Source organism: Watersipora subatra, chromosome 1 (genome assembly GCF_963576615.1).
Source record: "Watersipora subatra chromosome 1, tzWatSuba1.1, whole genome shotgun sequence".
NCBI lineage: Eukaryota > Metazoa > Bryozoa > Gymnolaemata > Cheilostomatida > Watersiporidae > Watersipora > Watersipora subatra.
The window spans coordinates 46,682,824-46,971,181 of NC_088708.1; the positions used below are offsets into that span (position 1 = coordinate 46,682,824).

A 288,358-nucleotide genomic window follows, 5' to 3' on the forward strand; every position below is an offset into this window, starting at 1 on the left:
AGTAATGATACAATGAGTATGAACTGAGAAAACAAAATAAAAATCCTGAATATGTAGAATTAATAATACCAATATTTGCATAAAAGTGTGTATGTATAAAAAAGGTTACTGTTCCACCAGAAGCTATCCATCAAAACCTTGAATATGACAATACTGGTACTCTCGATACCGGTACAAATGTAAAAATGTGATATGGTACTGTCTTTGTCTGACCGAACAGAGAGATAATTACGAGGCTCTTCCCATGGAGACGATATAATTGTCCGCATGAGAAGAAGTAGCCTTGACCCCAGATATAGTATTAAACCCTATAAAAAATGTTTCTCAGCTGGGGCATCGTAATGGTTTAATTTAATTGGTAAAATAATCAGTGCGCGCTATAGCCGGAATGACACACATATCCACACACATACTTTGGTAACTATATATATATATATAGATTATGGCTAAAAGAAAAATTAACTTGCAAAAGTAACAACTTTGACCTTTTGGACCTGTTGACTACAGCTTTGCTGTGGATTTCTTTTTTTTTCCAGGACTATTGAAAGATCAGCCTTTACCAGTAACATCTTAGTAGTTATTTTACTAGCATTTTTCCATAGTGTTCTAGTGTTGTGCCACTTTATAAGAAATTAGAAAGGGCTACATGAACTTTGTCAGAATTAGTATATGAAACTAAATGTAATTTTTAACTGTCATAATTCACTGTCATAAATGTCAGTTACCACAAGTCTAAATATTATGTATTTCCGAGTTCCTGCTGAGTTATTGGTGATTTTTTTATTAATGAATGTTTTATTCTTGTGGCAGCATGTCCTGTTGTCGGCACTATGCTATAACCAGCAAATTCATTTCACCGTTTGTTGCAGCACCATTATTAAATTCTCATTGTTAGTTGACATTTGATGTGGCTTTTCAAAAAATCCAACTTGCATTCATTCAAACACTCTAGGATTGGGCTTGTTCTTAGGGTAATGGGGCAAGCTGAGAGCCGACAGGAGCAGTTCTGGGAAGCATGTGGCTTTGGTCACACAGAGAAGGTTAAACAGTTTATAGATGAAGGAGTGGATGTTAACTGGGTCTCTAAAACGGTATGTGTGCTGTCATTGCTTTCAGTTTTTGCAATAGTCTGACTGCTTTGTTATGCCTAAAGCTTTACAAGTTATTTTAACTTATCCTTTTTGGCTCCAAATGTGTGAGATATTTTCATTATTTCCATTGATGTAGATGACTTTATTTACATTTCTCTCTATCAGCTTACTTCAGATACAAATCTAGTTACAATTAAAATTCTAATGACTCCAATTAGCTTTATAAACACCAGTCATCATGGAAAGCAAGAAGCAGTTTCAGAAAGTAGTTCCGTATTTTATGTATATATATGTATGTATTGTATAAACAATCTATTAATCTATTTAGCCAATAAGTGTATTGACTGCCAGTAAGTTTATGACTATGATTATTTTGGTCGATACAGCTTACAATTGACTTTAGGATTTATGTATATATACTATATATATGTGTATATATATCACAATTGTCTAGTCCTCGAGGTGACGAATAGATGCTCTCTTGCAAATGGTCTCTATGAACGACCTTCATAATGTAGCATCAAAATGTACTACATAGTTGTGCTGTCAAGTTGTTGGACCAGAAGCAGTTGTGAGGTAAATGTCAAAGAGCCATCTTACTGTGTTTTCCATTGAGTTTCTTTACTGCTGAATATTAACCAGTGTTTTATCACATCAACATAATTTATAATGTTGTATGACTTGGTTTTTCATCTCATTAAGAACTTGTAAGGAACATATGAGACTGAAGTATGTACTGTTACACACACTGGTTACTACCGCTATAAGTCTACTAGGGAGCCTGTAAACCTTTGGTTGTGGTTCTTGTGGCAGCAGCTGATTTTGGTTTTACTCTTTTCTAGCATGACTCATATCCTATTCATGCTGCTTCTCAAGGGAAACCGGAAATAGTAAAGCTACTTTTAAAGGCAGGGTGTGAAGTCAACGCCCGAGATGAGGTATGTTGTTTAAGTGATAGGAAATGTACTATCCGAATTGAATGTTGTCATTTGCAATTTTAGTAAATTCTGAAACAGCATTGGTATTATAATTGTGGTTGCATACAAGTTAATATCACAAAACAAGTTTTATTATTTGTAGTAAACTTTTGCAGATACATTGGATTATGTTTTAGCAAGTTCGGCCATTTTAGCTGGTATTTCTGTTTTAGCAGCTCAATCATTGGAGCTTAGAATATCGTAGTGCATACACTTAACATAGATTTTATCTGTAGCCGTTCTGCTCATAGAGCGTTCGGGTCAAAGTCTAAACCTCTGACATACAGGAAATGAAACCAGTTTGTGTATTATATGGTATATTGAATCATATATATTTGATAAATGGTATATTACATGACTAGCTGAATGACCGGTGTTGCATGGGTAATAAAAATACAGTTTATAAACAGTGGCGGGTAATGTAGTTGCAATTAGCTAAGTTGACTGATTAGCTAATGGCAAAATTGGAAAATGCAAATAAGCAAACACGGGCAACTAATCACAAGGTTAAGCTGTATCACGATTAAAGCTAAATAACAGTCAAACATGGATAACTTGAACTTCACGGGACTGAGCGAAAAAGTTCAAGTTATCAGAGCGTTCAAGTTATCAGAGCACTGTCACAAGTCCATGTATTTATTTATTTATTAGTAGATACATGCACATATACAAACTATAATAGAAATCAAAAGCATAAATGGCTTGTTTCAAATTAAATGCTTCTAATGTAAAGTTTAAAACTTTTTTATGAAAAAGTTAGGAGATTTTTCTATCACTTGAGATTGTTTTGTTGTTTGAGGTGATGTTATTGCCAGGACGTTTTTTTAGATTAAAATTGGCAAAACTTGATCGTTGTTGAAATGCTCAGAAGAAAAGACATCTTTTTCTTTTGAGCGTTTTAACCGAGATCAATTTTGCCGATTTTTCTTGAAGTTTATGCGAAGGTCACCTCACTTTTCCATGCTTACGAAAGGCGACCGCTAAGCGGAGGTTTGGTAAAAATCAAAATTCACCAAACCTTTAGAAAAGTCGTTGACAAAAATATTTTGCCGATGGTGGTAATAACGATGCCTATGATTTACGAAAAGTTGTGGTTTACCTCTGTGACTTGGAATAAAGTGATTTTCTAAAGCGATAACAATCGTCTCGGTAGCCGTTGGGCAAAAAACTGTTCGAGTTAACAGAGTTGAGGTCGAGTTATCTATAGCAATTTATCATTACGTGGGAACGGACCAAAGAAACCGTTTGAGTTAACCATGTGTTCGAGCTATCCGTGGGCGAGTTATCCATGTTTGACTGTATGTATGTTTTATTATGAATTAATATTACCTTTGGCATTTGTTCCTTTTTGAAATAAAAAAAGCCATTTGCAAAATGCATTATTTATTTTTCTTTATTTGTGTTTTTCCATTGTGCTGTTTCAATTTAAATTGTTCCTTTACAGTGCAACTGTAACGGCACAATTTCAATCTTCAATTTTCGGTTATTGCAAAGGGCGATTGCTATAACTTGTAAAACTAAAAAAAGTTTGGTTGGACATTCTTGTGTCGAAGTTTCCTCTACATTCCCTATCGATTCGGTCAGACAAAAATACCCTTGTGCACTTCACTGTTGTATTTAATTTCGATATCTCATTTTTACGTTTGTGCCAGTATCGACTATCGAGAGGTACCAGTATAGTCGTATTCAAAATTTTGATGGGTAGCTCCTGCAGCAACACTGACGTTCTTTTATAGACACACTTCTATGTACTCTTTGTTATTATTAATTCAACATATTCGTGATTTGATTTTTTTTTAGTTTGTTTTAATTGTATCAGTATCAATTCACTTTTCATTGTAATCATTGTAAAAAATCATACTTTATTTAGTAATTGCGGATTATTTCACATTTAAACACCTTTACAGTTGTTTTAGTTTTTTTTCTCAATTCATTTGAAATACAGGAAACACTTTACTCAGAATATGAAGTTTAAAAATTATGATAGCAAATGTTGTATATGTTAAATAAAAATAAACTCTCTGTGCAAAGACTTTGTTATTACCCGGGCAATGCTGGACATTCAGCTAGTCTTTACTATAATAAGGGCCGTTACGAGTGACATTGTGCAACATTACGAGTGACATCACAGCATTCTTATGCATGTTTTAACTGCTGTGATAAATATGACCACAATTATCCTATTGTATAACAATGTAGCCACTTGGCTTCGATAGAACGTCTGCCTGCAGACCTGGAGGATCTGAGTTCAAATCCAGTGCACAGTGGATTTTTCATTCCCAAAACTTTATCGCTAGAACCGGAAAAATGAACGACAGACCAACTAACAGTCACATGGCAAATGCTGAGAACTATATATATATAGTGATATATATAATAAAATGGTATATTATATATGGTATATTATATGATTTGCCATCTTATACTAGCCACTTAGTTGTTGTCCATTTGCAGTCCTAGAGTCCGTGATGGGCTTCTGTTAGTTGAACCTATGAAAGTTCACAAAGGAGTATTTCACGTGTTCATGAATGGCAAACTTATGTTTCATTTTGATCATGCGCAGAGAGCCTTTTTGACCATCCTGTAATGAGCAGTCTATCAATCGAAAATAGTTTGCTATAATTAATTGATGCATGTATAAACTATAAAGACAAAGCTAGTTGTTCGATGGCCTAGTACAATGTACTCTGAATGACTCAAAGCACTAGCATATAAAGGTTATAGCGGTGATGCCAGATCTACTGAACGCATCTTTATGAAATATGATAGACTAGCGGAATGCCCGGCGTTGCACGGGTATTAAAATCAGCTTATAAACAATGAGAGGCAATGTACTTGCCTGTCACTTGTTATTAGCCTGGCACATTGCCAATGGCTAATTTGAGTAAGCTTACTAATAAGAGCTAATTGCTTGCTCTCACGATTGCATAAAGTTACGCTACCGATCTCCATGACATTGCGCCGTAACGGAGAGCGGTTGCGTATTTACACCCATATAACGACTTATATCGCCTAACAAATTTTTCAAGCTCGTGTGGCTTAATTGGTAAGGGATTGGACTGGTGAATGAGAAGGTCAGAAATCAAATCTTTTGCGATACAGAGTCGTCATTTTAATAGCTATAGCCGGACATACGCAGACGCAGAAACACAGACACACACAAACTTTGAGAGAAAAAAAAAATATATAGATTATGCGTGTGATCAGGGTGATTTCCTCTTGATCTCCTTAGCATTACCCTCATTGCCTATTCTTGTCCATATTTAGAGGTCGTGCACAGCTCTTCATCATGCCGCGATGAACGGCTTTACCAAGTGTGCTGAGTTGCTGTTGGAGGCTGGGGCAGTGGTCAATGCTCAAGACAAGGTATGCCTCCACTTATGTTTCCTGCTTGGAGTCTGATGACACTGGGTTCTGACAATGTGGTGTACTCAGACTAATGGTTCTTTTTACGAATCTGCTGATATGAACTCAACTATGTATGATTTGAATACTGTAGAATGGTGGGAATAAGTACAGCTATAGTGATTTTAACTGTTAGTTGTGAAACCGTTAGTACATAGTAGCAAAGAAACGCTTAAATGAAAACAGTGCCAGCCTCCAACCAATCTAAAGACCATATATGAACGTCTACAAGTGCCAACCCTAAAAATACTTAGTCTCTAAGAATCAAATAGATGATTGAAAGTTTTAGTAAGTCCAACAAATACAACTAAAACTGATGAATTGCTAATTTTGGCTTGATGCAGGAAGTGTTTTTATAGACTTTAGTAATATAGAAGATTGACTGTATTCTATCTAAAGCTAGCATTTCTTCTAGAAAGTTTGGCAATTTCACAAGCTATTTGCCTACATCAAATACAATCAAAACCATATCGCCATGACAATTGCAGTTTTGTGTCTTCGAACATGTTGTTGGAGCGGTTTCTAACAATCAAATGAGGTCAAATAAGTGCTTTCTATCAAGTGAAGATTGACTCTGGATAGATAATCAGCAGCTCGCTGCATGCTTTATAGCCATCTGCATAGAGCAAAGTTTAGCACATCATGTGATACATAGTGTGATACATCATGTGATCATCATGTGATACATAGTGTGATACATCATGTGATCATCATGTGATACATAGTGTGATACATCATGTGATCATCATGTGATACATCATGTGATCATCATGTGATACATAGTGTGATCATCATGTGATCATCATGTGATACATCATGTGATCATCATGTGATCATCATGTGATACATAGTGTGATTTTAAAAGATGTGATTTATGAGAATGTTGAACAATTATGTGAGATAATCGTCGATATATGTATATATAAAATTAGAATATATTTTTATGGTTTACAACTCTTAAGAGGGCCCTAGATTTGTTTCACTTCAGTTTGTTAGACTTTTATTTTTTCATACTTGCCAAAATGTTTGAGGCTTTAATACTCTTTGATCACCTTGTCATAGATATGTTTTACCATATGATGTAATATTTGAGAAAGTATTTAATTCGACACCCAGAGTAGTACTCAACAAACATGTCTGAAGTGTCAAAATATTGCAGCTTTGTAAATTGGTACATATGCACACAGTTCTACTTCACATGGTTTGGTTCTATGGTGCTCAAACAATATTTAACAGTGTTTGGTATGCTTTTCTTCAACTTTTTAAACTCACTGGGTTCAAAAAGGGCTCAAGTAGTTGCTGTAACGGTTAAATGTAAGAAAGCAGCGCTTCCTTTATTGTAACAAAAAATTACAACAAAAAACATAAACTTCTTTTAGATGAATTCTATAAGAAATCTAGTAAGTCATTTAGTAGCTATTGTAGATCCTGGTTCACACTGTATCTTCATATCTCGGCGATTGTTCACTGACTATGTGTACCGTACACTGATGATATCGCCGGGGCAACGTGGATATGTTGCAAAATATTGCAGCTCTCAAACTTTCACAATATTCTGCCGAGCATTCATGACACTCCATACAATGTGTACAACTTCAGCCATGGTGATTAGCTGTCGCAGATTGCTTATTCTATATTTAGGTTCATCATGTCTGCATTGAGTGTATGTTTTATAATGTGTTCAATAGAATCTATTTTCCTTTGGTTAATTATGTGTTGTGGCATGTTTTCATATACAAAATGACACTAGCATAAAGGTGATACAAAATGCAATTCCTGTAGGTTATTGGCTATTTATTTGATGTTCTGAATCAACTAGTAACTAGTAGCAGTGTTCAGGTGAATGATAATCAACTAGTAACTAGTAGCAGTGTTCAGGTGAATGATAATCAACTAGTAACTAGTAGCAGTGTTCAGGTGAATGATAATCAACTAGTAACTAGTAGCAGTGTTCAGGTGAATGATAATCAACTAGTAACTAGTAGCAGTGTTCAGGTGAATGATAATCAACTAGTAACTAGTAGCAGTGTTCAGGTGAATGATAATCAACTAGTAACTAGTAGCAGTGTTCAGGTGAATGATAATCAACTAGTAACTAGTAGCAGTGTTCAGGTGAATGATAATCCAACATGATAGCTAATTGTTCAATTCAGTAAAAGATAGCAGTCTTCATGGCAGCCTCCATTTAATTACATATTTAAAGTAGGCTGGTTCTACACGAAGGTAGACACTGGTCTCCACAAAGGTAGACTGTGGTCCCACACAAAGATAGGCTTGCGGTTTCACACAAAGGTAGGCTCATATTACAGTATGTGTTAACAAGATCCTTACAACTTCAGCAGTTCACAATGCAAGTTAATGGAACCGTTCAAAAAGGATGTCGCCATGCCATAACACCAGCTCATATTTTCTAGGCCCACACCTCGATTAGTCCAGTTTACAACTGTTACTATAATAAGAGCTGTGTCTGTCTGAAGCCTTGCTAACAGCATTAGCGAAAAAAATTGCTTCACAGCGGAATTTAACTTGGACCCTCAGTTTTACAAACTCGCGTGCTAACCACTACACTACTCAGCCGCCCTACTACTTTACTGAATAATTATGCAAATACTGATTACTCATGACGATCTCTCATAATGCACTGGGCTGCTAAGCGAACTAGTAAGCCTTATATGCGCCCCAGAAGAACGAGTTGTACACATGAATAGTGCAATACTTTCTTTTACAGTTGGTTAAAAAAATTGGATACATTAGTTTTAGTTACGGAGCTTGACAATTATTAGTGTTATTTAGAAATGTGTCTCAAGCTACCACGGCAGCATTTGTGGATTCACTGTGTAGTTGTTGGTAAAATTCCAGATCTCATACTTTGCGGACTGTTCTTTACCATGTTCTTTATACAAAATCTGTTTCTGCATTACAGAATGGATGGTCAGCACTCCATAATGCTGCCTATTGGGCTCGTGTGGAAATGACAGATTTGTTGCTCGCTCACAAGGCTGATGTTACGATTACTAATAAGGTGAGTACGCTGTTGCAATCATAATACCGTAGTTGGTTATTCTTGATCCTCTGACATTTCTCATCTGTGCTTCCCAACTGAGACTTGTCATATGCAGGGTCATTGCAATGGATAAGCTATGCAATGTTTTATGACATTTTGTAGCTTTATGTTAAAGTCACTTCAGTTGTAAGAAGTGGCCATATGCTAATCCAATCAGCATTCTCAATGCCGAAGTTCAATGTTTCCGACATTTGAGAGCCAAGAACAACTTCTGTCATGTTAATTATGTTCGATCAGACAGAAATTAACAGTTTAAAATATATTATTGTATTATTAGCGAAACCAATTTTTACTTTATTGTTTCACAACCAGGTTTAATCATGAAATTGAACCGCTTGAAAATACTAGACATGACCAGAATGCTGTTACTTTCTTGAGATGGCAACTCTTTCTAGCGAGTTTGAATTAAACAATTCTTGCTCATTTTACCCTATTGCTGTTGAGTTGCTGAGGAAAGCCTCTAGTTTGGGCTCATATGACAACTCTTGCATGCTTTGGTTGCTTCTCTTGAAAAATGAATTTCTTGTTTCTTTTATTTTGTATTTTACCAGCCTAATTTGCTGCTGCTTCACTGTCATGTCAGCACCAACACAGCACCAAATTATGATAATGTTGTGCAACATTGACAGGATGACCGACTCGCTATTCATGAGGCGGCCAGGAGTAAGAGCTCTGATGAAGACAGTGTAGGTAGCGTAATAGAATCTCTTATAAGGGCTGGTAGTGATGTGGAGGCGAGGGCTGGCACGGATGGATTCAGTGATTTCACGGTTCTCATGTTTGCCAGCTACCATGGCCATGCTGGAGCTGTTAATCCCATATTGAAGGCTCGGTGCGAAGTGAATGCTCAGAGCTCAGTGAGTTTTCTGGTTTCAGATTTAGATTGATATAGTTCTGAGGATAATGCGGCTGAATAGTGGCATTTCATAATATGTGACAAGATTTTAAAACAGCTGTTCTTAACCTACATTTGATCGTATCCTATTGGTTCGATAAGTTAGTCTCAGTAGTTTGATGGAGGTCTCTTAAAGGCAACAGCATAAATCACACTGATTTGCAAGGTCATGTCTTTACGAAAATATGTAATTCGTTGTCAGTTCATGTTGTTGTGAGCATTGTATTGTTTTTTCTTTGAGCGCAGTGATGGTAATGCGCAGTTCATTTTGTGCAACAGTACAACACACCTATATCTTGAATGTGTAAAGATCATCTTTTATTTTTCAATAACAAAGGGTTCCGTAAAAGCGCATAAGAATATGGTGTAAAAGCGCATAATACTGCTTTGTGTATCTGTATTTTATTGGGTTAAAAATCTAACACATTTCTATTGTTGTTTTCTCCAAGGTTACCGAATTTGTCATATTACTATGTCATATTACATAGTAACATATTGTCACTCTGCGTTTCATAGACTGCTTGGTACAAATTGAGTTAAAATTACTCAAGAAATATATTGAGTGTCTGATATGTGTGCTGTATAATTGTATGATCTTGCAACGTACTACAATGGTGGATGTAGTACGTTTCTATCACAAAATAGAAGACGATGTTTGTTACATTATATGTGATAGATAAATACAACTATTCCTAGCCAGTGATAGTGTCGGGATAGCGCATTGAAGGTAGAAGAATGAAGTTTATGATATATGGAGCACATAAGGTTTATATGACCAGAATTGTGCAGAATATATTTCCAGAGTCAAAAACAAATAACATGCTAACTGGAGTCATAACGCTGAGTATGTTTTTCGTTATTAGTATTTTGTTTTGGTAGGTTTTGTTTACATTGATGAAGTTGATAATTGTTTGACAGAACAAATGGACAGCCCTTCACTGGGCCTCTGACAGATCACACAGCCATATTGTGCAGATCCTCCTTGACAACGAAGCGGATGCATCTGTTCTGGGAAATGTAAGTTTGCAAAAAATTCTGGAAAAATATTTATGAAAATATTTGTCTTTCACTAACATTGTCAAGGATTTTGCATCATGTATGACTATAAAAAGATTGAACCCTTACCTTTTCGCTCGTCGTATGGGTGTCTAACCGCTCGCTGCGTGATTTACAAATTTTTATACCTAGTTTATAAGTGTTGCTCAGATTATACTTCATTAGACAAAATTCTCATCCTAATTTGGAATCTGATATCAAATGTTGCATAATACTTGACCAAATAAGATTAGAATCAAATGCTGATTAAGCATCATCAGCATTGGGAGTTAAATTCAACATTTTTGACTCAGGTCATGTACTCACACTCAATATAACAGTAAGTTTTAGGTATAGTCCGTACAGACTGCTATCCCCGTTACCAGTTTTAGCATTGCATGATTTAATGTTGGACAGCGCTGCATCATTCTGCATTTCCATAAATGAGACATATGAACTCCTACCAAGAGTCTAAAGGTCAAGAGGACATTCGGAGCAAAATATACTTTAGAAATGCCATAGAAATGCAACATTCTTGCTAATGTGTATCTAGACTAGACAACCTCTCATATCTGATTTCAGCGGGCAGAGACTGCAAGAGACAGAGCCCGGTGTGATGAGGTTAAAAGCATTTTCGACCAGTTCTCTAAGCAAGCTGAGATACCGCCCGTGTCTGAGGGGCTTGCGGTTTGTAACGTTAAGGAGACACCTGACACTTCCCCGTCTGGCAGTAAGAAATTAGTAGGAAGTGATGGAGCTGAAGATATAGCTGACACTTCCCCGTCTGGCAGCAAGAAACTAGAAAGGAGTGATGGGGCTGAAGATACAGCTGACACTTCCCTGTCTGGCACTAAGGGACTAGAAAGGAGTGATAGAACTGAAGATACAGCTGACACTTCCCTGTCTGGCAGCAAGGAACTAGAAAGGAGCGATGGAACTAGGGAGACACATGGCACTTTTCTGTCGGGCAGCAAGGAATTTGAAGGGAATGATGGAACCGGAGATATAGCTGACACTGCCCTGTCTGGCAGCAAGGAATTAGAAAGGAGTGACAGAACTGAAGATACAGCTGAAACTTCCCTGTCTGGCAGCAATGAACTAGAAAGGAATGATAGAACTGAAGATACAGCTGACACTTCCCTGTCTGGCAGCAAGGGACTAGAAAGGAGTGATAGAACTGAAGATACAGCTGACACTCCTCAGCCTGACAGCAAGGAATTAGAAGGGAGTGATGGAAATGAAGACACAGCTGACACCCCTCAGTTTGACAGCAAAGAACTAGAAGGGGGTGATAAAGGTAGGGAGACAGCTGACACTCTTCAGCCTGACAGCAAGGAATTAGAAGGGAGTGATGGAAATGAAGACACAGCTGACACCCCTCAGTCTGACAGCAAAGAACTAGAAGGGGGTGATAAAGGTAGGGAGACAGCTAACACTCCCTGTTTGGCTGCAAGGAACTAGTAGGGAGTGTTGGAGATGATGATGCGGGTTACAGTGGTGACACAGCTGTTCACAAAGGTAACAATAGTAGGAAAAATAGTAACAGTAGTTGAGATGCTGGACAAGTTGTCACTGGTGAGCAGCATGTTGGGTTAGTCAGGCGTGCTGATGCTGATATCTGCAGGACTAGTCATTGGATAAGCAGTTACTGCATAATGTTTTATAAAAATTTTCTCCTTACAGCATTATAACCTCATACATTTACACTGTTTAAAAGTAGACATTCACTCCATGGCTGGAAACGTGACTGGACATGTGGCTGGATTAGTCATACTACAAAGTTGATGCAGATATTTTTGCATTTTCAGATTATCATTTGTGTAAACTGATTGTAACTATTATTATAGAGTACATTCTATACACGACATGATGAAGTGAACAAGCCTTAATTTTTCAGCTAACCTGATTTTTACAAAGATTATTCACGAATTTTCTATTGAGTGGTGCTCTTTATTATTTAATACAATAAAAATAATATGCTGAAAAGGAAATGCAACAAAAACAGAAAAAATGTATAAGATGTTGAGCAGGCTGTATTTTCACAATTCGAAGGCAGGGAATTGGGCATGTCCTGGATGAGCCATATCGTAGAGGAAGTAGCTTGTACCAGCCATACCTGTCATAATATCCACACTTTGGTTACAACAGGCTTGCATGACATGCGGACGGCTTCATTTAAACATATGTAACTATTTGTCACTGCGGGAATAAACAGTGAGGATATCTTACCTTCAAAGAGTGAATATGGCCTGTCTGGTGTACGACAGCCATGCTCTCCGTATTTTGTACACCATAAAGCGAACTACAAAACGGATGTGCCCTTATCATTACACAGTTAAATGGCAAATCCACGTGTGACAAGCCTACCAGCAGGTAGTTGTGATGAATTGTCTTCCAGTAGGACTGCATGTCAAGAGGTTGTGCCAGCAGACCAGCTGTTGTGTCAGAAGTAATAATAGTCACTCACCGTGGAGCCATCATTCACCTGCCATGCTCGATAGCTAAAGAAGCTTCAAATATAACATTGCTGAGACTCTCATGATGGCTATTTACATCTATATGTAATAATATAAAAAACTGACGAGTGTGAAACAACTTTGTCAAAAACTTCAATTACCAACCTGGTTAGCTCTATGTAAGTGCTTGACATCTCCTGTCAGTTTGTAAGCACATAGGAAGGCATATGCATTACCAGCCACTCCGTGACAGATGCCGTATCCCTTTTTGATCAACCCTCTTTTCCAGATAACCTCTGTGCAGTCCAACACGGCCTCCTTGTACTTTTGGTTACCAAATTTCTTCAACAATGATGAAGCAAACAGGTTTCAACATGTTCACAGACTATGTGAACAGGTTCTCAGACTATTGGAACTTGTTCACATGCTTTGCAAACACGTTACTGCGCTATTAGGACATATTCACAAGCTATTTTGACTATTGTTAGCGATTGAGGATGACTTGCTTTTTTATTTTTATCGCTTAACATATTTTACGGATGTTAACAAGCTGCTATGGCTATTAAAATGATGTAGGTAAGATAAAATGCAGAGGTGCGTCTATGCTATGGAACTTTGTGGATGGTTGAGCAGTCCCAGATTGCTACGCCAAAAAGTTACTTGCGTAAACTTTCAATAGTCGCAGAGTCTGGACCAGGCACCTAACCTCGACTAGCAAACCTAGAGTGAATCATTTTGTGACAAAATACAAAAATGCTAAAACTAAGTTTATCATCCTGCTTGAATTTTCATTGACCACCATTTCCAATCATTATGGAGATGCCCTCTAACTCAAGTGACAGCTATCAAAAGTGAAACAGCTAAAAATAGTTTCTGCATTATCGATATTTTGGATATATTCTGAAAATGATTTGTAATTATTTATCTTGCTAAATATAAACCAACCTCAAATGCTGCAGCAAACATATAGACAAAACCAGGTGCACCATGACACCAGTGTAATAGCTTGTCTCTCTCACCACTCTCTAAGGATGACGGGTAGTTGCCTGAAGGGAACCTCAAACTCATCATATAATCAACTGTGGACACAAGTAGGGTGTCAAGGTTAATATCTGGATATTTAATGACCACCTGTATTGAAAACAAAGCAGTGAGCTAGTTTTGTAACAAGCACAACGAACAAATAAAGATGAACGATAGAAAATCTTAGGCTATCCCTAAATTAATGATTGTAATGAAATAAAATAACTGCATTTCTTAAATATTTAAATTTATTTATTCTATTGTCTACTACTGATCACCTGCTTATATACAAACTCAAAATAAAGTCATGCACACTCATCTAAAATTCTCTCTCAACAAAGGACATGATTGATAAGAGCTGACAATTCCAAAGTCAACTTTTGTTACTTGAAAATACCTATGAAGCAACGCTCAGATAAGCAGCTAATGTTGACTGCAAATGTGACGAGCAAATATGAATCAATATGTTGAAATTAAGAGTAAGCAACCTAATCCTATAGCTACTATAAAAGTTTTTGTCACACCTTAAATACCATATGAATCCTATACGGGCGACCAAAACTCTGAGAATCGAATGACAATCACCTTTAATAACATATACGTTATTCCAGCATATCCGTGTGCAGCTCCAAAGTAGTGTTTATCATGCCAAACAAACTCGAGAGGGAAAGTGTGACAACCACCAAGTGTCTGTCCAGAAGCGACAATGCTTTGAGCAACCTAGTCAACAATATGCATAGGAATAAAATTCCATTGTAGACAACAGGTGCCAACCTTGAGGAGAAGATAAATAATCCCTGCGTGACCGTGGGCAGCTCCAGAATAGTATTCATCATACCAAACAAACATTAGGGGGCAAGGATGCCTCAGCTGCTCCGACAGATCCACACCTGACTGCACAATAGCGATTGTAACCTGCATACAGATGGAATGCAACGTGATATTTGTAAGAAGAATGAGACAATAATTACTAATGCTAGTGATGCCACAATTCAAAATATAAGTCAAAGTAACTTATTTATTTCTTTTGTTACAGAAACAAAACTTTATTTATTAAAAAATAAAATAGTTAAATGTAATTTTGTAATTCTAGTAAATAGAAGTATTGAACTGCATTCTTAGCCTATCTGTATAACTTTTTACTGGCATGAGTAGTCATCAACACAAATTATTATGTTATTAATATGTTATTATTATTATATTATAATTATTATATTACAAATTATTATTATTATGCCAAATTGGAGAAAAAATGAAAAGACAAAAATCAGGAATTATTGAGTGAGTTGAACAAAAGTGTTTTGAAAGTTGGTAATCTGATAGTATTGCGAATGATTCGGGATAGTGAATTGAAGGTTGCAGTAATAGAAAGTTCATAAACTGAAACATACGATGGTAGATGTAGTACGTTGGTATCACAAAATAGAAAACAATGTTAATCATATGTGGGGATGAATGAATACAACTATTCTTAGCCAGTGATAGTGTCGGGATAGTGAACTGAAGGTACAAGAATGTATGTACATGTACGTACATATTGGTGTTACAGACAGCACATATTGGTGTTACAGACAGCACATACGGGTGTTAGAGACAGTACATATTGATGTTAGAGACAGTACATATTGGTGATAGAGACAGTGCATACTGATGTTAGATACAGTATATATTGGTGTTAGAGACAGTACATAGTACATACGGATGTTAGATACAGTACATATTGGTGATAGAGACAGTACATATTGGTGTTAGAGACAGTACATATTGGTGATAGAGACAGTGCATACTGATGTTAGATACAGTATATATTGGTGTTAGAGACAGTACATAGTACATACTGATGTTAGAGACAGTACATACTGGTGCTAGAGACAGTACATACTGGTGCTAGAGACAGTACATACTGGTGCTAGAGACAGTACATACTGGTGCTAAAGACAGTACATACCGATGTTAGAGACAGTACATACTGGTGCTAGAGACAGTACATACTGGTGTTAGAGACAGCACATACTGGTGTTAGAGACAGTACATATTGGTGTTAGATACAGTACATACCGATGTTAGAGACAGTACATACTGGTGCTAGAGACAGTACATACTGGTGCTAGAGACAGTACATACTGATGTTAGAGACAGTACATACTGGTGCTAGAGACAGTACATACTGATGTTAGAGACAGTACATACTGGTGCTAAAGACAGTACATACTGGTGTTAGATACAGTACATACTGGTGCTAGAGACAGTACATACTGGTGTTAGAGACAGTACATACCGATGTTAGAGACAGTACATACTGATGTTAGAGTCAACATACACGTTGAAATTTGAAAGCATCAAGTAGTTGTCTCTCCTCTAGAACAATTATGACAATAATATCATGAATGTGAGTTTCAGATGTTTGTAGTCATATATTATGAATAACATACATCGACAATAGCTTGCTTGGGAACACATGACTCCCCTATCTCCCTTTGTAAATAGAGTAATGTGTAGAGGTAGCCAGCCCTACCATAGAGCATTTCGTTGGGGAGGCTCTTGCTTGCGCACACGCCTTTCTCCATCTGCAATATCCTGTCAAGAACAATTTATACTAAGATTCATAAGAAATGTACTGCATACACGTAAGGCAATGGTTTTGTGCAGTGTAAGGGGCAGTTACATGTGAAATGAGGCCTGACAGCTGAAAGACTGTGCAGGCAACTGAAAAGATACCAAGTTGAATCCTAAAACAGCTCCCTGATATTCTTAAGGGTTGACTTGCAACAAATTTCACATTGCAGTTATTTGGTATCAAAAAATTCATCATGTTTTACTCCGTTGTGTTGTAGGTGCAAAATATGTGGAAAAGTGATTACAAGCTCTTCAAAGCTAAAAAACGAACAGCTAATCGCAGCCATCACGATAACGCTGTAAATTGGAATTCATTTCCAAAACGACTCAAATGGGACGTAGATGAACAAGATGGCTTCTGTTTACACTTTCATGCAACCCCATTCGTTGAAATATTTTCACAAATATACTTCACGCATTCAATAAAACCATGTCTATATGCGTCTATTTCATCATCATTGTAACACTGTCACTTTGAGCACTAATATCTCAAAACCTACCAAGAAAATTCATTTAATTTTTTAACCTTAGCTCGAAGGAATGCATATCATCCTTTGATAAACATGACAAGCCTGTTGGTCACATGTGATGGTCAAAAAATGCTGCAGAAATCATTCATGCTATTTGGAAAGATGTACGGGTCACATGATCAGATTACGACTAGATGATTAGACCAAACCAAAGCTGTAACATAGCGAGCATCTATATGTGATACGGGCTTTTCAGTAGAACCCGAAGTGTTTGCCATAAACTAGTGCTGCGAGACGTTTTATATTGAGCCTTTTATTGGCATTTCGATTCACGTGATAACACCTTGTGTCGAAACAATAACCAAGTTGGCTTGAATATGTCAGCAAAATAAAAGATTCTAGCCTACGCCGCTTTCGTAATGGCTGGGATTAATAGTTCGTCTTTTAACTTTTAAGAGCTTGTAATCCCATTTGTACATATTTTGCACCTACAACACAGCAGAGTAAGACATGGTGAATCTTGTGATACCAAATAACTGTAATGTGAATTTTGTTGCAAGTCAACCTTAAAAGAAAGTAATTAAGACAGCCCACAAGCCCTCCACAACAAGATTACAATGCTGCCAGTCTAACAAATTTCATTACTGTTGTATTATATTTGTGCAAAAACAGCATAAACGAGCGAAGACTTGGAAATTAACCCCATGGGCAGGTTTCTATAACACCAAAATACCGAACTACCATAATGGAAACTTCAAACATTCAATTGGTTGCTGCATATACAAATTGTAAATTACGTAATAACTGGCAAAACACGAATATGGTGAAGAGCTAATTTATAAACTGTTGCTGTCTTCCATTTCTGAGTGACTAGATTAACTGTGAACTTGTTAGTTGTGTAAAAATTATTCATAACTTTATTTTATATTCATTCAACCGGTTTGAATACTCTCTAAACAGTGTAAGGTGGAATGAACACTAATAACAATCTTTACTATAATAAGATCCGCATCTGTTCGTCCATCCGAAGCCACCACAGAAGGCTGAGAAAAAATATTGCATCGCGCGGTGTTTGAACTCGCCAATTTTAGCATAGTAAACTGATATTCCAACAAGCAATCAATTGGCATATTCCAACTATGCCAATCAAGCACTGGCATTTCCAAATACCAAGAGATGTAGGTATAATCATTACACCTGACCATCTCTCACAGCCAGCCACTAATTTTAAAGAACTTATGTACTCACCTGAGCTGGTTTAAACTTTGATCAAACATGTTCTGAAGCATGTCTGTATATTAACCCTAAGCGTGCTTATAAAAAATCTGTGCATGGTCCTCAAGCTGAACCATTTTGTGTTTTTAATGACAGTTTGTCCAGCTGCAGGAGCCGAGCTTTCGAACCTTTAATCTTTCGAAAAATTAAAATACTGAAATTTTCAAATATTATCGGAAACACTCGTTGATATTTGTCCTACATCTTTGAGCGATATTGTAAATTACTACAAAGATAAGTACAGTGGAACCTCCACCTATAAAATTACTACAAAGATAAGTACAGTGGAACCTCTACCTATAAAAATACTACAAAGATAAGTACAGTGGAACCTCTACCTATAAAATTACTATAAAGATAAGTACAGTGGAACCTCTACCTATAAAATTACTATAAAGATAAGTACAGTGGAACCTCCACCTAGAAAACTACTACAAAGATAAGTACAGTGGAGCCTCTACTTATAAAATTACTACAAAGATAAGTACAGTGGAACCTCCACCTATAAAATTACTACAAAGAGAAGTACAGTGGAACCTCTACCTATAAAACTACTACAAAGATAAGTACAGTGGAACCTTTACCTATGAAATTACCGTACTACAAAGGTAAGTACAGTGGAACCTCTACCTATAAAATTACTACAAAGGTAAGTACAGTAGAACCTCTGCCTATAAAATTACTACAAAGATAAGTACAGCAAAACTTCTACCTATAAAATTACTACAAAGATAAGTACAGCGGAACCATTACCTATAATATTTTATATTTACGAAACAGTTTCTAGAACAAATTTTGTAAGTAAAGGTTTCGCTGTACGTTATAGCTAGAACTTGTAATCTAGTATTAACGCTAATCTACTTGGTTCTCTAACTTACATATCGATGCATTCAGATCTTTGATGACTGTATTGTTCTCCCATTTTGGAATAAACAATAGCGGCAACAGCCAGAGGCCCGCAATCTCCACACAGAAATGTGCAATCTTTGTATTTTCCTCTGAGACCTTTGAGATAGGGGGTGACTAGGGCCTCGGCTTTTGCCAATTCGCCTCGTTTCAAATGCAACAAAGCTACTCCTGCAACAACAAAGTAAGAACTCAAGACAAATTTTGAAAGTTAAAACAGCACCAAAATGTTAACTCGAATCAAAAACTTCTATAGAAGTTTTTATATAGATTTAGTTTTTATATAGATAATACGCGCAACTTGACTTGATAAGTTTGCAGAGATTTTCTTCTTCATTCTTCTTCTTCTTTCTTCTACGAAAACTAACCTGACCTCCCCGTTAGTTCAATCATGAGTTTAATTGCACTATCTAGGGCTACCATACATTGTCGACAAACAGAAATGACAGTTTAAAGATTTTATTTACTTGTAAAACCGAATATGGCTTCCGAACATTTTAGTGTGGCATCATATGATTAGACTATACGTATACGGTATTCACATGTAGCTAGGGTAATTAAGTTAATTAATTAGTTTAAATTAATTAATTTAAACATTTAATTAGGGTAAGTTGGAACTTAATAAAACTTCCGACCATCATTTCCACGTAGCCTGGTTAAACATCATGTGGTTTCTTAGCATTGATCAGTCACATGGTTTCTCATGATCTTAAGGATTCATTTTAGTACATTTAACACAAAACATATTCCACTGACACATGGCCTTTGAATGACACTGTGGTAATGTGTTGATACAGAAAAATGAATGTTGGGGGTTCGAGTCCTGCTTACAACAATCTTTTATCGCAAGCTGTAACCATCACTTACGAGTGTTACATGCAAAGAATAAACACTATCATATTAATATATGACGTGACACTGCACGCTATTTGTGACAAAAACAATTTATTACATGAGATTTAACACATTTCTTAGATAAGACACATGTTCCATTACAAACGAGTCATGACATAACATGTTATAATAAATATGATCGCTGCGCTCCATAAAATATAATATGACTTGTTTCGTTACCTATCAAACAAGATGTCCCCCTGCTTATGACATGACACATTCAATTATATATAAAAGACTACATTCCAATACACATGACAGAATATGTCCCATAACACATCCATTGCATGTGACGAAACAAACCATTAAATATGATATGTTCAATAACCATGATGCAACACGTCTCAAAACATGACAGAAAAATATTGCTCAGACCATACATATATAAATATTGAGGCCTTCCGGGGTAGTCACACTTTATGGTTTAGCCACATGCTGCTTTTAACATAGGCCCCGAGTTCTTCAAAACTGAAATATTGATAAACACATTGACTAAACAAATGATGAGCCTTGGTTAGAGGCTGTTAAGAAAGTGTACCAAAGGCTATTTTTTATGATTATGAATATGAACCTCTCGACAAATTAAGAATACTAGAAGTCAGAAATTTAGGTCGTTCCAAATGACCTGAGCAGCGAATGAGAATAGAACTAACCAAAAAGGTGAAACGGACATACCCGCACTTCCAGTATATACAGAACTGTCCCTTAAGTCGACATGACCTCCAGATGAATATGCCTTTTCTACTTCATTGTAAAGAAGAGTAGCAGTTGACTGAAGAGGGTTGAGGTGGGTTGACGCTAATTCCTACAAACGTAACCTACCGGTAACTCTAAAATAAGTAGGTGAGAGATAGTTGTAGGAGATACAAAGAAATTTGATGTTCGGACGATATTAACCCCGCAGTACTCCATACGACAAACATTTAGGTAACAACAGTTTAGCAAAGTTGACCTACCATAAATATACATGTACATTTAAGTAGAAGACTTCTACATAGGCTAAAAAGAGAGATCTGTTAGCTATACAATAATACCAAATTCCATTGGTGTAGAATAAGTCATGTGACCCAAGAGGCCATTTTAATTTAGTTCACCAATAAATTTGAAGTAAGGTAAGATGTTAAACAAACCAGAACTATCAAGCCGGACACATGATAACAAGTCAATATATGGACATAATAAAAAGTATACTAATCTAAAAATGCAGTTTTTGATTTTTATATAAATTATTGGTGCAAATTGATGTAAATTGAATTGAATATTTTACTCAACTTTCAATAAGGATACGGCAGGGTAAGAAGAAAATGATAAGAATGTACCTAACAGTTGAGCAACATTGTAAATAATATTCAAAAGCGTCAAATCACTTTGAAAACAGGGTCTACGAATAGCAATAAGTAAAACACTATTTAGATAGACTGATTCACAGTGGCAGCTTAAGTCATAAGCAGTAAATAAAAAGTCAAATATCTGAGAATGTCAGTTATCAACATACACCAGAGTCTCCCTTGGCTAGCAGTGACTCTGATCTGGTATTGTAATCAGTAAGAGGATTCAGAAAGGCTCTATCATCAGTCGCCTGCATTCTAACAACTTCTCTGAGCCTGAAAATCGTTCAGAACATGAGTGAGTGTAAACGGTCATGTTTAAAATATATTTATAGCTTATTTATAGGTTATTTTAATTTATATTTTAGTTAGTTATTTTAGTTTTTTTTAGTATTTTAGAGCTATATTTATAACTTAACGAAACCAAATTGTGATCAAAGTCAGGATAATCACCCTTCCCCAGCCAAATTAGTGTAACTGTCATTGCCCTTCAGTTTTTGACATGAACCGAAACTTATTGAAAAACTTGATAAAACTAATAGCCTGTTTATAAGCTATTAGTTAATAAAAGTATATTATAATGTAAATACAAGAGAGGTGCTAACTGACAATAGAAAACAAGTGTTTTAACAAAGCTGCATATTTGTTATAATTTTGTTTAACTTAATTTCAACTTAAAATTAAAATATATTTTAGACATGTTCTTGTAGGTTTTTAACTATGGTTAGCCAAATGGATAGCACACTGAAGTTTCATATACAACATTAGGAAAAAGAGCGTTTGGTAGAATACAACCTCCATGGTATCAAAATGGGAATTAAGTCTGACTGAATTTAATAGAAATTTTAAACATACTACATCAGTATGTCAAAGTAAAGATTTGAAAAGTGTCAAAAATTGCCTTAGTGTCGATGGCAAGTATGTATCAAGCCAATGAGAATAGATAACGGTGGTGCATAAATTTGATTTGGTGGTCTCTCAACAACAGTGTTTTGTGTGTGTAGGGGTTGGTGGGTGTGGTGGAAATCCTTGAGTGCTGTACTAAGCTAGCCCGTGCTTACTAGATTTCTAATTATTTAACCCAATTTGTTGACATAATATCAGAAGGTATCTCGTAGCGATCTGGTCCTACACACGAATCAAGTAATACATTTTTTTTGTACTTTTATGTTTAAGTTAAAGCTGTGTGATGATCATGCGATAAGGTACCAATAATACTATAACACTAACAAAATAGCTATTTAAATAATAAATATTAGATTCTATAACTCAGTAATAAATATCCTGCCAATAATTAACTGTTCAAGCAGTAAAAGCTCAAAATTCAAACAATTTAAACATATGATGCATTTGAGAAAACAAGGATTATCATGAAGCACCATCATTGAACTATGCAGAATTTTGATGCTATATCTGAAAGTAAAGACGGAATGTCATGCAATACTAATTCTAAGTATAGACTTAAAAAAATAAGTGACAAAATTACAACATAAACTTCTGACAATAGAACAAATTAATGGCTTTCAAACAAAAACTTGTTACTTTAATTACAAAAACATGTGCTACCATTTGCAGAATAGAGTGCAAAATGAGCAGAAAGAGAGCTCTCCGACTCATCTGTCTCAGACCCAACCGGCAAGTGAAATCTAAAACTCTATCAACACATTTAATTATAAACAAGACAGCCATACTACCTCTGCCAGCCCTCTCAATCTACTTTACCTGCCTCTCTGGTTTTCTAATAAAGAATAACCCTTGCCCAACTTACCTTTCTGGTGCTTTTGAACACTTAATAAATCCACATACAACCAGAAATCGGCATAAGCTTCTCAGCTCCTCACATCACAACCAATTAAACCTAAACATTTTGAGAAACTTCAACTCTCTTCCCAGAAAATTACGAACCTTGACCCTTAACACTTTTAAAACTAACCTGAAACTTCATCTTCTTTGCCAATTTGCATAACCCTAACTCTCTGTATGCCATCCAACAACAACACCAATACCATGTTCTTTTGGACAAATCATATGATATTACTACTATACCTGCTAATACTGTAACTGCTTGTAAATGCTCATCAAATATTGTATTTGTTTTATGTTCACTTTTTTGCTACTAGTCACGGAAACAGCACAATATATTTTTACATTCAATTGCTTATGTTCTATCCTTCATATTATATTTTAGCTTCATATCTAGATTAGTGTGTGGTACGTCTTGAAAAAACATGCTTTTTTGTCATGAATGTCGATTATCACAATAATTAATGTAATTAAATTAAAAAAATCACAGATCCCAACGCATACTTAAAACTTGAAAGTGCTTGAAAACTTGAAATTCTATCAGCGAAAAATTTGAAAAAAATACATTTTATGATTTTACATTATGAGTTCATGCATTCTACTCACTTTAATGAAATTTAAGTTAAATTGTATAATATATTTGGACCAGAGTAAAATGTTTAAACGGTAACAGCGTATTGATTCGAATTAAAAACTTCTAGAACACGCGCGACTTGACTCGATAAGTTGGCTGAATATTTTTACTTTATTACGAAAGCTAGAATTAGCTACCGCATTCGTTCAATCATGAGTTTCGTTCCATCGTCTAAGGCTACCATCAACTGTCAACAAACGGATATGACAGTTTAAAGATATTATTTATTTATAACACCAAGTTTTGCGTCAGAACATTTTAAAGGTGGCATCAATTGATTAGATTATACGTATACGACATTTACTTAGGGTAAGTTGGAACTTCACAAAACTTTTCTCCGTGATTTTTCAAGTAGCTCGGTTAAACACCCGTGTTATCTTAGCATTATTCAGTTATTTTGTTCTCTTCTCTTCTTCTTTTGGACACACTAGAGCAGGAACAAGTGGTGCGCCTCATAAATTGAAGTCACTAGCCAGCATTTATCAGTAGTGTTGTTTTTCATCAGTTGTTTCTCACCATATTAAGGACTCTTCTTAATTTCTGTCAAGGCCTAGACAAGGTGTTACTTCTAATATCAATTTTGTGCTTAGCCATGGTTTGAGTTTGCTTGCGACTTAATCAATGTAAGCATCTGTTTAAATTGTCTGTTTTACATGTTTTCTACTTGTGGTTGTTATGGGTGGATGTGGAGAACTAATGTGGAGAACTATGTATACTAATCCGAAAGCATACACAACATCAGTGTTTGATTTGCTTTGTCATTTTATTTTGACTATGTTCAGTTTGTGTACTTTTGTTTTGTCATGTGGGAACTAATTCAATTATTACTTGTTCAGGTACAAGTTGAGGTGTTAAGCTATTGTAAGCAATACTGATATTTACCAGTAAAAGGTACTTCTTTATTCTATAAGGCCAACAATTAAAATACACCAGTAACAAAATTCTAAACAATAATATTAATGACAAAAGTTTAAAATAGCCAATAAAATTTACACCCTTATTTGAACAGTTGTCTATGTTTGCTTGCTCAGTCCATACGGCTGCGAGTTTCAACAGTCAAACAAGAGTCATGGCAGTCCTTAAATATAGCGACTCAGTAGTTGAGATAGGGAAGTAGAAGAGGATCAGCTGATGATGGAGGAGGAGGCTCCATAGGTAGGAAAAAGGTAGAGGCTCCAAAGGCAAAGGGAAGAGAGAGGGAGGGAGGTTCCCAAAGCAGAGGAATGTGCCTCAGCAGGCAGAGGTAGTCTCAGCAGGTCTGTGAGAAGGAAAGAAATGGATAGATCGATTGATAGACAGACCCTGAGTCGTTGGAGCGGTTCTTTTTTAAATATGTCTCTGTTAGCTTGTGAGAAGGTGTTTAGGCGCCCATGTTCTGGTTTTTTATGTTGCAGAGGGTTAGCAATTGAGTGAACTTGTCTTAAGTACATCATGGGAGTGTAATGATTGGAAATGATGATTAACTCCAATTGTCTTGGTCGTGTCTGGTACAGGTCTGACATCCCTTAATGGTTTTCTGGCATGTCAATTGATGTCTCTTTCCTCATGGGCTCCTTCCACAGGAGGTTTCTAAGCTGCTTGTAGATGAGTATATGACGACTGTTTTATTGCTGGTCCTCTAATGTATTGGGTGTCATGTTCATTGTAATATTGCGGTGTTTAGGTGTTTTTCCATTATGCTATCTGCTTTTGCTAATACTTTTATGCAACATTTTCTCCTGCTGTTTAAGAACGATATGTCCTCATATCGGTGTCCTCATATCGGTGTCAATGTTCGTGGTAAGGCTAAGCTAGTGTAAGGGTGTAAAGAGAATAGAGTAGAATACAATTGAAGCAAAAATAATACAACTAAAACTATAATATTTTTTAAAACCTTGCACCAACAATAATTAAAGTTAAACATGATTAACCAAACCCAAGAAGTAAACATAATTGTTAAACAAGAAAGCATGGATGATATGCATTGTATGAATATGGTTGGTAGGCTGTCGAGTGATTTAGTCAATTGTCATTTCGGAGTCGCGTGTTACTGTCCTGTTGTTTGTATTGTACTCCCTTGGTGAAGGAAATGGATCCTCCCTTACATCGGTGTGTGTAGGTGGCTGTGGTCATTAGTGTTAGCAGTTGTAGAGAGAAAGAAGATAGTAATATAAAACAGAAACTTCATACGTTTCAAACACAAGCCGGCGTACCTCTAAAGAAAATATAAAAACTCAACAGTAATTACTAAATAAAGAATTTATTCAGCTGGTTTGTTTTTTGTGGTGCTACCTATTAGTTTATTTAAAACACATGCATACATGGTTTTGGCTAGCCTATCTTACCCTAAAAAATTGAAAGTTCCAAAAATTAAAAAAAAATATTAAGAAGTGATCATATTTTTTGCTATGTGCCGATCTACTTACAACAAAAGATCTATCCTAAAAACTTGGAAACTGAATTTTTATAACATTAATTTGAGGCACCCCGCTAGCTTTTAATGTGGCAAAATAGTTCTTTTTGAGAAAATTTATTAAAAGTGAAATTACTAGTTACAATCAATTAGCCACTTTCAAAAGTAATAATAATCCGGTCCATTACCTGTGAAGGAACACAATTTTTTTCAACAACTAGAATTGTATAGAGCATAAATTTCTACACAGTCGATCTACACACGCATATAGCCTATTTGATGAAGTAAAGGATACTAGCTTGTCTTGCGCTAAACTGACTCATTCTGATTCATTTGTTCAAAACTGTCATTCATGACTAATCACTGTTTCATAGCAGCACTCTTTCATCAGGCAGAAAGCAATTATCATACCAGATTAAAATTGCTCATAGCATAATTTTATTGCAAAACTACAGAGATTATCCTAATCTTTACTCTCTGGTAATAGATCATTCAGTATTTACACTCAAACCTGACTCACCATTCATTTCAAACAACCTTGCAATCGCTTATACACTTACGGAACTTAGCACACACTCGTACACGGATATATTTGCTCTCTCATGCATATATCTCCGGTGTTTAGTGTGTTTCTCCATTATGCTTTTGTTACCGTAATACTTCTATACAACATGGTTAAAATAGTACCTTCAGACCACTTTGCGTGTGAAAGGAAGACCGCTCTAATTAAAATCTTTACAGCTTTTGACTAAATTTTAAAGTAGTTTTGATGGGTTGAGAGATAAACTTGCTAAAACCTGTGCTAGAATGTCTGTAAACTACTAATGGCAACTCTCACACAAAATAAACGGCAATAGTTAGAATGCTGAAGGCAACATCAATGAAATCTGCCTTGTCAGTTGTACAAACACTTTTGAGTGTTACGGTTAAACAATTTGCTAGCAAGTCATACTACTAAGTTGTTATAGCATATAAATATAGCATATAATTTGGGATAGGCCGACAAAAGAACACATTGTTTTACATGCTGTACTTATCTGTCTAGGACAAATACTACATGTCAATAATATTTATGATTATGAAGAGTATCAAAAATTGTTTATTTAAAATTCAATACATATGAATTCATTTTATGTTAATTCTCTATTGACAGGATGTTCCAATATAGCCATTGGAATTTAGGTATATCCTATGTTCTTACGTTTTTGGTGGCTCTGCTTTCCATCTCTATACATGGAGAAGATCTTGATGAAGACAGTCATTACACTAACAGTTGGGCTGTAGAACTTCATTCAGATGCGACTCATGAAGACGTGACAGCTTTCGCCCATAGCCATGGATTTGTAAATAATGGTCTAGTAAGTTTAATTACTCTAACTTTCACTTTTGGTTCGAAAGACAGTTTCACTAAGTTGTGAGAACAAATCGTTACAAGGAAACTATTAGCATCTACTTTAATAATATTAACTGTTAAAGTTATAATCATCTAGTCGTAATCTGATCATGCGACCCATACTTCTTGCCAAATGGCGCAAACCTTTTCTGCAGCATTTTTCGACTATCATGAGTGGCCAACAGGTTCCTCATGTTTAGCAGAGGATGATATGCACTCCTTCGAGCTAAGGTTAAAAAATTTAACTAATTTTTAGGCTAGGTTTTGAGATATTCGGGCTCAAAGTGACAGCTTTGCAATGATAATGAAATAGACGCATAAGAACAATAGACATGGTTTTATTGAATGCGTGAAGGATATTTGTGAAAATATTTCAACAAAGGAGGTGGCATGAAAGTGTAAACAGAAGCACATCGTGTTCAACTACGTCCCATTTGAGCCGTTTTGGTGAGGGATTCCAACCTACAGCGTTTTTGTGATGGCTGCGATTAACTGTTCGTTTTTGAGCTTTTAAGAGGTTGTAATCACATTTCCACATATTTTGCACCTACAAAACAGCAGAGTAAGACATGGTGAACCTTTTGATACCAAATACCTGTAAGGTGAATTTTGTTGCAAGTCAACCTTTAAGAAACAATTGTATTTAGATGAATTTACATCTTTTATTATTATCTGTTGTTCTTATAATTATTATGTTGTTAATCAGCCTTGTCTGTGGAGATCGTTTGGTGTACAATTATATTAGTGAATGTGTGTTTACTTTTGTTTTTAACTGTATTACTTCTCTATTGTATTTTGCATTTAATATTCTCCAATTGTCATGCTAGACTATACATGTAGCTGATAAATTGTGCTTGTAGTTGGTCTCATAAGCTACATTATTGATAGTCTGCTAAAGATACGCACAGTACAGACAGTATTAAGAGTAAAATGCCGCCTTAAAGCAGATTTTTGTACTAGCTTTAGAGATCATGCAATCTCTGGCCTCTCAAACAATCTAACACGTACAGCTTGTACATTTGTAGCTTCTTCCAAATAATGTAACACATATGACATGTGTATTTCTAGATACTTCCCAACTCCAAATTCTATAGTTTCCATCATCCACGAATAGCCAAGCGATCTGCTGAACATGCAGAAGACCACACTAACCTTCTCAGCAGTCATGTGCATGTGAGTCTCTCTGTCCGTACTAAAACTGACACTTTGTACACCTTATTGCCTTCTATTGTGTTCGTCATTATAAAGGGTGATATATGTTACTAAGGGTTATATATGTTACTAAGGGTTATATATGTTACTAAGGGTTATATATGTTACTAAGGGTTATATATGTTATTAAGGGTTATATATGTTACTAAGGGTTATATATGTTACTAAGGGTTATATATGTTACTAAGGGTTATATATGTTACTAAGGGTTATATATGTTATTAAGGGTTATATATGTTATTAAGGGTTATACATGTTATTAAGGGTTATATGTTATGAAGGGTTATATATGTTATTAAGGGTTTAAGCTTTTATTTAATCATTGCTTTACTTTCAATATTTGAATAGTAAAAAGGAGTCTGAACAGGATGGTGTCATAGAGACTGTTCAGTTTCTCTTGGCGACTACTGTTAATAAGCTCTACATGGGCTCACGTTAGATAGTTCTGAGTGATCAACGACAGCAAAGCGAAGGTTTCTGATGTGTTTTATAATTACTATAATTTCTACTATTACATTTGGAACATGAACTTCCACGGTCAGTGCATCAGTCCTGAATTTTAGTGTAGCAAATTTAGTTACAGAAAGCAGTAGACATGTTTTAACATAAAATTAATTGTATTTGGCTGATTTTTTTCCAGGTTTTTTTTAGATTTTTTTTGTTGTTGGAGGAAAACAAAATTATTAGATGCTATATGATATTATATTAGATGAATATATATTTTCTCACAGGTGCGGTCTGTAGAACAACAGGTAGCCAAGAAGAGAGTGAAACGTGGCCATATACCTGAACCTAAGATGGTTTTTGCAGATCAATACTGGAAGGATACTTGGTATTTGGTGAGATAATCATAAGACGTACTACTGGACGAACTTTTGAAAAAAACAATCCACGATGTATTATTGAATGAACACGTGGTATTCCGTGAGATAATCTTAAGGTACACTAATAGACGAACACTTTTCACAAGGATTTTTTTATTAGATAACCTTCAGAGGTTCCCACTAAAAAGTTTGGTATTTTGTAAGATGCTTTATTGCAAGTATCATTCTTAATATGCATTGGTGTCAGTTTGTATGCCATTGACGACACAAGTTCATGTCAAGTCCATGTCTCGCCGTAATTGGGGAGTTTTCCTCTGTTTTGCTACCTTTACCAATGTACTGCTTTTGAAAGCGTAGAGACACCAGCAATGACCAGAAGTTCAGTTGAGCTGCCATATTTACTGCAAAATAAATTTCTTATTAACTGTTGCAGTACTTAAATGAGGATCTCATCCTTTTATATCTGAAATAGAATACAGAAACATACTTGAATCATTGAGTTAATGAAAGGCTGTGCAATTCATTATCTAGCTAGCACATGACAGAATTCGTGATGCCAACCACATAATGGGTAAAACATTTCGTCACAAATTTTTCCTTGGTTTGCACAAGTTTTTGCACAAAAAATTTATTGTTAATCAATATAGGGGGTCCTACCACACAAAGTTGTCGTCAGAATAGTCACTTTTAAAATCACTGTCGTTACTTTTAAAATCACTGTCACCTTTTTCAAGTTGGTAACCAAAACAACCTCTTTCTTCACATTCGTTATTTTAATACAAATATCCATTCTGGTGGCACTGGGTTGCGTTAAAAACCTGAAACTTGCTCAGTTTGAACTTCTGCTAACCAAAAGCATGGCTCAACCAGCGACCTTCACAAACTTCTTAGTGATGTTTGGGAGCGTTGCTGATTACTCCGCGAAGAGTGACAACCATCTTAGGTTTTTAGGGCTACATTTCTTGTACTGAAAATAGACCGACATTGTCTTTAATAATCACTGTCAGTCACAGACTTGGAAACGGATTTGCTGTCAATGTCGTGGCATTACATTGCTGTTTACTTTAATTATTTGGCAGTCTATAAATGCTGGGCCAGATGTTTCAAACCCAAAACTAGTGAAGTTTCGGTTGAATGTGTTGATTTTTGGACAAATAATAAGTTAGTAAAGGTACGGCTACACGTAACAAATTTTTTGTTGGTTCTAACCGAAATCACGAAATGATTGAAACACAGAATTATTCTGCGCTACTAGAATTGTGCTAGCGAGCACGATTCCAGCAGCTTTTGCAATTAGTATAGTCCAAGAGACGTATAATTACACACAATAAAAGTATAAGTGCAATTCAACATAGTACACACGATGCAACTGCTTAGATTGCGTTATTGTATGTATTTATTGTTTGGACGCTATAGCTACAAATTGTTTATTTTTCAATTATATTTCCTTTTTAGCAGCAAAAGTTTTGTGGTAAAAAATGTTGCCATCTTTAGCGCAATCAAGTCAGTTGCATTGTATTTACTATGGTGAATTTTCTTAATATTTTTCTTGCGTGTCGCATTATGTTCTCGGACTACATATATCTTAAAATTTGCTAGAGTCGTGTTCGCTAACCAACAGTAGCGCAACTTAAACAGTTACATCGTGTGTTCTATGTTGAATTGCTTTGGTACTTTTATTGTGTGTCGCGATACATGTCTTGGACTATACTAATTGCTAAAGCTGCTAGAATCGTGCTCGCTAATAATTTGTTTAATCTGTTAAAAGCGTTTTGACGACGAACTCGGTAGGCATGCACAGCTCAAATAATTCTGTGAATTTCGACCGATTAATTCTGCGTTTTTCGTGATTTCGGCCAGAACTCCGAACCAACGAAAAATTCGTTACGTGTAGCCGTACCTTTAGTAATCCCACTTACACAATCATCGTCACCTACATTGATAAATGGTCGTCTCGTCTGTCACTTTTTAAATATCCATGTCGTCGGGTCATCAGAATCGTCACAAAACATGGGAGGACCCCCAATATATACTACATTCACCGTTCTAACTTTTAAATGGAATGAAGGTGTTTGTTTATTTTTGTATGTGCTCTCTAAAAGTTTAAATACATTTATGCTATATATACTTAATCTTTATAGTATTTTGGAAAAGTCTGGGCACGTATTTTTTTTAATAGCTTGAGCATCCTAAATGAAGTGTGCGTATTTTAACTAATCGTCATTAAATATTGGCAAGTTTAATAACTATGTACACAAATATTCCATAGTATAGCAGATAGCCGCGCGGTGTAGTGGCTAGTGCGCCTGTCTGCAAAACAGGAGTTTTTAAGTTCAATTCCAGTGCGGAGTGGTTTTTTGCACGTATTGAATTGTTATAACTGGACATATGACAGACAAACCAACAAAGAAACAATTAGATTTATATATATAGATTTAATGGGAAATGGTTACTGACTACTTTGTCGAATTTTTAACCCGGTGTCATTACTTTTCACCTATTCAAGCGAATGGCCGATACCTATAAGCAATTGGAAAGTTGTTTTTCAACTGCCTGTAAAACCTTGAAAAGTTCTGCACAATGCTTTGCAGTCATATACTGCAGCCTATTGGTCCTTGTGGCATACTCTTATTAACAATCTCTTGTAGGCTTTTTGTGTTACTTTTGAGCTGTTATGTTTCACTCACTCCAGGGCGACTGTGTTTCATTTACTCCAGGGCTGTTATGTTTCACTTACTCTAGGGCTGTTATGATTCACTCACTCCAGGGCGACTGTGTTTTATTTACTCCAGGGCTGTTGTTTCACTTACTCTAGGGCTGTTATGTTCAAATCAATAAAATTAATCTTATTAAAGTTAGGAATGAATGAAGTCCTCTCAGTCCTAATAGAATATTATGAACAACCTCAATGTTTCTTAGTTTAGTCGATACTCATACTGTTCACATAGTGCTATGCCCGGCTTCAACTACCACCATACACCAGCTTTATTATAGGGATCTTATAATGGATGTCAGATGGATTAACATCAAGATGTGCCTTAAGGATGTTCAGAAAATTGTGTTTCACAGTTACTGCCTAACACATTTTTTTCATGAGAATGTAGGAACACATTGCGTTGTATGTGTTCAAATTTTATAGGTGTATAAGTATACGTCTGTGGCATTCTAATTCCAGATGTCTACCATTCACAGTTAAAAAAAATTATCAATGTAGTTTCTGTGGTGATTGAGGTTAACAATGTTATAGACCGAGTTGAACAGATGACCTCCAATTGTATCATTAAAAACTGTGACCTTGAACCTTTGTAAATAGTCAATAGTTGGTATGGTGTAATAACAGGCCACTGGCCTATAACGAGCATGCGTAGCAGATGCTAAAATGTTTTTACTGGATTCATCAGTGGCTGCAATGAATGGAGTTATTACTCTATCATTGTGTCTGTTGAAAGCATCATTTTGAGGATAAGTCCAAATCTATGGATACGCAAAGTCCTAAGTGATTGCCCATCATGTATCTTTATTAAATGATAGACATCTTTTCATGCATATTCTCAATGTTATATGTGGATAATCCTAAATCACCCTTATTTAGTTAGTTGTTTAATGTAAATAAACATAAAGGCAGCCAAGTGAAACGCAATGAAAACAAGGCATTCATGCATTAATATAGTAAGTACGAATCATTGCTTAGTATAATTAGTAACCTCTACAGTTGGTAGCTATTCCACTCGCAGCCATTTTCGATTTCAGTTAACTTTTTTAGCATTTATTAGAAAAGTAATTTTTCTTGAGAATTTTACAGATCTATCTTGCTGGTGGCCATTTCTGAGGCCATTTTAGCAGTTGTTGGTTTTGACAAACATGTGAAAGACTAAAAGCCTAGGTACTGCAATGATGACTATTGATTACACTTTTTTAGATATTTGCAGTTATTATGGTTATTATTTTAGAAACGGGGTATCGGCAGCAAAAGTGCTTTTGATATGAATGTTATACCAGCCTGGCAAAAGGGTTACACCGGGAAAAATATTGTTGTAACCATATTAGATGACGGGATAGAGCGGGACCACCCTGACCTTCAACCTAATTATGTAAGTATCCGGTCTATTTCATGATGAAGAGATTGAGGCCAATTTAAAAAGCTATTTTAAAAGAGGTCGTTTATAGCTCTCTATTCTTCATTATATTATTTTATTAGCACTAGATGGCAGATAATAGGTGTGCAGCAGCGACACGCACACTGAGTAGGCAAACAGATTTTTAAAATTTATTCAGATTGAAATATGTAAAAATATTAAACATTTTGTTATTAAAAACATATTTGCTTTGATTTTGCTGGTAGGAATAATCAATATTTTGTTCACGTTAGAATGTTATTCAGAATGTATTTGCATTTGGCGGTCATTGATTTTTGATGTGCTTACTTTTAATAATCAATTGTTCACAATTAGAACCTTTGTTGAGCCATGTTTAGGCGTGAGTAGTGGAGAGGATGATGGAAGTCTGCACTCTCTAATTTTAGCCTTGCATATATTCTCTTCTCACGTAGTGTTAGCTAATGAAATGGAACAACCAGTAGTGAAACTTGGTGTGTGCATCCAGTTTTAGTTTCTGTCAGTTCTCTAACATGACAAAGTAGTAAATAATGTTGCATGTGTTCTTAACCATATAGGGCATCAGAATAGAGCATCGGAATAGAACATTGTTGGATATTGGCTTCAGCTCTGTTGCCTTGTTTATCTTCATTAGAATTACAGTAGTCGGAAGACAACAAGAGCTTGTACCACACACACTGCTAGCCGCTATGGTCGTTACTTTTATATTTCAGTATTCATATTTATTATATTTGGTGACAGATTTACAAAAGCAAAAACAAAAAAGAGCATATAAAGTGTGTGTATTCGTAATTTATAGACATTATGAATTGGCATGCCAATTGCTGAGGACCATGCTTTTTATTATAAATTTATGCAGCTCTTTGAATTAAAAAAATTTTTAATTATGTTTTTTTATGTAAGAGATGGTCATATAATATTGGTGATGATTCTCTCATTAATATTTGCTAATGTTTTACTGCTTTGTCTTGCTGTAATCTGTGGTGTTGTCAGTTTTATGTTGTCAAGATTATAGCATATAAATAAGACTTTGAGTAAAAACGTATACAGAGATAGAATAAATTTTAGAAGTCTTCATAAGAAGATAAGCCTAAAATGAAGGAAAGAGGTCGGAGCTGCTGTAAACGCTCTAATATCGGTAGTAACTAGTAGGTGGGCGACTAAGTTTATACCTGAAATGATGACGCGGAAGCGTGTGAACTTCCTCAAAGTTCAAAATTTATTTCTTTGTGAATTGTCACTATTTTACAAGAACTCGCCACGGCCAGTCACTTGGAGAGTTGCGGTCAAACATGACAAGTGAAGCGTGTCAGTTGGCATCATAGCTGATTAGCCAGCTTAGCGGACCAGATTAGCCAGCTGGAAAGATGTCACATCTATTCACAGTTCAATAGTACTACTGCTCTTTCAGCTAGGCTCAAACTGTTTACAAGCTCAACCAACAGCTATAAAATTTAGATTATGAAATCTGATAAACTGCAGAAAAGTGCTATAACATGTATCATCAAGCTCGCTTCAAAGTTCCCACAGTACTTATTCATTCAGAGCATTTTCCATCCACCTGCATAAGATAATCTAATAAAAAACCTCTTTTACTACTTTGTTTTTAACATTAGAGTACAATCAAACCTTTCATTTGCAATCACTCTTACATACAAGTTGTTTTGACATACAATGTAAAATTTCAGCATATATTTGTTTCAGTGTACAAAGTAATTCGTCGTGCACAATGTATGTAACTTCTCAAAACATTACAGCTTCATAAGCAAAAGTAAACTAGCTAAAAAAAATTATAAATAAGTATTTAAAATAATTGTATTAAATTAATATAAACTATATTCTGTGTAAGGTAGAGTGTATACTTCTGTGTATTTCTATCATCCTTAAGCCTGGTTTCCATATGACAGCGCAAGGCGTGCAACAAGGCGAACGACGTCGTGTGTAGGCCAGCTGTGATATGGAAACGTCATCGCACGACGATCGCGCGACGTGCGTACGCTGATTGCAAGGATCCAACAGAATTGATCCTTGCGATGGGTGCGCGCGATGATGTATCCCACAATACACCGCTAGACATTTTCAACCTATCCCACAATTCAAACAGAGGGCTGTGTTCCAAAGAAATTGGTGTTTCGTACGAAAGAGTAAGCCTGGTTTTCATATGACAGCGCAATTTCGCAACGGAGGACTGTTTTTCCGAAGAAATATGTCTCTCATACGAAAAAGTAAGGAAATTATCCACCTTGTCCAATGCAAGCATGGCGCCTACGCGCGATATGGAAACACTGCATCGCGGCCCAAGAAATGCATTGCGCACGATCACTGGGCTGCGCACGATCATTGCGCTGTCATATGGAAACCAGGCTTTACTAGCACCAAGCCTATATATTGTTGACACTACACTTCTAGTCACTTGTCTCTGTATTAAAGTAACAATAAAATTGATAAAGGGAATACTACTATATCTTCCATATAGTCCTGGTCTTGCACCATCTAACTTCTTCTTGTTGGGACCTGTTAAGGAGTTTTTGAGAGGAACCCACTTCAATAGTGATGACGAAGTTAAGATTGCAGCGAGTTACTTTTGAAAAATTCAATCTAAAGATTTCTATGCTGAAAGCATTCATAAGCTGGTACCTCGATGGCAAAAGTGTGTGTCATTGCATAGAAATTATGTAGCAAAAATCCAAAATTTAGCCTTCTACTTATAATAGAACTCATTTTATAAACCTATGTGATTCAACTTGCTCATTGATTGGCCCTCATGCTTACTACTCAACCTACTCATTGCACAGCCTACGCTTCTGCTATTAGCTCTTTAAGGTTAAGTAAGAGTAACAACCTTTCTTAACTGAACTTTATCACGGACTATCTTGAACGCAATAACATTCTAGACTCTAATCAATTTGGTTTTAGAAAAGGTATTGGAACAAGAGATGCAATTATTTCCTTTACAAACAAAACATTCCAAGCTTTTAACAAGCTTTTGCTATTGGCTCTTTAAGGTAAAGTAAGATTGAAAACCTCTCTTAACTGATTATTAATTTAAGAATTTACTAAGTTCCCGAGTTTTTACTTTTACTGCGAGAACTGATCGATCCGCCATTAGTTCAATCATGAGTTTAATTGCATCATCTAGGGCTTTGGTAAATTGTATACAAACGGAAATGACAGTTTAATAATTTTATTTAGTTATAAAACTAAATATTGCTTCGGAACATTTTAGCGTGGCATCAAATGATTAGACTATACATATAGGATATTTAGTTAGGGTAAGTGGGAGCTCCATAAAACTTTCGACTGTTGTTTTTTATCTAGCCTGGTTAACACCCCGTGGCTTCTTAGTATTTATTAGTTACATTGTTTTCAGCATATGAAGGATTCCTTTTAATTGTTTTTAAGACCTAAACAAGGTCGTATTTCTAATTTACATTTTTTTCCCACTTACGAATTGATTTTGCTTGCGACTTAATGTGAGCATCTGTTTAAAATGCCTGTTTTGCTTGTTTTCTACTTGTGGCTAAAATAGTACCTCTGCTTGCCTATTGCATATTTAGCCTATTGCATAGTTTAAGCATCTATTTAAATGGCATATGTAAGCTCGTCATATGTTACTATGCTATTTAAAAGTAATTAGCGATGCTAATTACTTGCTATATTTATTTAGAAGTTATAGTTAGTTTTTGACTTGCGAAAAACATTCATTGAAATGCTTATACGAATGCTTACTCCAACATTGTACGATTTTTTTTACATACAAAGCAAATCTGGGAAAGAATCAACTTTGTTTGTCATTGTTTGACTGTATATCCGGGTCAAAAAAGACTCTACGGATGCATAGCATGGCATATCAAACTCTAGGTGAATCGTCAATAAGTTTTATGTAGCAATTATTTGCCATAACCAACTTATGTTTATGTTTTACATTAAGTTACTACCATTATGAATTTTAGAAGCACGGGCGGACATACATAAATTCATGCTTCTAAATCCATTCTATTCTTAACTTACAACTAAGCACGGGCGGACATACAGTAATTCATGCTTCTAAATCCATTCTATTCTTAACTTACAACTTGCACAATATTTTGGTAGATTTTCTCAAAAAACATCAATATTTTTCTATCATTTGTGATTGTTTTTGATGTTTGAGGTCATCTGACTGCCAGGATGTTTCAAGATTAAAATCGACAAAATTTGATCGCGGTCAAAACACTAAAAATTGTTACTATAACATATTTTTCAATTTTTGAACATTTGAAAATACCTTAGTAATTAGTAATTACATACAGCCAGTTTAATTGATCTTTACTATAATAAGAGACATGTTAGTCTGTCTGAAGCCATGCTAAGAGCATGGGGAATGATAAATCCTTAGGTTGTGTAGGAACGAGAGGTTGACTGGTTTCTCACAATCTATTTAATCAACTGACTAGCATGCAAAAGGATATAGCAAGTCATGCCATATTAGGAGAATGAGTCATTGGAAGCAAAACAACAATTGCGTAAGTAGGTCATTTCTGCTAGCTAGCTGACCTTGGGGAATAAGACAACAGGGAAGAAAGATTGCCACACAGAAGAACCGACCGAGATATTTAGATCCCCAGTCGAGCGTGGTGCAAACTGTGCCACTCATCACCTTGCTGCACTGTGGGTGGAATAATAATATTTAATAATAATAATTTATACATTTATATATATAAATCTCAGTGTTTGTCATCTGTTGGTCTGTCGTCCAGGTTTGTCGGTCCGTATGTCCAGTTATAGCGATAAAGTTTTAGGAATGAAAAAGCCGTTTTGTACTGGAATTCAACTCACAAACCCCGGTTCTCCAGACAGGCATGCTATCGACGACACCACACTGCTTACATGCCTATATATACTATGGAATAATTGTGCATATACTAATTACACTTGCCAATTTTCATGACAATGTTTCATGCTTCAGCTAGCGCGCCTAATCTACTGGAAGAAAAATACGTTCCCAGATTTTCCCAAAATGATATAAATAATTATATGTATGTATGTATAGCATAAACTTAATTAAGCTTATTGCACACACAGAAATAAACGTTCTCATTTATAAGTTAGAATGGTATATGTTGTGTATGTTGATTGAAAATAAATTATCTGTGCAAAAAATTTCTACCTGTGTAATGGCGGATATTCAGCTAGTATAAACCCAAGTGTTTGTCACTTATCATAAAGTTATAAGAACAACAAAGCTGCTTTGCACTAGTGTTGAACTTGGATACATTCTGCAGACTGGCATGCTATTAACTACACCACACAGCCTACTTGCGATAAGGGGCAATAATTAGCACAGGTGATTAATACTAGCATGCTTGAAGGTCATGATTGTGTGAGAGATCATGATGCGTAACGATTATAAGTACAATTATTTCAAGCTATAGCAAGCTAGCTGTGTGGTTTAGTGCTTCGCTTTACATCTGTGCATCTGCAGTATGTACGGTTTCAATTCCTGAGAGGTACTGTATTTTTTCGTAAAGCCCATGGCGGAAGGATGGACACAGCTTTTATTATAGTAAAGATTTAGACTAGCTCAAGTTGCTAAAATTCATTGGGTAAAGAAACTCCAATGGCAACCAATGGGAACTATGTTACCTGCCACTGTTTATAAGCTGTTTTAAATCTTGACCGAATGTATAGCATAAGAAGTAGGAAATGTTTTTCAACAATCTGTTTTAGCTATCCCTCGAGTTTTTGAATACTTGAATTATTCATTGACATACACAGAATTAAACCAAGACTTTCATTTAAAAGTTAGAATGGTAAATGTGGTATTTGTTGATTAAAGCACATAAATTACATAATTTTTTTATTGTATATTTCAATACATCAGAGTCTTGGCTTTCGAATGAGCTATTGTTTGCCATGGTGAGACAGACATTGGTTGGTGTTTATTGGATTTCCCCAGAGCTCTACCACGAAAAAGTTTACTGGCATAGTCTCGAAAATTGTGACGTCACAATTTTCATATTCGTTGTTGTGTGCTCTTACCGCTTATTTATCATCTACGAAAGTGACGATAATGACGCTAGTGGTAGGCGAAGGTAGGACAACTCCAGAGAACGAATGAAGATGACAAAGGAATCAGTGTCATTAGTTCTCCATGTACATATTATTTCTATGATAAGTACCTCAGACTCCAAAAACCATACTATATTTTCCCGATGATATTATGCACTAGCTCTTTATTTTTAATGCGATGTTAAGGGTGACGACTGAGACTAATTAATTTCAAGCATTGGTGATCTCATGAAAGTGCGATTGACATTTAGTCCTAGGGCCACGCAACCGCAGGTCATAATTTAATCGATGTGATTTCATTACCTTTATTAACGACAGTAAATTTATTGAAGCATAATTAATTAATCCAGAACATGTGTTTGTATTGGTCGGGTGTTAGCACGATCGCGGGCATTGTTGATTATCTAGAATCTTAGTTTATTATTAACGCTCTCCGGGTTTAACAGCACCGAATGTCACAGAAAAACGCAGCCTCAATGGCAGCGAAAGGGATCGACGACCTAAGGCTAAATGAGAATTATGACGCCACATTTTGAGTACCTGAACCACGTGTTTTTTTTGCAGGACGTACTTTTGACACCCCGTTTTTCATAGTTCTATTATTCTTTGTGTATTGAATATAGACTCATTCGAAAGCCAAAACTCTGATGTATTGAAATATATAATAAAAAAATTATGTAATTTATGTGCTTTAAATATAAATGCTCTGTGCAAAAACTTTTTTATTACCCGTGCAATACCGGTAATTCAGGTAGCTGTGCATATATCTATATATATATTTCTCAATGTTGGTGTGTATGTGTGTCCCTCTTGCTATAGCTATTAAAATCTTGGACTAAAGAATCTGTAAAACAGCAGATTTGATCTCGGTACTTCCCTTTCGCTAGTCGGGCATCTTTCTAACTAAACCATGCGAGCTTATAGATTCGCTAGGCAATATATGCCGCTATATTGGCGCAAATAGGCTACTGCTTTCGGTCATGACGCAAAGCGATGGCTCAACATCATAAGGGTAGCTCTTATTAGTAAGCTTACTCAAATTATCCATTGGAAAATTGCCAGGCTAATAACAAGTGGCAGGCAACCCTCAATACCTCTCATTGTTTATAAGCTTATTTTTTATAGCCGGGCAACGCCGGTTAGCACAGCTAGTAAGCTATATATATATATATATATACATATATATATATATGTATGTACATATACACATGTATGTACATATACACATGTATATACATATACACATGTATATACATATACACCTGACGATATCTCATGGCGCATAGTGCTGCCTGCAGACTAGCAACTGATAACTTTACAGCCAATGATATCGTCATGTCTTTAAAGTTACATAGACCTAGCTTTTCACTATTCCCCTGCTTACAGTCAGTATTCAAACTGTCCCTGATTGATATTTGTCTTCTTATAAATCAATGGTTGTGTTTCCTGTCATATATACTCTTGTGTCACAGTTTGATTCATGTTGCCAAATTGAACATCGATTGGGGTCTTGGTAGGCACAAGTTGAGTACTAACTTTATTCAAAAGCTTTCATATCTATCCCCTTACAGTGTTTGTATCCTGGTCATGGCAGCTCACTGCGTATTATTTCTCATTTGGTTGTTGCTAATTTGCTATTTGTTTTCTTTTACAAGGATCCACAGGCCAGCACAGATATAAACTCCAATGATGACGATCCTATGCCCCGTTATGACATGACCAATGAGAACCGACATGGCACGAGGTGTGCTGGAGAGGTGGCGGCTGTAGCCAATAACACGAGGTGTAGTGTAGGCGTTGCCTACGATGCAAAGATTGGAGGTGAGTAGGGATGAAGTCCCTTTGTTTGTGTGATTGTTGTTCATGTATTTAGGGAGGCGGTGGGGAAACGCAATCTGCGATTTAAAAACAAAACTGCCGAAGTGTTGATATTGGTTGGATGCTATAGTGGCATCTGTACGATTGAGCAGTTAAGACACTTGCCTAGATGTGTCAGCTGTTTGGTCTTCTGCAACTACAGCTTGTCATGTTCTCTGATACCCCTTGTTAGATTGGTTGTCTGCTGGAATTTACTTATTTTTATAAGAAGTTATCAGTATTTTCTATAATTTGCGATTGTTTTTGGTGTTTGAGGTGATCTGACAGCCAGAATGTATCAAGATTAAAATTGACAAAACTTGATCGCAGTTAAAATGCTCCGAAGAAAAATACGTGTAAAATGACGTCACCAGTTGTGATTGTTGCTATAGTTGATATCGGCTATTGCGTTCAAGTTGCAGCGTTACACGTCTCTATTCTGTCGGTCTCTTTGCAGCTATAGACATCATAATCACACTTTCGCGTGATCTGAGCATTTGAACTGCGACCAAGTTTTGTCAATTGTAATCTTAAAACATCCTATCAGTCAGATCACCTCAAATATCAAAAACAACCTCAAATGATAGAAACATACTTTCAGATAAAATCTACTAAAGTTTTGTTCAGGTCATCTTTAATTGTCATGTTAGGCTGTTGCATTTGGAGTTGCTCTCTTTTGATTTTACGTAGTTGCATTTACCACAGCATGTTAGCACTTTGGAAGCTATAAAATTGACTGCCTGCAGACACATGGTAAAGTTTGATGTTTTGCATTCATATTACTTCATTCCATTACTAGGCAGCTATATGCTACCATAAGCTCCCAAGAAAGATCTTTTTGTGCTCATATTTTACTAGCTCTCCTACTACACGGTAACTTATGACGTAGCCATAATGACTTGCTGTACACAAGTAGTTTATCCTTGACTGTAGACAAGTGAGTTACTGATTCATGTTTCTGCAGGGATTCGTATGTTAGACGGAAGTGTAACGGACTCAGTTGAAGCATCTTCTCTCTCTTTCAACCCTCAGCATATCGACATCTACTCGTCTAGCTGGGGTCCTGATGATAATGGTCGTACTGTCGATGGTCCCGGCAAACTTGCTAAGAAAGCATTTGTAGATGGAGTCGAGAAGGTAAATTGTGATTCATCTACATACACATACTACAATGCAAACATAGCCCACAATCTTTTTTTTACTATTTCACTGCGGGTAGTGGGGGTTACTAGTACTGAACAAGGAGAAAATGTAAAACCAGGCTTACACTAAGCTATTTTTGAGAGTGTACAATCTCAAATCCTGTAAAACATTTTATTTCATATAAACAAACACATATACGAAGTACAGTGGTAGCTTAGTGAAACACGCCCATACTCATTCTGTCGTGAGTGATACACACGACACTTTCATTCTGCCACGATTCAGTGTTTCTATTTGGATGTGAAACACCATTGCGGTGCACCATCTTTGTACCATGGAAATTTCCTTAGCGGCCAATGGTGTCACACTTGTGAATGCATGTAGTTTTCCTTTCTTGCTGCTTCATAAGGCGTCGCACAACCATCGCTCTACGATAGCGCCCTATTAGAACATGATCTGCTCGTCGGCCCAACATAGCGCTCCGGCCCTGCTGCACCCAGGTGTCTCTGCGCTATCACAGTATGAAACTTAGCAATGTTTTTACCTGCTGTGTTAGCAGTTATTCTCAGTCATCCATTTGTGCTTTGATGATGCTAATGTGTCACACTAGGTTGCTCAATAGCGATACGCGAGGTCACACATGTTAGTATTACCGAAGTCCCACATGTTAGTATTACCGAAGTCCCACATGTTAGTATTACCGAAGTCCCACATGTTAGTATTACCGAAGTCACACATGTTAGTATTACCGAAGTCCCACATGTTAGTATTACCGAAGTCCCACATGTTAGTATTACCGAAGTCCCACATGTTAGTATTACCGAAGTCCCACATGTTAGTATTACCGAAGTCCCACATGTTAGTATTACCGAAGTCACACATGTTAGTATTACCGAAGTCCCACATGTTAGTATTACCGAAGTCCCACATGTTAGTATTACCGAAGTCCCACATGTTAGTATTACCGAAGTCCCACATGTTAGTATTACCGAAGTCCCACATGTTAGTATTACCGAAGTCCCACATGTTAGTATTACCGAAGTCCCACATGTTAGTATTACCGAAGTCCCACATGTTAGTATTACCGAAGTCCCACATGTTAGTATTACCGAAGTCCCACATGTTAGTATTACCGAAGTCCCACATGTTAGTATTACCGAAGTCCCACATGTTAGTATTACCGAAGTCCCACATGTTAGTATTACCGAAGTCCCACATGTTAGTATTACCGAAGTCCCACATGTTAGTATTACCGAAGTCCCACATGTTAGTATTACCGAAGTCCCACATGTTAGTATTACCGAAGTCCCACATGTTAGTATTACCGAAGTCCCACATGTTAGTATTACCGAAGTCCCACATGTTAGTATTACCGAAGTCCCACATGTTAGTATTACCGAAGTCCCACATGTTAGTATTACCGAAGTCCCACATGTTAGTATTACCGAAGTCCCACATGTTAGTATTACCGAAGTCCCACATGTTAGTATTACCGAAGTCCCACATGTTAGTATTACCGAAGTCCCACATGTTAGTATTACCGAAGTCCCACATGTTAGTATTACCGAAGTCCCACATGTTAGTATTACCGAAGTCCCACATGTTAGTATTACCGAAGTCCCACATGTTAGTATTACCGAAGACTGTTTCAGTGAGTTTGTAGATAAACTTTAATTGAAAATTATTTTTCTCAATTGAGTCCTACTAGCCAAAGGGAAAAGCAAACAAATCACGCAGTATAAATCACACATTGCAAATCATGCCTTATGTAAACAAGTGCGTCAATTTTTATAATAGATAACAGTTGCGTATCCAACATACGGTAATATGAGGTAAACACGCCTTCATGTGTTTTTAAAACTCTAATCTAATGTTAAATCTAACTTTAATCTTAAACTCTAATCTTATAGTCACTCAAGTTGATAGTCTAGAGTAATTATAAACTGGTCACTTTAGTTTATAATTCATGATAATTATAATCTACAGGATCATCTCTAGTTTCTAATTATTTAGTAATACTCTGACTCTAATCATTAGAGTCTATAGTCAGATTCTCTAACTATAGCCTGATGATCTATAATTAGAGATTATAGTCAGATTATCTAACTATAGCCTGATGATCTGTAATTAGATTATAGTCAGATTTTCTAACTATAGCCTGATGATCTATAACTAGAGATTATAGTCAGATTCTCTAACTATAGCCTGATGATCTATTATTAGAGATATTAATAATAATCTCTAATGTATAAATCTAAGATCTGGTGAGTTACATCTCTAGACACCAACTAGAGATCTAATATGGTATCGCTAATAGTGTTATACCAAAAGTCATAGTAACTGAATTCAGGAAGTATTGCAAAATATAGCGGTTGGCAGAAAATGGCAGAGGTTTAATGATGGCAGTATGCGACAGGTGTTGAAAGAAATATTTTTGCTCGAATGATGTCAGCGGAAGGTTTCAGCCTCAATCAAAGGAATCTCAACGAGGTTGAAAAACATCTCAATAAAAAGGGCAAAGGGCATGTTTTTGTAACAGGTGGTGTGTGTTTTTGTGTACTGTGTGAAGTTTTTGACAGAAGATTCTAGATGCCTTTCTTGAAGTGCAACTCCTCAATTATCTGCTGCCCGCTAACAACTGTGAAACCCCAAGCTAATCAGAAACATAAAAAAACATTATGATACTGTTTACGAAAAACAAATCGTCAGTAAAAGGCATTCAATTGGCAGCGTCATATTTCGACAGTGGTTTGCTCCTGATACTGGAATACATTGACGTTTTTGTTTTAGCTGACGTACGTACTTGAGATGGCAGCATGCCAGAATGCAGTTTTGAGTAGAGCTCTTGCTTAAGTTCACCATGATTCTTGTGACAGCAAAATATGGCTGTTCTCAAGTTTTTTCTAGCAGGTTTATTAAGAGAAAAACCAACTGCTTGTAAAGTTATTTGATTATCTGTAAATGTGATTAGAAGGAAGTGCTTGGTTGCACTGAGTGCTATAACTGGGAGGCAGATGACTAGGCACGAGGTGAACAAGAGTTTATTTGCGTGAAATTTAGTTAGAAGCCTGGATAAGGCTTGGTTAAGTAGAGAAATATTTTTTAAGTTTCTGTTTCTGCACAAAAAGCGAGAAACGTTTGCATTTGTACATGTTGTGGAATTAATTGGTGTATCTTGAAGGATTTTTATGTTGCCCTGTTACAGTTTGTAATTTGACAAGTCTTGCGACATAGCAACATAACATTTTAAATTTTTTTCTATATTCTTTAGTTTATATCGCATGTATAAGTTTTTATAAGTTTATCTCTTGCATCCAACTGCAGGCAGTGATAGGATATAGATCAGTGGTCGACATGACATCTCTTCATTTTTATTTGCAATCTGGTTAGTCTATACCGGTATATTGGTTGCTTTCTGAAAAGTTGAGAGCCCTCAACATGTGCACTTCTCAGCATTCTTTGCTCACTCAAATCAGTCTGTAAGCTGTCACTGTTTGGCTCAACTGTAGGGTCGAGGAGGCAAAGGAAATATCTACATGTGGGCATCGGGTAATGGCGGCATGCACTATGATTCTTGTGCATGCGACGGTTATACTAATAGTATCTACACGCTGTCCGTCAGCAGCGTGTCTGAGCACAATTATCCTCCATGGTACCTGGAACAGTGCGCCTCCACCATAGCGTCTACCTATAGCAGTGGAGCCTCTGGTTCTGAAAAGCAGGTAATTGTTCTAGAATGTTCTTGAAGGGAAATTTAATCTGGTTATCTTTTTTTGCATTCTGGAATCTTCTGCGAATGTCAATTTATAATAAAATACCAGACGATGTATCCTAAGACTTGACTATATGTTGCATATACAGCATGCATGTTGGCTTGACTAGGAGTTGTCATACACTGGTGTATGCATTTCATCTGTCATAAGATCAAACCGCTATAGACATAACTTTCTGTTGTCAGCAATAATTGTTACATCATGTAACTATTAAGTCAGAGAACTGGTGATGTCATTCATAACTAAATGCTCATAGAACAATTCTAAGCAAAGCGATAATACTGTAGCTGGAGTTCCTAGTTTTTGAGATATCAGTAAACAGTTGCTCATTTCGATGGCGTCAATTTTAAGAGTTTGTTGGCACTTCTTTGGCGAGAAAGGACGCTGGCAAAATAAGATTCTCACCATCCTCTTTTGTAGATAGTGACTACAGACCTAAGGAAATCGTGTACCAAGACTCACACAGGTACCTCTGCATCAGCTCCTCTTGCTGCCGGTCTCGTGGCTGTCATGTTAGAAGCTAAGTAAGTACACCCATCGCCATGACTCTGCAATGTTACCGTGTCAATGCTTATCTACCTAATCATTGGATGCAACTGAATGTAGGTCACCTGTTGTAATCTAGTGCGCTTATGCATATAAACAACAAACTTATTTGTAACAGACATAAGGATTTAGATACATGTGTTAGGATACTTAGGATACTGTGTACATACATCAATATCAAAAGCATCGTTTTTTCTTGTTGAAGGAGGTATAACAACATTATACTGTAATTATTTTTTCACATTTTGGTATGTTTTAACAAAATGTGATTTGCCTTCCTTGGTCTGCTCTGCACTCTGTTATTCAAATCCTGCTAAATGTACATTTTCTATTCTTTCTGTCAAGTACTCCATACAAGAATTCGTAACAAAAAGAATTAAAAAGTAATAGATTTTTTCATATTTCTAGTGCAGATAGAAATTGGAGATCTTTTAGTAATATCTAATATGCTTGGTATAAAACAATAGCTGTATGATGTTACTTATCTTAATAGACAGGAGACTGTCACCTAACAAGCTGAAGTTCCTAAGTAACGCGGGTCCACAAAATGCCGTCGACCCATTATGTTAGTGTAGATCACGTAAATTAGATTAGGCTATTTTCAACAACGCCCTGCAAAGGTCTAACATAATCTTTGCTATAGTAGGAGCCGTGTCCGTTTGTCCGAAACCACAGTTAATGGTTCAAAAAGGATTGCTATAAATGGGATTCGAACTCACGATAATCAGTTTGGTACATTGGCATTCCAACACATGCACTAACCATCCGCTTTCCAGCATATCCGAGTAATTGTGCACAGATAGGTATTCTCTGTGCTTTTTCGGCACAGTTCACGATCTCCCACAGCACACGAGACTGCTATGATACCTGTATTAAATAATGAGCTGCACATAGTATAAACTTTCATTAACCAGTCAGCTTGCTAGCTAAGTAGTCAATAATCTGGTTTGCGTTTGATCTGTGCAGCTGCGGGTGTGATTATAAATTGTTCCGAAATCATTATTTACTAAAATATATTTGTCTATGCTGGAATGAGTTTCAAAGAATGCATGAATTTTGTCACTCCTTCTGCAGAGTGTGTCTCAAAGATATGTTTTATTGTGGATGAGAAGTTAGTTACTCTCCTAGAGCTTGATAGGAATTTAGCTATTTTTAAAAGGTCAATCATTGTCCAGAATTAATCTTCTTCGAAATGCATGCCTTGCATTCTAATAGTTTATGTTGGACCAGCATATAAATTATGGTTTATACTGGAGTCTAACGTTAACCAACACGCAAGATATCCGATGTGTTTAAGTGAAATGCGTCCAACTTCTATGTTTTTACAGTCCTAAAATGACATGGAGAGATGTGCAATACGTTACCTTGGCATCTGCCAACCCAGAACCTGTCCTTAGTCAAGGAGGCTTTCAGACTAATGGCGTTGGAAGGAAATGTAAGTAATACAATCAGCTGTGATTAGGTGTATTTAAACTTAGTTTATCCTGTGTTAAAACTAACGAGAACCATTGGTTGTTCCCCAAACTTAAATTGGCTACAGAGTCTTTCAATGAATATCTAAATCTCTGTGGAAAATTATTGCTATTTTATGGTTCAGAGTAAAAACTGAGTGCGACATTATTGCATCTTAGCTACATGTTTATGAGCTTGTTGAAGCTCTTTATAAAACCACAATCAGGTGTCTGCAGTGCTCAAATAGCTAAGATTATATAAGAAAATTGACTTTAGTTAGGCATTGAAAAGATATGTCTGCTGTATGATTTGAACTTGTAATAGCTATTATAAGTATAGCCTTGCTAGGAGTACAGCAGTTTTTATAGCTTTATTTCATAGTATTAAGTTGAGTAAATAAATAGAAAAAGTGAAAGGAATCCTATTAATGCCATAATTAATATATTATAATTATATTAACAATCAGATTGCAAATCAATATTGCAAATCTCAGAAGCCAAGCTTCTGAGATTTGCAATACAATCTCTCTGTAGAAACACAAAAACTCTAATGTACATTTAGATTGATGAACCTTAGTCCTTGACACAATGTTGTGTTTTCATGCTGTGACAACAGCCAATGAACAAGCACAGATATGTTAGTGATATGGTGTTATATAGCTGGTTTCAACTGAATGAACTGTCTTCATTTTACACGCTTATATGATCAAACCAACAGAGTTACAGAGAAATAAGCCTAATACTGTACTAGACATCTTTTGATATCTAATAGAGTTTATTCCTTGCTCAAGGTTACATGGTTTTGTAATTGATGTTTGACTAATTACTCATACCAGTTTCATATTAAGAGGGTTATCTTCACATGTGTATTCCATGTTAAAATTCTTTTTAGAAGAATTAAATGTTATTATTATATATAATTATACATTGTTAATATTTAATTATTAATTTATTATTAATTAGGGTTAGTATTATATTAAATATTAATACATAATTACATATAATGATATGCATCTGCCTTATTTAAGGAATATTGTTATTTCTGACTGTCTAAATTACATTCTAATTACCTATATTAATAATAAATGTATCAACTCATTCATTGTGTCTGTCGTGTGTACATTTCAAGTGTGAAATAATTAATGTTTATTTTTTATTGTTCGCCAAATTATATATACTTTTGTGAGGAACGATGAATGGTCAGAAAATTGAAGACAGGGTGTCGATGCTATCAACTGATATAGAAACGGGTAACATAGCTAAACCTTGCATAAGAGGAAAGTGTGAGTTTTGTTGTTGAACCATTGTACTGTAGATAGCCACAAGTTCGGATACGGCCTCATGGATTGTGCAAAGATGGCTGACACCGCCAAGGATTGGGTGACCGCCCCTCCTCAGTTAATAAAACATCTTCCAAAGGAGTATCCTGACAAGTGAGTGCAGATCAATTTCCCTCTTAGTGAAGAGCTTACTTGAATCTACAGCGCGATAATTAAGTTATTACGTTATTGTTTATTAATTTGTTATATTTTAAAAAAATGAAAACCTTTCTGCCTAGATGCCAAATTGCACTAGCGATCTCTGATTTGTGTTTCGATTTTTGGAAGTCATTTCTTTTGTTTGGGTAAAGTATTTTTGGTAAAAAAAGTGAGAATGCTTTATGAGATATTAAGGGTGCATGTAAATTACAGAGACTTAAGGTCGAAATACACTCAGGAGATAAAGGTAGATAAATGTTCCTGGGGCGACAATGGCTGCATTCGCTATCTGGAGCATGTACAGATTGTCCTCAACATCAGCTCAGTGCGAAGAGGACGACTTTCTGTGAGTTGTTTCTTCAGTACCTAGTGATGTGATGACTGCCTGTGAGTATGTGAACTGGTCACTTAGTAGTCACCAGAGAGTGTGTGAACTGGTCACTTAGTAGTGACCAGAGAGTGTGTGAGCTGGTCACTTAGTAGTCACCAGAGAGTGTGTGAACTGGTCACTTAGTAGTCACCAGAGAGTATGTGAACTGATCACTTTGTAGTCACCAGAGAGTGTGTGAACTGGTCACTTAGTAGTCACCAGAGAGTATGTGAACTGGTCACTTAGTAGTCACCAGAGAGTATGTGAACTGATCACTTTGTAGTCACCAGAGAGTATGTTAACTGGTCACTTAGTAGTCATCAGAGAGTATGTGAATTAGCTGCATCTGTTCTGTTCATTATTTGCAAGGTTAAGCTGAAAAGCCCAGCTGGTACGGAATCGACAGTTCTGCCTACTAGGTCATCTGACAGCTCTTCTGCTGGCTTCAAAGAGTGGCCTTTCATGTCTGTTCATTTTTGGGGAGAGAATCCAGCCGGTGCATGGCAGTTGGAGGTTACTAATGGTGACCAAGCGGGTAGGAATATGTTAATTGGTTAGGTGAATAGGCTATGCCCCTACTGCTGTTGCTGCCAAAAGAGTGTGTCTATGGTTCTATGTTAGAGTTTAATCTAGTGCATCGCTACTATGATGTCACCTGTTGACATTGGAAATATCTACAACTTCCTGTATTACTACATAGTTGTCAAAAATTCATTGCCAGTTGGCTGTGATAGCCTGTTTTACTTCCTTCAGTGCTGTCTGCTAATCTTCATTGCTGGTTACTTACTGATTACTGGCAACCCAATTGTATACTCTGTAAATATGATGAACAGTCATGCGATTTCCACTTGTCTCAACCCATGCTATTCTTCAGGAAAAATTACCTACTATCAGCTTGTTCTTTATGGAGTGTCAGCAAATCCATTTGATAAGAACAGAAAGCAGACACTACCCGTAGAGTGTCATGTCACCTGTGCCACCAGCAGCTCATTACAACTCTCCTGCTCAGGCTCCGGAGCTGACCAATGTAAGGCCTGCAAGCCTGATCTCTACCAACAGGAGGACACTAAGTAGGAGAGCTTATATCTTTTGTTCTTTGCTCGCTAACACTTGCTGGCACATGTCACTGTAGGTGTCATTTATAACTTTAGACCTTCTGTGTGGCAATATATTTTATAGTCAAGCCAGCAGCTACAGTAAACACTAGTAAGAAAATGCAAACTTTTTTTCATTTTTGTAACACTCATTTTTACAATAATATAGCTTTAGATTACAGAGATTCTGTCTGAACTTCAAACCATTTTTTTCGCAAAAAGATAAGTGCTGACAACTCCAATTATTTTGATTAAGTCTAAGCCAGTTGATTATTTATGCATAACATTTTTAAATGAGTTGTTAGGGAAAACTGAATTATCTTCATTTTTCTCTGCAGTCTCTGTGTGGAAAGCTGTGAGGATGGCTATTACATACAAGTAGATGACGATGTACACATGTGTAAGAGATGCTTCCGGCAATGCAAGACCTGTGCAGGAGGGGGCATAGATATGTGTACTTCTTGCACAGATGACTTCCTCTTGGACAATGAAGGCCACTGCGTCGAGGAGTGCCCGTCTGGCTATTTCGCAAGTGAGATATACATATTTATTGTTTGGCAGGCTTTATGAGGTGAAAGGACTTCTCTCATCAAACCTACCACACATTAAACACGCTACAATCCCTAAATTCATGCTCATGCGGTCAGAAAATCATCTTCACGTTAATTTGGCTTTTTAAACAATTTGTTCTAACACTAATCTAAACTCTCCTAGAGCAGCGGGTTTAGTGCAGTATTCGCTTAGCTGAAGGTCATCAAGGTGAAGGTTTTATTGCAGATAAAAACATTTAGTCGCAGTAGAACATAAACGACAACAGTACCATATTATTTAGTGTACATTTGCTATGAGACATGCTGTGGTGTGCTAAACAAACTGGACCCCTTTCATGGTGAACTAAAGCTTTCATTTACAACATTGTTACTCATTGTAAATATAGTTACTAACCATAAATTATATATTAAATTATATAGTAAATTAGTCTTCGTTTTCAAATCCTGATTTCAAATAATTATGTAGACTAAACAGCTGCAAAATCATGTTTTGAATGATTATGTAGGCTAAATTCTGAACATTTTATATTTTTAGTAGTTGAAGATTACAATATGTACAGATATGATCACATCATGTACAGATATGATCACACCATGTACAGATATGATCACACCATGTACAGATATGATCACACCATGTACAGATATGATCACACCACAGACATTCTTATTATATTATATTTGCTTATTTCATCTCATATACACGTATATGAGATGAAATAAGCAAATAAAAACACTATTAAAAATTTACCATGAGCTTTAATTGCTGGCCTCAAGTATATTTGTGATATCTGTATGAATACGTAAGATCAATTCCTTTACTGATAATAAATTGTGGGTGTTGACTGTCAGAGGGAAGAACATTAAATTATTAAAATATTAATCACTGCTATAAAAATTCTTCTTTTTAAGCGTGTGAAATATTAATAGCATTAATAATATTTTAGCGAATATAATACAACTCCGCTCACAGAGATGCTGTCTGATACCATCATGGTATTACATTAACCAAACTGAGCAAAACATATTCATTGGCCTCTCATGTTTTTACAATGATGTTCCAGTCTGTTTTTTATTTGAATGGCCGCTAGTGTGAACCAGGCTTAAATACTGCTAACTAATATCATGTGCAGTTGTACTGTATAATATCATGTACAATTGTCCTGTATAATATCATGTACAATTGTACTGTATAATATCATGTACAATTATACTGTATAATATCATGTACAATTGTCATGTATAATATCATGTTGGATCATGAAGCCCTCACATTTTGGCACATAGCTAGTGTCTACCTTGCTGGCGTTTACGTCAATTGTCGTGTTGTTCAATCACTCATTAATAATCAGTTCTATATTTAGCTTGCATTTGAGTCAAATCTATTTATTATTAGAAAAAGATTTTTGAAGAAAGAGGCAGATCACTATGATTCATGTGATTATTAATTTTGTTATAGCTAAATAAGTTAGAAACAACATTGCAAAGACTTTTTTTCAAATACATCTTTTTTCATAAGTCCATAATGAAGATTTAAGTAGTGGTTGTAACTCTTACCGTTTATTGTTCATAAGAATGTAATTAAAATAATTTTTCTCTGATTGTTTAATTGCATAATATCTCAGACGGGTCTCAACATATCTGACTTGGTTGCATTAGATAATTATATTTTCATGTGATCAGTAACAAGATGGGACAACTTTTAGAAAATTAACAGGCTAGTGCAACTTTATCAAGCTACATCAACCAATTTCTAATTATACATGAGTTGATGAGACATTGGTACATAATTTTACATACAGTAGTTTTAAATGAGTTGTCAATATATATATTTTGCAAGCATAAAATCAAAGGGAAGATAACCTCCACCAGGATGACATTCCACTCAACACTGCAATCGGTAGTGAGACCTGCTTGGTTACTAATCGGAATGGTTCTTTGAATCAGTTTAGTTTGGTTATTCATAATTGTAAAACTTGTTCAATAAAACATGAGTTTAAATGAACAAATACTGTTTTTAGTTAGTAATCGGCTATTGGTCATCGATGATCAATGATTGGTTAATATTGATTAGCTAGTATTGATTGGGCGGTTCTAACACTACTATGTTTTGGCATTGTTTCGGCCTACATTCACTATCGCTTTTGTGAACCCTGCTACAGATGAACAGGATCGGGAGTGTGTGGCATGCAAAGACAACTGCACAAGCTGCGCCAGTCTTGACACCTGTCTTGTTTGCGATGATGCCTTTGACCTGGTTGGTGGAGAATGCATGCAAAAGTGCGACTCAAGGTAGGCACACCTCTCGTCGTTTGTCAGAAATCTCATTCCGGCCGGTACTCTTTTAGCTTGAAAGCTGCTGCTTTTAAGAGTTACCTGCTTTAAAGAAATAAACTGCATCGGTGTGTAGGAATGTGAACGGAAATTATATTGCTCAAATCTGGTAGTTGTCTTATCTTTGTGCAGTTATCAGTGAATAACCCTTTCTTTTTCCATTTATTATTATGAAGTGTGAGACAAACAGCTTTGTTATTTTAAGCACAACCCAAATGATTGAAAAGCACTATAGTAAATTAAGCATTGATCTTTTGAGACTCATATACCTACTAATGATACAGTGAAACACGGATAACTCAAACTTCAAGGGACCGAGCAAAAGTGTTCGAGTTATTAGAGCGTTCAAGTTATCAGGACAGTCATAAGTGCATGTATTTATCAGTAGATACATGTACATATACAAACTATATATCAATCAAAAGCATAGATTGCTTGTTGCAAGTTAAAGGGTCTCTCGTGTGAAGTTTTAAATATTTTTAATCAGAAAGTATAGATATTTTTCTATCACTTGAGATTTGTTTGTTGCTTTAGGTGATGTGACTGCCAGGACGTTCTCAGATTAAAATTGGCAAAACTTGATCGTGGTTAAAACGCTCAGAAAAAATACATACGTATTTTTCTACCGAGCGTTTTAACCAAGATCAACTTTGCAGTAAGTCAGTTATTACAAAACTGCTTTACTATTAAAAACCCATTATCAATTTTGCCGATATTACTTTAAAGTTATCCAAATTTTACCTCGCTTTTCTTGCTTTCGGAGGGCTTATCGGTAAGCGGATGTTTGGTAACATTTGATTTTTGCAAACCTTTAGAAAAGTCGTTAATAAAAATATTTGCCGATGTTGGTAATAACGAGGCCTGAGAACTACTAAAAGTCGATGTTTATCTCTATGGCTTGGAATAAAGTGATATTCTAAAGCGATAGTAACAACCGTCTTGGTAGCCGTTTGGCAAAAAACTGTTCGAGTTAACGGAGTTTCGGTCGAGTTATCTAAAGCCATTTATCATTGCGTGGGAACGGACCAAGCAAATCCATTCGAGTTAACCATGTGTTCGATATATCCAAGGGCGATTTATCCGAGTTTCACTGTATATGCTTTCTTAAAAAAACGGGTTTGGGGTGACTGACATCCTACCTTTCTCTTGTATTACTAATGTGTACAAGTTACTATCTTTTATTAGGAGTCATGACCCTCTGCGTCAGTCTTATGGTTAAATGTTTTTTGCAGGGAATATAGAGACAAAAATAGACAGTGTATTTCATGTGAGGACGAACTCTGTGTCGTCTGCAGTGCAGCTAATGAATGCAAAGCCTGCGATCCTTCCTACAGTCTCTACATGGCGAGCTGTGTCAAGGAGTGTCCGGTCCACACTTATTCAGTTAGAACTGGCCGAGATTCTGGACAGACAATCTGCAAGAAGTGTGTTGATGTCTTTTTGGTTATGATTGATTGGCTAATCTATGTACATTATTCTTGACCAAATCAAAATTGGTTTTATTTGTGGGTTAAATGGCTGACAGCATGAACAGGCAACTTCGAATCTTACTCATTTTAAAAAAAGCATCACAATTTTAAAAAAGGAAGTATTGTTGCATGGTTGCAATTATGAATGTTACTTTGGTTTGAAATGCCATCACTTGTTTGTAACCTGGCTAGACATAGTCAAGCATTTACACTATGTTGAAAAGACAACTCCCAACTACCATACGGCTACTTTAACACCTGCGTATCTGCTACACTGTGTGTAGCTACACTATCTGCTACACTGTGTGTATCTGCTACACAGTCACCATATGTTACAGTCAGGCCTTATCATATAAAGTCTATTTGTTCTGATATTTGCTTCACATGCTTAAGTCATGGAATCTTGGAGCTATTATATCTATAAGAATGTATTGTATTTTGTCTGGTTCAATTTCAAGCCCAAAAACATACGTAAAATTCCTCAAAGTAAATTATGCATGATATTTTTAGATGCATTATATAAAACTGCGAAAAACTAAATGTCAAAACTAACTAATGAAATAATCATCAACAAAAATAGATTTTTATTATGTTTTATCTACTTTTTATATTTTAATTTTACTTGCTTCTTCATCGCAGTGTTTCAAAAAATTTCCAAAGTTGTATGTCGAAAATTATTTTGTGTAGATTCAAATATTTTCTCAAATTTTGCGTGGTAAAATAGAAAATTGATATGTTAAGGTGGTTGCAAGCAGAGGCAGTTGTAAGTAGAGGTGGGGGTAAGTAGAGTCGATTTTAAGTTTAGGTGGTTGTAAGTAGAGGCGGTTGTAAGTAGAGGCGGCTGTAAGTAAAGGCGTTTGTAAGTAGAGGCGGTTTTAAGTAGAGACAGTTGTAAATAGTGGCGGTTGTAAGTAGAGGCGGTTGTAAGTGGAGGCGATTGTAAGTAGAGACGGATGTAAGTAAAACGGTTTTAAGTGGAGGCGATTTTAAGTTGAGGCGATTGTAAGTGGAAGCGGTTGTAAGTAGAGGCGGTTGTAAGTAGAGGCTGTTGTAAGTAGAGGCGGTTGTAAGTAGAGGCTGTTGTAAGTAGAGGCTGTTGTATGTGAGGTGGTTGTAAGTAGAGGCGGTTGTACGTAGAGGCGGTTGTAAGTAGAGGCTGTTGTATGTGAGGCGGTTGTAAGTAGAGGCGGTTGTACGTAGAGGCGGTTGTAAGTAGAGGCTGTTGTATGTGAGGCGGTTGTAAGTAGAGGCGGTTGTACGTAGAGGCGGTTGTAAGTAGAGGCGGTTGTAAGTAGAGGCGGTTGTACGTAGAGGCAGTTGTAAGTAGAGACGGTTGTAAGTAGAGGCGGTTGTAAGTAGAGGTGGACTGTATTTTATTTCAGTTGGAGCTTCTGGGTTTATCTATTTCAAGGAAAAGAACCAACCACCTTTTTTGTTCTCTGAAAGACATATTATTATGATATAGGATGGAGCTGGTCATGGCCTTTGCTATGTTGTAGCTGCCACAAGACATGCGCTACCTGTAATGATGAGCAAGACAATAACTGCTTGTCATGTTTTGACAAATATCAGCTAACTTCGTCTCACACTTGCGTCAGCAACAAGACTTGTCCCTTTGGTCAGTTCAGGGAGCTGAGTGTAGGTAGCTGTCAGCCTTGTCACGACTCGTGTAACACTTGCTCTGACCAGACCAACTTGGGATGCACCTCTTGCAAGGAGAACAGGTAAGTCAGGATGATTCAGAATGTCTTTGAACCAAAGCTCTGTCATGAAAATGTCATAAGGATTCAAGTGCTAACCCAGAGATGTCATTGAATTTAGCTGAGCATGGACCTTGAGTTATGATAAGATTTGTAGCTTTGACTTGATAATGTCGGAATAAGGAATCTATTTCTAGGGCAGAGAGAGGGAGGGAGGGGGGGAGAGGGAGGGGGGGAGAGGGAGGGGGAGAGAGGGGGAGGGGAGAGGGAGAAGGAGAGAGGGAGGAGAGAGGGAGGAGGGAGAGAGGGAGAAAAAGGGAGAGAGAGAGAGAAAAAGGGAGAGAGCGAGAGGAAAGGAGAGAGAGGAAGGGAGAGAGAACGAGAGGAAGGGAGAGAGTGAGAGGAAGGGAGAGAGTGAGAGGAAGGGAGAGAGTGAGAGGAAGGGAGAGAGAGTGTGTGTGCGTGCGTGTGTGTTTGCGTGCGTGTGTTTGCGTGCGTGTGTGCGTTTGCGTGCGTGTATGTGCGTGCGTGTATGTGCGTGTGTGTGAAAGAGAGAGAGAAACAGGGACAGGGGAAAAGAAACGGGGACAGGGAAAGCAGTGGCAAAGAGAGGGAACAAGAGAGGGAACAAGAGAGGGAACAAGAGAGGAGAGCGGAAACAGGGGGAGCAAGAAGGAAGGGGGTGTTCTGGTCAAAAGCGTATCCATACATTGTTTAGTCGTCTCTTGGTTGATTCTTGTAACACTTTTACGTTGAGCCACCAAAGTTTTTACACCTAATTTAGGCTTATCATTGGAATATATATATAGGCAATGGGACTGGGACAAACCCTAGCCTGGATGTAAGGAAATCTGTACTACTGCATTTAGAGGGGTTGTCTGGCACCATTCTAGAGTATACATGCTGTAACCCAGTGTGCTCGCAGCAGTACCATGGAAATGGTGTCGCTCTTCAGAGTGCTCAGTTAACACAGGCATTATATATATTATATGCATATGTACATGTATATACATATACCATATATACGATGTATTTATACATATATATTGAAAATATATTATATGTATATCATAAATATTGTATATAATATATATTACGCAATATATATTATACGATATATATTATACAATATATATTATATATACTATATAATATATGTATATTACATGTAATATATATATTACTTATAATATGTATATATTACATATGTGTGCGCAGTCAATGCAAAGATTATGTATATTTAGTAAAACAACTCATCCCCTCCCAACCTAGAAGTGTTAAATCAATCAGATGAGGTCATTTCAAGCTCCTAACATCAGATTTACAAGTTTAGGAAAATACTGATTCTAGTCTCAATATAGCAGCTGATGTTTTTAGAAGCCATTCTTGTTCAGCTGAAAGTCTGTGATTACAGTTATCTCAAGGATGGGTCATGCGTCGAAGACTGTGGGCTTGGTTTTTTCAAGTTCATCGATGAGACGGATTCTCATGCTTCCTGTCAACAGTGTCATCTCTCTTGCGCAAATTGTACAGGCTTTACAAACACTTCCTGTTTGAGCTGTCCAGATTCGGCCAAGCTGATTGAGGAGAACGGGTCATGTGAGCCCATCTGTCCAGCTGGGTATATATTTATCCATAACATCATGGTGGATAGATCTGTAAACTTAGCGTAGATATCTCAGTAACTTTTGGGTTCAGGAGGGCTCAACTTTTACAAGCTGAAGATTTTAGAAACGCTTGTGGTGTTGAAATGGCTATTATTATTATTGTTACTATTATATCATATTATGGTACAGTAGAACCGACACCCTCCAGGTAAAGTAGGTCTAAGAGTGTGTTTGTGAATCCAAGACTAAGTAGTGGACATTAAGTGACATCAGACACTGGCTCTGAAAAAGGGTTCATAAACACTTGCTGCTTGTTACAAACAGCTCCATCAGAGGCGCTATGTATGTTAGCTTATTATGGTAGGTTCTGATTGGTTATTGGTTATAAATATTAGTTATGTTGTCTGTAGAACTTACCGAAAAATATACATGGATAAGAGAGATTCTGTTACTTCTTCGGCTTCAGAAGATGGAGGGGATCTTTATAGCGTCTCGACTCAAACAACTGTGAATACCAGTGGTTACGCTTGCGACCGCTGTCCAGATGAATGCTTGACCTGCTCAGGTCCTCGAGTTGCTGACTGCAGCACCTGTCATATAGACAAGGCTCTTAACCACGGTAGCCTCACTTCCTAGCTATCCCTTCCTCGATGACCTTCATACATACAATGCTTGTTTGTTCTATGAATGCATTTATTGTAGCAGTGAACTTTTTGTTCTTATCTTAATCGGAAGTGGCTGTGAGTTGCTATATAAGATAAAGGTGTACACGTAATGCAATTTTCAAAAGCATGCATAAATTTTGTGCGAGTCAAATTATAGCCCAAACTCTAAAAAGCTAATGAAAATAATTTTAAAAATAATTTAAAGTCATTTTCGGATCAAGTGATTCCATAAAGGAGTCTTCTGTTCGCTGCAAGTGAAACCAATGAATTATAAGTCATGCAGCCATGTCTGACACAACTTTGAATTTTGCAGTTATGATTACCTTTTATATCAAAAATATTTCAATTTTGACACATTGGCGATCATCTTTGGTGATCCACTTTCATTCTCATGCATGATGGCATTTCAACTTTGCATAATTTTCTGGTGATGAACAGCATATCTATAGGTAGAGGTAAACTAAAAGTAACATCATTTGGTAAAAATGGTAATACATAATATTCAATGATCGTATGGATATAATGAGGGAATCACCCAGTGACCTATAGGTACATTGTATATTCAATTTGAATTATGTATTTGCTAGTAGAAAATAAAAAATATTTTGTAGAACATGTAGAATATTAACTATGTTTATTATTGAAGGCGATAAAGTAAGATTATCTAAAGGTTTTCTGTAGCGATTGTCTTCCATCATTTATTTTATGTTTTGAAGCCATGACAATTCTGAGTTTTAGTACGTAAATACCCAAAATTCAATGAATCAAATGTTTTATTTCATATACAAAAAACTTGCCACTTTTATGTAGAAATATTTATAAAAATTGAATTATGCTACATTTTTTAACAGTAAAAGCTACAAACAAACTCATAAGTATTTGGAACAGCCAGCGCAACTATTTAATGTCTGACATTTTTATTGCTTGTGCCTGGAGTTGCTTCCTCATGGCCTGACTTTGGATAGGAGCAAACAACTCAGTGTGTTAGCTTTATCATTACGTATTAGGAAATTGAGGGTAATGATTAATGGCTATCATAGTTTCATTATTTTAAATGTAAACTCTCGGTCTTAATTTATATGAGCGCAGTAATAGTTTGCTCTTCACAGTTATCTGGTGTCTATTGGCGTGAATACCATAAAGCATTGTTTGATTTGATGGAAGAGATGTTAGCCTCCCTCCAATGGTTAATATTCAATGATAAATAGGTTGTGTTCTTATTGCTGAGTTTTCATAGTTTGGCTTCTGCCAAAGTGCTGACTAGAAATCTAGTCTGAGGTTTTGAGAAAAGCTGCTGGATTGTCGTCGTGTCATCATCTCGCAAGCAGCAATATGAAATAAGCGTATCACTTTATTTCTGCAGCTGGACAGTGTGTGAGCGAATGTGAAGATGGATACTTCAAGAAGAATGTTTTCTTAAAAGGAGGAGAGAGTCAGTATGTCTGTCATATATGCAACTCACTCTGTGCCACTTGCAATGGTAAGTCTGCCAATTTACCGTGAATATCAGGTTAGTTTTTAGGCTCACTTGTTTTCCAATTTCTTAGCTGTATTTGGATTTAACACAGTTTTTGAAGCATTAAAATTAGCATCGTGGTGTTCAGAACTACAGAATCACAAATTCATTGGACTGAAAAGATATTAGGATGACAGAACATGTCACTGCACGTCTGTATGACTTGTATTCATTGTTGCATACTCTGAGAGTGGTAGGAGACACAATATTTATAGACCATCGCAGTGACCATGGTACTTTTTCAGTGTCTAACCAGAAAATGAAAAAATCCATGATATTTCTATGTAATATCTATGCCTAATATTTATATGTATCTATATATATACATGTATATATATAAAAAAAAACTGTTTCCTCACCCCGGATACCCCGTATGGGTGGTAAATTCTGCTCTAACTCGGGTCTCCTACCAGAGACCTGGGAGTTTGAGCACTCGCCTCAAGATCTTAGCTGTTCCCAATAGCGCACTTTTCTGCAACTCACCTGAGTTGCAGAAAAGTATATTATATATATATATAATATAATATATATATATATATTATATATCTATATATAATATCTAGAGTAATATTTCTATGTCTCAATATGTCCCCCGTAACTAATGTTATTAACATTTCCTAAAATTTGTGGATTTGGACCATTTTAAACATGACCAGCTAATCGTAGGCGCTATTCAATGAAGTCTAAAACAAAGGTTTTGGCATTAAAGGTAAAAAAGTTTTAGCTATGAAGTTGGAGATTAGTATAAAACATACGGCTGTACAATAGCAATAAAACATATGGCAGTACAATAGCAATAAAACATACGGCGGTACAATTGCAATAAAACATATGGCGGTACAATAGCAATAAAACATACGGCAGTACAATAGCAATAAAACATACAGCGGTACAATAGCAATAAAACATACGGCGGTACAATAGCAATAAAACATACGATGGTACAATAGCAATAAAACATACGGCTGTACAATAGCAATAAAACATACGGCAGTACAATAGCAATAAAACATATGGCGGTACAATAGCAATAAAACATACGGCGGTACAATAGCAATAAAACATACGGCGGTACAATAGCAATAAAACATACGGCTGTACAATAGCAATAAAACATACGGCGGTACAATAGCAATAAAACATACGGCGGTACAATAGCAATAAAACATATGGCAGTACAATAGCAATAAAACATATGGCTGTACAATAGCAATAAAACATATGGCAGTACAATAGCAATAAAACATACGGCGGTACAATAGCAATAAAACATACGGCGGTACAATAGCAATAAAACATACGGCTGTACAATAGCAATAAAACATACGGCGGTACAATAGCAATAAAACATACGGCGGTACAATATCAATCAAACATACGGCGGTACAATAGCAATAAAACATACGGCGGTACAATAGCAATAAAACATATGGCGGTACAATAGCAATAAAACATACGGCTGTACAATAGCAATAAAACATACGGCGGTACAATAGCAATAAAACATACGGCGGTACAATAGCAATAAAACATACGGCGGTACAATAGCAATAAAACATACGGCTGTACAATAGCAATAAAACATACGGCGGTACAATAGCAATAAAACATATGGCGGTACAATAGCAATAAAACATACGGCGGTACAATAGCAATAAAACATACGGCGGTACAATAGCAATAAAACATATGGCTGTACAATAGCAATAAAACATACGGCGGTACAATAGCAATAAAACATATGGCTGTACAATAGCAATAAAACATATGACGGTACAATAGCAATAAAACAAATACGATCAATAACAACACATGATATTGACATGACATTGATTACACTTCTTAGTTGTTTTTTAAATGGAAGATCCATTTTTTTAAGTCGTTTCAAGATCCATGTTTTTCCTTCATTCAGGATAACTCCCCTTCAGTCTCTCGTCCCTCGACATGTATTGAGGTACAATTTATAGTCTTTCTCCTTTTCTATATTATTGTAGTCATTTGGGATGATTGTATTATAGATCGGTATTTGTCAGCTCATGTCAAGGCTGTAGCCATTCCCTGATCATTTTTTGCACCTAGCAAAATAACCAGTCATGTCGAATGTTAAAATAGTTTTCTCTCACAAAATTCACTTACAAATTTTCTAGTGTTAGGAGCATCACCTGCTATCAAACATAAAATTTTTGTCTAGTATATAATAATGCTCAGGTGAAGCCAAAAAGCTGTTAACCAGTTGAAAATCTGTGTGGCTAGCAACCTTTGAACCTGTACATCAGGCTTCATTAATAATGGCAGTCTTGCAACTGAATTAATCACTCCCTTTATGGCGTGCCAATTGACAGCTACTTGTTGCTATTGGCAACTAAATCAATAGCTTTCCTATCACCTTTGAGTTTATTTCTATTATACAAGGTGAGGAAGAACTATGGTTGGCAGCTAGTCTTTTCAAAAGCTCAACATTCCATAACGTATTTTTATTAGGCTGTTATGAGAATTCTTACGCAGACTTTAGACAGAAATCAAGACTGAGTTGAGTGGAATGAAGGATATGGCTTTAAGGGTACCAAAGCTATCTTTTAATCATGGCTATGACAGAAATAAAACTACAGTTTCTATTCATGTGAAATTGAGGCTATGGCTTGAGTGGAACCGAGAAACTAAAGTTATAACTTCAGCCAAAGCCATGAAGTAAAACGATCAAACAATACAGTTTTGATTATAACAATGGTTCCGCCTGGTAATTTCATAATAATCTTTTTCATTTATGGCATAAACTCCTTTTCTTTATAATCTCAGACCATACATATTATACATATTTGAAAAAAATAAATTTTTTAGACATTCTGTCTACCACCAAAGGTGCACTCTAGCAATAAAATCAGTTTAATGGGCACCCATTATATCCTATCAGGTCAGTCTAGGCTTATGGTGTCATACCAAATACTAGGATGCTAGAAATACTCTAAAGGAACTTAAAACCACCACCAATTAACTCTTATAGAGCTATGTTCTAAAATTATGTCAATTTAAGTTGCGTTTCCCACCAATTTAAATATAATTTAAATATTATATTTACGCCGAAAATGCCCTATTGTACCAAAATTAAACTAGTAAAACAAATATCAGTTAGTTTTACATAATATTCTTTTCCAGTACAGTTTGAGCGCTCCATTGATGTGCATATTGTCATAATTCACATAATACCGATGGAACAATATATGAATTAACAACAAAAAGTGTTTTTTTTTCAAGTGGTCCCATAATTTTGATCACCACTAGTTTGTTTTAGAAAGTAGCAGCTGCAAAAATGGCAATTATAGGTTGAACAAATTATAATTTGCATAAATCTTAAGATAATAAATATAATATAGAAGATGAACAAATTATATTTGTACAGAGACCAACCTGTTTTCACCAGCAACTGACTTTCAATCTTTTATTTGTGTTTTTATATGAAAGGTTCTAATTTAACTTTCAGCTCGGCCTGCAACAAATTACCGCAATAGTAATTGTGGGAGCAGTTACTGTACAAACCGTGTAACATGTAGGTCCAGATAAGTACTAGCTTTTTCAAAAAGGAAGAATGTCATTTTTAACCGGGTGTGTCATTGTTAGAAGAAATAATACTTCTTGTTACAGATGCCACGTCAAATGCCTGTCTCTCCTGCCCCGACAGTTATGTTCTTTTCCACAATCAGTGCGTTAAGGAGCCCACATGCTATCAGGGCCAGTTCTACAGCTCTGCTGAAGATGTATGTGGACTTATTTACTACTTTCTACTTTCCTTTGGTTGAACGTTTTATAGTTTCTGTGCTATGCTGTCGGAGTTCAGTAGAACAAACTGTTAGATGATAAGAATAGAGGAAATGCTTATGTCGATGACTTCCAGTGACGATGACTTCCAGTAACGATGACTTCCAGTGACGATGACTTCGAGTGATGATGACTTCCAGTGACGATGACTTCCAGTGACGATGACTTCCAGTGATGATGACTTCCAGTGACGATGACTTCCAGTGATGATGACTTCCAGTGGCGATGACTTCCAGTGACGATGACTTCCAGTGATGGTGACTTCCAGTGACGGTGACTTCCAGTGAAGATGACTTCCAGTGACGATGATTTCCAGTGACGATGACTTCCAGTGACGATGACTTCCAGTGACGATGACTTCCAGTGTCGATGACTTCCAGTGACGATGCACTAAGTTGAATGATTGAAGTTATTAGAAACTAAACTGGTTAGCTAAGGAAAAGCAGTTTTATTTGGTCATACTCGATGCCAAAACTGGCGACTGGCCTGAATTAAGTGCGCGTCGTCTTCTCTTAACCACCACTCAGAGCTATGACATCATGTTATTAATTGTGAAAACTGTTAAAAATATAATTGAAGAAGCTAAATCAAAATTTAAAAAATCGATGTTTTTAAAACCAGTAAATTAGTGATGAATGTGTATATATTACACACATACGCTAGCCATGACATTTTTATGCACATATAGTATTGGGCATTAAGCTGTTATCTGCCATTTAAGCGCATAGGTTGCCGGGGTTAGGCTAATATCTGCCATTTAAGCTCATAGGTTGCCTGGGTTAGGCTAATATCTGCTGTGAAACATTTTTTTAGACCTATGGTACAAATGCTAGCTATAAAAACAGAAATATACAGAGAGTAAACGTAAAGAATAGCTAAAAGTATGTAACATACTCTACTTAGCCTAAAATTTGTTTACATGCGCATGTACATACAAAAGCCAAATAAAAAAAGTTTAATTTTAAAAGTTTAAAAGTTTAATTTTAATGTAGCTGTTAAAAGGTTATACTTTGTCATTAAAAAGCTCAATAGTAAGTCGAGAGAGAACAAAGGTGAAGAGGTACAATACAGTGTACTTAGCCTACACATCCGCAATGAAAACTCAGAAAGGAGGGTATGTTGACCGATAGAATCGCTTAATGCCTGGTTCCTAAAAATGTAACCACGTCGTTAAGTGAGGACTGATTTCCTGTAATCATAAGCTGTGGTTCCTCTCCTGCAGTTCCATTTTCAAAGACTGCTGCCATGTTGTCACTGATGATACTGCTTGTTGATGTTAGCCTTCAATTTTTTCAGAAATGAAATTAAGGCTTCTCAAGCAACTTTCCTGTCTGGACATCAAATGCTTTAGTAAATTTATGGTCAGGTCTTATTGTGAATCTCTTATTGTAGGAATGTTTAAGCTGTCATTTCAGCTGCCACACCTGTTCAGGACCAAGTGAATTAGAGTGTACAGCCTGTAACCAAAACCATGTTCTCTATATATCATCTTCAAATAATGTTGGTACAACAAGTTCTGGACAATGCGTTGTATGCTGCGACAATGGTGAAATGCAACCAAACATTTGTTGTGATTGTAGTATACCAGGTATGCGTATATCTGTATTTCTTCTATTCAGCTTCACATAAGGTCGTGTGAACATGAGTGCTCACCTTGGTTTTACTGCTTTGCATTTTTGGTATTAATTAGTAGTTGGAGAGACTGTGAGCTTGCCAAAAATTTGATTATGGCAAACGTGAGGTGTTTGCAATAACGCGTGCTGGAAGCTCGATTTGTGTATGTTCACATTTGAGCTAATCAACATCATCCTCTCATTTCTATCCAGCGTTTTCATAAAACTCTCTCATTACAAAAGCGTATGTTGAATAATACCCACTTGCCGTTAAAGTTGTGGATGCTTTATCACCCAACTTGGGTCAGTAGTGTCAGTTCACATCACCACAGATGAGGTTGTTATTATTACAGCATCTTTTGTGTCAGAAATGTTTATTACTGATTGTTTAGTTACTGCTACATGGAAAGCGGAATATTTTTTAACCTAGAAGCATATTTTTTCACCATGCTACATTCACAGACAGAGATAGAGCAGAGTTGTGAGTAACGGTTGAGCCCTCTATACCAAGAAACAAATATCACCTGCAAAAGGCCAATGATATTTACGTTTTATCTTAAATCAAGTGAAACATGTTTTCCTCTAAATGTTCTTTTTGTCAGACTCAAATTACCACGATAATAACGTTTCCTTAATGTGGATCACTACAGCTTAGATTAAAACATGCCAAACTACTGCTAACAATGACAGGCCTGTCCATATGATATCGTTTTACTAGGTAGGTACTCTTGCATGAAATGCTCATTAGCATCCCCAATGGCTACAGACGTAGCACCTGAATGTTTTATGATGCACTGCTGGCTGTAGTTCCACTTACCTAAACAAACATTTACTTTCGCCTAGACTCTCCAAGATGCAATGAGGGCGATAGAACAAGCACAACTACTTCGACTGTCGTTCCAAAGAGTGAGAGTAGTACCAGGACTCTGGTATTCATCGCAGTTATCGGTATATTTGCTTCTATTGCACTCTATATCGTGGTATTCGTGACCCTACAGTACAGAAGTTATGGACGATGTGCCTGGCAGACGTCGTCTTCAACCCTTCTCATAGATGGCGGAGGAATCATCGAATATTCATCGTTAACTGATAAAGATGACAATGTACACTTTTCAGCAGATGATCAGATGAATGTTCAATATAGCAAAAGCAAAAGCAAAATGCTGAATGATTCTGATTAACTGAGCCAACTTTATACTTAATGTGTCAGTGGTAGTCAGTCAACTCAGTGGTCTCTATTCTACTTGTCACATTTATGTCTCATCTGTTTCAAGTGCTCATATTGTAGCAGATGATGCCCCTGTGGTACACTATCTAGCTGATGCCTACTGTGTTACACCATCTCGAATAACTTTTTTCTATTCTACCACTCGCATTTATCTTTGTGTCTTTCAAACTCTCACTTAGCCGGACCAAGACTTACCTTGAACAAAATGATTTATGCAGCAGGGAAAACAACACAACTATTTTTCTATAAGTTTAGACTGTTGTTTCATTAATACAATTTCATCGTCTCGCAATCACCCTTTATTTTATTGACATAGATGCCTGGCAAAAGGCCAGCTGGAATAAATTTTCTTATAAGCTAAACTGTTGCGACTAAAATAGCAGAAGGAGGTTGTGTATACAATCTAGTAGAAATGGTTAATTTTGCACTAGCAGCTGCCAGATAACAGAATAGTGAAGCTTTCTTATAGAAGCAATACTTGAAAACATAAAATTTCTAAATGAGTCCTGAGCGAAAGAGAGCATAACTCCTGGCTAGTCCGTATCTAGCGTAGACATTGACAGCCTTATGAATATTGGACAACAAGGCAAGAGATGAGATCATATATGTCTGAATTCCTTGATAAGTGCTGTTAATTACTATATGCTGTCGTAAAGAGCCCGTAAGAGAGACCTGAATCGAGGGTCGAGCTGCGATCTGTAAATGCTGTTATAGTTGGTGAGGTAAGCCATGCTTATGTTGTTTTCCTGGTCAACAAATGCGTATTGCCCTCCAAATCCAGAGTAGCCAATCAGCTTGCTACCCTGAAACAGCGGTTTGAATTTGCAACAAATAAACCTTTGTTCTTGGGGTTTTACATAAAAATGTCATATACACGCCGTTGGCCTACAAGGAATAACCATAATAAAAATACAGTGCATGTGAGCAGTATTATCCATGGAATTATTTTGAAGGAAAAAAAACTGAACAAGCCATTTATGGGGGCAAATATTCTCTGAATGGGTGCTTTACATCTACATGTATCGTATGATGTACCCAATTCGACCCTTTTTGCACTCCGACTTGAAGCAATAGAAGTACAGACTCTAGGTAGAGTTGGTAGAGGGTGGTAGGTAGAGGCAGGTAAATGTTCAGACTCTAGGTTAGAGTTGTTGGATCAAATTGAACAAACAAGGATTAATACATAGAAGAGCTTTGAGTCCGGTCTATTAATAGTCACTATTCATTGCTTAGACTGGCTATAAGCTGAAAGTGATCTGACCATATGCACGTATCAGGGAATGAATGTATGAATGTGTAAGAAGCTCTATATTCAATTAGCACCAGCTTATCACTTCACTATTACCAATGATACTCTTTATAAGCATTGTTCAAACTCTAAGCCTATGCTATATTACTAAGGGTCAAGTTCTTAATCAGGCAAAATCTGTATATCAGTCTTAAAGGTTGACTTGCAACAAAATTCACATTACAGTTATTTGGTATCAAAATATTCACCATGTCTTACTCTGTTGTGTGGTAAGTGCCAAATATGTAGAAATGTGATTACAAGCTCTTGAAAGCTCAAAAACGAACAGTTAATCGCCGCCATCACGAGACTGCCGTAGATTAGAATCTCTTTCCACAACCGCTCAAATGGGACGTATTTGTACAAGATGGCTTCTGTTTACACTTTCACACAACCTCATTCGTCGAAATATTTTCGCAAATATACTTCACGCATTCAATAAAACCATGTCTATTGTTCTTATGCGTCTATTTTATCGTCATTGTAATGCTGTCACTTTCAGCACTGATATCTTATAACCTACTGTGAAAATTTGTTTAATATTTTAACCTTAGCTCGAAGGAGTACATATCATTTTCTGATAAACATGACAAGCCTGTTGGTCACCTGTGATAATCGAAAAATGCTGCAGAAATTACATGATCAAATCTGATCACATGATCAGATTACGACTAGACGATTAGACCAAGCCGAAACAAAATTGTAAAGTAGCGAGCATCTATATTTGATACGGGGTCTTCGGTAAAATCCGAAGTGTTTGTCATAAACTAGTGCTACGAGAAGTTTTATATTGAGCCTTTAATTGGCCTTTCAATTCACGTGAGAACATCACGTGAGAAAACAATAACCAAATGTAATGACTACGTCAGAGAAATAAACTGATCCCTATCTACGGCGGCTTTTCGTTTTTGAGCTTTTAAGAGCTTGTAATCACATTTCCACATATTTTGCACCTACAACACAGCACAGTAAGACATGGTGAATCTTTTGATACCAAATAACTGTAATGCGAATTTTGTTGCAAGTCAACCTTTAGGGTACGGACAGGTATGACTGAAATCACCAAAGAAACGAAAAACACGAAATTATTCGGCCAAAATTCACAGAATTGTCAGAGCTGTACATGCACAAAGAAATCGTCGACGAAATGCTCGTAATTGGCTAAACAGATTATTAGTGAGCACGATTCTACCAGCTTTCGCAATTTATTTAGTCCGAGGCACATAACACAATACGCAAGAAAAATACTAACGCAATTCGCCATAGTAAATACGATGCAACTGACTTGATTGCGCTAGCGATGGAAACACTCTCTACAACTTTTGCTGCTAAAAAGAATTGTTATTATTAAAAAGAACTAAAGTGTCGAAAAGAAAATACTGGATACACCGGATAAAATAAAAAAGACCAATATCCAATGTCATGGGATATTCAAACACCTAGCACAAGAGTTGAGAAATGACGAAGTGAGGTTTAAAAAGTACTTTAAAATGACACCCACTAATTATGACTATTTGCTGTCGTTGATTAACTCGTCTAGCCAATTGTTAAACTTGATTGTTTTTTCATCTTTGAAGATTCCCATACTTTTATCCCACAGCACCATTTTATTAGCGCTTCTCATAATAAGAATTTCCTGCCATTTCATGGTGCCCAAACAAAGAACCAACAATAGTGCAATCTATGCAGTTGCGTCGTATGTACTATGTTGAATTGCGCTGGTACTTTTATTGTGTGTCGTAATGCGCATCTTAGACTATACCAATCGCGAAAGCTGTTAAAATCGCGCTCACTAATAATTTGTCCAACCAATTAAAAGCGTTTCGTCGACGATTTCGGTGTGCATGTACAGCTGACAACTCTGTGAATTTCAGCCAAATAATTTCGTGCTTTTCATTCATTTCGTGATTTCAGTTGAAACCAACGAAAAATCGACACATGTGGCCGTACTCTTACTCAGTACTTGCAAAATGTCAAATAAAAAGGCCGATATGATGATATTAATACCTTAGGAGATGTTCTCATCTGACCAGCCGCTGTCATTGTCCAGTTGCTAGCAACTCCTATCTTTTTCAACAGTCTCTTTTTATGAATATGCGGAATACCGTGCATATGTAGCCAGGTATCCTCAGATATGCTTGGGGAAGTGTTATTGGGACCCACTAATATGGCAGAATTATAGAGCTTCGCTATCGCTCGAGCAGAGGCGAATCCTGCCACTGAGCCAATAGACAGAGAGCGTATGCCTGGATCATTCAGCCTGCGTATCTAGTGACACAAAAGACACAAGAATGAGAAATATTTGTTTTGGTAAGGACAAGAAGTTTGTGTTAAAAGGGTAGATATACCTCTAGACTCCTATCTTTAGTGGCACTAAGAATCTAAAAGTTCATCTAGCTATAATATATGGTATACAGTCACACCTCTACTTATGAACATCTCAACGTAATAACTTTCCAACACAGGATGAATAAATTTAGCAAAAATTTAAACTTGACACTTGAAGTAATTTCCAACATATGTTGTTCAGAGTTTGTTAAACATTCCATTTTTACAATTGAATGTGGAGAGACTGATGGAGATGAAAACTAAAACAAAGAATATAATATATTAGGAATAATAAGATAAATACTCGAGTGAAAGAAGTTACTCTAGTTACTCTACCTCCATCACCACCTCTATCTCCAGACATACACATGGCCGAGCTTACCCTTCTATTCACATGTTTCTCTAAGGTAACGTAGCAAAAACAACTTTTTAAATTATTATTATATTATATTATTATATTAAACAACTTATAAATTATTATAGTTTATTTTGGGCATATGAATAATTGTTTAGAAAAGGGAAGGTCCATTGCAAACAAAAATATTTTCATAACCAAAACAAAGGAAACACTATCCAAGGAAGTATTTCCTTGACAAATGAAATGACTCAAGCATGACACTTTGAACATTGAACTTTCGTTCTACTATTTCACTGGAGATGCGCTAAATCTCAACCATCTTTAACGACTTCCAACGAAAGCCAAAAGGAAGTATGTGTCGGTACAGAGATGTATGACTACGTACTGAGTTTATTTCTGTGAATGTTGAGGGTCTCATATAGGAAACAAGGGTGTAGTAGAGCTCAATGGGCGCAAAAAAGACCTCGAAGATGACAGAAAAACCATGGCCTCTGACTCTTGCAGCTCTGTGTTGCTCAGCCAATGGCAGGCCCACATAGAAATCCAAATCTATAAATAGAGTATTCATCAGCCAATGGCAGGCCCACATAGAAATCCGAATCTATATATAGAGTATTCATCAGCCAATGCTGGTTCCTAGAACACTTTACGCAGATAAATCTTGTTCCACATATATAGCTAAAGAAAACACAAAATGAATTTTCGGAAAAAAATTCTACTCAAGCACCTTGGTCTTAAACAGAAATATAAAATAGTGAGATTTTATCATCTACATGTTTAGACCGATAGCTGACTCGTGTAACAGAACTCCTAGAACAGGGCTTCCAATTGGAGGTGCTTTCACCACTAAGGGGTGCGAGCTGTTGTTTACGAGAGTACAAGAATCAATCGCAAAGCCAAAAAGTGTACTTGTTGTCACAGCAACTCAGTGTATCAGGATGTTCATCTCTTCTATATATCAAAAATAATTATTATAACATCGTCAATCCTGAAAATTAACTGCGCATTTCACTTACCCACAAGGAACAAAATTTTGATCAGATACTAGCAAATAGGAGACATAAGAAAGTCAAAAATAATAATGTGAGTTATTTTTTTCAAATGTTGCTGCTGTGTGAAAACGTTAGACTCTTAGAATGATCTTCCAATAACATATTGTTTTCATACACTCCGAATATATCTTTGTCATTATGTTTTGAGCTTTTTTTTCCTCAAAACAAGGGGGTGTGAGATTGCCCTCGTCAGTCATAATGGACCCGGCCATGAATAGTGACGCGCTGTTCTAGAATGTTACGATATCTGTGTATATAAAAACAAGGAAGTAGGTCATCTTCACAATTGTTCATTAATGCAATTCAAAAAGACGAGACAAGCAAACAAACTTATTGCAGTGCTACAGCTCCTTGAAAATTTTCTATATAAAGGTTTGAAGCACGAGTGCAAAATTTTAAAGGCGATGCTCTATGACATTAAAACCTATATTTGTGATCATATGACGGTGAATTTATAACTAACTTCATTGACATGCTGCTAATAAGGTACAAAAATATGAGCGCATTTTTTCTTGCAATAGGCTACAAACAAATCAACGTAGATTATCGGTGCCTGCACCAGTCATATGTTGACCACATGTAAAAAACACAACTGTTAATAGTCGCGCATTGTAGCACTTCTTGTACCAGTTCATGGTCGAGTGTCAGAGCCTGAAGAATTTATGAAGTGTCTGAAGTTGTATTGCTTAAAAATTGTGCACTTAAAAGCCATGACCTTGCCTCCTATGTATATTGTCAACAAAATGATGGTTTTGCATTTATATGAGTGTTTGAAGCCACAAAAATACTTTTAAATCCCCAAGATATAGGCGGTATGTTTATGGGGTGGGCATACTACAGTGCTTAGGTACTAGTCACATACAGTTTTAAATAATAGAAGAATTACAGTAGATTTCTTTCTCAATTAGTGTATACAATTAAACCGTAGCTGTAAACCGTAGTAGAACTGTTATGAAAATCATGGCCTGAGGTCTTCATCAACATATAATATTTAACTAAACAATAAACAGTCTAATGGAATTTTTATATACTAATTTAGATCAAAGTAATATAACTCAGGGCGTATTTTTGGATTTTTCAAAGGCATTCGATACGATTAATCACAAAATTTTAATTGACAAACTTTTTTACTACAATTTTAGTGTAAAGTCTTCCTCTCTTATTCAAAGTTATCTCCAAAATAGATTTCAATTTACCAAAACAGATACTGATTGTTCGCAAATGAGGGCAATTACGATTGGTGTCCCACAAGGATCAATTTTAGGACCCCTCTTATTTTTAATTTTTATAAATGACTTAGTAAATGCTGCACCTGCTTTGGATTGTATTTTATTCGCAGATGACACCAATATATTTTCAACAGATAATTCTAAACTCCAAGAGGAATTAAATATTATTAATGAATGGTGCCTATCAAACAGACTCATTTTAAACAACAGTAAAACATTTCAAGTAGTTTTCAAAAATCCGTCTAAAAACACTCAAAATTATAATCTAAGCCTTTCTTTAAACAATTCTCAACTACAAATCAAAGATTCGACTCAATTTTTAGGTATCACGTTAGACAACAACTTGACTTTTAAAAAACACATCCAAAGTCTCATCAAAAAACTTAATTACATATTACTAATATTTCGTTTCATTCGCCCCTACCTAGACAAATCAACCATGATCAATTTGTACTACAGTTTTTTCTATTCTCTTTTAATTTATGGAATCGAGTTTTGGGGCCACGGCAACAAAACTGATTTAAACAAACTTTTAATCATGCAAAAAAAGGCAATCAGAATAATACTCAATTTTAAACCAAATCAAACAGTTTCCAAAAATTTTAAAATTTTAAAAATAATGCCAATTGAAATTTTATTCCAGTATCGCCTGCTAATGTTTTTAACAAATTCTTTCCCCATGGAAGAGTTACAAGATTTTATGATAGATCATTGTCAAGATACCCGTTTAAAAAGTAAAAATCAATTAAAGTTGAAAAAGTGTTTGTCTTCTAAGGGACAGAGATCGATATTTTTTAGTGCAATGAAATTATATAATAAATTTTTGAGTGATTGTGCGGGCTCTGCTCCGGGTCAGCTGAAGGCGAAGTTGGTAGAGCGCCTGTGGGCGTCCTGGGACTGTCCTTCCTGACTCTGGTGCTCCGGAGTGTGCGCTTATCGCTGATTCTGTTTCTTTTCCTACTGCTTGCTGGGGCTGCCTTGACTCTAGCCTCTGGCTATCTGGCATGTCCTATTGCTACTCTGTGTATTTTTTTACTCACATTGTCATGTTATTATTACGCAATAAAAATCAAATCAAATCAAATCAAAAACTGCCGGCTTGCCATATAACAAATTCTTGATAGCTATTACCCGATGTCCCCTTATATAGGCCTATCTCACATGTAAGCCAACCCTAGAAAAACCCTGAAATCAGGGAATTTATAAAAATTCGCATAAGCCAACACTATAAATCGTATCTATCCGAGCAAAAGGTTGTGGAAATGGAGCGGCTTTTGCAAGCTTAGTACAAAACGTTTCTGATTGGTGAGTAGTTGTATAATTAACCTATCGGGCCTCTGCTTAATCGAAAGGAAACAATCAACTGTTTGCGTTGAGCCAATGACAAAACATGTTTGCATCTCACACTGACCTTAGTTTCACTTTGCAAAAACACATTTTTATTGCTATTTCTTCTTTGTGTGATCAGACGTATTACAGTTATATGTATGTAGGTTTCACAAATTGTAGATCAATTGACTTCCGATGATCATCTATTGAACAATAGTACTAGTGACAGTGAGTATTTATTTTTAACAGTAATAATTTCGTAAGCTATAGCAATAGTTGTAACTTGTCTGACTTGGAACATGCTTAACCCGTCAACCATGATAGTATGAAAATGGCTGAAAAGGTGTCCGAACTCATTCTACGGCACATTTTTAGTCTTTTTATAGCATCAGATGATGTAAAATTTTATAATAATTAATTTGATGAATTGGTTTGACATAATTATATTCGTTAAACTTTTATTTGGTAGCGAACGAGTTATAGTGGGAACCATTATTGTTATATTTTACTTCTACCTATGTATATAAATCTCAATGTTTGTTTGTCTGTCGTTTGTCCGTCCAGTTATAACGATAAAGTTTTAGCAATGAAAAATCACCTTCGTAGTGGATTTGAACTCACGACAGTCAAATTTTAAATCTACTAACAAGCAAACATAACCATAAAGCTAAGCCATTCACACCCATCGCTATTACCATATACTGTATATCCTTTTCACGATTGCACACACTAAATGAGCATTTTTATTATTAATTGATATTACTTTTCACGCTTGTTTTTTTACCATTACAACCTACTTTTTTAATTAGCAATTTTCAAATGTGCCGTTTTAATATCAAATGTGCAAAATGTACCATTACATTCATACTTCCGGTTTCAGTAAATCTGTAAAAGCTAAATGCTTTTCACGTCGGCAATTGTATTAGCTAGAGTAGGAATTGCCTTTAAATTCTCTCTCCATTCGGTCAGACAAAGTATCAGACAAAGAAAATCCGATATCTCATTTTTATGTTTGTGCCAGTCTTGAGAGGTACCGGTATTGTCCATCAAAACTTTGAGTACAACGAGCTTCTGCTGCAACAGTAACCTTTTTTATACACACTTCTATGTACTCATTGTTTATTTTTTCTCTTAATTTATTTGACCTGAACACAAACACCTTTCTCATGATAGGATGTTTAAAAGTTAGAACAGTAAATCTTGTATAAATGTTAAATAAAAATAATTTTTTTGTGCAAATACTTTTTTATTATCCGGGCAACGTCGGAGATTCATCTAGTTTATTGATAAAGTTACATTAAAAAGGGTTCGAGTTGTAGTTGATGAAATTAAGTTGGCATAACGCCATTTCGTTTGCTTTCAATCAGAGTTATGCACAAACAAGCCGGACCCCTTAGTCTGGTAATTTTTTTGCAGACTAGATTTGGTTTATACGCGGTGATAAACGGTAAAATGGCACTACAGGATTCCTCCAGAACTCTGTAATATTATAAGAGCCGTGTCTGTTCATCTATCTGAACAAAGCCATGCTTAGAGCATTAGGAAAACAAAAACACTGTACAGGAATCGAACCTGTATTACCACCCAAGCATGCTGCACCACTCAAGCACCTTGCTGAAATGTGGAGCAATTGTATACATAATTATGGGCGCAAGGGACTGCCAGCGTCCTAGTAGATATAAAGAAATCATGGTGACTGCATATCGCGAGCATAAAGGATAACTCCAAGGTTATAAAACGAGCAGACTTCAACAACGGCTCAGAAGGTATGATAGATGTTTTTTGTTATGTGCACCCTGAACGGGTACGCTCACCAACTCCGAAAGCACCCTAAATTAAATCACAAACAGATCTCAAAAATTCTCCTGAATGGGCACAATAATCATACTAAGTATCTCCAAACATTAATTACCTAACTTTGCAGCAAATTCTTCGACAAAAAATTCCTTCAAGGAACGAGATTTTGGGTCGACTCTTCGAACTAATTGGTTGATGTAGAGTTCGAGAATTCCAAGATCTCCATCACACCACAGGTAGTCTGCAATTGAACCAGCAATAAAATCTTAGGTAGCCATTTAACGTTTTTGTATATATATATAAGAATATGTAAGAGTGTCTGCGTTCAAAACAGAGCATAGATAGATTAAATGAAAGGTAGAATGTCTGAAGGTTTGGTAACCAATACAACAGCTCAAAAAATATAACTTTCAGAAAAAGTGGCTCATCTCTGAAGGAATTGGAAACATACGGAGAGGGCTTATTCATAAAGTTACCTGGAGGAACTATCACTTGGTTAGCCAGTTCTTCACTTAAGAACTCGTCGTTGCTGATGTCAGCGATAGATACGGACCTGTTCAGTCTGCTCAGTCCCGACTGCAAAGTAATGGGAAACAAAAATAACTACACCAATCTTAGCACAGCAAATCCTGATGTGATTGACATCGTAGCAGCAGTAAGAAGTATGATATTTAGCCTTCATAGAGTGTTTTAGTAATCAAAATTTCAAAGTAGTCGCAATGCGAGTGCAAATAGATAACAATAACAAAGTGATCTATGACAAACAATTCCTAACTAATACCTCACTAAGACATTTTTGAAACTATTGCTGCGTCTTATGATAAAACTGGCTATTATCAGAACAGTTCGCAGTGTCCAACTTTATTATTAAAGTACAGTGAAACTTTAACCTCAAACTAATTAAAACATAAAACAACTTCACCATTTTAACATACAAATTCTCTGATTTACAATACAAAATTTGATCATGTATTTGATGCGAGATCCAAAGTAATTTCCAGCAAAAATGTTTTAAATGTTAAGTTTGGTACAGGAAAAACATGAACCTGATAAAAATTCATAATATAATTAATATACAATATGATTAATACATAATAATATAATGTAAACAGTAGCATAAGGTAAGTTAGTTTAATCAAAGTTAAAGTAAGTTACACTGCACATCTCTATCATTACTTCTACCTCTGAAAATATGCATTATTGATCACACACTTCTAGCTGCATCTCTATCTCAAGTAAAGTAACAATAAAAAACCTTTCCATTTCCTTGTACTTTAATGATGTAGTCACTGCATTTAACTTAAAACAACTTAAAACTTTGATTTTAGCTTTCTACAACTTATAAAATGTATCTATTTTAATAATACATACGTTTTAGAGCTTTTGAATGAATAATATAAAATGCAATGTATTATTATAGGAAGGTTTGCTCCTACATATGGTGGTTCTAACATATGAAACAAATCTTGGGAAGAATCAATTTCATATATCAAAGTTTGACTGTGATTGATTTGAATTTCTTTTTTTTTATCAAGTAAGACAGCTGCGAAAAAATAAAACCAGGAAAAATCATAGATGGGAGGCTCCATATGTACAATAGCTTGACTAATCGAGGTGCAGAGCCTAGTTGGCAGGCAGTGAGCAGGATGTGGCGCGCATGGATGAAAAAATAACCCCAATTTGAAAAAAAAATCCAAAACCTATGTGTATTCCTCCAACTCGCAAACTGTCAACTGTAGCCTGGAGATCGAATATATAACTTAGGATTGCTGAAAAAAGCAAGACGACTTCAAACTCTCATTCTTTCAAAGCGTTTAGTTAGTAAGTAAAAACTATGCCACAAAGTCAGAACCAGAAACTCCACAAATCAAAAACTAAAATGTTAATTTACAGATGATAGGATTACACTAACCTCCTCAGAGAGAATGTTCCTAACTGTTATTTTTCCTTTGTTGTGCCTTTCAAACTCTGGCCAGTAGAAAGTCACTGGTTTGTCGAAATCTAACAGGCCCCTGCAATTAGTTCAAATATGTACATCATGTTTGAATGTATTTTTGTACGAAATACAAAAGTGTTTAAAAAAATATTGAGCGGTACCTTTCATGCAGAAGACCAAGACTAAGAGAAGCTACCATAGTATAAAGTGAGAATGTGTTAGCGACTGTAGATTCTTTCCATGGCTGCCATGCTTCAATATCAGCGTAGCCTCCCCAAAGATCAACTACTATTTCACCATCTTTTATTACTGCAAATGCTGCACCTTTTTCTTCTTCAGACAGCAAGTGAAGCCTGAAATTAGTGCAAAAATTAGTTACTACCAAAAATCCATGCACTAGATATAAACGTTGGCAGCAATCTTTTAATAAATGGATAATGCAATAATGTGAAGTCGTACCGGAAAGTGTCAGAAACTTTTTTCAACCTTGGAATAACAAAACCATCGATGTTTCCTTTAGGAGGATCAGGTGAAAGTAAGTTAGGTATCCAGGCGACAATTATCGCTGTTCCCAGCACTGTAACACAACTTGTCCACCAAAACCCCATAGAATTTGGAGATTTGCTTCTGTGTCGCCTTTGATGCTGGTTATTTGGTGGAAGTACAGGAGCTTCGCCTATATGATGCCTCACATCTCCACGCTCAGTTTCCAAAGATTTGGCCTCACACATGCTGGGTTTCACATAATTGTTCCAGTTATTTCTTCTAAAGCGCTAACATCGAGCCTGCAGACGATGTTAGCTTCTAAAATAAGCAAATTGACACGAGATGTTAAGTCATAAAGCAACTTTACAGCAATAAAAGTGCACTTCAAAAGTTAAGAAAGAGAAGCACGTGTAATAGTATGATTGCAATTTGATATTTGAACTTTTAATGGATCCACCTATTTAGGCTGTCGATCACCGAATTCAGTTTAACATACAAATTTTTACTCAAATATGCTAGTCGCCTTTAGCTGGCATGCATACAAAAACGAGGATCCAAAACGAATTTTGCTAAACGGGACTATTCGGATACAAAGGATTGTAGTTCCACTCCGAATAGTGCCAAATGTGAATCCGTGACAAACCTCGCCAAACACAAAAATGACAACGATGGATTGGTATTTCCGATCAATTCTTCAAGGCTGTTCGGGGTACAGCTAGACGCACCGAACTTCTCTAATAATGTAATTACGGGCTATTCCAATTTGAGAAGCGTGGTTAGAACGAACATTCCTGTAAGAAATATTTTTTGTCATTGTAGCTTTTTAAACAATAGTTTCAACATCAGCTTTGTGAAAGTACTTAAAATATAACTGAGTGTTGTAACAGATGTTATAAAACGTGTAACATTTAAAACAATTCTCTGTTATGAATAAGTCTTAAAACTGTTTGGTCTGGAATAATCAGATTGTACATAAGTCACTTCAAATAACGTTTACTGGCTTCACAGCCAATAATAATAGTTAAAGTTATTTTTTCTGTCATTTTTATAACAAACTGCATATTTTTTGTCTGTGCATTATTAATTATTTCAACACTTGTATCAGTCTGAGTAAAGATTCATCAATATAAATCTCAACTGTTATTAAAATTTGCTGTGTTCCAAATGTTTTTGTTTTCAAGACATTTCCCAAATTGACTAGTATTTAATGGTGTCATCGACTAATGCTTTTTCATAAGTTAGCGGAGAGTGGGGCACGTTGAAACACGCCTCAAATTTCTTGTAATTGAATTTTTTTGAATTCTTACCTCACTAACTAAAGAGCTTTCTAGGTCATCTTATGAGATATATTGATTGCATGAATTGAAAAGAACAGCAATTTAGACGAGCCATGATTTTGTAAAATTCACTGGTAATTTTTTGCTCTTTTTTATATCCATATTTAGAGAATTGCATATCTTCTTTGTACATCATCCCATGTTAACAAAAGTCAGTGGACGCAGCTATAGACATGTTCTTTTTCCAATGCACTCACCAATTTCGTGATGTTACAACCTCCTGAGTTGGGATGAACATTATGGTTACTCAGAGTCCTTTGGGGCACGTTGAAACAGAAAGGGTATGGGGCAAGTTGCACCACGTTTTAATGATAAAAATAGAGGGGCAAGTTGCAACAAGTCTCAAACTTGCCCCTCTACTCTTACAGAGGGGAACAGCTCGAGTAGCATTGTAATTGCGGCTTGATACAAACTTTGATGACATAGCTAAAAATTAATCCTCACCATGAATCCCTAAATTTCTGGACAATATTGATAACATGACTGCAAATGCTAACATATAGAAAGAAGTGTTTGATTTTTAGATCAATGTGTATATATGTTTTGCTGTACTGCGGAAGTTTGTTTGTCGTGATTGTTGTACAGAGTGTTCTGAAGTTGATAGCCAACACTTTTCAAGTTTTGCTTGTCAGATAATTGGTGGCAATTTTAATTGTTTGGCTGAGAAAAAATTTTAACCAAACACAATTCAAAAACTGAAATTTACTATGAAAGTCAAAGACGTTTCAACGTGCCCCATAAGTGTTTCAACGTACCCCTTATCGGGGCACATTGATACACCAATTATGCGTTTGGTACTTTTGTGATATTTTCCAAAGTATACAACCAGTAGAATTGGCATTTGGCATACATACTGTATGTAAAACATATTTATGCATCCTATGTGATTATTTAAATTATATTCCAGCATTTTAGTAAAACTGTAGCCAAAATGCATTTTTTGTTGCAACGTGCCCCACTCTCCCTACGTGTGCACCCAAAACAAACAGTTAATCGCAGCCACCCAAGACCGCCGTGGTTTGGATTTTCTTTCCAAAACGGCCCAAATGGAACGTAGTTGTTACAAGATGGTTTCTGTTCACACTTTCACGCAACCTCATTCGTCGAAATATTTTCACAAATATACTTCACGCATTCAATAAAACCATGTCTATTGTTCTTACGCGTCTGTTTTATCGTCATTGTAATGCTGTCACTTTTAGCACTGATATCTTATAACTTACTGTAAAAATTTGTTAAATTTTTTAAACTTAGCTCGAAGGAGTACATATCATTGTCTGATACTCATGACAAGCCTGTTGGTCACCTGTGATAATCGAAAAGTTCTGCAGAAATTATTTTCGAAGTAATGGGTCACATGATCAGATTTCGACTTGACGATTAGATCAAGCCAAAACAAAACTGTAAAGTAGCGAGCATCTATATTTGATACGGGGTCTTCGGTAAAACCCGAAGTGTTTGTCATAAACTAGTGCTATGATAAGATTTATATTGAGCTTTTTATTGGCCTTTCAATTTACGTGAGAACATCACGTGACAAGACAATAACCAAATTTAATGACTATGTCAAAGAAATAAACAGACTCCAATCAACGGCGGCTTTTCGTTTTTGAGCTTTTAAAAGCTTGTAATCACATTTCCACATATTTGGCACCTACAACACAACAGAGTAATACATGGTGAATATTTGATACCAAATAACTGTAATGTGAATTTTGTTGCAAGTCAACCTTTAAACATATATAGAAGGCTTTCGAGGAGCTAAATTATGGTGAATGTGTGGGAATAAAAAGCTTATGGTGCTTAACCACGCCATGATGCTATGTGAACCTTAGTTTGTTTTATTCTAGAACCAAAAACAGAAACCATGTGTGCTGCTGTTGAATCATAGCGAACATCTCAAAATATTAATTTCATCTGACCTATATATACTACATTAACCCTCTCAATATTTTATGCATACCATCAAACTTTGGTTTGAACGCCATGGCGCTGTATTTTTCAACTGTTACTCTGTAATGGGTTTTATTAAGGGTGACATTCAAATAAAGGCTGACGCTGCATTTTCTGACTAGTTCGGCAGAATTGTAGAACGATAAGTTTAACCCTTTTACAGACAAAGCGATGCTAATGTCGCCTATATTTTGCACTCTCCATTGGGTGGATCGACATTAATGCTGTCGGCCTCAGCATTTTTGCTGCACCATTTTTCATTTGCATCGAAGTATCAGACCGAATTACACAAGGAACTATTTACAGTAAAGTAAGTTAGTCGGACCACAGTTATTAATTATTTTGATGGTGTCGCTTTCAAAGTTTTAAGCAAAAAAACTAAAGATTTGGAGTTGAAAACAGACTTTGATACGTCATAAAAATGGTTACTGTTGTCATACGGTGTTCCTGAAAAGTATTATCATCATTCATCAGATTGCTTTGAAGTATTCACATCAAATTTTAAAACGCATTATACATAAATCTGAAGAAAATGATCTAATTTAGACCTTGGTGACTCCGAATCAGAGAAGAGTGTAGTTCTGATGATTGTGGCAATCGATCTTTTTCAGAACACCGTCACTAAATCTATAACAACAACGAAAGAATTAATTGTTATTGCTGTAACTGAGTCATTATTAGTACCATTTGGTGGACAATTTTCTACTGACCGCTTTTTATTATGTGCTCGTAAAGATCAAAGAATGTCAAAGAGGTGGTCAAATAGAAGTGACCTTCAACTGAAAGGCGGTGCTGTATTTTTCAACTATTCTCCTCTAGTTGCGTTCTATTAGAGGTGGTGTTCCAATAAAGATGGCGTTCAAATAAAGGTGGCGTTCAAATAAAGGTTTTATAGTATATCGCTTGTTCAAAAGATTTGAATGTATGTATTGGACTGATGGCACACTCTAGCCAGATTGTCTCCATAAATGCGAGGGTATTTTAACTGCTTTCTCATTTGTCATTTTTCTCCTCCCAACTATTACGATAGCACTATCGCTCAGTTCGTCGGAAGATAGTAATCCAAGAGTGTATACAAAAATTTTTAGTTCAAATTATGCGTTTTAAGAGTTGCAAGTTTTGATGCATATGAATACACTTCGTTTATGTTGCAGTTCCATCTTTTCACATGTTGAAAAATAATGGGACTTTGTGAAGTTTGCCGGAAGGAGCCGCGAAAATACACCTGTCCTGGCTGCTCCATGAACACATGCTCCTTGCCATGTGTTAAATTACACAAGCGAACTAATTCTTGCGATGGTAAGCGGAAGGTGACAGATTTCATCAAGCTTGACGAATTTACTGACAAAAACCTCCATGATGATATGCACTTCCTTGAAGGAACTGAAAGAAAACTACGGCGTAAAAATGATGGACCTTTGACCTTGCCCGGTTCGTCAAACCATGGTAATGTTTTTGTAAATCCAGGAAGTGCACGATGCAGCCAGGCAGTGCTTGCAAAACTCATGAAGGCTGCTGCTATGAGGAGTATTACGTTAAAGCTGTCACCATTTTTAACAACAAGAAGGAGGTCAAATTCTACACACTGCAACTGTCGGAATGCGCACCAGGTCAATGAACACACTAAGATGTTCTGGCATATTCAATGGATTTGTGAAGGAAAGAAGCTTGAAGAAAGGTCTGTAGATGAAAATATTCTCCTTACCGATGCTGTGCAACGTTTGTCTGACTCTATCGAGCGTCGCGCAAAGGATGGAGCAAAAGACACTGAAATGTCAGAAACATGTTTATTTGTTGCAGCATTTGATAAACTACAAGCCTCAACAGACAGTGATCTGTTGCGTGTTGCCATGTTGGCTGAACATCGTCATGAAGAGAGGTCTATTTACCTTCTTGACAAGACTTTGTCACTTCGAGATAATTTCAGAGGGAAAATCATCATAGAGCACCCCATATTAATGATTATGCCGAACGAGCAGCTGTCTAAGTATGCTCAGTTGTAATGAGGGACATTAGAGCCAAGTCTTGTTGTTAAGGCATTGATTAGAGTTTAGCCTACCTACAGACAATTGAACTGGTCTAGTTTTTCATATCTCATTCGCTTTAGTTTTATGTGCTTAGTGACTTAAGCTGCATAATTCTAAGACTGGCTTCTGTTCGTTGATCAACCAATAAAATACATTTGAGTTGATTTACTTTAATTCAAACCTGGGCATTAAACGAGTTGGTTTTAAATAACTAAAACTTTGCATAGCGATGGCTTTGATTAGGTTTCCAATTTTGGAATTAGGCTGAGTGCATGACATATAATACTGGGATATCGGAAGTGTGTCTCACTTTTACTATTAGTAGGAACATTATGAACATCAACATGCTAAGACGTTTTGCCACATTTTTTAGTTCTGAGCAAAATCAGTTGGCTTTGAACCGCACATGCTTTTGGACATATGCTGTATGTAACAAACGATGGCTACATTTACCTGTCAAACCGGCACGTTTGCTGCTTTTGCTCTATATTGGTGTTATACGAAAATATCATAGACTCAAATCTTGGATTAACATTTGTTTTCCCTTTTCCCCTAGTACTACTGATTTTATTTACGAGAGAGAAAGGTGCACTAACCATACTAGCGCAAGCTACTATGGTGGTGCTAGCGCATTTACAATCTTTTACTAAGCCATCCATGCTCTATTATGGGTACATCCATCCATTAAGAGTAAATAGAATGCATCACGCCTTGATTATTCCCTGACCCTAGTATCATTTTCTTAAGACACAGTTGAACATGGAGGCATATACCAGATCAAAGTGCTTTGTATGAAGAATGATGAAGTCAATATTTTCCAATAATGAATGCCCAATTTGTCTATAACCATTCAAGTAAACAGTGAATCATTTGTAATGATCTTCCGTTTTTATTAGTCAGGCAAATCGTTATCGTAATGATAGGCTCATCGTTTTCCATGACTTGCCAAAATAGAAAGATCGACTCATCACAGACTGAATTAGCCAAATGTTAACATGCCAGATCCAGTATGAATGCTGTATGAAGTATATATGAATATATCTATACTTTCCTCACCACAAAGATTCAACCTGAATAGCCAACCTTTATTTACATATATAACCATAACAGATGAATTAGTCATAAAGATTAACAAAGTCTAGATTATTTTGTTTGGGCTGCTGTGAGTTACTATGGCAGCTTCTAAGCTTTGTAATAAGGATAGAGGCCATGCTAGCAATGATACCGATATGACACAATTTAAGCATTTTCAAACATTCCATTAATTTACTATTAGTGGAATGCTTGAAAACTATTACCCTTTGTCTTACAGCTGTAGATACATATGCATTGCGTATAGTGAATCACAGTTTTTTTTTAAATATTAGTCATGCAATTTGCTTGGGAAAGTTGCAAAAGTTTCAAGTAAAATGTAAACAACAAACATTTGCTGTGAATAGGATTAAGAGCTTTACTGAAGTCTTTAAAAGAACCTAAATCAAGATGTTTTTTTCTGAGATTAATAATAAAATCTTGCTCCATTAATTGGTAAGAATATCGCAATCAGTTTTACTTGAGAAGTCATAAATGTTCTTTCATATCAGTGATAGCAAGTCTAAGCATTTTAGAAAGGACCGCTTTCAAAAAAGAAAGCAACATCTAAAAACACCGATTAGTATTTGTATACTCAACTCATTGAGCTTACATCAGAGACTGACAGCACAATGTTAATGCTGTCAGTCTCTGACGTGTGAAGTCTCCTTACTTGTCAATAGAGTTTGTTGTCTGTATGTCCCAGCTCACCAATTTTTACTAGTCAACCTTTCTAACTTCCGCTCGATCCCAATTAACTAAAACAACCCCTTCCACTTTATTTTAGCACAGTCATCAGCCGATATAATGAATCCTGTAATACTTCCACTTAGTAAATAGTGTATGCAAGCTGTCAGTCAGCGTTATCTCCACCAAACACAAACAACATGATTAAACATTGATAAAACATCTTTGTGAGATTGCCGTGCCATTCATATAACTTAGTAATTGTTGTGGTTTGAATAGTTCTCAGATTATTGCTTTTTAAAATTATCTTCTCATTCCATTTTTAAGCGTTCAAAGGGAGACAACGCCGAATCAGATATGATTGTTAGATTTTCTATCAACTCAGATCACCCGGCTTATACTGTTTATATAATAAAGGTGCATGTGTTGTCAAATATTTAGTATTCTACAAAAGCATGTAACTAAATACTTTATCAATGAGATGCATAATAATGGTTATATAAATGAAGAAACAACAGTGTCATACCGTAGTTGGCTGCATATGAGAAGGTAGAATACTAACATCAGGTGGTGCTATAGCAAAGGAAGACAATTCCTGATGAATACTTCAGTCAATAATTGTTATAGAGTAATTATGTTAGTTTTGTTTAAGTTTCACCAATTAAATGTAATGTAAAATAGCATATTTACTAAATGTAAGTATTATGAATGGCAGTTGGTCAAATTTACTTTCTTGTTTTGTGTTTCGCATATTATGTTTTTTAATGGAAATTAAAAACTCCTCTAACTCCTCTACTTGAATCTTTTCCAGTTTGAATTTTTTTCTTTTTCTGAAGTGCGCACAAAATCTTACCTTCTTGTACTAAGGTCTTTTATATGCCATCCACTAATAAGAATATAGGCCTACATTTATTTTTCTAATTTAGAAGCTATTACCAAAATTCTACTTTTTCTTTATGAACCAACATTTGTTTGAACAATATAGCAGTTCTATCATTCAATAGCGATTTCTAGTAGACATATTCAGCAAATACACAAAAAAACTAAAATATGAGTAAAATATGCACCACTAAAAACTTGTTGAAATGGCTAGTATATTGAAACTAAACATAAATATTATATAACAATAAAATTGACAAAGGTTTGTTTGTTTGACCAAAATTTCAAAACTGTTCTTAACAACGTTAAGTCTATTAAATGTCTATTCTGTTGCCCAATGACTCAGATAAAAGTTCAGTTTTTAGATGCACAAATAGACACTTACCTACTTTTATATCATCGCCAAATAATATAATATAAATTTAATATATTTATATATTAAATTTATATATAAATATATTAAATTATATATGTATATATTATATTTATATATAACTATAATATAATATATATTATATATAAATATATTTATATATAATATAAATTTAATATATTATAAAAATATATTATATTTTCATAAATATATTATTTAGTTAAAATGTTAGTGCAATATTTTCACTTGTGGTAGCTCATGACTTTGAGACAATTAATAGCTGTTTGACACATATCTATAATTATTGTGTTGTATTTGTATCTTACCAGGCCTTTAGCTTACAGTTTGGAAGCTGGCAAATAGTAGGCTTAACACTGAAAAGAAATAATAGTTCATAACTACATTTTAAACATCTTGTTTTGTTCTTAATAATTCTCAGGAACTGGGATCAATAACTATTAGTCATCCGCTTAAAAAGATATCAGTGGAGACCAAGCTTGTCTGATTATACTGAAACAGCACATAGAGAAAAAAGCATATTAATCACATCATGACTCAGCATTTCTCAAGTTTTGTTTGTGCGCTTGGCAGTTATAAATAATTACAATTTTAACAAAACTCAGATTAAATTTAAAGCAAACATCGGGTGTATCGCTGTCAAAAGGGCATGCTGTCACTCGACTGACCTCTAAGTGATGCCAAGTTGATTCCTATACAAAGGTTTTTATGCAATGCCGCTGCTGTAGTTCAGCTGTGTTGGCGTCAATTTAAAGTTGGATGTCATTCTTGTCACCAGCAGCAATTTCACTGCTGCTGGTGACACGAATGACACGGGAGTTAAACTCCCGGGAGTTAAACTCCCGTGGAGTTTAACTCCCGGGAGTTAACTCTTCACGGGAGTTAAACTCTAACTTGTTGTTTGCAAGTCAGGGTTTCAGACCACCAAGCAACTGCAGCTCTCCTCTCACACTGCTACTACTTTGTTTGCGAAAGGCCGCCTTTCATGACACGCGTTGTAGGCCAACTTATGATGGAAATCCTAAAAGATTTTTTCAAATCTAAAAAAGTTACATCTAAAATTAAACTTTTATTAAAAAAAGTAAAATTGTTTCAAGCATTCTCCTTACTCAGCTGTAAAGTGGCCTTTCACTAACCTGATGTCAGCATTGATAAATATGTATTGCAAATCTTTTCAAATTACTGTATTTGGAAATCTAGTACATATAGTAGATTGCTTCCGTCTATTTATTCTACTAATGGCTGTCATTACATAACTTGTCAATATTTCACAATTAGCCTGCGACATCATAAATTGATTACAAAGTTTGAGTCTGAGTGTTAATTCACCTCAGTAGCAGCAAAATGTACAGACGTCCCAAATCCGTTATGAAATAACCTTTTAGAATTGCAAGCTAGCTAAAATTATTGCTTGCTGCAGCTAGTTTGTCCTCCTCCGAATGTGTACTAAATGATTTGTATTGGCTACTAGTATTAGCAACCCTGAAACGAAAAAGGTGAATGGATGAACACAAGCAATGAACACATGTCTTTTTGTCCAAAGCATTGCCGAGTGAACGTTAAAATTATAAGCATTTTTTAACCGCTGTAATAAACACACATAGTTTGTGTTGCATCATCATTATATTGCGTGCAATATTTCTATTTTTAGTTCACACTACGTATCACAAATCATGGTGTAGTTCTTTGTGAATAATTTGGGAATTCCCAAAACTAACTCATTCCACGTGCCTATTTAAAGCAACAAATAGATGGATGGGCATCTCCGACAAGCCTCCGTTTTTTTGTACCTCATAGTCTGTGTTTAACTTGTTATTGGTACTCAATACTTATGTATGATTGTTTGCTGTAACCAAGTACAAAATACACTAACAATGCAAACAGTAAGCAGAATGTCTAACAGGGACTATCAAGCTTTCGTTTCCCTACAATGCAAGCACATTAAGTTACTATTCTATATATTTTTCCCTATATATATACCCTGTTTATATATACTGTATACATATATATATACATATATAGATATATAAAATATATATAAACAATATATCTATATACAAACATATATATCTATAGATATATAAAATATATATATTGATACATACATATATTTATAGACCGATATATATAAATCTATACATACATTTCTACAAGTATGTGTGTATGCATTCCAGCTATAGATCATAAATCTTAGGATTAAGATTCTATACAGGAGAAGATTAGAAGATTCGTTCTCGGACGCTGCCATTTGCCAGACCGACGCTCTATCCACTAGACTACAGAAATTGAATTGCTACCTTGCCAATATAAGTCAGTATATGAGAGCAAATACCCAACAGATTTGCTGTACCACTCTGGTCATAGCATAACGTCACGAGGAGCAGTTTGCTCACATTATTAAACGTACTGGCTAATAGCCGCACAGGCTAATAGCGAGCAACTCTCACTACTTCTCATTGCTTATAAGAGGAACACTTTTCTCTTGATATGTAGTTTGAAAGTTAGAATGGCAAATGTTGTTATATGTTAAAAACAAAGCAATTTTCTGTCCAAAGACTTCTATTACCCAGGCAATGCCGGGTAGCACATCTAGTATATACATAAATATATAAACAAATATTATATATATGTTATATATGTACTGTCTGTGTACATATATATTATATATACATATATTATTTTATATTTAAAGCATTTAAGGTAAGGAAGATAATTCTAAACTCTAAAATCTAGTAAAGAGTTACTAGCAAAGAGTATATTAAAACTAGACAGTTTTTGTGACTAAAATACATCATGACAACTACAACCGTGTTGCGCACTTAGTGCTGACAGCCGGACAAGCGCCAAACGTGAAACAGCATTGTAGCTGTCACACAAAAATTCAGTCATAAAAATTGTCTTGTATGCATTCCCTCTATTTGAAGTAGAATATATTATATGCCATTTCTCAGTATATACATGTAGGTTTATACAATCGCGAGCCCCAATTACATGTTTGTGCACGTCGAAAAGCTCATCTCGATGACTCTATTTATATGAAGAATGGTGTAATTATACAATGTTATAGACAAACATTTAGGAATCACTAGATATTATTTTGGTTACCGAAGTCAGTTAGTTAATGAAAATGTAAAGTTATTATCTACACCTAATCAAGGTAATGTAATAGCAGCAGCCTCTTACTAATGTACAGCCTTCAGATAAGTTGAGGCGCAAAAGCTCAGATGAATCAATATCACTCATTATAAACAGGCCACAGTATCTGGTTGTTCCTGGTTTCTAACCTCTGCTAGCAAACTTGTCGTCAAGTTTTACGTAATAGTTACTGAGTAAACATAACATACCGTATCAGCTAGTCTCTTGTTTAAATTATGCTGAGTTCCTCTTTGCTACAGAGGCAGCCATAAAACTATCAGTGCACTGCTTCAGCTGCCGATATACCCTCCGCTGCTGATATACCCTTCGGCTGCCGATATACCATTCGCTGCTGTCAGTTGAGCATCCAAAAGACTATGTAATTTCTTACCCCTTATTTCTACTTGATTATTGTGTGCACAACTCCTCGGCGATCGAGTATGTTGTCTGCTTAATTTACTACAAGTGAAGGCCATGCGCTCTTTAACGAGCCATTGTTACACAAATATTAGATCTGTAGTTTTGGCTAAACATGTCCAGGTGACAAGGAAACCTCGACGACTGAAAACATCAGCTACAAAGAGCAATTTCAGTTGTATACTATTCCTGTTACCACCGGCAAGCTTTTTTGGGAATTATAACTCAAATTGTCAGTTACAGGTCAGGCTCTCAAATGAAAAAGCGACGTGAGCTGAGGTCGTACCATGAGCTATGTGTGCATAAAAATACTGTAGTCGTCTGCTCCTGACTAGCAATGCCTCCTGCCTTTGACGGTAGCCTAATGCAAAAGTAGCCTGAACTGGATGAAATGTAAAAAATATGTAAAATTCCACATAAGCTGAACTAAGAGCAGCACATCACGTATCACTATCACAAGTTTAATACAGTCTCAGCTAGGCCGACCGCATGGCTGTTGTTTTGACTTCTACAGTTGCAATATTACAGGAAATACCATGACAAGATTATCCTATCACAGGGTGCTGTTCTAGGGCTTTTTATAAACTCAATGAGTAGAATTTGATCACTGAGAGATGTAGTAAAAGTTGTAACACTATAATTTTGACATGGAATATTAACTAATGTATATCACCCGCAATCTTTAATATTTATGGTATGAGCAAATCTATATTTTCACATATGTGACAAAAAATGTAATAACGGTTTGAGCCATTTATGATTGCTTACAATTACTGGCTCTGTCAAGCATCTAAAGTGTTCAATGCAATGATAATATATGTTGCTCTCCTTTCATTAAAGGTTCATAACTGTCAACAATAACCTATCCTAATCAAACAAGCATGTCAAGGCGCAGATGAAATACGAATTTATTTTCATAATTATATATAACTACTATTCTACAAGAGTACTTATATGCTTGCAGCAAAAAATATGCGCGGTGCACCAAACAGTAACAATGCAAATACCAGCGTGACTGACTGAACCAATATAACTATATATATTCCACAGTAAGGTAAGAGAACACAAATCATCATCTCCTAATAGGATGTGTATAGCGAACCTATTCTCGGGTTCAAACCATAGCAGAAACGGAAAGAAACAGTAACATAACATACTAAGTTAGGGAAATATCTTTTGCATTTAAAATACAATAAATATGGCTGTGCCTAGGACGGATCATTACAATGAAATTTGAAAAGATTAAATTCAAATAACCTATGATTAAGGAACCATCTAGATAAGTTAACGCTACTCGCAAGCAAGCTTGCTGTCAAAACTGCTGAGAGCGATGGCAAAGGCTTGCATAGCGCACATAGGATATCGGTAGTCCATGGTGAACACATCTTCGGCTACTCGTCCAAACTGCATTACGATGTAATCAACATCATTATCATGAACTATTTGAAAGTTCTTGACTGAAGCTTGCGTGACCCGACCGTGAAAGTTGAGTACATAGGACTGAGTGTCCTCATTCCAAACAGGCGTCTTGTTGTGCAATTCTATCAAATTTTCCATTTGCTTTCTTTTCCACCTTCCTACAATGCCGTCGCTTTCCTCCGCAGGCTGTACATCAACTCGTTCCTGGTCGAGATTCATACCAGGAATAATGCAGCTCATTTTCCGAGGTCCTTTAAAGCCGAGCACATTTGTATCATAAACTATAGCGGCCAACTCCTTGCGTCGTGTTTCTTGGGTGCCTTTGCCAGGTGCATCCCCATTGTCAAATACGGTGAATTGAGTCCCCAAACGGTTAGATCGCAGCTTGCCGACAAATGTCTCGCTGTCTCGGCCAAGGTCGGTGGGATCGATAGAGATCAAGTAGTTGCTGGTAGCACTCTTTTTGCGCTTTCGGCCGGCGAGCAGAAAGATTTTCCTCCCATCCTCTCTCTCCATATGAAGGTAGTAGGTCGGGTACATGGTTCTGTCGACTCCTTTCTTGTCTCTGGTGATGCGACACTTCATCTGCATCTGCTGTGGTGCAGGACGATACACAAAGCTTTCAAGACTGTCGGATGGATCGAAGATACCGGTACCGAATTCATCTCCTCCTCCAGCTGCCAAGTCTCTATCAACATTATAACTAACAGCTGTCAGCTGGAATCATCAATTTAAAACAAAATAATATAAAAAACCTACTCTCAACTCTTTACCTAATATTGCCTTCAGCTACAAATTTTCCAACACGCGGTATATTCCGGTTTACATTGCAACATTAGATGCTCGTAGTTACTCAAAACATCGCAGTTTTTCCGTGAAAGTGAAGAGCATGATGAACATTGCAAAATAGATGAAAAATATAACACCAACAATATATAAAGGCTACATCAGTTTAAAATTTATTGAATTTATGTTAAAGTTACACTACAATTTTATATTACCACCTCAGCCTCCGGACCTCAGCTTGTCCGAGTCTACACTTTGTGTCTCTCAAGTAAAATATTGATAAAACCGCTTTTTATAGACTAGTAATTTGATATGTAGTTTTTTTTATTTGTCAACGAATGTTATCAGGATTGAACTAATCTTTGTCGGAACACACAAAGTAGTTTCTAAAATGTGGAATGAATAAGTTCTTAAAAATATCCAGTTCTGTAAGCAAATGTGACATAAAGAGAAGATACAAGAAGTATAAAAAAACAAATAGCAATTTACGCATTTACATTTACGAATTTCCAAGCTACAGTACAATAACAATACAAACCTTTTTTATTTATCATTACTTTATCAATCCAATTTTTACACATAATCTTTACATTTAATTTTATTCACATACATGTAGTTTTATATAATATGCATGTCTTTATATGCTATATGTGCTAATCTAAAGTCTTTATCAATTTTTAAGGCTCTGAAATGACTTAAAAATGACTTTTCAATAAAAAAATTTTAATGACTTAAAAAATAATGCCATATAATATCATATCAATATTTCTCCAGCATACGGCAGTTTCGATCTATGAAGTCAATATTGTGACAGATTAACTTCTTCTTGTAAAAAAACCTTGATGATCATCATGGTAATGAGCTTTAACATATACGATTATGTTTTTCATTTTTAAAGCAAAAGGCTGGAGGCAATACTGGTCTATAACATATATACTGGTCTATAACATATATACTGGTATAACATATATACTGGTCTATAACATATATACTGGTCTATAACATATATACTGGTCTATAACATATATACTGGTCTATAACATATATACTAGTCTATAACATATATACTGGTCTATAACATATATACTGGTCTATAACATATATACTGGTCTATAACATATATACTGGTCTATAACATATATACTGGTCTATAACATATATACTGGTCTATAACATATATACTGGTCTATAACATGGGGTTTAAACTTAAAATCCAGCATGACAAACATAGCATTGAGCTCTGTACTTCGCTGACTACAAATAGGGGCAACCTGAAGGCCATTGGTGGACCCGCCTTGTTTTATGATCACTCGCATACGGCTTCACTAGTTTTCCAATGGACAATCTGCGTAGCCATTTCTAAATACACAATTCGGACAGTTATTTACTAATAGTATTTATTTTCAATATGCCATTCGTACACAGTCTGCCATCCCATGCCCACTTTTTCCTTTTCAAGCCTAACAACTTTGCACACAGGCTTGTTCTAATCTAATTAAAGTTTGTTTACATTTTAGCCATGAGGCCCAAGATATCTACAGTTGCCGTACACAAGCCCTCTATAACATGCTGTAGACTCTGAAAGCATTTGCTACCATGATGACACGCCTCCAGTCGCAACGCATCTGATTCACGATCAACTATTTGAATGACAGGTGCTTGCTGCCAATCCTCTTGAATAGGCAGCGGAGCAATGGGATTATGGTTTGCCATATGAAACCATATGAATTGACACGCATATTTGCGGCTTACAAACCCTGCGTAAGAATCACAGCGTGTTAACACTACAACTGCTCTACCAACCTTTCAGTGTTCATCACAGCAAATAATCAATATTAGCAATTTTTATGTTCCATGAAGGTGAGAAATGGATAAACTTGAATACTTACAGATGAACTCAGACAAAATCTTAGTAGACTATTAAAAATTATCAGTATTTTTCTACCATCTGAGATTGTTTTTGATGTTTGAGGTCATCTGACTGCCAGGATGTTTCCAGATTAAAAGCGATTATGACGTCTATAATCGCAAAGAAACAGACAGAATAGAAACGTGTAACGATTTAACTCTATAGTATCAGCCGATATCAACAATCGCAACGATAGCAACTAGTGACGTCATTTCGCACAAAGGTATTTTTCTTCTGAGCCTTTTAACAGTGATCAAGTTTTGTCGATTTTAATCTTGATACATTCTGGCAATCAGATCACCTCAAACATCATAAACAATCACAAATGATAGAAAAATACTGATGCTATCCGATAAAATCCACTAAAATTTTGAGCGAGTTCAACTTTGATGTGTATAGCCTGAAAGTGTGGCAGCGAGATTATCTTATGCAGCTGACACATAGAGTTGCAATACAGTTGCCTAGTATAGTGAGTGGAGTCAAACTTGAAAATATAATCCGTAAAATATAGGCCAAAGTTTTGTATCAGCATATCATGTCTGGCCTAATACATAGTCTTATCACGGGTTACCAAATCAAACAATGGCTACCCTATGTGCACAATAGTTATTTGAGAAAAGCTTTCAACGGAACATTCTAGAAAACAAAAGCATTGAGAAGATCATTGAATATCATAACAAAAGAACAGTTGGATATAAGTTTAATCACTAAATTCAATACCCTAGAAAACCGGTATGAGCTCGGCATACTTGTAGAGCTAGGGGTAGTCTAAAAAGGAACAATCAATGTATGTCCATGCTTCGAATGGGTTCGGAGTTGCTCGTTGCCGATGAATTATCACTCTATCATTTTAAGGATTCCGGGTTGCCCTATATAGATCTATCCGAGATTTGCAAAGCATCCCTTAAAACACAACTTTTCAAAGTAAAACTCGCTTTCTCATAGTGAATGCCTTTGCACCAATTTAGCAAAGCGAAACGGTGTCGAATGTATTCGAATTTTACTGTTTTCGTTATTACGTGTGGAAGCAACCCTGAACCAATTCAAAACATAAAAACACAGTGATTTACAATGCTAACCTGTTATTGCCGCTTATGGCAGTTTTCTCTGCATTGTTGGTGAAGACAGATGGAGCTGTGTTCTGCACTGGAGACCTCTGCAATGTACAATCATGTCTCATCATGTACTTTTTGTCATACGTTTGACTTACTGTGTGACATGGACAGATAAAAGGTTTATGACAGGTTAAGAAGACAGCAACACAGTCAAACGGTTAGTACCAATAGTTTGGTATACAATGATATTACATCATGTACTTTCCGTCAAGTGTTTGACTCCTTGTGTGCTCAATGGCAGGTCCTTTTTGAACATTATAAATGTGAAAGATACCGGTATATGACTAGTTAAGGAGACGTTAACGCAGCCAAATGGTTAGTACTGATATGTTCGGTATATGCTTTCGATGACATCAGCACCAAGTTCTATGTGTCGGTGGTATTTGTTTGAAGGCCTTTTGCATTGGCCACTTACTGTCAAAGTCTTACGACTTTAGACCCTTTGAACGTTTTACAAAATATAGAAGACGATACGTTCACAATAGGACAACTCTTTTGGAAGCTACTAAAAATAAGGCAGTTAGAAACATGAAACTTTCAACAAAAAACAAACAGAAAAACCATGATTGATACGGAGAATACAGCAGCAGAAAGTTACGAGCACTTCAGCCAAACACCGGCGCCCTAAAACAGCGGTTGATCTAGCACTACCTTTGTTTAGAAATGAGAATTTCGCAGTCAAATCTTATGAATAAAGGAATGTCTTTGAGATTCACCTGCTTATATGACCGATTTGTTAATCTTTAACACATTTCAGAAAAAATTAAATGTGACCAGCCAATGGGAATGAAGAGTTGACATTTCGGTGACCATTTAATGTAAAAGAATTGCGTGTAGGACTAGATTAACTCAAGACAGTACTTGCAAGTAGATGTGGTCATAATTATACAATCAGCAGGGAACCAAAGCAGTCAGCATTTCACCACAGCAAACCGCTTTAATTATCACAGGGATCATAAGCCTTACTCCCTTATCTGGCATTCACAACTGATAACTTGTAGCAAATCACTTGAGACCATCATAGTAACTAGTGCCAATTGACCAATCCAAGGCTACATCCAGTGTTTTTTAATCAGAGCTGGGTAGAGGAATATATTTAGCATGACCACAACCGTTTATAACGCTGATAAACGTGTCCCACTAATCGATAATAATTACCACGATCAAAATCAATAATACAAACGAGTGGCTCGTGACTCCAGTGCAAGCTCGCTTATCCTGACATAGTCGATACACTCTGTGTAGAAACAATTGCCACACTAGCAGTTATTGTTTGCTGTGATGACACGACTGCAATGCTACCAATTGCTGGGTATAGCGATGACACGACTATAGTGCTGCCAAATGCTATATAATGTGACGACACAACTGTAAAATTACCAACAGTTTTATACTGTTCTGTGGTGATAAAACAACAATGCTGCTGATTGTTATATAGTGTGATGGATCTGACTGTTAAATGATGTGGAATGTGGTGATACAACTGTAAAGCTACCAAATATGTGCAATGTTTTACCGTGGTGGTAAAACTGTAATGTTATCAGTTATTGTATGCCGTTGAGATGCAAATGTAATGCTACTGATTGCTGTATACTGCAATAACACAGCTTTGAAGCTATTAAATTTGACTGTTGTATAACCTAGTGACATGGCTCCAATGCATTTGTATCACCTAAATGGATTTAGGCATGTATCTGGATGTTCGCGCAGATAAGCTGCACTGTCGATTTGGTTACCTGCCCTTCCTCTCACCAGCTTTTATTCCTGTCAAAACCTTTCAGGGAAATTGAACGCTAACCTGTAGTCCAGAAGTCTAGCCCTCTAGACAGCAACTATAACACTACCAGCATATCCTTCGTTTTTTCGTGACATCATTTTATCGCTGTCGGCCATCTTTCTAGACAATTTTATCGTTAAAAACACGAAGCTTTTGCAATGAACTTTTGAAAACAATGCTTTTTTTGCAATTTTTTTATAGTATCAAAACAACACCTAAAAGTACTATTAAATAAAAGAAAAACGATCGTTTTCTACAAATATGGCGGCTTACAAACGAGCGCATGAGCAAACGACTTGATGACGTAAAAAAAACGATAGATAGGTACTACTGAGTAATAACTAGTCTGTATAACTAATACGATTGATAGCATATGACATACATATACTAGTTACTAAGTTTCCATACAGCGATAACGTAGTGACACACCATCATATGAAGCTGCAACGCCATCATGGAAACAGGCGCATCACTCTCATTCTCAGTCGTGAATCGGTGTCACTGTTTGGAAGCAAAACACTCATAAAACACGCGATCTTTTGCCATAAAAACCGCCTTAGGAATCAACGGCATCGTACTTGCGCATAGGTCTTACTTTCTTGCTGATTTATATGTGTCGCACAACCATCGCTCTACGATAGCACTCTATAGACAATGATCTGACTGTCAGTCCAGCGTAGTGCCTCGGCCCTGGCGCATCCAGGTGATGCTACAGTATTGCTGTATGGAAACTTTGTATTAGATAGACTCATCCAGTATTCCAACTGCTCGATCTAACAAAGATCACCGACAAGTCAAGGCTCACCAGAATGTGACGAACAGGCACTTGAAGGGAAATCAGACCAGTCAATGTCTCAAAACAAGAAACCCGATCTTAAAATGTGAGCCAGAATCAGATATAAAAACAAGCTATTTAAATAAGTAACTGAAATCTATTTTTTATTCCATTATACTATTCGATAGTCTAGAATTCTTTTACACATGCAGCGTTGTGCTATCATGATTCAAATAAGTCCCAGAGGACGCGAAACTTGGCTACACTTGCAGTCTAAAATAATCTACTATACCATGTTAGTTCATGCGTAGCACTAGCTAATTGTTATCTGTGTGGGTAGAAATGGTCTTTGGCCTATAATACACTACCCCAACAATGAAAGACAATATGTTTTTGATAAAGTACATGACGGGACACTCACTACGAGTACATAATAGTAAAATAGACTAATATAAACTCCAAATGATAGATGTTTCTCTTGCGATTTGCACGAAAACAAGACATTTTAGATGAGTCTATTATAACAACCCTACTACTGTTTACTAGTGTACTCTAGTTTGCACTAGTTTCCACTAGTATACTCTAGTTTGTGCTAGTTGCAACTAGTATACTCTAGTTTGTGCTAGTCTCAACTAGTGTACTCTAGTTTTTACCTAGTCTCCACTAGTATACTCTAGTTTGTACTAGCTTCAACTAATGTACTATAGTTTGTACTCATTTCTGCTACAGCACATTAGTTTGCACAAGCCTCTACAAGTTTAATCTCTATCAATAAACCCAACCCGATACAAGTTTGAACCAGTTTACCTGATCAGTTGGATCGGGTAGAACTGTTTCTACTTCATCTTCATCATCGGAGCCAAAAGTTTGTAGAGGCTCTTCAATCTTTTGCTCAACCAAAGGTGTTTCTTGTTTTTTGCTTTTTGACTCTTTCTTTTTCTTCGACTTCTTAGATCGGTTTGAGGTTGGTTGCGCAGGTTCAGTAGGGGTAGCTGGTTTCGGTTGCAGAGGAGATGGTTGCCTGTTGGAATGCAGGCTAGCTTGGCTTTCAGATTTGGACGGTATAGACATGGGTTGACTTGAGCTTTCATGGTCTGAAAGAGAGGAAGAGTCAGAGACATCTAGGGTCTCGGTGTGTGATGGAGCAACATTCACAACCTTCACACTAGTGGCATTATCCATGGCGGGAGATGGAGCATCATTATACGCCTCGGGATTATCATACGCATATCGGCTGACGGTCTCATGCGGCTCTGTGGATGCTGTGACAAGAGGAGTTTTTCCATCTCTCTTGCGAGCACTGGTGACTTCATTTCTCTCAATTCGACCTAACTGATGCCTTCGCTTCTTTTTTTCAGCTTGCTCTCTCAATTTTCTTTGCCTGTCCAGTTGAGCTGTCCTCATGTCGTTGGATGGCGAACCTGAACGCTGCTCGGTATCTACCAATCCTGGCGGAGTTCCCCAATCAGACATGATGTACTCTTCGCTCTACAAGTTACAAATGTGAACAACTATCATGGTGATTTGCAAATTTACTTCTCTCTGTGTTCAACTATGTTTGCATATCAACACAGCCAATACTGATCATTTGTCTAAATCCTCTGCCGACGCCTGTTCTGATTGACAGTGTATAAACTCGATAAAACATTTAAATATTTCTCAGTGATGTAAACCAACACCCATAAAAGACAGAATAAAAATATGTCAGAGGTAAATATATAATAGAAGAATTGTTGAAATTTAGAGCAAGCAAGGCAGCAAGACAGCATGGAACTCCTAAATATGTTGTTGTATCATTGTCAATAACCAAACAGCGTGCAACAATTGAGCCAAATGATTAACAATAGCTCATCGGTTCATCCCACGAGACTATTATTTTGTCAAACCGAAAACTCAATGAACTTCAGATAAATCCAAGAGAGATCTTATAGGTTTTGCCCACAATAGGTTTACTCAAGCCTATCCAAGTAATGCTTGACAAGTTATGCACATTCTCATGCCAATGAATATATAATAACATGCCTCGCTAGCATGATCACACAACAAACAGATAATCGAGTAAAGATGGCTTGTAAACAGAAAAAAATAAAACTTCAACTATGACAGATAAATCCATTGAATAGCCAGCAGCTAGTAAGCCTAATAGACTTCTCCAAAGGTATCGCCATAATCTATGCTAACTGTCATTCACATGCTCATGATTGCAAATGGAGCTGATAGTGTCTTTTAAGAAAAAAAGTAGAATTTTACGATTGATTGCCTGACTCTAAGCTGATGTTTTGAGAATGAACTTTAGCTAGATTTCCAACAAATTAGACACTATATCTCCAGGGCATAAAAGTAATTAAGAACAATGCGCAATTATTGAATCAGCATAACAGCTTGTGTAATGCTCAGGGGAGTTGCGCTTAGGTACTGTTTTTATAAATCTACATCTACCTAAGCAACAAAAATGCTACAAGTGCTACAGACATATGTGTTGTAGGCAGAAAGTTTGTAAATGTAAGCCTACTAAGTATGTAAATATAAGCAATAGCTAATAGAAACGAAACAGTAGTTTTAATCAATTAAAATGGTAGTGTTTTCAGAGTGTTATTTGCGCTTGTATCCCATTTCTCATGAAGAACTAGAAAAGTCTGTTTGGCGAAAACATGTGAATTTAAGCAGCGAATTTAGATACCTTAGGCTACTATAATATGCTTTGGTAACTAGTTGTTGATGGCTTCTATTTCCAAAAAAGCCAAGCTTTCAACCGAAGCGTTTATCTGTAGTTGTCATACTGAGCTTAATTTTATTTCTTGTGTTCATGTCAATGAATAACAGTATTTAATGAGATGAAATTCAAAATTCACCAACTGTGCGAAGATTAATATCGCGTGACTAATCACGGTTGTTTGTATGAGTTCATACAATATTTCTGTTGCCATAAATAAAATACTGTTGCAAAACTGGCACAGAGTCAACATAGTTTTATAAATTAATTGACATGCCAACAGAATTACGCAAATGGGGAATGTTATTGCGATGCTAATCAAAATATACACACATCAAAAATCGTGGCCGATTTTGCATTTCATATACATACATAAATGTACCACAAAAATCCCATCAATCTTTAGAAAAAAAATGGGTTTGTTTTAAAATTTATAGTTGTAAATGATGCTTCACATTTGCCATAAGGCTAATACAGACAAGCGTATTGCTCAAAGACAAGTTTTTTTCTAATCTGTTAGCAAACCTATGCTATATATCGCAATATACGAGATAATAATTTTAACAGACAATTTTAATATGACTCTGAATTCAGATACTAAAAAATAATTGCTGATATATAATGCAATACCTTATCTAAAAACACCTCTTGCGCTCAGTAAATTACTGCTGTAGTGAAAAAAAATATCGCTGGCTCTTATGCGAACGACGCATGCGCCGGCTACATTGCTCGCAGCCATAGTGACAAACACTTCCGTGCAAAATTGTGAACGAACCATAGAGGTATGCACATCGTAGGTCTTGCGTCTTTGGAAAGATATTGAAAGCTCCAGCATACGGCAAAGCACCACAGCCGCACCACAGCAACTTTTTCGCCGTCTTCTTTTAAATAGCCTGTAGTTCTAAACTAAACTCAATTGTAGTAAACGAAATGTTATTTTAGTTCTGCAGTTGAGAGGTTGATATACATGTACTGTAATAGAAAAATGCGTCTCTTATTTTCTATCGAGTCTACGGAACAAACACCTACAGCATATTTAACGCTTGCGCGCACGCTTTTAGGAATTCAACTATGATACAATAAATGTACGTATACATTTGTAGCATGGCTGAGTTTCACGTGTTCGGTTACATTTTAGTGATGTTCAAATTTTCAGTCGTAGGCGTTAAACTTTGGTGCTATGCTCATTGATATGTTATTGCTTAACTATTTTGTCTTGCAACTTGCTTGTGTAATATAATATATGTATTTTATTGTTTTGTACTCATTGGCTAAGAATAGTTAGGCTTCATTATTTCGTAATTTATTAAAAAAGAATGAATAGGCTTTGGGAAAAAATAGAGGCCATTTATGGTATTAAGTTTCGTTGTAGACGAATGGTAAAAAACTGCTGTCAAAGGTGTTAGTTTCGTGGACAAACATGAAATGTATAGTAACAAATCGTAAAACGATTGTCAAGATATTGAAGCTAATCGAACGTCGATGCTTTCATGAATGCTCTAATAATAAACTGGTAGGACTTCGTTTATGCGGCAATAGCGTTCCAGTAGACGCTTCTGGTGAAGGCCTTTGCCTCTAGCGTCAAAACTTTTAGTGAGATTGTATTATTATGAAGGACACTTTTAAAAAATAGAATTCTATCACTAAAGATGAGATCATCACTCTGAAGTAAATTCTACTCGACAAGGATAGACAACTCCCAACTCAAGAGCGAGTTCACACAAACTCGATGAGTCAATAAACAGACTTGTGGGTGAGCCGATAAGCAGACTCGAGAGTGAGCCGATAAACAGACTCGAGAGTGAGCTGATAAACCGACTCGAGAGTGAGCCGATAAACAGACTCGATGGTGAGCCGATAAGCAGACTCGAGAGTGAGCTGATAAACAGACTCGTGGGTGAGCCGATAAACAGATTCGAGGGTGAGCCGATAAACAGACTCGTGGGTGAGCCGATAAACAGACTCGAGAGTGAGCCGATAAACAGACTCGATGGTGAGCCGATAAACAGACTCGATGGTAAGCCGATAAACAGACTCGATGGTGAGCCGATAAACAGACTTGATGGTGAGCCGATAAACAGACTCGAGAGTGAGCCGATAAACAGACTCGAGAGTGAGCCGATAAGCTGACTCGAGAGTGAGCCGATAAACAGACTCGAGAGTGAGCCGATAAACAGACTCGATAGTGAGCCGATAAACAGACTCGTGGGTGAGCCGATAAACAGACTCGTGGGTGAGCTGATAAACAGACTCGATGGTGTCTTTTCTCAACTATTACACCCTAGCAAGCCAGGCGCAATAACTCTTGATGTTCGGTCAATAGCACTTATAGTGAATGCAGCTATGATACGCTGGCTAATATCACAATGCTAAAGTCAGAAACAGTGACAAGAATATTATACACTATTTGCTTTTCAAACTCAAGCAGAGCTTATTTGTAAAGAACGCAGTATCTTTATTGGTGTTATATCTCTCAGTACCAAGCAGTAACACACCAGCAATGATCAAACCGGCAGGTTATATAGCAATCCCAAGAAAAATCCACAATTGATTGGCTGCACAGTAATCAGGTCAACCAATTCCACAATAACATATTTCGAATACAAAAACGATAACATTTGTCACTAACTAATCACGCAATACGAGTATTAATAATTTTTTTAGTGTTTGTATAGTAACATGCAAATCTTAGAACAATATGGTAATAAATGGTTAACATAAAAAAATTGCTAGTATCACACATACATACACTCTACATTGAACAAGTGTTAAGCGTGCGCCTTATAAATGACTATTCAAATTTGTCTGAATTGCGATGAACGTAATATAGATCCGTTGAGTTAGCAATTTGAAGCTGCCGGATTATAGGCTTAGAAAAGACGTCATCAACTCTTACGCATTCAGACGTCTACAAATACGGGTACACACTGATTGACAGCTCATTCGCTTTTACAAGCATGAAGTGGGGTCCAAGACCATTCGCCCATCGGTAGATCCTATCGGGGACGACAGTGACCCTCTCGGGCTACTGGACTCACCAGTCAAAATCGATTTTTGAGTGGCAGTAGTCTCACCAACCACCTCAGCCCTTTTCAGGGCTATCATTTCCATTTTAAGGGTTTTGTTCTGCGACGACAATGGTGGAAACTCGGTGTCGTACTTGTCCACTTTTTTTATTACAACTCGTTTGTTGGTCGGCGCAAGCCAGGTTTCGTAGGCCGAACATAGTATTTGGCTCATTGCCATAATTCGACAAGGTGTGATGGTTGAAATAAGTTGCTGCGTTCAAAATGATCTATTTTGCGGCTAACCACCTGATAAGGAAGTTGATAGTTGTAGAACTGCAGTCAGTAGCCGAAATTATGCCTTAAGCGAAGTCGTGGTATGCCTTCTATTTTGAATGATGACCGAATAATCAATTCAGCTCATTACTCAATTGGCAAGAACTAGGAAATTTAAAAAAGCACAAATAAACCTGATCATTCAAAATAATTGCATTATTTATTTAGGAGAATCTTTTGCTGCATTGCATTACAGCATGGAATGTTAACTGTGCCCACAATTAACGTAATATTTTATTTAAGATTATTGACATAATTTGTATTTTGTATCCCTTTTTTAGGGAAATTAGGGACCAAAATGCCTCAAGATTCTAGAAGGAATTGTTATCAAGAATCTTCGTATCACCCGCATCGTTTTCAAGAGGCTGACAAACTTGATAGTCAGTTCTTGGTGAGATCTAATTTGTGTTGATAAACATTCATTTGCCTTGTGATGAGTTTTTTAAAGTTTGAGGTAACTAATCTTGACACAAAACTAGTTCGATGAAGATTTGCACTTGTTCTTGGGAAAATTTCAGATAAACGATAACGGGTTGAGACGGGATGATCGGAATCAGACAGACCCTCGAGCTATTTGTAAGTGTTCTCGAGTTCTTCTATTTTAAAACTGCTTTTAGAATTTACGCTTCAGCTAATGATTAGCTTTGACTTTGAGCAAATGATTCCCTCTACTAGGAGCATATTTATAGACCAATCATTAAATGGCTGTGTAGCCAGAATTTTTTGTTGTGATACAACTGCTAACTCGTAAGCCATGATTCACTATGAAATGATAGTTATCTCCCCTATTCGTAGTCATGGAGGTTGGCATTGTCACTAGAGCCAAGGGGTCCTCGTACATTGAAGTTGGAAAGACCAAAGTTATTTGTGCTTGGTAAGTCGGTGTTAATCCTTCACTGTCAGATAGCTATTGCTCCTTCTGCTACAGTAGGTGCTCCTACCATGTAAATAATCCATTCCAGGAACGTTTACGTTAGAGAGAATTTATGTTATAAGAACAGTAAAATACATGGAAATTGCCTAATCCATTCTAAGATCTTTGCAAACTCACCCCTTTGACCATGCAAATTGACTTAACCCTTTTCATTTGTGGGCTGCACCGTAACTGCAGAGATCTTGGTTTGCATCGACAGCTTTTCTCCTTTTTCTGGTCAATCTCACTGGTTTTATAGACCATGATTGTGGTAATTTTACAATAAGTTGATGGGGAGTGCACATCTTCGACATTCATTTACAATAATTAGCTTATTTTCTCTAAACAGCAAAGTCTACTCTGTACAGTAAAACTAATAACAAATATTTTATACAGGTATAAAAAAACCAAAATAATTCACAGAAAGTGGTACTACTTGTTCGTCGTCTATCTGTACCCAGGGGTCAAGGTTAAGATAAAAGAGAACTTTCGACGATACTCCAACTCGTGACATTCGGATTGGTGGACTGACGAAGTAACACCTGCACCAATCGATTGCCTTTGTATCAGGCCTGTATTCCCTGGTTGCAAGTTGGGGTGGCAAATGTTAGGCGACTATTTGTCTATTTTTTCTAAACAACAGTCTATTCTTCAAAGTCAAGCTAATAACAAGTATTTTATAAGACAACAATAAAGCAAAACAACAAAACATTTTTACTAAAAAACAATACTACCCGTTCATCATCACCTGTTTCCAATGGTCAGGGTTAGTATAAAGAGAACTTTTGACGATACTGCAACTCGTGACATTCCGATTGGTAAACCAACGCTGTAACACCTGCACCAATCAATCGCCTTTAGTTTTAAGAACAATTGCGCAGTGATCCTATTCTTTGTTTTGTCGACACATCTGATGATTGATCATGACGAAGTAGAATGTCGCAAAAGTTGTGTATATAATAGATATAACATTGTATGCACGTCATTTTTTTCGCAAGTATGGTGAGATAGATTAACATTCAAATCAGATTTGAGAACTTGCCCGACTTGACACTTTACGTTATATGAAATTTTTTAAATTGCCTGAAGCAAAAATTTCTTATAATTTATTTACGTTATTTGGAGTATATGTTATAGGTGTACATTATAGGAGCATCTACTGTACTTCTACATGACGCAGCATTTTATTTCATTTAAAATTTCACTTTAGCTGATTGCCTCTCTGAGTCCAGACTAATTTGCATTGTTTTCAGCAGCGTGAGGTCAATTTAAGGTCAGGTACCATACCTGTTACCTTGAGCGGCCTTGCTGTGAGTTGGGGTTATTACAATAAGAATATTATCATCCTGTTTATTGTTGACCAAGTGCTAGAAAGTGTTTAGAAAGGATTTTTACTTAACCATCAATTTCAAGCAGGAGACAGGAGCTTTTAGAATGTGATTTGACAAAGATAAAGCTTAGCTGCGCATTTGGATAGGGTAGCTAACTTTATTATTGCACAGGGCAGACAAATCCATATTTAAAATAATGACGTGGGAAGGGTTTAAGCAATGCTCTGCAGAAAAGTTCTTAATTTGTTTCTCAACTGACTTTTATTTTTAGTTAGCAATAACTGAAACGTCGTAGCATCTGCATATGTGGCACTAAGATTAAATGGATAACCTGGACAGTGTGACATTCTGGAAGATGATCAGCTCAGCGTTTATATACAGTAGTTGTAGTATTAAAATGTGATCAGCTTTATATATTGCAAACATTTGTCAATTCTGACTTGATGACTGGCTATATAGGTAGATCACAAGTGATGTGAATAGGTCATAAGTGATATGGGAAAGTCACAGGTTTTTTTTGGTAGATCAGGGGTGCTTTGATAGATCACTGGTTATATGGGTAGATTACAGATGATATGGGAAGATCACAGCTGATGAGGGTAGATTACATGTGATGTGGGTAGATCGCAGGGATATGGGTAGATCACAGTTGAAATAGGTAGATCTCAAGCATAAATACAGTACACATGCAATTGTTACAATGACTGGCTTTTTCTGTGACCAAGAGCTGACTATAAAACATTGTTTTCATCTGTTTCTGCTTGTTTTTTTTACTCCAGTTCATTTTTTTGACACCTTGCTGTAGCTACAGTTTTCGTTCAGTGTGCCTAGTTGAATCAAATAGTTTATCTGCTCATGGCTTTGTGGCTCAGACGGTTGTGGGCATTTTTAATTACACATCTACTACACCAATGAAATGCTTTGTGAGTATATCTACGTAGATTATGATAGATACATTTCTGCTCTATCTCTCACACGCTTGACAGCCAAACCTTGCCATACAAAATTGATTAACAGTATTCCAACATTTTCTTGTTATGTCAAAGACAGCGTGTTGAAGCAAATACTCTGAAAAACCTGTTGGACGTTTTGAAATTAGTTTGAGAGTTTAACAACGTTGTTAAATTCTTGAAGTAATTGCATGTAGCAGTAGAATACATGTGTTCTCTGAAACTATGTAATAAAAATATCCAAGCCAAAACTATGTGTAAAAACTGAATTAATAACGGAGTTATAATTTTGAGACAACACAATAATAATTGCGTTTCTTTAACTTAGCTCCTTGGGAATAGAAGTGTAGGTTCAGTGGTAGAGTGAGTGATACAGAGTGTAGTTTAACTATGCTTGCATATTAAGTGTTGTCTTTCCTTACACATGTTCACGCTACGTGTTACGTTTGTCCTTGACATCGGAGGTTATTCTGGCCATAAGTGAAGTAAAATAAACTACGAGTAACAATACAATTTCTCTAGATCCAACCACAATAATACTGCATAAATATACAGAAGATGCTATTCCATCTTACACAAATACATTTTATATTAATTTGTTATAATTATTTTAAAGTTTGATTTATAATCTTTTAGTTAATTTACTTTTACGCATGAAACTAATGTTTCGAAAAGTTTTGTACATTGTATGTTGGAAGTTAATTACTTCTTATCTTGCCAAATATTTGCTGAATTTTTACATCGCATGTCGAAGCAACTTGTATGTAGAAAATCTATGATTGCAAGTTGAAGGTTTGATTCAACACAAGAATGACTAAAGCAAAGATGCTGTTAGCTTATTCCAGAATCGTAAAGATTTGCTTGAGTGTTCTCCTAAGTTGTTTGTAAAGTTGAAACTACATGTATAATCTCTCTTTGACTGAGAGGTGTTTAAATTGTGGAATGCTTATAAAGATGTGTGAGAAATGCTTACCGCTTTTCATTGACAAAGAATGGATGTGAAAGAGCTGATGAATTACAGTGCAATAGCCATTAGATGGCAGGCTATAGAGATATGTGTCTGCTAAGAACGGAAATTTTTGGTAGAAGAAATTACAAGTGCTACAAGTAAATAGCGAAATATGAAGGTTGTGGGGTAAATAAGAGGAGTTCGGTGAAGTTACATGTAACACGGTTTAGAATGACATTTAACATGTGTTAGGATGACATATAACATGTGTTAGGATGGCATGTAACATGTGTTAGGATGACATGTAAGATGTGTTAGGATGACATGTAGGATGTGTTAGGATGACATGTAAAATGTGTTAGGATGACATGTAAAATGTGTTAGGATGACATGTAGCATGTGTTAGGATGACATGTAACATGTGTTAGGATGACATGTAACATGTGTTAGGATGACATGTAACATGTGTTAGGATGACATTTAACATATATTAGGATGACATGTAACATGTGTTAGGATGACATGAAGCATGTGTTAGGATGACATGTAACATGTGTTAGGATGACATGTAACATGTGTTAGGATGACATTTAACATATATTAGGATGACATGTAACATGTGTTAGGATGACATGAAGCATGTGTTAGGATGACATGTAACATGTGTTAGGATGACATATAACATGTGTTAGGATGACATTTAACATATATTAGGATGCCATGTAACATGTGTTAGGATGACATGTAGCATGTGTTAGGATGACATGTAATATGTGTTAGGATGGCATGTAATATGTGTTAGGATGACATGTAGCATGTGTTAGGATGACATGTAATATGTGTTAGGATGGCATGTAATATGTGTTAGGATGGCATGTAACATATATTAGGATGACATGTAACATGTGTTAGGATGACATGAAGCATGTGTTAGGATGACATGTAACATGTGTTAGGATGACATGTAACATGTGTTAGGATGACATTTAACATATATTAGGATGACATGTAACATGTGTTAGGATGACATGAAGCATGTGTTAGGATGACATGTAACATGTGTTAGGATGACATGTAACATGTGTTAGGATGACATTTAACATATATTAGGATGCCATGTAACATGTGTTAGGATGACATGTAGCATGTGTTAGGATGACATGTAATATGTGTTAGGGTGCCATGTAATATGTGTTAGGATGGCATGTAATATGTGTTAGGATGGCATGTAACATGTGTTAGGATGACATGTAACATGTGTTAGGATGACATGATATATAGAAGATAAAAGTTTGTAAGGTGACACAGAATGCTCTATTGATACATGTAGTTATGGCCCCCGGCAGCTGCAGAGCAAAGACAGCAGTTTCTCTAAAGGTGTCCTCATGTGTGAAATGAAGTTCGCCAGCTTCGCCACTGATATTCACAAAACTGACCAATCAAATCTTCAGGAGCAAGAGATGTCAGCGATGCTTGTGGATGCTTTGAGTCCCTGTGTTTTGCTGGTAAGCAGTTATGTCACAGCAAAAAGATTATCCTTGGGTTTACTGGTAAGATAGTGGTTGTATACAGTCATGCCTGGAAATATGAGCTTTATGTCTCCAATGTTTATGCTAAACGTTGGAGATGATTGGTTCAGGTCAAGCTTACTTAGATTTAAAGGCTTTAAAATGATGAAAGATGATGGTGTTATTTGTTATTTTACTCACACGATTTTACTCTTTTCTGCCTGCACAAATTATTTGTGCACCGTGTATCCTCACGGAATGAGAGCTGATCTATAAGATAGAAAATTTTTAGCTAGCAGTAACTACAGGTAAAACACTACCTGCTATCACATTAACATTTATTAAATGTTAATGAATAAATGTTAATGTGTAAATTCCAACAAATAATGTCCGAAATTTTTGGAAACGTCGCCGATCATTTTTACAAATCGGTACTTATGTTTGTGGTGACCTTTCACTCAGTTTTTTCTTTGACATTCAAATAGTATTAAACAGCGCTCCATAGATTCATAAAAAGAATTGATAGTGGTAAAAAATTAGGAAAGGATTACTTTTATCATCAAGTAAGAAACCATAAAAGTACGCGTTGAAAGGTCTTTGGTTTATTTAAAAAAAGAGTAAATGAAGCCATTTGTTGATGAGTATGAGCTGATCTATCTATGAACATAGCATGCTCACCCATGAGTTGTTGAACAATGATGAGCACACACAGGACATGACCACCCACGATTTTCGGAGTGCATCTGAGTAATCTCTGCCTCTTTTATATAGGACAGGTTTCCAAAGGCTCAAGTGGATATCTACATAACAGTCCTGGAGGATGATGGCAGTGGTAAATAGCTCTACTTGACAATAATTTACCTGCATGCGTAATTACCTGCATGTGATTAACTTTTGCTCACATGTCCTCTTCACTCATCTACATCTAAAAGTAGCAAGGGTCAACATGTCTTGACCTTACCAGGATACTGGGCATAACATTTTCATGAAACTGCTGTTTGGTGCATATAAACTATTCAGCGGTGAAGGAAATAAGATAGAAATGGTTTGTCATTGTGTGCAAAGGTATAAATGTGATTGGTTGGTTATTTATTCTCACTGGCTTTTGAGGATTGCAACTCCAGTGATGATAGAAAGTTAGTTTTTACTGTTGTCAATCTATTTGGGCAATGTTCCAGGGAAACGATCTGGTAACAGCATGCTGCTGCGTGGAAGCCTTTCTGATAACAGCATGCTGTTACGCAGAAGCCTTTTTGTAAGGTCACCAAATTTCAGGTCATTTAAAACAACGGTTTTCTTGTAACTGTCGGAAATGTACATACATATTTGGCTGTCTCAAAGTACAACTACAGTTTTGACCGGTCATTTGGTGACGTGTAAAAGGGAGTTGGTTATTGTTTACTCTAAAAGACTCTGCTCCAGAAACTTTACTCCAAAAATGATCATGATTGGTTGAAGCGTATAGAAACTCTGGCTAGTATTTTGTAAGCGATTCTTTCTATACGCCATTCAGTGACTGGTTGATACTAGGTGTTTTTCTAGCCGTAGTCTAATATTCATGTTAGTTTGAACCAGTTTACAAAACTACTGATATTTCAAATGATCAGACATTTGGTTATACATAAAAAACTGTTTAATTAATATCATGTCGTTAACAGGTTGTTTCACCTGAATATTGTCCAACAAGTCCAAGCAATATCTCTTGTTGTTTACACAAGAATACTTTGTTTTAGCTTTTGCCTCATCTATAACTGCTGCTTCCTTAGCCTTGGCGGACGCTGGTATAGAGATGTTTACTCTGGCTATCGGAGCCAACTTGGTGAGACATCTTTGCTCTATCTTTATTCCAGTATTTTGTGTACAGGAGTTATCTTCCCACTTGTCACTTGTCCAGAACTGATTATTTATTTGCAAATTTTAGCATTAGCAGTATCCATATAAGGCTGATTTGTACTTTGTACTATGGGGCCATAATTTGCCCAGGTCTTGTTTACTGCGTGTGACTGAACATTCCCATTATATTTGCAGAAACAATTTGGTGACTTGACTCTGTTGGACCCAACAGCTGAGGAAGAAGCTATGGTAGGTTTGCATTGCAAATAAATGAGTTAACTGCTAGTTGGTGTGACATGAGCTACTATAAGTTGTAGCACTATCAATATAGAGCTCTGAATATTAATAATGATGATCAATTCAGCTTTGCAATTCCTACTGGTCTGGTACAAATATTAATGGAGCAGCTGTTTACGTATATTGGTCTCTGCAGACACAATTTTGTAATAATACATGCATAAAAGTTCAGATATACTCTTGTCATGCCTTCTCACCTTGTGGATTCAAGTAATAGTTAATAAGTAGGGTAATCAATAAATATGATAAATTGATAATAGAGCATGTTTGGATAAATTTATATATATGGCCACCAGTGAGTGTGAGAATGGCTCATCAATAAATTTATATATTATTATTATTTATATATAATATATTCGTATAAATAATTTTATTGATGCATCATTCTCACACTCACTGGTATCCATCTTGAATTCTACCTTTCACTTAATGAAAGCCAATCTATTCTACTTAAAACAATCCTACAGCTGTACTTGAAACAAATTTGTATAGAGGGCCTAAAAGCTTAGTGCTGTTTATATTTTATACTATAGTATATAAAATAAATATAGCATATATATACTATAGCTATATATATATAGCTATAGCATATATATACTATAGCTATATATATAGCTATAGTATATATATACTATAGCTATATAGATTGCTATAGCATATATACTATAACTATAAATATAGCTATAGTATATATATACTATAGCTATATAGATTGCTATAGCATATATATACTATAGCTATATTTGTAGCTATAGCATATATATACTATAGCTATATTTGTAGCTATAGCATATATATACTATAGTTATATATAACTATAGCATATACGGTATATACCAGGGATGGCCAAATGATTTTGGCCATGATCCGTTACAGCCAAATCTGACGCATTAAAGATTCACAACGAGCTGAAGATGTGCATTTTTATTTTTTACCATACATGAACATGCAATTAATTACGCACATCTTTAAACAAGGCCTCAAATACGATTTGAGAATTTTTGGCTTATATAAATAATTTGACTATAAATCAGTAAATGAATGTGCTGTAATAAATATGTCTAATATCAGTGATAAAAATGAGGAGTGTGGCTTTGACTTCACAATACTATCAAAGTGCGTTTTTTTGCTACTTCCAGCGACTCTTAAAGTTCATGAAGATGAGTATTTGTGAGTGTCTTATGATTGCTTTCTACAAAATTCATTGCTGAAAACAATGAATTTACAAAAATTCTAAGAAGGGCTTGTAAAAAATGTTTTTAAACCAAATTTTTAAAAAATATTCTAAAAAAATTTTTTGACAGGCAACTTGAAAGATCCACGAAAAAACTACAAAGATCCGAATCCGCTATTTGGCCATAGCTGGTATATACTAGAGCGATATATAATATATATATGATATATATTATATATAGCTTAGCTCAAGTTATTGCCTACATTCTGTCAACAAGTTGAACTAATTTTACAGAGAGCCGATCTTGGAGTCGATGCAGGCCAGATGACCCTAGCGTATATGTATGATTTGTCACAAGTGAGCATGATAACGCAGCAAGGCCATTCAGATGACCAAAAGATTAAACAGGTAGGACCATGAAGGCTGGTTTTTTCTGTCTGCTTGATTAGCAGCTATTTTCTGCTAGCATTTCGGTAAGAAGCACTATAACACCGTACGCCATGCAAAACTGTCTATTTTGGTTGTCAGTTCTACAAATTTTGTCATGTAAGGCATCTGTCACATGCTCACTGTTGTACTGGTAGGGAGTAAACATCAGCTGCGTATCGTACTAGCTATTAACAATAAAAGCAGTCAGCAAGCGTAACAGGCTTTTTGATACAGCCACAAAGCATCTCTGAACAGATCGTAGCTGCTCAACAACAACAGCCTGCAAGTACATGTAGGACAAGCTGGTGCTATCTAGAATAAGGGTTGTCTCCTCTGTTGAATGAAAGTTTTACCTTTAATAAATCTTTTGTTCATTTGCTTCTTTCAATTTATATTATCTTAAGTTGGTGGCCAGCCTCACATTTTGAATGTGTCTCAGTGAACGTCCTCGGAATTAATAAATCTGAAAACCCATTTGTCTCAGCACTTCATAGTGCCGGCTTTTCGCTTAACATTGTACATCCCCAATAAATCATTTTAAAAATAGTTATATCTGCTCAAACTTTTCTAGATGTTCTCGAAAAGGAATCCCATTGATAGCTTTGCATACTTGTACAACAGGTGTGACCAAGCCAAACGTTTCCATCTTTTATATGTGAATGGCGACTTCTGCGAACCATTCTTATGATTATGTATTCCGATTAATCTTTACTATATATAAGAGAAGTGTCCGTGTGTCTGAAGCCGCGCTAAGAGCATTAGAAAAAAAAGATTACCTTGTACAGGAATTGAACCCGGGGCATCAGATTTAAAAACAATTTACCACTAAACCACTCACGGAATAATTCTCCATATATTGACTACTGACTTATGGCGATGTCTCACAGTGCACAGAAAAATTACTAGTAAAAATTAACACTCATATAAATTATTTAATATGCAAGATAGCTTAACTGTCTAAAAATATTGAGCATCCAGAATAGATTCATACTAGTGTCTTGTGCTTCAGTATTTGATGAAATATCAATGGAAATATTTCCTGCTGTCACATAACAATTTTGCCTGCTCTCCAGGGTATGCTGGCTCTGATAGAGATGTGCAAGGAGGTGTATCCTCTCATGCAGCGATGTCTCTTCGCTTCTATCAAAAAGAAAACCTGACTCCGCAGCGATGTCATGAAGACTATCGTCATCAGCTATGAGCCTGTCGAGAGTGTCTCCCTCTCTCTCGCAATCTTTTACACAGCTGCAGAGAGTCCCTGTTCTTAATACCATATCTGTCAAACGAGCAACAGACTTATTGAACTTGGTGATTAAAATTAGCTGATATACAATGATATGTATTTCAATGCCCGCTGATAAAATACTTGCATTACAACTATACAACCACATAGTGTTCTGTTGATCGTTGAACAAAGATGAGACAGCTATTTTACTCCACCACTTCTATTTATAGTTGGTTGATATTAAGTGGAGCCACAGCTAACCATCTTATCATTACCCTTTTCTCCTGTTATTTCTCCTATTATTTACCCTTTTTATCAGCTATTCAATACTAACTAATTATATACATATAGCTAGCTATTCAATACTACGCTAACTAATAATATATACAGCTAGCTATACAACGTTGACTAAAATGATTTTTCATGTTTTTCCTTCAAAGATGGAAGGCGAATACAATTATGAATGGTAACATAGTGGAAATATTGTGCTGAGGACACTAGATGTTCCAAAACCTCTACGTCTAGTCACTAGTTTTACTACTGTACTCACTGTTTAATTGTCTTCTTATCATCCATCAACTTGACTCCATTGTGCGTAAGCCAATGCTTTCTCCAGAAATACTTCCAACTGAGATGTTGCGTGTGCACACCTTGCCTTTCCATGTGCCGGCTTACTTGTTGTTCTGTTACGAAAAATTTTGCAAAATTTACATTAGGGACCATAAAAACAGCAAATAACAAGTTTAAGTTTGTATGGTCATGGAAAATAAGGAGACAACTCCGAATAAAGTCCCCAATGACCTGAGAATATTTCACCTTTAGTATGATTCTGTAGAAGGTATGTAATTCCATAAAAATGTAACATTGGATTGCTCATTTTTAATATTTATAAGTTCAGACTATGGACTAGAACTGCCATACAAGAATACCGGTATGAGTTCATTTAGAACTTCAGGTAATGGTGAGATCACTGAAATGTAAGAATGCCTTCTAAAACAAATCCATTGATAATTGAGTGCATGAAAGGTTTAGTATAAACACTAGCAAGTGCACCATTAAACCAGCTATGATATGTCTGAAAATATGCAATTGCAAGGCCATGTGAAATCAGGATGCATATTCACTAAACACACATTGACCAAACGCACTTTCACGGAAAGCACTCTCACGAGACGCACTTTCACAAAACACAAATTCAAAAAAAAAACACACACGTGTAATAATATAAACACATACACAATTTTACAAGTACTCTTACTGTAGCAAGAACCTGTACAATAATAAAGTGCACATGGTACATCATATAAGTACTGCAAACAGAACTCACTGATCGTCTGTTTGAGTAATTGTATGCTGCTATTATTGACAACAGCTAGTTTGACAGTTTCCAGTGGATAGCGATCCAGATACAGCCGTATTGACTGGCCATGCTCGACAGCTATCTGAGAATTAACTTCTGCTAAAGTGGCATCCCCTGGTATATCAGACAGCACAGGGTCTTCCTATAAAGTTTTATAACAGTATTGTTAGCACTCTGCATAAACACGTGAATCAAACACTTTGATGTACAGTGGAACCTTGGTTTTCGAACACAATCCGTTCCAGAAAGTTGTTCGCCGAGTCATTCGCGATTCGAAACAATTTTTCCCATTAGAATCAATGTATGTAAACTTTAATCCATCCCAAGTCGAAAAAATAACTTGGGTAAAGTATTTTTATTAACATTTTAAGCCGTAAACTGTACTGCATACTACATACTATAAATAAAACCAGGTAGATATAGATCGTGTTTATTTTTAATAAAAAATTTTCTATCTGTGATGATGAAAAAAGAAAACAAGAAGTAAACATTTCGTATGTTTTGCTCTTAAAACATCGAAAACATCCTAGGTTAAGATACAATACCAAAAATTGCAGAAATCAATAATGAAACAGCAAAAAATGCAACAGATCAGTTACATCAAAAATCGAGTGAACAAAGAAAATATAAACAGCAATGGCACGATTACTTCACATCTTTGAAAGAGAATTCTCCCAAACAATTTAGGATAACTTGACTGGAGGAGTTGTCTCCCTAGCAAATCTCTTCGGTAAATGGACGTTGTCCCAGATGGTTCCATCCTTTTTGTAAAAAATTTATTAAGCATAACTCGCTTTTCATGCTGTTTCCGGAGCTGTTCCGAACGTTTAATTGCAATTAGCCTGTCTTGACAAACTGTTGTTTTTGTGGAGTTGTCTCCCCGCCGAGCAACACAACAGCTTGTCACAAGACATACTGCACCTGATGCATCAGCTGCACTTATAGGGAGTTGTTCTCTTCCAGCTATGTGGCTTGGTTGCGATGTTATGTCGGTCGCTTCATTGGTAATCATAAATTTTGCGCAAAGATTTATGTAGAAAAAAATGAGATTACAACGTTTAACCAGCGTCCAGTCTCTGCGGTAAACGTTAGTAGAACTTCAGAACTTTAGCAACAACAGTGACTAAACATGTCGTTATTTGTGCGCTCAGTCAGTTTTATTTCTATTTTTGTATCAGTCAGTTTTATTTGTTCTTATGGATCTTATTTTCAATTTATTTTATTCTTAAGTTCTACTAAAGTTTACGACAGAGACTGGTCTTTGGTTAAACGTTGTAATCCTTTTTAACATAAATTTTTGCGCGAAATCCGTTATGATTACCAATGGAGCGACCACCATAACATCGCAGCCAAGCCGCATAGACGGAAGAAAACAACTCCCTTTCAGGGCAGCTGATGCATCAGGTGCAGTACCTCTTGTGACAAGCTGTTGTGTTGCTCGCCCGCTCGACGGGGGGACAACTGCGCAAAAACAACAGTTTGTCAAAACAGGCTAAATTTCAATGTGCATGCTCCGGTTTGGTCAAGAACCGAATTTATGTTCGAGATCCAAGACGAACAAATCTCAAATGTTTTGGTCGAAAACCGAATTGGTTGAGAACCGAAGCATTCGAGAACCGAGGTTCCACTGTATTCACTTCTGTGTAATTTAGTGTTAATTCAAGAGGCCGATAGGAAGTGATTTTTTTATATTTTCATTTTAGCCATGAGACCAACTCGGCTATTCCTGAAATATGACATTCTAATAAAATCATGAGCTGATTTGGGTAAGTGAACACTCAGCTGATGAAGGTTGTCATATAATGATTGATACATATAGCTGAAATAGGACAAACAGAATCTATACAGACAAACCTCGGCCTAGAAAGACATCCAAAAGGTGAACATTATCGGCAAAAATTTGAGCATATATTTTTTTACATTTTACAACATACCTCTGAAATTGCTTGAAACTCTGATATTTAGAAATAAATTGTAAAAAATAACAAAACATATAAATTAGGTAAAGTTAAACTATATCCAGTATAACATAAGGTAAACAAAGCCAAGTAATTTTGTCCCCTACTCCTTGATCTAACCTATGCCTTGGAAGGCACCTATGGTAAACTAACAAAAAACATTGTTTACTAATAATTACTTTATTAATTTAATTAGTGTATATTATTTAGATTGTTACATTTAGCATTTTACATTGTTTTATATAATGCATTCATTTCAATTCTATGAGATTACTTGAAATTTTTAGTGCATTACAATGTATTCTTACAACAATATTTGTTGTGACTTTAAATGGTTTTGACACGGAAAACAAATATTAGAACACATTCACTTCATACGTCGAGGTTTGACTGAACTTAATTACATAGCCAAAATGTACTTTCTTGGAATGATATCGATAGGTTTCTTTTATAATACAACTATGGAAAAGATATAGTACACAATGCATACCAATCACACTTGAGTCATTGTTTGTTATCATATTACATTTAAACTTACTTAAAAAACTGACTGACCTTGCCCTCCTAGCGCACCTTATTTGTTGCGACAAAAATGAGGAAAAATGCTGCTATCTCGCTCATAATATTTATTACTAGTCTTGTTAAAAATGCTAAACTTACAGCAGAGAAACCTAAATTTGCTCTGAAACCTAAAAGTTAGTATTCTCTTCCAAGTTAATTTAAAGTTGAAGAGTTATACTTTGCTTCCTACCTAAAATAAACATCCAGAAAACCAATAATAAATTTGATACAGAGTTCGAGAGTAGAAGTGAAGCTTTTGAACATACATAACAACTTGAAACTGCTATTTTTAAGACGATGTAAACGAATTTAATATTAGCAGACAAATTCTCACCTTGATAATGTCACACAGAGAAGCTGTAACCATGCTGCAGATTTCAACGTGGGACAAGTTAGAAATATCAGAGTTATCCATGTTTTATTAAATTTTAAGCATCTTATTTGACAACGGTAGCTAGCTGTTAACTATAGCAGCTAGAAGTCCCTACAACAATTAACAACAGTTTAGCACTACTCAAAGAGCAGCATTTCCAAAATTTCCGGCATAAATAAACAAAAACATGGTGGTCTACGCCTTTCTACAAGCTCTTTCATTGTCTGCGCCATTTATCAAAAGAGTGATGCATAATGGGATTACAAAGCGAAAGCCTGTTGAAGTCAAGTCCTAATAATGTATTTTGTATATTATATTTTGCATATAATGCTATGAATATAATAGACAATACCAAAAGCTGTAACTACTGGTTAACTTTCACAAGTCAAAGATTAGAAGTGTTACAGTTTTCCTTAAAATTAGCATGGGGATATTTACTTGGACACTATAAGCTACGCAGTGATACCGCTAATAGTTTGGTACCTATATACCATTGTTACAACTTTTGTTTTAGTGGAGACACGGCGCCTTTGATGTTCGTCAATAGGCTACTTTCTACATACATGTACTAACAATTTACAACGATCTAACTACTTGTAAAGCTATCAATTGTGGACATCAGATAACACAGTTGAAGATGCCAAGCTATAATAAACGATTTTTACTTTAGCAACACAGCCTTCATGATATCATCAGTCGATAAAGGAAGAAGCCTTCATCCTTTATCGACCGATGACATAGAAAACTGCAGATACCAATGCTACTAAGCTGCTAGAAGGTTCAAAACTAATACTGATAGACTACGCTAACATCAACAACTAACTAAGGTGAGTCGCTGCTTTTAAAATACAACCATAGAATGTAAGATAGCACAACTGAAATGAATCTAGGCAAAACTATGCAGACAACTCTTGATACACATTCTCAATCTTATGATGAGCCAGGACGAAATAAAAAAACGCGCAGTTTCTCGAATGCGGTAGCGAGCCCACATGTTGTTCATAGCTTGGCAAATCACTCGGATTTCGCGACACCCTACCCGAGTCGGTGTTGTATAGGGAGATTTACGCCACCAACGGAGCCTATACAAACGCATCGAAAGTTCCAAACAAACATCGGCCACGCCTACTTTTATATAGAGTTACAATGGACTGCTCTTACCTGTCTTTGTTTATCAGTTAATAAAACTACTTTGGGTAACCTTAAAGCACTATCAAGTATACCACAAGAAAGCTCAGGTTTTGCTTTAACTCACATAGCAATTGTAAAAGTGAAAACTCTATATTTACAGGTTTTCTGCTACTTCATAGTAAATACCTCCTATTATCTGCACTAGAATGTCTTAGCTAAATTGTGTTTACTTGCAATTTCACAACTTTGGGCGACCAAACAAACAATTAAATGTATTCACAATGATAATTATATTTATAATACCATCACTTGCCAATTTTTTTGTTCATAAAACTTATAAACAGGCTTGTTTTATGCAAATTAATGGACAACCACAAATTTATTACGGACAATGATTTCAACTAAACGTGCAAGAAGTATGAGGTACAACATAAAAATTGAACAACTTTCCATTATAAAAACTGAATACTAAAAGGGCATATTATACTACATAGAAAATCTTTCATAGTAATGTTACAATAAAAATTATTAACTTTGAATAAACAAGTCAAAGAAGCTAAGCTGTACTAGTACTATAGTAAGGTACACCAACGTAGTATTTTGTGTGCAATGGCTGACTTACACATGTTTATAACATATATAAATATAATACTAGTCAACAAGAATGAGTACAGTAAAAATGGAGAAAGCATCAAATTTCAACAACACTTAATGATGAATATTCTGAGCTAGTGTTCGCATGGCCATGCTTTTGCTACCAAACTGCACTGACTGTGAGGTGGAGGTATGTTTTTTACTACATAAAATATGAAGTCTAACAATCACAAACTTCCTCACTAGTTTCTGCAATATAGGATGACAAGTGGGCAGCTCACATGGCATATCAATATTCTCCATGCATTTAGAAGCTATCAAAGTACCTATATGGTTGTTTTTAAGATGAGGTTCAAAGCTTCTCACGACAGACTCCCACTTTTTGAACAGAGCAAATGTGTCACCAGAAACTTCACACAAAGCATCCTCTTCAAAGTTTTTAAATTGCAGAAAACCAGACCTACAGTGCGGAACACCAGATGTGTTAGATAGGCTGGTGCAACAACCTTCACATACTTGCTTCAACTTTAGCAAACTCTGTAGACAATAGCCAGCAAGATAGTATAATGACTCTTCTTCTGCTGCGCTGATTTCCTCACGTGAAGCCAGAGGTACATCTATGAGCAAAGACTTGGCAGTTGGTACTTCTATGGTAGATGGCAATAAATCTCCGAAGTACTCTCGCTCATCTTCTACATAGTTAGAAGCTTTGGTCGGTTTGAGATACTGTGCCACAGTGATCAGTTTTAGAGCATAGTTAAATTCTCTGGCTGTTGGCACAGGAGTCCTACATCTTACCAAGCTGAAAAGGTTCTCGATACAGTCTTGTGCCAACCTGGAGGTGAGTAAGAACTCCATGTTGTCAAGCATGTCATCACAAATGTTGAGAATGGATCGTGTAGATAGGGGAATACCAGCCTGGACTGGCTTCCATGCATACTTGAATCCTATCCGCATTGACTGAACTATTTGTATGAAATCATCAAGAAATGAACGAGCATCAGCATAAGCGTCAAGTTTGTGTTTAGATAAAGCCATTACCGAATGTCGAGAGGACATCAAATCAAACCAATGGTCGACTGTGTCAATAAACCAAGCCGTTGTCAAATACTCCTCAGATCTACCTTCTTTACTAATGAGATACCTCAGAGCAGCACTAACAGACTTACTAACAAGATGCATGGCATTCGCCACATTCATCTTGCTGAAGTGTCCTGTAGACGAGACAGTTTTATCAGACAGATTGGGTGCTAAATTTAAGTCTTTACCAGACTATAATTCAAGAAGATCCAAAACATGGGCGAGTTTAATGCAGTTAGAATGAAGATTATGTTTTCTACAAATATCGTCAGCTATTGTAAAAACTTTATGAGTGGCAAATGCATTTCTTAAACTTTTAATAACATGAGGAACGTCAGCTAAGAAATGAAGTACATTATTACCAGACACAGGATGTGGAATACAGCTCACTAGTGAGTCCCTTTTGCTTTCTATACCAAACGTCTTCCACATCGCTTGGTTGCTTAACCCCATGTCTGAAGTAACAGCAACAACTTTCAGACCAATACCGCTTGCATGTGCTATGACATCAATAGTAAGAGAAACTAGACTGTCCAGGGAAATAGATTTACCAGTGAGATGGAATGCGACAACTTGTTTCCATCTTTCAGTAATTCCTGCAAAGATACAGCCAACACTTGGATTCGAAGTACATGTAATATTAGTGGTAAAACTGCAGACACAAAGAGGAAAGTAATAAATGAAATAAACAAGAAATTAACGTCACCAACCTCCAAGCATAACCGCTAAACCATGACTAGCAAGGCCACTATGGCCAGGTAACGTCACTTCTCCTATTACGGAGCTGTTGCTAGCATCATACTCAAGGGCTTCAGTAATCTCCATCTCATCCAACACAAGGCAACACTGTCGACCCCTCTCATCCATACTCGCAGCCTAAATCAAAGAAGCTTGTAAATGCAGTATAATCCGCAAAGACATCAGAATATAAAAAGAGCGGTTAACAAAACAAATGAGAAACATAAAGTTGAAAATAAACATAAGATAACTCTTAATTACACAAGCTCACCTTTTCCTTCATGTATTGAAAAACAGTTGTGAGAACTCCTGGCTCAAAGCAGATAGTTTGAAGGCGTCTTTGCAGTGTCCTAACAGACGGAAGAGGCATTCCTGAATCCAGAAGATGATTGTAACCTGTGTACCCACAAGTAAACCGCAATTTCAGCCCTTTCTTTATTGTATCGAGTTGCCATTGCAATCCTCTAGTGGAATGTTTTTGAAGAGCAACAAGTTGATCCATGTTAAACAACTTTTTGAGAGCCATTTCATGGGTTTGGAGTTTTTCTAAGGTAGCCCTATATTCTTGTTGGACCTGTAAAAAAATAAACAAGTGGCTACATTGTTGAAAATGTTCTTGATTACCACTACTGACCCTTACGAGTAATCGACTACGCAAGTTGATATTAAAATAATCAATAGCAACATTATAGATTTGCATGTTATCAAAGTGAAATCGATCACAATTCTCAACAAACATATTCATGCATATACATGTTAGGGTTTCAGAGAACTTAAATTTCCTCAAAATTACTTGTATAAAACTGTTCTATACCACTATGAGTCTGAACTGCTCTTACCTCAATGCATAATAGCGTAAATCAGCTTATGTTTTTAAAAATAATCTATATCAAATGATAGTTTTCGATATTTTTCCCTAATAACATACTTTCTCAAGCTTCTTCCGTAACATTCGTTCTATGCTCTCGATTTCGGATGTGATCAAAGTTGTAAGCTTACTTGTCGCTAGTTCTGATTCCAAGACATTCGGTGAATCAATTTCTAAAAATCCAAATATACCATATTAAAATAATGACAATTATAGTCACTTTTAAGATTTAAGTATCAGCAAATGGGAGCACTGTTACTCTCTGAACAGCGCATAAACTTGCAAATCAATATGAATAGAATGTGAGAAACGTTTGCCTGAGTGAATTGAAATTGTGCAGCAAGCAATTTATTATCATTGGCGATGAGGGATTGAATTCATTAGTAAATGCATGTATGTTAAACAGATATTTAAATCATACATATAACTTATACCTGAGCCCCCAAGTTTTACTGGCCACAACAACTGATAAGATAATTGCTGTACCGCTAATAGGAAAAATGTTATAGAAGTGAGCGTCAGTTAGGAAAGTTAGAGTGTGTAAGAAAGCTACATATATAAAGAATACAATTGTTAATCACACAGCAATTTTGTTCACATACCTCTATGTAGTCACCTGTTAAAAGCTACATTTAAATTAATAACTGAAACTGATTGTAATATAAAATTACTTTTGCAAAAATCTGTTGCACAGTTTGATATATCATAAGCAATAAACGAGAAACTGAATTGTATAGAAATTAATGACAAAAATTTCCTCACCCATATTTTGGCTTGTTCTGGAGAATGAAAAAGAGCTGTGGCTTGTGATTATAGTATTTTTTAAAGCAGTTTTTCTTTCAAAGACAGATGGCCACAGGTGGTGGCCTGTGAGTGAACAGAGTAGGAATGGCATCACTTGTCAGTCGACGTTTTTCCGTTTTAGTCAGTTTAAAACACTTTTCTTCAAAATGTCTCTATAAGTAAACAAAAAAGAGGAGAGGTAAGCAGGGGAAACAGTAATATGAATACTACTATTACTATTAGGCCTACTAAAAGGGCTACGACTATTACTATTCAACTTATTCTTAGATGCCTATACAACTTTTTCCAATACTTTTAACCAGTTATCTGTTAATGAATGCAACATACTATATGCTATTTTTATCAACTTCAATAATAACACAAATGCAAAGCAATACAACAAATAAGAAAACTTTGGTAATAATAATAAAACATGACAAAAACAATAGTGGTACTATACAAACAACTAAACTTATAAATAGCATTTATTATAATTGTAAAATGTATTCTATTTCTAACAACTAGCAGCAATAATTACAATGACAATAAGAATACCAATATGGTTTAAAAACCGATATACATGTACGTATATACGTATAACAAGATAATTCTAAATAATATTTTGACTAACTTCACAAAGTTTAGAAGAAGCAGTTGGCTGCAAAAGTTTTGGAATCCTTTTGCTACTTCCAGAATCCAACCTGTAATTTTCACATTGACACTGTTCAAATAAATAAAATAATAAAAAATGACTCCGTTCACATAGGTCTGACATGGCTATGAATAATAGTCTACTACTATCCTTAGCTTTCCTACTAATCAGTTCAATATTAAACTTATAGTAATATCTAAATCTATACAATTGCAAACACTAAAAACAACGTGAATCTTACCTGCCCACTTTAACAATCCGTGCATTTCTTCTTTCAGGATCTTTTGGGAATTGAAAAACCTGTAGACCTAACTCTGATCTGCCTGAGCATCCCACAGACCAACAATTAACCCTTGTGATGAAGATGCTGTTTAAATCACAATTAAATTTAAAATTATAAAAAATAAAGGGGAAATGTGTTGACGCAAATATCGAAATAACTCCACGCTGTCAGATGAACGGAACTTTGACTTTAGCCTAGTGTAAATCTAACTAACCACAGATAAGATGCTCGTGTTATACATGAAACAAATCAGAAAATTCTGACAATCTCTGTGGTATATAAAAAGGCTAAGAAAATAGTGATTTCGACTGTGTATAAGTCGTATTTCTAATTCGATACCTTAATTTTCAACAGAACTTTATATAGCAAAGCGAGTTTGTTTGGAACTATCGAAAACGACGTAACTCCAGTTGGTGTAACTCTCCCTATACGACACTGACCCGAGTAGGGTGTCGCGAGGTACCTCTCTTTACAACTCACCAAGTTGGGTATACTGTACATCTGAGTAGAACATAGAATTATAATCTTAAACTCATGTATACATGTAAAGCGATTTTTGTTGCCGAATTTTTAACTATTAATTTGAGATACTAGTTGAGGCCCTATTATTCACAGCATTTGTGTGGCAAGTGATGTCAATTGCCATTGATTTCGGCTTGGTGCTCTGCCTTAATAGCTATTCAAGTCTGGTTGATTGTTTGTGGGCTAAGAAGTGCAGGCCTGAGTGGAAGAGTGAAAGTGGATGCATCGGTTGACTTCCGGTAAAATACTGGTGGCGGATATCCAGTTATACCATTAGAGCTAATACGAATTGTTGTCATTTTGGCCTCTGAAATATCAAACTCCTTATAAGCAAAATTTCTAACAGGAGTAACAAATGAAAAGCCCAGAATGTATCCTATTCACTCATATACCTTTCCCTAGAAAGCTACTCACCAGAATGTATACATGAGTGCACAATTCCCCTCATATTATGTTATATCTAACGGTAATGATATCAATGGTAATGGTATCAATGAGAGTACGGGCTGTTGTAGTTAGCCAGAATCTCATACTGCAAAACTTAGCTTTACTATGTTGAAAAATATTTTTTAGCAACAGCACTGACTTGTCATCTGTATTTAACTTTTATTGGATATATTTCAGCTGCATCAAGTTGAGATTTCCTAATAACATAAAATGGATGTAAATACTTAATATGCTGATTGCAGTAGAAATAAGTGGCTCAGAAGAAAGAATTTATATAAAAAAATCTATACAAGAAAAGTAGAGGACCATGATTATCTACTTTACTATATTTTCTTGAACTCCTTCATTAGGTTCAATTGTCTGCATTGTCTACTCTCATCTCTCAGAGGGTACCCATAAAATAGAATGTTCAAAGAAAAGATACAAGAACACTATAAAAAGGTAGAAAGAAGGAGAAATCTCTGTTGGATTTTGGCAGTCTATCCCAAAACAGAAGCGTTTGCAGACAATGGATATGATGCGAAACCAGTCATATTTTCTTTGATACTCAGCTAACTACTATTGTATACTGGATGTCAGCTATATATTCAGTTTGCCTTTATGACTCTACTAGGTTCTAATAATATCCAGTTGTATTTTTAGAATGGGGTATGTTTTCTGTCATCTTGGAACTTTCCAAGCTCATTTTAAAGTCATGATATAAACCTGTATTACAATATGACTTATCATATTTTGTTATGCATTGATACCCAATTGTTACTGCCCTGCTTTAAATTTTCTATTATCCATATCTTTATATCAGTGCTATTATCCATATCTTTACAGCAGTGCTATTATCCATACCTTTACAGCAGTGCTATTATCCATATCTTTTTAGCAGTGCTATTATCCATATCTTTACAGCAGTGCTATTATCCATATCTTTACAGCAGTGCTATTATCCATATCTTTATAGCAGTGCTATTATCCATATCTTTACAGCAGTGCTATTATCCATATCTTTACAGCAGTGCTATTATCCATATCTTTATAGCAGTGCTATTATCTATATCTTTATAGCAGTGCTATTATCCATATCTTTACAGCAGTGCTATTATCCATATCTTTATAGCAGTGCTATTATCCATATCTTTACAGCAGTGCTATTATCCATATCTTTATAGCAGTGCTATTATCCATATCTTTACAGCAGTGCTATTATCCATATCTTTACAGCAGTGCTATTATCCATATCTTTATAGCAGTGCTATTATCTATATCTTTATAGCAGTGCTATTATCCATATCTTTACAGCAGTGCTATTATCCATATCTTTATAGCAGTGCTATTATCTATATCTTTATAGCAGTGCTATTATCCATATCTTTACAGCAGTGCTATTATCCATATCTTTACAGCAGTGCTATTATCCATATATTTTTATCAGTGCTATTATCCATATCTTTATATCAGTGCGCATGTTTGTCCTTCTTTAGTCACCTCCCTCAAGTACCTACTTTATTAGAAGCGCTTTATACATGTACATAACTCGATTTTTTAATCAGATAATCAAAGCTTGAAATTTTTCAACTTGTTGGCTTAGCCTTTTGTTGACTATTGCTTTCAAATCATGATAATCTATTGATCAAAATAACCTTGCGTCATAGTATGAACCTTGCGTTTCAATGTTGTAGCATTGAGTTAGATTGATACCAGGCTGTATCTGGCAATATATTTTTTAACCTTCTTCCTTTGCTAATTTAAAGCCATTACATTATATGCCTGTTTATTGTTTTTCATGTCAGCCCTATGCATAATTTTGCCAGTAATCCTGTCATAAATTCTTTGGTGATAATTGATAAAAAAACCTTTAGTCTGAAGAAAACAATGAGCTCAAAACAGGAACTGCAGCATGTTAGATATAAACATGCTGAGGAACTGAAATGCGTCTCAGTCATTTACCTACAATGCTGGAAACATATATTTTTAGAGACGTCTTATAACATAGCATTGACTTGAGAGTAACTTGAAATGCAAGTGTGGTTGACAGAGATCCTCTTTCTAATCGGATCAAACCATTATTATGAATTTAGTCAAGATCATCAGCCTAAGCAGTTGTTGTACTGATATTAATGCCTTCCTTTAAATCCCATTTTCCACATGATGCATATGGATAAAGCTCAAAGCTATGACCTCTCATTAATTACAATATTCAATGACAGTTGCTAGAATCCAATAATCTGAAAGCTAAGCTACTAAGCATGCTAACACAGTTATCATTCTATAAGTTGCCTGTTAACTTTAAACCATGTCACTCTTTAGTTGGCACTATAAAATTCTATTTGTCAACAAAACTGCATTGATGTTTCTTTCATTATACATAAGGGAGAGTATTTCTTTCAAAAAAGTTTTCACAATACTCAAACTAGCCTATAATAAAACTTTTCGCTATGCTATTTTTGTTTTACTGTTCTCAAGTTTTACAAATATTAGGATGTGTGGAATGTCCAAGCTACCAAGGACATATTTAGCATGCCATACGCATTATACATAACATTTCTATTGGCAAATTAACAGTACAAGAATATAGCCTTCAGCCAATCGTGCCAAATTAAAAGAGTTTGCCTTCTAGCTGTGTTTTGGGATTGACATAAGAATTGTCCTTCCTTGACTTGCAAATGCGTGTGTATGTATGTATGTATGTATGTGTGTATGTATGTGTGTATGTATGTATGTGTGCATGTATGTGTGTATGTATGTGTGTATGCATGTGTGTATGTATGTGTGTATGTATGTATGTATGTACGTACGTACGTATGTGCGTGCGTGTGTGGGTGTTTGTGCGGTGTGTGGGTGTGTGTGTGGTGTGTGTGTGCAGGTGTATATGCGTGTGTGTATGCGTGCAGGCGTGCGTGTGTGTATGCATGTCCGGCTATAGCTATTAATTTGGAATTGAAAATTCGCATTTTGCTGGATTTGAACTCACTTGCTTGGAAATTGCTACAATCAAAAAATAGAATTTAGATTCTCATAATTTTTGCCAAGGAAAACATTTGTCAGGTCTTCTTGTGATAAATAATGATAAATGATACTCAAGATAATAAATAAAAAAACAAGAATGCCGTTAATCAAATTAATAATTTCAGTTTTGGAATTGTCATTCGGCACAACTCTTAGTTAAAAGAAATCTCTGATGCATGGCTCAGATCAGTTTACAATAAAAACTTTATACTAAAAGAAAACAAGTTATAAATTGAGCCACTGCTAAACTAGCTTTGAGTGAGAGCTTATTCATGAGCTTATTCATGAACTTCTGAAATAATTCCACACCACATGAGCCCAGCTTTTATTAGAAAACCTGTTATAACCATAGACCTATTAGCTATACATAGTTAATATAGCTATAGTATAATAGCATAGTTAATAGGTCTATGGTTATAACTGTGCACTTACTCAAAGAAATGACAGATCTCCAATTTATCTACAGTAGTTCAATCTTAGTACTGCTTTTCTATAGTAGGCTCGTAGTACAGTTAATTTGAATGACAACAATATTTCAGTCAAATTCATTGCCTTCCTCTTATAATAATGAAAATTTGACAGAGTTATACTTTTTAGGGTGCATAAAAATAATTACGTGCATTTTTAGTCGTAAAGGGCAGCTGATTTTTTGGTTACACTGGCGGTTCTTTAGTTTTCTTCTGCAAGTTGCAATTATTCAAAACAGCTTTTAAACAGAGTATGAAATTATGCTTTACTACATATTGTAGTATTCAGTAGTATTTAAAGAGTTGCTCTCCCATTAATCAAGAATTATGATGCAAATGAGAAATAAGAATGGTCTATTATCTGACAAAGATGATATTATATTATCTAATTATGCTTTGTATAAAACTATGTTACAACATTGAATGCAATTAGGACAGAGAATTGTCATTAGCATTGAAAAACTAAACATTCACTTATTTTAACACACTGCGATTCTTTGATACACACCGCTGACATATGCACGTTATTGCTGTCGAAGCCGGATACATATTTCCAGGAACATGTCATTCCAGTACCTGTTAGTGTGTGAGTCAGTTCTATGACTCGTTCTGTACTCCAGGGATCATTCTTTATACACGACTCCATAGTGTATCTGTATATACAGAGAGAATTTGAGAATCACTGTCAAACTGATAATATATTGTTTTAAACATACAAAGAGATTACATTATCATTTGGTACATTATCAAATATATTACCACTGTCAGACTGATGATATATTGTTTTCAAAATTCAAACAAATTATATTATCAAATATCATATTATTAAATATATTACCAATATCAGACTGATAATATATTGTTTTAAATTTCAATACTTTAAACTAAAATATAAAACAAATAAGTTACATACATTATTACCGTTATATTAAATATATATTAAAACTACATTGCTGCCATACTACAAACCTATTATATATATGTTATAAAATACAGCAAATGTGTTATAATTCTCTTGCAAAGGTTTTTTTGAAGTTTTGATTATATGCTGCAGATATCCATGTACTAAAAATCTGTTATAAATGTGCAAAAGATTTGGTAAAATAAGTGTCATATAAAGTGTCATATATACATGTAAGTATACCAAAAACATTTTGCAAGAAAATGTCCAACAAATTTTCTTATTTTACCAAACTTGCATTTTTGCAAACACAAATAAATTAAAGTGAAGCTTGTATACACTTTAAAAATGTCTAAAAAAGTTCAATAACCACATGAAGAGGTGACACCTTCAAATCATTTGAGAGGATTTTGGGAGCCGACACTAAAAATTGAGTTTTTCTCACAGAAGACTTTGTAGGCTCAAAATATAAGAACATCCAATAACATAATACTCTGTTGTTAATATGTTAACATGTACAATATTTTGAAAATTCTTGATAACAAATGTGTCTCTTGATTGTGCTAGCCCAAAGACGTGACAACTCCCAACATATGCTTGTATACAATCATAACTTAAAAAACCAGCAATATTAAATTTATCTTTAGATCCAAAACAGTCATGATTTTAGTTCACCATAAAATTTGAATGCCATTGTGCACTATTTTTTAACTATCCTCCTTTAGTTGCAGTAAAATCATGGTGGCATTCAAATAGAGGCTGGAATTCAAATAGAGGCTGGCGTTGTATTTTTGAATAACTCATCAAAATTTTGGAAAAGGAAATTTAACACTTACAGGCGAAGCAAACGCAGCCAATATTTTGCCCTCTTCATTCGGTGGAGTGACCTTAGCCCTTTTATATGCAATAAATCTACTAAATTACTTCCAACATGTCAAAGATCTCTTAATAAATATGAATTGAAAAGCCGAAAAATATTTCTACCAGTTGATGCCTATTGCTTGCAACTAATCTTCGATGAGATTATAGCCTGTGTCCTGCTTCATAACTTGTTAAAGCTTTCAATCTTTTTTTCTTTCTAAATTTGAAAACTTTTTTTTACTTTATATCCCTATTTAACAATGTTACATAAAAGTCATTGCACTCATTGCTATCTTTGCTACAGTTTGCAGCCAAAACTAGCTTCTTATGTGCAATAGAAGTAGAGTGACGAGAGTTGATTCATTGTAAGATCAGATTACCGCAGCCATGTTATCAAAGAATATACTACAAATCTGCAAATTTTCAAGTTATATAATAGTAATTTATCAAATGTTATGAATACATATTCAAGAACAATTGATATAAGCATACCATACTTAAAATACATGCAAAAACAAAAGTTAACATTTTTGAAACAAAAATATCTGCATCATTAACTTGGCCAGTTGCGTTCTGATTGCTGCTTTTGTTTGCAACGATTTTGTTTTCTTCTGGCTGTTTAATACCTTTCCGGATGTTTTGAGACCTCAACTCTTCTTTTACACTGCTGAACGAGTTGATATCAGTGTCCAAACAATTTTGAGGCCAAGCAAAACTTTTATGTATTGCATTTCGCACAAATAATGACAAACTTTTAGCCGCATGAGCGCTAAGAGCAACTTTTAGCCTAAAACTAGTCATTCATATATCATTGTGAATGTAAACCGTTTTCCATATATGTTGAAGTATCAATACCTCATTAAACAAAGGACTACTATTAGCCTGATACAGTTACTAACTATTTCTATGATGTTGCTTTCATAGTTTTAATAAAAAACCGAAAAGCTTTGGAGTTTGAACACTGACTTCAATACGAACAGAAACAAAAAGGAATCAATTGTTATCGATGTAATTGAGCCATTATTAGTATAATTTTAGGACACTTTTTTACTGATCACTTGCTATTATGGGTTCGTGAAAATCAAAGATTGTCAAAGTGGCAGTCAAATGGAGGTTTTACAGTAGTTAATATTTCCTATTCACCATGAACTTAGTCAGAAACTTGGCCCATAAGCACCATCAATAGCTGAGATGAGATCAATGAGATGCAAATATAATGTGTAGAATAAGTTAACCATAGTAAGTTAGACCATGTGTCTATAGCTACCTAATATACGTCTATATAGCTAACATGTTAACTGGCTGTGACGTGGCATATCATGCAGCTGTCATGGTATCAACATGCTTACCCATCAGGACACTTGAGAAGACCACTTTGTTGTATCTCTTTATATTGCATTTTGATGTCATTTCCTGTGGTTGGTTTGCAACGAGCTATCGCCTGTAATATTCAAGTCCAGCAGATGAATCATAGCAACTTTGTACTTATGAGTCTGTACTTTGGTAAACTTTACATGGTTGGTAAAAAATTCAAGTATAGTCAGATGAGAGTGTTAATCTCAACTGATGACCATAATATTGTTTGTTTCTATTATCCACCTATTGCTTTATGCCTCTGCACCAAAATCTTGCTAAATTTATACGCTTGACATTTACAACTTTTAGTTTGGGAAGATAATCTTTGTGTTTTGTTTCACAGGCTAAGCTTTTAATTTTCCTAACTTACCGTAGATATAGACCAGATTCGCTTCACACTATGGCCAGCAAACAGCTTGATCAAACTATAACAAACGTAATATAACTATTCTTGTATCTTTAGATAGCCACAGCAATAGAATTAGATTCCTTAGCAAATAATATGCCAAAAATTGAGCATGATAACAATACACCCAAAATACATAAAATATTTTTTCAGATTAAACTAAATTCTAAAAAGCAGTTAACCAAAAAAAACATGTCCAGAGCATCAATGATTTTAGCTAGCTAAGTTAATAATTGCCTACATTACTGCAATCTTTACTATAATAAGAGCCGTGTTTGTTCAGCCATTTGTTTGAAGTCATGCTAACATGTTAAGAAAAAAGATTGAGCTGCCTGAGAATCAAACCCAGATACTCGTACTTGAAGTCAAGCATGCTACCACGGCACCACACACTTCCTGCAACTAGGAATAGTTACGCACATGCCTATTAGACATGATGATCGCTGGAGACTGCCAGGGTACTAGTGAACTAATTTGCATCTATTATTAATCTGCACCTCTGTATAAGCTCAAATATGCTGAGTAATTATAAATTGTATGAGAAAGAAAATTTTTCTAATTGAAACAAACTGGTCTTTACTTAGGGATTTACATAAAGTTGAGGTTGTTCCATCTTTTTAAGGATTCCTTGTTATTATAGCCTGTTAAACAGGCTATAAAACCATTTAAAAGTTAAAATGCAATAACATATGTGCTTTTATAGTATTTTTTAACATGAGAGGGAACATGATTTAATTACTGCTTTAAACAGATTCATCTACATGTATGCAATCTAAAATGCGAATGGACTATCTCAAGAAGAAAAAGGGTTGTTGTGCAATTACCGGATATACAAGCTACAACACACATAAGAAGCGAAAACTGCAGCTATTTGGGCATACACTCGCACATGCTTACGACCCCATTTGCACACACACAGGCAGCAGATTCCCACCAGCCGATAACTAGTGCATTCAAGCATATAACAAGTTCATGCAGGCATACAATGGGTGCACAAAATCATACAACTTATGGACACATACATAAAACATGTTTGCACCAGCATACCACAGGTTTATACATGCATACGAAAGGTTTATACATGCATACAACAGGTGTAAACATGCATACAACAAAAGTACTCTCTCATACATAGACTGCAAACATTCATACAAGCGTATAACAGGTTTACAGAAGCATTAAATAAATACAAACATGCATAAAGCCTGTGATCCCACACGTGTATCAGGGTACATATATGACCACACGCATTCACACGACTATACATGTTCAGTCATATTGCAAAGCTGATAGTGTTGTACTAAACTAGAAATAATCCCACGACCAAACGAGAGTGAAACGATTGATTGGGAGAATTATGATTCTCCCAATCAATCGTTTCACTCTTGTTTGGTCGTGGGACTAGAAATAATCCCACGACCAAACGAGAGTGAAACGATTGATTGGGAGAATTTTGATAAATGCACATGTGCACACAACTCCCAAAAAATTATTCGTTAACAGCCGTCACCAAACCCCTGCAACGAAATCCTATCAACAAATTTAACTATTTTTCAGTAAAGTCGTTTAAGTATAATAATGATACAAAACGCATATAAACTTATTTAAATATGTTACCAAGCCTTTGAAAGGTTATCGCAAATTCCTAAAACTAACCTATTTGATCGGATTATACATAAATAGACAGATTTATTAGGACGAAAATCGTCACAAAACGCTTGAAAAGCTTCGTTTAATAAAAGTTAAGACCAGAAATTGAAACGCCGAGCGACAGAGAATAGAACGATAAAGTCTTGCCACAAATCGCCACAAAACGCTTGAACAGCTTGGTTTATTAATAGTTTCGATCGACCTACGAAACGCCAATAAAGCCGTGCGACAGATAGTAGAACTGTTTACTGTGTACTGTTTGAGTCGTAGACCGATTTACAGGTACGAAAATGTGGTACACAGTTTGTCAGCCTACGTTTTTGTCCAATTACCGAAGGTTTTTCAAATTATCTAGAACATCAGCCAGATTTCTTTACATCTTATCTACAAGGTAAGGCGTTACTACAACGCCCTTTTATGACAAGAATATTTCTTTATTTCACTCCAGTTTGCATAAAACTTCCAGACGCGTAAATGCCAACGCTTGCTCTCTGTTACATGTCGATGTCAAAACCATTCTACATTCATCACAACACAACCAACTTTCAAACTGTATATTACACATCAGCTTGCCGTTTAACTTTTAATATTGCATTTCAGAGATATAATAAACATATTTCTTTATTGTTGTTGTTAGTTAAATTACGTACAGTAGGTTAGGTCTACAGCTTGAATTAATATTTATTTTATTATTGTAAAACATAAGTTTGAGATAGTTAATTATTTATTTTATTAATATTTATTTCTGTTACATTTCTGTTATTTCTGTTGCGCATTTTTAGAGTCGTGCTCCCTCAAATTTATTTTATATCATCTCAAACAAGTCTCATTTACATTATACTCTGTCAATTCCTGCTGAGAACTACTTTTTCAACAACCAACAGTACCCTTTCTTTTTTCCATTATTACTTTGGTCGTGGGCTGTATGACAGTGGAATTTCTAGTTTACTAAATTGGTCGACTCTTCAAGCTCACCTGTTAAAGTGTGTCAAACTCCACCTACCTTTACTTTCCCTCCAACATTTCCTCTTTTGAAAGCAGTGCATCTCCTCACATCGTCAGGATAGAGACGAACTCCATCACAAATGCTGGCATCATGGCAGTGACAGTCTGAGGCATAGTGACCCTCTGAGAATCATTATCAAAAAGGAATTATTATATACAAGAGTCATCAGGTGTAATGATGATTCCTTGTGGAATCAAGTAGAACACAGAACATAATAACTAAGTTTTTACATATCAACAGAGTAGCGAGACCTCCATATGATGCTGCAATGCCATCATTGAAACAGCCACATAACTCTCATTCTATCGGGATTTGGTGTCGCTGTTAGGAATCAAAACACTCGTGCGATGTGAATCTTGGTGTTATGGAAATGGCCTTATCGACTAATGCTGTCACATAGGCCTTGCTTTATCACTACTTTATATGCGAACATATGCCTTGACATAAAATATGTTGCACATCCATCGCTGCGCTGTAGAGCCGTAAGGAAACATAATTTGCTTGCCGGCCCGTGTAGTGCTTCAGCGCTGATACGTACCCGGGTAACACTACACTAGTGCTGTATGGAAACTTGATAAATCAGCACTTCAATGTACGGATGAAAGGAATGTTCTAGATGATTTTGAACAGACAGTTTCCAGCTGTACTAGTCATTACTCAAAGACAAATATAAAATGAGTGAATCATAAACTAACATGGCAATATTTACATAGTACATACTGAAGTTGTAATTAGCAATTAGCATATTAAGAGCAGAGTTATAAGCAATTAGCAGTTTGACTTTACATTGTCCCAAATTTATCTGAGTATCTTACATAATAAATGGATAAAGCTTATATAGTAATTTTCACATTAAAAAGGCAACTATCAGATAATTGCTGATTATAAGCAAAATTCATTGCAATCGTGTCAAGGTTAGTTATAAACACAAATAAAAACGTTTCTTTATTTGAAAGTCTGATGTCAGATTTACAAAATAGGAAAATTTTGCTTTTAATGTAAAATTCTCAATTTAGTGCACTATTTTACTCTTTATTTATTTTCAAGTTTTAACTCCAATTTTTAAAAGTTAGTAATATTGTACCTTTTACATACCAATTAGCATTAATAATATTATTGTATTATATTATTCTATTGCAATATAAAAGTGTTTGCTGTAAGAATGGTACTAAGAATATTGGCCAGACCAGACAGAGTCAACAAATATTACAACTTGGAAAGACTTGGAGTATTAAGTCTGATTGCTTCGCATTGACACATTTGTTTATTATAATTAACTTTCTGCATTTTCTAAGCCAGGCATACATGTAGGTCTATTAATTAACACTTCGCCGCTTGAGGAAGCTATTAAAAAAATAGCTGGATGAACTCTTGTAAATGTGCAGCCAGTTATTCAATATTCACCATTTACCTGGACAGTAGATATCGGAAGGGGCATCATCATTTGTCCCACTCTCTGGTCCTTCTAGCCAGAGTGTACCTTAAATAAACGAAATGTTCGAAGTTACCTTTCTACATACAACCTCTGAACCTTTCTACATATAGCCTCTGAACCTTTCTACATAATAGCCTCTGAACCAAGAGCTTACTTAGTCATCACAGCTTATAAGATTGGCAGGTTGCAGTGTTAGGATTAGGTCTGAGGATTAATGGAAAATCTATCAGATTAAACTACTTTTTAATACAACCGAGGTACTAGCAAGAACGTTATATAATTAAATTGTATCTAATTGCAATAAATAGCACTTTAATTCAAGCTCTATGTTATTGTTCTAAAACAAGAATTTATCACTCACTAGTTAGCATTATGTCTGTCTAGAAATATTTTATTGACTTTCATTAGCAAAATGATTTTTTATTACTTGCCAAAAAAATACTTTATTGAAATAGACTTTTTAGTTTTACGAGATAAAACTGGTGACTCAAAGCATGGTCCCATTACAGGTATGTCTGCGATTGAGGTTTATAGGGCATTACTTACATGAAACAGAGTCATCCTGGCAGAGTGAGCCTGAAATGAAATGGAAAGTGACATGAAACGAAGTATTCTTAGAGGTATTGGCATATTATCAGCCGGTTTATGCAAGCGCTTTGATCTGTTGGTCAACTCAAAGGATGCAGTTGAAGTGCCACAGTACAACATTAAGTGACTTCACTGACCAGTTTCTAAATATAGATCTAATTTAGCTGCTAAACACTATGTGATATACGCATGAACAAATTACTTCTAGAAAGTTCCTGAACCAGCATAGATTTTAAAGCCTCATCATAATTACCCAATTTAGAAGAATCAAGAATGTTCTGAAACCGCCAAGATTTAAATTAGACAGTGCGACAAGAATGTAAAAAGTAACTGCTCAATCATGAACAAATCAGCAATTATTCATACAGAAGTCATGTACATGCACATAGTGTTCTTATAAACCACAAATGCTAGTAAAGTACTCGAATTCTAACAAGCTGGTATGTTGCCCACAGCAAATAAACATAAAATAGAAAAGGAAATCAAAACGATAAACAAAAACAAAATAAGCAATAAAAAGAACAGAAGAACAGAATAAACAATGTAAGAACAGAATTTGTAGCATTGATAAGCGTGAAGAATACAGATAGAGCTATCAAGAGGCAAGGTGAAGGTTTGTAGATACTAGAAATACCTGGTAAGAAGCAAGCTAAAGGTTTGCAGATACTAGAAATACCTGGTAAGAAGCAGGCTAAAGGTTTGCAGATGCTAGAAATACCTGGTAAGAGACAAGCTAAAGATTTGTAGATACTAAAAATACCTAGAAAGAAACAAGCTAAAGGTTTGTAGATACTAGAAATACCTGGTAAGAAGCAAGCTAAAGGTTTGCAGATACTAGAAATACCTGGTAAGAAGCAAGCAAAAGGTTTGCAGATACTAGAAATACCTAGTAAAAAGCAAGCTAAAGGTTTGTAGATACTAGAAATACCTGGTAAGAAGCAAGCTAAAGGTTTGCAGATACTAGAAATACCTAGTAAAAAGCAAGCTAAAGGTTTGTAGATACTAGAAATACCTGGTAAGAAGCAAACAATAAGAGTGAAAAGAATATAAATACCTGATAAAATGCAAGCGAAAATCAAAAAATAAGTAGTGAGACTGCCCTGCGTGAGTGCCATGGTTCATGAACAGACGTTGTTGGACTGGTTCTCACAGGCGCTTATATACTCAGTGACATCCTATTTCTTAACCGAAATATGTAACATGTCACCTCTGATACATAGCTTAGATATCTAACCAATCAGAAGACGGATAAAGATACTACATACAGCATGCTGATATTGAGCAGGGCAAGCTGAATGACCAATGGAGATTAAGATCATTTAGCTCTCAACTACAGAGCTTCCTTATTATTTGTTGCCGTGTTAGCAGACTCGCACCCTATTTGTATGCTTATTCAACTATTAGTCGATTGATCAACATGGTACATGTAGTATGAAAATTTAATATTATTATATTTAATTATATATTTTCTATTTAGTTTACATAATATATAATATAATAACATATTGTACTATAATACATTATAATTATATCATAAATATCGTACATTATAGTTTAAATTATAATGTATAATATTTATAATATAATTTATGTACAATGTATTATAAATATCATGTGTTCAATATTTTATGTTCATATATGATTTTAGTTTTTTTTTCAACAGATGATTCGGGAGGTTTTTGATTCAAGCTCAAACAAGGTCTAAATATTTCATCAATACACTGGCTAAGTTCAAGGACAAATGCCGGAATAGACACATTGAAGAACATGCAACAGTTCTAAACATCTGCCTATTCTATATAATTAGTCAGAGTAGTAGAATCAAGGTCAAGTAGAAGGAAAAGATCTTCTTATGCCCATATATGCTTAGCGAAACTCCAAACCCAGGAATCTCAACTAGAGATTTTATGTATATGGCTAACAAAGAACTAAGGCTAATAAACAGATGAAATGACAAAGTGAACAAGTTGACAGACAGCACTAGCAATCAGACAAACATGTCAGACACCAAGCTGAAACAATCAAATAAACAAAACAGAAGGACATAAGTAATAGAAAACAACATAATAGAATAGACAGATGGGAGGGCAGACAGACAGAAGAAGCAGTTCAGATGGCCTGATTAGAGGAGATGGGACAAACATAATAGGACACGCGAGATGAGAAAGGATAAGGTGAGACCACACCAGACAAAACAGGTGGTACTGACAAAAGTTTCAAACATCCCTATACAATGCAATGGTATAGTAGCAGTATATTATATACTTGCAATATTATAGTTGATGAAAGCATTGATCCCCATCAGTATAAAATATCTTTTTACCGTTTCGCTGACCAACATATAAAACACTGATGACTTGCTTTATAATATTCTTAACAGCAATACTGTCATGTCCGTATTCGTAATCAATTTGTTTTTTTAATTGAACTTTATTTTTCATCAAGCCAGCTAATTACAAAACATACATCAAAAGGTCTGTGATAAAGTGTCCATGTATACACCAGCTTGGCTAATCGAGGTGCAGAGCTCAGTTGGCAGGAAGTGAGCAGGGTGGGGCCCACATGGAGAAAAATTTACTGCAATTTGAAAGAAAAAAGATAGCCCAACGACGCACAGACTACTTCATGCTTGACAGCAGGCGTAGCTTTAAGACCTTTCTAAATAGGTTAGCATTTCTGACTCCCCAGATGTCAGTAGCCAGCTGATTCAATGGTCCTAAGATTTGGTATGAAAACTGACAATAACCAGAGGTTGAAGGAAATGCTAGAAGTAATAGATTAAAAGTGAATTTACAAGTAGAGTAGGGGTGGGTTGTTTACAGTGAGTCTCACATATCTTTTATTCTATTGAGCTCATAAACTTTCTTATTTTCCTGAGCATTTCCACTTGAGGTTTACCAACTTTCGAAAAATAGACATGAATGCTGTTGATGCAGCTGACTACACCTGAACTCACTGCCCTTATTGAAGAACACTGGTAAAAGAGATGGCCCTGTTTGTTTTATATTATAAGTAGCAATTGATTCTAATCAACTTTCCAACTACACCTATTATATTTTTTATTCCTGTCAACTTCAATTGAGAAAATGATTTTATTAAAAATTAGGTGTCAATATTTCTATTCATTTTCACGACAGAATTCTGCCAACCTTTCTTTTTTTGTTAACTCGGAGACTGCTCAATCAATATCGTTCCTTCAAAATTGTCTAATTTTTTATACAATAACCTTGGTTGATTCTTCGCCTTGAACATAAGGACGTGGGGTTTTGGTTTAACTGAAAAGAAAAAGTTTTGTGCTGTTTTCTCTCACTGAATTTTGCTGCACCAACATCATCGTTCTATTCTCTGCCAATAGACTAGTAATTTGTAAAATCTGACAACTCCAGAAGCATCTACAAATAGTGAGGCAAGCTGCAACAAAAAACCCAGTTCTATATATAGTAGTTAAACAATTTAACTAGAAAAAATCACTATACTCCAAAGTCACATAATGTAAATAGTTGAACTAGCAACTGCTAAACTATATCAAGCAAGTTTGCTCTCTGTTAGTCTAGATTAAATATAATGAACACTTTCTTGGAAGATACACTAACACTGTGTTTTTTAGCAAAAAGAAACTTATGTAGTTTTATTGACAAATAGTCATTTATAGAGGTAACGATACAGTCACTTCATGTAAGATTGATCCGTTGTTGGCAAGATGAACAGATGCTAAGTTGACCTACGTATGCATTACCAAGGCTTACACGAAGGGTAGTACAATCTAAAGGGCATCTTGTCATGATATATTGTTATTAATGAGAAGTTACTAAGAAACTTGATCTTCATCCGCATACACGCTGTGGGTATTGGTAATACCTAGAGTTTCACAGAAGATTATCGTAGGTTTATATAAGAATATCCGCATAACAACCTATTTGTCTGATTACTGTGATTAAACGAAGAATTATTGAATAAACTGATTTGAAAGAAATGATTCAGAAGATAGTACAGCAAAACTAATCCTTATTCTAGGAACAGGAAATCATTATAAATGTATTTCTAAAATGCAATGTAGTCAGCTTTACATCAAATGTCAAACACGATGTGCGCAAGACAGCTAAATTTGTCTTTGCTCCAATGTGGCTTATACTCTTTTCTCTAAATATCTACGTGTTCGCTGTTTTTTGTTAGCGATCCTAACATGCTGACATTTTAATTTCTGTGTTTATAGTGTATATTAGCGTTTTGAAACATTGTTGATTCACTGCCATTAAAAATAAAATATGTAAAGTAATTCATCACAGTTTTATTGTAAAGTAATTCATCACAGTTTTATTGTAGTGGTGCATAATGATAACATTAGAGTAATATTAAGCAGAAAAGTTTATGTTGAAGTTAAAAAGCAATTAAGTTTACTAGCTACTAATTGAGTTCACTTGAAACAAGCCTACTCTTGTTTCAAGTAATCGAGAGAAAACACCTAACAGTATAACAATGTTGTTGTATTGCGGGGATGCAGTATTGTGGATATCATGAGTATTGCGGATATTGTGAGTATTGTAGTACTGCAGTAATGTAATGTTGCAGTATTGCAGTATTGCGGTATTACAGTATTGTAGTGTATTATTGTATTGTTGTAGTACTCTAGTACTGTAGTATTGTAGTATTCTAGTATTGCAGTATTGTATTGTGGTATTGCAGATCACTGAAATACCACAGTATTTCAGTGATCTAGTGTTGCAGCATTGTAGTATTGCAGTATTGTGGTATTGCAATGTTCTAGTATTGCAGTAGTGTTGTAGTATTGCAGTATTGTAGTATTCTAGTACTGCAGTATTGCAGTATTGCAGTATTGTAGTACTGCAGTATTGCAGCATTTTGTTATTGCAGCGTTCTAGTATTGCAGTATTGTAGTATTGTGGGGCATACTGATTAAAAAAATAGAACTGACACTCATAGTATAAAATACTTGAAAGACGTCTTTTTCAACTACTGCTCTAGGCTGCAAGCTTTTGAAATAGTATGAAAATGACAAAACATAAGAAAATTTACCATTTTTTCAACTAGTGTTATCTCACAGTTCAACACAATAATGTCATTCATTATGTCACCTCTATTACTCATTATGCACTTGCATTAGAAACCAGCTGTATAGGCACCATCAAGAGCTTGTTTATTGAGATGCATATACAAACTATAGGATGAAGTTACCGTAGCAAGTTAGACAACGTCTGAATAATAATCTATATAAACGGCAAGAAATCTGTCTGTATATTTGTGTGTGTGCGTGCGTGCGTGCGTGCGTGCGTGCGTGTGTGTGTGTGTGTGTGTGCGTGGGCGTGGGTGTGGGTGTGCATGTGCGTTTGGTGTGTGCTATGTGTGTGTTATTCCAACTTATAGAGCGGTCTTTCCTTTTTTTGATTCGGTCATACGAAGCCAACTGAATTAATATGAGTAGTAAATAAACCAAGAAAACAAAATTAAGTTTACTACTCATTAAATAAATTAATGAGTAGCTAATTTAATTAGTAATTGACTAGTAAATTAATAATTACTGCCAACGAAAGTCACGTAAACGTTTGTTTATTCCAGCCACCTAGACAATTGTTTTCGCTTCGAAAATTTCTTATGAAATTTCTACTTCCAAAAGATAAGTATTTCTCATTCAATGTTGTATTATTTATGAATTACCACACCTCCACTACTTAATAATGTTAGATTTGCCACTGTAAGCAGTTGGTGATAGTAAGCATGTTCATTTCTTTTCGCGGCTGAGTTACTTTTATTCTTATTTCAGCTACGAGTACTACAGCTACTACAGAACTTGCACGGGTACTCCGAGCTTTGCGATAGGCTGCGATGAGAAGAAAGAGAGCAGCTGGTATCGACTTACTGTCACCCTGCTTTAGCCATGGCCAGCTTTATGTTGCCTACTCAAAAGTAGGCTCAAGCCGAAAACTGTTTGTTCATGCACCCGACAGAAAATGAAAATACGTTGTCTATCCGCAAGTGTTGCGTTGAATTAACATTGTGTTATTGTTATTTCATGCTATGTTCTTTATATTCTGCTATAACTACATATTATCTACATGCAGCATTTTCTAACATATTTTTCAGTATATACATGTATATATTTTCATGCATTCGTTTTCTTCATTGTATCTCATAAAAAGACTATCATGTTGGCATTACGTTTTATTATTGTAAGGTGCTAATGCCGTATCTGCCATGACATCATACTGTCTGTGCTGTTATACATACAAATTTTATCAACACAACCATATTACTGCAGCACTGTTTGTATATACTATGTCAAAACACAGGCTATAGATAAAAAACTGGTGAGCCATGATTAGTGTTTTAAGCATGTAGAAGTCTCCGTTCAATAAATGCTGGCGATAGCAAAATATTTTGTTGAATTTTTTACGATATGCAAAATTTTTCAATACTGCTAGCTTGAAGAACTTCAGTTTGCCTAGCAATGTCAATTTCATTGTCAGTTCTCTGTACAAAAATAGGACAACTCTAATTTGAGTGGTCTGAGACTGATGCATTGTAGACTAGCTATAAAACACATTGCAGATTTCCATTGTTCTCCCAAATGCTATTGACATGTATGACTGCATATGTGTCTGCATACTCTGATCAGGGCAACAATTTCAGTAGACTCCATATTTGGAGTTGTTTTACAGTATGAACGACAACTTTCATTAAAGCTCTTGCTGTACGCGAATCTGTTCCTGTGGATGGTTAATGCAGCTAGCGGTTCGGGTTTGGGGCCGTGGCCTCACTTGGAGATGCGCATGAAATCTTTTTTGCCCCGAGTGTGGCGGGAGTCTCCAGGCGCTGCACTCCAGATGAACGGGTTAGCGAGTGCGAGGCAATTGATTGCGAAGCGATTGAGTGCTAGGCAATTGATTGCGAGACGAATGTGAGGCGATTGCTTGCGAGGCGAGCACAAAGTGAGTGCAAGGCAATTGATTACAAAGTGAGTGCAAGCACGCAAATGTCAACTGCTCGGCGGGTAAAGACTGATCGGCCGAGTCGGTGACTCGGCGGCAAAAGAGCGCGATCATCAACTGCAAATATACATGTAGATGGGTATGAATGAATGCATGAATCTAGACGCGTGAATCTAGAATATTTACTAAATTTTACGCGCATCTAGCTGTAAAACACAATGCAGATTTCCATTGTTTTTCTCAACATTATTGACATGTATAACTGCATATGTGGATGCATACTCTGATCAGGGCAAGTTTCAACAGACTGCATATTTGGAGTTGTTTTACAGTATGAAAGACAACTCTTAATAAACCTTTTGCTGTATGTGAATCTGTTCCTGTAGACGGGTAATGCAGCTAGTACTCTATACAAATCTCAATGTTTGTTTGTCTTTCATCCGTCTTTCGTTCGTTTTTCGTTCGTCTTTCGCTTGTTTTTTGTTTGTTTGTCTTTTGTTTGGTGGTCTTTTGCAAACACGCACACCTAACCACAAGGCTAAGCTATTCTTATTATATTTAGCTTATTTACGGTATCTTTAATGTGATTAATTCTAAATATGTGCATTTTAATATGAATTTATATTACCTTTTGCATTTACTCTTTTTTTGAATTTTTTTTAAGCCATTTCAAAATTTTGACGAATAAATTCTGCAGCAACCGTAACCTTTTTTATGCACACACCTTTATGTACTCTTTGTTGTTACTATTACTTCAACATATTCGTGATTTTTATCTTGTTTTATCAGTTCATTTTAATTGTATTAGTATCAATTCACTTTCCATTGTAATCATTGTAACAAAACATACTTTATCTAGCCATTATTGTTGTACATTTCCCATTTAAACACCATTACAGTTGTTTTAGCTTTTCTTTTAAATATTTTAATTTATTTGAGCTGCTCTAAACACTTGTTTTATAATACGAAGTTTAAAAGTACTGATGGTAAATGTTGTACATGTTAAATAAAAATAGATTTTCTGTGTAAATACTTTTTATGACCAGAGCAACGCCGGATATTCAACTAGTTAGTATATACAGCTAACAGAACGACTGGTTGTAGTGGAGATATTAAAACACTCCTCCTCTAGGGCCCTAGAGTACATCTCTCTGAGGCATTGCTTTATATAATATTCTGTTGTCATTTCCTGTGCTTGGTTTACAGCAAGCAACTGCCCACATATGTGCACATATATTAAAAGCTTGTTTATTAAAATTCAACTATAAATTATACAATAAAATTCTATGACAATTGATACTCAAACCTTCCCTATCTAGTCATTACCTCAAAATACCAGCATCTGTTTGCTTCTGAATCAAATCTAGACAGCAGTCAATTCAACATACATTAATTATAGCAGCTTTATTTTCATTTTCATACGAGCAACATTGGAATGCAAAGCAATAACATTTTAGAACTCAAAGTCATTAGATTCTGCAGGTTCTGCAACTTTAAAGCATTTTTTTGTTCAAGAAGACAAGTGCTGACAACTCTAAACTTTTTGACAAAGTCCAAGCTAGTTGATTATTTATGCATTAAATTTTTAAATTAGTTATTAGGGGAGCCTGAAATATCTTTGCTTTTTCTCGGCGGTCTCTTTGCAAAGAACTGTGAGGATGGCTATTACATACATGTAGATGACGAGGCACGCATGTGTAAGAGATGCTTCCGGCAATGCAAGACCTGTGCCCGAGGTGGCATAGATATGTACACTCCTGACATGATTGATGTACAACATATATACATATAATTGATGTCAAGAAGATCTGTGTTAGCATAACATTTCAGCTTTAATGATGGATCCTGTTTATACAAAAAACATCTCTATATGTTTGCCTGTTGCTTCTGTCTCTGTGTGCGTGGAACAAAAATTAGTTTTTCAATGTTATTCTGTTTCTTTTTGTATCTTGTGTTTAGCTCATGTAAAATTAGTTTATTTTTGCACTCTTATATAAAAGCAAAAGCCATCCTTTGCTGGTATGTCAGTTTTTCTACTTGCCTCGTCTGTGTGTGGCATTATAGCCAATAGAGTGTAAATGTGAATCTCGTCTTGTTTTACTGAAGCAACAATTCTATGCAAGATTAGGCTATTAAGAAAAGCCCCCTTAGGATAGCATAGTTGAAGTAATGTACTATCACATAATTAATATACTTGAATATTGTTAACGGAATAACTGCCTGTTTTGTAGTTTTTTTCTTTAAATGTTAATAGGATGTTATTAATGTACCACCACTTTTTGACAGTTGAGTGCATCACTCTATCGGATACTAAAAAGGTATGCATTTTAGAAAATTCATGTGTAGCAGCAACAGCAACATACATGAAACCAAATAAGAACTCTTATTCAGGCAGCAGAAGACATAAGTTGCTGCTTTTTTACATATATAAAATCAACTGTTTGTCTGGCTGTCAGCCATATGTCGTTTTTCTGGTCGCCATTCATATGTTCAGGAAATAGCGATTGGTTAAAATACACCTGCTTGCAGTCAAGTGTGCAATGAGAGATCATAATGTGCAATGATTATATGCACAATTATTTTAGGTGTATGGTGCGATAAGGTGGCGGCATGGTTTAAAGGTAGTACGCTTGGCTTTACATCCATGTATCAGATGGTACGGATTTGATTCCTGGGAGGTGCTACTCTTTTTCCCTCACGCTTTTAGCTTGCTTCGTACAGACACGACTCTTATTATAGTAAAGATTAGAATACTAACTTAAGTTACTAGCTTAAGTTACTTAAATTCATTGGATAAAGAAACTTAGCCAATGGGAACAACATTACTTGCCACTGTTTATAAGCCGTTTTAAATCATGAACAAATATGTAGCATAAGAAGTAAAAAATGTTTTTCAACAATCTGTTTTAGCTTTGCCTCAAGCTTTCGAATATTTGAATTACCGGTATGCATTTTTCAGACACAGTTAGAAATAAACAAAAACCTGCATATAAAACTTAGAATGATAAATGTTGTATATGTTGATTAAAAATAAATTTTAACATTTAGCTAGTATGTACATATAATGAACTAGCTGCATTATCCGTCTACGGGAACAGATTCACAAACGGTCAGAGGTTTATTGAGAGTTGTCTTTCATACTGTAAAACAACTCAAAATATGCAGTCAATATAAGAAAGTCCATCAATGCTCGCAACAAAATTATACTGACTGCCAACAGCGCAAATGGAGACCGAACATGCAACTGTAGAAAAAGAGAAGAGTGCCCGATGAATGGAGAATGCCTGAAAACATCATTAATTTACCAGGCTACTGTAAAGACCAACACCGATTCACCAGACCAAACATACATTGGACTAACAGAGAACACTTTTAAGACGTGATTCACTAACCATAAAGCTTCTTTCAACCACCCATCTAAGAGAAACTCTACTGAATTAAGTAAATATATATGGTCAATAAAGGACAATAATACCAACTACTCAATATCATGGAAAACTCTACGACATGCTAAAGGATACAACACTATCTCCAACAAGTGTAACTTATGCTTATGGGAGAAATTCTTTATTATTTACAGACCATCACTAGGCACTCTTAATAAACGTAACGAGCTATTATCATCATGCAGACATTCATCTAAGTTCTTGCTACGTAATTGTATCACTTAACTATTTGGCTTTTGGCTTCTGTACACTTATCCAATTATCAGCTTATCTAACTCTGCATAATAGCATATTACTGGTGTATGAAATTCATTTTAGACATTTTATCTGAAGAGTGTGATACTTATTGTACCACATGAAACTATTAGTAATAAAATGTTTAACTTATAGAGTGAAGTTCCACTTATACATATTTTATAATTTAGCTCTGATTTATCATTGAGCACTCTGTAACGAACTGTGCGGCATCCACTTTGTCTATATATATATATATATATATATATATATATATATATATATATATATATATATATATATATATATATATATATATATATATATATATATATATATATATATATATATATATATATTGTGTATATATATGTGTTGTATATATATATGTGTTGTATATATATATATATAAATATATCAGATGACTTCAGATAAGTTGCTAGCTGAATTTCAATTGGCTGCTCCGACAATGGAGCTTCATCATGATGATGAGGAAATTGACTGGCACACGAAACCTCTTCATGGTGCTTACCACCGACAAATATCTAAGGTTGGCAATTTTCACCAGACATATATGTGGCTGAACAAAGGAAACCTGATGGCCAATACAAAGTCGCTACTCATGGCAGCTCAGGGGCAAGTGCTTCCAAAAAGGCAACTCCAAACAAAAATCTGTCACACCAGAGACGATCCTAAATGCAGACTGTGCAAAGATGCACCTGAGACCATCCAAAACATCATCAGTGGATGCAAGCAGCTAGCAGGAAACGCATACACTGAGCGGCATAATCATGTCACAGGTGTTGTGTATAGAAGTCTATGTGATGAGTATGGCCTTAATAAACCACAACACTGGTGGGAAGCTCCTAGTAAGGTGAATGAAAATGATCGCGCTAAGATCCTCTGGGACTTCTATATCCGGACTGACAAGCATGTCCTAGCAAACCAACCAGATATAATGGTGGTAGACAAGGAGAACAAGGGGCTACTATCATAGATATAGCAGTACCCAATGACTACAATATAGCCAGCAAAGAAAAAGAAAAGGTAGAGAAATATCTCCCTCTTGGAGAAGAGATTGAAAAATGCTGGGATGTAAGAACAACTGTAATTCCAGTAGTCATTGGGGCACTGGGCGCAATAACACCGGCGCATGAAATGGGGCTTGCCCAGATACCGACAGCAATCAACTCAGGTGAGTTGCAGAAAAGTGCGCTATTGGGAACAGCTAAAATCTTGAGGCGAGTGCTCAAACTCCCAGGTCTCTGGTAGGAGACCCGAGTTAGAGCAGAAACTACCACCCATATGGGTTAACCAGGGTGAGGAAACAATTTTTTTACATATACATGTATATATATATACATATATACACATATACATATATATACTGTACTAGTATGTACCTCATTTGTATGCCTAGCCACTTTGAATTGTTAAAAAACCTACCATAAAATATGAGGAAATAGTTGCTAGCCTAAAATAGAAAAACTTCATCACCCAAGGTCAGCTTAAATATATCTCATTACAATGCGAGTCTTGTATTCTGTTGTGTGTAATCTGACAAAACTATTACAAATCAATAAGCACTTGCGAAATGTGATGAAGCTGTTTTGCAGCTAGGCACCGAAAAATCATAAAAATGGCCGAATCTCTAATGTTGTTTGTTAGCTGATTTCAAAGGGTGACAGATAGCGAGTAATTGCATTTTCCTCTTTGTTTGGTGCATGACCAACAGTTTGAAAGATAGCCCAATCTACAAGCACAGAAGATAATGGGACTTTCTAAAACTTTCGTATATACCAGAAGAGTTAAATAACAATAAGATTAGAGATGTTATTTGTGTTACATTCATCGTGCAAATCATCATATCATTATACTACCTGAAACTCGGATCAACTTAAATCTTTGTTGTAAGCAACTTATTTTACAAAAGATCAGATCGTTTTTTAAGGAAACTAAAGATTAGATGTTTCAAAAATTTGTTGCCTTATTTCCGGCCACTAGTTTTATATATCTAGAAATAATTGTTCAAAATCCTTGTTCATGAATACCTAGCTTTTACGAATATTTATTTAATTTCCTTGTTGTGTGAAAAAAGACTTTCTTGCTAGCAAACTCTACAAGATGTATGTTCAAGCTGATTGGTGTAACTATATAACTACTACTCACACCCACTTGCATTAAAATAGGTGAGGAGCTAGGGATTATTCTCTTTAGAAGCAAAGAGACTTTTGAATTAGTTTGTAACAAATCATTGCATTGAAATACATCCTTGTGACCTCATAGACGACAAGATATGTCAACAGGCTCATCTGACTACCATGATGAAAGATAAACCAGAAAAAGTTGTTTTACAGAATAAAACATTCTCAAACTTCATTGGCATTGTAAGGGAAATACATTGTTATGCAATATTGTGATTGGAGACTCGTGACCACTGTAAGTCAAGCATCAAACTTTGACATTCTATAAATAAATGGTATATTGATGACTAAAGACACAACTCTATGTGAATATGAGAACAACATATTATAATCTGACCATCAGTGTGGAATATCAATGCATACAAACATCCTTCTACTAATATAATATTATCAATAAGATACTGCAGCAGAACATTGTAACAGTTGTTGGTAATGTATGGAAGGGTATTCTATAAATTATCAAGTAATATAGCCTACAACAAGTAATGCACTAGTAGTAGGGGTACTATTAGTCCTTGACACTCTCAAGGAATAATCTAAGAACTACTATAAGTCCTTGACTCTCTCAAAAAGTAGTCTAAACTCTACTATAAGTCCTTGACTCTATTGAGGAATAGTCTGATCTCTAATATAAATCCTTGATTCTCTCAACGAATAGTTTAAACTCTAATATTCGTCTATGGACTCTATCAAGGAATTGCCTGAACTATTATTAGTCCTTGACTCTCTCAAGCTCTAAAATCTAAAGCATCAATGACGTTATCAACCTTGACGCGTAGTAGCACTATATTATCATAGTATTGTATCATCATAGTACTGTATCATCATAGTACTATATCATCATAGTACTGTATCATCATAGTACTGTATCATCATAGTACTGAATTATCATAGTACTGTATCATCATAGTACTATATCATCATAGTACTGTATTATCATAGTACTGTATCATCATAGTACTGTATCATCATAGTACTGTATCATCATAGTACTGTATCATCATAGTACTGTATTATAATAGTACTGTATCATCATATTACTGTATCATCATAGTACTGTATCATCATAGTACTGTATCATCATAGTACTGTATCATCATAGTACTGTATCATCATAGCACTGTATCATCATAGCACTATATCATCATAGTACTGTATCATCATAGTACTGTATCATCATAGTACTGTATCATCATAGTACTGTATTATAATAGTACTGTATCATCATATTACTGTATCATCATAGTACTGTATCATCATAGTACTGTAACATCATAGTACTATATCATCATATTACTGTATCATCATAGTACTGTATCATCATAGTACTGTATCATCATAGTACTGTATCATCATATTACTGTATCATCATAGTACTGTATCATCATAGTACTGTATCATCATAGTACTGTATCATCATAGTACTGTATTATAATAGTACTGTATCATCATATTACTGTATCATCATAGTACTGTATCATCATAGTACTGTAACATCATAGTACTATATCATCATATTACTGTATCATCATAGTACTGTATCATCATAGTACTGTATCATCATAGTACTGTATCATCATAGCACTGTATCATCATAGCACTATATCATCATAGTACTGTATCATCATAGTACTGTATCATCATAGTACTGTATCATCATAGCACTGTATCATCATAGCACTATATCATCATAGTACTGTATCATCATAATACTGTATCATCATATTATTGTATCATCATAGTACTGTATCATCATAGTACTATATCATCATAGTACTGTATTATCATAGTACTGTATCATCATAGTACTGTATCATCATAGTACTGTAACATCATAGTACTGTATCACCATATTACTATATCATCATAGTACTGTACCATCATAGTACTGTATCATCATAGTACTGTAACATCATAGTACTGTATAATCATAGTACTGTATCATCATAGTACTGTAACATCATAGTACTCTATCATCATATTACTGTATCATCATAGTACTGTATCATCATAGTACTGTATCATCATAGTACTGTATCATCATAGTACTATATCATCATATTACTGTATCATCATAGTACTGTATCATCATAGTACTATATCATCATAGTACTGTATCATCATAGTACTGTATCATCATATTACTATATCATCATAGTACTGTACCATCATAGTACTGTATCATCATAGTACTGTAACATCATAGTACTGTATAATCATAGTACTGTATCATCATAGTACTGTAACATCATAGTACTCTATCATCATATTACTGTATCATCATAGTACTGTATCATCATAGTACTGTATCACCATATTACTATATCATCATAGTACTGTACCATCATAGTACTGTATCATCATAGTACTGTAACATCATAGTACTGTATAATCATAGTACTGTATCATCATAGTACTGTAACATCATAGTACTCTATTATCATATTACTGTATCATCATAGTACTGTAACATCATAGTACTGTATCACCATATTACTATATCATCATAGTACTGTACCATCATAGTACTGTAACATCATAGTACTGTATAATCATAGTACTGTATCATCATAGTACTGTAACATCATAGTACTCTATCATCATATTACTGTATCATCATAGTACTGTATCATCATAGTACTATATCATCATATTACTGTATCATCATAGTACTGTATCATCATAGTACTATATCATCATAGTACTGTATCATCATATTACTGTATTATCATAGTATCATAGTACTGTATCATCATAGCACTATATCATCATAGTACTGTATCATCATAGTACTGTATCATCATAGTAATGTATCATCATAGTACTGTATCATCATAGTACTGTATCACCATATTACTATATCATCATAGTACTGTACCATCATAGTACTGTATCATCATAGTACTGTAACATCATAGTACTGTATAATCATAGTACTCTATCATCATAGTACTGTATCACCATATTACTATATCATCATGGTACTGTATTATCATAGTACTGTATCACCATAGTACTGCATCATCATAGTACTGTAACATCATAGTACTGTATCACCATATTACTATATCATCATAGTACTGTACCATCATAGTACTGTATCATCATAGTACTGTAACATCATAGTACTGTATAATCATAGTACTGTATCATCATAGTACTGTAACATCATAGTACTCTATCATCATATTACTGTATCATCATAGTACTATATCATCATAGTACTGTATCATCATAGTACTGCAACATCATAGTACTATATCATCATATTACTGTATCATCATAGTACTGTATCATCATAGTACTGTATCATAATAGTACTGTATCATCATAGTACTGTATTATAATAGTACTGTATCATCATATTACTGTATCATCATAGTACTGTATCATCATAGTACTGTATCATCATAGTACTGTATAATCATAGTACTGTACCATCATAGTACTGTATCATCATAGTACTGTATCATCATAGTACTGTATCATCATAGTACTGTATCATCATTAGTCATGTCCCATATTGATCATATTTTCCAAAATTAAGTTCCAACCATAGCACATTGTGGTTGTCCACTCCAGTGCAGAAACCTATATAATCTGGTCTAGCTATCGTATCTAGTGATTACCCGCAATAGAGGCAGACTTTTTCGTCCTCAGGATATAGAACTTGTGTTGTCGACAGTTTTGAAACATTAGTCCTGCCATATCATCTGATGTTTACCTGAATCATTTATTGCTGGGGAGTTTGGTCATATTACCTGGTGATGACCCGACAGTCCTGACACAGTTAGACAAGCCAAATTATTTTCATGCTACTGGCATCGGGAAACCTTCTGAGTGTCTATTGCATAGAGAAATCCAAGCGTATATATAAGCCGATGCCTCGCGTATTAAACAGCAATTTAATGAGGTAGTCAATTTTTGGAGTCTAAAATAAAAGTTTGAAAAGTCATTGCAGAATGTATATTAATTGTGAATTTCATAGAACAGAAGAGTAGCTGGAAAATTTAGTAGATAAAAAAGCGGTTCTACGTTTAGCCACATTTCATTCCAAGAAATACAACTCAGTTTATTATCTATGGACAGTGAAATTCTCTGATGCAAGGTGCAGACAAGCGCATGTCTTTATTGAGAGATCCAGGTTTTTTTCCAACAGCATGCTATGGCATCCTCAGTTAGCGTTGAAAAACAGAACCATGTCTCTAGCATGAGATCATGGGTCATTCTTTGTACAAGACTCCATAGCAAACCTACAAAGACCGATACAAAATACAAGAATGGTTTATTAAAACACTCATTGAAAAAGGGTTAAGAGGACTTGGCAGGCAAGGAGCAATAAGTGTGAGTAAGTATTTTTAGGCAACTGTATGTACAATATGTATGTAAAATCATGCAAGCCTCCAAGCACTGTGATTTTCTATTCACAACATTTGAGTAGGTTAAGGTAAAAGTGCAACAGCGATTGATAGCATAATGGCTTCAGAGTCAAGAGCTATTAGTCGAGCACAGGCTATTCCTTGAGAGTGTCAAGGACTAACAGTACTCCTACTACTAGTGTATTACTTGCTGTAGACTTTATTCTTGATATTTTATTGTATACCCCTTCATATATTACCAACGACTGTTACAATGTTCTGCTGCAGTATCTTATTGATAATATTATATTAGTAGAAGGATGTTTGTATGCATTGATATTCCACACTGATGGTCGGATTATAATATGTTATTCTCATACTTACATATAGATGTGTCTTTGCTCCTCAAAATACCATTTCTGTATAGAATGTCAAAGTTTGATGCTTGACTTACAGTGGTCATGAGGCTCTGATCAAAATATTGCATAACAATGTATTTCCCTTACAATGCCAATGAAGTTTGAGAAGGTTTAACAGAATAAAAATGAAACCAAATAACTGTAATATGAATTTTGTTGCAAGTCAACCTTTACAGAATAAAGAAAGCATAATAATATTATGCTTTATTATTTATCTTGAGGTGTTGACTGATGTTCTAAAAAAAGAATCAAGGAGATTGACCAACCAGAAGCTGAGATATAGCCAGCCAAACACAGGTCTACCAAAAAACATAATTGTTTTGGTAATCATCAATATATGACGTCTGAAATCGACTTGTGTGCCATTGGTCAATTAAGCCAACTAATGCGCTCTCCTATAACAATCACGGTGTTTTAATTGGTTTAATCCCTGGAAGTATAGAACAATCAAATTGGGCCTAACAATCATTGCTCTGAGAATTCCGAACCAGTCCCTCTGACGTGTAGATTGGTTTTAGCATAAAATAATTACACGCATCTATTATTTCGCAACATTTCGCTATCTTGCTAGTTCAGCTCAGTTTTGTTGTTCTCCCACTTAGCTTCCCTATTCAGACTCATCTTTAGCGCTGTTCAGATTTTTTTAACTATAGCTAATAAATGGAATCAATTAAATCAATCGTCAATCTCGGTTATCATTTGGAATTTTCTACAATTTAGTTAGTTGCATAATTTATTATATACGCAGTTATATTATTATTTTGTATAATATGCATTATGATTATTATATTAATCATAAAAAATAATCATAGATAAGATAATAGATAAATAAAAAATTCAAATCAAAAGTTATCGTTTTCTTTTCTTACAGCAAGAGCAGCACGGTCAAGTTATTTTTTTAAAAATTATGGCTGTAGTGAACTTACAACAGTCTGTTAATAGTGACGATAATCATAAAAATCAACTGAATGCTGCAGTAGGCACACAGTCAAACCTGCCAACCCAAGAGTGGGGCAATGCGTGAGATTTGGTTTTGGGGAAATGGATGTATCAATGATAGTATGTATGAAATTGTGGAACTTGGGGCAAAAATCTCACGCAATTCCATTTTTTCTTTGGGGTGATTGCGTGAGTCTCAAGCCCAATGCGTGAAAGTTGGCAGGTATGTACACAGTAGAAAAATGATGAATGAACAAAAATTCCCATTCCCATTTCTTATTCTAAACAAACTGCAAATCGCGGATGTCGCATATAGACTATACACACGCCGTTCGTTGAACAGAGGATCTTCGGAGCATATCTGTGAAGATCGAGTTAAAATTTGAAGCACAATAGTCAAAATCTGCTTTTCTGTTTTGAAAAAATCATGGCGAGGGGTTGTGGGCAAATGCCTTTACCACACAATGTTTGCTTGATTTTCCTGAGAAACCAGAGCTAGTCTGTAAATTCTTTACCATCACGAGAAGCGCTTCACATCTCGTAGCCTAAAACAATCATTATACGGAACGGCGGTAAGGGTGCACAACTCCAGCACATGACCAACAAGCCGATTTCATACGTCACAATTCTCGGGATTTTCGAAGGGTTTTCCTCTGATTCGTTATTAGGTAGACCTGTGTTTAGCTGGCTATATCTCAGCTTCTAGTGGGTCAATCTCCTTGACTCTTTTTTTAGAACATCAGTCAACACCTCAAGATAACTAATAAAGCATAATAATACTATGCTTTTTCTATTCTTTAAGCTGACGTAACAAGTCTATGCAAGACTAGGCTATTAAGAAAAGCCCCCATAGGATAGCATAGTTAGAGTAATGTGCTATCGCATAATTAGTATTCGTATTTTGCTCACAGAATGACTGCCTGTTTTGTAGCTTTTCTCTTTAAATGTAGATAAGAGATGTTATTAACATACCACCCCTTCTTGACACTTGAGTGCATCACTCTATCTGATACTAAAAAGGTATGAACTAGAGAAAAATTCATGTGTAGCAGCAACAACAACATACATGAAACAAAATAAGAACCCTTATTCAGGCAGCAGAAGACATGTTGCTGCCTACCTATATATATATACTGTATATATAAATATATGCTGTATATATATATACTGTATATATATACTGTATATATATACTGTATATATATACTGTATATATATACTGTATATATATACTGTATGTATATACTGTATATATATACTGTATATATATACTGTATATATATACTGTATATATATATACTGTATATATATACTGTATATATATACTGTATATAGATATAATGTATATATATATATATACTGTATATATATATAAATTGTTGCCTCACCACGGTTAACCCGTATGGGTAGTAGTTTCTGCTCTAACTAGGGTCTCCTACCAGAGACCTGGGAGTTTGAGCACTCGCCTCAAGATCTTGTTGATTGCTGAGTTGACCTGAGTTGATTGCTGTTGGTATTTAGGCAAGCCACATTTTATGCGCCTGTGTTATTGCGCCCAGTGCCCCAATGACTACTGGGATTACAGTTGTTCTTACATCCCAGCATTTTTCAATCTCTTCTCCAAGAGGGAGATATTTCTCTACCTTTTCTTTTTCTTTCCTCCATATATAGGCCTATATATATATATATATATATATATATATATATATATATATATATATATATATATATATTTTGCCAATTTCAATCTAAAAACGTCCTGGCAATAACATCACCTCAAACAACAAACCAATCTCAAGTGATAGAAAAATCTTAATACTTTTTGATAAAAACGTTTTAAACTTTACATTAGAAGCATTTAATTTGAAACAAGCCATTTGTGCTTTTGATTTATATTATAGTTTGTATATGTTCATGTATCTACTAATAAATAAGTAATTACATGGACTTGTGACAGTGCTCTGATAACTTGAACACTCTGATAATTCGAACACTTTTGCTCGGTCCCTTGAAGTTTGAGTTATCAGAGTTTCACTGTATATATATATATATATATATATATATATATATATATATATATATATATATATATATATATATATATATATATTCAAATGTATCCTACTTGAAACTAAAATCCGAGTGCTCAACATAGGATGGAGCAGTATAAATTGGAAAGTCAAATAGTTTACTTATCTTTCAGCTACTGTCAGTTTCCTGCTGGCGCATTCTTCAGGCTGTAAGCTTACAGCCTGAAGAATGCGCCAGCAGGAAACTGACAGTAGCTGAAAGATAAGTAAACTATTTGACTTTCCAATTTATATATATATATATATATATACATATACAGTATATATACTGTACATATATATACAGTATATATATATATATACATACTGTATATATATATATACAGTATATATATATATATACTGTATATATATATATATGTATATATATATATATATGTATATATATATATGTATATATATATATATACAGTGAAACTCGGATAACTCAAACTTCAAGGGACCGAGCAAAAGTGTTCGAATTATCAGAGTGTTCAAGTTATCAGAGCACTGTCACAAGTCCATGTATTTACTTATTTATTAGTAGATACATGAATATATACAAACTATAATATAAATCAAAAGCACAAATGGCTTGTTTCAAATTAAATGCTTCTAATGTAAAGTTTAAAACGTTTTTATCAAAAAGTATAGAGATTTTTCTATCACTTGAAATTGGTTTGTTGTTTGAGGTGATGTTATTGCCAGGACGTTTTTTAGATTGAAATTGGCCAATGGCAATTCGCCAATGGCAACTACATTACCTGCCATTGTTTATAAGCTGTTTAAATCTTGAAAAAATTTGTAGCGTAAGAAGTAAGAAATGTTTTTCAACAATCTGTTTTAGCTATGCCTCGAGCTCTTAAATAATTAAATAATTATTATGCATTGGTATACACAGAAATAAACAAATACTTTCATTTAAAACTTAGAATGATAAATGTTGTATATGTTGATTAAAAACAGAATTTAGCATTTAACTAGTATTTTAGTTTTCAGCTATTATGTACATGTAATAAATTATAAGAACTACACTGCATGTGCAGTCTCAACTATATTATAAAAGACAATAAACAATGCAGTAGCAGACAGTAAAATGCAATAGAGGTTATATTTGACAAATGGCAGCAAAGCAAAATTGTACATCTACCATACATTGCACTAGTTAACGTAAGACACACTACGCATTACATTAGCACTACTATTACGTAAAAAGAAATAATCAATATAAAGCACTAGTACAGGTATCTTATTAAATTAGTGCATTGCACTGAACTGGTTATTGATATTGCACTAAGAGCTAACTAAGAAATAAATGAATGAGTTCATGCACTAAAGCAAATTTTTTTGTGCACTGTGGCAGCACCTTGTCAGCCCTGACTGCTGCTGATGATAACTTACATGTATCTATGCTACAGACGTCAAATTTTAACAGCTGTTTTCTGGCACTACCCAGAATTATATATAAACACTTGTACGAGTGCTCGTGTGGCAAAATGTGTGCAACCATATTTTTAATATACTAATTGTTGAACCAGTACTAATATATGTAGCTCTAAATTTGGTTGCTAAACATGTTCCTTGAAATTTATATTATGTCTTACATAGACAGTAATACCTGTTCGATGAAAAACTAAACTAGAATGATTCTAGTCAATACTACATATAAGATTATATAAACTTCATAGCACAATAAATTGACACCTTGATATAACAGTTTAGTAATTTAAAATCAATGACTAAATCTGGTTTGAGAATGGTAAGATAACTCTAACAGTCTAACATCATTACATTCAACTATAATTTGTCAGACATCGGTAAACTAATTTCGAGTTGTCTTCCAAGGCATGACAGCTCCATAATACATGTGTGCATAAAGAGAGAAATAAAAATGTTTTTTAGATTGTTTTTGTAATGACAAGACAAAACACATACTGATGCATTGCCATAACTGCATAAACAAAAGATTGATGACAAAACCGCTATTTTATGATGAATTTCGTTCTTATTATTATATTATTATAATTTACAGAGAGGAAGAGAATAACATCTTTTAAGTTTATCTATTAAAAGACTGGTGATTGTATATTTTTTGCCCTATAATTGTTACTACATGGTGTTGCAATGTTTTTTTTGTTTACAAATAATCAAAAATGAAACTATCGAATAACTATATTCTAAATAAATAGATGTGACCTTAAGGGATGCAAAAGTGCTATAGCATATATTTGTGTCTATAATAGTACACGTTTTTTCTGAACAGCTGAAGTGTGTTGATGCAAATCTATAATGACTGAAGAATTAGCTCATCAAAGTTTACCTGTTGATTGCTCCGATTCATAAAAAGCCCACTGCTGATTGGTCAAATGCTACCATAAGTTTGCTGTTGATTCGTCTAACAGAAACTGTATCAACCAATAATGATTAGATGTAGCCTAAACAAGCTCTATATAATCTAAAGAGCTTGTAGCACCCATTAAAACAACTCTGTTCTAGAATCATGGCTCTTCAACACATTGTTCTCTGCCTTCTGGTCTCAGCTGGCTGCTCTCTAGGTATGTCTATATCTTTATTAGTGTTCATAGCTTATGGGTACACGACTAGAGATATTGTACTTTAACTAACAAAAGGTTTAAAGTTTTTGGTTGGAGTTGTTACTTAGACTGCTACAAGTTTACAAGAGAGCATGTACATAAAATATGGTCATTCTCTAGTTTATTGTCACTCATATTATTCAGGGATTTTATGAACATATTAAACTGTAGACTTTCAAAGACATCAATAATCAATATACAACAACAGTTATTGTTCAATAGCATGATGATTTTTACCAACTAAATTAAACTTGATTTCATTTTAATTTTATTAGAATGTTTTTTGATAAATCTTTTAAAATCAAAACAGCCCTAAAATCACTTTCTTAAATTGGATAGTCAAGAAGGCTGTTTATATGTAAGCTTTATTACAATCTATTGTAGTACTTTTTATTGCTATTGTAGGTTATTAAAGCTCAACAGTATCTATATATACCATACCTACATATTTTGTAGAATTTGATAAGTCTAACACAAATTTTTTCCTAATTCCTATATATAACTAAATTGATGGTAAAAGATATATTACATATATATACTATATGAATGCCCAGCGTTTCCCGGGTAATTAAAAAAGTTTTTGGACAGAAAATCTTTTCATTTAACATATACAACATTTACCATTCTAGCTTTTAAACTTTATATTTTGGGAAATGTCATTTTTTGTGCAGTTCAAATAAATTACGAGAAAAAAGAAAACAGCTGTAAAGGTTTCAAACTCTTTCAAACAACTGTAACTTTTAAATTTCATATCATGAAAGAAGTGTTTTGTTGAAATAAATTAGGAGGAAAAATAAAACTGTAAAGGTGTTTAAATGTAAATGCAAAATAATTATCAAGTAAAGGCTAAATATAGTCTGTTTTGCTACGATTACGATGAGAAATTGTTTAGTATACAATTACAGGATTTTAGTTCGTTTCACTGTTGGCATCGCAAGGTGAAAATATTGTATAGACGTATAGAGTGGTATAGAAACCAATAGTAAATATCTAATCCAATCACTGCCTAGTGGAAATCATCAAATTCACCATCATTAAACATAGTAACAAAACAGTATGTGAACCTTTGTAACTGCATGTATAGTTACCTACAATAACTTTACTGCGTTTTGCGGTTATGATCTGCAAGAAAATGTAACATTACAGTGTACTACATGCAGAGTTCTTACCTTCAAGACAGATGTGTAACATGAACACTGAATCTAACTTACATGAATTTAGCTTACTAAAACATACTTGAAGGAAGGTATGCATTTTAGTAAACTATTAACAAAAATTATATCACTTTTCTGTTTGCGAACCCGTTTTTACCATAAAGGATGACGCTGAACTGAAATACAAATGCTAAATTTTAATTTTGAGAGAAATTATTGTTGATATCACTTTGAGGAAAACAAGTTAGCTTTAGTATGGTGAGGACGAAAAAGTGCCGTGTTTCATAGAGTTAATAGAGTTTCAATTAATATGTCATTTAGCACATGAAATCGAGACAAGGGTGTATACATTATATAGTAAGAGTTACAAATCGTAAGAGCCTTCGTAGACTTGTGGTTAGACCATTGGATTTCAAACTTGTGGTACAATTTTTGTGAATTCAAATGTAGCATGTTGCGAGATTTTAATTCCAAGATTTTAATAGCTTTAGCGGGACATACTGAACTACGCACACAAGCACTCACGCACACACACACACGCACGCACACACGCACACACGTGCATACACGCGCACACACACGCACACACGCGCACACACGCGCACACACACGTGCACACACACGCGCACACACACGCACGCGCACACACACACACGCATACACACACACACGCATACACGCATACACGAATACACGAATACACACGTATACACACACGCATATGCGCACACGCGCATACATGCATACACGCACACAAACTTTGTGTAGATATACAGATATAGATATAGAGATACTGATATATATATATATATAATTTTGGTACCAGCAAGAGCTGTAGAGTGCTCGAAGCATATGCTGAGCCATCTGTAAAATTGAAGAGATTTTATAAAATGGTAAAACGATTTTATTACTTAAAGTTTCATGCTATTAGCGTTTAATAAAATATACGTATATAGTGTATAAATCATAGAGCTAATGCAATCATCAGATTTTACCAAAGAATTTAAAATCAATACTAAATGACAACAAAACAATTTGTATGAGTAAAATTTACCTGTAAAATTGAAGAGATCATATAAAATGGTAAAATGATTTTATAACTTAAAGTTTTATGTTTAAAACAATCTTCAGATCTAATGATGGTGATTGGGTATCGTATCACTTATATACAAACTGGTGCTATTTACTAAGTAGGTATTTAGCTTTATGTCTACAAGCTGAAACCAGGCCGTTTCTTTCATTCAGGCTAGCCATTTCTGGCAAATGTATTATGTAATACTTCTCAGCTATACATAATCAGCAGTAATTCTTAGCTGTGTCGAATGGTTTGGCTTTAGATATAATTTGCCATTTGATAGAGTAGTTTGCTTGTTTGTCCTTTAGCTCTCATATGAGTTTGCTCAGTTCTGTTCGCAATTTTTTATCTCGGTGATTAAAGGAGGCTGTATAGTTACTGTATCGTTGTTTGAATGCAGTGTTTGCTAGTTCAATATATGTGTGTTTAGCGCATCCGGCATGTTTAGCGCGTTAATCCGTCATCACGATATAAGCCAAAGTTGCCGCTTATTTTTGATTTGATGGTATGCAGTAGAAATATTCTGACCAAATAGTAAATAGACCAAGTAGAAATTGGTCGGAATATTTCTACTGCATACCATCAAATCAAAAATAAGCGGCAACTTTGGCTTATATCGTGATGACGGATTAACGCGCTAAACATGTCGGATAAATTAACATTGTAAACATGTAACATTTAAATAGCACCAGTTTGTATATAAGTGATACGCTACCCAATCACCATCATTAGATCTGAAGATTGTTTTAAACATGAAACTTTAAGTAATAAAATCATTTTACCATTTTATATGATCTCTTCAATTTTATATATCTACTATATAAACGGCAATCGTTGTCTGTCTGTGTATGTGTCCGCCTTATAGAGTACCGTACTTTTCGGACTATTAGCCGCTACTAGGTATCCAGGGCGCATTAATGGGAATATCCGGTTAGTGCGCCTCTATACATAACCTATTCATCGTTTGCCGTTTTCACACAAAAATGATGTAATAATTACAACTCTATGGCTTTCTTTTAGCTTCATGACACGCGATGCTTTTTTGTCCTCGATGTATTAGGGCTAATTTGTTTTTGGCAAAACGATATCGACAATAAACTCTCTCGATGTTAGAACTTGGCAATTAAATTTTATTAACTCTATGAAACACGATGCCGTTTTTGTGAACCTCTATTTCTGGCTTTTCTTAAGGTTCAATTGCTAAATCGCTGTTAAGGTCACTACTTTTCACGCGGACAATTGTATTATCTCGAGTAGGAATAGCATCTAGATTCTCTCACTTTCGATCAGACAAAGACACTACAATATTTTATTTTTACATAAAATATCGTCGTATTCAGAATTTTGATGGATAGCTGTTGGTGAAACAGTAACTTTTTTATACACACACTTCTATGCAAGAATTGTTTTTATTAATTCAACATATTCACGAATCTTATTTTGTTTTCTCAGTTCGTATTACTTGTATCATTACCGAATCATCTCATATTGTAATCGTAGCAAAACAGACTCAATTTAACTATTACTTGGTAATTATTTCACTGTTACATCTAAACCCTTTTATAGTCGTTTTATTTTTAAAATCTATTTGACCTGCACGAAACATATTTTTCATTATATGAAGTTTAAAAGTTGTTTGACAAAGTAAGTTTGAAAACCTTTACAGTTGTTTTAGGCAGACTGGCAAATGTTGTTATATGTTAAACACAAATCAATTTTCTGTTCGAGCTTCCAATTTCTGGTTTAGCTAATTATTTGAAATTTACATCTAATCCCTTTTACAATTGTTTTATTTTTTTTTAATTTATTAGACTGGCAGAAAACCTTTTTCTCAGGATCTGAAGTTTAAAAGCTACAGTTGTTTGACACAGTTTGATAAACATTACAGTTGCTTTTATTTTCTCTCAAATTATTTCAACTACACACAACACTTTTCTCATGATAGGTTACCTATCATGTTTTCTCATGTTACCTATGTAGTTTGAATGTTAGAATGGCAAATGTTGTAATATATGTTAAATACAAATAGATTTTCTGTGCAAAGACTTTTTTATTACCCGGGTACAAGTACAGCTTATGGTGTAAAATGTTGAGAAAAATAATTTACCGAAGTTGTTTTCTCGCCTTGGAGCGGATTAAAATTTACATTATTTTATTTTAATGGAAAAAATTGTTTCGGATCTCGAACAACTCGGTTTTTGAACTACCTTCTGGAACTGATTATGTTCGAGAACTGAGGTTCCACTATGCGTTATCAAAAGATATGGGTTGCCAAAAGTTATGGAATTTTAAATTTACGTTGGTTTGAAAACCTTTACAGTTGTTTTATTTATTTTTAAATCATTTGTCTTGCACAAAACCTTTTCCTCATGATATGAAGTTTAAAATTGTAGTTGTTTAAAAAAGTTTGAAAACCTTTACAGTTGTTTTATTTTCTCTCTTAATTTATTTCAACTACACAAAACACTTCTTTCATGATATGTAGTTTGAAAGCTAGAATGGCAAATGTTGTTATATGTTAAATACAAATCAATTTTCTGTGTGAAAACTTTTTTTACTATCCGGGCAACACCGGGTAGCACAGCTAGGCTTGGGGCCGCGGCGTTACTCGGGGATGCGCGGGAGACCTTTTTCGCCCCGAGTACAGCGAGAGGCTCCAGGTGCGGCTTTCCGGATGAATGAGTTGGCGAGTGCGAGGCGATTGATTGCAAAGCGATTGATTGCAAAGCGATTAAGTGCTAGGTGATTGATTGCGAGTGTGAGGCGATTGATTGCAAAGCGATTAAGTGCTAGGTGATTGATTGCGAGTGTGAGGCGATTGGTTGCGAGGCGAGGCGATTGAGTGCGAGGCAATTGATTGCGAGGCGAGTGGGAGGTGATTGTAAGGCGAGTGCAAGGTGATTGATTGTGAGGCGATTGCAAAGCGATTGATTGCGGGGTGGGTGCGGGCCGATTGATTGCAAAGCGATTGATTGCGAGTGCGAAGTGATGGATTGCGAGGCGAGTGCACGAGCACGATTGTCAACTGCTCGGCGGATGAAGACTGGTCAGCCAAGGCGGGGGCTCAGCGGCAGAAGTGCGCGATTGTAAACTGCAAATATAGACAGGTATGAACGGATGCATGAATCTAGACACATGAATCTAGAATATTTACTAGATTTTACACACATCTAACTGTAAAACACATTGCAGATTTCCATTGTTCTCCCCAACATTGACATGTATATGAGCATGCATACTCTGATCAGGACAAATTTCAGTAGACTGCATATTTGGAGTTTTTTTACAGTATGAAAGACAACTCTCAATAAACCTTATGCTGCACGTGAATCTGTTCCTGTAGGTGGGTGATGCAGCTAGTATTGACGATAATATAGATCCATCGGTTTTTTGACGTCATCACCCTGTTTGCATACGCACTCGTCTACGAAAACCGCCATCTTTGTAGAAAACTATCGTCATTCTCTTAATTAATAGTATGTTAGTTAGTAATATTTAATTTTGCTGATAACAAAATGACAAAAAGCCTCTATTTGCAGGCATATTATCAAATAAAATGGAAACTGTGAAAGTATCCTGAATGCAAGATAGTAGTGAACAATTCATGTTTAGTTTGAGATTATTGGTGTAAAAATTAAAAGAGAATTTACATGAGATGATGACTTCAAATAAGTAATGCAAGATGACTTTTACAAAAATAAATTGATTGATACTATATACAAGAGTTCAGGTCTGAAGAATAGATCTTCTATGAGTATTGATTGTGGCAAGATTGATTGTTATTAATAATTTGATGACTATAATATGGTCTGTACCATCTGACTGTGTAAGTATCGTTAATGTTTACATGATTAATAGTATTTTTTGATGTTGTTTTGATACTACAATAAAAAGTTTGCAAACAAAAATGTTAGCAATATAACGAGGATATTGCTGCACAGCACCAAGCTGCATCGATGACACACCAACCTCCCCTTTGTCACCAGCCTTTAGCACCACGGCGATACACGTCCACAGTAGAATGCTGTCACTGATCTCACGGCAGTACAAATCTGCCAACCCGTAGAGAAACCAAATCAGCAGCCTCACTGCTACCCAATGGACTCTCAAGTCTGATCTCCACAGCGCAAATTGCTTGTCAGTAGAAGCATGGCAATACAGATGATCAGCTCACTTGCTCTCCACTGAGCGTTCTGCCAAGCATCTGTTTAACGCCTGCTTAGATAGGGAGACCTGTTAGTCCCCCAGCTTTTCCTTGCTTTAAGCTGGCGCTTTTCGTGAAAAGCCAGCTTTTCAATAGCCCTGGCTTCCCAAGATAGCCAGCCCTTGCATTACCGGCTAATCACTAAAAGGCCTCGGATATTTACATAATATCCCACATTTCCCCCAGCTTCTTACAAAGCTCAAAAGAAAGATGCATTGGTCTCGAGTGACTAGCACTCATAGTCATCCAAATACGCAGGACGCCGTCGCAGACGCTGCGACCGTCTAGGCGGTTCAGGCTGCTCAGGCAGTCTGGCTGCTTCGACCGCTGGCCTGTCTGCATTAGCCTCAGGTTCGACTTCCTCAGGTGGCAGCTGCGCTCCGTTGCCTCCCTGATTTTCTGCCGCCTTCTCATCGGCCTCACTTAGAGGCGCAACAGGCGGTACAGGGTCAATAGCCAGCTCCACTGGGGACATATTGATGGCATCCACCTCCGGAAAGAGGTTGCCACCTAGACCTAATGATCTAAGTCGAATGTCACTGACAAGTTCATGGCTGACATGGTCAGTACCTATGTCATTGCCATAGCGCCGTCACCTGACATCCCTTACATGCCTAGGCATGCCATCCACACACACTGTGTGCTTAGAGACGATGCTGGTAACCTGACCTAGCGTCCACTGTTTTGTGCAAGATGGGGGGTATGGTTTCACCCACACCTCATCACCCACACTAAAACACCTCTCGACATCTTCCTCAGATGTCTTACTGTTGATATCAAAGGGCACTCACCATCGGTATCGAAATAGCACATTCGAAGGAACAAAGGTCTCCTCCGTTTCCTTCTGAGGCGTTACATTATACTAAAAAGTCGCCTCCTCCGGGGTGATCCCACCCCTTTCAGCAATCTTCTTGATTGTCCGATGATTTCTCTCAACTATTCCATTACCGCCAGAGGCGTAGGCGGCTAGAAAACAAAGAGAAATTCCCCACCTGTCTGCAAACTGATGAACAGCTGCTGACCTGAACACCGCTGAGTTGTCCAGCAACAACTCATAACACGGCTCGCGCTCAACCATGGTGCTACACAGCTGAGTCACTATCTGGGCTGCAGACTCAGTTGGCAGCCTACGCCAGATGGCAAACCACGACGGGCCATATTGACAGAAAAGGTCTGTCACCATAATGAGTCACATCAATAGCAACTTGGCACCAGTTCTTCTCTACAGCCAAATCTCCAACGGCCACAATACTCTCGCCCGCAATGCAGGGTCAATGCGCTGGCATGCCTCGCACCCAGCCAAGTTAGTCTTTACCTGTTCCCGTGACAGATCTTTACGAATCTGTTGTGCAAGGTAGAGCGTCCTGTCAACTCTCAAAATGTGCTGCCCAAATGGCGTCTTCAGGACTTTCGCCACTGACAATCACAGCTGACACCTCAGCTGCTTCACAGTCAGCCTCTTGGTACTCTAGCCAATGTCTTGGTACCCTGGTCATCTGATCAGCTTTATTCTTTATGGAAGGAACAAAGTGAACAGACACTGCAAGTCCATACTCGGCTATAGTGTCACGGATCACCCCCAAACCATGCTTCACAAGCATCTCCGCAACACCCTTTGTTTGAACGCGGTTTCGTCCATCAATGGTGTTGGTCAACCAGTTAACAACTGCAAGCGAATCAATGGCCAACGTAAAAATTTTGAACCCCCACGCAATTGCCAAATTGATCCCCGACCAACTGCCTCCAACTCGGCAACATTGATGTGCTGATGGTCAGACTCCTTTCGGAGCCATGAAGCATCCTCCACAATGCTGCCATCGACCTCCAAGGTCACACCCATGCCAAGGAAGCTTGCATCAGTCCAAACTGTAACAGAACCACGAGAGTTCACCCTCCAAACTCCTTTGACTGGGTCCTCGCGGCGGGCTCTTGCCAAGAGCTCACCAGCCAGACTGCCGACTGCCTTCCTGACAGGAGAGTCCCAGGCTCCACTGCAGCCCAGCCGTTTTAAAAAACTGCACTGCAGGCGCAGCCACTCTGCTGCAGAGTAGTGGCCAACCAGTCGGCCACATATTGAAAACAGCTCCCTCTTCGTGAGTGCTGATGGCTCAAAATTGTACTCAGAAAGAGCTGTTCCTCTTGACATCTGCAGATGCCTGTTGGAATCTTTCTGCAAAGCAACACCCAGCAACCGACCTCCATCTAAGGCCTCAGGCTCCTTTGTCTTGAGCCCATACCTAGCCAAGTGGTCTCTCAACCCTTGAGCACTCAGTATAGATTCCTGAACCACTATGTCATCAATATAGTGATCAGTACCACGATGAACATGTTCCTCCAATGACAGAACTTTTTTAAGAATTGAGGTCATGATCCTTGGTGCACATGACAGGCCAAAACCCAGTCGAGTTAAGGCATAGTGCACACCCTTGTACCTCACGACCTGGTACTTCCACAGGTCCTTGGAAATGTGGATCTGCAGGTATGTGGACTTAAGGTCTACCGCCTTCAGCTCGCCCTGCAGCTGCCGCCATTTCCTAATCTTATCAGCGCACACAGCCACCACGTCATCACCAGTATGACACTCGACAAATGCATTCAGCTCACGATAATCCATGACTGGGTGCACTTTGTCTTTTGCCAGCTGAACCACTGCCAGCAGTAGAATGATGCTTTCTACAGGCCCGTGCCACCGCTTCAGCCAGCCTTTCAAGATCCAGCTCTCTAGTTCAGCGCAATAGCGCTCTCGCACCTGAGGTGCCTGAGTACATTTATACTCAGAGATCCTGGTCTGGAGCCCGTTAGGCAGCTCTCCAGATCACCGCCAACTAACAGTCCAGTGACCATTGGCAAACTCGGCGATAAAATCTGGGTCCTCAACCCGCAGAAGGCTAGTACTGCCGCAGATTGATGGCCCAGAGTCATCCCCAGCTTTGCCGGCTGCACTAACAGCGGGCTCTTTTCGAGAAACTCCGCAGCATCCTTCTCGATGAGATTTCCCCCACAGGACACTGTATTTTGAATCTACACCTCTCCCAACAGTGACACCACCCATATGATCGATGACATCACCGCCAAGAAGGCAGTCGACCCCGAGATTCCTTAACTCACTTATTACTGGCGCGGTGACACGAAAGCAGTGTCCATGCAACCCAATAATGACTCGACATCGGCCTCTCATGTGAGAAACTTTGCCATCGGCTGTTAACAAAAGCTGACCTGGCCTAATAGGAAGCCCCACCACCACCCATGGACTCACCAATGTCCGCTCGCTTCCTGTGTCTACGAGACACATAAAACAATGACCGTTGAGAACAGCCTGAACAACTGGCATACGACTACTGCATATAGTCCTACCAGTTGCCCCAGACAGTACTAAACTGTTCGACCACACGCATGTACCAATGCATGCTACTCCGTTTCCATTGAAGAGAATGCGCCGCCCCTGTCTGCGCCCTCCTCGTGAAAATCCGATCCACCACTGGCAGACCCGGCAGTCAAGTCATCACGGGCTCGCTGTCTAGGACAGCTAGCGACGAGGTGCTCAGTGCTGCCACACCTAAAGCAACCTCTGTTGGCAGAAGCCTCTGACTTCTTTCCTGTGGCGCTCTTACACCCGAGTCTGTTCTGTTGACACGCTTTTACACGGTGATTTCCACCACACCGAAAACAGCCAGAACTGCTTCCCTGCTGCTTAGAAACAGCAGCGAGACCTCTTGTTGAGTCTCTACGTGAGCGAGCTTCCGCAGCTCTCCGCGAAACCAAGCGATCTCGCACACGGGCCAGCACTGACCCAAAATCGGCCGTGTATGCGTGTTCATGCGCAATGGCTCACTTGTAAACGGAAGATGGGAGCCCCTCGTAAAACTTGACTCGGAAGCCAAGATCATCTGAGGACATCCCCAGTCTCTTCCCAAATCGCTGCAATGATCCAAATAAGCGTCAACTGTATCGCCAGCACCAAACTGGCAGTTGACAATTTGTTGCCATGCTTCCTGTCGAGGCATGGCATACTCTGCTACCAGTGCAGCCTTAACGACCTCCCAGCTGGAGGCCTCTCCCACCATCATACGGCTATATAGCCGGGCAGCCCCGCCTTGCAGATTATATGGGAGGAGTTCTACCGGCGCAACTCTTTCCAGAGCACAGAGTTGCTCATAGTCAGCAATCTACGCAGACACCTCCACTGGCCCATCGCCGGTGAACCGGGGCAACTGCCTGCTCAGCCGATCCAAAATCGGCCCACGAGCCTGATTGAGAATACTGGCCAAAACACCAGCATCTAACAGCATCGAAGCAGGTGCCTGTGCACCTACTCCTAAAGGACCAGCATCAGCAGGCGCTGGTTTCGGGCCCTTCTGGCCCTCAGGAGGAGAACCAGTGCTCTCACTTCCTGACTCCATACCCTCAGATATGGCCGCCAACTAAGTTGGCTACTCGGCTTCAAAAGCCCTGAACAAGGCCGAAATAGCTTGTTAGCAATATAACGAGGATATTGCTGTGCAGCACCAAGCTGCATCGATGAGACACCAACCTCCCCTTTGTCACCAGCCTTCACCACCACGGCGATACACGCCCACAGCAGAATGCTGTCACCGATCTCACGGCAGTACAAATCTGCCAACCCGTAGGCAAACCAAATCAGCAGCCTCACTGCTACCCAATGGACTCTCAAGTCCGATCTCCACAGCGCAAATTGCTTGTCAGTAGAAGCACAGCAATGCAGATGATCAGCTCACTTGCTCTCCACTGAGCTGTCTGCCAAGCATCTGTTTAACGTCTGCTTATATAGCGAGACCCGTTAGTCCCCCAGCTTTTCCTTGCTTTAAGCTGGGACTTTTCGTGAGAAGCCAGCTTTTCAATAGCCCTGGCTTCCCAAGATAGCCAGCCCTTGCATTACCGGCTAATCACTGAAAAGCCTTGGATATTTACATAATATCCTATAAAACAAAAGCATTGTTTGCAATAATTAATTGCAGAAGCTTCGTGTTTTTAACGATATAAGTTCTCCATAAAGATGGCGGACAATGATAGAATGACGTCACGAAAAACAAAGGATATTCTACTCTGTTTGATACCCGATTCTTCAAAGAATTATACTGGTACATGGATTCATTAGGGAGTTTTTCTCCCATGGCAGCTTTTTTTCTGACAGATAAGACAACTCCGAGTAACATAACCGATATTTCGATATATCTGTTGACTACGCCATCATATCGTACCGAAATGAATTTTTGATATCGTCCCAGCACTAGTAGATACTAGCTGTGCTTTCTGGCTTTGCCCGGATATTAAAAATTAGCTTATAAATGAGAAGTTATGAGAGTTGCCTGCCACTTGCTATTAGCCTGGCACAATAACAAAAGAAAAAATTTGAGTAAGCTTACTAATGACAATCACTTACTTACGCAATCACCCTGCGTAGGATGATAGCCGTTAGGTATTTGCTCCCATATAGCGACATATATTGGCTAGTGAACAAATCAATCTTTGTGGCCCAATTGGTGCGGTATTGGACTGGTGAATGGGAGGGTCCGAAATCAAATCTTATCCGGGATGAATTCTTTATTCTAAGATTTTAATAGCTACAGCTTGAGGAACACACATTTCCACACACAAACTTTGAGAAATATATAGTTAGATAAGGCAATAAGACCTGCAGGTTAAGGAAATAAGATAGCAAGTTATCACCTGATGAGAGCAGGTGAAGTTATCATCTGATAACCTCATCAGATGAAGTTATCATCTGATAACCTCATCAGATGAGGTTATCATCTGATGAGAGCAGATGTATATCTGCTCAAAACAAATTTGTAATGATTAACTAACAGCTGTGTGTTCTTTACATTTTATATTATAGTTTATATACACTAAATATTTATTTATTTATACGTTCATTATATCCCTGAAAATCTAGCTGTGAATTAAAAATTTGTAGAATAATTGGTGCAAGAATGTGTATATAAATCTGAAATGGTTGCGTAAATGTAACAAACTTGCTGTGGTAGTTCTGCTATTTTTTCTCTCACATTAACCTCTGTATTACCTCTGTATTACTTCTGTATCACCTTTGTATTAACTCTGTGTTACATCTGTATTACCTCTGTATTACCTCTGTATCACCTTTGTATTACCTCTGTATTACCTTTGTATTACCTCTGTATCGCCTCTGTATCACCTCTGTATCACCTTCGTATCACCTCTATATCACCTCTGTATCACCTCTGTATCACCTCTGTATCACATCTGTATTACTTCTGTATCACTTCTGTATCGCCTCTGTATCACCTCTGTATCGCCTCTATCACCTCTGTATCACCTCTGTATTACCTCTGTATTATCTTTGTATTATCTCCGTATTACCTCTGTATTATCTCAGTAATACCTCTGTATTACTTCTGTACCACCTCTGTATTACCTCTGTATTACTTCTGTATAACCTCTGTATCACCTCTGTATCATCTCTGTATCACCTCTGTATTACCTCTGTATTACCTCTGTATTACCTCTGTATTATCTTTGTATTATCTCTGTATTACCTCTGTATTATCTCAGTATTACCTCTGTATTACTTCTGTATCACCTCTGTATTACCTCTGTATTACTTCTGTATCACCTCTGTATCACCTCTGTATCATCTCTGTATCACCTCTGTATTACCTCTGTATTACCTTTGTATTACCTCTGTATCGCCTATGTATCACCTCTGTATCACCTCCGTATCACCTCCGTATCACCTCCGTATCATCTCCGTATCACCTCCGTATCACCTCCGTATCACCTCCGTATCACCTCCGTATCACCTCCGTATCACCTCCGTATCACCTCCGTATCACCTCCGTATCACCTCCATATCACTTCTGTATTACCTCTGTATCACCTCTGTATCGCTTCTGTATCACCTCTGTATCGCCTCTGTATCACCTTTGTATCACCTCTGTATTACCTCTGTATTACTTCTGTATTACCTCTGTATTATCTTTGTATTATCTCTGTATTACTTCTGTATTATCTCTTTATTACCTCTGTATTACTTCTGTATCACCTCTGTATTACTTCTGTATCACCTCTGCATCATCTCTGTATCACCTCTGTATTACCTCTGTATTACCTCTGTATTACCTCTGTATTACTTCTGCATTACCCCTGTATTACCTCTTTATTACCTCTGTATTATTTCTGTATTACCTCTGTATTACCTCTGTATCACCTCTGTATCACCTCTGTATTGCCTCTGTATTACTTCTGTTTTACCTCTGTTTTACCTCTATTTTACCTCTGTATTACCCTTGCATAAAGGTAATACATATACAACAATAATGATAGGAAATCCAAAAGTTGTTATTTTAGCTGTCAAGTTTTAATATCCTTTGTTTTAGGTATGTTTTGGTTAGAAGGTCCTGAAAGTGGCACTGAAAACGACTCACCTTCCCATGTCTTCTGCCCAAGTAAGGGAGGAGCTATCTATTTTATCTATTAAAGTATAACCTTCTTAAATGCCAATTATAATATACAGACCAACCTTAGTTAAGGGACGTCTTAGATGGCAAGCAAATCGTAGCTTAAATAAAAATTATGATAACTTTTCGCTTCAGAAGAAAAGCAAAACTCTGAAACTTGGCAACCGCTGAGATATACCAAGAGAAATCAACAAGATGGCGCGGCTGCCAGCTGACACACTCTCTATTGTTATCTTTAGTATTTCCCAGTTGTATGCAGGCATGTCTGTTGTGGCTTAAAACGCTGACTATGTTTTGTGTTTTGTGTATTACTAGACTATTAACAGGAAGTTGAATCTAGTACAATCTAGTTAAACCTGAATGCTGCCAGTAGCTTCTAGCCTCACAGTCAGCGCAAAAGCTGAGCGCTGTTCAACTTTTGTATAAAATGACCGATAAAACCTCCTTAAAATGCATTGTGATAGTCAGCCACTGGGATGTTTCACCTGATTTGGAAATCAGCCCTTAAATAAGAAATAAGCAATCAACTGTGTACAATACTGTACACTCAGAAGCAGCTCTCTTTCTGTGTATATCTGGTATGAAGTCTGTCACTATAGTACAGGGGTGTCAAACTCATTTTCCCCGAGGGCCACATCAGCGTAATGGCTGTCGTCAAAGGGCCAGATGTAACTTATAATTGTAATGAAATGTAATTGAATAATGTAAAATAACTTTAACTAGTCTTTGATATTAAATAACTCTGACTTTATTACTTAAAGTTGCAAACAGAACAGTTGCACAGCAAAACATGCAGAACACTTGTTTTCAAACAAAAACCAGAAAAATTACACAATACCCATTAACATGGGCATACTTTCAGTGAAATCAAAAATTGTGAGCTGCTAAGAACATTAATTTTTTTGTATACACACATTAAACTTGCAAACACTAAATAATTGCAACAGTAGCAACACAAAATCAATATTTAAGCAGCAAAAAACAAAAAAAAATTGCTATTTGCTATTTGCTGAAACAAAGTTATACTTGCACCAAAAAAATTGCAAAATATACAGTGTTTGACTAAAATTACTTACTTATCATATACAATACAAAGTTATGAATATTATTTATACATATACAGTTAGTCATGAGCATGAAAATCATAAAACTCTAATTTCGAATTTTTCCTCGCGAGTATTATCCTTCAAGGCATAGCAAATCGACATCCCAATATAACTCAAATAAACTGTCATAAACATGTTTCAAATAATAAAAACATGTTCAGTAACTCTGTTCTTGACTTTTCAGATTCCATAGACAGCTCTAAGAATCAATATGATCCTATCGAGATTGAATGATAACTTTAGCCTGACTACGGTTGACAGCCTAAAAAGTGCATTTTTATTCGAGCATAACGATTCAAATTGACAAAATTAAAAGTTAGTAAAAACTTTAAAACATTAAAAATAATGTTTCGATTTGATTTATGCAGTCTTTTACTGTCTTAACCATGACCCACGATCTAGCCTAGTCACGCACTCAAGAATTTCCACTACACCCACCAATCCCCAAACACACACACAAAACACAAACAACTGTTGTTTGTGTTTTGCGTTTGCGTGAAATGCGTGTTTTGTGTGTGGTGGAAATCCTTGAGTGCATGACCAGGCTAGCCCGTGGTCTTACCTCTTCTGAATCTGCATATTTACTTCTAGAGTTGAGAAAAATGGATCGCGAATGATAAATTTTAAAGTGACCGCGATGATTTTCGGTTTGGCTAGATGTTGAAATGGGTGTAGTATTTTAGTTATAACTTTTTCCAGAGAAATCATTGAGGCATATTTGTACGTTTGTTTGATTAGCCAGAAAATCTTCTTTCTGACTAATAAAAATTGTTCTTATGTAATTTAAAAATAACGATACAATAGATAAATTTCAAAGGCAAGATAACTGGCGTTGGGTGCCTAGCAAAGTTATAAATACGTGAGTTAACTCCGTCGCATGCGAATGAGTAATTAAGCTCTTGCAGGCCTCATAAAATGATGTGGTGGGCCACATGTGGCCCGCAGGCCATGTGTTTGACACCTGTGCTCTAGTATATGTTTGTGTACAAATGTATAGAATATGCTCTCATGTTATATACATATGCATAGAATATGCTCTCATGTTATATACAAATGTATAGAATATGCTCTCATGTTATATACATATATATAGAACATGCTCTCATGTTATATACATATGTATAGAACATGCTCTCATGTTATATACATATGTATAGAATATGCTCTCATGTTATATACATATGTATAGAATATGCTCTCATGTTGTAAATAGACTGTGAACATGGGTTTCTTCTTGAATATTTGCTACTATATATGACAATTCAAACACTGCGCTGTTCTATTCATAGATGGATACTACGCAGCTGAGTGCCATTGTAATAATGCAAGTATTTGTGATGGATCTCGTCTATATGCTGATAGTACAAGGAGATGCACCGCTGTTAAACGAGGGGGTGTCGAAGGGAGAGTAAAAGTGAGTAAACCGTTGAGCTAATTCATCCTGTACTTCCTGTAGTTAATTTATTTCATTATAAGTCAATATTTCTATAAGGTCATCAAACCGTGATATAACAATCTTTATAATTGCATATAAATATATATATTGAAATATATATATATTATACCTTTATATATATGTATACATATCTAAATGAATGTAAATTATATAGATAACTCTGTATGTCGTTTCCTCTCTCAAGTGTGGCACCAGAAAAAGTGATATTTTTGAGGCTAACAATGAGGTGCATGTTATTCAAATAGAATTCAAGAACTTGCGTCGACTTCAAATTTTACGTTATAGATAATTTTTTATGTTGCACGAAGCAAAAGCTTAACATATTTTTTTTACGTTATGTGGAATTTATGTTATAAAAGGTATACGTTATAGGAGCATCTACGGTAATTTTACTGAAGGCTCATCAGGCTGCACCAGCTGCATTGTGCTAAGACTTTGCAGAGACTTTCCAAAACTGCTGTTTTATACCGATGTCTATGCATTCATTTGTTTTACAAAAGAATGCATAGACATCTTGAACTTTAAGAGAGACTTCATGTGGTTATGCAAAAATTATACCTTCCTACATTTGCAATTCTTTCATATGAGCTGCCTTTTTATTAATACAAAAGCCTTAGTATACCCCATGATTTTAATCTATACTTTAGATTAGACTCCAGCAACTTTTATATTAAATATATATTGTAACAGGTTGGCAAGTCTTAATATAGATTAACTATATAGCTGTGCCACCCGGCATTGCCCGAGTAATAAAAAAGTCTTTGTTTAGAAAATTGATTTGTATTTAGCATATAACAACATTTGGCATTCTAACTTTCAAACTACATGTCACGAGAGAAGTGTTTTGTGTAAATGAAATAAATTAAAAGAGGAAATAAAAACAACTGTAAAGGTTTACAAACTTTGTCAAACAACTTTTAAACTTCATACCTTGAGGAAAATGTTTTGTGCAGGTCAAAGAAATTAGAAAAAATAGAACGACTATAAAAAGGTTTAGATGTAAATATGAAACAATTAGCAAGTAATAGCTAAATTAAGTCTGTTTTGCTACGATTACAATAAAAGATGGTTCGTTTATGATACAATTAGTACAAACTGAGAAAACAAAATAGAAATTCTGGATATGTAGAATTAATAATAACGATTCTTGCATAGAAGTGTGTACGTGTGTATAAAAGAGGTTACTGTTCCACCAGAAGCTCTATCAAAACTTTGAATATGATGATCCGGAGAAAATTTAATTGTCCGCACGAAAAGAATTGGCCTTGACCCCAGATATAGTACGCAATTGAATCTTAACAAAAAATATTTCTTAACAGGGGCATCATAACGCGTGACAGCATCGGTAAAATAATTACCGTGCGCTATAGCTGAAATGACAGACATATTCACGGACATACTTCGAGAAATGTATATATACATTTTAGATATATTTTATAGATCTTCTTTCTTGTTTGCCTTATATTTGCAGATAATAGTTTTATCTGCACTAACCCAATCTTGAATCTTGACATTCTATCAAGAAAAAAATAGAATAAGCATTCTTAGTATCTACTTTTGATCATGTCTACTGATAACATGCTTTTACATTAGAAATATATACTCTACCTCGGAGTATGAATGTTTAATTGGTTTAACAAGGTTATGTCATGCTTATTTGTTGCCTAGTTACTGAGTACTTCAATAATCACTTATACAAGACTATGTAAAAAAGGTCATCGATGAATCACTATATTCCACTTTGATACTCATAAAGTTCATGACACAAGTGTTAGATCATTTCTTAGACATACACCAAGATATTTTAAAGATATATTTGCAAAAACAAATGATAAACGACCCATAAATAGTAATTGTTGTTGCTAGTCAGCAAGTTGAGGCACCTATTTTTGGCAGATTGTGAGAAAATTTCAAGAAAGCTAAGTTCGCGCCAGAGGTTGTAACTTTTCACAAACTATTTGTGACTGTAACTAATTGTGTTACTAGTAAATCTACTAAAACACATTTGATTAGCTTAAAAATTAATCAAAATTTAACCAAACTGACTGCAAGTGTCTAAAACCTATCTTTCACCTCCAGTTCAGCCCTGGCTTTTCAGATTATAGGTAAAATATATGCCTTATCATATAACAAGTGTTCGTTACAACTACATTTGAATGATTTCAGGCAATGGTGTTGTGTAAGTCAGCTACAGGATATGATGTCAGAGTGGTGAACAATTTTACATCAACAAGCAATGCTATCAGGTGTCCTGAAGGGTAAGCATTTCATAAATATTCATGTTACATGATAAACTAAAATAAGTTTAAAATAATCATGTTTTATAAACATATTATGTTGAGGTTCACATTTAGAGAGTATCATCTGTCTGTAGACAAAGCTGTATTGAACTCCTTGAACTGCATGCTTTGTGCTTTGGTTTGGTCAGTTGTCTTCCCATTTTATTCATGATAACAACTAAAATAACTGTTTTAGTGTTTGCAGCCTCCCAAAGCGCAGCAATGGTGCAACCTGAAATTTGTTTTTTTTTGCATGAAAGTGGCGTCTGTCAGCGTATTGTAATTCTTCAGGTCAGGTCTATCATAAACTACCCTGATCAATGAATCATCATTGCACTCTGTATATTGATTGGCATCAAATAAACTATTTGCAACTGACCCACTTTACAAAAAACTGACATATTGACAAAAATAATAAAGTTATTTATTTAATGAATACACTGTATAAGCTTTCTCTCAAGAAATAGTCTTAGATCTGCTATTAATCCTTGACTCTCTCAAGAAATAGTCTGAGATCTGCCATTAATCCTTGACTCTCTCAAGAAATAGTCTGAGATCTGCTATTAATCCTTGACTCTCTCAAGAAATAGTCTGAGATCTGCTATTAATCCTTGACTCTCTCAAGAAATAGCCTAAACTTTAATATTGCTTTCTCAAAGAATGTCAAGATCTAATATGAGTCCTTGACTCTAAATTCACCTTTATTCTAAATTCCACATTTAGCTTAAGCTACCCAAATGTTATGAATGAAAATGCACTGTGCTGTGCTGTATGACTTAATGTATAACATACAATTTGGTTAACATACATACATCCTCATAAAATAAATGATCAGCATTTACTAGTCACTTATTGCTTACTGCTCTTCTTTTTTAGCTATTTTGTCATCTTGTTGTTCTATGAATCTTTCCTGTAAACTGACTCAGAGTTTGGTCAATATTGTTTTTGTAGGTTTACTATGGAGTCTTGTACTGCTGTTGACTATTGGTCCGAGTTTAAAGACACAGTTATAATTTACACGTTAGGTGAAAAGGGCATAACATGTGGCTGGGAGAAAACAACAGGATCCAACGATGATGACGTCCTCATGTCTGCAGTTTGTCTCAAAGAATCAACTGTACAGATGTCATTTACACTGCACACATTGTCACCTGAGGTGTAACTGCGTTGTAATTATTGGAATAAAATGTGACTGAACACGGAACTAACATTTTATCTACTAAAGTTTTAAACTGTTCTTCTCTCTTATAAAACCAATAATTAATACACTAATATGATGATATATTGACTCAAATGACTTTATCTACCTTTATTTTAGACTGCTAAAATTTAATACCCTTTATTAGAATGCTGTTTACCGCTGTGAAAATTTTTTTGTTAAAATAAATAGCTTGCTAGAATCCAATGATCATTTGTACTTCATTGTTACCACTAGAAGCAGAGAAGAGCGGGTAGAAGCACTAATAAAAGCTGTGGATAAAAGAGATGTGTAAGATACTTCAGTATCTCAACAAACTGTGATGATACAGTGTTAACACTGTGATAATATTGTTATGATATTGTGATGATACTATTATGATACTGTGATGATACTGTCACGGTGTTGCTAGTATACTGCTTTGACACTGTGATGATACTGTTAAAACATTGTTAAGAAAGTGAGATAATACTGTCATGGTACTGTTGTGATACTATTATAATGATACAGTATTATGATCTTGTTATGATACTGTAATGATACTGTTATGACACTGCTGTGATACTGTTATGATGCTGCAATAAAACTGTGATGACACAGTGGTAATATTGTTAAGATACTGTGATGATACTGTTATGAGACTGTGTTCACACTGTTATATTACTGTGATAATACTGTTATAATACTGTTATGATACTTTTATGAGACTGTTATGAGACTGTGATGACACAGAGATAATATTGTTAAGATACTGTAATGATGCTGTAATCAAACTGTTGTGATACTGCAATGATCGTGTTACAATACTGTTACGATACTGTTATGGTACTATTATGATACTGTAATAATGAAGTTAAGATACTGTTATGATATGGTGATAGAACTGTAATGATCTTGTTAAGATAATATTATGCTCAGGTAATACCGAAATAATCACAAAAACATAAAAATTTTTAAAGCTTGCTTTAAAAATTCTTTTTAAAGCCGTTTTGTGTCTGCTTATTTGTTATAAGATGTTATAAAGACTAGATAAGTAGTATGTATTTGAGCTTTTTCAAGTTTTAGATGAAACAAATAACAGATATATAATTTGGTATTTAAGCTGCTGACAGACTACATGGTGAAAAAAATGATTTAAGCCAGCTATGGTTGTGGTTGATCGCTGCTGCAATATAACCCGTTAGGTTTATGTTGCTGCCACTGTTTATGTCGCTGTCACTGTTTATGCTGCTTTCACCATTTATGTTGTTACTGCTGTTTATGTTGCTGCTACTGTTTATGTTGCTGCCACTGTTTATGTTGCTGCCGCTGTTTTAAAAGGAAGCGGAAAGAATTTTATCAGACAAGGTCGAGGAAACCGTACTGAGCTTTTATGACTTTGTTTTCAAGCTTACACTTAGTAAAAAACTGCAGCTGATCAATGAATCGACAGCAAGCCCGTATTCTCTGGGGCAGCTGGGTGGCTGAACCGCCCCAACTTTTAGGGATTTTCGGCAGCTAAATACTAAGGATTACGTTCTAAGCTCGTTTACTTGGAGTTTCCAAGTTGGAAATTCCAACAACTAATTTTTGTGTACTAGCGTTCTATATTGTTTCCGTGGTGATCTCGTCAAATGAGTGATCTTGTGAGACTTTGTTAAGACTAGGAAACTGAACTTTATTGCTTATAGTGGAGTTGTGAAGAAGACCCCCAAACTTGCATTTTCACTAGTTTTTAGGCTCACTAGTGTAGTATTGGTTTTGCCTGCCACTAATGCGGTGAGTAAGAAATCCTTTTCTGCATTAAAGCAAACCAAAACATTGATGAGGAGCACTATGGGGCAGGCTCGTCTAAATAATCTAATATTACTCATATGTAAAGGTGTTAAAATAGATACAGAATCAGCTGTGAAAGATTTCTGTCATGGACACATTGACAGAGCAAAAGCTATTGCAATAAAGAAGTAATAGCTCTTGTTCTGTCAATTTCTCTTACAGAAATCTTTAGTGTCATGAGTTTTATATCGTTCGTTGAATAAAGAAAAAGTTTTGCCTATCATGAACCATAAACAATGTATTTTTGTAGATTTTGATGCTTACAATTGATTGCATTTATGCATACTTTGAGCATTGTTGATGCTTAAAAGGTCCAGAGCTTCAGGATACTGCCACGAACTTCGTTGGCGGCTTACACGGGCCCCAAACCCCCAGGTGTTTATAACTAGCTGCCTAGCATTTGCAGCCCCAACTTGCAACCAGATAATACAGGCCTGATCAACAGAGTTAGTTACATCATGGTCTTAGCTGACAGCATTCACAGCTGTTTAAACTGGGTTCAAATCATAATATTGTACTAGGATGCTCCACACTTTTATGCCTTAAATAGTTAGAAAACCTACAGCAAAATATGCGGAAATATTTGCTAGCCTGAATTAGAAAATTATCATCATCCAAGTGTCAGCTTAGATATATCTCATTACAATGAGAGTCATGTATTTTGGAGTGTAATCTGACCAAACCCTTGCTAATTAATAAGCACTTGAGAAATGTGTCAATGCTGTTTCACAGCTAGGCACTGAAAAATTATTAAAAGAGACTGATCTCTGATGATGTTTGTCAGTTGAGTTCAAAGGGTGACTGACAGCGAACCATTTCCTTTTCCTGTTTGTATGGTGCATGAAAAACAGTTTAAAAGGTAGCCCAATATACAAGCGCAGAAGATAATGGAACTTTTTAAAATTTTCTTATGTACCAAAAAATTACATAGCATCAAGATGAAGTATGTTACTTGTGTTATATTCCTCAAGGCAGATCATCATAGCATTATATTGTCTGAAACTCGGGTCAACTTAGATCTTTGTTGTTAGTAACTTACTTCAAAAAAGATCAGATCGTTTTTTCTATGATACTAAAAATCTCAAGTTCCAGAAATTTGTAGCCTATTTTTCCACCATTAGCTTTATATATGTAAAAATAACTGTTCAATATCTTAATTAATGAATATCTAATTTTTATTAATAGGCCTAATTTTTCAAAGTTCCTTATTGTATGAAGGAAACATCTTTTGCAAGCAAACTCCACAAGATGTATGTGTGAGCTGATTGGTGTAACCATATAACCACCAATCACATCCATGTGTATTAAAATAGGTGTGGAGCTAGGGCTTATTCCATTTAGAAGCAAAGAGGCTTTGGAATTAGTTTGTAGCAAATTATTGCACCAAAATACATACTTGTACCTGTTTTTTTTATAGACTAACAAATTGTTGACAGGTTCATCATCTGACTATCATGATGAAATACAAACTGGCAAGAGTTATTTTATGGAACAGAACATTCTCAAACTTCACTGGCATTGTGAAGGAAATACATTGTTATGCAATATTTTGATCAGAGTCCGGTGACCAGTGTAAGTCTAGCATCAAACTTTGACATTCTATAATGAGATGGTAATTTGATGACCAAATACACAGCTCTATGTGGATATGAGAATAACATATTATAATCTGAACATCAGTGTGGAATATCAATGCATACAAACATCCTTCTACTAATATAATATTATCAATAAGATGCTGCAGCAGAACGTTGTAACAGTTGTTGGTAATATATAAAGAGGTAATGCATACTATAAACGATCAAGTAATATAGCCTACAACAAGTAATACTCTTGTAGTAGGGCTGCTGTTATCATCAATGAAGTTTGCTAGCAAGAAAGTATTCTTTCACACAATAAGAAAATTAAAAAAATTATTCGGAAATATTAGGTATTCATGAATATAGATTTTGAACAAACTATTTTTAGATATATACATGTATATCTAAAAACTGTTTGTTCAAAATCCTTATTTTTACAAAATTGTATATGTATATATAGTTTTCAAAAAATTAGGAACATAATATATATGTGTACATATATATATGTAACAAGTTTTCACTTCAAATTTGTCTCCACCACACCAATAGAATTATTTTGCTCAATTGTCGGGCGCCCAATTTGTTAAGTTTTGACCATGGTGTGATGGAGAGCAAATCTGAGTTCTAGGTTCTCTACACTGGACCAATGGTATTTTTTTATTAGATAATGTGTGTCTTTGTTTTGGTCAAACTACAAAAATGATAGCATTTGTTTTGTAGCCGGTTTCACGAAACTACAAACATAGTAAACCTTCTTTTTGTTTTTTAAATGCAGTGTTTCTTGTGCAAAATTTTTTGCTGATTTTAAAAAACTTCAAAATGAAGTTATATAATAGAAACTCTGCTTTCTCAGAAAAAATACTCAGTGTGCGCCTCAAAAAATGGTAGGCTTGATTTAATTCTACCCAAAAAGCAATGAAATTCCTACTGAAATAGTTGACATTTACTATACAAACAGTCTATAGACTGAGCTAATGCGCGTGGCTAATTTAGCAGTTGTGGGTTATTGTTTCTTGATATATTGTCATAGGTAAATTTTTGCAAGAATTGATAGAGAATAGATTTTGTTTATTTGGGAGAATTAAATTGAATCGAGTCATCCAAGTTAGGATAGCTAAAGAATTAAGAGCTGAAATTTGGATGTTTTTGCTGTAGATTGTGAATTGAATCGATTCTCACACAACGTATGATGCAAAAGAATTGGGAATTGAACTGCTAATCTTTTGATGAGAATTGAAATGAATCGAGTCATTCTTTAGTACTGCAGAACTGGATATTAGCTGTTTGATATTGTCATAACACTGCTGCTCAAAGTCACCCCAAATAAATTCAACCTTCTTCTCAGTATGTTTCCTGAGGGGCTCTACATGTTGAGATAGGCATGGTGCAACTTTTGTGAAGAAATTGACCATTTCAAGTATGCAGACACATAATGTAGTGACTTTAAGCTCTGTATAGTGCTAAACTTAGCTAGATAAGGTTTAAATCTTTTATCAGATAAAACATGTACCGCGTATTTAATTTCAGGGACTTCTAATTGTGAATTCTTTAGATTAGCTTTAGACCTTTCTCTCTGTATATCTATGCAGTACAGATTTAACCCTTTTATCTAGTACTGCAGTGTTTGGAGCATCGATCAGTATGTCGCTTATTATTACTGACACAGCTTCAAACCTTCCAGAACTCTTTCTATGTCTACCTTAAATACCTCTGAAGTACTTTTGATTTCACATAGTAGTCGTTTGAGAGTTAACTGTCCTAGCGGAGTGCTAAAAGTGGTCAACAGATTACTTTTCCTGTTGAGCTCAATTTGCCAAAAGCCTTTGTGGACATCAAAAATGCTAAAAGCCTGAGCATTTAGCATCCTGGCTGTGATACTCTTAATGGTTGGAAGAAGGGGTGTTGGCATTTAATGGCTCTATTTAGATCTGTTGGTTCAATACATATATGCATAAACAAACTGTTGGCAAAACCTGTAAGCTTATTAACTTTAATGATAACATCGTTGTTCAACGTTTTCTGTAGTTCTTTGATGACATCATTTTTCATAGACTCTGCAACTGTTCTTGGGCCATGAATAACAGGAGACATGCTGAGCTTGATTACTACCGTGTTTTGACCTTCAATACATCTGAGACCTTTAAAGACATCCTTGTAGTCAGCTAGGTTGGTAGTGGTATGGGAAGTGGTTGACTTAACTATGTTTACTTCAGGTGATGTATTCTTTTTAGTAGCAAGTTTTAGTCTGAGACAATAATTTCCTCCGATCACTGCCCTGTAACCTCATGAAATAATCACAAACACTACCTGGCCTAATTTGCCTTTGACATCTACTGTGACCAGGGCTTTTCCAGTTGGAACTAGTTGATGTCTAGGTTAGAGATGCAATTTAGTATCACATGGTCTCAATTCAAGGTCTAATTGGCTAACAAACTCAGCAGGAAATGTGTTACACACTGGTGTGAGTTTGTCAAGAGTCTTAACATCTGTAGACTATGAGTGCACACTCGTTTCATGACTTATTGAACCAATGAATTGAAGATTGATTTTTAGAAGTGGTTGAATGAGTACGACAGCAACATGCATAGTGATTAAGCATTTTGCAATTTGCAAAGGTCTCACCTTTGGCTGGCAACTCATTAAACTTATGTGTTGACCCCACATCTTGCGCAGCCTGACCTATGTTCTGGCTGTTTTGGTTTGAACTTATTAATTCCATTAGCTGTGTGTCGCTTGTTCTTGATAAAATGTTGATGTGAGCATTAGCCGATGGAAGCAACTGCAGCTTCTGCAGATGGTTTTTCCCTGCTTGCTTCCTCATGACAGCAAAGAAATGGCGCAATATTTTTTAGTCTGACTCTTTTCATTTCCAGAGAGCAAAAATGTATAATATCAGTGTGTCCATTTGATTTTGAAAGTTACAAAGTCTATCTCATTTTTCTAGTTCAGTATTATTCAGTTGAGTTCTATATTATTCAGTTCAGTTCTATATTTATCAACTAAGCTACTACTTTGTTTACACATAAGAAAATGATATCTTGTGTTGAACATGTTTCTCCTGGGCTTGCAGAACAAATCCATTTAGCCAATTATGTCATCATAAACATCTTTGCTTTTGCAATCTAGAAAAACTAGAGTTTTGTAAATATATTTACCTCTTTCACCAATAGTTCGCAGAAGTAATGGCAACTTGACTTTGTCATTAGATTAATCTCTTTCAATGCCAACCAAAATTTTGTTGAAATCATCTATAAATATCTTGTATTCTAGTGGTAGATCATGTCCAGCAAGTGGTTTATGTGCTAAGAATTGAAATTCTGTCATGCTTTTGTTTAATTCCAGGCTACTTGGCTGTGCCTGTCATCATGTTATGTGATGTCTTTGGATAAAGATTTCAAGTTTGTTAAAATACTTTTATTTTGCCAGCCAGCCATAAAGGAAGTGCCATACAAAAATACGCAATGCTGCAAACAATGTGTGGACAACTTCAAGGTATTGCAACTCCAAAACATTTAGGTTTCTTGTTAGAGACCCAAGTTTGAATGACATTATCACCACCCTTGGGTTAATAGAGATGTGTAAATAATTTTTACAGGTAGTCAAATGATTCTCAATAGGAAACAATTAAAAAAATATATTCATGGAAGGAGAGTTTTGGGTTTATTAGTGTAGATGATTTCAGATGGAAGGCATTGATAAAACCATTAATTATGCGACAATCCACAAGTTGTTAAATATTGATTAAACAACTCCAGGATTGTTGTACTGATCGTGTATGTAATTATTGAACTTTTTGCACAAATTTTGTTGAAGAGGTCACCATTCTAAACAACTTTGCAAATTAGGAAGATCTGTAGCATGGAATTTTGTGCCTATTATCTGCAAAAAAATGGTAACTTCAAATGATCTTAGGAGTTGTCTTCTCTTTGTGATGGAAATTATCTCTTACAATTTAGGAGATTTTCAATGTATTTCATCTCTTTATAACTTGTATTATTTCATCTTAGTTTCAAATTTTTGTTTCCACTTATTTTTATGAAAATTGATAAATTAACTTTATTTCGTTTTATGCATTTTAGTCAGCTTATTTGTAACCTGAATTGTTAATGCTGAACTGTCCAATGTATCACTTTGAAGTGCAACCTTATTCTTAATCATTGCTTAAAGCTTCTCAGTCACACTACAGTGTTTCTCTAGCAAATGAATTTTATGTTTGCACATAACACAACATATTACCATAATTTCTTCTGCGCTGGTGTTCAATTGCATCATAAATATTTTGATTGAGTCACAGTTAATACGGTTCACCAAAGAAATTATAAAATTAACAGAGTAAAATTTGGCATTTATGTATAAACAACTATCTTATGTAAAGTATAACTCTTTTACACTAATAATCATACTTGACAGTACCCATCTATGCAATATTTCAAATAATAACACTATTCAAACTGTAGTGCAAAAGCACCAATAAATTACCAAATCTTGAGGAAGAATGCTAAAGTTGCTTACAATTGTCTTTCTAACTTAAAGGATCAGGCATGTTGTTTCAAGCAAAAATCAAACAAAAACAAAAACAAGTGCAAACAAAAACTTGAAAAGTTTGAGCTCCCAGCTTTTCTGCATAGAAATACCAACATGTACCAGATTCAGACCTTCTCTTTTGTTTTAAACAGATTCACAGTGAGCAGTCTTGATGCTTCAAACATTATCATTTAGAAGAGCTATTGTTATTGGTGTCATATCTTTAGCAGTAGGCTGATGAGTCGCTATTGATCTTAAAGTAACTTGTAAAACATTTCTTTAGAATCTAAATACGCTAAAAATGGGTATTTAGTAGAGGTGGAACGAGACAGGTTTTAAACAAAATGATGATGAAATAGATGCATAAGAACAATAGACATGGTTTTATTGAATGTGTGAAGTATATTTGTAAAAATATTTTGACAAATGAGCTTGCATGAAAGTGTAAACAGAAGCACATTGTAATCAACTACGTACCATTTGAGCCGTTTTAAGAGGGATTCCAACCTACGGCCGCTTTTTTTAACTGTTTGTTTTTGAACTTTTAAGATGTTGTAATTGCATTTCCACATACTTTGAACCTACAACACAGCAGAGTAAGACATGGTGAACCTTTTGATACCAAATAACTGTAATGTAAAGCTTGTTGCAAGTCAACTTTTAAGTATAAGGGATGGCAATAGAAACATGCATGAGATTGACAACAGTATGACACTTGACAATATTGCAGATGAGTCAGTACTGTTCAGATAGAGCATAGTTTGGCCGAGGCAGACATAGATTTTGTTTATTTTGTTTTTGGAAATGAAAAGAGGGAGCAGTTAACCGAAGCTAGTGAGACAGCTCCAGTTCTTAGCAAAGTTATGCCAACCAAACAGGAGTTTGTCTTGGTTAATGATGTAGTTGGGGCTGATAGAGAGGCTGTAGACACAGCAGAGAGTGAGATATCTAAGCCAGAAAACTTGGCTAAAGGGTGTACTAAAAAAGTTTGTAATAATGAGCTTATCAGCAAGCATGATTTAATTGGCATAGCAGCAAACTTAGACTGTATGGATGACTGCACACTGGTTACGCGCCATGACGTACTGTTGACTGAAAATAATTATAGCCAACTGACAAGGAAATTCAATATTATGGAATGAAATGGAATGGAATAATAAACAAAATGTGGAACAATGTTTATGGAACCAGCAAAAGAAGTCAACAACATTTCCCTCTCCATATTCTTGCAATCGAATTTCTTATCTTGACATGTTGATTCTGGATTGCCATGGACATCCTTATTTATTCAGTATCTGTGTATCTTGCACCCTGTGTAAACACAAAGGTTTTTCTATTTAATTAATTGTTATCGTAGCAACTTGGTTTATGTTTCTGCGACTATTTTAAGAAAAAACTGAGTAACTGTTATCAAACAAGCTCAAAAGAGCAGCTCTGAACTTTTATGACTTTGTTTTCAAGTTTAAACTTTGTAAAATACTGCTACAGATCGATGAATAAACAGAGTTAGTTTCAACAGATGATTAAACTATATTCAGATCAAAATTACTAGTATGTACATGTACCTTGTTTGTATGCGTACCTACTTTCTATATATATATACATGTGTATATATACTGTAATATATATATATATATATATATATATATATATATATATATATATATATATATATATATATATATATACTTTGTTTATATATACTGTAATATATATATATACTGTAATATATATATATATATATATACTTTGTATATATACATGTATATATATATATTTATATATACACATATATATTGTATATATTACAGTATATATATTTATGTATATATATATATTTATGGATATATATATTTATGTATATATATTTATGTATATATGTATTTAAACTATATTCTGATTAAGCTGATTAAACTATATTCAGATCAAAATTACTAGTATGTACCTCGTTTGTATACCTACCTACCTACCTTGTATATATATATATATATATATATATATATATATATATATATATATATATATATATATATATATATATATATATATATATATATACTGTACTAGTATGTACCTCGTTTGTATACCTATCTGCTTTGAATAATTAGAAAACCTACAATAGAATATGAGGAAACAGTTGCTAGCCTAAAATAAAACAACCCCATCATTCAATTGTCAGCTTAGACATATCTCATTACAATGCAAGTTTTGTATTTTGTTGTGTGTAATGCGACTAAACTATTACAAATCAATCAACAGTAGCAAAATTTGAAAAAACTGTTTCACAGCTAGGCACTAAAGAAATATAAAAATGGCCTAATCTCTAATGTTGTGTGTTAGCTGAGTTCAAAGGGTGAAAGATAGCGAGTAATTGCATTTTCCTGTTTGTTTGGTTTATGAACAACAGTATAAAAGTTTACCCTATCTGTATAGCACTTTATTGACAATAATTTCATTTCAAATATAGAAATGTTTTTTCAAATTAAGCCTTACAAAAATAGTAAAACAAAAACAAAAAATAATAAAAAGGCAACAGTTAGCCATTGAAATCAAATAAATAGTCTGACAAATAGTGTCTGAAATGCCTTTCTCTGCTAAGTGAACGAATATTAGGTGAATCATTGCTAAAGTAGCTGGCAATGATATTTTCAAAATAATTGTTAGTGGTTGTATGCAATTTGTTTATATCACCTAAGTTGAAATGAGTTGAAAACCTGTAACTGTCTGTAAAAAACGAAAAAACGAACTATGAAAGATCTTGAAACCTTGAATTGAAGGAAAATAAACATCTAGCATAGGCAGAGTAAGAAGAGTTGGAAAGATCATTCGTTGGAATAATATGTGAGAAAATATGATGCAGATTTGCAATGAGTCGAAATGCTTTTTTTGCAACAAAAATAAACTCTTTGTGACATATCTTGGAACTAGATTATAATAGATGTGGATACCATAAATAAATAAATCTACAAGCACAGAAAATATTGGCACTTTTTAAAACTTTCTAAAGTACCAGAACAGTTAAATAACAATAAGATTAGAGATGTTTCCTGTGTTACATTCATCGTACAAATCATCATAGCATTATACGATCTGAAACTCGAGCCAACTCAGATCTTTGTTGTTAGCAACTTACTTCACAAAAGACCAGATCATTTTTGGATGACACTAGAATTTCATGTTTTGAAAATTGGTAACTTATTTTCTTACCATTAGCTTTATATATATACTAGTTGTGCTACTCAGCATTGCCCGGGTAGTAAAAAAATCTTTGGTCAAAAAATTGATTTGTATTTAACATATAACAACATTTGCCATTCTAACTTTCAAACTATATATCATGATAAAAGTGTTTTGTGTAGTTGAAATAAATTAATAGAAAATAGAAAAAAATGTAAAGGTTTTCAAACTTTGTCAGACAACTGTAACTTTCAAACTTCATATAATGAAGAAACGGTTTTGTGCAAGTCAAATAAATTACAAAAAAATAATACAACTATAAAAGCGTTTGGATATAAATGTGAAATAATTAGCAAGTAATAGCCAAATTAAGTCGGTTTTACTACGATTACAATAAAAGATGATTTGGTAATGATACATTTATTACAAACTGGGAAAACAAAATAAAAAATCCTGAATACATTGAAATGATGATAAAAATTTTTGTACAAAAGTGTGTGTTTAACTCTTTCACTGTCATCTATGTACAAATTTAGCTATCGGCCTATGGCAAGCAATTTTACCAAAAAATGCCCGATATTGCTTTATGATATGTAAACAATATTTTTTCAATTTCAAACTCTATCTAGAACATTTTTGTTACATATTTTATGTTTCCAATATTTTAAAAAAGACACTGCCATGCAATAAATTCAATGTATCTATATTTTATGTATTGATAAAGCTATGTGAAGCTATGATCGCTACGAAGCTGAAACAATCCTCTACAACGTTCCTTACTCTTACAAAACTATCACTTTCACCACCATCAGAGCAAGTGCTGCTATTTTAATTCTTTGTGTAATCATGAAAGTCTGAATCTGAATCGACTATAATGTCATCCACATAAGTAACTATCTGTTTTCTAACTTAGGAAGTACATGTACTTACATAAAACTTACACAAAAAATGTTTGTTTTTTGTAATTGAAATTCTTGCATAGAGGTGTGTGTCTACATGCATGTGCTTAAAAAAGGTTGCTGTTCCACCAAAAGATATCTATAAAAAACATTGAAAACAACACGATACTATTATTTCTTGATACTGGTACAAATGCAAAAATGACATATCGTACTTTGTCTGACCAGAAGGAGAAAGAATGTTAAGGCTCTTCTCTCGAATACAGTACATTTTTCTGCGTGATAAGAATTGGTCTTGACCTCAGATATAGTAATTGAACAATACAAAAAGTATTTTTTAACAGGGGCGCCGTAACGCGTAGCTGCATTGGTAAAGTAGTCATCGTGTGCTATAGCTATAGCCGGAAAGACACACGTTTGGATGGGCACATCAACTTTGAGAAATATATACATACAGTATAGATAGAGGCATGGTACTGTGTGGGCGCGACGCTAAAATAATAACTATAGCTAGACAATCAATACGATGAATACACGAATACACGAACACACAAACTTCAAGAAATATATATATAAATAGATTTAAAAATAGTTGTTCGAAATCCTTATTAATGAATAGCTACCTAATTAATTTTTTCAAGTTTTTTATTGTGTGAAGGAATCATTTTTTTGCAAGCAAACTCCACAAGATGTATATGCAAGCTGATTGGTTCATTCTATAATCACCCCTCACACCCAGTTGTATTAAAATGGGTGAGGCGCTAGGGTTTATTTTCTTTAGAAGCAAAGAGCCTTTTGAATTAGTTTGTAGCAAACCATTGCACGCAAATACATCATTGCGCCTGGTGTTACCACTTGCATTAAAATAGGTGAGAGCTACTGGTAGTCCTTGAGTCTCTGCAGGAATATTCTGAGCTCTACTATAAATCCTTGACTCTCTCAAGGATTTATAGTAGAGCTCTACTATAAATTCTGGTACTGTATCCTCATAGTACTGTAACATTATAGTACTGTATCATCATAGTACTGTATAATAATAGTACTGTATCATAATAGTACTGTATCATCATAGTACTGTATCATCATGGTACTCTATCATCATAGTACTCTATCATCATAGTACTGTATCATCATAGTACTGTATCATCATAGTACTGTATCATCATAGTACTGTATCATCATGGTACTCTATTATCATAGTACTGTATCATCATAGTACTGTATAATCATAGTACTGTATCATCATAGTACTGTATCATCATAGTACTCTATCATCATAGTACTCTATCATCATAGTACTGTATCATCATAGTACTGTATCATCATAGTACTGTATCATCATATTACTGTATAATCATAGTACTGTATCATCATAGTACTGTATCACCATAGTACTGTATAATCATAGTACTGTATCCTCATAGTACTGTAACATTGTAGTACTGTATCATCATAGTACTGTATCATCATAGTACTGTATCATCATATTACTGTATCATCATAATACTGTATCATCATAGTACTGTATCATCATAGTACTGTATCATCATAGTACTGTATCATCATAGTACTGTATCATCATAGTACAGTATCATCATATTACTGTATCATCATAATACTGTATCATCATAGTACTGTATCATCATAGTACTGTATCATCATAGTACTGTATCATCATAGTACAGTATCATCATAGTACTGTATCATCATAGTACTGTATCATCATGGTACTCTATCATCATAGTACTCTATCATCATAGTACTCTATCATCATAGTACTGTATAATAATAGCACTGTATCATCATAGTATTCTATCATCATAGTACTGTATCATCATGGTACTGTATCATCATAGTACTCTATCATCATAGTACTGTATCATCATAGTACTGTATCATCATAGTACTGTATCATCATATTACTGTATAATCATAGTACTGTATCATCATAGTACTGTATCACCATAGTACTGTATAATCATAGTACTGTATCCTCATAGTACTGTAACATTGTAGTACTGTATCATCATAATACTGTATCATCATAGTACTGTATCATCATAGTACTGTATCATCATAGTACTGTATCATCATAGTACTGTATCATCATAGTACAGTATCATCATAGTATTGTATCATCATAGTACTGTATCATCATATTACTCTATCATCATAGTACTCTATCATCATAGTACTCTATCATCATAGTACTGTATAATAATAGTACTGTATAATAATAGTACTGTATCATCATAGTACTGTATCATCATGGTACTCTATCATCATAGTACTCTATCATCATAGTACTGTATCATAATAGTACTGTATCATCATAGTACTGTATCATCATGGTACTCTATCATCATAGTACTCTATCATCATATAGTACTCTATTATCATAGTACTGTATCATCATAGTACTGTATAATCATAGTATTCTATCATCATATAGTACTCTATTATCATAATACTGTATCATCATAGTACTGTATAATCATAGTACTGTATCATCATAGTACTGTATCATCATAGTACTCTATCATCATAGTACTCTATCATCATAGTACTGTATCATCATAGTACTGTATCATCATAGTATTCTATCATCATAGTACTGTATCATCATGGTACTCTATCATCATAGTACTCTATCATCATAGTACTGTATCATCATAGTACTGTATCATCATAGTACTGTATCATCATAGTATTCTATCATCATATAGTACTCTATTATCATAATACTGTATCATCATAGTACTGTATCATCATAGTACTGTATAATCATAGTACTGTATCATCATAGTACTGTATCATCATAGTACTCTATCATCATAGTACTGTATAATAATAGTACTGTATAATAATAGTACTGTATCATCATAGTACTGTATCATCATGGTACTGTATCATCATGGTACTCTATCATCATAGTACTCTATCATCATAGTACTGTATCATAATAGTACTGTATCATCATAGTACTGTATCATCATGGTACTCTATCATCATAGTACTGTATCATCATAGTACTGTATCATCATAGTATTCTATCATCATAGTACTGTATCATCATAGTACTGTATCATCATAGTATTCTATCATCATAGTACTGTATCATCATGGTACTCTATCATCATAGTACTCTATCATCATAGTACTGTATCATCATAGTACTGTATCATCATAGTACTGTATCATCATAGTATTCTATCATCATAGTACTGTATCATCATGGTACTCTATCATCATAGTACTCTATCATCATAGTACTGTATCATCATAGTACTGTATCATCATAGTACTGTATCATCATAGTACTGTATCATCATAGTATTCTATCATCATATAGTACTCTATTATCATAGTACTGTATCATCATAGTACTGTATAATCATAGTACTGTATCATCATAGTACTGTAACATCATAGTACTCTATCATCATAGTACTCTATCATCATAGTACTGTATCATAATAGTACTGTATCATCATAGTACTGTATCATCATGGTACTCTATCATCATAGTACTCTATCATCATAGTACTCTATCATCATAGTACTGTATCATCATAGTACTATATCATCATAGTACTGTATCATCATAGTATTCTATCATCATATAGTACTCTATTATCATAGTACTGTATCATCATAGTACTGTATAATCATAGTACTGTATCATCATAGTACTGTATCATCATAGTACTCTATCATCATAGTACTCTATCATCATAGTACTGTATAATCATAGTACTGTATAATCATAGTACTGTATCATCATAGTACTGTATCATCATAATACTGTATAATAATAGTACTGTATCATCATGGTACTCTATCATCATAGTACTCTATCATCATAGTACTCTATCATCATAGTACTGTAACATCATAGTACTGTATCATCATAGTACTGTATCATCATAATACTGTATCATCGTAGTACTATTTTAAAACAAAACAATTAACAGGCATATAATTCTGCATTCAAGCTGCTAGACAGCGTACATCATGAGAAAAATAATTTATAAAAGCAATTATGGTTGTGATTAATGACTGCTACAATATAAACTTATTAGGTTTATGTTGCTGCCTTTGTTTACATTGCTGCCGCTGTTTATGTCACCGTCACTGTTTATCTTGCTGCCACTGTTTACATTGCTGCCACTGTTTACATTGCTGCCACTCTAAGATAGAGGTTGAATGCACTTTCATAGCACTTTATTTTTTCTATCTTACGACACTCGTACTGTTTATATAAATGACTGATTAGACTCATTTTGGAGATCCGGCTGAGTTTCACCACACAATAGGTACATTAGAGACATTTTGTTAGACTTTCACTGCCTAATTTATACAATAAAAATATTTTTGTTTGTGGAATAATAATCAAATTGTGACACAATGTTTATGGAACCAACAAATGAAATCAACAACATTTTCCTTTCTATATTCCTGCACTATTTTTGGCTGTTTTAAAAAAACTTCAAATTGAAGTTATATAACAGAAAATTTGCTTTCTTAGTAAAAATACTTGGTGTATGCCAGCAAAAAATGGTAGGCATGACTTAATTCCACCCAAAAAAGCAATGAAATTCTTAGGGAAATTATTGACATTTGCTATACAAACAGTCAATAGACTGAGCTAATGCATGTGGCTATATTAGCGATTGTGGATTATTTTATTGTTATCTTGATATATTATCATAGGTCAAGTTTTGCAAGAATTGATTGAGAGTTGACTTAATTTACTTGGTAGAATTAAATTGAACAGAGTCATTAATGTTAGGATAGCAAAAGAATTGAGAATTTAACTTTGATGCTTTTGCTAGTAATTTGCGAATTTAATCGATTTTAACACTACATATAAGGGTTTGGAATTGAATTATTACTTTTTTGATAAAAATTGACATTAATTGAGTCATTATTCAAAGCTTTATAAATGCCAATGGTACTTCAGTACTGCAGAACTGGATTTCAGCTGTTTGATGATATAACACGGCTGCTCAAGGTCACCCCAAATAAAGTCAACCTTCTTCTCAGTCAGTTTTCTGAGGGGCTTTACATGTTGAGATAAGCTTGGTACAAATTTTGTGAGGTAATCGACCATTCTGAGTATGCCCTTGAGTCTAGACACATAATGTGGGGATTTTAGTTCTGTAGGGTGCTAATCTTAGCTAGATCAGGTCTAACTTCTTCATCAGATAAAACATGTACCACATATTTAACTTCAGGGACTTCTAATTGTGAATTCTTTAGATTAGCTTTAGAGCTCTCTCTGTATATCTATGCAGTACAACTTTAACTCTTCCATCTAGTACTGCAGTGTTTGGAGCATCGATCAGTATGTCGCTTATTATTACTGACACAGCTTCCAAACCTTACAGAACTCTTTCTATGGCTACCTTAAATACCTCTGAAGTACTTTTGATTTCACATAGTAGTCATTTGAGAGCTAACTGTCCTAGCGGAGTGCTAAAAGTGGTCAACAGATTACTTTTCCTGTTGAGCTCAATTTGCCAAAAGCCTTTGTGGACATCAAAAATGCTAAAAGCCTGAGCATTTAGCATCCTGGCTGTGATACTCTTAATGGTTGGAAGAAGGGGTGTTGGCATTTGATGGCTTTAATTAGATCTGTTGGGTCAATACATCTATGCATGAACAAGCTGTTGACAAAACCTGTGGGCTCATCAACTTTAGTGATAACATCGTTGTTCAACATTTTCTGTAGTTCTTTGATAAAATCACTTTTCATAGACTCTGCAACTGTTCTTGGACCATAAATAACAGGAGACACGGTGGGCTCGATTTCTACTGTGTGTTGACCTTCAATACATCTGAGACCTTCAAAGACATCCTTGTAGTCAGCTAGGTTGGTAGTGATATTGGAAGTGGTTTATTTAAACTGCGTTTACTTCAGGTGATGTATTCTTTCTAGTAACCAGTCTAGTTTTAGACAATAATTTCCTCCGATCACCGACCTGTAACCTCATGGAATAATCCTAAGCTGTAACTTGGCTGATTTTCCTTTGACATCTACAGTACTGTGACCAGGGCTTTTTCGGCTAGAACTAGTTGATGTTTAGATTAGAGATGCAATTTAGTATCACATGTCTCAGTTCAAGGTTTAATTGGCTAACTAACTTAGCGGGAAGTGTGTTACACTGAGCACCTGTATCCATGAGAACTGGTGTGAGTTTGTCAATTGTCTTAATATTTGTAGACTATGAGTGCTTACTACAGGTTTCACGACATATTGAACCAATGAATTGAAGATTGATTTTTAGAAGTGGTTGACTGAATACGACAGCAACATGCATAGTGATTAAACTTTTTCCATTTTGCACAGGTCTCACCTTTGGCTGGCCACTCATCAACCTTGTGATTTGACCTCACATCTTGTACAGCTTGACCTATGTTCTGGCTGTTTTGGTTTGAACTTATTAATTCTATTAGCTGTGTGTCGCTTGTTTTTGGTAAAATGTTGATGTGAGCATTTACCGATGGAAGCAACTGTAGCTTTTGCAGATACCTTTTCCCTGCTTGTTTTCTCATGACGGCAAAGAAATGACACATTTCTAGTGTGACTCTTTCCATTTTCTTGATCTTTTCTTCAAGCTGTTTATCATCTAGACTAAAAGTAAAAGTGTGTAAAATCCGAGAGTCAAGTTGATCTTGAAAGTTACAAAGTGTATCTTATGATTTTAGTTCAGTAAGATATTCATCAACTGAGCTGCCATTTTATTTACGCATAAGAAAATGATCTCTTATGTTGAACAGGTTTCTCCTGGGTTTGCAGAACAAATCCATTTGGCCAATCACATCGTCATAAACAATTTTGCTTTTGCAATCTAGAAAAACTAAAGTTTCGTAAATATATTTACCTCTTTCACCAATAGTTCGCAGCAGTCATGCCAACTTGACTTTGTCATTAGATTAAACTTTTTTACTGGCAATCAAAAGATTGTTGAAATCATCTATAAATATCTTGTATTACAGTGGTAGATCATGTCTAGCAAGTGGTTTATGTGTTGAGAATTGAAATTCTGCCATGCTTTGGTTTAATTCCAGACTACTTGGCTACTCTTGTCACCATGTAAATATTTCAAGTTTGTTCAATTACTTTTATTTTGATTAATTTACTTTAATACTTTAATTTTACTTTATTAATACTTTTAATAAATACTCAGTGTGGCAAACAAAGTGTAGACAGTTTTAAGGTATTGCAACTCCAAAACACGTAGGTCTCCGGTAGGAGACCTATGATGAAATCACTATATCGTAGGACGATTTGACTATATCTGTAAAAATTGTTTACACTCTATTAACCCAAGTGCGGTGATAATGCCTATTCAAGCTTGGGTCTCCGGTAGGAGACCCAAGCTTGAATAGGCATTATCACCGCACTTGGATTAATAGAGTGTAAACAGTTTTTACAGATATAGTCAAATCATTACTAATGGGAAACAACTTTAAAACATATTCATGGTAGGAGAATTTTGAATTATAGGTGGTTTTAGATGGAAAGCATCAATAAAACTATAAATTATACCAAGCTGAACAACTCATAGATTGTTGTACTCATCGTGTATGTAACTATTGAACTTTTTACATAAATTTTGTTGGAGAGGTCAACATTCTAAATAACATTACAAATTAGAAGACTCTGTGGCATAAAATTTTGTACCTATTATTCGCAAAAAATTGGCAACTTTATATGATCTTTTGAGTTGTCTTCTCTTTGGAACTTGAGTTACATGTATTTTCTCTACAATTTAGGAGCTTCTCATTTTCTTTTATCTCTTTATGACTTGTGATATTTCATCTTAGTTTCAAATTTTTGTTTACGGTTATTTTTATGCAAGTTTATCTATAAGTTAATTTTATTTTGTTCCATGAATTTAGTCACAGTAAACCTTGATTGTAAGCTGAATTATTAATGCTAGACTCTTCAATGTATCACTTTAAAGTACAATCTTACCCTTAATCGGTGCTAAAAAGCTTCTTAGTCACACTAAAGTGTTTCTTTAGCAGATGACTTTTTAAGTTTGCTCATAACACAACATATTACCATAAATTATTTTATGCTGATGTCCAATTTTACCATAAATGTTTTAATTGAATTATGGTTAATACGGTTCACCAAAGAAATTATGAAAGTAACAGAGTAAAATTTGGCATTTATGTATAAACAGCCAGTTTTTATAAAGTATGGTTCTTTGACATTATAATCATATTTGACAGTACACATCTATGCAGTAGAAGAATAAAACTATTCAAAATGTAGTGCAAAAGCACCAATAAATTACCAAACTGTGAGGAAGAATGTTAAAATTGCTCACATTTGTCTGTCTGGTTGTAAAGGATCAGGCATGTTATTTCAAGTAGAAATTGACAGTGCAAACAAAATATATATATATATTTATATATAAATATTATCAAACATAAACAAAAACAAGTGCAAACAAAAACTTGAAAAGTTTAATTGCCCAGCTTTTTTGTGTAGAAATATCAACATGTACCAGATTCAGACAATCTCTTTTGTTTTAAACAGCTTCACAGTGAGCAGTCTTGATGCTTCAAACATTATCATTTAGAAGAGCTATTGTTATTGGTGTCATATCTTTAGCAGTAAGCTGATGAGTCACTATTGATCTTAAAGTAATTTGTAAAACATTTCTTTAGAATCTTAATACGCTAAAAATGGGTATTTAGGCAACATTTCAATTAGAAAGTTTTTTAAGCATGTAAAATTTATACAACGATTATGCTTCCAGATGCCTTTTACAAAATATTTTCTAGTTACTCAAATTGGAAGCAGAGGCAAGAAATTTAGTTTTAAAGCATAATGAAAGTAATATTAGTGACTAATTATAATAATAATAGTTATTATTATTATTATATTATATTATTATTACTATAATTGCTTCCTCAGCTTTAACGTTCTTGTTTCATTATATGCACTGTTTAACAATAAAGCATGCTTAATGCTAACTGGCTGCTTCCTAAGTTTGAAAACCGACTCAAAACATTTACCTTTAAATGCTCAATAGTGGTGTATAAAAAGTAGCTAAGACAAGCCGAACTTGTTTTTAACGAAAAGTATTTTTTTACAAAAATATTATAATTGCTCTGAATGCCAGAGCTAGAGCAGTAATCGAGGTGATTGACATGTTAAAATGATTAAAAGTTATGGCTTGGAGTGGACCATCCCATCGAATGGCTAAAACCATCATATTCAACGTAAGGAATTAGTTGTGATTTTTTAGATCTAATGTTATATCTATTCTAATTTTCATCTATACATTCTAACTCTATCTAATTTTACATCTATTTTTAAGAGAGTTTCATGTTCTCCACCAAAGCCCATCTGGTTGATTTTTAACCTGTCAAGCTGTTGATTGTAAACAATACTATATTTGAATAGTGCAATGGTCAGCAAGTTTATATTTACTGTTTGTTCTCTTATTTAGACTGTATTGAATGTCACAAAAAGTAAGTACAAAATCTCATACTTTAACATAAAATAAAATGAAAACAAAACACTGTTTCAGTCATTGAAAATGCTGACATAGATAATTCTGTAGGCAGCAATAAAATGTAGAACCAATGAAGCAGAATTTTATTTAAATCATTATGAGGCAGATCGATATACGTTAATCTGGAGTGTTTTAGTTGAACACATCTTGTCTATTGGTAGGAGCCAAAGTATGTCATTATTAACCCAAATATCAACAAAATTTAATAATTACTTTTTTACTTTGTTTTCACTTTTTGTCTTTTATTTGCTTCTTACAATTGTGGGGAAGTCAATCTTGGTAGCATACAAAACATCTAATGTGAGCATGCAAAATCTATCAGGTGAGCATGCAAAATCTCTCAGGTGAGCATGCAAAACCTCTCAGGCGAGCATGCAAAACCTCTCAGGTGAGCATGCAAAACCTCTCGGGTGAGCATGCAAAACCTCTCAGGTGAGCATGCAGAATCTCTCAGGTGAGCATGCAAAAGCTCTAATGTGAGCATGCAAAACCTCTTAGGTGAGCATGCACAATCTTTCAGGTGAGCATGCAAAGCCTCTCAGGCGAGCATGCATATTCTCTCAGGTGGGCATGCAAAGCCTCTCAGGCGAGCATCCATTTTCTCTCAGGTGAGCATGCAAAACCTCTCAGGTGAGCTTGCATAATCTCTCCGGTGAGCATGCATAATCTCTCAGGTGAGCATGCAAAGCCTCTCATGTGAGCATGCAAAACCTCTCAGTTGAGCATGCAGAATCTCTCAGGTGAGCCTGCAAAATCTATCAGGTGAGCACGCAAAGCCTCTCAGTTAAGCATGCAAAACCTCTCAGGTGAGCATGCAAAACCTCTCAGGTGAGCATGCAAAACCTCTCAGGTGATCATGCATAATCTTTCAGGTGAGCATGCAAAGCCTTTCAGGCGAGCATGCATAATCTCTCAGGTGAGCATGCATACTCTCAGGTGAGCATGCAAAGCCTTTCATGTGAGCATGCAAAACCTCTCAGGTGAGCTTGCAGAATCTCTCAGGTGAACATGCAAAACCTCTCAGGTGAGCACGCAAAACCTCTCAGGTGAGCATGCAGAAGCTCTCAGGTGAGCATGCAAAAACCTCTCAGGTGAGCGTGCAAAACCTCTCAGGCGGGCATGCAAAACCTCTCAGGTGAGCATGCATAACATATCATGGAAGCCCCACATTAGGTTACTAAAGCATGTGAGTACTCAAAAAAACTGCTTTACAAGATACAAACTTGAGCAAACTGTTTTATCTAACTTCCCAATTAAGTTCTTGCGCACCCGTGAAACATGTATAACATGAAGCAAGAAACATGCACTAGAAGACATTAAATTGCGATAGAAGTTATATTTGACTAATGACAGATAAGTAAAATTGTACAGCTACCGTGCTTTGCACTAGTGAACATAAGACACACTACGCATTACATTAGCACTACTACTAGGTAAAACGAGATAATAAATGTAAGGCACTAGTTTAGGTATTTTCTTAAATTAGTGCAGTGCACTGAACTGGTTATTGATCTTTGCACTAAGAACTAACTAAGTCCTAAATGAATGAGATCATGCATTAAAGCAAATGTTTTTGTGCACTGTGACATCACCTTGGCAGCCCTGAATGCTGCTGATGGATTTATATCTGTGCTACAGGTGTGAAATTCAAACAGTTGTTTTCTGGTGCTACCCAGAAGTTTATATAAACACTTGTATGAGTGCTCGTGTAGTAAAATATGTACAACAATATCTTTAACATATTCATTGTTGAACAAATACTAATACATGTAGCTCTAAATTGGGTTGCTAACCATATTCCTTGAAATTTATATCATAGCATATGCATGCATAGACAGTAGTACCTGTTAGATGAAAAACTAAACTAGAATGATCGTAGTTAATACTACATCTAAGATTATATAAACTTTGTAGCACAATACATTTGCACTTTAATATAACGAGTCTAATAATTTAAAATCAATGACTAAATCTGGTTAAAGAATGATATCATAACTTTGACGTCATTATATTCAACTAATCTCAGGCATCAGTAAACTACTTGGAAATTGTCTTACAAGGCATGATAACTCCAACTTACATGTAGATGTGTGCATGAAAACAAGAAAGAGTAGGTTTTAGGTTTTTTTGTTATGACTGAACAAAATACATGCTGATGCATTGATTTAATTGCATAAGCGAAAGATTGATAAAAAAACTGCTATTTATGCTGAATTTTGTTTTTATTACGATATTAGTATGATATTATTATAATTTACTGAAAAGAAGAGAATAACGTCTTATCTATTAAAGTTTATCTATTTATCAAGTTTATCTATTTAAATATTGTTGTTTGTTTATTTCTGGCTTTTAATTATTACTAAATGATGTTGCAATGCAATGTTTTGTTGACAAATAATCAAAAAATGAAACTGTCCCATAACTATAATATTCCAAATAAATAGATGTGTCTTCAAAGATGTAAGAATGCTATAGCGGATATTTGTGCTTATAACAGTACATGTTTTTTCTTAACAGCTGAAGTGTGTTGACGTAAATCTGTTATGACTGAAGTATTAGCTCATCAAAATTTACCTGTTGATTGGTCAGATTTACAAGAAACCCACTGCCGATTAGTCAAATGCTACCATGTTTGCTGCTGATTGGTCTAACAGAGACTGAATCAACCAATAATGATTAGATGTAGCCTGAACAAATCTATATATTCTAAAGACCTTGCAGCACCCATTAAAACAACTTTGTCCTAGAATCATGGCGCTTCAATACATTGCTCTCTGCCTTCTGCTCTCAGCTGGCTGTACTTTAGGTATGTCTATATCTTTATTAGTGTCTATATCTTATGGGTACATGACTAGAGATATTGTAATTTAACTAACAAACAGTTTAAAACTTTTGATTGAAATCATCATCAAGACTTTTAGATTAAGACAGAAGCTTACAACAGACGTTCTACAGAGAAATATAGGCATTCACTTGTTTATTGTCACTCACATTATTCAGGGATTTTATGAACATATTAAACTGTAGACTTTCAAAGACATCAATAATCAATATACAACAACAGTTATTGTTCAATAGCATGATGATTTTTACCAACTAAATTAAACTTGATTTCATTTTAATTTTATTAGAATGTTTTTTGTTAAATCTTCTAAATTCAATACAGCACTAAAAACACTTTCTTAAATTGGATAGACAAGAAGGCTTTTTCACATGTAAGCTTTATTACAATGTACTGTAATACTTTTTATTGCTATTGTAGGTTATAAAAGCTCAACAGTATCTATATATACTATACCTACATATTTTGATATTGTAGATTTTGATATGTTTAACGCAAATGTTCTCTTAATTACTATAACTAAATTGATGGTAAATTATATATGTATATATTTCTCAAAGTTTGTCATCAGTTTGTTTTCTGTTTGTCCAGCTCAGGGGTGGCATGCTTCTGTCAAGGATGACAATGCTTGGATTGTGTCTCTCTTCCATCTCTGAGACTTGTTCAGTCGTTGCAGCCGAAGCTTTTCTAATGTTTTTTGTGCATCAGCTTTGCAGCCAGCATGCAGCGAGCTCCGCCAGTTAGGTCTGTCCCTGGAGACAGAGGTCCATGTCTCAGGCTGCAAGGAGAAGTCTTTCAGGTCTCGTTTCAAGACATCTTTGAACCGAAGACGAGGTCTGCCTGTTTGGCGGGTTCCATTTACCAACACACCATGAAGAATCATGTGTGGGATTCTCATGCTCGGCATACAGTTGACATGCCCTGCCCATCGAAGCCGTATGAACTTCAGTCTAGATGAGAGGGGGCCTGAGCCAGTCTGCATGAACAGTTCTTCATTTGTCATCTTGTCCTCCCACGTTTTACCGAGAATGAATCTTAGGTTCCGAGTGTGGAAGGCACTGATCTTCGATTCCTGTGGTCGGTAGATGGCCCATGTTTCAGCACCGTATAGAAGGATACTGAAAACACATGCCTCATACACACAAACTTTGGTTTTGATACCTATGTGTCGGTTATTCCATACACGCTTGGTTAGTCTGCCAAAGGCGGTGGAGGCAATTCCTAGTCTTGTGGAGATTTCATTGTCTACAGTTGTATTCTTTGAGAGATATAACCCAAAGTAAGTGAATTTCTCAACATCCTGCGGGTTAGTGTCATCTATTGAGAATACATGGGGGTCAGAAGCTTGTGACATAGTCACAGTCTTTTTCAAACTAATCTGCAGTCCAAAGCGCTGGCAGGATACAGCAAAGAGATTGAGCATAAACTGCAGGTCTTCTGGGGACGAGGCACATATTGCTGCATCATCAGCATATAGCAGTTCCTTGATGACGAACTTCTCAGTAAGAGAGCGCGCTTTATAGCGGGCAAGATTGAAGAAGTTTCCATCGCCGCGTGTGAGGAATAAAACACCACTGGATTGGTGAAATTGTCTGTCTGTCACTTTGAACACATACAAGAAGGATATGTCAAAGAAGATTGGGGCAAAGACGCAACCTTGCTTGACACCTCGTTTTCTGGGGAATTCATTGGAGAGCTGACCATTGAACTGTACTCGAGCTTGCATTCCATTGTGGAATGACTCAATTAGGGTGAGAAGAGTGGGAGGACAGCCAGTCTTCCTGAGAACTGTAAACAAGGAACCTCAGTCGACAAGGTCAAACGCTTTAGTTAGATCAACAAAAGCCATATATAGAGGCACTGTTCCCGAGATTTCTCTTGGAGTTGACAGACAGCGAATATCATATCAGTAGCTGAGCGTCCTGATCTAAAACCGCACTGTGATTAAGGGTATACATCTTCAGCTATTCTGAGCAGTCTTGATAGAAGTATTCTTGACAGTAATTTTCCTGTCACACTGAGAAGGGAGATACCGCGGTAGTTGTTGCATTCACCTCTCTCTCCCTTGTTCTTATAGAGTGTAGAGATCTTAGCATCCTTGAAAGCTTGGGGGACTGACTTCCTAGCCCAGCTGTTAGATATGAGTATGTGTATATGCTTGAATAACGAGTCTGGTCCCACTTTGAGAAGTTCGGGCGGAATCGCATTCACGCCTTCAGCTTTACCCAAGTGCAGGTCTTGGGTAAAGCTACAGCTATTAAAATGTAGCTATTATAGTTATTGGTATTATAATTCCACCTTCTAATGGATTCGATCTCATGACGAATGCATCGGAAAGTTTCGTATTCAAATGCTCTACCACTGAGCTAGAATGGCATACTGATCAGAGATGTTTTCATACCCTGCATACCTCATGCGCATGATAATTATTTTAGCCTGGCGCCCATGCGTTACGATGCTTCTGTTTAGAAATATTTTGGTACCTAAGTATATGTACCGCGATGTTTCTTCATCTTTTTTTTCGTAAAGGCAAATTTGTTCGACCCATGAAATCAACAATAATTGATCTCAAACTTGAAATTTGACTATTAGTGTATCGATTATCTACGTTACTAAAAGATACACGTCACTGAACTCCCCATGGCGAGTTATCCGTATCCGTTATTCGGTATATCTGGTATTCGTTATAATAAACATGATTCGCTAACGTGAATGATAAAATTTCTTTTAAAAGTTTTAAGTATACTAAAATGCATACTAAAACTTTATACAAGTGTGTGTTTAGTAAATTAAGTTCATTGAAGTTAAATTCAGTGTTTAGTTTGCATGTCTCTCTCGAAGGTAAAAACTCTTCATGTAGTACATTTTCATGGTTTATCTTGCAAATCATAACCACAAAATGCATTAAAGTCATTGTAGGTAATTATAGTTAGCAAGGTTAACATAGTATTTTGGTACTATTTTTAATTATGATGATTTTTACCAGGAGGTGATTGCATCAGATAATGACTATGGGTTTTTTACCAGTCTATAAATGTCTATAGGCTACGATATTTTTGCATGCCAATTTTCGCATGACAAGACTGAAACGAACTAAAATCATATAATTGTATACCAAATAATTTTTGATTGTAGTCGTAGCGAAATAGACTATATTTAGCCATTACTCTCTCATGAATTCACATTTACATTTAAACACCTTTACATTTTTATTTTCCTTCTAATTTATTTCAACAAAAAGCTTCTTTCAAGTTATGAAATTTTAAACTTACAGTCGTTTGAAAACTTTTACAGTTGTTTTGTTTATTTTTAATTTAGTTGTTCAGCACAAAACCTTCTCTTCATGATATGAAGTTGGAAAGTTACTGTTGTTTGACAAAGTTTGAAACCCATTACAGGTGTTTTCATTTTTCTCTTAATTTATTTAAACTACACAAAACACTTTTCTCATGATATGTAGTTTAAAGGTTAGAATGGCAAATGTTGTTATAATATAACAACATTTGCCATTCTAACATATTATGTTAAATACAAATCGATTTTCTGTCCAAGGACTTTTTTATTACCCGGGCAATGCCGGGTAGTACAGATAGTAAACATATATATTCTTATTATATAGACTTTCTGTTTGATACAGTCTTATTGCCATATATAGTATATATGTATATATGCACACATATATATATATATATATATATATATATATATATATAGATATTTAATATATATATAAATTTGTTATAGTAGATATAAGCGTCATGCTCTCATCAGGTGATAACTTTCTGAAGTTATCGCTTAATGAGAGCAGACCTATATCTGCTTGAAGCAAATTTGTAGAGATTAACTAACAGCCAAGTGCTCTTTATATTTTGTATTATAATTTATATAAATATATATAGGCCTATATATATATATTAATTTTATATGTATATACCTAAAAATCTAGTTGTAAAATAAGAATTTGTAGAATAATTGGTGCAAGAATGTGCAATTTAAATCTAAATGGTTGCGTAAATGTAACAAGCTTGCTATGGAATTTCTGCTATTTTCTCCCTCGCATTAACTTCTGTATTACCTCTGTATTACTTATATATTTTCTCTGTATCACCTCTGTATTACCTCTGTATCACCTTTGTATCACCTCTGTATTACTTCTGTATTGCTTCTGTATCACCTCTGTATTACCTCTGTGGTACCTTTGTATTACCTCTGTATTACCTCTGTATTGCCTCTGTAATACAGAGGTAATACAGAGTCTGTATTACCTCTGTATTACTTCTGTACTACCTCGGTATTGCCTCTGTATTACCTCTGTATTACCTCTGTATATTCTTTTTATAACCTCTGTCTTACCTTTGCATAAATGTTATACATATACAGCAGAAACGATAACAAATCCAAAATTTTTTAAATTTAGCTATTAATTAAGTTTTCATATGCTTCCTTTTTATTCTAGGTGTGTTTTGGTTAGAAGGTCCTGAAAGTGGTATCAAAGATGATTCACCTTCCCATGTCGTCTGCCCAAGTAAGAGATGAGCTATTTATTTTATCTATTAAAGTGTAACCTTCTTAAATGACAATTATAATATACAAACCAACTTTAGTCAAGGAGTTGTCTTAGATGACAAGCAAATCGTAGTTTAAATATAACATGATAATTTTTTGCTTCAGAAGAAAAGCAAAATTCTGAAACTTAATGAGCGTTAAGATAATCTAAGGAAATTCAACGACATGGATCGGCTATCAACTGATGCACTCTCTCGTGTTATCTTTAGTATTTACCTGTTGTATGCAGGCATGTTTGTTGTGACTTGCAAATGTACTATATTTTGTGTTTTGTTTAGTACTAGACTATTAACAGGAAGTTGAATCTAGTACAATCTAGTTAAACCTGAATGCTGCCAGTAGCTTCTGGCCTCACAGTCAGCACAAAAGCTGAGCGCTGTTCAACTTTTCTATAAAGTGACAGATAAAACCTCCTTAAAATGCATTCTGAAAGCCAGCCACTGGGATGTTTCACCTGATTTGGAAACTAGCCCTTAAATAAGAAATACGCAATCAACTGTGTACAATACTGCACACTCAGAAGCAGCTCTCTTTCTGTGTGTATCTGATATAAAGTCTGTCACTCTGATACATATTTGTATACATAATATACATAATGTATACATAATTATGCATAGAATGACTATATATGACATTTCAAACACTGCGCTGTTTTATTCATAGATGGATACTACGCAGCTGAGTGTCATTGTCATGATGCAAGTATTTGTGATGGAACTCGTCTATACACTGATAATACAAGAAAATGCACCGCCTTCAAACGATGGAGCGTCAGAGGGAAAGTTAAAGTGAGTAAACCTTTTAGCTAATTTATGACATGTTTCCTGTAGCCAATTTATTTCATTATGGGTTATGATTTTTATAAGGTCGTCAAATCGTGATATAATTGCCTTCCAAGTTGAGATCTAACTGTGACATAATTCTGGACAAGTAATAAAAGTTGTTATGAACTATTCTATGATGATTTGAAATAAGCTGACTTCTGTAAAATTTAGTGCAGAGCTGGGATCTAATAAATTCTGCCACTGCTACCAGTTTAAAGGATTTCATACAATCCTTTACTTCTTTACACTAAAGAACAAACCACTGCATGGTATTGTACTGTAAGTACATATTTCATCAATAGGTCTAGCACATATGGTACAAGATAGAGCAGATACCTGTTCCTCTTGGGGATGCGTCGCAGGTCTTTATATATGTTCTGGTCTCTGTTTTGGGCAAAACCAGCTGGTCGTCCTTTACAAGGCTCAGCTTCCTTTTGGTGCAGTTGACCTGAAGTCGATGGCCAGCCAGCATTTGCACAATTTGCCTTACCATATAGCAAATGTTTATTACGTCTATGATTGAATAATTTTAGGCAATGGTACAGTGTAAGTCAGCAACAGGATATGACATCAAAGTGATGTACCATCTTACATCACCAGACAATGCTATCAAGTGTCCTGAAGGGTAAGTATTTTATAGATGTTCTTGTTACGTGATGAACTAGATTAAGTCAGCAATACTCAATTTTTATAAACATATTCTGTTAAGTTTTACATTTGGATAGTACCAAATCTCTGGGAGGAAAGCTCTTATGGGTGAATGCGTTGTGTTGTATTTTAGTGAGTTGCCTTTCCATTTTATTCATGATATCGGCAAGAATAACTGCTTTAGTGTTTATAGTGGCCCAACTTGCAATTCATGATGTATTAAAAATAATGTATTTTCCACAAAGCGTGGTTTGTACATATGCTGGAATTCTTTATCTGGAGCCTATCATAAATTACACTAGTGAGAGAATCATCATTGCATGCTGTATACCAAATGAAATCACTTCAACCGTCTGTATATCCTGCCACTCAGAGAGACAAAATTGAAAAAAAGAAAAAGAAACCAAATTATCATAAGCATAAATACAAGTTTACTCTCAAGGAATAGTCTGAGCTCTAATATTAGTCTTTGGCTCCTATTTAAACCATTTTGCTATCAATGTTGTTCCACATTCACGTTATGCTACCCAAAGGTTATGAATGAAAATTCACTACGCTGTATGACTATAACATATAATTGCCTCATAAAATAAATAATCAGAATTTACACGTCACCTCTTGCGTACTGCTCCTCCATTTTAGCTATTTTGTCAGCTTGTTTTTTTATGAATATTTCTTGTAAATTGACTCTCACTCCTGTCTCTGCAGGTTTGCCATGGAGTTTTGTACAAAGAATGACAAATGGTCTCATTTTAGAAACACCGTTTTGTTTTACACGCTAACTGAGGATGACATTACATGTGGTTGGAAGAAAGCATCAGGAACCCTCAATTACGACATACTCATGTCTGTAGTTTGTATCATAGAACCACAATCTGAAGAGATAAAAACTGAGTTGCATTTTTTGGAATGAAATAGGACTGAACATGGACTACTAGATTATTTACTAAATGTTTTAAATATTTTTCTATGTTTCTGTTCTATTGAATTCATAATTAATAAACAAGTTTTAATACCTTCTTCTTTACTAATATGCTGATATACTTGCTGCAATGACTCTATATACTTCTATTTCAAATTAGGCAAATTAGACAAGGTAGCTAGTTGATCACATAAAACACTTTTCTCTTTTAACTAATGTTCCTGAGTAACCCTAGAGAAGAGAGTTATTTTTAGAAACACTAATTAAGGCTGTGGCTTAAAGGGATCTTCACTTCAGTATTTCAACAAAATAGTGATGATACTGTTGTGAAACAATGATGTTACTGTTATGATACTGTTATGATGCTGTTATGATACTGTTATGATACTGTTATTATAACGTGATGATACTGTGGCCTGATAATATCTAAGTAATCTCAAAGAATCGTCAAAATCTTTTAGAGCTATTGAGTGCTTGCTTACTTGTTGCGTCGATGTTGTACAGATTAAGTAAAATGTATTCAAGCATATTCAAGCCCTATTCAAGTTTCAGTCAAAACAAATAACAGGCATATAATTCGGCGTTCAACTTGCTAGACAGCCAATGTCATGAAAAAGGTGGTTTAATAAAACAACTATGGTTGTGATTAATGACTGCTAAAATATAAACTTATTAGGTTTATGTTGCGGCCACTGTTTATGTTGCTGCCACTGTTTATGTTGCTGCCACTGTTTATGTTGCTGTCACTGTTTATGTTGCTGCCACTGTTTATGTTGCTGTCACTGTTTATGTTGCTGCCACTGTTTATGTTCCTGTCGCTGTTTATGTCACTGGCACTGTTTATGCTGCTGCCACTGTTTATGTTGCTACCACTGTTTATGTTGGTACCACTGTAAGATAGAGGTTGGGTACACTCTCATAGCACTTTATTTTTTCTATCTTACGACACTCATACTGTATATATTAAAGACTCATTTCGGAGATCCGGCTGGGTGTCACCACGCAATAGGTACATTAGAGACATTTTGTTAGACTGTCACTTCCTAATTCATACAATGAAAATATTTTTGTCTGAGGAATAATAATAAAAATGCGGCACAATGTTTATGGAGCCATCAGAAGAAGTCAACAACATTTTCCTTTCTATATTCTTGCAATCGAATTTGTTATCTTGGCAAGTTGATTCTGGTTTGCCATGGGCATCCTTTTTGTTTGTTCAGTGTCTGTGTATCTTGCATCTTGTGTATTATAACAGTTTTTCTATTTAATTAATTGTTATTGTAGCCAATCAATTCTGGGATTCTAGTGGCTTTGTAAATGATATATATAAGACCATGTTTTAGAATCATTAGTGTGCATAGTCATCGAGAGTATAGTACAATAACGTTTGATATAATCTACAAGCTCATCTCTTAATCGAATTGAAGATGGTTGGTTGTTCAACTAGACTGCACCCAACTATCACACCGGTGTCAGAAAAAAGCAAAAATTATACCAACATTAAGCTTTGTCAAGTGACCGATTAAGTGTCAAAATAGAAGGGGCAGGAGTAGAGGGAGGATCACATACACGATATTTGGAAATGTCGGAGGCAGGTCAGGCAGCAAACCAGAAAATGGCTCGTCTGGAGATGATGACGGAGAGAATAATAGAGGACAAGGCGCGCATGAGGAATCTCATAGACGAAAGGGTAAGTGTGGACATGTTGCCTCGTAGAGATAATTTTATGCCGAGCAGTAGAGGCTTGAAAAAAATGGGTGTGATTGGCCTTTCCTTTGAAGGTAGATCAGACAAAGAATTTGAATCTTTTATATCAAAACACTAAACATATTGCTTGCTAAATAAAGTGCCAGAAGCTTCGTGGGTTTAGGTGTTAAGCTTGTATGTAAATGGGCTAGCAGCAGCATATTTAAGGGAAGCTAGGGAGACACTTGGGAATGAGACATCATTTTATTCGGTTCGGCGTCTGTTTTGGAAGAAAATAACAGCAGTAAAGGGAAAGAAGCAGGTAGCCATAAAAATCTTTTCCATTAGGCAGAAGCAAGGTAAATCAGTAAAATAATATAATAAATGATTTAGAATAATTGTGACAAACAGCAGTAGTGGGGAAGAGAACCCCCTTCATCCTTTTGCATTCTAGATTAGTATTCAAACCCAAGATTAGGAAGAGTATAATGGCCTTGCAAGAGAAAACTTTAGCAGAATTGTTTAAAGCAGCAGTTAGTGTAGAGACAGGTTTGCAAACAGTGCAAGCGGTGGCACCCACAAAAGTTGTAGCAGCTAGTTGCGTGGGAGGTAAAGACCGACCAGCAAAATAAGCGTTTTGATGTAAGAGAGAAAAAATGCTATAGGTGCAGCAGTAATTCTCATTTAATCAGTCAATGCAATTAAAGGCAGTTCGAGAACTATAGGGGTGGCTACCACAAATAAAATAGGGGTGGATTTAGTAGTGGTTATAAAAGTCGACCACATCATGATAAAAATAACAGATATAGAAAGAATTTTAACCCGAATTACTGTCAACTAGTGCAAAATGAGTGTAAGTTCCAAAACAATAACTTTAATTACAAAAGGGTAACAAAAGCAGACCTGTGAGACAGACATTTGAGGAAGAAATGCCTCAATAGTTTAAACATTTTTGACATCAACACCCGCTGCTAATCCTGCCAGGAAAAATAGGATGACCAGTAACCAGCCTGTAGCGTCAAATGCTATTTCTGCTCAGCCACCACCTGCCTTAAGGGTTGACTTGCAACAAAATTCACATTACAACTATTTGATATCAAAAGATTTACCATGTCTTACTCTGCTGTGTTGTATGTGCAAAATATGTGGAAATGTGATTACAAGCCCTTAAAAGCTCAAAAACACAGTTAATCGCCGTCATCACAAAACCGCAGTAGATTGTAATTAGTTTATTTCTCTGACGTAGTCAATCCATTTGGTTATTGTTTTTACACGTGATGTTCTGAGGTGAAGTGGAAGGCCAATAAAAGGCTCAATATAAAACTTCTCGTAGCACTAGTTTATGACAAACACTGGGTTTTACCGAAGAACCCGTATCAAATATAAATGCTGGCTACTTTACAGTTCTGTTTCGGCTTGGTCTAATTGTCTAGTCGTAACCTGATCATGTGACCCATACTTCCGGCCAAGCAGCGCGAATAATTTCTGCATCAGTTTTCAACCATCACAGGGAACCAACAGGCTCATTATGTTTATCAGAGAATGATATGCACTCCTTTGAGCTAAAGTTAAAAAATTAAACGAATTTTCACGGAAGGTTTTAAGATATTAGTGCTCAAAGTGACAGCGTTACAATGATGATGAAATAGATGCATAAGAACAATAGACATGGTTTTATTGAATGTGTGAAGTATATTTGTAAAAATATTTTGACAAATGAGCTTGCATGAAAGTGTAAACAGAAGCACATTGTAATCAACTACGTACCATTTGAGCCGTTTTAAGAGGGATTCCAACCTACGGCCGCTTTTTTTAACTGTTTGTTTTTGAACTTTTAAGATGTTGTAATTGCATTTCCACATACTTTGAACCTACAACACAGCAGAGTAAGACATGGTGAACCTTTTGATACCAAATAACTGTAATGTAAAGCTTGTTGCAAGTCAACTTTTAAGTATAAGGGATGGCAATAGAAACATGCATGAGATTGACAACAGTATGACACTTGACAATATTGCATATGAGTCAGTACTGTTCAGATAGAGCATAGTTTGGCCGAGGCAGACATAGATTTTGTTTATTTTGTTTTTGGAAATGAAAAGAGGGAGCAGTTAACCGAAGCTAGTGAGACAGCTCCAGTTCTTAGCAAAGTTATGCCAACCAAACAGGAGTTTGTCTTGGTTAATGATGTAGTTGGGGCTGATAGAGAGGCTGTAGACACAGCAGAGAGTGAGATATCTAAGCCAGAAAACTTGGCTAAAGGGTGTACTAAAAAAGTTTGTAATAATGAGCTTATCAGCAAGCATGATTTAATTGGCATAGCAGCAAACTTAGACTGTATGGATGACTGCACACTGGTTACGCGCCATGACGTACTGTTGACTGAAAATAATTATAGCCAACTGACAAGGAAATTCAATATTATGGAATGAAATGGAATGGAATAATAAACAAAATGTGGAACAATGTTTATGGAACCAGCAAAAGAAGTCAACAACATTTCCCTCTCCATATTCTTGCAATCGAATTTCTTATCTTGACATGTTGATTCTGGATTGCCATGGACATCCTTATTTATTCAGTATCTGTGTATCTTGCACCCTGTGTAAACACAAAGGTTTTTCTATTTAATTAATTGTTATCGTAGCAACTTGGTTTATGTTTCTGCGACTATTTTAAGAAAAAACTGAGTAACTGTTATCAAACAAGCTCAAAAGAGCAGCTCTGAACTTTTATGACTTTGTTTTCAAGTTTAAACTTTGTAAAATACTGCTACAGATCGATGAATAAACAGAGTTAGTTTCAACAGATGATTAAACTATATTCAGATCAAAATTACTAGTATGTACATGTACCTTGTTTGTATGCGTACCTACTTTCTATATATATATATACATGTGTATATATACTGTAATATATATATATATATATATATATATATACTTTGTTTATATATACTGTAATATATATATATACTGTAATATATATATATATATATATATATATATATATATATATATATATATATATATATATATATATATATACTTTGTATATATACATGTATATGTATATATTTATATATACACATATATATTGTATATATTACAGTATATATATTTATGTATATATATATATTTATGGATATATATATTTATGTATATATATTTATGTATATATGTATTTAAACTATATTCTGATTAAGCTGATTAAACTATATTCAGATCAAAATTACTAGTATGTACCTCGTTTGTATACCTACCTACCTTGTATATATATATATATATATATATATATATATATATATATATACTCAAAATATGTAGGATGGGAGGCCCCCTAATAAGAGGCCTTCGTATATATAAAAATTATCTAAAATGTGTATAGCAAATTGATAATAGGAGGCGGAACATTTTTGCCTCTTATCGAGGATATATTTTTAAATTCGTTAGAGGTAGTTTTGAACTTGGAGTTGTCTCCTCAAGGATATGTGTCCAAAATTAATGAATTCATAGGTAAAATTTGTACACACTTAAGAGTTAAGTCTCCTTACCCCAAATTTTGCAATAAAATGCACAACTGATGGCTGCCAGCTGAGCTTTTATAGGCAGGTTTTTATCAGGCATGAAATCAAAGTGTTATGTGATGTGAATAATAAACAAACCAATTATGAATTGAATTAGCAAGAAGTTACTTTTTGAGTATAGACCTTTAAAACTGATGGTTTGATTTCGATGATTGTGGTCTATCTTTTGAACTTATGTGTAAATTGGCTACTTTTCCTCAATATAAAAAACTCATAGCATTTTATTTATTGTACAACAAATATAGTTTGCAAATGTGGATGTTGGCTGACTGGTTATTGTCATGGCAAAAAGGGACTAAATGGTAGGTACTAAAACAGCTGGTTTACCTAACATTTTTATCTAAAAAGTTGTAAATGCATTAAAACCAATTAAAATAGTTTGTATTTTATTACTTCACAACAGTGCTAAAAATAAATAGCAAACAGCAACAAACTTATGCAAACATAGTATGATCATGCAGAACTACGCTAAAAAATCATCTCTTGATATTAATGTTAAGAAATCAACAACATATTGATACTTAATTACAAAAACGATATAATACCAAATAAATTTAAAAGATATATTCTACAAAAGTAGAGACATTATTATTCAAACACATACAAAGTATTCAAAATGTGTTTTTATTATTTTTTATGATTCATCAGTGTCAGTTTATAAAACAAAATATTATTATAATGTTTTATTTCGTATTGTAAAATGACGCTATTAAACTATACAGTTGTATATCCATGTACATATACATATGTACATGTATATAGTTTTAGTGCGCATGTAACAATCGTAGGATATGGAATGTTCAACAATAGATAGCATGTTAATTTTGACTTCTCCCCTGGTATTCTAAATCACTGCAAGATAATTTAGATAAAAATAGCAAATTTGATGCTTCTATGGAAGAAATCGTATTTACAGGGGAGATAAATCCTAAAATGTCATTTTTGACAGATCTCTCATAGAAGTGGAAATGACAGCTACGGCACTGCTTCAGCTTTGAATTATCCATACAATAATTAGTCTAAATCACTGCAGAAATTTCCACTGAAAAACGGTGCCAATGGAAACGCAAGATAAACTGTCTTGGCCCACGGCCTATACGGCATCAAAGTGTTAATTGACTTCATAACAAGTGTTTGGAAAACCATGAACAGGCCATTAGGCAAACCACTAATTAAAAAGCTTACACTGTTCTGGCTACATTATTACAAACATACTGTAAGAATCGCTTGCAGCTAGTTTTCTGATGAAGGCAGCAAAAATTCAGTTATTTTATCTTAGTTCATTGGCTATCATTACAACAATGCATCAATAGTTACAAAGAACATTTTTTTGCTTCTACTAGCACTTTATATTTGTATATTTGTATTGAATAAAACGTTGATGTTTGTCAATAAAATGCTACCTCACCAAGCGGAGAGTGGTTAAGCGAATTACTTCATCTAATGAAGAACAGGTTCAGGCTTTCCTTTTTTACCGGTTTTAATAGGCAAACATCAAACAGAGCAGACAGTAGTCAATAATTTCTATAGTACGCAACAATTTTGTCTGTGCCTCTGAAGCTAGGGGCAGAGATTAAAAAAACTATCTTTATTGGTTTGGCTACTGGTGGCAGACAGCTTAAGAGTCGACTACCCTAACACATGCAATAATGAGCTGTCTTCTTTAAGGGTAGAATAATTGTGGATGTAATTATTCTCTGCACTTTATCAACACGCATGACCATCCCTCAAAGTACAGCGGACTGCCATGGGTACTAGTAATAACAATACAATGATAATTGCAAAGTTTGAAAGTCGCAGTCTGAAAAAATACATATTACATACATATACATATTTTAAATAAACTGATAACTAACAATGAATAAGACATGTAAGATAGATTTTAGAAAAAAAGCAATTAGAAGGTGCTATGCTAGATAATGAACACCAAGACTGATGAATGAACTATAACAAATGAAAACAAGCAATCAGACAGTAGGGGACACAAAAGTGGATGACAAAAAGAGGCCTTAAGAAAGAGGCAGGGTGTCTAATAACAGCAGCGCAAGACTAAGCACTGCAAACCAATTCCAGGAATGGTAACTAAGTGCAGGTTGTGTAAGACAAAGGGTGAAACAGCCATATTGTAAACAAGTGCTCAAAGATTGCACAAACTGAATACAACCTCTGACTTGATCAAGTGGCCTCAGCAGATTACTGGAGTATCTGTAAGAAGCATAACATACCACACACAGCATAATAGTATAACCATAGGGTAGAGCCAGTGTCTGAGAATGACAAAGTGAAAGGTTTAGTACTGATCAAAAAAGAAACAACAGATTGTCAGATTAGTTGTATAATCATAATATGTGATGCCAGAGTAAAAAGAAGAAGGAAATATATAAAGGAGATGTACAAAGTGCAAGATTTGAGCATCGAAGGCTGTAGAATTTTCAACCGAAAGTAATATAATGTATGTAGTGATTGGAGTGATTGATACATTATTAAGCCAGCTTGTGTTATATCTCACTGAGGTCAGTGCTCAAAAGTCTTTCAAACAACTCAGAAAACAGTGCTGCTAGGAGCTGGTCAGATTTTAAGGACGACTATTCAGTAAAATGACTCGTTAAAGTCAAAATCATCAGGCTAAGGCCTTGGCTCACCTCCTACCAGCCACCCGGTTGTGAAGACAGTTTTTAGAATGACACTAATAATATAAATAATAGCAGTGTCTGTCCATATGTCTAAAGCTAGATATAGAGGTTAGGAAAAACATTGCATGGGAAATTGAACTCAAATCTTTGGCTGAGCAGCTGTGCACACTAACAACTAACACTAAAAACGACTCAGCTTAACCACCTTGCAGCTATGTTGGGCAGTGGGCCAAGGCAGTTTATTCTTGCATCTCCGTTGGCACCCCCTTTCAGTGGCAATTTCTGCAGTGATTCAGACTAATTTTGGTATGGATAATTCAGAACTGAACAGTTGCCACAGCTGTCATTCCCAATTCTGAAAAAAAATTGATCAAATTTTATTTTAGGATTTATCACCCCTGTAAATAAGATTCTTTCCATAGAACCATCAGATTTGCAACTTTTTATAATATTTATTTTGCTGCAATTTAGGATGTCATTGGTGAAGTCAAAATTCATCTTCTATCTACTTTCTAACTTTCTATATCTTACGATTGTTACAACCACATGTAAACTATATACATCAATATACGTATATGTAAATGTGTGTATAGTTGTATGGTTTATTAGCTTCATTTTACACAAAAAATTCAAAACCTCTTTAATTATGTTTTATAACCTGAAACTGATGAATCATAGAATATAATAATTGGTGATTATTATTAGCATTATTATTAGTGGTATTATTAACAGCTAATATCAGCAGTCTTACAAAACGAGCTGGGATATTTCAAAATATCGCATATCCTAACTATTTGTTCAATATGTTTAGTTCTTAATCATTTTCCTCACTATCGGCATCTTCTGCTACTCCTGCTACAGTTTTGTTTCAGCGCATGCATGTGTAAAGCTCTGTGTAAGGCAGCTCTGCCATGATACTGGCACATCAGTTCCCTCGGAACCTGGATTTTGACACTCCCTCTAGAACAGCTTGTAGAATTTCAGGTGGGGCGATAATTCTGGTATGACACTTTACTGCATACTCATCATTTTCCTTACCCAGTATCCACCGATGTAAAGAAGGAAATTGTGCTTTGGCAAGTTGTGTTGTTGACCCTTTCCATATACATGTATGTATAGCTGCTACATAATTGACACAATGCACATGGTTTTCAGCGATTGAAGGGAGGGACTGACTGGTTTAGACCTAAACCCAAACAGCCGGTCTGTTAGTCAGTTGAAGTCTGTACCATTTTCCTGGGTGCTATCTCCTTGGCCATAGAGTCTGCGTGTGTAGGTTTCACAGAGAGAATAAAGTCGCTTTGAAACTTAAATGATTCCCAGAGTCCTTTCATTACCTGCTGAAGGTCGACTTCTGAAATACTCACTCACCTCACAGTGTTTTCTCATAACAAGCTCAATTTTGCTGTTATTTGTCTCTGATGGCATATGTTCTGTGAATCTAGTAGCGATTGCAGACAACTTGAAGCGTACACTATTTGAAACAGACCATTCAGGCTCTTTAAAAGTGTTTTCCAGCTTTCTAGACAGTGACTAGTCAATGTTTATTAAGTTAATTTTTTGAGAGTCATGTATGTGAGCTACACAAATCATGTCAAAGCTCAAACAGTGAATGCACTTATCTTGTATCTTATTATTTTCTATTATTCATCTGTGTCAGGTAATAAAACATAACTAATCTGTGTCAGGTTATAAAACATAATTATAGTGTTTTGAATAGTTTTTGTAAAATAAAGCTATTAAACCATACAATTATTTACATACATGTATGTACATATTCATATATACATGTATATAGTTTACATGTGGGTGTAACAATAGTACGATATGGAATGTTCGAAAATAGATAGAAGATAAATTTCGACTTCACCAATGACATCCTAAATTGCAGCAAAATAATTATGATAAAAAGTTGCAAATCTGACGCATCTATGGAAATAATTTAATTTACAGGGGAGATAAATCCTAATATATTCTTTTTATCAAATTTATCATAGAAGTGGGAATGGCAGCTGCGGCAACTCTTCAGTTTTGAGCTCTCCATACCAAAATTAGTCTAAATCACTGCAGAAAATGCCACCAAAATGGGGTGCCAAAGGAACATCATTTCTAGAATTGTTTTGCCTGCTCGGCCGATAGCCTATGTGTAATAATTTTACAAATTCAGCTTGCCAGACTGACAGGGTACCAGTTTTTCTGTAATAAGAATTCTGGGCCTCCTTCTGCTTTAAGCCATTGTTGGAGGTTTGGGAAAAACGTTGCGTAATAGGTAAGGTTTCATACTGGGTAAATATTGAAAAGTTGCAACGAAAAAATTATTTTTTACAAATAAATTGCTGCTTTGATATTTTCCCGAGGTAAAGTTTTTAGAATTCAGCCCGTTCATGAAACATCACTGCCAGAGACAGCTAGAGGAAAAGCACAAGGATAGCGACAGCTGAGAAAATTAGGTTTTTACACTGATCAAGAACAGTCCCAGCAATCTTGTACTATGAGTAGAAAATCAGCAAGGAGATGCAAACAAACATTTGTAAAAAATATTTAAAAGAACTGATCAGTTTACACTCTCATACATTTACAAGTAGAACTGCTTGGAGTTTGTATTTGATGGAGAACAGGCTAATGAAAAGGCTGTACTAATGAACTACCAATACAATCATCCAGACACCTTGCTTGTAGCTGTGCATATATGCAGGATAAGACAACTTGTGCTTAGAGGCCACTGATGATGGAAAGACAAATCTGCCATGACTTTTCACAAGCTTTTTAAAAACGTGTGGTTCTCCTTGCTGTCTGTTACACTTTAATATATCGCTTGCTGTGCTTCTGGAAATGTCAGCAATTATTAAACGGTTTAAACAGTAATTAAGATGCTTGTGACATTTTAGTCTCAATTTTAATACATAGTTCATTTGCTTCGATGTCTTAACGGCCTCTTTTCTTCTCAAATTCAAAAATAGTTGGTCAAAAAGTATTGAAGTTTTTCCATCATTTGAAATTTTGTTGATTGTTTTTGGTGTTCTGACAGACAGGATGTTTTAAGATTAAAATTAGCAAAACTCAATTCCAGTTACAATGCTCACACAAAAAAAGTGCTCAGACCTCTCCAAAAATTACATCCATAGTCATGCTAGTTGTTTATAAAAATAGACATACTGTCACATTATCAATGGATACTCACGTGTTCATACAGTATTTAAAGGAAACCAGTGGGACTAATTCTAATCAAACTATCTTTATAATATTTGAAACTGGCTATAGCGGTGTATCTAAGGATAGGCTTACATTCTAATTTGCATCCAAACACTCATAAGCAAACACAAAAAATATATACGTCAATAAATATGCATAATACCGCAACTTGGCTGCAATAGCCGATGACATCACTGGATGAAGAACAGGAAGTGCAACGATTGACATCTTTTTGGAGTAAACATTTTCTTCTGAACTTTATCAATGCAATCAAAAATTCTCAATTTTAATTTTGAAACATCCCTGCAGCCAAATCACATAAAACAACATGCAGAAAGTCAAAAGAAGGAAAATACAATAATTATATAACGATTTTTAAAACTTTATGCAATGGACAATTTCAAAATATTGGTTTTAAAAGGTTTATAGGAAGTATTTGCCAAATAATGACATCAATATTAGTTGTACGTCCTACTCAATAAATAGTGAGTAAGAGTTGCAACATTTTCAATAATATCAACATTTTAATCTTTTTATGAAAACGCTTTGATAAATATAATTAGCTCGTGTAATACATTGAACTTTGAAACAGAGAGCTACATTGCAAATCTTACAAAAAGTGATGGTTTTAGACGTCTGTGAATTTTTTAGTTAACTATATTATAACTATTGTGTCACACATGCAAGAGTACACCACATTTCATCCAACATATATAACAGGAATTTTAATCTAATTTTTAATTTAAGAGCTTTTAATCAAAAGCTGTAAAGGTTGACTTGCACAAAATAAATTCACATTACAGGTGTATAGTATCAAAAGATTGACCATGTCTTACTCTGCTGTGTTGTTGGTGCAAAATATGTGTAAATGTAATTGCAAGCTTTTAAAAGCTCTAAATCGAACAGTTAATCGCCGCCGGTTGGAATCAATTTCTTTTACTGACGTAGGCTAGTCCAGCATTTTTGGTTATTGTTTTGACAACTGATGTTCTCACGTGAAATTGAAGGCCAATACAAGGCTCAATAGAAAAGTTCTCGTAGCATTAGTTTATGACAAACACTTCGGGTTTTATCGAGAAACCCATATCAAATATAGATGCTCGCTACTTTACAGTTTTGTTTCGGCTTGGTCTAATCATCTAGTCGTTATCTGATCATGAAACTTGGGAAACTTGAACCATTTTTCGCCCGAGTTTGAGGGCATAGCATATTTAGCTGACTTTAGACTCCTATAAATTCAAGAATATACCAGTGAGAGGTATAGATTCTTTTGTGTTTACACACAATTTGTATATTTACACAAGCAAACGAATGAAAATTTTCAGAAGAATAATGTGGGAGATAACTCCGACCGAAAATGACCAAAAATGCTTTTTTAGCGACTATTCAAAAACAATTATTGCTCCTAACATATAATTTGCCTTTGTTTCTGTTATTATTTCTGAATTTCCCCAAGCCTCAGCTATCCAACACTAGTCTCGTCTTCTCTGTAGATGCATCAGGTCTGCGTATAGAAGCCATAAGCCTGCAAGATTAACGTCTTAGTCGAAATACTGCAATAGTAGAGGTCCAGGTCAACTTGTGGTTTCAACAAAGTCACACATTTTTCTCATGTTTACACCAATTCACATATGCAGATTTTATTAAAACCATCTAAAGTTTGTGTTTCATACTGTAAACCGCTTAAAATTGAGTTTCAAATGGCCTCCAAACACCTTTTTAAATCGCCTTAATTAAATGAGATGATCCCGCTTGTCAAGCTTTAACTTGGCTGATTATTATCCTTTCATTATTAAATTTTCTGTTTTCTTTTGGTTTGTGATTGTGATAGTAATGAAGCTTGAATTATTTTATTAATATATATTCCTGATGTTATCAATTGTTGTAGCTTCAAATGAATATGTTTTGCCTGAGTTGGTCGTAGGTGGTGGCACCACTGCTAATAAAAAACCGCTCTTGTGGTACCCAGCAGATGTCTTCTCGCTTTGATCATGTGAAATTGTTTGTTGAGCCTTTGCACATGAATCTCACATTAGCATCATTGTTCTCTTGATCATAGCCAATTGCCATCCCCATATACTACCGACCATCATATATACAGGCCAGATATTGTCCAGGTTGTGGTGTTAAGGTACTGCTGGTAACATGTGAGTCATCAGTTTTCTTAACTTTATATCTTTGTAGCATACATTTTTTTCAACAAGTGGTGAAAGTTTTCAAACTTCAATGGCTTTCCTACTGAGTGGCTTGAACCAGTGCTGTTCCCGACAACCAATGACTCGTTGTGTTGATTTGAAAAATCAAAATCCAAAATCGCTGCTCAATCTGCGGCATCATCAGTGGGTACATAAAACACCTCCACCCCAGCAATGTTTTCCCTAGCAAACTTGTACAGTTGCTCAGTACTGAGCAGTCTTTCTTTTCCTGACTTAAAGGTTGACCTGCAACAAAATTCACATTACAGTTATTTGGTATCAAAAGATTCACCATGTCTTACTCTGTTGAGGTGTAGGTGCTAAATGTGTGAAAATGTAATTAACAGCTCTTAAAAGCTCAAAAACGAAAAGCTGCCGTAGATTCGAATCTCTTTATTTCTTGGACGTAGACATGATATTTGGTTATTGTCTTGTCACGTGATGTTCTCATGTGAATTGAAAAGTCAATAAAAAGCTCAATATAAAACTTATCGTAGAACTGGTTTATGACAAACACTTCGGGTTTTACCGAAGACACCGTATCAAGTATAGATGCTTGCTACTTTACAGTTTTCTTTTGGTTTGGTCTAATCGGCAAGTCGTAATCTGATTATGTGACCCAATACATCGCAAACAATTTCTGCAGCACTTTTCGGTTACAATCCAAAGCGTACAATCCGGATAACGCATTTTAGATTGTATACATACATTCCAGAGAACGCTCATCAGATTCATTAAAAAAACCTACCTCAAGTGACTCGTGTGAATTATTTCAGGGATGGATCTGGCGCCCAATACAAGAATTACAAGAACTTTGCCAACTTATGTTACCATGAGCTTGATTTCAATCTTACAGCATCTTGGAGCTTCTTTGCCATCTCACATGAAAAAGGTCCGTGAGATGGGATTCGCGAGGTGGTCAAGAGACTGGCCACCCGTCACTCCAAGCAGTTAGTTAAGTCAGGAAAAGAAAGACTGCTCAGTGCTAAACCACTGTGCAAGTATGCTAGAGAAAACATTGCTGGGGTGGAGGTGTTTTATGTACTCACTGAAGAAGTCGCAGAACAAGCAGCGAATTAAAAACCAAGGTTCAAGGCAGCACAACGAGTCATTGGTTTTCAGAACCAGCACTGTTTCAAGCCGCTCAGTAGAACAGCCATTGAAGTTTGCAAACTTTCACCACTGGTTGATGAAAAATGTATGCTACAAGAATACAAAGTTGGGAAGACTGATGACTCACATGTTACCAGCAATACCTTAACACCTCAACCTGGACAATATCTGGCCTGTATATATGATGGTCGATGGTATATGAGGATGGCAATTGGCTATGATCGAGAGAACGTTTGTGTTAATGTGAGATTCATGTGCAAAGGCTCAACAAACAATTTCACATGGCCACAGCAAGTTGACATCTGCTGGGTAAGACAAGAGCATGTTCTATTAGCTGTGACGCCGCCATCTACCACCAACTCAGGCAAAGCATATGCATTTGAAGCTACAACAATTGATAACATTGAGGAATGTAAGTTAAGAAAATATTTTAGGCTCATTACTATCACAATCACAAATCAAAATTATACGGCATATTTGAACTTGATAGGATAATATTCTAATAATCAGCCAAGTTAAAGCTTGACAAGGCATTTGTAACGCAATTTTCAGCATTTTACAGGCTGAACACACAAACTTTTGATAGTTTTAATGAAATCTGCATATGCTAATTGGTGTAAAACATGAGAAAAATGTGCGACTGTTGAAACCGCAGGTTGACCTTGACCTCTCCTTTTGCAGTAATTCGACAAAGACCTTATTCTTGTATGGCTTCCAGACGCTGACCTGATACATCTACAGAGAAGATGAGACTAGTTTTGGATAGCTGAGGCATGGAGAAATTCAGAAATAATAACAGAAAAAAAGGCAAATTATATGATAAGAGGGATAATTGTTTTTGAATAGTCGCTAAAATAGCATTTTTGTTCCTTTTTAGTTTAAGTTATCTCCCCCATTATTTATCCAAAAAATTTCAAACCTATTTGTTTGTGTAAATATAGAAACTTTGTGTAGACACAAAAATCTAGATATTTAACTTGTATATTCTTCAGATCATATGAGTCTAAATTCAGCTACATGTAGATGTGCTATGCCCTCAAACTCGGGCTACAAATGGTCAATGTTGAAATCTTCTTAGACCTTAGAATATCAAAATTTTGGATATAAGCGCTTTTCAAAATGGGCAACAACATATTAAAAAAATCATCAAAATCTGAGACTATGAGGTTTTTTTTAGTTAAACTTGGTAAATTATATGCCAAATATATTTTTGCAAAACTACAATTTTTAAAATAAAGCCAAAACATGTGTGCTTAACTGAAATGGTTGATTTTTACAGTCTCATTTTTATTTAATGAGTTTCCAACATACTTTTAATTTGTCCATGAATGACATTTGAACGAAGATAGCAACAGGGATTCACACAAACATCTATTAACAAGGGGACAAAAAGATTCTCATATTTACCATATATCTGAAAAATATTAGGAAAACTTGGAAATGTTTATAATACAATAAATTCTTTATACTTCAAAGTTTAGTATGTCATAACTCAAATTATTTTAGAGTGTTTTTATCATGACCATGTCTAATAGTTGTTGAGATGAATTGTTGAAAAAACGCAACCAGATGCGAGAATTCAATTATTATCACAATTTTCTTATTACACACGCTGTCTGTTGGCATGTAGCAGCCACAAGTAAAAAGGCTTGACCTCAATATTAATTAACATCTATGGAGCCAGGTGCCCTTTTTGAGAACCCGCAAGGTTGGCCTTGGTGTCATGAAAGCAACCAGCATGAAGTTTTGGCCTTCAGTTACCACAGTTCTTAGATGGGTTATTTATGAGACAGGAATGGTTTTGAAGTATTTGACGGTGCGATTTATAAGATTTTGAAGCAATGTTGAGGCCTTCACCGTTGGTTTGCACCTTCTTTAAAAACTCCATGTATCAGGAGGGGAGGAGTCTACAAATGCTATAATATAGTTATTTTGATTATACTTCAACATTAGTCATATTGGATAATGTAGCAATGAAAATGTGAGTGAAGCCAAGATTAATTAGTATCATCAGCTTGCATTCACCTCTGTATTTGGCCAGATCATCAAGCCAGTCCATAAAACAATGTTACCTAATCAAACTCAGAGCTAACCTTTAGAGCTAATTGTGGTGTACCAATTCATTGCCTATAGTTGCTGGGACAGGCATGAATTTCTGTCTGTTACTCCCTTTATTCTTAGCCCTGCCTAATTTAGGTGCAGGTGACCAATGGACTGAGAAATATGGGTCGGAGTGGTCAAGTTTCAGGTGATTGCCGGGTTTATCCTGTGGGCCTATAAATACACCTATTTATGAAGCAAGACTAACACTAATTGTCACAGTATTTCTAGATGTGACAGAGATGTTATTTACCCTAGGACACTTAAGTATTCGCGGTATCTAACTTTCGCGTTTTCGCGGAGTCATCATCACGCGAAAAATTCATGCGCGAAACTAAACTATCATAACAAACTAGCGAAAATTCGAAATTAAATAGCTATGTTCTACACAGGCCTGTATTCACTGGTTGCAAGTTGGGGGGCTAATGTTAGACGACTAGTTATGAACATCTGGGGTGTGGAGAAGGAGGGGGGGTGCTGTAAGCTCCCAACAGGTTTCTCTTATGTAGGGCCTCAGCCGGGCCTCTCACGTGAAGTTTTAAAAAATTTTATTGGCAAGTATCAACATTTTTCTATTTTTTGAGATTTGCTTTGTTTTAGCTGATGTGACTGACAAAACGTTTTAAAATTAAAACAGGCAAAACTTGTATGCAGTTAAAAAGCTCAGAAAGAAGACATCTTTTCTTTTAAGCGTTTTAACAAAGAGCATTTTTGCCGATTTTATTTCAAGTTCATTAAGTAGGATATGGGCAAGCAGATGTTTGCTAAAACTTGATATTTTGCAAACCTTTATAAAAGTCGTTAACAAGAATGTTTTGCCGCTGATGAAGATAATAATGACGCCTAAGAACTACTAAAAGTTGATGTTTGTATCTATGGCTTCGAATAAAGTGATATTCTACAGTGATAAAAACCTTTCTATAGCCGTTGGACTATGAAATTCCTAAAAAGTTGGGGCGTCTTAGCCGGCCAGCTGTCCAAGGGAATACGGCCCTGTAGTTCATTGATATCCACAACAAAATCGTGATATTAGAAATGCAGATAATTTTGTGTGTGATTGAGCTCATTGGGAAATTTCAAGTAAATTCGTTATTTTTTTATGAGCAATATTTATTCGTTAATACACCGAATGAGCAGCATGGCAAAGCAAATTAAGATAACAAGTTTTTTTGGAAAAGCCAAGGCAAACGAAGAAGATGATGATATCAGTTTAGTCACCGAATTTGTAACTGATGAGGATGAAAGTCTGGTAGGTGAAGTCATACAATTAAATAATACTTATTGTAGTGATGAATTTTACTGCCAACCAAACACGATAACAACCCTCACCAGGTCCAACCATGTTATACAATTCTGGTTGTGATGTTGGTTGTTATCTATTTTCTTTTTTATGAGACATGTTCTGTATTTGATTTTTGTTTAATTTGAAATATTGTGAACTCAAAACGTGCCATGGCCATCGCTTGCTATAAATACTTGAGATCTAATATCGGTACCATATCGGTCACGACGGAAAGGACCGAGACGTCATTGATAGTCCAAGAAACAAATGGCAGCAAGCGATCACGTTGAATTATCGATTTCTGCCATACATTTATACCTGCGGGTTACAAATACAAACTAGTCGCAAATATAAAAACTTTTTTTACTAGAGGACCGGACCTGAGGAATCTAATTTGTTTGTTCCACTGTATTTATTTTCACATCACTATACTTTCGCACTCATCAGAGCTGCGAAATTAAGTTGCAGCGAAATTTTACTCTGTGTGCTACTCACGAAACTAAATACTAGCGAAATATAAGTGTCCTAGGGTACGGCTGCTGCAGTCAAAGCAAGGCCAATGTTATTACAGCTGCTTATCTAGTATTTTGCAATATTATCACATACTCGTTATATACGCATTATGTGGCTCTCAGCCTGAAGGGCCAGGTTTGTTAAGGCAGAGCTAGTTCAAGAGTGGTAGAACACACATGTGAATAATAAAGCCTGCTCTGTAACACTTACTAGAACCAACATGTACATTCAAACATAAAACATTAAAAATACCTATTTTCGTTACGGTATATGCATGCATGCTATATGCTGACCTTAGAGCAAATCAGATGATGCAGTTTACAGAAAGCTGTTTGAAAAATAGAACTGTCTGGGCCCTAGCTTGTATATTATTTATGTTAGCCGTTTGGCCTTGCTGCTAGAATTTTTAAGATAACACAATGGCACTTTGAACAAGCTAGAGTAAATAAATGCAGGGTTAAATCCAGATATATATATAAATACACGAATCTCAATGTTTGTCTGTCTGTCATTCATTCACCAAATTATAGCGATAAAGCTTTAGCAATGAGAAAACCGCCTTGCAGTATATTGGACTCACGACATTCAGACCGCAAGTCTACTAACAAGAGTGACTAACCACAAGGCTAAGCCATTCTTATCACTCCCATCACCCTTACCATATACAGTAAACGCTTCTATAACGTAGGCCTATACCTCTTAGAACTGAAGTCTAGACGACATACATTTCTGTAAAGTTTTTGCTTCCGACTACCAAAAAAATTCCATATTACATGCTAAGTCGAGTAAGTTCTCAACTTTGATTTAAACGTTAGTTTATATTGATTGTTTCATATGCAAGAGAGAAGACTATGTGCATATAGCATTATACATATTATGTATATAATTTTTGTAGCAATCTAGTTGGTTGTGACAGATTGCCAGATGTACCGACAAAACAGAGAATAGGGTAATTGTGCAATGTTCATAAATATAAAGGCGATTGATTGGCGCAGGTGTTACAGCGTAAGTCCACCAATAAGAATGTAACGAGTGGGAGTATCATCACTAGTTCTATTTTTTCCTAACCTTGACCTCTGAATACAGATAGGTGATGAGCAGGCAGAACAGTTTTTGTAAAATATTTTGTTGTTTTGTTTCCTTGTAGACATAAAATATTTGTTATTAGTTTTCCTTTGCAGATTATACATTGCTGTTTAGAAAAATTAGTAAATCGTTGTAAATGAACGTCAAAGATGTACGCTCCCCAAGTTATTGTGGAAGTACTGAAAAATGGTAAAAAACAAATGAGGTTGATCAAAAACAGAGAAAAGTTGTCAATGCACCCTAATATTACTGCAGTTACAGTACACCCCACATATTTAAAAAAAATTACGTCAAGTTTTTCCTCTTTGTATGCCCGAAAGGTCAGTTTGGAAAGGTCTTTGAATGGGTTGTGCAATTCACAAGTATTTTACTGTTCTTATATTGTACAATCAATATATTGTAAACTTCACTGGAAAATATTATTTATGCTGCAGGAGCTTGTAATGTAGGCCTACTGTATATTCTTTCAACGATTGGAAAAGCCAAAGTTGCACTTCCTATAGGTAGCTAATTGATATTACCTTTGGTGTTTTGTTTTTTTTAAATCTAATTTTTACCATTATACATTTTTAGTTGGTAGTTTTCAATGGATTTCAATTTTCAATTTCAATTTCAAAGGTCCTGGTACACTCATGTTTCTGATTTTCCTAAAATTCGATCACTAAATATACATATGACTAACAATATACAGTGTCGTATACGCTTTCACTGCCGTATGCTCATTTATGTGAAATATATGGTCGACTGCGCATTTTCGCGAACTTCCCAGTAATTGCGTAGTAGCCTGATTTTATTATCCGTTGACAACATAACCAGTGATATTTAGGACTTTTATGGTATTGACAATGTTGTCCAAAGTTTGTTGTATAAAACTAGCATTGAATCGCCATATAATTTTAAATTTTTGTTTGGAAATTTCCAACCGAAAAAACCAACATTATTGTGTAAGTTTTATGTACCCTAGGACACTTATATTTCGCTAGTATTTAGTTTCGTGAGTAGCATACAGAGTAAAATTTCGCTGGAACTTAATTTCGCAGCTCTGATGAGTGCGAAAATATAGTGATGTGAAAATAAATGCAGTGGAACAAACATTAGATTCCTCAGGTCCAGTTCGCTGGTACGAAATATTTTTCAATTTGGGACTACCGTACTGTTTGGACTATAAACCGCACCTCTATATAAGCTACATGTGCTTTATTTTCCAAAAACGATAATAAAACAATACATAAGCCGCACCTTACTATAGGCCGCAGAACTAAGGACTGTGCTTTTTAACGCCATTTAAAACGGAACAGTGCAGAACGGCACAGTTTCGTATTATCCGACGCTTTTTAACTTAGTGCCTAACGGGACAGTACCGTGAGGCATTGTTTCGTATTTTCTTTCACAGCTAAAAGTGCACTAATTGGAGATTCCCGTTAGTGCGCCCTAGCGGTGAAAGAAAAAGCCACAGAATAAGCCACAGTGATTAGCCGCACCCTTGTAGGCCTACCTATAAGCCGCATAGCTCAAATCATCAGAAAAAAAGTAGCTGCTAATTGTCCGAAAAGTACGGTAGTTTGTATTTGTGAACCGCAGGTAGAAATGTGTAGGCTAGATCAATAATGTAATTTGATCGCTTGCTGCCATTTGTTTCCTAGACTATCAATGACGTCAAAGCCGCAGTGACTGATTGGTACCAATATTAGAATTCAAGTATTTATAGCACGCGGTGCCGCGGTGGCCATGGCACCGGGTTGTTATTGCTTTTGGTTGGTAATAAAATTCATCACCACAATAATTATTATTCAATTTTATGACTTTTCCTACCAGACTGTCATCCTCATCAGTTACAAATTCAATGACTAAACTAATATCATCATCTTCTTCATTTGTCTAGGCTTTTCCAAAACAAATTTATTATCCTAATTTGTTTTGCCAAGCTGCTCAGTCGGTGTATTAGCTATAATGAGTTTAGCAAAACTTGCCCAATGAGCCAACCACACACGAAAATTGCCTTCATTTCTAATATGACGATTTTATTGTGAATATCAATGAAGAAAGCCATTTATTTTCGCTCGTTCGCTATGATAGTTTAGTTTCGCTCATGAAATTTTCGCGAGAGGCTGTTGCCGCGAAAACGCGAAAGTTAGATGCCGCGAATACATAAGTGTCCTAGGGTAAGAACCTTCCGAGATACATGTGAATTGGATTACCTATCATAAGCAGAGTAGGATTAAGTCTGTCATTAAATATGTCATTAATATTAGTTTTAGCACTGGCTCACATTCAATCATCTGTTAAAGTATTCATGATGTTTTTCGTCATTAGTTAGTCTTGCCTAAGGTATGTTATGGTATGCTATTATAAAGCAATTATGCTGTGGTTTTTGTATCTGTTTTTGTCGTTGATGAGTTATGCTAGTAGTATTGTTTTGCTGGAGTCAGTGAGCTACGTATGCTTTAACAGTAAAGGAGAGTATCACAACAGAGCTGAAGATGAGAGGCATTTAGTGAATTTTAGTAGACCAAGATGCATAACTTACATTAGACAACAGATAATTACTTATGTTGATGATATTATAGCTAAGTCAGATTTACTTTTTTTTCATTAAACCGACAAAAAATAGCAGCACTGACTCTGATGGTAGTGAAAGTAATATTTTTGTAAGAGTAAGAAATATTGAGGAGGATTGTTTTAGCTTTGTAGTGATTGTACTTTACATCGCTTTATCAATGCACAAAAAAGTTATAAAAACAAACTGAAATATTGTTTCCAAGTCTATTTATAAAAGCCTTTTATGAAATTTTTTTATATCAAATATTCCAGATTTATAGGTTCATAAAATTATTGTTATGAAAATGAAATACAGATCAACAACAAACTATAGGGCTCAGCAAACGTTCAGAGTATGACATAGCAGAACGGTAGAACCTCACCACATTTGCTATTACGCAATCTAGACAGAAACCGGTAGCCACTCCCAAATTGATTCATTATACCAACTACCTAACTGTATATGTAGAAGTGAAAGCATTAGCTCTTGCTACTATGCTTTTGAAATGCACAAAATGCCATTTATTTGCGTTGCAATTAAGTAGCTTGGCTATCTATCACAAACAACTCAAGAAAACATGTTTTTCAACTCTTAATGAAATTTTTGCCATAAAATTTGGCCAATATCTTATAATTGAGTTATATAACATCTATTATAGATGTTATATAACCCAATAATAAGATATTGGCCACATTTTCTGGTACAATAATAATAATACATTAGTTACTTATTTGGCTTCAGCTGTTAGCCAAACCTAAAAAAACAGCAACCTATATGGGCTAGGGGCGCTTATCGGATCCAATCATTAGTATTTACAAGTTTGGATTAAACCAAACAATGTTCTTCTGTTTTTTAGGTGTGAGCTGTCATCACAAACTTGGAGAATGATTAAGCTAGGCTCATTTTTAACTTCCCAACCTTTCATAAGTTTCATTATCTTTTTAGACAGCCGTTGCCTGTTCAATTAGAACTCCTGGCATTCAAACTGTGGTTCATTGTTCAATTCTCAAAAAAGCTCCTATGGATGGCCAGATCTACATCAACCCCTGAAATGTTCTCTTGGCCAATGTTCTCCGCTAATAACTGTTACTTGTTATTGCTATAATAGTTCAAATAGATTGTGTTGGCAGAAGATTGTTCCATCATACGATAGTTTTCAATTATTATCATGTATGTTTTAATAGGAGTTGCATAATTTCCAATTAGGGATTTTAAATGTTTTTCAATTTGATGAATCTAAACATCTATGTTTAGGATGATTGTGATTAGAAATAATCACTGCCAGAGCAACGAGCTATGGGGATCAGTGAATGTCCAATTTGGCGCAGCAGACCCTCAATGCGAGAGTAATTACGTAATACCTATGGAGTGTCTCCAGCTGGACAAAGGATGAGAGAAATTAACAGCAAATGACACAGCAAAGGTGTAGCAGTGCCTGGCTTTGATAGAGACACACTAATTAAGGCAACGCCATTTCACTGTCACTCTGAACTTTGACGTTTTTACTTACTCCAATGCTTTTAGTAAAAGGCTTTCAATAAATTTTAAAGATGTTGTATTTACTCAGATATCATATATATTAAACTGAAAAAGAAAAGATTTAACAAAAGTTTTTACTGCCGCCTAATGTAGCAGTGTTTTTAAACTACTGTCATTGACAATCAGTTAGCCATGATGGATTAAGCATGCCGATAGCTTGTGAACTGTATACTGTTTTAAAGCATTGCAGAAAGCCCTGCAGTCTTAAAATAAATTTCATAGACATACCAGATAGGTGAGCCTTCCAGAAAGCATTTAAACCATAACTGCCACGAACAACTTTTATCGTATTTACCAGGTAAATCAGATATGCTGATTTCGATTTTGTAATCAAAATAAAGATTAGGCCACTAACTTTCAGAGTAATAAAGGATTTTTTATAGCGTTTTAATATCGGTCTCGAAAACAACACGATCGGCATAACAAGCTCCGCCCATAAATACTTGACGTAACCTAGCTTTTTAAGAGCAGAAGTTACGTAGAGATGTTTAGACCGATTTAGAATAATAAAGACGAGTGTTTTAAAATCTATTAATATCTAAATCCAGCTTTAAAAATAACATCAGTCTTTTCTGAATAGTAGATAAGCTATTTAGCATTGCATATTTATAAAGCGCGATAACAACGCTAGCTCGTGATAAAACCGCGCTTTTTGAGCTCAATTTTCTCGGCGTCCAGCCCATTTAAACGTCATGTAACAAGCTGCAAGCAATTTTAAATAGTTTATATCCCTTTCATAAAAAACTGAAATTATTTTACAGGCTGGATTTAGATAATAATGGGTTTTAGGACGCCCATCTCTATTATTCTAAATAGGACTAAACTTTCCTAACTTCCGTTTTTGAAAAAGCTAGGTTTCGTCACATATTTATGGGCAAAGCTTGTAATGCCGATTGTGTTATTTTCGAAACGGATATTGAAACGCTTTAAAAAAGTCTAAATGACTTTGAAGGTTAGTGGACTAATCTTTATTTGAGTACAAAATCGGAATCAGCGTGTCTGATTTACCTAGTAAATACAATAAAAGTTGTTCGTGACAGTTATGGTTTAAAAAGCATTAAAAGGCACCTATATGCTTCAAATATATTTTTTTCTAAAGCATTTTATGCACTATGCAAATATTGTTTTTTAAATTTGTGCTCAAATTCATCCCCACTTTCATCATTGCCTTTTGAACTAATGATTTGGCAAGTCTCTTGCAGTTATTGTTTTAAAAATATAATGATATATTGTATATATATATATATATATATATATATATATATATATATATATATATATATATATATATATATATTATTGTGCATGTGGTAGCGTATAAATTAAAACCATCAAAAATTTACAAATCCTGTAGTGAAGTTTATCTTATCTTGAAATTATCGGTGTGGCACTCCTTTGTCTGCGCATGCTAAGGTGAGGCCGGGTTCAGACCTGGGGACAGCTGCGTAATCTCGACTCATTATGTATTCAACAGCTGGAAAGCAAACAAATTGTGTAGCTGCGTATGGGCATCAAATTAATTTAATTGCGCAAATGACAACATTTCTTTCTGTAGGACATAATAGTCGCGCACTCTGAGCTTGTAGTCCATGAGCGATCGCTTGCATAACAGGTACTCTGTCACACGTGTCTTAGATGCTATATTGGTTTGAACCAGGCCTAAGTAAGGCTGTAAATCTAACTCATTCCATCTCGTTACAGTCAGGCTTTTAGCTTTAGTTTCTGATTTAGACAAACAAGGATAGGCTAAAACTCTATTTAAGAAATAGGACAGATAGTGGAGGTAGCAGGTATGTGTGCTTATGCTTTAGCTCTGGCTTACCATGTACTTTGGGGATTACATTGAACTAAAGAATTTATGGTTGTCACTCATCTAAAGTAACAAAAAATTAGGACTTTTATTAGAAGCCTGAATGATTGTAGCCTAACATTTATTTCATATTCATGTTTTTAACGCAGTCATTCTGACTTTATATATGTGTTAGTCGTATAACAACTGAAAAGCAGAAAATCAAAGAAGAGAAAGGCTGTTATGAATCCTTAGATATAAAGTTATAGGGAGCAAAAAATATGCAGGTACAAAAACCCACCTGACCGCGCAGGCCAAGACAACATATGTAGTTTTAAAAGCTGAAGATAACTGTAGAAATGTCAAGTGATTTGCAAGAATTGAGAGTCGCTATCCTTGGTAATGTTTCCGTAGATATGGATTACAGAAAAATGTTGTCTTGCTAACTGGTTGCTAGATGCATGCTTTACATTAAAGCTTCAAGGTCGCGAATGATAAGTTTTTTAACTTTTTAAAGATTTCAAAGGATTTAAAAATGTACAGCAACTGTTTCAATAATATGGTTTACAGAAGGATGTTTAAGAATTGAATAGTGAAATGGTATATAATTTATATTGTAATATTCATACAAAAATTATTTCCGTACCATATGCTTATCAAAGCTTCCATTGCAAGGCAAAAGTTAGCAGTAGTTCATTTTTCAGTATAGAAATTTAGGACGAAAAATGGATGTAAAATGAGCAACATTGTATAATGCTAGAACTACATGTAGCATCAGCTTTGCTAACAAGGCTTTGTGAAGGATATTAGATACGCATGAAATGAGAAAAATCTTTTACCATGGATGTTTATATTATTGAATGATATTATTAATATTCCCAGTTGCAGATATTACTTAAGAGAAAATGACTATTTTGCCATAAGCTTAGCTTTTGAACATTTTTTTGATTGGCTAATCAACCATGATACAGATACATGCAAAATAATTAAGCTCTCTGTATAGTGTATACACATTAATATGCTAGTTAGCAACAAATTTGTGTGTAGCATTAGCAAAATCAATGACTAAAATTTGCTTTATAGTTTTCCAGTGTGCTGCAGGACCCTTTTTGTCTCTTGTGAGCTTTAGCTTTCAGAGCCAGACATTACCCAGTTCAAGAACTGAAGGTCATAATCTAGTAGCTAGTATTATTTAACCATCCATTTGTATATAGCTGAGGGTATGGCATTATGTAATAGCATGGCTGGTGGTTGTTTAGTTCAGGCTAATCCCATCGGCCACTGTCAACACCTCGCTGGCACCTGTACATGCATTACTCATGCTTCTTTGTCTAATGGTGCGTGTACACTGGCCGATTTTGTCACCCATTTTGTCGAGCACAGACCAATTTGATGAGTCGGTGTTGGCATCGGTAGGTGTGAGCAGAGAGATCGGTGTTGGTGCTGATTTGAAAGTCGGTGTCAGTGAATCCCAGCAGCTTATCAGCCAATCATAAGCTAGGAGCCTCTGATTAAATGAGCCTAAGCTTTAATGGCAGTTCTAAGTTTATGAAACGAAAGGGCTAGGTTTAATGAGAGGCTAGGAGACTGTCATTAAACTTTCCCTAGTGCTCTTTCTGATAGTGAGCTTTTATTTAAATTAATTAAAAGTGAATAGCCAGTGGTATGACTACTACTAGTTCTACTACATGTACTACTTTAAAGGAATTTGCCGGCCCTTACTTGGCACGACCTAAATTATTTCATACAGAAATAAATTGAGTGTGATTTTATTCAAGGTTTTATTAGCGAAGGAAATTTACTAGCCGAGGAGCGTACGGCCATTCGCTCTGTTTACTAAGTGAACGTTGCGCCCTTATAGACAATAAAATTGCCCGTTCCGGCTAACGGAACCGAGTAGGAACACCAGGTAACAATGTTTAAATGGCCAATAATTAGGCCCGCTAGTGCGTTGATATGACAACATAAACGACGACAATTGATAGCCTAACGAGTAACAAGGCTATAATAAAAAGGAAAACACATATAATAAAATATTTATAGACATAAAATATATACAAACATATAATTACATATAATACAGACTGTCAGAGCTCCCGCAGCAGATCCTGCCATCAACAAAATCTAATCGTCATCGGAAGATTCCATTCGGCATTCAGTAGTTGCTTCTAGCGGTAGTACTAGGAGCAGTAGTAATAGTGTAGTACTAGTATATAATTTTCCACATCAAACGCGTTGATTTTTAAATTTAAAAATCATATTGTTTTAACTAATTATAATAGGAAAGGGTGGAGTACTATTTAAGATAGGTTTTTCTGTAGACCCACATTACAAAAATCATAATTAGCAATCAATATATGTAGCTCTGGTCATGACATTAAAATTAACATTTTTGTGGTTTAGTGTCATGCTTAGCCTCTGAACATTGATTTCAATGTTTTCCAATGTTTCTAACTTGAAAGTTTTGAACTCTTGAGATTACACCATACTGACCCTCTTATAAAGCTTAACCCTGTCTATAACAAATATGCTTTCATCTAGTTCTTAATAGCCTAGCCGACTAACCTTACCCACACTGTGTAGTACTGTCCTGATTGTATTGTGGCTGATCTTTGTTAGTACAAATTAGGGTTTGGCACTAGCAGTGAAACTCACTGAAAATTCATGGGGTTATCTTCTCTCAAATCTTGTAATTAGAAAGTTTGAGTATTTTTATCTTGTTGGCTAGAATTTAGACTGCTGCGTGTGAGATTTGGTGCTTGAATTATTTGAACAGAATGGATTAATGCCGGGTTTACTGGGACTGAAAGATGTGTGATATTCAACAACCAGGCTTGCTACGAACTAATGCAACTATGGAAATAATTATAATTGCATTTCAATATCATGATGACTAAGCTGGTGTCTTGTAATAATTTAGGTTGTACACATAAAACACCATAGATATAGCATGTTTCAGTCAGTTCTACTAGTACAATTAAATATGACATGGAGTCGTGTAGTGTTTTTATAATTTTAGTCTCCATTCTTCTTATTTGAGATTCTGACGCTTGTCGCCAATGTTTTTGTAGTTCTACCTGCAAAATGATAAAAGTTATTTTCACCTGTAAAATTACAATTTAAGTATATATATTGAACAATACTTAAATTGTTCTATGTACTCGAAGAAGAGATAGAGATAAGGTTTGAGTGATCAAAAAAGATATATGTGTATGCAGGGACAAGAACACTCCAGATAACCTAATCGCAAACCAAAAAAACCTCTGTAGTCATAAAAGCCGAAGAAACTGTAGAAATGTCAAGCGATTGGCAGTAGTCGAGAGTTGCTATAATTCATAATGCTTTGGTAGATATGAATTACTAAATAATTTTTCAGCAGGCTTAGCTTTTGAACCATGATACAGATACATGCAAAATAATTAAGCTCTCTGTATACACATTAATATGCTAGTTAGCAACAAATTTGTGTGCAGCATTAGCAAAATCAATGACTAAATTTGCTTGATAGTTCTCCAATGTGCTGTGGGACACCTTTTGTATCTTGCAAGCTTTAGCTTTCAGAGCCAGACATTACCCAGTTCAAGAACTGAATGGCATAATCTAGTAGCTAGCATTATTTAAACATCTATTTGCGTATAGCTGAATGTATGGCATTATGTAATAGCGTGGCTGGTGATTGTTTAGTTCAGAGAAATGGCTAATCCCATCAGCCACTGTCAACACCTCGCTGGCACTTGTTTACATGCGTTACTCGTGTGTCTTTGTCTAACTTGTGATGTACTGTCTAACTTATTTTGGTCAACATGAATGCATGCTCACCATCAATTGTCTTTTTTTTCTGTAGATTCTGCAATCGTGTTTCGTAATGATGCTATGATGCCTGACTTGCTATTGGTTGCAGGTATGTACTGACAAGATAAAACAGTGTGACGCCTTTTTCAATTTTATTTTCAGGGTTTAATTATATGGTCTATAATTTTGATAACAACTGTGTCTTAGTCTTTAGCTGAACGCCCTCTTTTTTTGTTATTTTGTTACTGTTACTCATGCCAACAAGAAATTTAAAAATCATATTGTTTTAACTAATTATAATAGGAAAGGGTGGAGTACTATTTAAGATAGCTTTTTCTGTAGACCCACATAACAAAAATCATAATTAGCAATCAATATAGCTCTGGTCATGACATTAAAATGAACATTTTTGTGGTTTAGTGTCACGCTTAGCCTCTGAACATTGATTTCAATGTTTTCCAATGTTTCCAACTTGAAAGTTTTGAACTCTTGAGATTACACCATACTGACCCTCTTATAAAGCTAAACCCTGTATATAACAATTATGATTTCATCTAGTTTTTAATAGCCTAGCCGACTAACCTTACCCACACTGTGTATTACTGTTATCATGGTATTTTGGTTGACTTTTGTTAGTAAAAAGTAGTATTATACTCACTGGAAATTCGGGAATTATCTTCTCTCAAATCTTGATATTTAAAAGTTTGAGTATTTTTATCTTGTTGGCTAGAATTTTGACTGCTGAATTTGAGATTTGGCACAAGAACTCTTTGAGCAGAATGTATAAGTGCTGGGTTTACTCTACTTGAAAGATGTGCAATATTCAGCAACTATGCTTGCTACGGACTAATGCAACTCGGGAAATAATTATAGTTGCATTTAAATATCACGCTGACTATGCTGGTGTCATGTATTAAGTTGGGTTTTACAAAAAAAACACCGGAGATGTAGCATGTTTCAGTCAGTTCAACTTGTTCAATTAAAATGACATAGAATGGTGTAGTGTTTTTATAATTTTAGTCTCCAATCTTCTGATTTGAGATTATCACGCTTGTTGTCACTGTTTTTGTAGTTGTACCTGCAAAACAAAAGAAAATTATTTTTTATTTGTTTTTACAATTTAGGTATAAGGAACAATACTAACCAAAACAGTAAATAATGCAGTATCTCATCAATGTTAGCCCTCTGAACTCTCACAGCTGGTATTACGGAATTGCGTAGGCTGTGGCAGAAACCTTAATGGCGGAATACAGGCTTCCATATGGTTCTGTTTACAAAATATGTTTTTAAGCAACAGCAAAAACTAATAAAATTAATTCTTTCGCAGGATGTTAGATTTAAAATTTTACTTCCATTTGTAACATTTTTCACTTATCTTTATCTACTTCTTTCATTATAATAACACATTTTATTAGAATGATATCGCGAAACAATCAACATGACTCATTCGTTGGTAGGTCATAAATGACTGTGATACAAATGTGGAATTTTATGATAATAAATATAAATTTCCAGTATATTTTGAGTCATGAAAAGATGATGAGCGTGCTATGGATGAATATTATCTGTAAATGTTTAATGAGTGTTTAAAATCGTGCGAACTTTTATAGTTTTAGCCCGAATAATGGTGACATACTGTTTTTTTCTGTTTGATGACATCTGCTGTAGGTTGTCCGACTTTTTGTACTGCTGTTTCACCAAATATCATTGCATTGTTAGCACGTTTAGATATATTTGGTAAAAAATTAATAACTTCGGATTGCTGGACATATTGTCTAGGTTTACTGACACGCATTGATTAGATCGAGCAAGGATCAACGGGTTAAAACTCGGTTTCGTATCATAGATTTTTACAAGTTTGTATTTATATTTAACAACTATGATATTATCTTACATGTATTTACATAGCATTGTCTAATTTATTTGAAAATTAGAGCTTTAACTAGCAAATGTGGTTGCTGTCTAATGACACAGGCTTGGGTAATATTTCATACCAAGGGTTAGTACAAAGCCATTTGCATAGCTATTCATTCATAACATCTCGTGTATTGCTTTTCATTTGACCAGCACTTTATGTATTTCTATATCAAATTCATTGACATACAAACTGGTGGTGACTCACGGTTCTTTCATCTATATAGGCCTGGGCGGTCATCAATGTCCTCTTCCTTGCATTGTCTTCCGGAAGATTTTGGGGATGAGTAGATCATAAATGTCAGTTGAACGCTTCTTCCCTGTCATTAGACACGTACCCAACCTAATTTTCAACAGCTGGTAAGTCATCATTGACTACTTGACTTGATGGGCTTTGTACTTAATGACCTCCCATATACTCTCAACACATTAGTCATAACTTATAATAAACTTTCATGGGTAGCAAAATCGTAAATGATACAGAATTTGAAGCGAACACGAGTCAATACACAAACCGGCTATAGGAAATCAATTGATTCTTCAGAAGATTGTGTCAGTCTACCCCAAACCTTCAAAATAAATATGTTGATATATATATATATATAACAATAACCAATAAATAGATTTAAGAATTCAAGCAATTTATGTTTACACAAATTCTGTACCATTCACTATCTCACTACCCACTTTCGCCTTGAAATTCTAGAAAATTAGAGATGCGAGCTTGCAAGGTGGTTTTTGATGTATCACTAAATGCCCAAAGATGCGAAAGGCCAGTTACGGAAACTACATCACTTGGTTTTCCCGTCAGGTCTGCTTCAGATTTGTTTTAAAAAGGTTGGCTGAAAATGAGAGTATAAGCAAATCGAGGAGTTTCCAGCCAGGAAGAGATGATTCAAAAATTAAAATGAAGAAAAAATAGAATTAGCTCTAATATAAGATCAGAACGTTTTTTTCAAGAATGTTTTATTAAGCTGAATTCAGTTATATTAAATTTATACTTTGAGTTTGTTTATGCAATGCCACAAAAGTGTAGCGTACCAAGCGTGTTGCATCAGGTCTCTCTCTCACAATCATTAGTGCTATGATTCTCTGAAAGGTAAGAACTCCATACGGTATGCTACTGTATGGACTGCTGCATACTGCCACTACTCAAAATTATGTTGTACATAATACTGCTACATTTTAATGCAGACCATAACCTTTACATAGGTATTTGTAGCCTTGGGGGCATGGGTATAGAGCATGAATAGATAAAATCATGTATTTTTTCATTGTAATATCTCTTATTGGTAGTTTTTTAGAGGATGGCAACACAATAATTTATCTTTAGTTAATTTATAAAAAAAACATTTTTGAGATAGGACTTTAAGAAAATTAACTTGCGAGCTTTTGTCCCAGAATGCATTTTGCTCTCATATCAGACATGACTGTACAGTAGGCGCTGCTAAAATGAGATGATCAGTTCTAGGAACGTTTACATGATAAGGATTTTTCATTATAAGAATGTTAACATACATGTAAATTGTCTAAACCATTTCAGGACCTTTCCAAACTCGCTCATGTGAGAATCTGACTTAAATTCTTTTGAATGTATTGGCGGTGCCTTAACTGTATTATTGGTTTTCATCGACAACTTTTCATGATCAACCTCATTGGTTTAATAGACCATGATTGTGGTAATTTGACAATAATTTGATGAAAAGCGCATAGTTTGACGCGACAGCGACTTACAACAATTGACTAAGAAAAAATAGTTTCACTATAAAAAAGCAATAGTACCTTTTCGTCATCTATTCGTTCTTAAGAGCTCAAGATTGCAACTCCAACTCGTGACATTCAGATGCACCGACCAATAGCTTTAAAGTATTTATCAACAATTGCACTGCTATATGTACCTATTCTCTGTTCCGTTGTCACTTCAGACAAATTATCACAAGAGTCAGAATGTCATGGAAATTGTATGTATTATATGTATAATGCTTTATGTACAGTGTTGGGAAAAAATCTTTGTCTGCCTGTTTAAGTAAGTGTAGCACTGCAATAAATTCATCATAATTTGGAAATATTTTGCACCGCATACATCAAACCCTGTTTCAAAACAATCCTAATGAGCTGAAAAATAGAAATAACTAGATTTTAAAATTGCCAAATATCTTCTATTGTATCAACCGCTGCCTACTAATTCACACTGCATACCAGAAAATATGTCATCACAAATTTTGTTATTATCTCTTCTTTAATTATTTTCTAAATTGAAAATAACAGTCTTGTACTGTTATGGGCCCAGAAAAAATCCATTGGGGTTGTTTTGCATTTTAATATTTTATCTGGTAGCCTTTGCAGACTATAACCATTCTGCAGCCTTAGGCATGCTGTGAACAAGCCTCACGAGCGCTTGAGTGTTCATAATTTGAAACCAGCAATCATGTTGGACAGCTGGTTTTTTCAAATGCCTTGATCGTGGTAGATCTTTGGTGGTTTGATGCTGCATTCATTTCTTTACCACTTAATTTTCTTTAGATTGAAATACTCTAAGCTTCTTCGCTATTTTTCTATTGCTCAGATTGCCCATCGTATGCAGGCGAATGATGAGGTCGTTGAAACATTTCTTATCCGTGGTTGATGTTGACGCTGGTATGAATTCTGGGATCTCTAGCTGTTCCTCTTTTAACAAGCAAAACTGTAAACCTTTGCTGCACATGCGGTCCAACAGGATCTCTATTGTTGTGATAATATTCCACTTGAAAATTAATAATGTCATATTGCGTTTGAAAATGAGTTAATAAGCACTGATTCACATTGATTGGCCTATAAATGATTATTGATCCCTGATTAACCGTAATTTTATTACTGATGGTGTCAACAAGATCTAATGTTAATTTACTTTTAAATGATGCATGGTTTGTCAGGGTTCAATCCCTCTACATGACTACTACAACAAATTTACCTAAAATGGGCAGTGAGGTTTGAGGTGGACAAATACTTTCTGACACCGCTGTATGTCGCTTTTTTTTCTCGCAGGTGTGGCGAGACAGACTAACACTCAAATCAAACTTTAGAACTCGCCCGATGATACACTTTAAGTTATATGGAGTTTTTTACGCGGTACGAAGCAAAAACTTCACAAAATTGCCCGACTTTTTCTAGAATTTATGCTATAGGAGGTATACGTTATAGGAGCATCTACTTTACTCTAAAAGACCATGTGAGGTTGTGAGGTACAAATATCATGTTTAAAGTGTGCAATAGCTCCCATGTAGGATACTTTTGCTCCCTCATCACTAATTGAACTTGAAAGTTTATTGTGTATTATCTAATTTTTATCACTTTTAGCCTTGCTGGTCCTCTAGCGCAAAGCCGACCTATTGCTCCGAGATGTGACTCTGGCACTTATGGAATAAAAGTGCAAGCTGAGTTATCAGTAAAGATTTTGACAGAACCGTTCATGAAGTGAGTGTGAGAGTGCTTTAATTTCAATGCTGTAGTTTATCCCATTTTCTTTCCACTTAACATGGAATGTTTGATTAGTCTGATATTTTAGGCAGTTTGAGGCCGCTTGTTTTTGGGAAAATGTTTAATTATGACTGCTGATGTACTGGCGGTTAAGACATTTGAAAAGCTGATAATGGTGTTTTTTATAAAACCCCAACAACAAATTCAGAGTAGTTTTTTGCTTTGTAGCATATTTGACTCAATAGAACAAGTGTTATCGCTGAAGCATTCTCTTAAGGTGAAAACAAATTAGGCGATAATTTGAGCGATATTGTGTTAGAGCTAATCTGCGTTAAAATTCACTCAGCGTGTTCATGCAGAGCGATAAAGCTAGAATTTCTCTACACAACTTTATTGCTAACGAGATGCATTTTGATTGGTTAGTTCTTACCAGAATGTAATTTTACGGCGGGTAATTATTTCTTACCGATGTTCAACAACGTACATCAGCTCCAATTTTCTATTTTGTTACGAAACATCTTCAGAACGAACACTCAATTGTTCATGAATTTAATAATAGCACTCCCAGTTCTGTCCATCATAACAAAATTAAAAAAAAACCGAGATGAAAACCAACATCCGGAGTCAATCGTTGCGCCGGTTGACCATCTTGAGAATGGTAAATATTTAATATATTAAATATGAAAAACCACTACAAAATAAAATATGTATAAAAAATTGTAAAACCAATACAGCTAAAAATACAAGAATCGTTTTTCTTTTGTCTTCTTGTAGTGTAGGCAGTGTACACTCTTTGAAAGGGAGATAGGTTTAATAACAAATGTGGAGGTTGTTTATGTTGTAGCCTAGACGACGACATTTTGACTGGCCTAAATTTATCAACAACTCCAAAAAAACTAATGATACAGATTTTTATTGGCAGTTTGTGAGCGTGCCCATTATATCATTTGCTAGTAAATCGCTCAAGTGTGTTTATGCACGCACCAGCGATATCTTCGCCCTCATGACGCTTGCAATAAAATCGCCTAGTGTGTTTGGACCTTAAAAGCTCCTTGCTATATTTTCACAAAAGGCGATTATACCTAAACCTATACATATACTGATAAGGTAACTTACCTCCTCAAATAGAGTTGGCGTTCATTAAAAAGATGGCGCTCGATTTTCAAAGCAATCTCCTGATGTGGTCCCAAATAGCGGTGCCAATCAAATCAAGGTGCATTCAAATATAGGTTTAACGGTAGCTCACTTTCAACATTTTTTCCAATACCAAATTGAAGGTGGTCAGAGACTCTGTGCATAAAGTCCTCATCAACTTATTTTTTTATACAATGTTAAAATCTTTGTTCTTTTGTAGAAGTTGTTTAATCTGGAGAACGAAGATGAGCTCACCACGCAGAACTATTGTTCTTTAATCATGTTCTCACAGAACTAATCATATTGGCCTACAAATGTTTTGAAAAACTGAAGGGTAAGTTGATGAGTCCTCTACTTTTTGTAGTCCTAATCTTCTGATAATTAAATTGGGCTTTGATGACTAAAGTGAGCTCTGGAGACTGCAGTCATTACATTGGGTAGTTGGCTACACTAAAATACTATAGCACTGACAATCCGCAAAAACAGTAAAACAATAGTTATGAAGCAAAATAACCATGTATGGAGTGGCATGTACAATTGATATTTAAATTGTACAAATACAATATCAAAGTATTAAAATATTAACCATCTTTTAAAGATTGAATGTATTTCTTAATGAGTGTAGCCTGGGTTTTCCGAATGGAAAAAGTCTAAAACACAATCAGATTTTGGTCTAGTCCATTAACTGAGTGCGTACAACAGGCTGCGCGGTGCAGCTCAGCACAGTGTACGCTTATAACCAAGAGCAATGCGCTAAAAAATATTTGTACATACAGTTCTTATTAGTGAGTAGGCAATTAGTTAGCCGGTCATATGTGTACCTAATAGGAAAAAGCCAATCGCCATCCTGCATCTAACTAATGGAAAACATGTTAACAGCCAACAGCGACCAAAGTTATTTGAGAATCATTATTTTTGTTTTTACAGTTTATTATTGCAATAAACAGCTGTGTTAGACCTTTACAGCTACCAAGGTTTTAGAAATGGGCAATAAATAAACATTTGGAAAATGGACTACTGATTGCTACCTATTGTATCAGCAAAAGAGGATGAGAACCTGACCAAGCTCATACTGCAACACACTTTTTAGATTTTTTGTCGGTAACATTAGGCATAAAACCTTCTGCTGATTAATGTGTATGTTAAAAAACTCTGATAGGCGGTGTGGTTCATAAATAGGGTCATCTTAATCTGAGGGCACACTTCATTGGTGAAAATTAGGTCTTTAATAAGAGCCATCACATGTAGGACAAATTAATGTACCAAAGTCTGTTCTATTCTAATAAAAAGTGTATTACGTTATTCAATAGAAAAATGATATGGTAATGATGCTACCACTACCAGGCACAACAGCCTTTTAGCTTTTAATTTGAAACAATTTTTATTTACCCTTTATGGCCACAATGTTTGCGCTTTAATTCTGGAATTGTCTGTTTGTGTAATAATGTTCTATCTACCAATCTTTCATACAAATAAAAGTGTCCTCAAGAACCCTGGCCATCATTTTTAGCTGTTTTTTATGAAATCTAGAGGCATTTGAAATGTTCTCTCTTCCAACAGCGTCCATAATTTTTTAACCTTGTCTTAGCATTTTACAACATATTGAAGGGTAAAGTAACAATTTGTTCAAAACTTCATGAACTTGTAGTATGGCTCTTACTCTGTTTTTTTTTACACTAAGCCTGCTTATAAAAATGCTGATGAAATGCAGTTGCATTTAAGTTCTGCATAAATTGTCTAAATTGTTTTTTATCACGGCTTCATTAACAAATTAAAAACTTGGTAAATTTTGATCTTGCAGCTATTTTTCCTAATTGTGCATGCAGTATGATGCTCAATTACAACAAGGCATGAAGTAAATGTAATACGAAGCAGTTTTTGCACTGATTTCTTATGTCTTCTTTTTATGTTGAAGCTGTTTCAGTGTGAACTCTTAAACTACCAATAGTACAGCTCGTTTGGCAATGTGTTTCTGTATGGCCAAGTGCTGCATGATGCAGCTTTAGCAAGCTTTTGTACAAATTGTTTCCAATTACTGATTAATTAGTAAATTATCTTATTACATCTATACCTGATTGAAAAAAGCTATTATTTGCATATGTTGAGCAAATAAGAATGCGTTTACAACCTGAGCAGAGTTTTGCTTTGCAAAAACTTGTTTTATGGAATCTTCTTACTGATGACCAGTAATTTCAGAAGCAATACAGCCATAAATGGTTACTAATTTCAGATCTATAGACTGAGCAACTTTATTGAGCAATAGTACTAATGAGAGTAATTATGTTCATCAGATTAATTAACATGTAAACTAATAATATTCATAAATCATCCGACTAGAGTTTTGTGCTTACCTCACAGTAATTTCAAAATGGACGAAAAGTGGTCCCTCTCACTCGACCACTCGTTTGTAATATTTTTGGGGGCATGAACTAACATAAAAACTTATGCTGACAAACTTGCTATAAAAATATTGTTAATAAACAATTGGGGTGTAAAGTTATAACCATTTATACACTCTTTTAGAAATTAAGTTTCACGAAACACTTATGTCGCGGTAGAGAGATCCATTTGGTAGTAAAGGAGTTGAAGTTATCAGCAGGTAGATCATATGGGTTGCGGTCACAGAAACCATGGTTAAGTCGCAAATCACGAAGCTGAGTTATTTGACTTTGAAGTTGCACCAACTGAACTTATAATATTGGTAACAAATTTTTTAACCTGTAGGTCTGGACCAATCAAAGAGTGATCTTTCTGAATCTGAAGTCAGTTTAGCCAATAAAAGTATTTTACCATCGAAAAAAAACTTAAAACCGTTGCTGTGCTAAACAAGAAGTACTGAAAAATGGTGTCCGCTAAAAATAATTGTTTCTTTTTTGCCGATTTTAAAGGTAACTTTGACATTTTGGACGCTTGTAATGAGTACTTTGGTATTCTAACTGATGTCAAAAGCAGTGAAAGTAAAGGGAGTTGTGGTGATATTTTCCTAACGATTCTTACAAGATTACTACAATATTTAATAATAAGAATAATTATATCAATTTTTATGAAATTAGAATCAGATTTAGTTATGAGAATAATTATTCGAGTTTGCAAGGTCGAAGTATATAGTGACCGATGGTGTGCAATATGTTACTGTTGTTAATTTTCTAAAGATTTGGTTGATGATTTAGGTGTGCCCAATATCGCGATACAATCAAGCTGTTTTTAATATCTGCAAAAATAAGTAATACACTTTCTTATAAATATACAGCTATTTCTTTGACAACCAGCTAAAATCTGTTTAGATTTTTAAATTCAGCATAGCTTTTTGGATCCAAGTACAGAAACCTAGATAAATATCACAATATCTTGATATTGGTTGCTATGTCGTTTTGAAATGTAAACAAAACTTTACATTGGTTTTCGTTTCTCAAACTTTAATACCAGTTTTCTTGGAACTATGTTTTTGCACTAATGGTAAACGTGCTTCAGTTTTTTGACCATATAATCTGCTGTAATTAGGCTAGAATCAAAATTTTGTTTGCTAAATCTTGTAATCCCGACTTACCATGAATTCTGTGATCATGACACATATTAATAGTTAATGCACTGTTTGGAACTTATAGTGCTATTGTAGAACTACAATAAAAAATATGTCATCGCTAACAGAAATTAACTACCAGTTTTGATTTTGCATAGATGTCTTGTTTTCTATTACAGATTTTAATGTGTTTGCAAGACAAAATGAAGCAACTGCAAGAGGTTTATTATAGCATTTATTTCAAATTATGTTCTTATGATAGAACTTTCCGTAACAAACTTTCATTTGGCTAATACTTGTATCCATTTTTGACTAAAATAAGTCGAACCGATTTGTTTCACTCCTACTACCTGCCCTAAATTGGTGCAAATGGTCATCAGAAATGTGCTTTCTTTGCGCTGCTAAAATGGCCCATTAAATGTACTTTAATTTGATGAAAACTCAAATATTGGTTAATTATTGGCCTGTCCAAAATACCGTAAAATACTCATCTGATTTGCATGTACGACTTAGCTGCCCAAGTTGTCAATGCATGGTACTGGAGCTTGTTATCATTTTGCTTGTTGAAGGTTGACTTGCAACAAAATTTCATTACGGTTATTTGGTATCAAAAGATTCACCATGGCTTACTCTGCTGTGTTGTGGGTGCAAAATATGGAGAACTGTGATTAAAAGCTCTTGAAAGCTAAAAAAGAAACAGTTAATCTCCGCGATCCCGAAACCGCCGTAGATTGGAATCAATTCATTTCTCTGACATAGTAAAATGATTTGGGTATTGTTTTGACACGTGATCTTCTCACATGAATTGTAAGTTCCGTAAAAGGCTCAATATAAAACTTCTTGTAGCACTAATTTATGACATAAACTTTGGGTTTCGCCAAAGAGCTCTTACCAAATATAGATGCTCGCTAGTTTACTATTTTGTTTTGGGTTGATCTAATCGTCTAGTCGCAATCTGATCATGTGACCCATGCTTCCTGCCAAACAGCGCGCATAATTTCCGCAGCATTTTTTGACTATCACAGGTGACCAACAGGCTTGTCATGCTTATCAGATGATGATATGCATTCCTTCGAGCTAAGGTTAAAAATTAAACCATTTTTTACGGTAGGTTTTGAGATATCAGTGCTCAAAGTGACATCAATACAGTGATGAGGAAACAGATGCTTGAGGACAATAGACATCGTTTCATTGAATGCGTGAAGTGTAATTGTGAAAATATTTGAATGAATGAGGTTGCATGAAAGTGTAAACAGAAGCCATCTTGTTGAGCTACGTTCCATTTGACCCATGTTTGGAACGGGATTCTAATCTTTGGCAATTTCGTAATGGCGGCGATTAACTTTTCGCTTTTGAGCTTTTAAGAGCATGTTATCACATTTCTACATATATTGCACATGCAACACAACAGAGTAAGACATGGTGAATCTTTTGATACCAAATAGCTGTAGCGTGAATTTTGTTGCAAGTCAACCTTTAAGCATTAGTAATCTTTTAGACAAATGACAAGATTTTTTTTTTGGAAACATACCTTTCAAGCAACAACCGTATGCGAGTGCCACTGTACGTAATTTTGATTAATATTTTTAAACTTCATAATCATTCTTAGTATTGACTAAGTATTATTGCTTTTTAGTTTGTGTATTTTCTTATGTAATTATTATCTGTGAATGTTTAGCTGAAGCTTGTGCAGAGCTGTCATCAACAACAATTTAGTTGAATGTCATTTACTAGTTATTCCGTTTTACAAATTGGACTATGCCTTGTGAAATAACTGCTTTATTTTAATTGTGTATACAGCTCCTATTCACCCTTGCATGTTTATAGTTGTCATGTTCTTGCATTCTGGTTGCCTGTCCACTGACGATAGCACTTGTACAGACTATATGTAAGCATAGTGTCTGGGATAAGAACTGAAACTCACAGTTAAAGCCTATGGTGACCAGCTCTAAACTTTACTTTGCAATAATATCTAAAAGCCAAGTCCAGATCAGGGTCAGACTACTGACTATCAATTTTACGAATGAGTAATTGCTTTTGAAATACCACTTCAATATTTGAAGTCCTTGTTTTTAATAGAATATGAATAAGTTTTTACATTGCTCAACTCGCGTTCTTCTATTGCCTACAAATCACAATGGTGACAAATATCAAAGCTGGGATTGAGAGTCATAAGCTAAAATATCAGATGCACTTCTGCTTGCTCAGTTTTTTCCTTTTTTTGCAGCAAGCAATGAGCTTTCAATTGATTAGCCATGAAAAGAGTTTAATTTTAATCGGAAAATCATTCATTCAAAAAATGTGATATTTTTATTTTGTTATTACTAATTGCAGGGTGTTGCTATAACATGTTCTGCACCCACTCTGGTGCTAGACAAGTTATCTAAAGAATTGGCGATTCAAGGTTACAAAAGCTCACATATTTGGGGAGGTTTCTGGTCAGAGGAGAGCGGACAAAGGAACTTAGTGAAGGTAAATTAGGGTGTCAAAACACCAAAATATTGAGTGACATAGAATGAACTTTGGTGAAAAACAATATTTTTTTAGATGTATTTTACAAATATTGAGATGAAAAATTTTGTGCTAGTCCGAAAATATCAATTATATGTATTTGGACGATGTATCTAATAGTATGCAACAAGCTATAGCTTTTTTTAACTCTGAATGACACTCGTATTGCTTAACTTGCATTTTTGTATTATTTACAATCTCTGTTTGTGAGAAATGTACCTTTTGTTCCAAATCCTGTTCGGCCTGTCATAGCTGTTTTTTGCAGTCACCATTCAATTTTTGGGATTAACGGGGACCAGGGTCTTTTGTGGACAGTGAAAACCAACAAAATAAAAAGTGATGTTTTTAAGTATATACATAAATAAGCCAAACTTTAAGGCCAAAACACTTGCATTGTTTCATAAGCATAATGTATTTGTTTCCTATGTGAAAAGTAAACCTAAGTTCCCTTCATTGACTTTTAGGTCATATTCTAACTTAAATCCAAGTATTTTAACTCAAATTATGAATTTTTTGTAGTATGGGCATAGGTCAGATTTTTATCTGGTTGGAATAGCTGTACAGCAAATTTTGCTATAATGTACATGTATACCTATTATAACGCAAATTCCTCTCAATGTAAAGAATTTATGTAAAGCTTTTGTTTGACCAACATAAGTAATGCCATATAGGGTAAAGTGTCAAGTTGGTGAAAGTTCCCAAAATTATTAACAAAATTTTCATAGTTGTCCTTAAAAATATCGCTTACATTCTTGCCAAACTTTAGCAATGATGAGATGCATAGGGTTTGCTATTATAGATACCAATACATTGTTAAACTAGTTTGTCAATAGAGATTGTCATTTTTGTCAAAAATATGTAAAATGATTCGCCTCGCAAGAAATCAGAAATATTTGAAGGGGATCTATCAGTGAAAGCTTTGGAGTGTTAATACAGACGGTTTCCTACTTACGAACATTCGAGTTACACACAACGGTACATACGAACAGGTCTGCGCGTATATTCATCGATAATACCGACGGTATTACCGACTTATTAGTGGCAGAAAAAGGCGCTACATAGAAGCATCACCCAGCATCCACCTTCCTCTGCCCAGTTCGTTGCAGTGCATAAGTGCGTGAACGTATCTCCAGTGCGCAAAGAACTTTTTTATTTTTCCTGTATGTATTGTAAAGGAGTTTGCCGACCTTTACTTGGCACGATCTAGACTAATAAATAAAAAGAAGAGAGTGTGTGTAGTTTCATTCAGCTTTTTTATTAGCGAAGGAAATTTCACTATTCGAGGAGCGTACATCTATCTGCTCTGCTCAAATAAATGAGAGCGCTCCGTTATATTCAGTAATATCAACTGTTCCGTCCTAACGGCAAACGGTGAGAACACCGGCTAACAAGGAGAATAAATAGGACCGCTAGCGAGTTGGTATGACAACAATAAAAGTGACGATTAATGATAGTGTTATAACATGATATAACATGAAGTTGCTTCAGTGCTATATAACAAAATATAGCACTGAAGCAACTTACGAACAAATTCACTGTACAAACAATAGTTCGGAACGTAACTCGTTCGTAGGTTGGGGACCGTATGTATACCAAGCTGAATGTCATGATATCTAGTCTCATCAAAATCTATCTTGCTCCCAAGGTCTTCCCGACGATGGATAAATGATAAGTCATACAGACACTGATTTTACTTTGTTAGCTAGCCGCAACAAGTAGCAGCCGGTCTCTTGTGGCTTTTATTCACCTCACCTTCTGTTTGATCTCCAAATTCATGTTTACTACCTTCAAAACTGAATGTTTTTTAATTGTCAAATCAGTTGATATGAGCATCAGAGTTAATTTTTTTGCTGAGCTAGAATTTATTTTGGTCATCTCAAATAGTCTACGAAGATGAACTGGTATAAACGAGCGCATTTGCACAGACATGCTAATGGCAAAGAGTAGCTTTATCATATAAGCAGAGACTAAATGGTGTAAACAAAAGCTGAAAATCTGTTTTAATAGAAACTTCTAAACTATTCAAAGAATTTCAATTATGTCTATATAATTAATGATTAATGTATAATCCTAAATATTTAGGATTTGTTTGGAGTGCACGAGAGGACAACTCTGCTTTGCAGAGTAACCTGGCAGTAACCCTATGCTTAATTTGTACATGTATGCATTGCAGTGAAAGGCATATACATACACACCAACCTTACAGTGTTAAAGGCCAACTGAATGAAAAGGACTTTTATACAATTCATAGTCAATCTGTGCATGGAAAAAATAGACCGTGTAGACAGTTAGGAATTTTACTCAGCTCAAGATTTTGAATCAACTTGGCTTGTACCAACAAATACCCTGGCAGTGTAGAGTGCTGTAAAAGATTATCAGTTGCAATAATTATGCATTCAAATATTGCAAATTATTACAAGGTTAATTAGCATAGTTTTTGTAGTGTCAGTCTAGCAAGGTAAATGTTGCAAGTTCAAATCCAGCGGGATGCAATATTTTTCCATTATCCAACGGTGGCTTTATATGGACAGACACGGTTCTCATCACAGTACAGGCTGAATGTGTAAAATTTTGTAGATTTTGGTGCATTTTGCTTAGAAATAAGAGGAATGGTAATGCTGTAATTATTAGTTTGTAAAGCAAAGCTTTTCTTAACCCAACTATTCATTACATTTTATATTTAAAAGATACCATTCTTACCTAATAGTTTGACAAAAAAGCTTTAGCTTAAAAGAAAGCATTAATGATAATGTTTGTTGTTTTTTACTTTTATTGAGTTAACTTGTGTTAACAACATCGAAACAAGAATTTTTTAAGGCTTACTAGGTTAATTTTTTTTAGGCATAACATCAACATAGTGAGAACTGCAATCTCTTTAGGGCAAACATAATTATGCAGAGTTTCAGTAGGAAAGCATCTTTTGTGTGACCTACAATTAGTACAGCCACCAATATAGCTAGCTGCAAAAGCCTACTCTTCAAGTTTCTGGCCAATCTCCTAAGCGTTCTAAAACAACATGATGGAGCACACTTTTTAGTCAGTATTGTTTTAAAGCTGGTTTGATATCTTTGGAAAGTCTGTAAAATGATTAGTGTTCAACATTCTCCTAATTTTTAACTATACTAACAGGTTAATAACTGGTTTCTTTGCAGGTAGAGCAGCATATTTACCAGTGGAGGCAAAGTGGTCTAGATTGCCTAACCTTCAAACAACAAGTTGATGTTCAATTTCCAAAAAGACATCCAGTGACTGGAATGACATCCAACCTTAAAGTTCTTTCTGTAGCTGGGCGTGTCTACAATCAGCAAAGTTCTCTTGCGAATCGCTTCTAAGATCTCTAGCTAAAATCATATTTTAAACGTTGTGCAGAGCCATTAGTTACAGCTACCACAACTTCACACATTATACTCGAGGTGCCAGGAGATGGTCACACAATTTGCAAGACAATTATAGAGCTCAGTGTTTTGAAGCTCTACAGCTTTATTTGACAGAAATAAAATAGTCCACTTTTGTTGATAAATGTTTTATGGTATTCTTGTGAATGCTTTGATTTTTAATCTTTTGGTAATGTAACAGCTGTTTGGCCTGCTTTTGATAGGTTGCTCCATTTGCACTAAAGACTTTTAGATTTATACAAACTCATTGTGTTTTAAGAATATTTTATTTGTCACCGTTGCACTCACTTGAGCAATTTGTTTGACGTACTTATATTGAGCTTTCCTTTTCTGTAAACTCAACTCCTTGACGGGGTTGCTTAAAGAGTCAATTTTTTTCCTTTTGAGTAAGTTTGGGCTTTTTTTAAAGAAATATGCTGACCAATGTTGATAAACGCGAGTTAGATATACATGCATGCAATTTGCACAGTGTGTTCAATGTTACTGCATGGTTTCATCGAAAGCTCTTATCTGAAACATTTTATAATCCAAAGGGCCCCACATATGCTATATTTCCCAGTTTTGCCTCAGTAGCAATGAATTGACTAAATCAAATTGTATAAGTAATAAATGTGGCCACAGGTATGCAAATCTCCCATGTTTGACATTTATGTTTTTAAAATTGGGTGTCTCTGACTCTACCAGGCATATTTGGCAGCATGAATATATGCACTGTTTTAATTAATATACGTTTTAAAAGTTTTCTATTTGACAACTAAGATGGTTTCAATACCAATTACTTGATGTCAATACCATCCTAGCGTTTATTGCAACTTATTACAACTTTTTTTAAATGGACAAAGTGCTTGTTTTTGCCATGCATGCCCACTAACAAGCTATTAAGGGAAAGCATAAGTTTTCAATTTTATGAATAATACGTATGATAAACTTTAGATCAAAGCGCACACAGATGTGCCTGCAAATCGGTTTTCTTAGGTTCTGTTGGCAAAATCCCTGAAATGGGGTTTCAGGGATTAGTTTGCCTTTTTAACCAATTGATAGAAAATTAAATGATGCAATAAAGGTTCATTACAAGTAAAAAGAACCAAACTAAATATCATAGTTAGCTAAATTTATATAAAAAGAAGAAGTAGAGCTTGGAACTAGGACTATCTAATTCAAGATATAAAAACATAATAGGAGGCCCTGAATTTAATGAGAAGATAACTTCTCTTGCAAAAGAGAAGACAACTCAGAACTTTGTATAAAAATTTTCAAATTTTACGCTAATGGGAGGTCCTCCATTTCAAACTACAAAGCCTCCTAACCTGCAAAATTTTCCAAAATGTTGAACTCTCCGGCAAATTTTATGCAAAATGCAAAATAGATACGTATGCGATCAGCATGACGAGTAGAGTTGTTTAAGCATGTTTCTAGCGAAGCCTCCTATCAGAAGCCTCCTATTATCCGAAAGCCCTATATCGTGGATATATTTTCCAAAGTGGCCTCCTATTCAATCTAATTTGACTATATATATATATATATATATATATATATATATATATATATATATATATATATATATATATATATATATATATATATATATATATATATATATATATATATATATATATATATATATATATATATATACTGTACTAGTATGTACCTCGTTTGTATACCTATCTGCTTTGAATAATTAGAAAACCTACAATAGAATATGAGGAAACAGTTGCTAGCCTAAAATAAAACAACCCCATCATTCAATTGTCAGCTTAGACATATCTCATTACAATGCAAGTTTTGTATTTTGTTGTGTGTAATGCGACTAAACTATTACAAATCAATCAACAGTAGCAAAATTTGAAAAAACTGTTTCACAGCTAGGCACTAAAGAAATATAAAAATGGCCTAATCTCTAATGTTGTGTGTTAGCTGAGTTCAAAGGGTGAAAGATAGCGAGTAATTGCATTTTCCTGTTTGTTTGGTTTATGAACAACAGTATAAAAGTTTACCCTATCTGTATAGCACTTTATTGACAATAATTTCATTTCAAATATAGAAATGTTTTTTCAAATTAAGCCTTACAAAAATAGTAAAACAAAAACAAAAAATAATAAAAAGGCAACAGTTAGCCATTGAAATCAAATAAATAGTCTGACAAATAGTGTCTGAAATGCCTTTCTCTGCTAAGTGAACGAATATTAGGTGAATCATTGCTAAAGTAGCTGGCAATGATATTTTCAAAATAATTGTTAGTGGTTGTATGCAATTTGTTTATATCACCTAAGTTGAAATGAGTTGAAAACCTGTAACTGTCTGTAAAAAACGAAAAAACGAACTATGAAAGATCTTGAAACCTTGAATTGAAGGAAAATAAACATCTAGCATAGGCAGAGTAAGAAGAGTTGGAAAGATCATTCGTTGGAATAATATGTGAGAAAATATGATGCAGATTTGCAATGAGTCGAAATGCTTTTTTTGCAACAAAAATAAACTCTTTGTGACATATCTTGGAACTAGATTATAATAGATGTGGATACCATAAATAAATAAATCTACAAGCACAGAAAATATTGGCACTTTTTAAAACTTTCTAAAGTACCAGAACAGTTAAATAACAATAAGATTAGAGATGTTTCCTGTGTTACATTCATCGTACAAATCATCATAGCATTATACGATCTGAAACTCGAGCCAACTCAGATCTTTGTTGTTAGCAACTTACTTCACAAAAGACCAGATCATTTTTGGATGACACTAGAATTTCATGTTTTGAAAATTGGTAACTTATTTTCTTACCATTAGCTTTATATATATACTAGTTGTGCTACTCAGCATTGCCCGGGTAGTAAAAAAATCTTTGGTCAAAAAATTGATTTGTATTTAACATATAACAACATTTGCCATTCTAACTTTCAAACTATATATCATGATAAAAGTGTTTTGTGTAGTTGAAATAAATTAATAGAAAATAGAAAAAAATGTAAAGGTTTTCAAACTTTGTCAGACAACTGTAACTTTCAAACTTCATATAATGAAGAAACGGTTTTGTGCAAGTCAAATAAATTACAAAAAAATAATACAACTATAAAAGCGTTTGGATATAAATGTGAAATAATTAGCAAGTAATAGCCAAATTAAGTCGGTTTTACTACGATTACAATAAAAGATGATTTGGTAATGATACATTTATTACAAACTGGGAAAACAAAATAAAAAATCCTGAATACATTGAAATGATGATAAAAATTTTTGTACAAAAGTGTGTGTTTAACTCTTTCACTGTCATCTATGTACAAATTTAGCTATCGGCCTATGGCAAGCAATTTTACCAAAAAATGCCCGATATTGCTTTATGATATGTAAACAATATTTTTTCAATTTCAAACTCTATCTAGAACATTTTTGTTACATATTTTATGTTTCCAATATTTTAAAAAAGACACTGCCATGCAATAAATTCAATGTATCTATATTTTATGTATTGATAAAGCTATGTGAAGCTATGATCGCTACGAAGCTGAAACAATCCTCTACAACGTTCCTTACTCTTACAAAACTATCACTTTCACCACCATCAGAGCAAGTGCTGCTATTTTAATTCTTTGTGTAATCATGAAAGTCTGAATCTGAATCGACTATAATGTCATCCACATAAGTAACTATCTGTTTTCTAACTTAGGAAGTACATGTACTTACATAAAACTTACACAAAAAATGTTTGTTTTTTGTAATTGAAATTCTTGCATAGAGGTGTGTGTCTACATGCATGTGCTTAAAAAAGGTTGCTGTTCCACCAAAAGATATCTATAAAAAACATTGAAAACAACACGATACTATTATTTCTTGATACTGGTACAAATGCAAAAATGACATATCGTACTTTGTCTGACCAGAAGGAGAAAGAATGTTAAGGCTCTTCTCTCGAATACAGTACATTTTTCTGCGTGATAAGAATTGGTCTTGACCTCAGATATAGTAATTGAACAATACAAAAAGTATTTTTTAACAGGGGCGCCGTAACGCGTAGCTGCATTGGTAAAGTAGTCATCGTGTGCTATAGCTATAGCCGGAAAGACACACGTTTGGATGGGCACATCAACTTTGAGAAATATATACATACAGTATAGATAGAGGCATGGTACTGTGTGGGCGCGACGCTAAAATAATAACTATAGCTAGACAATCAATACGATGAATACACGAATACACGAACACACAAACTTCAAGAAATATATATATAAATAGATTTAAAAATAGTTGTTCGAAATCCTTATTAATGAATAGCTACCTAATTAATTTTTTCAAGTTTTTTATTGTGTGAAGGAAGCATCTTTTGCAAGCAAACTCCACAAGATGTATGTGCAAGCTGATTGGTGTAATTCTATAACCAACACTCACACCTACTTGTATTAAAATAGGTGAGGTGCTAAGGGTTATTTTCTTTAGAGGCAAGGAGGCTTTTGAATTAGTTTGTAGCAAACCATTGCACGGAAATACATCATTGTTTTTGGTGTTACCACTTGCATTAAAATAGGTGAGAGCTACTGGTAGTCCTTGAGTCTCTCAAGGAATATTCTGAGCTCTACTATAAATCCTTGACTCTCTCAAGGATTTATAGTAGAGCTCTACTATAAATTCTGGTACTGTATCCTCATAGTACTGTAACATTGTAGTACTGTATCATCATAGTACTGTAGCACCATAGTACTGTATCCTCATAGTACTGTAACATTGTAGTACTGTATCATCATAGTACTGTATCATCATAGTACTGTATAATAATAGTACTGTATAATAATAGTACTGTAGCATCATAGTACTGTATCATCATAGTACTGTATACTCATAGTACTGTATCATCATAGTACAGTATCATCATATTACTGTATCATCATAATACTGTATCATCATAGTACTGTATCATTATAGTACTGTATCATCATAGTACTGTATAATAATAGTACTGTATAATAATAGTACTGTATCATCATGGTACTCTATCATCATAGTACTGTATCATCATAGTACTGTATCATCATAGTACTGTATAATCATAGTACTGTATAATAATAGTACTGTATCATCATGGTACTCTATCATCATATAGTACTCTATCATCATAGTACTCTATCATCATAGTACTGTATAATAATAGCACTGTATCATCATAGTATTCTATCATCATATAGTACTCTATTATCATAGTACTGTATCATCATAGTACTGTATAATCATAGTACTGTATCATCATAATACTGTATCATCGTAGTACTATTTTAAAACAAAACAATTAACAGGCATATAATTCTGCATTCAAGCTGCTAGACAGCGTACATCATGAGAAAAATAATTTATAAAAGCAATTATGGTTGTGATTAATGACTGCTACAATATAAACTTATTAGGTTTATGTTGCTGCCTTTGTTTACATTGCTGCCGCTGTTTATGTCACCGTCACTGTTTATCTTGCTGCCACTGTTTACATTGCTGCCACTGTTTACATTGCTGCCACTCTAAGATAGAGGTTGAATACACTTTCATAGCACTTTATTTTTTCTATCTTACGACACTCGTACTGTTTATATAAATGACTGATTAGACTCATTTTGGAGATCCGGCTGAGTTTCACCACACAATAGGTACATTAGAGACATTTTGTTAGACTTTCACTGCCTAATTTATACAAAAAAAATATTTTTGTTTGTGGAATAATAATCAAATTGTGACACAATGTTTATGGAACCAACAAATGAAATCAACAACATTTTCCTTTCTATATTCCTGCACTATTTTTGGCTGTTTTAAAAAAACTTCAAATTGAAGTTATATAACAGAAAATTTGCTTTCTTAGTAAAAATACTTGGTGTATGCCAGCAAAAAATGGTAGGCATGACTTAATTCCACCCAAAAAAGCAATGAAATTCTTAGGGAAATTATTGACATTTGCTATACAAACAGTCAATAGACTGAGCTAATGCATGTGGCTATATTAGCGATTGTGGATTATTTTATTGTTATCTTGATATATTATCATAGGTCAAGTTTTGCAAGAATTGATTGAGAGTTGACTTAATTTACTTGGTAGAATTAAATTGAACAGAGTCATTAATGTTAGGATAGCAAAAAAATTGAGAATTTAACTTTGATGCTTTTGCTAGTAATTTGTGAATTTAATCGATTTTAACACTACATATAAGGGTTTGGAATTGAATTATTACTTTTTTGATAAAAATTGACATTAATTGAGTCATTATTCAAAGCTTTATAAATGCCAATGGTACTTCAGTACTGCAGAACTGGATTTCAGCTGTTTGATGATATAACACGGCTGCTCAAGGTCACCCCAAATAAAGTCAACCTTCTTCTCAGTCAGTTTTCTGAGGGGCTTTACATGTTGAGATAAGCTTGATACAAATTTTGTGAGGTAATTGACCATTCTGAGTATGCCCTTGAGTCTAGACACATAATGTGGGGATTTTAGTTCTGTAGGGTGCTAATCTTAGCTAGATCAGGTCTAACTTCTTCATCAGATAAAACATGTACCACATATTTAACTTCAGAGACTGCTAATTGTGATTTTTTTAGATTTAGCCTTAGAACTTTCTCTCTGTATCTACATGTATGCAGTACAGCTTTAACTCTTTTATCTAGTACTGCAATGTCAGGAGGATCGATCAGTATGTCGTCCATTATTACTGACACAGCTTCCAAACCTTACAGAACTCTTTCTATGTCTACCTTAAATACCTCTGAAGTACTTTTGATTTCACATAGTAGTCATTTGAGAGCTAACTGTCCTAGTGGAGTGCTAAAAGTGGTCAACAGATTACTTTTCCTGTTGAGCTCAATTTGCCAAAAGCCTTTGTGGACATCAAAAATGCTAAAAGCCTGAGCATTTAGCATCCTGGCTGTGATACTCTTAATGGTTGGAAGAAGGGGTGTTGGCATTTGATGGCTTTAATCAGATCTGTTGGGTCAATACATATACGCATGAACAAGCTGTTGACAAAACCTGTGGGCTCATCAACTTTAGTGATAACATCGTTGTTCAACATTTTCTGTAGTTCTTTGATAAAATCACTTTTCATAGACTCTGCAACTGTTCTTGGACCATAAATAACAGGAGACACGGTGGGCTCGATTTCTACTGTGTGTTGACCTTCAATACATCTGAGACCTTCAAAGACTAGACTTGTAGTCAGCTAGGTTGGTAGTGATATTGGAAGTAGTTTATTTAAACTGCACTTACTTCAGGTGATGTATTCTTTCTAGTAACCAGTCTAGTTTGAGACAATTATTTCCTCCATCACTGACCTGTAACCTCATGGAATAATCCTAAGCTGTAACTTGGCTGATTTTCCTCTGACATCTACTGTGACCAGGGCTTTTTCGGCTAGAACTAGTTGATGTCTAGATTAGAGATGCAGTTTAGTATTACATGGTCTCAGTTCAAGGTCTAATTGGCTAACTAACTTAGCGGGAAGTGTGTTACACTGAGCACCTGTATCCATGAGAACTGGTGTGAGTTTGTCAATTGTCTTAATATTTGTAGACTATGAGTGCTTACTACAGGTTTCACGACATATTGAACCAATGAAATGAAGATTGATTTTTAGAAGTGGTTGACTGAATACGACAGCAACATGCATAGTGATTAAGCTTTTTCCATTTTGCACAGGTCTCACCTTTGGCTGGCCACTCATCAACCTTGTGATTTGACCTCACATCTTGTACAGCTTGACCTATGTTCTGGCTGTTTTGGTTTGAACTTATTAATTCTATTAGCTGTGTGTCGCTTGTTTTTGGTAAAATGTTGATGTGAGCATTTGCCGATGGAAGCAACTGTAGCTTTTGCAGATACCTTTTCCCTGCTTGTTTTCTCATGACGGCAAAGAAATGACACATTTCTAGTGTGACTCTTTCCATTTTCTTGATCTTTTCTTCAAGCTGTTTATCATCTAGACTAAAAGTAAAAGTGTGTAAAATCCGAGAGTCAAGTTGATCTTGAAAGTTACAAAGTCTACCTTATGATTTTAGTTCAGTAAGATATTCATCAACTGAGCTGCCATTTTATTTACGCGTAAGAAAATGATCTCTTATATTGAACAGGTTTCTCCTGGGTTTGCAGAACAAATCCATTTGGCCAATCACATCGTCATAAACAATTTTGCTTTTGCAATCTAGAAAAACTAAAGTTTCGTAAATATATTTACCTCTTTCACCGATAGTTCGCAGCAGTCATGCCAACTTGACTTTGTCATTAGATTAAACTTTTTTACTGGCAATCAAAAGATTGTTGAAATCATCTATAAATATCTTGTATTACAGTGGTAGATCATGTCTAGCAAGTGGTTTATGTGTTGAGAATTGAAATTCTGCCATGCTTTGGTTTAATTCCAGGCTACTTGGCTACTCTTGTCACCATGTAATGTGATGTCTTTGGATAAAGATTTCAAGTTTGTTCAACTACTTTTATTTTGATTAATTTACTTTAATACTTTAATTTTACTTTATTAATACTTTTAATAAATACTCAGTGCGGCAAACAAAGTGTAGACAGTTTTAAGGTATTGCAACTCCAAAACACGTAGGTCTCCGGTAGGAGACCTATGATGAAATTACTATATCGTAGGACGATTTGACTATATCTGTAAAAATTGTTTACACTCTATTAATCCAAGTGCCGTGATAATGCCTATTCAAGCTTGGGTCTCCTACCGGAGACCCAAGCTTGAATAGGCATTATCACTGCACTTGGATTAATAGAGTGTAAACAATTTTTACAGATATAGTCAAATCATTACTAATGGGAAACAACTTTAAAACATATTCATGGTAGGAGAATTTTGAATTATAGGTGGTTTTAGATGGAAGGCATCAATAAAACTATAAATTATACCAAGCTGAACAACTCATAGATTGTTGTACTGATCGTGTATGTAACTATTGAACTTTTTGCATAAATTTTGTTGGAGAGGTCAACATTCTAAATAACTTTACAAAATAGAAGACTCTGTGGCATGAAATTTTGTAACTATTATTTGCAAAAAATTGGCAACTTTATATGATCTTTTGAGTTGTCTTCTCTTTGGAACTTGAGTTGCATGTATTTTCTCTACAATTTAGGAGCTTCTCATTTTCTTTTATCTCTTTCTGACTTGTGATCTTGTCATCTTAGTTTCAAATTTTTGTTTACGGTTATTTTTATGCAAGTTTATCTATAAGTTAATTTTATTTTGTTCCATGAATTTAGTCACAGTAAACCTTGATTGTAACCTGAATTTTTAATGCTAGACTCTTCAATGTATCACTTTAAAGTACAATCTTACCCTTAATTGGTGCTAAAAAGCTTCTTAGTCACACTAAAGTGTTTCTTTAGCAGATGAATTTTATGTTTGCTCATAACACAACGTATTACCATAAATTATTTTATGCTGATGTCCAATTTTACCATAAATGTTTTAATTGAATTATGGTTAATACGGTTCAGCAAAGAAATTATGAAAGTAACAGAATAAAATTTGGCATTTATGTATAAACAGCCAGTTTTATAAAGTATGGTTCTTTGACATTATAATCATATTTGACAGTACACATCTATGCAGTAGAAGAATAAAACTATTCAAAATGTAGTGCAAAAGCACCAATAAATTACCAAACTGTGAGGAAGAATGTTAAAATTGCTCACATTTGTCTGTCTGGTTGTAAAGGATCAGGCATGTTATTTCAAGTAGAAATTGACAGTGCAAACAAAACATATATATATATATTTATATATAAATATTATCAAACATAAACAAAAACAAGTGCAAACAAAAACTTGAAAAGTTTAATTGCCCAGCTTTTTTGTGTAGAAATATCAACATGTACCAGATTCAGACAATCTCTTTTGTTTTAAACAGCTTCACAGTGAGCAGTCTTGATGCTTCAAACATTATCATTTAGAAGAGCTATTGTTATTGGTGTCATATCTTTAGCAGTAAGCTGATGAGTCACTATTGATCTTAAAGTAATTTGTAAAACATTTCTTTAGAATCTTAATACGCTAAAAATGGGTATTTAGGCAACATTTCAATTAGAAAGTTTTTTAAGCATGTAAAATTTATACAACGATTATGCTTCCAGATGCCTTTTACAAAATATTTTCTAGTTACTCAAATTGGAAGCAGAGGCAAGAAATTTAGTTTTAAAGCATAATGAAAGTAATATTAGTGACTAATTATAATAATAATAGTTATTATTATTATTATATTATATTATTATTACTATAATTGCTTCCTCAGCTTTAACGTTCTTGTTTCATTATATGCACTGTTTAACAATAAAGCATGCTTAATGCTAACTGGCTGCTTCCTAAGTTTGAAAACCGACTCAAAACATTTACCTTTAAATGCTCAATAGTGGTGTATAAAAAGTAGCTAAGACAAGCCGAACTTGTTTTTAACGAAAAGTATTTTTTTACAAAAATATTATAATTGCTCTGAATGCCAGAGCTAGAGCAGTAATCGAGGTGATTGACATGTTAAAATGATTAAAAGTTATGGCTTGGAGTGGACCATCCCATCGAATGGCTAAAACCATCATATTCAACGTAAGGAATTAGTTGTGATTTTTTAGATCTAATGTTATATCTATTCTAATTTTCATCTATACATTCTAACTCTATCTAATTTTACATCTATTTTTAAGAGAGTTTCATGTTCTCCACCAAAGCCCATCTGGTTGATTTTTAACCTGTCAAGCTGTTGATTGTAAACAATACTATATTTGAATAGTGCAATGGTCAGCAAGTTTATATTTACTGTTTGTTCTCTTATTTAGACTGTATTGAATGTCACAAAAAGTAAGTACAAAATCTCATACTTTAACATAAAATAAAATGAAAACAAAACACTGTTTCAGTCATTGAAAATGCTGACATAGATAATTCTGTAGGCAGCAATAAAATGTAGAACCAATGAAGCAGAATTTTATTTAAATCATTATGAGGCAGATCGATATACGTTAATCTGGAGTGTTTTAGTTGAACACATCTTGTCTATTGGTAGGAGCCAAAGTATGTCATTATTAACCCAAATATCAACAAAATTTAATAATTACTTTTTTACTTTGTTTTCACTTTTTGTCTTTTATTTGCTTCTTACAATTGTGGGGAAGTCAATCTTGGTAGCATACAAAACATCTAATGTGAGCATGCAAAATCTATCAGGTGAGCATGCAAAATCTCTCAGGTGAGCATGCAAAACCTCTCAGGCGAGCATGCAAAACCTCTCAGGTGAGCATGCAAAACCTCTCGGGTGAGCATGCAAAACCTCTCAGGTGAGCATGCAGAATCTCTCAGGTGAGCATGCAAAAGCTCTAATGTGAGCATGCAAAACCTCTTAGGTGAGCATGCACAATCTTTCAGGTGAGCATGCAAAGCCTCTCAGGCGAGCATGCATATTCTCTCAGGTGGGCATGCAAAGCCTCTCAGGCGAGCATCCATTTTCTCTCAGGTGAGCATGCAAAACCTCTCAGGTGAGCTTGCATAATCTCTCCGGTGAGCATGCATAATCTCTCAGGTGAGCATGCAAAGCCTCTCATGTGAGCATGCAAAACCTCTCAGTTGAGCATGCAGAATCTCTCAGGTGAGCCTGCAAAATCTATCAGGTGAGCACGCAAAGCCTCTCAGTTAAGCATGCAAAACCTCTCAGGTGAGCATGCAAAACCTCTCAGGTGAGCATGCAAAACCTCTCAGGTGATCATGCATAATCTTTCAGGTGAGCATGCAAAGCCTTTCAGGCGAGCATGCATAATCTCTCAGGTGAGCATGCATACTCTCAGGTGAGCATGCAAAGCCTTTCATGTGAGCATGCAAAACCTCTCAGGTGAGCTTGCAGAATCTCTCAGGTGAACATGCAAAACCTCTCAGGTGAGCACGCAAAACCTCTCAGGTGAGCATGCAGAAGCTCTCAGGTGAGCATGCAAAAACCTCTCAGGTGAGCGTGCAAAACCTCTCAGGCGGGCATGCAAAACCTCTCAGGTGAGCATGCATAACATATCATGGAAGCCCCACATTAGGTTACTAAAGCATGTGAGTACTCAAAAAAACTGCTTTACAAGATACAAACTTGAGCAAACTGTTTTATCTAACTTCCCAATTAAGTTCTTGCGCACCCGTGAAACATGTATAACATGAAGCAAGAAACATGCACTAGAAGACATTAAATTGCGATAGAAGTTATATTTGACTAATGACAGATAAGTAAAATTGTACAGCTACCGTGCTTTGCACTAGTGAACATAAGACACACTACGCATTACATTAGCACTACTACTAGGTAAAACGAGATAATAAATGTAAGGCACTAGTTTAGGTATTTTCTTAAATTAGTGCAGTGCACTGAACTGGTTATTGATCTTTGCACTAAGAACTAACTAAGTCCTAAATGAATGAGATCATGCATTAAAGCAAATGTTTTTGTGCACTGTGACATCACCTTGGCAGCCCTGAATGCTGCTGATGGATTTATATCTGTGCTACAGGTGTGAAATTCAAACAGTTGTTTTCTGGTGCTACCCAGAAGTTTATATAAACACTTGTATGAGTGCTCGTGTAGTAAAATATGTACAACAATATCTTTAACATATTCATTGTTGAACAAATACTAATACATGTAGCTCTAAATTGGGTTGCTAACCATATTCCTTGAAATTTATATCATAGCATATGCATGCATAGACAGTAGTACCTGTTAGATGAAAAACTAAACTAGAATGATCGTAGTTAATACTACATCTAAGATTATATAAACTTTGTAGCACAATACATTTGCACTTTAATATAACGAGTCTAATAATTTAAAATCAATGACTAAATCTGGTTAAAGAATGATATCATAACTTTGACGTCATTATATTCAACTAATCTCAGGCATCAGTAAACTACTTGGAAATTGTCTTACAAGGCATGATAACTCCAACTTACATGTAGATGTGTGCATGAAAACAAGAAAGAGTAGGTTTTAGGTTTTTTTGTTATGACTGAACAAAATACATGCTGATGCATTGATTTAATTGCATAAGCGAAAGATTGATAAAAAAACTGCTATTTATGCTGAATTTTGTTTTTATTACGATATTAGTATGATATTATTATAATTTACTGAAAAGAAGAGAATAACGTCTTATCTATTAAAGTTTATCTATTTATCAAGTTTATCTATTTAAATATTGTTGTTTGTTTATTTCTGGCTTTTAATTATTACTAAATGATGTTGCAATGCAATGTTTTGTTGACAAATAATCAAAAAATGAAACTGTCCCATAACTATAATATTCCAAATAAATAGATGTGTCTTCAAAGATGTAAGAATGCTATAGCGGATATTTGTGCTTATAACAGTACATGTTTTTTCTTAACAGCTGAAGTGTGTTGACGTAAATCTGTTATGACTGAAGTATTAGCTCATCAAAATTTACCTGTTGATTGGTCAGATTTACAAGAAACCCACTGCCGATTAGTCAAATGCTACCATGTTTGCTGCTGATTGGTCTAACAGAGACTGAATCAACCAATAATGATTAGATGTAGCCTGAACAAATCTATATATTCTAAAGACCTTGCAGCACCCATTAAAACAACTTTGTCCTAGAATCATGGCGCTTCAATACATTGCTCTCTGCCTTCTGCTCTCAGCTGGCTGTACTTTAGGTATGTCTATATCTTTATTAGTGTCTATATCTTATGGGTACATGACTAGAGATATTGTAATTTAACTAACAAACAGTTTAAAACTTTTGATTGAAATCATCATCAAGACTTTTAGATTAAGACAGAAGCTTACAACAGACGTTCTACAGAGAAATATAGGCATTCACTTGTTTATTGTCACTCACATTATTCAGGGATTTTATGAACATATTAAACTGTAGACTTTCAAAGACATCAATAATCAATATACAACAACAGTTATTGTTCAATAGCATGATGATTTTTACCAACTAAATTAAACTTGATTTCATTTTAATTTTATTAGAATGTTTTTTGTTAAATCTTCTAAATTCAATACAGCACTAAAAACACTTTCTTAAATTGGATAGACAAGAAGGCTTTTTCACATGTAAGCTTTATTACAATGTACTGTAATACTTTTTATTGCTATTGTAGGTTATAAAAGCTCAACAGTATCTATATATACTATACCTACATATTTTGATATTGTAGATTTTGATATGTTTAACGCAAATGTTCTCTTAATTACTATAACTAAATTGATGGTAAATTATATATGTATATATTTCTCAAAGTTTGTCATCAGTTTGTTTTCTGTTTGTCCAGCTCAGGGGTGGCATGCTTCTGTCAAGGATGACAATGCTTGGATTGTGTCTCTCTTCCATCTCTGAGACTTGTTCAGTCGTTGCAGCCGAAGCTTTTCTAATGTTTTTTGTGCATCAGCTTTGCAGCCAGCATGCAGCGAGCTCCGCCAGTTAGGTCTGTCCCTGGAGACAGAGGTCCATGTCTCAGGCTGCAAGGAGAAGTCTTTCAGGTCTCGTTTCAAGACATCTTTGAACCGAAGACGAGGTCTGCCTGTTTGGCGGGTTCCATTTACCAACACACCATGAAGAATCATGTGTGGGATTCTCATGCTCGGCATACAGTTGACATGCCCTGCCCATCGAAGCCGTATGAACTTCAGTCTAGATGAGAGGGGGCCTGAGCCAGTCTGCATGAACAGTTCTTCATTTGTCATCTTGTCCTCCCACGTTTTACCGAGAATGAATCTTAGGTTCCGAGTGTGGAAGGCACTGATCTTCGATTCCTGTGGTCGGTAGATGGCCCATGTTTCAGCACCGTATAGAAGGATACTGAAAACACATGCCTCATACACACAAACTTTGGTTTTGATACCTATGTGTCGGTTATTCCATACACGCTTGGTTAGTCTGCCAAAGGCGGTGGAGGCAATTCCTAGTCTTGTGGAGATTTCATTGTCTACAGTTGTATTCTTTGAGAGATATAACCCAAAGTAAGTGAATTTCTCAACATCCTGCGGGTTAGTGTCATCTATTGAGAATACATGGGGGTCAGAAGCTTGTGACATAGTCACAGTCTTTTTCAAACTAATCTGCAGTCCAAAGCGCTGGCAGGATACAGCAAAGAGATTGAGCATAAACTGCAGGTCTTCTGGGGACGAGGCACATATTGCTGCATCATCAGCATATAGCAGTTCCTTGATGACGAACTTCTCAGTAAGAGAGCGCGCTTTATAGCGGGCAAGATTGAAGAAGTTTCCATCGCCGCGTGTGAGGAATAAAACACCACTGGATTGGTGAAATTGTCTGTCTGTCACTTTGAACACATACAAGAAGGATATGTCAAAGAAGATTGGGGCAAAGACGCAACCTTGCTTGACACCTCGTTTTCTGGGGAATTCATTGGAGAGCTGACCATTGAACTGTACTCGAGCTTGCATTCCATTGTGGAATGACTCAATTAGGGTGAGAAGAGTGGGAGGACAGCCAGTCTTCCTGAGAACTGTAAACAAGGAACCTCAGTCGACAAGGTCAAACGCTTTAGTTAGATCAACAAAAGCCATATATAGAGGCACTGTTCCCGAGATTTCTCTTGGAGTTGACAGACAGCGAATATCATATCAGTAGCTGAGCGTCCTGATCTAAAACCGCACTGTGATTAAGGGTATACATCTTCAGCTATTCTGAGCAGTCTTGATAGAAGTATTCTTGACAGTAATTTTCCTGTCACACTGAGAAGGGAGATACCGCGGTAGTTGTTGCATTCACCTCTCTCTCCCTTGTTCTTATAGAGTGTAGAGATCTTAGCATCCTTGAAAGCTTGGGGGACTGACTTCGTAGCCCAGCTGTTAGATATGAGTATGTGTATATGCTTGAATAACGAGTCTGGTCCCACTTTGAGAAGTTCGGGCGGAATCGCATTCACGCCTTCAGCTTTACCCAAGTGCAGGTCTTGGGTAAAGCTACAGCTATTAAAATGTAGCTATTATAGTTATTGGTATTATAATTCCACCTTCTAATGGATTCGATCTCATGACGAATGCATCGGAAAGTTTCGTATTCAAATGCTCTACCACTGAGCTAGAATGGCATACTGATCAGAGATGTTTTCATACCCTGCATACCTCATGCGCATGATAATTATTTTAGCCTGGCGCCCATGCGTTACGATGCTTCTGTTTAGAAATATTTTGGTACCTAAGTATATGTACCGCGATGTTTCTTCATCTTTTTTTTCGTAAAGGCAAATTTGTTCGACCCATGAAATCAACAATAATTGATCTCAAACTTGAAATTTGACTATTAGTGTATCGATTATCTACGTTACTAAAAGATACACGTCACTGAACTCCCCATGGCGAGTTATCCGTATCCGTTATTCGGTATATCTGGTATTCGTTATAATAAACATGATTCGCTAACGTGAATGATAAAATTTCTTTTAAAAGTTTTAAGTATACTAAAATGCATACTAAAACTTTATACAAGTGTGTGTTTAGTAAATTAAGTTCATTGAAGTTAAATTCAGTGTTTAGTTTGCATGTCTCTCTCGAAGGTAAAAACTCTTCATGTAGTACATTTTCATGGTTTATCTTGCAAATCATAACCACAAAATGCATTAAAGTCATTGTAGGTAATTATAGTTAGCAAGGTTAACATAGTATTTTGGTACTATTTTTAATTATGATGATTTTTACCAGGAGGTGATTGCATCAGATAATGACTATGGGTTTTTTACCAGTCTATAAATGTCTATAGGCTACGATATTTTTGCATGCCAATTTTCGCATGACAAGACTGAAACGAACTAAAATCATATAATTGTATACCAAATAATTTTTGATTGTAGTCGTAGCGAAATAGACTATATTTAGCCATTACTCTCTCATGAATTCACATTTACATTTAAACACCTTTACATTTTTATTTTCCTTCTAATTTATTTCAACAAAAAGCTTCTTTCAAGTTATGAAATTTTAAACTTACAGTCGTTTGAAAACTTTTACAGTTGTTTTGTTTATTTTTAATTTAGTTGTTCAGCACAAAACCTTCTCTTCATGATATGAAGTTGGAAAGTTACTGTTGTTTGACAAAGTTTGAAACCCATTACAGGTGTTTTCATTTTTCTCTTAATTTATTTAAACTACACAAAACACTTTTCTCATGATATGTAGTTTAAAGGTTAGAATGGCAAATGTTGTTATAATATAACAACATTTGCCATTCTAACATATTATGTTAAATACAAATCGATTTTCTGTCCAAGGACTTTTTTATTACCCGGGCAATGCCGGGTAGTACAGATAGTAAACATATATATTCTTATTATATAGACTTTCTGTTTGATACAGTCTTATTGCCATATATAGTATATATGTATATATGCACACATATATATATATATATATATATATATATATATATATAGATATTTAATATATATATAAATTTGTTATAGTAGATATAAGCGTCATGCTCTCATCAGGTGATAACTTTCTGAAGTTATCGCTTAATGAGAGCAGACCTATATCTGCTTGAAGCAAATTTGTAGAGATTAACTAACAGCCAAGTGCTCTTTATATTTTGTATTATAATTTATATAAATATATATAGGCCTATATATATATATTAATTTTATATGTATATACCTAAAAATCTAGTTGTAAAATAAGAATTTGTAGAATAATTGGTGCAAGAATGTGCAATTTAAATCTAAATGGTTGCGTAAATGTAACAAGCTTGCTATGGAATTTCTGCTATTTTCTCCCTCGCATTAACTTCTGTATTACCTCTGTATTACTTATATATTTTCTCTGTATCACCTCTGTATTACCTCTGTATCACCTTTGTATCACCTCTGTATTACTTCTGTATTGCTTCTGTATCACCTCTGTATTACCTCTGTGGTACCTTTGTATTACCTCTGTATTACCTCTGTATTGCCTCTGTAATACAGAGGTAATACAGAGTCTGTATTACCTCTGTATTACTTCTGTACTACCTCGGTATTGCCTCTGTATTACCTCTGTATTACCTCTGTATATTCTTTTTATAACCTCTGTCTTACCTTTGCATAAATGTTATACATATACAGCAGAAACGATAACAAATCCAAAATTTTTTAAATTTAGCTATTAATTAAGTTTTCATATGCTTCCTTTTTATTCTAGGTGTGTTTTGGTTAGAAGGTCCTGAAAGTGGTATCAAAGATGATTCACCTTCCCATGTCGTCTGCCCAAGTAAGAGATGAGCTATTTATTTTATCTATTAAAGTGTAACCTTCTTAAATGACAATTATAATATACAAACCAACTTTAGTCAAGGAGTTGTCTTAGATGACAAGCAAATCGTAGTTTAAATATAACATGATAATTTTTTGCTTCAGAAGAAAAGCAAAATTCTGAAACTTAATGAGCGTTAAGATAATCTAAGGAAATTCAACGACATGGATCGGCTATCAACTGATGCACTCTCTCGTGTTATCTTTAGTATTTACCTGTTGTATGCAGGCATGTTTGTTGTGACTTGCAAATGTACTATATTTTGTGTTTTGTTTAGTACTAGACTATTAACAGGAAGTTGAATCTAGTACAATCTAGTTAAACCTGAATGCTGCCAGTAGCTTCTGGCCTCACAGTCAGCACAAAAGCTGAGCGCTGTTCAACTTTTCTATAAAGTGACAGATAAAACCTCCTTAAAATGCATTCTGAAAGCCAGCCACTGGGATGTTTCACCTGATTTGGAAACTAGCCCTTAAATAAGAAATACGCAATCAACTGTGTACAATACTGCACACTCAGAAGCAGCTCTCTTTCTGTGTGTATCTGATATAAAGTCTGTCACTCTGATACATATTTGTATACATAATATACATAATGTATACATAATTATGCATAGAATGACTATATATGACATTTCAAACACTGCGCTGTTTTATTCATAGATGGATACTACGCAGCTGAGTGTCATTGTCATGATGCAAGTATTTGTGATGGAACTCGTCTATACACTGATAATACAAGAAAATGCACCGCCTTCAAACGATGGAGCGTCAGAGGGAAAGTTAAAGTGAGTAAACCTTTTAGCTAATTTATGACATGTTTCCTGTAGCCAATTTATTTCATTATGGGTTATGATTTTTATAAGGTCGTCAAATCGTGATATAATTGCCTTCCAAGTTGAGATCTAACTGTGACATAATTCTGGACAAGTAATAAAAGTTGTTATGAACTATTCTATGATGATTTGAAATAAGCTGACTTCTGTAAAATTTAGTGCAGAGCTGGGATCTAATAAATTCTGCCACTGCTACCAGTTTAAAGGATTTCATACAATCCTTTACTTCTTTACACTAAAGAACAAACCACTGCATGGTATTGTACTGTAAGTACATATTTCATCAATAGGTCTAGCACATATGGTACAAGATAGAGCAGATACCTGTTCCTCTTGGGGATGCGTCGCAGGTCTTTATATATGTTCTGGTCTCTGTTTTGGGCAAAACCAGCTGGTCGTCCTTTACAAGGCTCAGCTTCCTTTTGGTGCAGTTGACCTGAAGTCGATGGCCAGCCAGCATTTGCACAATTTGCCTTACCATATAGCAAATGTTTATTACGTCTATGATTGAATAATTTTAGGCAATGGTACAGTGTAAGTCAGCAACAGGATATGACATCAAAGTGATGTACCATCTTACATCACCAGACAATGCTATCAAGTGTCCTGAAGGGTAAGTATTTTATAGATGTTCTTGTTACGTGATGAACTAGATTAAGTCAGCAATACTCAATTTTTATAAACATATTCTGTTAAGTTTTACATTTGGATAGTACCAAATCTCTGGGAGGAAAGCTCTTATGGGTGAATGCGTTGTGTTGTATTTTAGTGAGTTGCCTTTCCATTTTATTCATGATATCGGCAAGAATAACTGCTTTAGTGTTTATAGTGGCCCAACTTGCAATTCATGATGTATTAAAAATAATGTATTTTCCACAAAGCGTGGTTTGTACATATGCTGGAATTCTTTATCTGGAGCCTATCATAAATTACACTAGTGAGAGAATCATCATTGCATGCTGTATACCAAATGAAATCACTTCAACCGTCTGTATATCCTGCCACTCAGAGAGACAAAATTGAAAAAAAGAAAAAGAAACCAAATTATCATAAGCATAAATACAAGTTTACTCTCAAGGAATAGTCTGAGCTCTAATATTAGTCTTTGGCTCCTATTTAAACCATTTTGCTATCAATGTTGTTCCACATTCACGTTATGCTACCCAAAGGTTATGAATGAAAATTCACTACGCTGTATGACTATAACATATAATTGCCTCATAAAATAAATAATCAGAATTTACACGTCACCTCTTGCGTACTGCTCCTCCATTTTAGCTATTTTGTCAGCTTGTTTTTTTATGAATATTTCTTGTAAATTGACTCTCACTCCTGTCTCTGCAGGTTTGCCATGGAGTTTTGTACAAAGAATGACAAATGGTCTCATTTTAGAAACACCGTTTTGTTTTACACGCTAACTGAGGATGACATTACATGTGGTTGGAAGAAAGCATCAGGAACCCTCAATTACGACATACTCATGTCTGTAGTTTGTATCATAGAACCACAATCTGAAGAGATAAAAACTGAGTTGCATTTTTTGGAATGAAATAGGACTGAACATGGACTACTAGATTATTTACTAAATGTTTTAAATATTTTTCTATGTTTCTGTTCTATTGAATTCATAATTAATAAACAAGTTTTAATACCTTCTTCTTTACTAATATGCTGATATACTTGCTGCAATGACTCTATATACTTCTATTTCAAATTAGGCAAATTAGACAAGGTAGCTAGTTGATCACATAAAACACTTTTCTCTTTTAACTAATGTTCCTGAGTAACCCTAGAGAAGAGAGTTATTTTTAGAAACACTAATTAAGGCTGTGGCTTAAAGGGATCTTCACTTCAGTATTTCAACAAAATAGTGATGATACTGTTGTGAAACAATGATGTTACTGTTATGATACTGTTATGATGCTGTTATGATACTGTTATGATACTGTTATTATAACGTGATGATACTGTGGCCTGATAATATCTAAGTAATCTCAAAGAATCGTCAAAATCTTTTAGAGCTATTGAGTGCTTGCTTACTTGTTGCGTCGATGTTGTACAGATTAAGTAAAATGTATTCAAGCATATTCAAGCCCTATTCAAGTTTCAGTCAAAACAAATAACAGGCATATAATTCGGCGTTCAACTTGCTAGACAGCCAATGTCATGAAAAAGGTGGTTTAATAAAACAACTATGGTTGTGATTAATGACTGCTAAAATATAAACTTATTAGGTTTATGTTGCGGCCACTGTTTATGTTGCTGCCACTGTTTATGTTGCTGCCACTGTTTATGTTGCTGTCACTGTTTATGTTGCTGCCACTGTTTATGTTGCTGTCACTGTTTATGTTGCTGCCACTGTTTATGTTCCTGTCGCTGTTTATGTCACTGGCACTGTTTATGCTGCTGCCACTGTTTATGTTGCTACCACTGTTTATGTTGGTACCACTGTAAGATAGAGGTTGGGTACACTCTCATAGCACTTTATTTTTTCTATCTTACGACACTCATACTGTATATATTAAAGACTCATTTCGGAGATCCGGCTGGGTGTCACCACGCAATAGGTACATTAGAGACATTTTGTTAGACTGTCACTTCCTAATTCATACAATGAAAATATTTTTGTCTGAGGAATAATAATAAAAATGCGGCACAATGTTTATGGAGCCATCAGAAGAAGTCAACAACATTTTCCTTTCTATATTCTTGCAATCGAATTTGTTATCTTGGCAAGTTGATTCTGGTTTGCCATGGGCATACTTTTTGTTTGTTCAGTGTCTGTGTATCTTGCATCTTGTGTATTATAACAGTTTTTCTATTTAATTAATTGTTATTGTAGCCAATCAATTCTGGGATTCTAGTGGCTTTGTAAATGATATATATAAGACCATGTTTTAGAATCATTAGTGTGCATAGTCATCGAGAGTATAGTACAATAACGTTTGATATAATCTACAAGCTCATCTCTTAATCGAATTGAAGATGGTTGGTTGTTCAACTAGACTGCACCCAACTATCACACCGGTGTCAGAAAAAAGCAAAAATTATACCAACATTAAGCTTTGTCAAGTGACCGATTAAGTGTCAAAATAGAAGGGGCAGGAGTAGAGGGAGGATCACATACACGATATTTGGAAATGTCGGAGGCAGGTCAGGCAGCAAACCAGAAAATGGCTCGTCTGGAGATGATGACGGAGAGAATAATAGAGGACAAGGCGCGCATGAGGAATCTCATAGACGAAAGGGTAAGTGTGGACATGTTGCCTCGTAGAGATAATTTTATGCCGAGCAGTAGAGGCTTGAAAAAAATGGGTGTGATTGGCCTTTCCTTTGAAGGTAGATCAGACAAAGAATTTGAATCTTTTATATCAAAACACTAAACATATTGCTTGCTAAATAAAGTGCCAGAAGCTTCGTGGGTTTAGGTGTTAAGCTTGTATGTAAATGGGCTAGCAGCAGCATATTTAAGGGAAGCTAGGGAGACACTTGGGAATGAGACATCATTTTATTCGGTTCGGCGTCTGTTTTGGAAGAAAATAACAGCAGTAAAGGGAAAGAAGCAGGTAGCCATAAAAATCTTTTCCATTAGGCAGAAGCAAGGTAAATCAGTAAAATAATATAATAAATGATTTAGAATAATTGTGACAAACAGCAGTAGTGGGGAAGAGAACCCCCTTCATCCTTTTGCATTCTAGATTAGTATTCAAACCCAAGATTAGGAAGAGTATAATGGCCTTGCAAGAGAAAACTTTAGCAGAATTGTTTAAAGCAGCAGTTAGTGTAGAGACAGGTTTGCAAACAGTGCAAGCGGTGGCACCCACAAAAGTTGTAGCAGCTAGTTGCGTGGGAGGTAAAGACCGACCAGCAAAATAAGCGTTTTGATGTAAGAGAGAAAAAATGCTATACGTGCAGCAGTAATTCTCATTTAATCAGTCAATGCAATTAAAGGCAGTTTAAGAACTATTATAGGGGTAGCTACTGCAACTCAAATAGGGGTGGATTTAGTAGTGGTCGTAAAAGTCGACCACATCATGATAAAATAACAGATATAGAAAGAATTTTAACCCAAATTACCGGCCAACTAGTGCAAAATGAGAGTAAGTTCCAAAACAATAACTTTAATTACAGAAGGGTAACAATAGCAGACCTGTGAGACAGACATTTGAGGAAGAAATGCCTCAATAGTTCAAACAATTTTTAGCATCAACACCCGCTGCTAATTCTGCCTGGAGAAACAGGATGACCAGTAACCAGCCTGTAGCGTCAAATGCTATTTCTGCTCAGCCACCACTTGCCTTAAAGGTTGACTTGCAACAAAATTCACATTACAGCTATTTGATATCAAAAGATTCACTATGTTTTATTCTGCTGTGTTGTAGGTGTAAAATATGTGGAAATGTGATTACAAGCCCTTAAAAGCTCAAAAACCAACAGTTAATCGCCGCTATCACGAAACCGCCGTAGATTGGAATTAGTATATTTCTCTGACGTAGTCAATTCATTTAGTTATTGTTTTGACACGTGATGTTCTCACGTGAATTGAAAAGCCAATAAAAGACTCAATATAAAACTTCTTGTAGCACTAGTTTATGACAAACACTTCGGGTTTTACCGAAGAGCCCGTATCAAATATATATGCTCGCTACTTTACAGTTCTGTTTCGGCTTGGTCTAATTGTCTAGTCGTAATCAAATCATGTGACCCATTCTTCCTGCCAAGCAGCGCGAATAATTTCTGCATCATTTTTCGACTATCACAGGTGACCAACAGGCTCGTCATGTTTACCAGAGAATGATATGTACTCCTTCGAGCTAGTTAAAAAATTAAACAAATTTTCATGGTAGGCTTTAAGATATTAGTTCTCAAAGCGACAGCGTTACAATGATAATAAAATAGATGCATAAGGACAATAGACATGGTTTTATTGAATGCGTGAAGTATATTTGTGAAAATATTTTGACGAATGAGGTTGCATGAAAGTGTAAACAGAAGCACATCGTAATAAACTACAATCTATTTGAGCCGTTTTAAGAGGGATTCCAACCTACGCCGCTTTTTTTAACTGTTCGTTTTTGAACTTTTAAGATCTTGTAATCGCATTTCCACATACTTTGAACCTGCAACACAGCAGAGTAAGACATGGTGAACCTTTGATACAAAATAAATGTAATGTAAAGCTTGTTGCAAGTCAACTTTTAAGGATAAGGGATGGCAATAGAAACGTGCATGAGATTGTCAACAGTGTTACACTTGACAATATTGCATATGAGTCAGTACCATACAGATAGAGCATAGTTTGGCCGAGGCAGACATAGATTTTGTTTATTTTGTTTTTGGGAATGAAAAGAGGGATCAGTTAACCAAAGCTAGTGAGACAGCTCCAGTTCTTAGCAAAGTTATGCCAGGCAAACAGGACTTTGTCTTGATTAATAATGTAGTTGGGGCTGATAGAGAGGCTGTAGGCACAGTAGAGAGTGAGATAGCTAAGCCAGAAAACTTGGCTAAAGGGTGTACTAAAAAAGTTTGTGATAATGAGCTTATCAGCAAGCATGATTTAATCGGCATGGTAGCGTACTTAGACTGCATGGATGACTGCACACTTGTTACACGGCATGACCTACTGTTGACTAAAAATAATTATAGCTGACTTACAAGGAATTCAATATTATGGAATGAAATGGAATGGAATAATAATCACAATGTGGCACAATGTTTATGGAACCAGCAAAAGAAATCAACAACTTTTCCCTCTCCGTATTCTTGCAATCGAATTTCTTATCTTGACATGTTGATTCTGGATTGTCATGGACATTCTTCTTATTTATTCAGTGTCTGCGTATCTTGCATCCTGTGTAAACAGAAAGGTTTTTCTGTTTAATTAATTGTTATCGTAGTAACTCGGTTTATGTTGCTGAAATCCGGTTTATGTTGCTGCAACTCGGTTTATGTTGCTGCAGCTGTTTTAAAAGGAAACTGAGTGACTTTTATCAGACAAGTTCAAGAGAGCAGTTGTGATCTCTTATGACTTTGTTTTCAAGTTTAAACTTAGTAAAAAAACTTCTACAGATCGATGAATAAACAGAGTTAGTTTCAATAGATGATTAAACTATATTCAGATCAAAAATCTTAGTATGTACCGCGTTTGTATGCCAACCTACTTTGTATATATATATATATATATATATATATATATATATATATATATATATATATATATATATATATATATATATGTATGTATATATATATACTGTACTAGTATGTACCTTGTTTGTATGCCAACCTTCTTTGTATATGTATACTGATATATATAGGTACTGACCTCGCCCCACAACGGAAAGGAAGCCTTCCAGGTCTCACGGAGGGTGTCCTGGAAAACACCACTAGGGTGCAAGCCCTCAGCCGACCGCACTCCACTAGCTATTTCCTCCCAGGAAAAGTAAAGGGGCAGCCCATCCAGTTCTTACTGGACACCGGATGTACCACCAATCTAATCAATAAACAGGTATTTGATCAATTGCCAGAAGCCGTGCGGGACCGACTCAAGGAGAGTGACAGCCATGGACTTTTGGCTGACGGAACTTCCCTTCTACGGAATAGTCCGTCTAACTATCCACTTGAAGGACGTGAAGACGGAGGAGGTTTTCGTAGTGAGCCGACTGAGCGAGGATGCCATCCTCGGAATGCCGTTCTTTGTGGCTCATAATGCGCTCTCGAGTTTGAGCAACCGGTGGTTTGGGTAGATGGCAGACAACTGGTCTGCACAGACCGGCATGGGCCGTTGCTACAGAGCAAACTGCAGGTGATAAGAGGGATAGTGGCTCCCGCCCGGACAGAGATGGCTATATACTGTCGTATCACCACACGGAACTATTGCCCCATGGGACTAATCAAGGGATTTCTCGATGGTCCTCTCATGGCCAGTAGCATGAACCAGCCAGGACCCAAGGGACAAGTCATCACCCGCTGCATGAACACTACAGAGCGGCCGCTGACTTTTCGGTCCGAAACCACTATCGGCAGGTACACGGGAGTGGAGGCCTCACAGGTCAAAGAGGACGACGATCTCTTACTGTGTGACGCCGGTCCGACTTCAATCAATGAAGTGCCGGCTCACCTTGAGGAATTGTTCCAGTCGGCCCGGTCGAACTGTGAGGACAGGGGACAAACGTCCAGGTTGGCAACCTTCGGTATGCCACCGTATTTAGTACAGGTGATGACCACGTGGGAAGGACCTTGGAGGTGGAACATTCTATTCCACTTAAAGAGGGTACTCGGCCAATCCGACCATCCCCTCACAGACTCGAACCAGAAAAAGAGACAGAGGCCAAGAGGCAGGTCCAGGACCTGCTCAAACTAGGACTCATCAAGCCAGCCAGAGAAGCTTGGAGCTCTCCGTAGTGTTGGTCCGGAAGAAGGATGAGAAATGGCATTTCTGTATTGATTACCGGCGTCTCAACGCCGTCACGGAGCAGGATGCCTACTCGCTACCCAGGATCAACGACAGCCTGAACGACCTGTCCGGCAGTCGCTATTTTAGCACGCTCGGTCTGGTGAGCGGGTACTGGCAGGTGCCTCTGGAGGCAGAAGCGCAGGAGAAGTCAGCCTTCTCGACACGGTCCAGGCTGTGGAATTGGAAGGTGTTGCCTTTCGGATTGATGTCCGCCCCCGCCACCTTCCAAAGAATCATGGAACACGTCCTACATGGCCTCCCCTGGAGAACGCTGCTGCTATATCTAGATGATATTATCGTCATCACCCCGGATTTTGATACGCATCGACATCGGCTAGAGGAGGTCTTCCAGAGACTCCACAAGGCCGGACAAAAGCTGAAGCCCTTCAAGTGCGAGCTATTACAACCCCAGGTTTGCTACCTGGAGCACATAGTAAGCCAGAATGGAGTCTCTACAGACCCCGACAAAGTGGAGGCAGTATCAAAGTGGCTGAGTTTGCGCGGAGTAAGGGAACTCCAAGGATTCTTCGGGACGGTCGGTTATTACTGACAATACATCCCGGAGTTTGCTACTATAGCACACATCTTGCACCGTCTGACGGCAAAGGGAGAGCCCTGGAGATGGACGGAGGGAGAGCAGGCCGTCTTTGACACGCTGAAGAAAAGCATCAGCACCGCCCCGATCATGGGCTATCCGGATCCTCGGAGGCAGTACATCCTGGACACGGACGCCAGAGAATGTGGAGTAGGGGCTATGCTGTCCCAAGTGCAGGAGGGCTGCAAGAGGGTCATTGCCTACTACAGCAAGACCCTCACCCCCTTGGAACGCAATAACTGCATCACTCGACGGGATCTACTTGCAGTAGTGAAGGCAGTCAAGCACATCCGGTCGTATCTGTATGGCCAGGAGTTCTTCCTGCGAACGGACCATGCGTCACTCTGGTAGCTATGCCGAAGGAGGGAACCCTCAAACCAAGTAACTTAGTGGCTTGAGATCTTGGCAGCATTCCTCTTCATCCTGGAGCACCGGTCAGGGACTCGCCATGGGAATGCAGATGGATTGAGCAGGCAAACCTGCGTGGACTGCCGGCAATTTGCAAGCATTGAACAGAGGGACGAGGCCCCTCACGGAAAGAGCTAGCAAAGGAACAAGGGTCGTTAGCTGCGTGGGTACCGACCAGTTGCCTAGATTGGACTCCCGCCCTCGATGGGGTGGGATCAACCCTGGGCAATGTCACATACCCTGGGAGGCCGGCCAGTAACCCGCACGGGACGCCCGTCCCAACAGTGGCGAGATTGAACCTGGGTGCCAGGGGTTCCCCCGAGGGGTTATCAGCCCTGCCAGGAGTAACAGGACCAAAGGGCAAACTAGCAAGGACACAGGCTACCGGTCAGAGACCAGTGGCCATCATGTACCGTGCCATTGCCACAGGAGAAGAGGTGCCAGCAGAACACCTGGAGGTCGGGAGCAGAGAGCTGGACATCCTGCATCACATGCGGAGCTCTCTGCGCATACAACGGAACGGCGTGCTGGAAGCACGCGTGGCCCTGCAGGGCCACGCTAGATGGTGCGCCCCCAAACCCAAACCCCAAACCCCAGCCCCCCCGGCCATGCGGAAAACCACAGTGTGGCAAACACACGCTCTGGCTCACTCAAGGGGGAACAAGTGGGTGCTGGTTCTCATTGACCACTTTACCCGGTAGCAGGACGCATTGGCACTACCTGACGCCACGGCCCCGGTGGTCGCTAACGCACTGGATGAGTGGGTTTTCTGCTACTTGAGATAACTCGAGCAGATCCACACAAACCAGGGAGCACAATTCGAGAGCCAACTGATGGCCAAACTGTTCCAACTCTGGAACATAGGAAAAACCCACACGACTCTGTATCACCCACAGGCAAATGGAATCGTAGAGCGCAATAACCGGGGACTCGGGGACTCTTTGAGTGCGCTGCTCTTGGCTTGGGGACAAGATGAGTGAGACCTTCTGCTTCCCAGCTGATGAGGGCATACAGAGGCACCCCCCACTCCGCGACTGGAGAAACGGCCAACATGCTAATGTTTGGAAGGGAGCTGAGGTTGCCAGACCTGCTGGAAAGTCACCCCTCCCACCAACCGAGTTTTTTCCTGCCCACGAGCACGCTCTTAAGGTGCAGTGGAAACTGCAGACAGTGCACGAGGCGCTTTGGCAAAACCAGATAGAGGCGCGACAAGATGATAAGGAAGAGCAACCGTTGTGCGCCCCAGGAGACTGGGTATGGCTCACGAACAAACGCCGGAGACGAGGAGAAAAATCTCAAGCTACAGGCAAAGTTCGTGGGACCATATCAGGCCTTGAAGGCCTGGGGGAACCACACATATCTGGTAGAATGGCAGAGGCAGTTTTCCATCCAGAGCGAGGGAAGGCTGAAGCCTTATCACGCTTGCCCAGAGAGGTTGGGGCAGGCCCCAGCTACTCTGGAGCCAGGGAGAGGCCTCAACAGAAGGGTGCTTTTGACCCAGCAGGCCGGAGAGCAGGCAAGAGGAGGGCATGATAGATCCTGTACCAATAATGCCACCCTCTAGCTGGAAAAAGTTGCTAATAGTAGCTGCTAAGAATTGAGGGGAAGAGGTAACTCCCGAGGAAAATCCGGCCAGACCGGAAAAAGAAGGAAGTCCAGGACGCCCTCCAAGTTCCGAGGAAATCAATCCGGCCACACGGAATAAAGTTCCGGGAGAACTGGAATTAAACCCGGTAGAGACCGAAGAGACCGCAACACCAGATCTCATCAGCCCGGCAATTCAATCAACTTCGGTCCGGCACAATCCGAGGCAGGCCCGGACAACTAGGAGACCGCAACAATTCGGCAATGGTGTATGCTACACTATGGAATTAACAGAAAACGGTCTGGAGGTCGCGCAGGAAGGAGGCAAAACCGTTCTCACGGGCGCAACCAAAGATTGCTTATTAAAGCACTCGTTTTTTTTAGATGACATCAGGGCGCTGGAAAAGATGGAGAGCAAAGGCAACAAATCTCTGCAGGATTTACTGACTTTGGTCACCATTAGTTTGAAAGAAACTGGAGAAGGAGTGGGAGGCCAACACCGGCAAATGTGGTGG

The 288,358-nt window shown here is 35.5% G+C and overlaps 10 protein-coding genes and 1 long non-coding RNA gene across 16 annotated transcripts; 7 read left to right on the plus strand and 4 right to left on the minus strand.

The window, feature by feature from the left end:
* The first annotated feature begins 974 nt into the window (after window positions 1-974).
* Window positions 975-11,942, plus strand: LOC137385919 (ankyrin repeat domain-containing protein 6-like). Its single transcript, XM_068072534.1, has 7 exons — window positions 975-1,091; window positions 1,934-2,029; window positions 5,336-5,434; window positions 8,397-8,495; window positions 9,167-9,394; window positions 10,351-10,449; window positions 11,050-11,942. Exons 1-7 carry the CDS (start codon window positions 975-977, stop codon window positions 11,926-11,928), a joined length of 1,617 nt encoding a protein of 538 aa, XP_067928635.1. The 3' UTR covers window positions 11,929-11,942.
* Window positions 11,943-12,382: 440 nt separating this feature from the next.
* On the minus strand, window positions 12,383-23,945 carry LOC137385920 (lanC-like protein 2). Of its 2 annotated transcripts, none has more exons than XM_068072536.1 (10): window positions 23,845-23,945; window positions 21,603-21,711; window positions 20,783-20,912; window positions 19,186-19,384; window positions 16,379-16,523; window positions 14,532-14,666; window positions 13,869-14,054; window positions 13,089-13,265; window positions 12,697-12,769; window positions 12,383-12,583 (listed from the first exon to the last, which is right to left on the minus strand). In XM_068072536.1, the coding sequence occupies exons 2-10, from the start codon at window positions 21,690-21,692 to the stop codon at window positions 12,507-12,509; spliced, it is 1,212 nt and encodes a 403-aa protein (XP_067928637.1). In that variant the 5' UTR covers window positions 21,693-21,711; window positions 23,845-23,945; the 3' UTR covers window positions 12,383-12,506. The 2 variants fall into 2 exon arrangements, with proteins under 2 accessions (XP_067928637.1, XP_067928636.1); XM_068072535.1 differs by lacking the exon at window positions 14,532-14,666 and adding an exon at window positions 14,721-14,861 and having other exon boundaries at window positions 12,393-12,583.
* Window positions 23,946-24,070: 125 nt separating this feature from the next.
* LOC137397283 (furin-like) lies at window positions 24,071-68,204 on the plus strand. Its single transcript, XM_068083573.1, has 24 exons — window positions 24,071-24,181; window positions 27,418-27,622; window positions 28,726-28,830; window positions 29,601-29,708; window positions 33,644-33,784; window positions 41,515-41,680; window positions 42,681-42,853; window positions 46,369-46,581; window positions 47,053-47,156; window positions 48,507-48,613; window positions 49,945-50,062; window positions 50,321-50,453; window positions 50,847-51,012; window positions 51,352-51,547; window positions 51,910-52,103; window positions 54,285-54,414; window positions 55,689-55,880; window positions 57,425-57,649; window positions 59,040-59,246; window positions 59,643-59,851; window positions 61,261-61,377; window positions 65,053-65,165; window positions 66,619-66,814; window positions 67,683-68,204. The coding sequence occupies exons 2-24, from the start codon at window positions 27,419-27,421 to the stop codon at window positions 68,018-68,020; spliced, it is 3,855 nt and encodes a 1,284-aa protein (XP_067939674.1). The 5' UTR covers window positions 24,071-24,181; window position 27,418; the 3' UTR covers window positions 68,021-68,204.
* Window positions 68,205-68,343: 139 nt separating this feature from the next.
* On the minus strand, window positions 68,344-80,511 carry LOC137397312 (beta-lactamase domain-containing protein 2-like). Of its 2 annotated transcripts, XM_068083610.1 has the most exons (9): window positions 80,328-80,511; window positions 79,844-80,188; window positions 79,546-79,737; window positions 79,361-79,460; window positions 77,925-78,024; window positions 77,564-77,689; window positions 72,427-72,590; window positions 71,363-71,623; window positions 68,344-68,870 (listed from the first exon to the last, which is right to left on the minus strand). In XM_068083610.1, exons 2-9 carry the CDS (start codon window positions 80,113-80,115, stop codon window positions 68,706-68,708), a joined length of 1,380 nt encoding a protein of 459 aa, XP_067939711.1. In that variant the 5' UTR covers window positions 80,116-80,188; window positions 80,328-80,511; the 3' UTR covers window positions 68,344-68,705. The 2 variants fall into 2 exon arrangements, with proteins under 2 accessions (XP_067939711.1, XP_067939705.1); XM_068083604.1 differs by having other exon boundaries at window positions 79,844-80,511.
* A 108-nt stretch (window positions 80,512-80,619) lies between these two features.
* Window positions 80,620-85,776, plus strand: LOC137406333 (box C/D snoRNA protein 1-like). The gene is made up of 2 exons (XM_068092904.1): window positions 80,620-80,663; window positions 84,315-85,776. Exon 2 carries the CDS (start codon window positions 84,342-84,344, stop codon window positions 85,161-85,163), a length of 822 nt encoding a protein of 273 aa, XP_067949005.1. The 5' UTR covers window positions 80,620-80,663; window positions 84,315-84,341; the 3' UTR covers window positions 85,164-85,776.
* A 6,786-nt stretch (window positions 85,777-92,562) lies between these two features.
* On the minus strand, window positions 92,563-102,981 carry LOC137396899 (protein king tubby 1-like). The gene is made up of 4 exons (XM_068083201.1): window positions 102,892-102,981; window positions 100,356-101,036; window positions 96,961-97,037; window positions 92,563-93,874 (listed from the first exon to the last, which is right to left on the minus strand). The coding sequence occupies exons 2-4, from the start codon at window positions 101,019-101,021 to the stop codon at window positions 93,058-93,060; spliced, it is 1,560 nt and encodes a 519-aa protein (XP_067939302.1). The 5' UTR covers window positions 101,022-101,036; window positions 102,892-102,981; the 3' UTR covers window positions 92,563-93,057.
* Window positions 102,982-105,887: 2,906 nt separating this feature from the next.
* LOC137400697 (exosome complex component MTR3-like) lies at window positions 105,888-116,196 on the plus strand. 2 transcript variants are annotated; one of them, XM_068087041.1, is made up of 9 exons: window positions 105,888-105,993; window positions 106,121-106,178; window positions 106,398-106,476; window positions 111,076-111,250; window positions 112,025-112,085; window positions 112,987-113,072; window positions 113,282-113,339; window positions 114,856-114,965; window positions 116,060-116,196. In XM_068087041.1, the coding sequence occupies exons 1-9, from the start codon at window positions 105,901-105,903 to the stop codon at window positions 116,144-116,146; spliced, it is 807 nt and encodes a 268-aa protein (XP_067943142.1). In that variant the 5' UTR covers window positions 105,888-105,900; the 3' UTR covers window positions 116,147-116,196. The 2 variants fall into 2 exon arrangements, with proteins under 2 accessions (XP_067943142.1, XP_067943133.1); XM_068087032.1 differs by having other exon boundaries at window positions 113,282-113,335; window positions 114,852-114,965.
* On the minus strand, window positions 115,821-127,177 carry LOC137400714 (U11/U12 small nuclear ribonucleoprotein 25 kDa protein-like). 3 transcript variants are annotated; one of them, XM_068087056.1, is made up of 5 exons: window positions 127,073-127,177; window positions 120,425-120,574; window positions 117,539-117,713; window positions 116,762-116,894; window positions 115,821-116,262 (listed from the first exon to the last, which is right to left on the minus strand). In XM_068087056.1, the coding sequence occupies exons 2-5, from the start codon at window positions 120,503-120,505 to the stop codon at window positions 116,178-116,180; spliced, it is 474 nt and encodes a 157-aa protein (XP_067943157.1). In that variant the 5' UTR covers window positions 120,506-120,574; window positions 127,073-127,177; the 3' UTR covers window positions 115,821-116,177. The 3 variants fall into 3 exon arrangements, with proteins under 3 accessions (XP_067943157.1, XP_067943162.1, XP_067943151.1); XM_068087061.1 differs by lacking the exon at window positions 127,073-127,177 and adding an exon at window positions 126,932-126,956; XM_068087050.1 differs by lacking the exon at window positions 127,073-127,177 and having other exon boundaries at window positions 120,425-121,181.
* Window positions 127,178-162,335: 35,158 nt separating this feature from the next.
* Window positions 162,336-213,697, plus strand: LOC137388318 (uncharacterized). The gene is made up of 5 exons (XM_068074806.1): window positions 162,336-162,399; window positions 211,203-211,271; window positions 211,976-212,100; window positions 212,670-212,761; window positions 213,493-213,697. The coding sequence occupies exons 1-5, from the start codon at window positions 162,345-162,347 to the stop codon at window positions 213,695-213,697; spliced, it is 546 nt and encodes a 181-aa protein (XP_067930907.1). The 5' UTR covers window positions 162,336-162,344.
* Window positions 213,698-249,370: 35,673 nt separating this feature from the next.
* LOC137385302 (uncharacterized) lies at window positions 249,371-259,100 on the plus strand. The gene is made up of 3 exons (XR_010977759.1): window positions 249,371-249,589; window positions 255,110-255,247; window positions 258,439-259,100. It is a non-coding gene; the product is annotated as an uncharacterized lncRNA (long non-coding RNA).
* A 13,207-nt stretch (window positions 259,101-272,307) lies between these two features.
* LOC137385327 (uncharacterized) lies at window positions 272,308-279,349 on the plus strand. The gene is made up of 5 exons (XM_068071776.1): window positions 272,308-272,362; window positions 276,855-276,923; window positions 277,628-277,752; window positions 278,322-278,413; window positions 279,145-279,349. Exons 1-5 carry the CDS (start codon window positions 272,308-272,310, stop codon window positions 279,347-279,349), a joined length of 546 nt encoding a protein of 181 aa, XP_067927877.1.
* The last annotated feature ends 9,009 nt before the right edge of the window (window positions 279,350-288,358 follow it).

Excerpts from the sequence above, each read along its gene's own strand:
- LOC137385919 (XM_068072534.1), top strand. The coding sequence starts at position 975 with ATGGGGCAAGCTGAGAGCCGACAGGAGCAGTTCTGGGAAGCATGTGGC. Across the intron at positions 2,030-5,335 it reads AAGTCAACGCCCGAGATGAG|AGGTCGTGCACAGCTCTTCA; the intron begins GTATGTTGTTTA and ends GTCCATATTTAG. Across the intron at positions 9,395-10,350 it reads AAGTGAATGCTCAGAGCTCA|AACAAATGGACAGCCCTTCA; the intron begins GTGAGTTTTCTG and ends ATTGTTTGACAG.
- LOC137385920 (XM_068072535.1), bottom strand. The coding sequence starts at position 21,692 with ATGCAGGCGACTGATGATAGAGCCTTTCTGAATCCTCTTACTGATTAC. Across the intron at positions 16,524-19,185 it reads AGATCTGAATGCATCGATAT|GATATTGCAGATGGAGAAAG; the intron begins GTAAGTTAGAGA and ends TGTTCTTGACAG. Across the intron at positions 14,055-14,720 it reads TTATTTATCTTCTCCTCAAG|GTGGTCATTAAATATCCAGA; the intron begins GTTGGCACCTGT and ends TTTTCAATACAG.
- LOC137397283 (XM_068083573.1), top strand. The coding sequence starts at position 27,419 with ATGTTCCAATATAGCCATTGGAATTTAGGTATATCCTATGTTCTTACG. Across the intron at positions 42,854-46,368 it reads TTGTAGATGGAGTCGAGAAG|GGTCGAGGAGGCAAAGGAAA; the intron begins GTAAATTGTGAT and ends GCTCAACTGTAG. Across the intron at positions 48,614-49,944 it reads TAATGGCGTTGGAAGGAAAT|ATAGCCACAAGTTCGGATAC; the intron begins GTAAGTAATACA and ends ATTGTACTGTAG.
- LOC137397312 (XM_068083610.1), bottom strand. The coding sequence starts at position 80,115 with ATGTGTGAGGCCAAATCTTTGGAAACTGAGCGTGGAGATGTGAGGCAT. Across the intron at positions 77,690-77,924 it reads CCAAGTGATAGTTCCTCCAG|ACTACCTGTGGTGTGATGGA; the intron begins GTAACTTTATGA and ends GTTCAATTGCAG. Across the intron at positions 72,591-77,563 it reads AGAATTTGCTGCAAAGTTAG|ATTTGGATTTCTATGTGGGC; the intron begins GTAATTAATGTT and ends CTCTATTTATAG.
- LOC137406333 (XM_068092904.1), top strand. The coding sequence starts at position 84,342 with ATGGGACTTTGTGAAGTTTGCCGGAAGGAGCCGCGAAAATACACCTGT.
- LOC137396899 (XM_068083201.1), bottom strand. The coding sequence starts at position 101,021 with ATGTCTGATTGGGGAACTCCGCCAGGATTGGTAGATACCGAGCAGCGT. Across the intron at positions 97,038-100,355 it reads TACCCGATCCAACTGATCAG|AGGTCTCCAGTGCAGAACAC; the intron begins GTAAACTGGTTC and ends TGTACATTGCAG. Across the intron at positions 93,875-96,960 it reads GCCATAAGCGGCAATAACAG|AGACTTGGCAGCTGGAGGAG; the intron begins GTTAGCATTGTA and ends TAATGTTGATAG.
- LOC137400697 (XM_068087041.1), top strand. The coding sequence starts at position 105,901 with ATGCCTCAAGATTCTAGAAGGAATTGTTATCAAGAATCTTCGTATCAC. Across the intron at positions 106,477-111,075 it reads ACCAAAGTTATTTGTGCTTG|TTATGGCCCCCGGCAGCTGC; the intron begins GTAAGTCGGTGT and ends TGATACATGTAG. Across the intron at positions 111,251-112,024 it reads TGAGTCCCTGTGTTTTGCTG|GACAGGTTTCCAAAGGCTCA; the intron begins GTAAGCAGTTAT and ends TCTTTTATATAG.
- LOC137400714 (XM_068087056.1), bottom strand. The coding sequence starts at position 120,505 with ATGGATAACTCTGATATTTCTAACTTGTCCCACGTTGAAATCTGCAGC. Across the intron at positions 116,895-117,538 it reads ATTACTCAAACAGACGATCA|AACAACAAGTAAGCCGGCAC; the intron begins GTGAGTTCTGTT and ends TTTTCGTAACAG. Across the intron at positions 116,263-116,761 it reads GATAAGAAGACAATTAAACA|ATATGGTATTAAGAACAGGG; the intron begins GTGAGTACAGTA and ends CTCGTTTGACAG.
- LOC137388318 (XM_068074806.1), top strand. The coding sequence starts at position 162,345 with ATGGCTCTTCAACACATTGTTCTCTGCCTTCTGGTCTCAGCTGGCTGC. Across the intron at positions 162,400-211,202 it reads CTCAGCTGGCTGCTCTCTAG|GTGTGTTTTGGTTAGAAGGT; the intron begins GTATGTCTATAT and ends TTTTTATTCTAG. Across the intron at positions 211,272-211,975 it reads TTCCCATGTCGTCTGCCCAA|ATGGATACTACGCAGCTGAG; the intron begins GTAAGAGATGAG and ends TTTTATTCATAG.
- LOC137385327 (XM_068071776.1), top strand. The coding sequence starts at position 272,308 with ATGGCGCTTCAATACATTGCTCTCTGCCTTCTGCTCTCAGCTGGCTGT. Across the intron at positions 276,924-277,627 it reads TTCCCATGTCGTCTGCCCAA|ATGGATACTACGCAGCTGAG; the intron begins GTAAGAGATGAG and ends TTTTATTCATAG. Across the intron at positions 277,753-278,321 it reads GCGTCAGAGGGAAAGTTAAA|GCAATGGTACAGTGTAAGTC; the intron begins GTGAGTAAACCT and ends GAATAATTTTAG.